This window comes from Podarcis gaigeae (genome assembly GCF_964106915.1).
Source record: "Podarcis gaigeae genome assembly, chromosome: 1".
Taxonomy (NCBI): domain Eukaryota; kingdom Metazoa; phylum Chordata; class Lepidosauria; order Squamata; family Lacertidae; genus Podarcis; species Podarcis gaigeae.
Genome location: NC_139678.1, coordinates 49,427,066 through 49,715,423, shown reverse-complemented (window position 1 = coordinate 49,715,423; position 288,358 = coordinate 49,427,066). Strand labels below are relative to the sequence as shown.

Below are 288,358 nucleotides of genomic sequence, written 5' to 3'. Positions count from 1 at the left end.
GCGTCAAGGATTACACCCAAACTCTTAACGGAAGGCAATGGCACTAATTGGGCCCCCGCAAGAGAAGGGAGTTGGTCCCTCATCCCCATGCCATCCCGACCTAGCCATAGGACCTCTGTCTTCGAAGGATTTAGTTTCAATCGGCTCCCACGAAACCATCCAGCCAGAGCTTCCAAACATCTGGTCAGTGTGTTCGGGGCTGAGTCAGTGTGGCCATCCATCAGCAGATATAGCTGAGTGTCATCAGCATATTGGTGACAGCCCAGCCCAAAGCTCCGGATAATCTGGGCAAGGGGGCGCATAAAGATGTTAAAAAGCATTGGGGAGAGAATTGCGCCCTGCGGCACTCCACACACCAAGGAGTGGCGCGACGACATTTCCCTCCCCAGTGCCACCCTCTGTCCCCGACCAGAGATAAAAGAGCACAACCAGTTACGGGCTATGCCCTGTATCCCCACGTCTGCAAGGCGGTGGTCCAGAAGATCATGATCGACCATGTCAAAGGCTGCTGACAAATCTAAAAGGATCAGCAGTCCTGACCCGCCTCGATCCAGTTGTCTACGGAGATCATCTGTTAGGGCAACCAGAGCTGTCTCCGTCCCAAAACCAGGACGGAAACCGGACTGAAATGGATCTAATGCCGATGTTTCCTCCAGAAACCTACCAAGCTGTTCAGCAACCGCTCTCTCAATTACCTTACCCAGGTATGGAAGATTTGAAACTGGGCGGTAATTGGATAGGTCTAAGGGATCTAATGAAGTTTTTTTTAAGAGTGGACACACCACTGCTTCCTTCAGTTCCCCTGGGAATGTCCCCGTGTCAAGGGACAAATTGATAATTTCAACCAGGGGGGTCCGCGCAACATCTGGACACTCCCTAATCAGCCAAGACAGGCACGGATCAAGGAGGCAGGTGGTGGGCCTACCAACTTGGAGGAATCTATCCACATCAGTAGGGAGTATCCGATCGAAATGGTCCAACACTGGACCTGAAGTCAGTTGAGGGGCCTCCAGTTCAGTCACTGTATCTAAATTGGCAGGGAGGTCACGGCGGAGCAACAGGACTTTCTCCGCAAAAAAACTCGCGAATGCCTCACAGCTGTGGGTCGAATTTGTGCTTAAATTTGGTTGTCCTCCTAAGGACGTTATTGACCTAATTATTTTAAAAAGTTGTGCCGGGTGAGAGCTAGCGGATGCAATGGAAGCTGCAAAGTAAGATTTCTTAGCAGCTTTCATTGCCATCTCATAGGCTTTCATAAGTGTCCTATAAGATGTTCTTGAGGCTCTGTCACGAGTCCGTCGCCATACTCGCTCTAGCCGTCTGAGATCCTGCTTCATTTTCCAGAGCTCCTCAGTAAACCAAGGGGCCCGGTTTTTGGCAATATTCAAATTTATTTAAATTAACAATTGCCTGTTAATTAACTGATTACCTCTCTTTGTAACCAATCTGCCTCACATTCTTTAATAATTGGCAGCTCCAAAACATACTACCATGTTCCATGAACTGATGGTGGAGGTAGCTATATCTAATCTAATGCATCTAAATCAATCTAATACATCAAAACAGACAAGGAAACCCAGTACCTTTTCTCTCAGGATTTTATTAAGTTCATTATTTTCATTACATACACCACTCTCTCAGAGTGTTGGTCTGCATTTGCAGTAGATGTTATCAACTCCCAAGTGCCTTGCCGAGTCTTTCATAAGTTCTTCCAGTATTTCCGTAAGCAGTTCCTTTATTCACATCTCATTTCACTGCCCCTATTTCTTCTACTCCCCAAGCTACCTCATGCTTTATGCTTAAATCAAACATCAATAATGAACAAAACACACATATCCCGTGAAGGTCATTCTATGAATGAATGAGTGGGAGAAACAACAATGGCTCTGCAGTCAGAACACAAGCGTGCAGCATTAGGAATGCACTGGACATACAATAGCATGCTCTTAACATTGTCATGTGAAAGATGACGTCCGTCCAGGACCTGCACCAGAGCCTACTGCATCTTGGCTTCTCTTATGCCCTTTTCATATATCTGTTTAGATTCTTGACCCTGGAGACACGTTGGCATCTGGAGGCGGTTTTGTCTTTGTCTCGGGATAGACCAGGAATCCAGTGAAGGTGATGTACTTGCCATGGTTGCTATAGGCACCATAGCCATCGTGCTGGTGGCTATAGAGCCAGACGGTGTCGCCATACTGCAGAGGCAGCATAATGCTCTGGCTCTGCATCTCACGCCTTTTGGAGTGGTTGTCATCGTAGATCATCGCCTGAACCTCGTTGTGGTTCTTCATCAGTTTCACGGACATGGTTTTGAAGGGCATCTTGCCAATGGTGAAGGAGAAATAGTAGGCACCTGGAACGCGACACGTAAAGATGCCGGTGGAGAAATTGAAATCTTTCCCAATGTTCACAAATTCTGTGTCAAATGTGATTGGCTCGTGCTGGGTTTGTTTCTCATCTGACCCCAGGAGGCTTTCTGAACGGGCAGCAGAAAAGGCTGAGCGAGTATCCTGTGATCTGCTGGGCTGGTCCGAAAAAAGGTGCTTCTCTGAGATTTCATTCTGGTTCGTTGAAAGCTGCTGAATTACATTAGGTGAAGAAGGCCCTGAAGTTTCTCCTAGCTCCTGGGAACCGACACTGTTTTGAAAATAGCTGGACGTGTCTGGATAGATGAGATACCCATTGAAAGTTGTATAGGGACCTACATTGCTGTAGAGGGCATATTTGGGATCCCCATGTAAACGCAGCCAGACTGTGTCACCGTAGTCCAACTGCAACATGGCACTCTGGCTTGCCACTTTCCGCTCTTTACGGTGATGCTCGTCGTATACAATGGCTTGAACCTCGTTCTTGTTTCTCATCAGCATGACGGACAAGTTTTTCTTGGGGTACTTTCCAACTGTGAAGGAGAAGTAATAGGCTCCAGGGATACGGCATCGGAATAATCCAGCTTTGGGGTCAAAGTCCCCGCCAATGTTCACATAGACTTTGTCAAAGGTGATCACCATTTCAGTGCTTCCTTCCATACTGCTGGTTCTAGCGACGGAGAAAGCAGACCGGAACTCAGATCCAGAATCAGCAGGGAAGCCGTACACAACGGAGCAGGTGATTTGACACAGGAAGCCAAACAAAAGTTGGGTTCTCAGTTGAGTCGTCATATCTAAAGAATTTTTTTAAAAAAGTGAAGGGGACAGCATTTTAGTTGAAGTATTTCAAAACAAGGTAAGAGCAGGTTCAGCGCTGCAGCTCGATCACACTCAAAACTAGAACAGGTTATCAGCAGGGAGGGAAGCATTTGAAATCCAAGCACCAACGATCCTGTGGCAATCCATGTAAGACTACCATACCTTGACCAGTCAGCTGGCATCAGTCCACACGTTTGTGGGACTGAAAACATGAAGACACTTAACATGCACAGGAATGAACTCCAAGGGCATATCCAACTTTGACTGTTTAAAATCAAAACCATCCAGAACAATACCCTTTGATGTGGGAAAATGTGGCATGGGGGAAGTTGGGCTGGCCAACTTTATTAAGTGCCAGTTGTGACATGAGTCATCATGGATCAGTGTTGAAAGGTGGGGTGATTGTGGAGAAGACTGCTAGAGTTTCATGTGAATCCAACCATTCAACATGTGTCTGCAGACAAGCCCTGCAGACTTCTAAACAGAGCTCTATTTGTTGCTATAGCAACCTAATTCTGTCCAATATTTTAGTTGTTTCTCCATTTTTAACCAGTATTTGTTCATCTAAACCTACTATTGACATTTCTCTCCCTTTTCAGTTGAACACTGCTGTCTGGTTTTAAGGAACACTGATTGCTAATTCAAGATGCTTTGTCCATTGAGAGCTAGAAGTCCGGAAACTATTGTTAACAGGGCTAGATTCAAAAACAGAGCTTGGGGTGGTGGAGGAGGTAAATGTATTTTAAGCATAGAATTCTTTATTACAATAAAATAAATTATCATATATACAAACACTCCAAAAATAAATCCTTAATAGGCCAAATCTGCTTACGGTCTCCACCAAAGCATCAAATAAATGGGTTTGGCACATCTTCAAAGATATTGCATAGGTTTTAGCCTATTAAGGATTTATTTCTGGAGGGTTTGCTTGTATAATAATTATTGTGATAAATAATTCCTTGGTTTAGAATGTATTTCCCATTTCACTCTGATTTCGACTGCTAGTCTCCCCTGCCTCCTTTTCCTAAGGTGCCTTAGTTGTTTGCATGCCAGGGCTGGATGTGATTTGGTCACCAATCAAAGGGTTTGGATGATGATGAGATGTGTGGGCTTTGTCTTGTTTAGCCTATTAGCAGCACTGAAGTAGGCAAATGTAAACAGAGCTGCTGAGATCTAGGGCTGCTCCCTGGTTGGTCCCAGAAAGGCTACTTCACCGCCAGCACAAACAGTAGGGACATCTCACTGGGAAAATTAGGGGAAAAGTGAGGGGGGGGGAACACGACAACATAAAATGAATACACCATTGTTCACAAACCTGATTTTATCATTTGGTAGGCTAAAACTCCAGACAGATAATCCAGTTCCACCCCCTGGATGAGGCAATCTGCATGCAGCTCCACACACAGGAGGGGATGGAACCAGAGAGCACAAAACACAATGTCTATATTAGCAGTAAAAACCAGACCTTTCATGAAAGGGAGGGGGATCCAAACTACAGGATAGAAATAGATTGGGTTGCCTACCATAAACAACCATCGATGGTCCACGAGAAACACAGATGAGAAGGAACTAAATGCATTTCCCTCCCTGCTCCAATACTGTATATATAATCCTAATGGCAAGAGGCCAAAGCATGATCTATTGGCACTTTCAGCCTGAGAACAAACCTGGCAGTCATGGCATAGACATGGAGCTCTTTTCACTGTCCTTTCTTTCTTGTGCTCATTAAAACATCACTCAGTCTGAGAGCTCAATGGCTGGGGTCTCTTGTCTGCACTGTCTGTCACTTCAGAGCTGGCCCACTGCCAGGTGGCAGCCTATGAATTTAGAAGGCTGTGCTGTGGGCATCAAAGGGTTTCAAAGGCAAAGTGCTAGAGATACCATGAAAAAGATACGCTTCGCCATGTGTGCGTGTGTGTGTCTGGAAACTCTGAAGCACAAGCAGAAGTAAAGCAAGTGGCCTACAGGTGTTGGGATCCTCTTCTAGGGAGAGATGCTGGTAGGAAGACAAAATACTGTCGTGAGGATTTCAGTCCTGGTTGTCTTTACTCTCAGGCCTGTGTCTCAAATTCCAGGCACAAATCTGGACTTCTGAATGGTTTGATCTTCTGTCTAAATCAACAGTTGCATAATTAGAAATAGAGGGAAATATCAGATCTCTTTTATCCCCATGTGCTGCAAACAGCAAGGGCTTTCAAGCAGACCCCTTTCATGTAAAACCTTTGCACGCTCATTACCCCTAAGCTATGAAGACTGTGTCTACAGAAGGTTTCCTCTCAATTCTCTGGTACGATAGAATAGTAAACACATTCACTATTTTCACAGAGCAGGGAAAAAAATACGCCTTCGCTCAAAGCTGCTTGATGTACACTTTTTTACTGCAAAGCCACATGTTTCAGTTTTCATCTAAGTAACTGCTTCTAAATTAAGATATTATAGAGTTGAAACCAGATCCTGCGAGCAGTTTCCACTTGTGAAATGGGACTCTCTCACCACACTCCTCTCCCATAATGGTTTAACATTTCCCAGAGTTCTCAGAGTGGTTTACCAGTCAATCCCTCTTTCCAGAGAACTTTGGGAATTGTAGCTCTGCAGGGGGAATAGGGGGTCTCCCAACAACTCTCAACACCTTAACATACTACAGTTCCCAGGAGTTTATTTTTTGGGGGGTGGGGGGTGGGAGCCATGATGACTCTTTAAAGTGGTACCATAGTGCTTTAAATGCATAGTGGGGGTGAGGCCTACATGAGACTTAAATTCAGTGTCCAGTACAAGCCCCACATTTAACAGGAACTGGCTCCACTCAGGAGCTCTGAATGGCGCAGAAGGACAGCTTTGTATCTGCCACACAATTGTATCTATGAGCATTAAAAGTGGTATGAGAAAGACTGTGTGTATGCAGAGGTGCTTTGAAACAATTGCAAAACCCTGCAAAGCATGTTTACCAGAGGTGAAAATGGGATGAATGTACATGTCATGAGAAGCAATCTGTTTCAAACCACCTTCAACTGTCTCCAGTCTCAGTCTGTGGATCCTTAGTGCATTCAGATATTATGGCCACAAGATTGCACTGAAGCCCTGGAGGGCTGCTATGTCTTTGTTCATACTCAGGCTGGGGATGACAGCAAAGGACTGAGCTTGACAGCATGTAGCCAGCATTGTTCCAAAGCATGTCTTATTCTCTGGGACAGGTTCAGCATTTCTCAGAGAGGCAGCTGGTAGCTGCTATGCAAAAAGGCATTGCAGACTTGAAGACGTCTCCACTGAATGCTGACCCCCACGGTCCCTGAAACAACAACTGCCCTGTTACTGCTTCAGTGTTAATTTCCGGATAAGGTCATTATAGAAAAGGCTAAATTTAGCCGCTTTGCAGCAGCTCTTGGATGAAGTAGCCACTTAGTTTCATTTTGAATTAGAGCTCTTCCTAAATAGTCAGCAAATTATTTGCATTTTCTCAGAATTCCAAATCTCCCTTTGACAAAGACGTCAGAATGGTTTAATCTTCTGTCTCAATCAATAGTCATTCATCAGAAATAGAGGGGACTATTGAGCTACTTTTATCTGCAAACATTTTTAAACCACACAAATATCATGAAATGCCTTTGTACATGCGTACATTCAGTTCATATTAAAGGACGATCTACTTAACTCACACTTTCTGAAAGAAGATGGAAACCGAAACACAGCCATCCTTTCAGATTCATACTTCTCTGAATTTTGCAGTGCCCTTCTCCGGCCAAGTAATATGGACAAAAGCGTATATACTAGTGTGAAGTGTGAAAATGTCATATAAACATGCATTACATTAGGGAAAATATGCTTTGCAAAAATGATTATATTAGGCAAAATTCCATACAAAGATGTGTGTATTAGGAGAAATTTGTACTAAATGCCGATGAATTTTCACAAGGACTTCTTTTTTCAAAGCCCGAACTGATGTGGAAATGCAGGGAACTGAATTCAAAAGTGGAAAAAAATGAAAAATGGAGAAACCATCATTGACATATTCACCCATCTCTAAGCTGACTGAGCTGCAGGCTCACCCTGCGTGCTGACTGGAAGGGAGCACTGAGCAAAGCCCGGTGCTTTTTGACTGTATGTTGTGAGCTAGGGGTGAAATGAAGCAGTTTTTCATGGCTATTGCTGGAAAAGCTTGGGAGCTGGAGAAGCTGTTAACACTGTTCAGTTTTCCAAGCCAAACATCTTGGCAACACTATAACACTGACCAAGGTGCTCCTTGGCCAGGGCACTATTTATCCGCAGGCTCACCCAGATCTGAATGTATCAATGTATATATTAATATAGTTTCCCAAATCTTCCCCGGATAAGAAAATACTTACAAAAGTAAAAGTGGTTATGTGATTTGCTTGCATTGGTTAGAAATATTTAGCTAATTACTGCATTTGATGGCTATTTCACCAATCCTTGTGTTGTTAATGTACAAAATGCATTCCCCCCCCCAATAAAAAGGTATGCATGAAAGAAAGAAGAGAATTAAATCTAAAGCGCAGCTCTGGAGGTAGTGTGTCCCATTGAGAAGACTCCCATGAATGTGAACGCATTGCTCCAGGGGTTGGAAATCAGGCAGTTGAACAACTAGATCCTTCTCTGCTAAGCCAGGCATTTGCTGGGTCCCATCGTTAGGCAAGAGCACACTTCCAGACATCAACAGGATCACTTTGCCTGTACTATCTAAGAAGATGAGGGGCAGGAGAAGAGAAATTTCAGTTTGAACATCCATAAGCTCCTCCAAATTAAGGTGATCCGCTGAGGGTGCAAAGCGTACCTTAAATCCTTGGGCCAACACAGCTACACTCAGGTTATACAGCTGCATATCTTCTGAAGCACACTGGGACAGGATATAAATGAGCCCAGAACATAAATTAGATACTGATTTCTCTGTAAATGTTATTTATTAATGAAGTCAGCCTCTCGGCCATCAATCATGAACAGATGGCAATTTTTATGTGGTTATAGCACCCAGAGTGTACCCACATGTGACTCATCTTATTGCTATTAAATTAATGACCGGGAAGTCAAGAGCTGAAACATTTAACAGTTCACATATTCAGCCACTAGTTCCAGCCCCTCTCAGAAATTAAGTATTTCACCATTTTCTCAGGGAAACAAATATCAATAGCCTCACATTGGCTAGAGAGGAGTTTTTCTGACCTCTGGCAAAGTCAAAATGGTAGGTGAAGTTTATCCTTGCATTTTTATGTTCATGGTGTTAAGACTGCAGGTGGTGTCCACAATGAATCTGAGGCTATGGAAAGGTGAGCCTTCTTCTAATTAATGAGGCCAGAATTTTATGAGGAGGCACAGCACAGTTCTATATTTTAATCTCGACACTGCAGATGTTCCACAAGCACAGACTTTTTGGACATATGGCTAATGGATTAGACCCATGATCGAAGAAAGGTGAACTGCCTACTCACAAGAAATTATGTAGCTGCACGGAATGATATAAGTACTTCTCAACATCTTGTGAGCTCCATTTTTTTTAAAAAAATCCTGGCACTTTCTAGCCGGCTGCACTGTAACACATCACCCTAATGTCTTAGGACAGCTGCAAGTGTCTCAATTATATGAATCATCAAAAGCCTGTACAATGAGCAGCCTGCATGCCCTGTGGTTAGCAGAGACGTGATAAAGCTTTTTCTTTGATTTGCCCTGATACTGTGTGCTGCCTGTTCCATTCACAGGATTCTGATCCCAAATATCAGATGATGACGCAATTTATAATTTGCGTGCATCATCACAGGAAAAAGTTAATTATACCTTAGAAGGACTGAATCCATATGAAACTAAGGTTCTGTTCATGGTAGAAGATTTTGCCTGCCTGGTTGTCTGCATTGCCAAAAAAAGAGGACAGACTTTTGCATTAGCCTTGTCTATGCTAATCTATACCCATGGATCCATTTGTAGAAATAATAACTACAACTGAGCGAGGAAGGCAATGAGGTGACCTGTGTACCTACCCAGTCTGCTGTCCAGGTATTAACTCTGGATAGTCAGCAGCATAGGAACATAGCAAGCTGCTTTATAGCAAGTCCAACTATTGGTCCATCTAGCTCTACATTGACTACCAGTAGCTTTCCAGGGTTTCAGACATGGGACATGCCTAGCCCTACCTGCAAATGCGGAGGACCTGGGACCTTCTGCATGACCTTCTGCCACTAAGTTAGAGCCCTTCTGCTTTCAAGGCTCTTGTTCATTCTTCTTAGGGTTCTTTGTCTTTAAACCAGACTTGGACCCTTCAAATAGAAGAGTGGCCTCTGTGAAGCTGCATGCCCACCCTAATGCAGAGCACTAAAACTGCCCAGTATGTGGACTCTATTTCAAGTGGTAGGGTATTCACTATGACACTTAGCTCAAGGTTGTTTATATAGCAATATGGGTTAACACTTTTTGAGGGGTGCACGAGTGCTGATTACAGTGTTTCTCATTCCACTATACCTGATCCTTCTGCACGTCCCACCCCAATAATATATTCTTACAAATTCCAGAGAATATGACATTGGGAAAATTCCATACAATTTTGTGCATTCTAACAATGCATAAGCCTCCTGGGATTTCAGTGTTAATATGCCACAGTCAAATGGGCAAAGCCTCAATGAGAAGACTTAAGTATAGGAGTCTAATTCCTCAGCTTCGGTTTATGTTGTGCACTCAATAAGTTGCTCTGCAGCCTTCTGGTCCCAGAGAGATTTCCTCCAGTTCTTGGCTGGTGGAAGAAATGCACTTCTCATCCTCCTGGTACCTGATGATCTTTAACTTCCCCCAGAGCTGTCTTTTTAGGTGTTTGGAAATGGCTAATACCTGCAGAATAAAAACTACAATCTCTCTCAAGAGCCTTTCAAAAAAAAACACCAAATCAAAACAGGTTTGTACTCAAAATGATTTTTTTCCCTGTGCCTAATTCCTTTGGGACCTTAGAGTGGGCATTAGCAGCAAGTTATCTGAAGACAACTGCCATGTTCCCTTTGTATTTACACTACCTCCTTCTCCACATAGATCCTAACATTTCCCGGTTCACTTTCATGCCATATGATATGTTATTCATGTCATAAATATGACATGACATTTTGAATGGCAGATATGACCCATTAGGCAATGCAAAGCAATGAACAGCAACAATATATAGATCAGAGGTAGCCAGAGTGGCTACTACAAACTCCCACCATCCCTGATGATTGGCCATTTTGGCTGGGGCTGATGGAAGTGTAGTTCAACAGCATTTGGAAGACACCACATTAGATTGCCCTGCCACAGATCCAGGCATTATGTTTGCAAACTACCATCATATTCCAGAGAATATGTTATATTCCAGAGAATCTTGTTAATTTTTTTTGTATGTTATTATATTTGCTATTGTTTACCTAAGTGGAAAGATACAGGTGAAGCTGAAAGTGTTTACTGGTTTGTGTGAGGGCTTATCTTCTTATCTATCTTCTTATCCTTTAGGTTAGGAGGGAGGTGGGAGAGAGCAAACAAAGCAGGAGACCAGGTGCCTGCAATTATCTGCAAAGTATTGATAAAGTATTGGTCCAGCTGGGCTACCTCCTGGGAAGCTGTTAAGCCTTTTGTTCATCAGTATATTGCCTTGTTGAAACACTCATCACCATGTTATTTCAATACCTGTATTCAACCGATAGGGCCCTACTTTGTACCCAATAATAAAGGTAAAGGGACCTCTGACCATTAGGTCTAGTCGCGGACGACTCTGGGGTTGCGGCGCTCATCTCGCTTTATTGGCTGAGGGAGCCGGCGTACAGCTTCCGGGTCATGTGGCCAGCCGCTTCTGGTGAACCAGAGCAGTGCACGGAAACACCGTTTACCTTCCCGCCAGAGCGGTACCAATTTATCTACTTGCACTTTGACATGTTTTCGAACTGCTAGGTTGGCAGGAGCAGGGACCGAGCAACAGGAGTTCATGCAGTCAGAGGAATTCGAACCGCCGACCTTCTGATTGGCAAGCCCTAGGCTCTGTGTTTTAACCCACAGCGCCACTCGTGTCCCTATACCCACTAATAGCTTAGTTTACATTTACAGCTTCTTTGGGCAGGTGGCTCACCCTGTTGCGGGATTCAAACTGCTGACCTTCTGATTGACAAGCCCTAGGCTCAGTGGTTTAGACCGCAGTGCCACCTGCGTACCCTATTTGTATCCTACCCTTCCTCTAATAACCCTGCAGCAGCATACCTAGGGTGATGTCATTTTCACAGCAACCACCTAAGGTAGGTTAGATGGTAAGACAGGAACTTGCCTAAAGTGATTCAGTGAGCTTCTTATGGCTGTCCAAATGTGTTTTTATTCAAACAGAGTTTACAACATGGAAAATAAATTGCAAGGATATTTGACGGTTCAAAAGGTGTTATTCAGACCAATTATTCATAAGATTATCATTCTGCTGTCAGCGTGCTCACAAAGATAGTGTGTTTCACTGTGCCACACATGTTCTTCCAAATGCTGATCTCTTTCAATGTGGCTCCCCTTCATTTCCCATTCACATTCTTGCTGCTATTTGTAAATTAATCATAAATTCTAAACGTGAAAAGTCTGCATGATGCTGAATTCAATGGCGCGATTCACTGAATGGGTCCCGTCGGCGGAAGCACTGTGGAAGAATTTCTGCTTGCACAATGGGGCTCCCCCTCTCCATCCTGCATGCCCACCCCCTGAAATTGGTTCAGGGAGGAGTCAGGAGAACCCTCAGAACAGCATTCAAAGGGAATTAGCGGGTGTTCCATTTGGCAAGCTGAAGAACATTATTTTGAATTCTTCCCAATGTTCTTTCCACTAAACCACACTCATTTGTTGACTCCACACTCTTATTGAGTCATGTTCCATCTAGAGAAGACATCCCTTTGACTAGTTAGTCTTCAGGGTTTAGTCAAAGAATCTCAGTCAGGAGATATATATATAAATATATATATATATGCCTTATCAACAAAGATATTATCTCATAATTCTCCTCCTCATACGGCTGGTTTAATTTTGTCTCCTTTTCTGTTAAGAAATGCATCAAGCATCCTCTACTAAGCCAGGATTATGATACGCTCAATGCAGATAGCCTTTGATTGCTGATATTATCAATAAGGGTTTTGCTCTTTTCTGAGATTTAGCATGTAATTTTTGATTTTTATTCATGAGAGAGGGAGACTGGCTGTGATCCTCAGGGTTCATTTCCTATAAAAAATACAAAGTGAATGAATCTCCTATAAACATAATAACTTTCATGATCAGTCTGTATATCATCAGGTTCTCTATGGCTGCAGCTCTGAGTCTTGCCAGATTCTCCATTTCTCCAGTTATAATATTGTTGTTTAAAGACTGAAAGCATATGCTCTGGAATCTTTGGTTTTTATTTTAAAAGGCACTGAACTATGTAGAATTTCCATTCTGAAGATAATCTTCAAAGTTTCCAGATGATGGTTCGAGTCACTAATGGTATCTGTCATAAAAGAAGGCTTCAACTCATTAACAGAGTATTAAGTGTGACACCATGGTTTGCAACTGCTCCACTATTGGTATTGTCAGTTGATCTAACATTCACTGTTCTTGTAAGACTTATTGCTCATCCAGATTTCCTTTTGTGCCACACTTTCCAGGCACAGGTTTGTGCTTTAAATCTCTGTTTCCAAGTAGCTTTTTGGTATATTCCCCAGCGCTTCCCTTGGGAAAACTGAATCAGAGCAAATGGCAATTGGGTTCTCTGCAGGTTGACATTTGCTCAGATTCAGAGGCAAAATGAGAGTTTTCTTGGGGAAAGTGCAGGGGCAAAACAAAAACTACTGAAACATGGAGCATTAAGCCTCGACCTGTGTCTAGGAGTGCAGCACAAAATGAAATCTGGATGAGCCCTTAGAATGCAGTATGGATAAGACACAATGTGCAGCTATTTGTTATCAGGTTTGTCTTAATGGAAAATGAAATGCTCAAAATACTCCACATTCCGCATTTTAATGCCTTTTACAGGTCTTGCTGATATTGACAAAGGTGGAGATGGGATTTCTTCTTCAGACACATTCCTCATCTACGCTTCAGGAAAGCAAAAAACCAAAAACTAATTGCATGCCTTCTAGATCAAGATACTTTCCCTTGGCAACATATATATGCACGACACAATACCTCCCCATACCTCCAGTTAATCTAATTGACTTCACACTCCTTTTTCAGCAAACACCCTCCATAACCTCTCCTCCAGTGAGGGCAAATCAAGATATCCATATGATGAGTGTTCATAATTTCCAGAGTAGTTCTGGAGTGAAACATGCTTTATCATTATCTCTCAATTTGTTCCAGTAGCAAGCCTATGAGTTAGGTGGCTGCCATTTCTCTTTCAAATATTACAAATCAAAACAGAGAAAGTTATCTTCCCATGGCCACTTGATGAGTTCATGGCTGATGAGACTTTCAGATTTAGGACTCACAATTCCAACATGTAATCTGCTGGAATCTCACTAATCATCTCCCTAACGTGATTAAACAAGGTTTTCACCTGCTGGCCTCCCTCTGATCAGTGGGATCACATGAGGCTCAAATTCATGTCAGAGATGCAAAGGAAGTAATTACATAGTTTGTGTCATAAAGTTTATGGGAGCAGCTTCCCTTACAGTAAGAATACATGGATCTCTTTAAAGCAGGGATGAGGAAACTGCGGCACTCCAGATATTGCTTGAAAACAACTCCCATCTTCCTTGACCGTTGGGCCAAGCTGGCTGGGGCTGAAGGGAGTTGGAGTCAGCAACATCTGGAGGGCTACAGGATCCCCATCCCTGATTTGAAGATACCACATTACCTGCTTTGTATTTCTGATGCCCTTGGAACAGATACAGCCCTTTGTAACTGGATCAGGAAAAACTGAAGCAAGGAAAAGGGTAGGTGGGAGAGGCAGTGCATAATCATACCTTGAAGCCCTGATATCAATTTGCATAGGTTCAAAAATGGCTGTAATTTCCAGCTAATATTCTCTCTACAGTCATCGCCAGTCTCTCTTTGCCCCTCTCTTGAGTCTTCATCTCAGCACCACTAAGGTAGACATTCTAGCACTTGACAAATACAGGAGGCTGAGGGGGAGGTTGCCACCATGAACTCATCTCTCCCTGCTCCTCTCCTGTAGCCTTTGCAATCAATTACCAGCCTCTAGATGGATATCTCTGCTGCTTGGCTCTGTGATCAGTTCCTGCTCCTAGCAGGGTGATTCCTACTGGAAGCCTCAGTCCTTTGATCAGGCACAGCAAGGATTTTCTCTATTGTTCTTTACTCTGATTAGAGCATGCCAGTAATTTACAAAGCATTGGTGAGAGACAGTAGAGGACTACGGAGGTACCAGAATTGGCACACGAAAGAACACACAGAAGGGGGATGAGAGAAATTTCCAGCAGGCTGCATGTGGCTGCATAAAAACAGTTGGACAACATTGAAGTACTCAAGTTGCAGTGAAAAAAGTTAAGCAGCATAACATTGCATGTATCTGGATTCTTAAGTTGCAGCACTGTGGCCTTGCTCTAATGCTACACTTACTTATACTATCAGTGAAGCTGCTGGTCCTGCTATGGCGGTTGCTTCCAGCCCCCAACATAGAAGGGTTGCATAAGGGCCAGCCCACCCATGAGGCAAGGTGAGGGGACTGCCTCAGGTGGCAGGTTCCACAGGGGCAGCAGACGCCAATGCCAATCTTTCTTCCTCTCTTGTTCCTGATATACATCTTCCCTGACCTTCCCTGGTGGGGAGGGACAGTTGTACCTGAGCAGGTACAACTGTATCCTGGCTTCAGGTAAGCTGGAGCAAAGGTTTTCCTCCTTCTTTCTCCCTTGCAATGCATAGGCTGATTATATGTATAAATGGAACCACAGGCTCAGGCTTTCAGTGAGTAATGAGCTTCTAAGACATATAAGAGCAGAGCCAGGGTCTCCGCCTCTCCTGATTGCTGATTGCAATCAAGTGATCTCTGGAATTTCTGGGGAAATCCAGAAAGCGAGGCAGATAGCAGATGTGAGAGTGGGCATAAGCCAAGTGTGTGCCCACATTATGTTTCCAATGCAAGTATTTCACGCATGCACTACCGTGTCTAACACACTTACCATGTGAGTTGGCCCATACTCATGTAGGGTTAACATGCCAGTGATCAGTGATCAGGGCAGGTGTCACTGCTGGCATGCAAATGATAGTGCTTTCTCCATGGTTAGCCTTCATTACTTCATTCAAAATGCTTGGTCTTTACTTTTAAGAACTGAATATTCGAGGGATGCACAGAACAAATGGGTGGAGATTAATAAGCTTGCCACATTAATGGTATACATATCATTTTTGTTATTTTGTAACTCAATTAGAGATTGTCTCAAGTTTTAAGCAGTATATAAATATACGGATTGAATGAAAGAATAAACCTGCGAAATTGAGATTTGTTACTTCTAGGGAATAAAGCAGAGTTCAGACTTTAGCTTCTTAGACTGACTCTACCAAAATATTATACACTGTCTTCAAAACTAATGCAGGAGAGGCATAAGAATGGGATGAGAAGGCAATACCCCAATATGTTTTATCAGGGGGTCTCTTTGCTAAATAGTGGTAGATGAAATAAATCCCACATAACATTCAAATCAGACATAGCTCTGATGCTTGAATTTGTTGAATTCAAAAGTAGGCAAATAGCTTTGAATCTCATAAAACTCTGGCTTTGATGATGAAATGTTGGTTTTAGGTTTTCGAGCTTTGACTTTCTCTGTTTTTCAAATCCAACAATGTAACCTGAAATGGTCCTGGAATAATGTTTGCATTTGAAAGGGAATGGCAGATTAGAAGTTGTTGTTTTAAAGTGGCAAGGGGAGAAATATATCCATTCTTGTTCTATGTCAATTTGCATCATTCTAAGCATGACCAGCTGTGTATATTTCCTGTATCCACAGACTCCTTTGTTGAAATGCAAAATTTGGTTCCGTATCTCACCTTTTATATTGAGAGAGTGGGGAGGGGGAAAAAGTCCAGACCACAAGGCTGTCAAGAAAGGCTTGGAAACATGAGGGCAATATCTGCTAATGGCTCAGGTTCTTCCCAGATTGTGCAGAATGTAGAGTAGAAATCTGATTGCCATACACGATCCAGACGTTTTTCTATGATGAGCTGATCTGTTTCAGCAGAAACCACATTTTCTAAGTGCTTAAACAACAGCACAATGTTGCTGATGAAGTATGTCTCACAATTCTTGCAAATGCTGTGTGGAGACTTGAGTGGTTGTGCTGGTGTTGTGGGCTGATATTGGGACAGTGCCTGGGACATCATTGCAACAGCTTATGATTTAAATTCCTCCCTCACCATTCTGGGGGTTTCAAATGCCAGCCATTAAGCTACCTTTCTGCCTGGTTCTTCCCTTCCTACATTTGAAAACTGTTTACTCCACCTCTTTACTATGTGGGCATTAAGAGATGAGTATTTTTCCACTTCAACTGCGACTGCATCAAAACCAACCCGGATTGTCTAGAAAGGTCCTCAAAAACTAGGAAAGAATTGTGGGGGCTTCCAGTGGCCAGTGATTGAGGCTTCCACACCTTGAGCAGAAGTTTATCAGTCATGATCCCATGTGCTGCTATTCTGCAATGGCTGAGCCCCCTAACCATGGCCTCCCTCCCTTCTTCCCCTGCACATATTATTCCCAATCATTCAACCCTGCTTTGGAAAGAAAATTTAAATGGATCCAGTGTCAAAATCTAAATGGGCAAAACACCAGAATTTAGGAAGTTGAGAATATTTGCATCTGTTTAATCTGATTGCATAACCGAGTCAGGAGACCAAACCTGGAACTCAGGGATGCATGATTTATGTACAAAGGGCATTGTTTGCAGAAACTTCGGATGAAGAAATGGGAATGGATATTTTTATAAGTAGCATGCAACCAAAATTTTATGGCTGAAATTGCAGACACAGAAAGGAATTGACATCCATGAACCCTGATAAAATTCCTCCATTACCTCTGATGTAATGGACAGAGCTTGACTGAATTCACAATCTGTCATTCAAAATTGTGAAGCTAGCAAATATAAGACTCGTAACGTTTGAAGGCTGAGGGCAGGGGGCTGTTTTGGTTGGTGTTTTACTGTTAGTTACTTGCTTTATGGTCACGGCAGGCTATTCGTGCATACAAATGAGTCCAGTAATCCTGCTCCCCTGCCCAAAAGATGGAAAAGGTTGGTTTAGATGTGACTTCACCTCACATTCAGCCTCACATTAGGAGGCTAGGATACTTCCCTCCCACACTTGTTATGATTGAGACCCTTGATGTATTCAGACAGATCCGGAATGATTTTCCTGTTATTGGTTACGTATCCGATATTAAGCACCGAAATAAAGACAGCTGCCATGTGGCTAAATGGGATGATATCCTCAAAAGCCGAGTATGTTAAAATCTTGTTACGCACCAGCTCCCTGGAGAAGAGAAGCTGCAGGAAATTACTGTAGCACCAAAAATGAATAATTGAAGCAAAGCGCATTCAATATGTGCATAAACACAGAGGCCAGAGTGCAGCCTCCTAACCAGCTGGCAGTGCAGAAACTCAACAAAGAAAGTGCCGGATAGATAGATTTCTCAGGAGAAGCTGACCCACTTTCCTAGGAGCTTTGAGGAGGGCTCATGAAGAGGTCACAGCAAGGACTGTGGCAACATCGCCCTGGATCGGGATGGCCTCTTGATCAGAAGGCAATTGCTTCACAATGTTAGGCAAATAAACAAATGTTAAGAAACGAGCCTCAAGACATGTTTCCTGGGTTTAACACCCTGCTCCTCCTCCTGCTCCTTACCTGCTGGAAAAAAATTGGCCGAATAGAACTCTGTCCTCAGGTTTCAACTCCAGTGACCGACTAGAGAGATTCTCTGTATGCCATCCCAGATAATCTTGTGTCATAAATTGAAATGCCCACCCACCTACCCATAGACACACACACAAATTCCAGTATGCCTCAGTTTCTAACCCTGGTCCCACAGAGAAAGCAGTCAGGGAACCCAAAGATTATGAGAAACAGAATGAGAAAGCAGATGATTCCCCATCCTTGTGGTGTAGAGAGGAGGTGCGCAAAACAGCGCTCCACTTGAGAGATCTCGGGGGTCAAATATCCCAGACTGAGGAGGTGTCCTTCATTTTTAAAAGGCTGGAGCTTGGTTCTATTGACATGAATCGATCCCTTTAGCTCTATTGGCATTAACTGATTTTCACATTTCCGTAGAAAACAGGGGGCGTCCCCGCCTCAGTAAGCACAACTCTAAAACATCCCTTCTTTTTTACGTTTTGATCTGGCGGCTTCCTAGATCAGTGACAGGTGGGGGGAGTGGATCAGTGGGGAGAAGGACACCTGGAAAAGGGGGTCACCTGTAAGGACCTTAGAATAGGGATGGGGGTGGAGCTGACCAAGAAAACCTACAAGGCTGAGTCGTTATCTATATCCAGGGCTACACCATCTATATCTTGCTAAATGCCTCTCTGTCTCCGTTGCCAGGATTCTGCACGGGGCTTTAGCCCGCAGGCTCCATCCAGACTGCTCCTTCCGGACCAGAACAAAGCTCCATAAAGATAAACCATGCATCAAATAGGTAATCCCATCTGCCCCGGATAATACTTGACAGAGACACCCCCCCCCCGTTCCCGCTTCACAGTAGGACAACCCCCTCCTCCTTTTCAAACCCTCCATATACAGCATTCATTGCCCCCTCTTCGAAGGAGAGACCACTGTATCAAAGCAGGGGGGAGAGAGAAAAAGAAAAGGTGGGAAAAGCAACCTCGGGCGGCTGCCAACCCGGCGCACCCCCAATGGAGACTGCCCTGGGGGCGCTGCTGTAGGTGGCGCTTCACCATGTACCTGCTGCTGCTGAAGTGGCCGTCGCCGCCGTCTGCTGCTGGAGGAGGCGGGAGAGAGCTGGCTGGACGGCGGCTGCTGTTGCCGCTGCACTGACAGCTCTGGAAGCGGCGCCGCGGCTGTGAGGAGGGCAGGCGGGCGGGCGGGGGCGGGGTGGCTGGGCAGAAGGGGCGCCGGCGCGCGCGGGGCTCCGGCGCAAAATCCGGGGCCGGAGGAGGAGCCTGTGAAGGGAGCCGAGGAAGGGCGCGCGCGGAGGGCGGGGCGGCGCCTCGCTTCCCATGCCAGGCAGTCATGGCTGCGGCGCCTTGCTCGTGGGGGTGGTGGGGTGGCTCTTCCTCAGGGCTCCTTCCAATGGTGCTGCGGAAGGCGCCTTTGATGAAGAAATTCAACAGGTGCGGCGATGGGGGGGCGAAGCTGAACCTAAGGGATTTCTGCCTGCCAAAAGCAAGCACAGGTCCTTGGCGAATAGGGAGGGAGGAGGAGGTTGTATCCTTCTCTGCCTCCACCCACCAAATGATTAGCCCTTCTGGAATGGAGAAGGAAGGGAGGGGCAATGCCCAACATCCAGGTCTTGGGGAGGCTAATCCTTAGGGGCAGCTGGGTCCACCTTGCCTGGGAGGGAGCGGGTGGCGCTGTGGTCTAAACCACTGAGCTTCTTGGGCTTGCTGATCAGAAGGCTGGCAGTTCAAGTCCGCGCAATGGGGTGAGCTCCCATTGCTCTGTCCCAGCTTCTACCAACCTAGCAGTTCAAAAGCACACCAGCGCAAGTAGATAAATAGGTACTGCTGTGGCAGGAAGGTAAATGGTGTTTCCGTGCGCTCTGGTTTCCGTCACAGTGTCCCGTTGCTCCAGAAGTGGTTTAGTCATGCAGGCCACATGACCTGGAAAGCTGTCTTCGGACAAACACCGGCTCCCTCGGCCTGAAAGCGGAGATGAGTGCTGCACCCCATAGTTGCTTTTGACTGGACTTAACTGTCCAAAAATCCTTTACCTTAACCTTTTTACCATACATTGCCTGGGAAGGAACATGGTATTTGCATTAACAGCTACCTATCCTACCCCTCAACACATTCTTTCTAATTATGGTGGGACCTGTTGAATTTCTATTGATGTTGCTGTTAAAGGCACAGAAAAGTTAAAGGGTGACAAACAGAGAGAGAGAGAGAGAGAGAGAGAAGGAAACTGCCTCAAAGCAATGCCGAACTAGTCCAGCATTCTGTTCCAACGAGAAGATTCATGTAGGAGCAGATGCAGAAGCCTTCAGAGTGAGGAGGAATGCAGTGTTCTTGATCTTGAGGATCAAACTTCTGCTTACAGTCTTCACAGTCCTCGCTTTTAACAACCCTTTCGGTTAGCAGCCCCTCTAAATTCAAAATCTAGTGTGCAAATTAAAACAAACAGGTTCTGCAAGGTAGAACTTTTAAGATAAAATTATTATTCCAGATTATTAGAGATGTAAAGCTGAGGCCTGCACAAGAGTTTAAAATAGGCCATCATTTTAACAAGAGGAGGAGAACAAGGAAAGACAAATGAGTGACCAACTTTTATTTGTATATGCCACTTTGCTGTGCATTGTGCCACCTACTACCCACATCTGCCATGTGGCTGTGTGGGGAATCACGTTTGTGGCTTTTGCACAAGCGTAATATGGCTTACAAAAAAGAAGAATCCACCCAAGATGTTTGGGGAGAAAGTGCCATGTCGGTGCCTGCAGAGATTCACTTGCTCAAATCCAAATGACTGAAGTTGGAATTCAAACCCAGATTTCACACATCCAGTTCCAACTCTGTCCCCCAGGTTACTAACACAGCCATGGAAGCATTCTCCAGAGTGATCGCTGTAGTGACAAGTGGATTGCAGGGACAATATATTTTTATTTTTATTTAATTATTGCATTTATATTTCACCTTTTCCTCCAAGGTGTTCAAGGTGGCATACATAGTTCTCTCATTTAATTCCCACATCAACCCTGAGAAGCAGGGACTGGCCAAAGGTAATCCTGTGTGCTTCATGGCCAAGTGGGTCTTTGAACCCTGGTTTCCCAGGTATGACACTCTGGCTCTGATTGAGTGGATCAATAGGTGTCGCACACTGGCCTGGTGCAAAGCTTCTTGGCACCTTAATACAAGCAGGATGTATCATTTAAGATGTTGACAGTGGTTAAGGGTATTGTAAAGTGTAATTCAATTCATTACATGGAGCTCCAGAGTCTCATATTTCAGACTGCAGTAACTATCAAAGAAATAATTCAACTTCCTGATACTCCCTGGAAATTAATTATCCAGTATTGACCTCTGTTGAAGCCCTACCTAAAGGCTTTTGATCTTGGTTCATGTACAGCAGTTTTCTTTTATCTATTCATATGCAATTCCTATTACAGGAACTATGCTGAATGATGCATATAAACAAAAGAATATAAAAGTCTCAATAGTAAATGAATCAACCCCATTGGGTATTTGTCATTTCTGTGTACCCATACACCTTGGTTTTTGCTCAGCATCATGGACAGTCTACATTTGAACCTTATTGCGTTGTCTTTGAAATGACTGACACAGTCATTGAGTGCTGGATCTGTCTCTATTAACTTGTCCTAATTTCCACATACTAGACTACAGGGAATTGGAGGCATGTGTAGATTGTGTGTGTTATTTTGTGTGGGGCTGATGGATGGATGGCCCTAACCTGTGATGGGTTTTTGTACTCCTAGCCTTCAAAGATCCTATGACCATCAGAATAATGAATCAAAACCAAAGATTTAAGATATGAAATGAAGCAGTTGCTAGATCTTCTCCTAGCCCAACAGCACCACGTGGGTAGAAAAACAGAGGCAGAAAAGCTTGCCCACTCTCTTGCCTTATTCTGGCGGGGTGCTATTACGAGAAGGTCTTAGAGCGCCTTTCTTTTTCCTGACCATTGTAGTGGCCCCATAGCTTCCCACTAATTTTGACCAACGACTGGCAGACCACCAGAAGTGCCTTCAAGGAATGGATCTAGCTCAGGGGCTTGTCACCCCCTTGCTATAAATTTTCTTGTCCTCGGCTTCAAGGCCTTGTGCTGACCTGAGGAGGACTGTGATTTGGATAATACAGCCACTTCACTTGAGGGGGAGCCCTTCAGCAGTACATTAACTTCATTATGAGAATGTGGTTCTGCCATCACCCTTGGGGTCCACAGAAGCTTCTCCTGCTCTACCATCTTGTAGGACCATGGAACTGCAGATGCCAGGAACAGTGCTCCTACTGAGGTGCAAAAAGGGTTTGTCTCACAGAGTGGAAGCCAAGCACCCTGAACTCAAAGATTCGGCTGAAATCCGTGCACATCATTACAGAATGAGAGAACACGAGAGAGAGAGAGAGAGAGAGAGAGAGAGAGAGAGAGAGAGAATGAATCTTGGTAAATGGCACACCAGAAGCAGTAACTCCCTGCTTTTGGGCTGCCTGTCATTTCCTGTGTGAACATAGCACAATTGTTCCTGCTGTCCATCCTGAATGCAGCTGAGTTTTGCTTGCCCTTTGCCCTGTCCTAAGGGGACTACTTGAGCAGTGTTGTTTGAGCTTGCCTTTTTATTTTCTAGCTAAAAGCAGTTATTCTGGTCAATTGAGCTGAGTGTGTTTGACAGGTTTGCCCTCCGTGTTGCTGTATTGCTGGTGTTTCAGTGGTGCCAAAAATACAGTGTTTTCCGCTATACTTCAGCAGAGAACCAATATGCAGTAACAGAAGTACAATGATCGATGAGCAAACACTGACTGTAATTAACAGCAGACAAATGTGAGCACAAAAGATCATTTGCCCAAAACATGCATCTATTACAGATGTTAATGTGTGATTAAAAATTCAGTTAGCTGCATCTAGATTCTAAATTGGTCACATATGGTTAGTGGTTAGAATGTTAGACAATTCTAATTTTGTATACCTTGAGTATAATAATATTATTTACTATTGTAGTTCTCCTTCATCCCAGAGCATCTGGGTAGAGAATAAGAAAACCTCCATTCAGAGATTTCTTATGCGCATATTCCTTTTCCTGGGCAAAGCCATGAAAATGAAGGAGGCAGCCTACATGAGGAAGAGATCACTGATGCAAATGCAGAGCACAGGCCTTGATAGATTGGGATGTGAATAAGATAATAACCATCTGTACTGTCAGTCTCCAGTCATCCCTAAAGGCAGGTGTTCCAATTTATTTTATCTGTTTTTATTTATAAAGATACTTATATACCACTGTATCATAAAAAATATATTGCAGGGGTTTACAACAATATAAAAACAAAATCAGAAAATAGAATCATAGAAAGTTTAAAACTAGTTAAAAGAGAAAATAAAATTAAAAAGAAACATCAATTAACCATTGCAGGGGATGTACTCTTAGCTGGCTGCGTAGGCCTGGTGGAACAGTAAAATTTTCATCAGGCATTTAAAAGTTGGCACAGAAGGCACACTTTTTAAAATAATGGACAAAAAGTAGGGAAGTGGAAGACATAACACGGAGTAATCACAAAGATTTCTGGGCAGGATGCCTACAGCAGAGAGCACGCACAGTCTTCCTAGGACAAGGGTTCAAGGCCGACCCAAGGAGGGAAATGCACTTTTGCCAAGCAATCAAATGGGAGGGAGGGGCCACGGCAGACTCAGACACGCACTGTGAGCAGCAACCTCCAGTGGCTCACCAAACAGAATGTCAGAGGCAAAAGAGAAGGAACTCAAACCCACAGAGCAGTTCCTTAACCTCGCAACTGCAATAGCAGACCCAAATCATACTCATAACAGGCTGTTTGCCCCTCTCACCTCAGTACCTGGCCATAGATGCTAGGGGTACAGTGGCTGCAGGAGGAGCTAAGAGTGCAGGTTTTACACATGTGTGGTGCCCCAGGTTCAAATCCAGGATACATAGCTGAGCCAGTCGGGAGGAATGCTTTATGGACCACTAGCCTGGCTAACCAACACATCTGCTCATATTACTGAAGTGGGCATGCCTGTGGATTGAAGGAGTAGAGGATATGGTCCCTCTCCTGTGCTGCCTACATCCCACCCATCATTCCACCTCATGTTAGCTCGTCTGCCTGCATATGTATCATGATCACACTTGGGCACACTCAAAGGCTGAAGGACCAGTGGTTCCATAAAAGGAGGGCTTGAACACCACTGCAGAACAGGAGACACCAAAGGCCAAGTTGCTTATGTAACTGAGATGCTGGAGACTCCTAAGCCTGGATTGGAGACCGCAGCCCCTATTTCTAGAGCCAGCAAGGGGCCACTGTGTTCATCAGTAACATACACTCTACAGAGCTGATCAATCACTTCCCAACACAAACTCATGGGAAATGATGGAGTGCTAGGATTTGGTAGTCATTTTATCTTGCCCAAAGCGACTTAACAACCTCATCAGAAACAATTATTAAGTTCGCCACATGGAGCACTTAACCTATTTCAAATACCACCCGCATGACAAAGATGGTATTGCTGGTGACAAAATACAAAGGAGCCGATCAATTGTGCTAGAACACAAAGACTCTATAAAAAGAAAAAGGATAAAACGGAGTTAAAAAAAAATCTCATTCCCAGCTGCTCTACTTATCATAACTGATAAAACGACAATTCCTTAAGTGTTACATAGCACTTGCATTTCATATTCAGTCAAGTAGGGAACCCAGTTCTTTTCTTGCCTGCCCTCTGTTTACCTTCTCAAGTGGGTCACTGCGACTTCTTCTGTAGTAGGTGTATGATGTCTTCTCTTGCTGAGACACCATATGGGACTCCTTCGCTTTCCTGGGGTAATCTACAGTGCATAATAAAATCATGTTGCTTGATGTCATTAATATGCATTTATGAGGAGCTCATCCTGTTGTTCTCCATCCTTAGGAAGAAAAATTGTGCCCTCTTAATGCTAATTAAGCAATTGTATAAAGCTTCTCTATTACACTTAATCATTTTTCTGATTTATTTTTAAAACAGGGATGGGCAGGCCTGTGGCCCTCCAGATATTGGATTCCAGAAGCCATCATCCCCAGCCAGCATGGCCCATGGTCATGGATGATGGGAGCTGTAGTCCAGCACACCTGGAGTGAAAAGGCAATTCTAGGGCCCATCTGAGATCTTTCTTGACTCTTTAAGCAAGGATGAGGAACTCCATCGTCAAAGTTTCTGGTGGCTAACCAGGACCCAGAGTGATGAGATGTAGTATGTAGAGAAGGAAAGAGCTCTGTGTTGGATCCAGACTTTGCTGTGATTGGAATTGGTCCACTGAAATCAGTAGGTCTTAGGTTATTCATGATTAACTTAAGCCCTATTGATTTCAGTGGGTCTCCTCTGCATTCAACCCTCAATGCATTTTCTTGGGGTGATCTTGCTTGGATTGCAGTCAACGACTCTAAATTTCTACTTTGCACTACAAAATTATATCAGCTTTATTCTTTTTAAGAACTGTCAGCTTTCCCTAAAGAATACTGAGAATTGTGTGATGATGAGTTGCTGAGAATTTTTTGAGATCCCCAGCCCCCTTGCAGAACTACAGTTCCAAGGGTTCCCTGAAGAGAATGAATAACTGTTAAACAAATTTAAGTCTGTGGTGTAGAGAGATATGCCCTAAGGAATGCCATGAACACCACAGAAATGATAAGTAATATTTAGTTCAACGGAGGTGAAGCCTCACCTGCTGTGTTCAGAAGTCTACAGGATTATGACTCTCTAAAACAGATGTGGGGAACCTTGGGGCCTCCAGATGTTGCTGAGCTCCCCTAATCCCTTGCAATGGGTCTTGCTTGCTGGAGCAGTCTAGAGGACCCAAACTTCTCCACACCTGTTCTATAGTAATTTCTCCCCCTAGAAACCTGTTCTCATCCACATTAGGTTGGGAGTGCCAGCATTCCACATGTCATTCCTTTTAGAACAAAACTGATGATAATGTTAACTGAATTTCCTTCATATACACCTGATGAAGCAGATCTGGTGAGCTGTGGAGGTGACAACACAGGAACAGGCAATTTTGGTCTGGCTCCTTATCTGTGGAATGTTCTCCCCAGAAAAATACATCCAACACCATCATTATTAACTTATAGGCTGTGGCACTCCTGTTTCCTCAGGCTTCTGGCTGTTAGCTTTGGATGATACTTAGTATGATTTGGGCCTCTTTTGTGGTTCTCATCTTTTAGTGGGGTGATGTAGGATGTGTCCTTTTAAGAGTATTGCTGCTTGGGCACTCCAGGAAATATTTGTTCACTATATTTTGATTTTCTTGTTCTTTAACTAATTTATGCATTTTTTTATTTTATGATGTTGTAAGTGTCAGTTTGCATTTATTAGTGCAGAAAGTATTGATCTGATGTGTAGAGATCTTTCCTATTCTAATTAATTCAAGAGGGTTCTAGAAGCTTCTCTGTGTGAAAGAAATAAGTAGAATGTTCATGATGTTTGGGTTATTCCTTCAGAGAAGCTGAATACAGCTGGTTTAAACTGGTTCTCTTATGTCTTTCAGTCAAGGTCACGCTATAAAAGTAGGGCCTGAAGGAGCCTGGGTTTCATTTTCCCTTTCTATCTCTCTTCCTTCTGGCGTGGTGTTCTGTACACAGTATGCTTAGTGTTAAAGTTTAGACTTATTATAAGTTATTGTAAGTTTAAGTTAAATTTAAGTTTAGTCTGCTGCAACTGGGTTTCTTATGGCCAGTGCCAATCTTGAATGTATTGGATTTGTGACCATTATGCTCATTTGCCTTCAGTGGCAGTAAAGCTTTGCTGGATGAAATACAATTGCCTCTATTTTTTGGGAATCCTGCAACATGTTTAAGTTGTTACTCTGCTAACTATACATTGGAATCTACTCTGGATCAATAATGAGTAGAATTCCATGACAGTAAGACACTTTTGAGACTTTTTTTGTATAATGTGTCAAATAAATAATGCTAATAATAATATAGATGCTCCCCCATGAAAGCTTAAGCTTATTCTTATCTGTTGTTATAATGCATAATTATCTCCTTGTATTCAAAAAAACCAAACCAAAACATATACAATTAGAGCTATGCAATTTTGCCAAGACAGCCACTCTGTCGTGGCTTTGTCCCTTGCATCAGGTATTTTCTGTCAACGAACTGTACATTAATTCTCTTCTTAACATTTTCAGAATACCATTGGGTTAGTCATGCCATCTGTTACTTCAAGTACAACCACACAGCTTTCTGGTGGGACCAAGCATATGCTGCCCTTATAGATTTGGACGTCACGTTTTGCTCCATGGCACAAATTTTTAATTTACTTCTCCACATCCAGCTGAGAAAAATGTCCAACTATGTTTCAGTAATTTAAAAAGTGATGGTTGCCAACAGAAGAAACTGTGAGGAATTCAGGCCTTCTTCTCTACATGAATTAAGGCAACAAAAGTTGAAAGACTTCCTCCTACATGTTGGCTCCTGAAGGATGGAGGGGGAAATTGAGAGACCTTTTCCTTACCCACCTTGTATCACAGGGGTAAGCAGTGTGTTGCTTTCCCCTGTGGGCTACATCAGTCCCAGGCAGCATGGCCTATAGTCAGGGTTGGTAGGGTTTTCAATCCAACAACATCTGGAGGGCACCACTGTAGTGATTCCTGTTCCATCCAATCTATACTCTTGGGACTTTTCCAGTTCTGCCAGTTAATTTAATTAATCAGCTGTGCTTGATATTCCAATTTCCTTTTTCCAGAATACCTCCCACAAAAATGTCTGGAAAGACTTTTGGAATGAGACTTTATTTGTGAAAATGCTGCTGCTGTTGAATTTTTGGCCAAGTTGCCAGTTATCTAATTGGAAAGGGATCTAGGATCTCTATCTTCAATAGTGCTTTTGGCTGTCTTGTCAATCTCTGCTCCATAGCCGTGGAATCATAATTTTATTTACCTCTCTATTACACTGTTACCCATAGTACTTGGGTATGATTCATTGTCTGCTTCCATGGTTCTAGTCCCTCAGTGGGAATAACCTTGAATAGGCTCATTGATTCACCATTTTTAAACATTAACTTCTATCGGATGAATTCTATAGAAACTTTCATTGCCTTCATTCTCTGTTAACTAGTCACTGTGAAATCTCTTCAATTCCTGCATCCTTTCTGTATTCAAGTATATGCAGAACAATACTCTGCAGAGAAATGCATGCATTTTCCAAATGCAGCCCAATCAGGCTTTAGTCTGGTGCTGGGATGACTCTTCAGATGACCTGCCCTTTGGCTCCAGGTTATCTGAGCCTTGACATGGCCTTTGGCTCACATGGTGCACCAATCCAGGTACTGATGCTGACTATCACCATGTGCTCTTTGTGATCTCTTGGTCTTCTCAACTCTGCAATCTAGCCATAACCAGGACTGCACATACAGTGGTACCTTGGGTTACATATGCTTCAGGTTACATACGCTTTAGGTTACAGACTCTGCTAACCTAGAAATAGTGCTTCAGGTTAAGAACTTTCCTTCAGGATGAGAACAGAAATAGTGCTCTGGCGGCGCGGCGGCAGCGGGAGGCCCCATTAGCTAAAGTGGTGCTTCAGTTTAAAAACAGTTTCAGGTTAAGAACGGACCTCCGGAATGAATTAAGTATGTAACCAGAGGTATACTGTATTCATAGCCCAATGCTCTTCAACGTTGGGTCCCATCATCCCAACCTCTTTAGACTTATGGTCAGAAATGATGGGAGCTCACCTGGGGGCTCCAGGTAGAAGCACACTATGATAACCTTCTACTACAGTTGAACCTCAGGTTGTGAACGTGATCTGTGTGGGAGGTACGTTCACAACCTGCAGTGTTCGCAACCTGAACCAGGGACTCCCTGGTCCTGAATGGGGCAACTGTGCCCCTGAAGGAGCAGGTGCGCAGCCTGGGAGTCATTTTGAACTCACAGCTGTCCATGGAGGCGAAGATCAATTCTATGTCCAGGGCAGCTGTTTACCAGCTTCATCTGGTACGCAGGCTGAGACCCTACCTTCCTGCGGACTGTCTCGCCAGAGTGGTGCATGCTTTAGCTACGTGGGGCTACCTTTGAAGGTGACCCAGAAACTACAACTAATCCAGAATGCGGCAGCTAGACTGGTGACTGGGAGTGGCTGCCGAGACCACATAACACTGGTCCTGAAAGGCCTACATTGGCTCCCAGTACGTTTCCGGGCACAATTCAAGGTGTTGGTGCTGACCTTAAAAAGCCCTAAACGCCCTCGGCCGAATATACCTGAAGGAGCATCACCACCCTCATTGTTCTGCCTGACATTGAGGTCCAGCGTCAAGGGCCTTCTGGTGGTTCCCTCACTGCAAAAAGCGAAGTTACAGGGAACCAGGCAGAGGGCCTTCTCTGTAGTGGCACCTGCCCTGTGGAATGCCCTCCCATCAGATGTCAAAGAAATAAACAACTATCTGATGTTTAGAAGACATCTGAAGGCAGCCCTGTTTAGGGAAGTTTTTAATGATTGATGTTTTAAAGTATTTTTAATCTTTTGTTGGAAACCTCCCAGAGTGGCTGGGGAAACCCAGCCAGATGGGTGGGGTATAAATCATCATCATCATCATCATCATCATCATCATCATCATCATCATCATTATTCCAGTTGATTTGAGGAATTTTAAGCTTTACTGGGGGTCAGAGACTTGAGTATGGAGCTTTGAATCCTGGCTCCCAATCCTTTTCACATGCATCTACAATCCTTGTTTAAGTAGTAGCAGCAAATTATGGATAGGCACATGCAATTTTAAAAACATTCAGGATAGAAAGATGACACATAAGCTTATTTCACTAAAATTGAAGAAAGTGTATGTGTATTCATGTATGTTGGTATTTATTTATTAGATTTGTATCCTGCCTTTCCACCTAATGGTGCTGAAGGATTGCATCCAACATTGCCTTTCCATGAACAGAAAAAGTCATTCTGTCCACAGAAGGGCATTTGATACATCAGAAGCCTGTGCTAATGGAAGGAGAAAGGTGATATTTTTCATTCCTCCTGTGGTCCCCTGTGTCCCTGCAAAACCTGTTCTAGAAGAATCCTCAATAACTGCAGATGCAGTGGTGTGGAGGCCTGCAAGAAGGAGGGGGATTTGGCAACCCCCCATTCCATTAGTGGAGCCCTAAGTGCAGAAGGAAGGACTATGCCTAAAATGTTGGATGCAGCTTGTCACCTAAAATCTTACTTTGAGACTGATGCTGTCTTAAGGTTCACATGGTGTATTGAAGTTAAATGCAGAAGATGAGAAGTTCATATTCCTATACATTGTATCTGGTAAAAAAGTTATTGGTGGAAAGATAGATGTTTTCACTCTCAGTAAATAGCTCAGTTTTTCAGTGAAAATGTTAGATGGGGTTCTTTCATGTAAAAACTACTAGTGATCTAGGATGCTGACACCATATGCTCATTTTAATGCTAGTCAATGTCAGGGGTTTCCCCAGACCTAATTAAAGAAATTCTGTGTTTCAGCCAATCCTGGCTACTTTCTGGGAGCAGTGTGGATTTATTAAAACATAATTCTGTGTTCCAGAAATGCTAGCTGTGGAACCATAGGATTGCCAAATTCCTAATAGTTCAACAGCTGGGGAAAGAATAGTTAAGAAATAAATACTGCCCTCTCCCCTTCCTCCTGAGATGCCTTGCAGGACTCTTCCAAACAATAGGCTGGTGATTATTATTACTGGTTTCTGTAATTGGTTAAGGTTATTCAACCCTTAGGGATGCGGGTGGCGCTGTGGGTAAAACCTCAGTGCCTAGGACTTGCCGATCGTATGGTCGGTGGTTTGAATCCCCGCAGCGGGGTGAGCTCCCGTCGTTCGGTCCCAACTCCTGCCCACCTAGCAGTTCGAAAGCACCCCTAAGTGCAAGTAGATAAATAGGTACTGCTTTATAGCGGGAAGGTAAACGGCGTTTCCGTGTGCTGCGCTGGTGCTGGCTCACCAGAGCAGCTTCGTCATGCTGGCCATGTGACCCGGAAGTGTCTGCGGACAGCGCTGGCTCCCGGCTTCTTAAGTGAGATGAGCGCACAACCCTAGAGTCGGACACGACTGGCCCGTACGGGCAGGGGTACCTTTACCTTACCTTTACCTTTTTATTCAACCCTTATATGAATGCACACTGAATCACTCATGTTTTACCGCTGCTTATATCATATGGTTCCTGCCAACCTAGCAGTCCGAAAGCACGTCAAGGTGCAAGTAGATAAATAGGTACCGCTCTGGTGGGAAGGTAAACAGCATTTCCATGCACTGCTCTGGTTCGCCAGAAGCAGCTTAGTCATGCTGGCCACATGACCCGGAAGCTGTACGCCGGCTCCCTCAGCCAATAAAGCAAGATGAGCACTGCAACCCCAGAGTCGTCCGCGACTGGACCTAATGGTCAGGGGTCCCTTTACCTTTACCTATATCATATGGTAAATGATGTTTTTCCTGATGAAGGAAGATAACAAGAGTCTAGATTCAGTTCCTTTATGTATCAGCTCTTTGCAACCAGGTGATCCCTCTTGGTTTGTGTTAGACTGAGATACTTTTGTTTTGTCTCAACTCTGTTCATTGAATTTCTCTGTAGAATCGTGCCTGATTTGCATTGTTCAAGCGTGCCTGATTTGCATTGTTCAAGTATGCAACACACTCTCAGTTCCACTCAGCCAGCCAATAAACTGGTGCCTTTTCTCTTGCTTTACATGAAATCATTCCCTCACAATGGAAACTGGATCAACTGTATCAGTTTTTTTGCAACCCGAGACATAACCAAATAACAAGCCAGATTTCAAAGCTAGGCAATAGCAAGGACACCAATAAGGAACCCCTTCTGGGACAATGAGAAGGGTGGGGGCTTTTGTGTAGGGGGAGCTCGCTGACAAAGGAGCAGTTGTGCTCAGATCCAGAAGTTCATGCGGAAACCCCGTCTCATTAGCCAAATGAGTTCCACTGTGTCTTCCAAATGAAGCAAATGGAAGGTTTCCAACCAATAAACTAGTGGCATTGTAAAATATTCACAACTCCTGAGGTCATTTCCAGGTGACCTGTTCACTGAGCATTCATCATTTGTTTGAACAAAATTTGCAGGGAGGTTAGAAGGCACCAGTCATTTATTGAGCATTCATTCTGATTTGTTCTAGGGAGGTTAGATAATGCTGTGCCAAGCAAGAGCACTATGTACACTTCTAAGGGTGGCTCCAGTTGCGTTGGAGGGTGAATGTCTGCAGTAAGAATGGAAGAAGAAATATAGCTTGGTTCACAATTTAATTCAGACTTATCTAATTTGCACTTCCCATGATGATACATGAACTCAAAAGCAGCTCCTGAATTCTGACATGCAGTTTTCAACCAAAATATGTGCACAGAAATGCATGTATTAGGAAAAGGTGTGCATACAAAAGCATTATATTAGTGGGAAATGCTTCCAAATATTAGGCAAAACCGAACTCATTCATGGTTTTCATGAGGACTTTTAACTCACCAAGTGATGCAGAAATGTAGAGATCTAAACTTAAGATTGGAAAAATGGGCAGATTTGTCCATTCCTAGCCTGCTCTACCATGCAGACTCCTGTGCATTTTAAAGTCCTGGAAAACCAGGGCCCTAAAATGCATGGGGAACTTTCACTTGCAGAGTTGACTCCCCATTGCAGAGACAGTTGCCCTCCAGCTCATGGAAGGTGATAGAGAATGAGTGCTCCTATTCTCATTTCCCCCTCCCCACATGGAAAAACAGGCAGCCAAAGGTGGCTTATATGATGATGACAATTTATTCACCTGCAATAATAGTTCTCCAGATCCTATGGGTTTTAAATCTGTTCAAAGATGTCATGGCTTTTATTATGGAACCGCACATAACAACATGAACTCTAGATGTATTACCAGTTTTCCAGTTAAGTAAACCTGCAACTTGCACTTGTCACTCCGTATCCATTTCTACACTCACAGAGAGCAGATTCTTTCAGATATTCTCCTTGCAGCTCTCTGCTATCTTCAGACATAAATGGTTATTCAAGCACAAACACTGCACCATCCTAGTCACCGAGCCTTTCTCCCCACCACACTACATGCGCATGCACACACATAAAGTTTCTGACTCACAGCCATCTGTGAGATATGTGATTCAGTGGTCACAAGGAGACACTGTTTTGGGACCACTGATTACAGTTTGGGTACTTGCTTAAAATAGGTATGGCTCTCTGAATTGAGCACATCATCTACATACACCTTACCCTGTACTTTTGTGATGGATATAAGGAATTTCCCTAATTCTCATAGGTGGAATCTATACACATATAAAAAAAGTTCTGAAAATGCTTTTTTTAAAAAAAAATACATTGAATTTTCCATAAGGCTCACTATCACCATCTAGTGTCACATTGTAAGGTAAAGGTAAAGGTACCCCTGCCCATACGGGCCAGTCTTGCCAGACTCTGGGGTTGTGCGCCCATCTCACTCAAGAGGCCAGGGGCCAGCGCTGTCCGGAGACACTTCCGGGTCACGTGGCCAGCGTGACATTGCTGCTCTGGTGAGCCAGAGCTGCACACGGAAACACCGTTTACCTTCCCGCTAGAAAGCGGTCCCTATTTATCTACTTGCACCCGAGGGTGCTTTTGAACTGCTAGGTTGGCAGGTGCTGGGACCGAGCAACGGGAGCGCACCCCGCCGCGGGGATTCGAACCGCCGACCTTTCGATCTGCAAGCCCTAGGCGCTGAGGCTTTTACCCACAGCGCCACCCGCGTCCCCGTGTCACATTGTATACAGCACTTAAAACGTTTTCTTTGCAGCTGTATAGCTGAGTCCTAATAGTGTGTTTTTATGTGAAAAATCTGTTCACCTGCAAAGAACACCCAAGAGTAAGCAAACATTGTTTACTCCAGTGTAGATTCTGAAGGCCACAATAGATGTTATGTGTGGGTTCCATGAATAAAGCTCCATCAGGACCATTGTGTGATTTCTTTTAATGGTGTTGTCATTTTACTGATTCACCAGTGCAGTCCTTTTACTGATTCACCCCAACCCTCCACTCTGAAGCTGTTATTAGCTGCAGAGGGGAAGGCTTACAGGCACCCGCACCAACTAAAAACTGTGAGGATTGTTCTTGCTGTTCAAATGTTCAAATGTTCCACACAGTGGAAGAGAATGGTTTTTAGATCAAACATACATTTTAGATATTTTAGATCTGGTTATTGTGTCGACACAGGCCAAGGAAATGCAAAGCACATGTATAATGGGCCCCAAACTCAGTCACAGAGCGCATGCCTTGTGCGCACAATGCCTTGACATTCAGTTCTCTAATATCTCTGGGTAAATAACCTCTGGTAGCAGAGCTGGGAAATACTTCTGCCTGAGAACCTGGAACGCTGCTGTCAGTAGTGCCAGAACTGTGCGAGATGAGCCAGTGGTTTCACTTAGAATAAGGCAGCTCCTCCCATTACAATACAAGGATTTTAAAAGGATTTTTTAAAAAAGGATTATGGGGATTCATGGAGGATATTAGGTCTATCAGTGGGACAATAGCTAAATGTACAATGGCAATATAGCACTGAATATCAGAAGCTGCAGACAAAAGACCAGAAGAATAGAGTTCTGCAGTTACAACAAAAAATCTCTGTGCCCCACGGAAGCAGGGCATTCACAGCAGGGTGTCATCGGTAGGTCTTAAAAGTCAAGTTGTTGGAAACAATCTGCCCACACATTATTATTTTTTCACCAAGTAGGTAAAATAATAAATGATGGGGATTTTAAAAAACCCACACAAATTTGACTAAGGGCCCCTCCAGAGTGGGGGCATTCTTGGCACAATAATTGTGCATTAGTTTACTGGTAGATTTATTCTGCTTCAGTATGTTCTCTGATGCTTCCCCAAAGATACCACATTATTGCTGTTGGGATGGGCAGTACTGCACCACAAAAGTGGGGCAAAAATAAACTGGGACATCTATGGTACAAAAAGGATTTCAGCAGGAAGCTGTGGGATATGTACTAATTGGAAATGAAGGTGCGTGCCTTTAGAGGCTTTGATGGGTGACCTTTACAGAGGGTGGGACAACGGGACTGTGACTTTGCTCCTGCTTCTTGACCTTTCTGTGGCTTACAGTAAACAAAGGGTAAAGGACCCCTGACAATTAAGTCCAGTCGCGAACGACTCTGGGGCTGCGGCTCTCATCTTGCTTTACCGGCCGAGGGAGCCGGCTTTTGTCCGCAGACAGTTTTTCCGGGTCATGTGGCCAGCATGACTGCTGGAGCAGTACCTATTTATCTACTTGCACTTTGACATGCTTTCAAACTGCTAGGTTGGCAGGAGCAGGGACCGAGCAACGGGCGCTCACGCCGACACAGGGATTTAAACCACCGACCTTCTGGTCGGAAAGCCCAAGGCTCAGTGGTTTACACCACAGCACCACCCATGTCCCTCATGTGGCTTACAGTGCCATTGACTGAATCACATGGTTCCAGTCTTGCCTTTGGGAACAAATCCTGGTTATTCTCAAGCATTGGAAGAGTGCTTTTGGGGGGCCCTAGTGGTTGTGCTAGGCATTGCCACGGGGCGCTGTTTTCTCTCCAAAGTTGTTCAAAATCTATATGAAACCACGGGGAGCTGTCATTAGAATTTCTCCATAACATCTGGATCAGGGGAGGCTGTGCAGGACCTGGACTGGTACTTGGACACAGTGGTGGGATGGATGAGGGAAAATAAGCTGAACTTGAATCCTGGCAAGACAGAGGCACTGTAAGCGAGTGGTTCATGTGTCAGAGCAATCGGTCCATTAACCTCCCTGGACTGCCCCTGAAGGAGCTTTACCATGGTAGGCCAGGCAGTGGTGGCTTCAGTGCTGCAGTGGACTGCAGTGTGAAGCTTCTCTTTCACTTGATCAGGATACAGTGGATGCTTGGGCTGCGAAGGTGATCCATGCGGGATGCACGTTCGCCACCCGCAGCGTTCGCAACCCGCGTCTGCTCATGCGCGGGTTGCAATTCGGTGCTTCTGAGCATGCGTGAAGTGCAATTTAGCGCTTCTGCGCATGTGCGACCGCCGAAACCCAGAAGTAACCCCATTCTGGTACTTCCGGGTTTTGGTGGTTTGCAACCCAAAAAACACAACCCAAAGCGACTGTAACCCGAGGTATGACTGTACTGCAGCTAGCGCAGGGTGCTGCAGCACTGCTGTTGACCTTGCCAGCATCTAACACCTCTGCTCAGAGATCTGGACTCGTTGCTGATTTGTTACCAGGGTGCACCATGTTGAAGGTAGTGCTATTGGTATATAAAGCACTTAAGAAGCTTGGGACCAGTTTAGTTTCAGGATTACCTTACCACTTGACCACTTTGATCTGGTACAATACGTGTTCCATAATTGTAAGAAATTGTTCTTTTAGTGTGTTAGCACTGACACTTTGGAACCGCTTCCATCAGGCAGGTGCCTTCACTGTATCCTTTTGGGGGCCTGCTTAAAACATTTTTGTTTAGGCAAGCCTATCCAGACAGGTAGCTGTCGATGTGTTTTAATCTCTTTTCAGTTTACTGCATTTTCAAATTGTTTTAAAATGTTTTTAGTTACTTGCTTTTAACTGCTTTTGTTGATACTTTTAATATTTCTTGTCAGCCGCTTAGTTTTGTTACAGTCTAATGGTACACACACACACACACACACACACACACACAGGATGTGCTTGTGAACCAAGTCTCCCTCCCTTTCACAGCACTACAACACATATATGTCCTCTAGGGGTCTTATTGATACATATGTGCAGTGTATAGGAAGGTTATAAAATTTCAAAATATCATATGCAGGAGGGTTATAACAGCTCAATATTTCATGGGATCAGATTATATAGTAAGACATCAATTCAACAATGCATATTCTGATACATTTGTATAATTTAAACGAAGAGGATGAAAATGGCAGAACTACTTACATAAAAACATGTCTGGTGATGGATAGGGGAGAAGATTGCTGTAATATATTTAACTCTGCTGCATTTAGAAAACCATTTGAACTGAGAAGCATTTGTGATGTCCTTCCACCATCTACTGGATACTTAGGGGATTGTTTTTGGCAAATCAGCAAATGTTGATATTAAAACTAATATTCAAAACCAATTCGGGTTTGAAAAATCCTCTCTCCACTTTTCCCAACTTACTTTCACTGGGGTGGGAGCCTATCTGCAAAACTGCTTCCCTCCTAGATTGACTTAGAACTACATGTTCATTTTTATGTGGATCAGTCCTTGAATGTATAGACTGACTGTACCACCGCAGGTTTTAATGTGGCCATCACTTGTCCCATATGAATGACTTTGTCTGTGAGGCGGTAAAATTTTGATGTGTGGAGTTTTGTTTTCACACTGGGGATGCTTTCAAACACTCAACCTTTCACATAAAATCTGAGAGGGTGACGTTCTATGAGATCAGAGGACCATCACCATGATTGATCCAGACTACAGGTACTGCAGATGTGGTAAGTGTTCTCAAACTGTCGTTGTATCACTTTTGACTGAAGGAGAGTCATTACATGGTTAAATGCTTCTCCATACGAAAAAGAGGAGTGGGCAAGCCTATTTCTTAACTGACATAGTGGGTTTAAAAAATAAAATAATGAAAGCATATATACAATTTTTTCCATATTATCATATACCAAAGCCAAAAGCTCTCATACAAAAAGCCAGTAATTTTAATCAGATATAGTAACAGCATCATCATCATCATCATACCTTTATTGTCAATGTACAACCTGTGTACAATGAAATTAACTGAGATTCCCCCCCCAAAAAAACCCACACACTCAATATCATTGCACTCTGTGTGCTTGTCGCACAACACAGCAACCCCAAAAGTCAGCTGCACTATATTAGTTTCCGTTCAGCGGCCTAACAGCCCACGGATAGAAATTGTTTTTTAGCCTGTTGGCATGACTGATTATACGTCTATATCTCCTGCCTGAGGGTAGAAGATTAAAGAGGTGTGAATCGTCCCTGAGAATTTTTCTCACTCTCCTAAGACAACGATCCCTTGCGATGTCATTTAGCAGGCTCAGGTGACAGACCATGATATCATGTGCTGTGTTCGCCACCCTCTGTAAAGACTTTCTGTCTGTGGCTGTCAAGCCAACGTATCACACTGTCAGAGGACACTTTCTATTGTGGACCGGTAGAAGGAGGTCATCAATTGTTGTTTAACATTGTTCTTTCGCAAGACCCTGAGGAAATGGAGTCTCTGTTGGGCCTTCTTAATCACCTAAGTTATATTGTTTTTCCAAGTGAGGTCTTCACTAAGGTAAACTCCCAGGAATTTAAAGGAAGAGACTCTCTCCACAACCCCCAATATACAACGGCGCTAGTACCCCCCTCTTCTTCCGAAAGTCCAACACCATCTCCTTTGCCTTGCTGATATTTAGGTGCAAGTTGTTCTCTAGGCACCATGTGGAGACATGTTGAACCTCCTCCCTATACGCTGATTCATCTCCACCTGTAATTAGACCCATTATGGTACTATCATCTGCAAACTTAATAATTACAGTGGATGGATTAGATGAAATTACAGTCATATGTATACAAAGAGTACAGATGGAACTCGGCACACATCCCTGTGGGGTGCCAGTGCTGAGCTTCAGGGAGGGAGATGTAACAGGCCCAATCCTTACTGTTTGTGTCCGATCCCTCAGAAAGTCTTAATCCAGTCACAGATGGTAGAAGAAAGGTCTAGTTCCATCAGCTTTTTGATAAGAATGTCCGGAAGGATGGTATTAAAAGCCGAGCTATAATCAATAGACAAACATTCTAACATAATTCCTTGGTCTCTCTAGATGACTCACTGCAAGGTGAAAGGCTGTAGCTATGGCATCATCTGTTGACCTATTTCTCCTATAGGCGAACCGATGTTTATCAAAATCTGTTGGAAAACATGTCCTAAGGTGTTGAAGGATTAATCTCTCAAAGCATTTCATCATTACAGATGTTAATGCAATAGGTCTGTAGTCATTTAGGTATTTAGTTGCTGTTTCCTTTGGGACTGGGACAATGGTGGCTGCTTTCAAATGTTATGGAACACAAGCCATTTGCAGAGAGATGTTAAAAATCCTTGTCAGGACCCCTGCTAGTTGATCGGCACAGTTTTTTTACCACTATCCCCAGCACCCCATCTGGACCAGCAGCTTTACTGGGATTCACCGCCCTCAATGCAGCTTTCACTTGATGGTCATATAGAATAAGCTGAGAGTTTGCAGGCTGGCAGGCAGGAGCTATCATACCTGATCTTTTTACCTCATACCAAGCGAAGAAGATGTTCAGCTCCTCTGCCAACAAATCATCAGCCTTAACCATGTTCGTCGCATTGCCCTTGTAGTTGGTTAGATGCTGCAGTCCCTGCCACACTTGTTTCGTGTTGTTATCGGCTAGGCAATTCTCCACCTTAAGCTTATATTGTTGTTTTGCCACCTTTCCTGAGCTTTGTTCTTGCCCCTCTGCATATTTCTATGTTCCCTGCCTTGAAGGCAGTATCCTGAGCTTTCAGGAGTGACTTCAGCAGTCATCCAGGGTTTGCAGTTCCCATAGACTCTAATGCGCCTCTCCGTTGTTACATTATTGGTGCACACTTTAATATAAGAAAGTACAGCGTCTGTGTATCTGTGCAGATGTTCAGATGTTCAGATATCATTGCTTGGGATTGGGATGTATGATTCACACAATTTCCCCATAGTTTGAGATTGTTGTTGGGGCAGCATCTAATCAGATGTGTAGACCATCTTTCTATCACCCCTGAAAGCAGAAATGAGGCACCTGTGGCCCTCTAGAAACTGTGGGAAACACGCCCTGCAAAGGCTGCAAACTTCCCAAGTTTCCAGAGCATTCCCTGGTGGCCCCCTCGGCCTGTAAATCTCCTTCAGTCCAGAGTAGCCGGTAATAAGCAACCCTTTTCTCCTGAAAAGAGCACGCCAGTCTTCTGGCATATCATAGCAGAAGAAAGACTCAATTGTAGTTCTAAAACTACTTTATTTACAGTCTTATATACAGAGACTCCATCAGTACGTCTCTGCTCTCTGAACACCAGTACAGAAAACTGCGACACACACAGAAGTGAAACTAACTTCCAATAGTACTCAGAAGGAAGAGATAATACAGACTTCCTTTCTCACGCCCTCTCAGACACTCACATGATGTATACAAATCCTAGTACCACTCGCTGGAGCAGCTCGGATAGATAAAAATCCTAACAAGAAACTGCTGGACTCCAACTCATCTTGGCCCCAGTCAGCAAGGTCAGGGATGATGAGAGCTGGAGTCCAAGAGCATCTGGGAGGCCACAGGTTTCCTATCCTTGCTTGAAGGAGTCTTTTGGCCAGACTAGATGTGGTGCTAAACATGTTATTGCTGCAATAAGCAGCAGTTTCATTTCTAGCTCTCTCCCCCTTTCCACAGCATCGAGTGGAACTTACTCATGTTTTGACATTGAGACCTTCTGCACTGCCTCCATCCCAGCCCACTCTCCATCTGCAATAGCCCATGATTTGGGGTGGGAAATTAAGGTTGAAATCCTATGCTTTAACCTCTTTAGGATGAACTTCAATGATGTTTAATGCACAGTTTTCAAGATTCTTTGGGGGTTGCATTAAATGTAAACTCATTTAAACTTTTATCTGTGCAAGTAGTACAGCACTTAAAGAGTGTTAAGGGCTTACTGTGTATTTATAGGAATAGGTTCCTACTTATTCGTTTATTTATTTGTAGCACTTATAAACATCACAATAATCCCCAAAGCAGTAAACATAAATAAATAAAGCAAGCAAGTAAAAGCAAATCAAACAGTCTGAATGGTCTTTTGAAGCTCAAGGTAAGTTCTGTATCATTGACTGAACTGCTTGTTTGAGAGAAGAGGTGCTCAGGAAATTTGACTTTCAGAGTCAGTTCCTTTTTAAACATTTCCAAGCATGCTGTAACCTGGCCAACAGTTATTAACAGCAGAGAATAAGGTGGCGGGCAGTGGAGGGATGGCTCAAAGTAGAAGGGAAGAATGGCTAAGAATATTCAGTGAATCATGGAAAAATGCACTGTTTTAAAATGAACAATGTAGACCAACTGCCATAGCAACCACAACTGGTGAAGAGAGCACTGGCTTTCCCTGTGCTTCATTTTATCCAAAAGAAGTACAATGTTTGCAACTGAATATTACATCTTAGCAACATGCATGTTGCCTGTTCCTAGAAGCAAGCCTATGCCTTGCTATTTTATTTGTCTGCCTAGCTGGTCAAATTTATATCCTGCCCTTCCTCTCACAAGGAAAAGCATGACGTAACCCCAGAGTTTGTCCTCTCAAGGAAGAACATGGCCAGTTCCAATGTTGCAAAACCAGAAGGCAGATGTAATCACAGAGCCTATGAGGTAAAAATGCAGGATATAAATGAATACACTGATTTAATAGCCTACCATTTTCTACAGTGCTTGTGTTGCATTACAATTTAACAGTACTAGTGTTGCTCTTATTCTGGCAGAAATTAAAGTTGAATCTTTTCTTTCCAATCACATTTTTCTTTTTAAAATAATTTTTATTTTATTAATATACAAAATATAACCCAAAGTATAAAAAAAGTTTAAATCTTTTCCAAGAAACCATACAGGAAGTGACTTTCCCATTCAGGAAATCTGGCACATGAGAATGTTACAGGGTTCATTCACATCCACAGCTACTCTTGACACACATTGTTAACCTCAAGAGCAGTCTGCTGTAATGTGCTCTATGTAATCCCAGAAGCTACAGTTTGTGCAAAACAGAGCTGCTCACTGGCAGAGATGTATTTAGGGCAGTTCCTCTGCACTGGGAGCCAAGCCTATGGGGTGCTGCAGGGTGTTGCAACCAGTGGCGTAGCGTGGGGGGTGCAGGGGGGGGCCAGTCGCACCGGGCGCAACTTCTGGGGGTTAGGGTTAGGGGCGCAAATCCACGGGTTAGGGGGCGCAAATTTGCCTTGCCCCGGGTGCTGACAACCCACGCTACGCCACTGGTTGCAACTAAGATGTAGCAGGAGTGCCAACTCCAATAAAATATTTTCTGGGGGGGCAGGTAAGCCCTGCTCTACATAACTGATCACATGACGCAGCACACCCACACCATTTTAATGGCAATGCTAATCAACTTGGGGGGGGGACTTCTACTGCCCCCTCCCAAAGAACTTCACTGCAAAGTAACTGAGTGGAAAGCACACAAAAATAATACATAATTTTGAACTTAGTGGGTGTATTTGTTTTACATATACTGCATGGATAGATTTCTGAAATGCATTTCCTAGAATATCCAAAAGATGGAGACAATGTATAGCAAATATTTTGTTTGAGTTCTGTTCATTGTAACACATTTTGCGCAGATACATAACCAGTGCCGGATTTACCTATAAGCTGAACAAGCTATAGCTTAGGGCCCCACTCTCTTGGGGGACTCCCCAAAATTTCACTTTTAATACAGTGGTACCTCGGGTTAAGAACTTAATTCATTCTGGAGGTTTTAAACTGTACCTCAAAATACATATTTTATCAAAGTTGAACTGAAATACAATTAAGAAGAAGTATACAGTGGTACCTCAGGTTACAGACGCTTCAGGTTAGAGACTCCACTAACCCAGAAAAAGTACCTCGGGTTAAGAACTTTGCTTCAGGATGAGAACAGAAATCGTGCTCCGGCGGTGCAGTGTCAGCGGGAGGCCCCATTAGCTAAAGTGGTACCACAGGTTAAGAACAGTTTCAGGTTAAGAACGGACCTCCAGAATGAATTAAGTACTTAACCCGAGGTACCACTGTATTCCATAATGAAAACATGCTTTTTGAGCTGGGAGAAAGTAAAAGGCAAACTTAATTCTAAAGTGTCATCTGTCGGGATAATCTTCTCCCCTGCCATTGAAGAGTGTAATTCATGAACTGATAATATGCAAGTTATAGTTACAATTAGATGATATTGTTTTTAAATTGGGAGATTTTTGAATATGGTGAATAAATTGGGAGTTTTTTTTGAATGTGGTGAACTTTAGTGAGTATGGTGATTATGGAGACCAGGACTCACAATTCAGTATTTCCAATTGTTTATGTATGTATGTTTGTATTATTGATTTAAGAACATAAAAACATAATAAGAACCTGCTGAATCAGGTCAATGACTCATCTAGTCCAGCATCCTGTTCTCACAGTGGCCAACCAGATGCCTGTGGAAAACCTGCGAGTAGGACCCAGGCACAAGAACAGTCTCCTTTGGCTTTCAGCAACAGATATTCAGAAGCATCACTGCTTCTGACCCTGGAGGCAGAGGATAGCCATCATGGCTAGGAGCCATTGATAGTCCTCTCCTCCATGAAGTTGTCTAATACTCATTAAAAGCCATTTAAATTGGTGGCCATCACTGCCTCCTATAGGAGCAAGTATCATAATTTAACTATGCGGTGCATGAAGTACGTGAATGGAGTGAATAGAGACGTAACCATGTTTGCTGAATTTTTTAAAATAGCAATTCCAGAATCTTTTATCAAATGTTTAGGACAATGATATAGGAAAAGTTGGATGGTAAACATTTAAAATTAAAATTTCCCCACTGACTCCACAGTAACTTCCGAGAGGAGTTACCGTATTTTTCGCTCTATAAGACACACCTGACCATAAGACGCACCTAGTTTTTACAGGAGGAAAACAAGAAAAAAATATTCTGAATCAAATGTTGTTGAAGAGGGAGGAGGAGGGAGGATCAGGCTAAGGCATCACAACAAGAGGTGCTGCACAGCTCTCCCTCTTGCTTCAAGCCTGCATTCGCTCCATAAGATGCACACACATTTCCCCTTACTTTTTAGGAGGGAAAAAGTGCGTCTTATAGAGCGAAAAATACAGTAATGGATGAAAAGTAGAAAGTTCTCTTCCTTAATGATATCAGATACTCCACCTCCAAGAAAAAAATCGCTACTGATTTATATACCAATGGTATCTCATTCCTGCGAAATGGATTAAGAATAGGCAGAGCAGAAATATCCTGGTCCATGACTTTATATTGCTGTTGTACAAATGATTCAGGACTGCTTGAAAGGAGACTGAAGAATCTCTTAAACGTGAAGATTATTCTAATGCTATCAGTTAGATTCCTGCTTAGGAACATAAAGGACATAAAGAACATCCAAGAAATTGTTAGTAACTTAATAAAAACTGCAATAATTGAGTTATCTAGTAAATGGAAGGGTACTGAAGGTCTCTATTTAGTCAATTTGTTAAAAATAATTTGGAATGCCTTGTGTATTGGTGAAATGTTCACATATGATAAAATTTCATGTCACAAGGGAGAAGCTAAACAAGGCAAGAATATGAAAACTGGAATTGCTTATAGAATGTACCTTTTGAATACTAGCATTTTAATGAAATGATTACTCAGGAATGGAATTACTGCTTAGCAGTACACATGATACGATATTTGTAGATAAATCAGATTTATGATGGTATCTTTATTGGATTTTATAAGAATCCCCATTGTAGTTTATGAAATACAGTATAATGAACAAAATGTAATTTCTGTTTTTAAAAATCAATTATATTATATAAAAAATTCCCCAGATGATTACCCATTTAAAATGCTGATAGTTGCTGCTTGAGCTACCTATGTGTATGTTTGCCCACCTGTGGACATGAAGATGGTGATTTCTGGCTTTTACAGAAATATTTGGAGGTCACTTTTTAATTTTTTCAGTAAAGTTTATAAAAGAAAGAAGGAAGGAAGGAAGGAAGATTTTTGCAGTGACTCTAGCTGGAGAACAAGACAATATTAAGACAGTCTATAATCCAATATTGTAACTGTCAGGCTTTCCAACTTTTTTATATGTATAACTCAGTCACTAGAGCATGAGTCTCTTAATCTCTGTGTTGTGTGTTTGAGTTTCATGCTGGGCAAAAGCTTGCAGGTGGTTGGACTAGATGACACTTGTGGTGCCTTCCAACACTACAGTTGGAATCATATATATATACAGTATATGATTCTATATCCTTTGCGCTATGGAATTATTTCTCTCGAAGGTGTCTGCTCTTGGATGCTGGTGGAGGTCCTTTGGTCACTGTTGCTTTCTCTGTATTTTACGTTCTGTGCTGTTCTTTGTATTCATTCATTTTCTTCTTTTTCTTTTAAAAAAAGCTTCATAAATGTAATGGTTCTAGGGGTTGCTCGTGCGTAAGTTGCCGCCACTCCTGGCTAGGTTGCCTGGTTGAGCCCTTTCTGTCTGGACAGCCTTTCACCCGTGGCTATCTCAATCGCTGGCAGAATCCGTCAGTGGGCGTTTCTTCAACTTCTTCCAGCAAAGAAGTTCTTTGATGCCTAGTCTCCTCCTGCTCTCCCTGCGCGGAAGTCTTCTGCGCAGGGAGGGTGTGGGCAGCGGAGTACCCGTGCTCTCCCCGCTGGTCTCCGGCGAAGAGTCCTGGAGCTCCCTCACTGATTCCCCCTTCTGCCCCCCTTGTCCACTGGTGCTACGCTGAATTCCTTCCCCAGCCGATGGGCTGCCTCTCTCCCTACTGGGACCCTCTCCGGCATCCCTCTGGAGCCTTCCCTCTGCCTCTGGCTCCGATGGCAGTTCCCTGACAATAAAATTTTGTATTTTTAAAAAAACCTACTTTAAAAGAAACTAATCACCACCAGACTTTAAAAACACAACACACAGTCCTTGCCCCCAGAATTCATGCCCAGGAGTAGGTAGGGAGAGACTAGTGGCCTGATTTTGCCAGATGGTTCTGAACCTAATAGCAGACAGTGATTCTTGTCCAAAGGTAATGAAAGGCAGCTTGTTTCTAGCACAGACATTCTGTTGCTTTGAAACAATCATTAAAATGTCACCATTCCAGGGCCCTCCTGCTCAGGCTTTTCTCATTCATCTCAGCAGTGGGAATCTTTACTCTCCCCCCCCCCATCACCCCATGACGGTGTAAGAGTTCAGCTACACTTTTTCAGGCAGGTATAATGATGTGCATTCCATGAAGAGCTTGTGTTTTCAGCTTCGCATGCCATAAGGATAAAAGCTTGGGCGAGTGCTTTCATTTATCCTTGTAGTTGTTTGAGGTGTCAGGAAAGCTGTCCGCTTTTCTGTTGGCAATTCCAGGCACTCTGTGCAAAGCTGGACTCCTTTGAGCCAGTGTGCAATCTGGCCAGACTTGCGCGTGACAAAGACAAAGGGCCAGAGCGCATTGTTCTTTGGTTCTCATAACTCACCAGATTCAGAAAATGCACACCGCTGCCTCCCATGATGGGTGTATAATGCATTTATATATATTTTTGGCTGTGTATGCATCATACATTTAAAGCACATTGATCTTGCGCTGAAGCAGAATTCTTTGCAACAGAGCTGAAATTCCCTGCCCTCTTAACAAATGACAGTTCCCAGGATACTTTGGGGAAAATGTGTGATATATATATGTGTGTGTGTTCTTTTTCTGAAGCTAATACAAATAAAACAGCATGCCTCAATAATCTAGTTCATTGCCAAAGTGAATAATCAAAGCTAACAAAATCGCTATAAACGATTTAGTTACAGATAGTTACAGATATAAACGATTTAGTAATCAATACAATAAATTCTCACTTTCAAGGGGTTTGCAGCAGCATAGGCTTGCTCCGGTACCATGGAGAGAAATTTCTTTTTGTGTGCACAAAGGGGGCATAAAATTCCCCCCATCCCCCCCAACCTGTCCCATATTTTGCCTGCCCTGCCCTTTATTTTGCCCAACTAAAGGTGGCAACCGCCCTTAATCTGGCGCTGCCCTCTTCGGCTTGTGTGGCATTCAACGACATACTGCTTCTGATACTGACCAGCACTGATAACTTCAGCAGTGGCATAGCGTGGGGGGTGCAGGGGAGGCCGGCCGCCCCGGGCGCAACATCTGGGGGTTAGGGTTAGGGGGCGCAAATCCACAGGTTAGGGGGCACAAATTACTTGCCTTGCCCCGGGTGCTGACAGCCCACGCTACGCCACTGAACTTCAGCCTCTCAGAATTTGTTGGATTGTCTTTTAGACCCGCCACCCAAGTTTACTCCATCTTACGTGATCAAATGCTATAGCTAAACTATGCACTGTGTGAAAAAGTATTTCCTTTCCTCTGTCCTGAATCCCCCACCATTCAGCTTTGTGACTCCAGGTTCTAGTATTGAGAGAGAGGGACAAAAGCTCTCTCTCCACTATCTCCACACCATTCATGATTTCTTTCTCGTTTTGTCTTGAACAGTGGCCCATCGGGCAATTTTTTAAGTCCTTGAGAAAAGCAGACTTCTAGCCCCTTGACTGCACCTGCTTAGGCTGTTCTAATTGGCCTCCTGCTTATGCATTTGGCTCTCATTCTCAAAATGAAACATATTTCCCTGCTAGAATTCTCAGCTGCTTCTCCTTTGCCGACAAAGGCATCCTTATTACGTGGCTTGTCGTTTGTTGTTTGCATTTCGAGGAAAATCAGCTGAACTGAAGGCAGAAGATGTGGCCTGACTGCAGAGCTGCCATCTGCAAGGCTGGGGCCAGCCCAGTTTTGGAAAGGTCAAGGAGAGCTGCTGGGCAGGGAGCTGGGGCAAAGCTACGCAAAGCTAATAAAGAGGAGGGGAAATGTGAGCATAATCTTCGCCTCCTGCCTCCCACAGCTCTCTCTGATGCTTTTCCCTTAGCAACATACACCGAGCGATGAGGAGACCTGGGAGAGAAAGAGGGAGAGAGAGACAGCTCCAGGCACCACCTGACATAATTAATTTTAGATCAAACTCGGCTCAGCATACACAGACCTCTATCCCACTGTTCCCATAACATCAAGGTAATTTTGGTGTAAACAACAGAGATTTCAGGAAACAATTTTAGAATAGCCCGAAAACACACATTGGTATGTTGGGACAGGCAAGGCCTCCTGTCAAAACGTTATGCCACTCTGCAAAGCATGTCCTCTGGCTCGCTATTTGCAAGTAAGACTGAAAATGCAGTGAAAATAGCAAAAGGGGGGCAAAGCTGTGTTTGAATTAAGCCATCAGTTTTTGTATGGGTGTGTCAGATCCAGGCTCACACTAAACTTGCTCCGTTCCTAGATTGGGATAGTCTGCCCTGTTCCCCATGCTCTAGTAACCACCCATCTGGACTACTGCAATGCACTCTATGTAGAGCTGCCCTTGAAGTTGGTCTGGAAGCAGTAGCTATCATTCTGTGAGTCTATGAGCTACTGCAAAATGTGGCTACTACATGTAGCTTCACCGAAAGTGCTGCGCTGGCTGCCAGTGAGCTTCCAGGGCCCACTTCAAGGTGTTAGCACATACAAATCTTTAAATAGTGCCTGAAATTATGGTACCCAACACCAAGGAAACTAGCGATAATAATACACCCAGGAACCTCACCAAAATGCTGGAGAGGATGCACCTCCACAGGCACATACCTCCACATGTGGTGGGAGTGTCCCAAAATCCAACAATCATACAAGAAATATGCAAAATAACTAAGCCAGTACTAGAAGTCACCCCAGAACTAGCCCTACCAAACATCTTTCAATATAATAATGTCCACTCACATCACAAAGAGCTTATAATCCACCTACTCTCAGCAGCCAGAAACATCGTAGCCAGACACTGGAGAGACCTGTCAGGAGTAAGCATGGACCAATAGTATAGGAAACAGCCTTATTAGAAAAACTAACCAATAAACTGAAACTGACACAGGGACAAATGGAGAAAGATGCCTTCACCTAGTATGGCTCCCCTTTATCACATACACAGCCCAACAAGTCAACGACACAAAGCTTTTTTTAAGAGAAATTCCCTTATTCCAATTAGGATTTCCCCTTTAAAAAGGGGGAAAGTTGACAGCTATGGAACAACAAGAATCCACCAACAGCATACAAATCAATATTGCTAACCTGATTCAAAAATACCCACCCACCCCACTCACACATGAAAACAAAGTTCACCACAGCCAATCACAAACAAGGAACCACACCCTAGGCCAACCCCAATCTCTCTCACCACCAAAGGAACACAAGTGAATAGTAAAGAGAACCCACAAAACCCCACAAATACATTAAGTAAAATACTGTAGAAACATTACCACCCGACTCCACCCCCACTCACCATGGCCCCCTCCACCTCTTTCCCCCTTTTCTTCCTAATGTAACACTAATGTCTCAACAAATGAAACTAATCTGTAGAAAATGTAACTTGAAAAAAGAGACATTGCACATACTTTTGTAAACCAAGAAAATTTTAATAAAAAAATGTGGTTGTTTTTTTTAAATAGTACCTAAAACTTCAGGAGAGATTGTAGGCCTTGTTGGTGGTGCCACCATTGGGTGCTACCCTCTTGGCTTTCACCCATGACAGGGCCTTTGTGGTGGTTGCTCCTCATTTATGGAATGCCCTCCCTGGTGAGATACGTCTGTCCTCACTATTTACATTCTGGAGGAATTCAGAAGCCTAACTTTTCCCACAGGCGCTTGATGACTGAAAGATACTGTTCCTGGGAACCTTGAAATCACAAGCTGTTAAGTTGTATCAGCCCTGCAAAGAGGGAACCAAGTGCCCTCAATAATCCATGGCCTATGGCAGGTCCTGTCAGGCCTTCCCGTGGCTGCAGCGGACCCCGTTGGGCCTCACTGCAGCTAGCATCACCAGCTTGCATGGCTCCAGGAGAAGTGTGCGACTTTGCATGATGTGCACTGGCCTCCCCCAATCTTGGGGGCAACCTGGAGCCTGTGTACGCAAGGTATCTCCACTGCTACCCGCCAGCCTGCTCTGCTCCCCAGGTCAGGCCTGAGCTGGGGGGCGGAACTGCAACAGGCACAAGCGCTGCAGCCAAGGCGCAGAGCTAGGCTCCGGTGAAGGAGCCTGCTGTGGGGGTGCCTGTTTGGGCCTCCTCTCAAAATTGCACCTGGGGCCACAGCACCCACGGCACCCCACTGTGCTTTGCCTGATTGTAGGTGGTAGCATTCTCCTTGATATGCTAGCTTGGTGTGTCCAGGGATCCAAATCTTGCACTAGGCAGTCCGGCCACATTTTGTCACCTCACCTGATGCTGATGTGAGTTCGGCTGTTAGATTATGGAGGGGATGGACGAGTCAGCGCCTCTGAGATTCTAAGCCTACCTCAGAGATAAAGGCTAGGGACACAGGAGCTGCCTTGCAATGAGTCAAACCCTTGGTCCATCCAGCTCAGCAATGCCTATACAGGGGTACCTTGGGTTAATAACTTAATTCGTTCTGGAGGTCTGTTCTTAACCTGAAACTGTTCTTAACCTGAAGCACCACTTTAGCTAATGGGGCCTCCCGCTGCCGCCACATGATTTCTGTTCTCACCCTGAAGCAAAGTTCTTAACCTGAGGTACTATTTCTGGGTTAGTGGAGTCTGTAACCGGAAGCGTATGTGTGCTGGTCCAGGGGGGAGGTTACCATGGGGTGAGGTCCAGGACCTGAGTTGAGGGTCGGCAGACAGTCCTCCTCGGGCAAAACGGGGTCCACAGCGGGAAGCCGGGCAAGGACAGGAACTCGGGGGGAAACAGGACTGGATGCTGGCCGAAACAGCTCATCAACGACATTGCTCCCACAACCTGGGACCGGGCTGACTGGCCTTTATCTTCTCTGAGGCCAGGGGCGGTCCCGGCCCCCAGAAGACCCGCCTCTCCTGGCCTTAAGGCGAGCACTCCTCCTGGGATAAACCAATTCCCTCTGCCTCTCTGCCCTTCGCCTCTGCAGCTCAGGAGAGGCTGAAGGGTTACTGGGCCCAGGGGGAGACTCACCTGTAGGCACTGAGTCCTCAACCACCTCTGGAGCCAGAGTGGATTCACCTGGTGCCTGCTCCTGAGGATCCGGCACAGGTGCAGGCGCTTCAGAATCAAGGCCCTGCCCCAGTTCAGCCGGCCCTGGAGGCGGGGACTCCTGTGCAGGCTGGCATTCCTCCGGTTCAGCCTCTGAATCGGATTCCCAGGCCATCACAGTATGTAACCTGAAGTGTATGTAACCCGAGGTACCACTGTACTGATGGGCAGGGTAGCAGCTCTCCTCCAGGCTTTCGGATGGCAGTTTCCCCCAGCCCTTGCTGGAGATGGCGGGGATCAAACCTGGTACCTCTGCCACCTGGTGCATGTCCTCCGCCACTGAGCTACAGCCCTGACCACCTGACAGAGGCTTCTGGTAAGTGCTTTGTTCCCTCTCAGTAGAATCCCCTGCTGGGGAAGCTGTGTCTCCTCAATCTCTACCCATCATGCAACTGTTGAAAGGACAGGGGCCCCGTCAGGGAAATGGGACTAAACCTAGACAGTTCCACAAAGCAGAAAGATCAAAAACTGAAATTCCCGTAATGAAGCTTCTCATGACAAGCTAACTTTTCACTTTTCCAATATTATAACTGAAAACTCTGCTATGAATCTTAAACACATTCCTGTATAAAAGAGAGAACCGCAGGAGGGAATAGTCTCAGTTAATGCTTGCAGACAGGGAGAATTTTGCATGTTGCTTCAACCATTATTAAATACTCGTCTGAGCCCAGTTTGAGCTGCTTGCAACGTGAATGACTTCTGGAAAGGTGTTTCAGATACAAACACTCTACATTTGCACTTTTACCAGTTTTATTAGTTTGTCTCTAAGGCATCTTTCCTTTGAAATGCAGAGGCTGCTGCCTGGAAACCCTGACCCTGGCTTCAGTCTGGGAGAGATGGAAATCGGAGGCCAGCTGGGCTCCATAATTAGGAATATGCTGGTGCATAATTGGGGAGATGAGGATCTGAATGAGCTCAGTGTGACCAGGACTGAGGAGATGAGCTGTAAGAAGATTAAGGACATAAATGTTTTCAGTGAATATCAGGTTCCAGCAGGCTTCCCCCCAGCCCCTACCCCCTAGGGCAGCTGAAAGGGCCACAGCCCACACCAAAGTCCACTAGCACATACCTTCCAAGTGCCCCTATTTTCCAGGGACAGACCCAGAATTACAGAAGCCATCCTGGTTTCTGATTTGATCCCAGAATGTCCAGGTTTTCCTTTTTCCTCCCCACCCCCCCCATGTCTCAGAGAACAATGAAAAATGGTGTGTGTGTGTGTGTGTGTGTTTTCAAGTACAAAAATGGAGTCATATTTATCCTGAAAATAAAGCAGCTGCACCAAATGAAGGAAATGGTGAAGCTGGCACACAAAGCCCTTCCTATAAATTTCGAAGGAAAATGTCACCAATCCAGTTTAAATTCTATAATTGCAATGCAGCCAGCCATTTTTAAAGGAAACGCATGGAGTATTTATTCCTTTATTGTAAATGGAGCCTTACACTGTCTACTCATAAGTAAGTCCCAATGTATTCAATGGAACGTACTTCCAGGTAACTGGGCCAAGACTGGGCACTCTTATACTGCAATCCTAAACATTTTTACTCAGAACTAAGTTCTACTGAGTTCAATAGGAGTTACTCTCTAGTATGTTCCTGTTCATTCTCACAGTTGTTGTTGCAAATATTATTATTATTATTATTATTATTATTATTATTATTAATTTCCTTCCTTTTTCCCTGACAGGGACTCAAGGCAGCTTACAGCTAAAATCTTATTTCATTCCATTTATCTGTGGAAGGTGTTGCACACAATCCCTTCCCTCACACATTTTTCCTTTACAACAATTCTGTGAGGTACCTTTGGCAGAGAGGTTGCAATTGGCTCAAGGTGTCTGATGTGTATATGATATCTATGCGTGCGACAGGGTTCAAATGTGGGAGAAGTTTCCTGATGTAGTTTCCTATTTTCATCGGAGAAATGTTGGAGGGTGCGCTAGCACAGCCTGGCAGTCAGTGGCTATGAGCCACCATTTAAACACTCCCAATATCTGACGCATTGCTCTGAGACACTGAGGAAAATTATTTTGAATGCACTGCATTTAAAGCCAGGGGGGGAAAAAACCATAGCCACGAACTAGGTCTAGGGAAAGAGGGAGGAAAACTTGCAGGAAACACCAGACTGCAATAGCTTGGCAGTCTCATCATCTGGAGTCTTCAAAGCAAGTGAGCGATCAAAGGATGGCAAATTCCAGAGAAAATGGCTAGTGTAGAAGCAAATGTAATAATCTGCTAATGGTTGCAGATCCAGTTGCTCTAAAGGTCCAAAGCTGGCAACCCGCTTTCTTCTATATTAGGGAAAGGGGCTGTAGCCATCAGATATCAAGTTAATGATTTGCAAATGCAATACATACATCTTACCATTGCCAGCCTCATTTGGTTATGTATTTGGACATATGGACTGCTTATATTAACATATATGTTTAAATTAGGATCATTGGGTCATTCCTATTGTTAATGTGAGCTGACATTGTTCCTTTCTGTTATATTTGTGCTCTGTATATATGAATTGCCGCTACAGTGTTCTCATGTCAGTCGCCTGGCAGCTGATTCAGTCCTTAAATATGAATTGATATCAAACTAATGTGAAGTGAATTGTTTATTTGTGCTTCTGACGATGCTGGGAAACTGAGCAGAGTTCAGAATATTCTATTCGTATGAAAAAATAAATAGAGTTCAGTTAAGCCAAGGTGATGTTACACTGACAGGGCTTTTTCAAATTCTGGATCCTTTGGAATCTGGAGCCAGGGCTAATGGTTCTGTGGGGAGGCTGCCCCATAGCACTTTTTTTTTGGGGGGGGGATATGTTTGCAGATCTGCCTTGTGAGCTGAGCCTTGTTTTTCAAAAGCAGGATACTGTCAAGGTCCAGGTGTCAGTAAATTGTTATCTTTCAGTTCTGGAGGAAATGTAAGATGACTACCATCATGAGCCAATCTCCCAATCTGGCCTGAAAATTGAGGAAACAGGATAGAAAACTGCATTCCAAATTGACTTTACACAAGAGGGTGGAGGAAGCTGCAAAGTCCATCATGCATTATGTGCAGTATTTCAGTTTAAAAGGTGGATTCTCAAGTAATTCCCATTATATGTGAGAAAAATATGGTTTTGGAGTAACCAAGCAACTCCCTTGAGCAACACTTTCTTTGATCTTCCACTGTGTCCATTATTTCACTGATTTGTGCTTTCTTATAATAATATATCTGGGAAAGGTAACAAGGTCTCAGCAGTCAGAGGCAAAAAGCCTCTGAACACCAGAAACCACAGGTGAGTGCTCTTCTGCTTGGGTCCTGCTTGTCGGTTTTCCACAGGCCCCTGTGAGAACAGGATCCTATACAGTGGTACCTCAGGTTAAGAACTTCATTCGTTCTGGAGTTCCGTTCTTAACCTGAAACTCTTCTTAACCTGAGGTACCACTTTAGCTAATGGGGCCTCCTGCTGCTGCCACCACGCTGCTGGAGCACGATTTCTGTTCTCATCCTGAAGCAAAGTTCTTAACTATTTCTGGGCTAGCGGAGTCTGTAACCTGAAGCGTCTGTAGCCTGAAGCGTCTGTAACCTGAGGTACCACTGTACTAGATTGGCCATTGACCTGATCCAGCAGGCTCTTCTTTTGTAACAGGGAGGAAATGAGCTACAATTTCTGTTCTGTTTTCTGATTTTTACCTTCCATATGAGAATTTCCCTCCTGTGAATTTCCCACAATTTTCTCCGTAGTAGGAAGTAAGGCAGCTGGCTTTTGTGTGAGAGAGTGTCATACTAGTATATTGTAAAAAATTGAATACGTTAAACTAGGAAATGTAGTCCACCTTATCAACTTTTGATGAGGCAGCAAATACATTAAAAATAAATAAGAACACACGGCAAGGAGAGGTCTAGAAGGAGTCGTGAAATACTGGTCTTTCCTAGAAAACACACCCAAACAAGATTTTAAACTTTTCTAATGATTTTTAGTGTTTTGAACATCTACAGACGAGTACTTGCTGGCATTTGAGGATAAGCAGAAAAGCCTTGGGGGGGAATATTACATAGCTACCTGTCCTATTTATGAAATTGCTTTTAATCCAAAGGAGATGTCCACAAACCTAAGAGAAGGGGAAGTGGCTTTTTGCAATTCCTCTTCTCTGCTGCAGACTACCCGCACCCTTGAAAAAAGTCTGCTCCAGAGGGTGGGAGACCCTCCAGAAGAGTATGGAAGGTAGCACAAAGGAGGGCTGCAGGGGAAACCAGCAACTCCACTCAACCGCCTGAGGGAGCAGATATTTTTTCAGATTCAAAAATTATGCTGAGATCCATGTCAGATGGCTTTCTTAAGTGTCTTGGCAGGAAGAGAGTACTGTATATAAGTGCAATAAATACAGTAAACAAATAAATAAAAGTGAACATTCATTGCAGGGCCTTCTCTTTGGTGACTCCGCAACTCCGTTCCTCTGAAATTAAATATTTATGTCCCTTTAGTGGGCTTTGAAGACGCATTTTTTGTTGATGACATTTAATGATTAATATAAATAGGAGGTGTTACACAAGGGTCTGGTGGATTTTTTAAATTTTATTTTTATCTCTGTGCTTGTTTTGGGTTTAATATTTTCATAGATGATGATGATGATTTATTAAGTTTATATCTTCAGATATGTTGCCTGCCACTTTGTGGAGCACATTCTCAAAAGAAAGGCTATAAATCCTTTGAATAAATAAACAAAATAATAATAATAATAAAAACCTATCAGCATTGTGGAAATGAAATGTTGCTCGCTAGTCTCAATAACATTCTGACTGCTTCTCATCCGGCAGGAGGGGTTGATGGAGAAGCTGAGGCTTGACAGATCCCACTTGGGCCACCCACGAGAGTTGTCACTGGTTTAGAGTTTCATGGCAGGTAGCAAACAGCACAAACTTGAACTGTCCAAGTCAGACTTGCTTGCCTGACAAGTCTAGGCCTAATGCCATAGCAAATGTTGACGACATCTGTTCAGGAAATACTCTTGGGATGGGAGAGGGCCAACTTCTCTTTACCTTGCCAGAAAAGCATAATGTGGCCTCGGCATAACTGGCAATCAGACTGACTGGCTCAGATGCTGCCCTCTGAGATGCTGGAATACCCTTTTCCTGTAAAGTTCTTCACTCTACAGTGAGCATCACAACAGAGTGATATGAAAAACATCTAACCTACTACTATGTGTAGCACTCCAAGCATACAGCAGAAAGTATATAATTCCCCTGCACATGAGACAAACACATTGCACCCTCATTGCAAAAATTCCATAAATTTGGACCAGGTTATCAAATATGGGGGGGAGGGGATAGAAGGTAGATTTTGGCCTCCCACTGCAGTGTTTTATATTTGTCTCCTAAGACTGAAACCATCCAGTCAAATGGGGGAAAGGTAAATGGGTTCAGTTGGGGGCACTATTAGGATCGGCAGTCTGTGTGTGTGCACAGGGTGGGGTTAGTTCCCTTCTCCCTGATTCTAGCCACTGAGAATCCAATCTGCTCTATGGTAGATTCTATTTCCTTACTGAGGAATATAGTGGCATATTAAAATCTGTATTTATAGAGATGATTTAACTCCCATGAATTCCTCCTTACAGAACTATCATTGCTTTGTAATTTTCCACCATGGAAGAAGGCCTGAGCTTTAAACGTAGCCCGTCACAGTGGATTGCTTGATTTGCATGCACAGTTACTACTGCTTTGCTCTCCAGTTAAGCAGTTCACATGCAAAAGGCCAATTATGGACTTAATTGGTCATTTGCACTTGGAATAACATAGCTTTGTCTGCAATCACAATAATTACAAATACACATTCAGAACAAATTTGCATGTTCCTGCTTGAATAACTGGTCTTTTTTTAAAAAAAGAATGTGCCCTCCAACAGTTTCAGAACTTGATTGTTAAATGGCAGTGAGATGAGACATCTTGTTTTTTGGCTAGTGGGGTGTGGGGATGTCGCGATGTTTAAACTGTGACTCTCAGAGAACTTGAATGAGAATATTTTGTTGCTGCGGGGGAAAGTAAGCCTTTGATTGGATAATGCTGTCTTAAGAACATAAGAGTTCTGCTGGATTAGACCAAAGGCCTATCTTGTCCCATATTTGCTTGCCACAATGGCTAACCAGATGCCTATGGGAATCCTGGAAGAAGATCATGAGCAGAATAGCACTCTCTGCACTCAGCAACTGGTATGCAATACTGGAGTCAGAACACGGCTGTCATGGTCCAGTCTACAGGCGATTGAAGTCTCGGCTGAGGACGTCGGGACCAGAGGCAAGATGGCAGGGTGGGAGCAGGAACGAGAGTCCAGAAACCAGGGGTTTGAGGGTCAGAAAGCAGGGAGTCACAATGTCAAGGGTCCAAGGATTGAGAAGCAAGAAGTCAAGGGTCCAAGAGTCGAGAAGCAAGGAGTCATGAAGCCGAGGTCCGAGGATCAGGAAGCAAGAAGCCAAACGCAACAAGGCAGGAAGCGTGTTGCTGTGGCAAAGAGCTGAAGGGAAATGCTGACCTTATATCCCTTCCTGGCTCTTGCCACCAGGTGCAGTGAGTTACCAAACGGCCTCACCTGTGCAGTCGCGCCTTGCCTCTCCAGAATAAACTTAGGAAGGCCCCAGTCCTGCGAAGCCCTACTGGTCACAGGGCCTGGCTCCTGCAGGCACTCCTGACAACAGCCACCATGACTTGCAGCCTTTGATAGAATATCCTCTATGAATCCGCAGCTTTGTGGAATGTGGCTGCCCTTACAGTTATCATATGACATGTGGCTGGTGCCAAGGGCTGCCCAAGACATTTTGCTGCCTGAGGTGGAACAGCAAAAGGCACTCCCATCCCATTATGATGCTTAGAACTCAAGGCAAGCCGAGCTATTTTGGGACCAGAGGTAGACAATCCCACAAGCACTTTCCCCTTTACCTGGAAGTAAAAATACAAGAAGAATGAGCAAATCTCCATGGCTCTTTCATGACTCCTGAAACAACCTGCCTGAAGCAGCCACTGTACTCTGCCCAATGTCCTCACTTCACCAAGGCTTTCTTATGCTGTGTTATATGACTCTTTCTTTTAGCCACCTTACAAATTATTTGGAGGCAGTGTGCTCCTGTGCTGTACAATACCAGCTCTGAAGCTGACAAGTCCTAAGGTGAAGACTAGGGAAATTGTTCAGCATCACTATAGCAAATGTACTGAACATAGCACAAAGAGGTGCCTGCCTGCCTACTGTCGTGCTTAAAAAAAGAGAAAGGAAAATAAGGCTGTGCCTTTGGCTTGTTGCCTAAGTTGCATACGCCCTTTTATCTGTTTACAGTGGCAATGCATTCTCTGAGCAGGGTTGTGAGGACATTCTGCCAATCAGGAAAAAATGCATTTGGCATGCACTTCAGTTGATCACATGGGAAAGCCCTTGTATATATTTGTTTTCAATGGCTGCAACCCCATTTTCCAAATTTGCTCAAGGTGGTTAGTGACAAGTTATATAGATTGAACTCTGTTTCTCAGACATGGCAAAGCTTCACCTCTTTAACCATTTTGCTGCTGTAGTGGACCCACCACTTAAAACCAGCAGTATCAGGCATGTTCAGATGTGAACATCTGGCACATACACAAATATGCATATATGGGAACCATCTTGTACACCTGCATACTTTTTATTCGCATCAGAATGCCCAAATGTACAAGTTCTTTCTTTCTTTGATTTTTTACTGAACCAATAGATGTGATTTTAAAAGGAGAACTTTTAAAAATCCTTCCAGCAGAGGGCAATCATGTATTTGAAATGCAGTGATAAGGAGCAAAGTTAAAGGGCTCTTTAGCCATTTGCTTTGATCTCCCTTCTGCCCCACAATAAATCTGACTTTAGAGTCGCAATAGGTTACATGGTTTACACAACGTAAGAAAATAAGACCGATCTTGTTTCTTGTAAGCTGCTTAGAGGTTTATCTTGTAAGCCACCTGGAGGTTTTATTGCAATCAAGCGGTAAATAAATTTTGTGAAATAAACAAATAAAAAATTGGGTCCAGCACCCTTCCCAGAGTGGTGAGCCAGATCCCTATAGGAAACATACAAGTGGGTTTGGTGCTTTGTGACTGCTCATTGCCCATGAAATTGGTCTGCTTTTCTCCTTTTGTAAATGGAGAATCTAAGAATAAGAATATTGTAGGGAACCTTTGAGTAGGGAAAATGGTCCTTGTACCTTGCCGGACACACATACAAGCGATAATCCACATAAAGCAAGTTACGTTTTTAGGATTATTTTTGTTAAAATCATAGAATTCTAGAGCTGGAAGGGACTACAAGGTCTGAATGTTTAATCAGAGAATTGGTTTGATTAATCAAACCAATAAAGGTCCCCTCAGTCAGATGGCAGGGTTTGTTTGTTTGTTAAAAAATAATACTTTTAAAACATGTATAAGTACAGAAAGCAAGCACCATCTTAAATGAGCTATCACTCCTTTCTCACACAGGCATGCCCTTGCAGATGAGACTGAATAGTGGGAGGTTCACAATAGACAGAAACATGCATTTCTTCACACACCACACAGTTAAAATATTGTTGTAAGAATGACTATCAGTGCTGTGAAGGTATTAGCCCTCTAAGTGCCCTCAAGCTTTTAAGGTTGTTTTTTAAAAATAAAACAAAGTGTGAAGCTAGTATTTTAGCCTTCTCCTCTGTTCAGCTTTTTACGTCTTTAATAATTGGAGTAATATTCAAATACTTCATAGAGTAGGCCTCTCAAAATCAATGGATTTGAGTTACCATATCTACTGATTCATTAGGTCTACTCTGAATATAGCTAATGCTGAATAAAACCCTTGGGTTTCATGAAAGGGGTGGGGGAACGTCCAGCCCATGAGTTAAATGCAGCCTAGTGGACTCATGAGAAGAGAAAACTCCCTGGAAAAGACCCTGATGTTGGGAAAGATGGAGGGCACAAGGAGAAGGGGATGACAGAGGACGAGATGGTTGGACAGTGTTCTCAAAGCTACCAGCATGCGTTTGATCAAACTGCAGGAGGCAGTGGAAGACAGGAGTGCCTGGCGTGCTCTGGTCCATGGGGTCACGAAGAGTCGGACACGACTAAACGACTAAACAACAACAGTGGACTCTCTCCAGGTCATACTCCTCTCCAGCTGTACGCTACACACTCAAGTGATTTTGCCTGGTTGGAATGTTTCCTTGAACATTCTTGCTTAAGTGGATTTAAAGGGGGCCACTAAAGGCCTCTGACTTTTGCATAGCTGTACAAAGACGGGAGTCACATTGACTGTTCTATTCCTCTCTGCCTCTGCCTCCCACTTACCACTGGCATGCAGCCCTGGGTAGGATGGTTTTATGGCGTGCCTGCTAGCAGTACACATGAAGGTTGGTCTACATATTTTTAAATAATAAACAGGAACACAAACAAATCACTGCTGAGTTGTACTCACAATTGTGAGGCCTGAGGAGATTATGCCTCCCCGGCTGTTGCCATTGGTTACAGACTACCTGTGATGTCACAAAAATACATGGCAGCTGAGTGGATAGAAAGGTAGGCCTTTCCCTCTTCCACAGAGGCAACAGCTGTGGCATTCAGCACCATGCAGTCTCCTTCCACTTGGAGGAGGCAAACTGACAGATGGACGGAGGTGATCATGGCCCTGTGGGATGCTTTAGAGCAACAACAAGGCAAGTTTGCTTGCAGAGTGGGATCGTGGCTTGAAGGTATCCATGGCTGGAAGCTGGCTGATGTCTAGTGGTGGCCCTAGCAGAAGTTGGCAGACATTGGTGGGTGGAAGCTGGTGGAATTTGCATTCAGAAGCCGGTGGGTGTTTTAAGGCTGAAGCAGGCTGGTGTTTGTGGGCGGAAGCTGATTGAAATTCACCTTTGTAAGCCAGCTGGCAGGAGCTGGCGGATATTTGAGAGTTGAAGGTGGGGTGTGAATGAACGGGCAGGCATAGGCGCCGACTCCATGGGGCCTGAGGGGGCCCGAACCCCCTCAAAAATTCGTTTGGGGGAGCTCTGCCCCCCCAATAATCTAAGAAAATTATTACCGTAAATTTCGCTCTATAACACGCAGATTTTTTTCTCCTAAAAAGTAAGGGGAAATGTCTGTGCGTGTTATTGAGCGAATGTGTGGTCCCTGGAGCTGACTCGCAGGAGCGCAGGAGCAAAAATAGGCAAAAATCAGGCAAAAATAAGATCAGGCGGGCGGAGGGAAGGCGGAAGCTGCTGCTTTCCTGCATTCTGCCTCAGGGTCTTACTGCCCACCCGCTTCTGTTGCTGCGTTTGCTCAAACTCAACAAAGAGCAGGGAATCCCCTGCCCTCTTGGCAAGCAGAGGGTTAAGGAAAGGATCGAGTCCTTCCTTCTAATTCTTTCCTAGTCACACTGCGTGCAGGCTCCAGCCCACCACCTCCTCCTCTCCGTGCTCTAGGGACTCGCAGGTGGGAGAGAGAGAGAGAGGGCTGGCTTGGGGGGGGGACTTTTGCCTTCCTTTCCTCCCCCCCCACCCTGTCAAACTCCTCCCCTGCATTCTTAGCCAGCTGCTTCTCCGCACACCCCTCTTGTGCGTCTTGTCCCTTCTGTGTTTTTCCTTCCCTCCCCATTTAAAACGTGGTGACAAAGCACGGATCCACATGGATCCTCAGGATTTTTGCATTGGGTCACTCCAAATTCACCATCAGATCACATTACATGTCCATGGCTACATCTTGCACCAAAAAAATCACGCACCCACTGTTGCCTGGGGCTGCAATGGTGCAAAAACGTGGTTACAAAGCACGGATCCACATGCATCCTCAGGATTTTTGCATTGGGTCACCCCAAATTCACCATCAGATCACATAGCATGTTCATGGCTACATCTTGCACCAAAAAAATCACGCACCCACTGTTGCCTAGGGTCACAGTGGTGCAAAAACGTGGTTACAAAGCACGGATCCACATGGATCCTCAGGATTTTTGCATTGGGCTACTCCAAACTCACTGTCAGATATTAAAAATCTTTATAAAATAGAGAATTAAATACATACAGAATGTTAAATTTTCAGTTTCGAAATATTAGTACTAGTTTAGTACTGTATTTCTATATTACTATAGTACTGTATTAGATATTTTCAAATACTTAAATATTTTTAGGGTGTAAGACCCAATTAAAGCCCGTTATTTACATACAGTATTACAGTATTTACATACAGTATTAGGCATACTGTATTAACTTTATTAACTGTATTAAAGCATTAACTTTGAGATATTATTTTTATTTAATGAACCCTCAGCCTTATTCAAAGTAAGCTTAAATTAGCTATTTCACTTATTAATCAAAGTGCTATTACTGTGCGACAGCAATATTTTATGTTTTATTCTTTTAATGATAGTTTAGGATTTATTTAAATATCATTTCAGTCTTTTCAGAGCTATATATTCACTGCTCTGTAATAGTCTATAAGCATAATTGTTACTGCAAATTAAATTAGCTTTTTACGAAAATACTGTGCGTGTTTATGTTTTGTTTCTTTTTTCAAAGCCAAAAAGTGTTTCAGGCTTGTCGAGTTTCAGGCTTGTCGAGTGTGGAGTTATAGAGAGTCGAGTTTTCGGGGTTCTAATGTTGATCATATGACTCTAAAATACTTTTAAAAAACTTTAAAACTCACTAATTTTCATCTAAAATTTAGAAAACTTCCCGGGGCAGGACCCCGGTATGGGCCCCCCCAATATTTTTTATAAGTCGGCGCCCCTGCGGGCAGGGAAAGAGGAGTGAATGTGTCCATTGGCATTCTTCTTGGATATTGGCTGGCAAATGCTTGAGCACGTGAATGGGAAGTTTTGAATGTGGTGGAGGCAAATAGTAGGTGCATGTGCATGGATGAGAGGTGTGAAAGGAAACTGATTATGAATAGACAAAACCCGTGGAAGTTGGAAGGATGAAGTTAGTGAAGTCACCAGGCAGATGTCAGTGGTGGTGCTTGGATGATGCTGTTGGATGGTAGCTATCGCCCTCACTGTCTGTTTTTTTTTGCTTTTTGATTCCAGGAATATCTGAAGGTAATGAAGACCATGCATGAAAGCAACCATAGGGCTATCTGAACCCCCACCCCCACCCCTGGTGAAAGCAATGAAGAGAATTGCAGGGCTTAAATACAAGCCAGCTTATATTTCTATATAAATGCTTTTTCTGAATACATATACCTTTCATGTCTCTTCTATCTTTTTCTTCAGACAGGTAATGGAAGGTCAAATACCTGAGCTTATGGTGTGACCCCCTGCCCCCCCAAATCAGCACACATGAAGGGTGGGCTGTAAATATTTTTTATAATAAACCATTACTGAGGTGCCCCACAATGGTCAGGCCAAGGGAGGTTGTGCTGACGCCTCCTTAGCTGTTGCTATCAGCTATAGACTGGCTCTGATGTCACAAAAGGACAGAGTGGCTGAGGGGAAAGAAGCAGATACTAGAGGGAGTTAAGAGCCCCAGGAGGAGGAGGCTGAGAGGGGCTGGGACAGGGCCGGCTCTCTACTTGAGTTGCCAACTTTTTGCTCTCTCGGAGCTCCTGTGCCTGTCACATCTACCTAACTGTAAAGGGGGAAAAAATTGCAAGAGCTGAAAGCGCTGCAATCTTCATTTTGTACTATGTTCTGCACCAAATACTGCCTTCTAAATGAAATGCAGAACTGTTGAAGATGATTCTGGATATGAGGCTGATAAATGAAAATGTGTCCCAGTTACTTAAAATAATGAAGAAATGTGAGTTTTCTTCAGAAAACAGGGTGGCAGGTGGGGGTGGGGAGCCAGAAAGCAGCTGTATCTACAGGCATGTCTTACTGAATTGGCTTCTTGCGTGCAGCAATTGCTTTGACAAGATTAAGGCCTCAGAAGTTTATTTATTGCAGAAAGGCACAAAAGAAGGCAAGGACAAAAAAAAAGAAAAATACTTGCAAAGCAACAAACCACCTGCAAATCCATCTCACATTTGTATTGTCTCTCTGCGTTCTGCTCAGCTTACCCACACATTCAGTGTGACTGCCCCACAGACTCACTTTTTCTCTCTCCCCCACCGTTAACCTGTGTGCCTTTGTTTCCATCCCACACAGAGTATTGTGGCTTCTTTCATACCGGCTCAGAGTTTCACACAGGCTCTCATTCCCAATCTTTACTTTTAAACCCATTTTCCTCTCACAGCGGCTTGCGCAGTGGAGACTGAACATTCCTTCCTCTCCTCTTCTCAGCATCTCTACTTGATCTTTGGCTAGGATCTATTTTGCAGCGTATCCCAGGATTTCTGTTCACGCCAAACACCACATTCAACAAACACTACATCACTTCTGGGGGTTTGCTTGGCATCAGTGAGCCTTCCTGGGTCAAAAGGGCCCTTCTCTTTGCTACTCTCACTAGCCAAGGACAATTATATTGCCATCAGCTACAAAGAAATAGGAACAGCCTAATTGTCTGGCGGCTTTTTGGGGTGTGAGGCTGATAGCTGAGTGGGAAGCAAGCAGCTCAACAGTTAGATGCACACCACACAAGTGTCCTGTTTTAAGCGGAACATCCTGGGTTCTGGCTGCTCCAGAGCATGAGTCCAAAAGACACACCTGTCTTTTTTTGTCCCGCTCTGTGGCGTGAGTCAGTTGGCTCACACCAGAGTGTGGAACCAAAAGACGGAAGCAAATGGAACTTGCCGAACTGACTGGGAGACTCTGGGACCAGAGAGAAGAGGCGGTGGAAGAAGATTGGAAGAAGTTTAAAGAATATTTGAAAAAATATGTTAATATTTAAATCTTAGAAAAGCTTTGGAAGCGGATATAGGCTGTAGGGTTAGAAGTAGAAGATAGTGTATTTTAAAATAGTATTATTTGTAAGGGGTAATATGTGAAGATTTTTATGGTAAAAGTAAGTGTGATGAAAGAAAATGGTTAAAAATTATAATATATGTAAACTGGTAAAGATGAGGTAAAATGAAAATCAAATAGGGGGGACTTGGGGAAGCTCACCTAACAATGTTTAGAAAAAATAAGGACAAGACAAGAATTTGTTTGTATTGTTTGTTTTTCTGTTTGTGTTGTTTATTTGTGTTATAAAATGAATATTTTTTTGGGGGGGGGAGACAGAAGCAAAACCTACCTTGCCCCTCCCCCCCCACATCAGCACTTTTCTTCCTTCTCTTGCTGTGGCACTTCTGGAAGCCGGCACTTCTGGAACTGCAGCACTCGCTTCCAGAAGTATTTCTGTGGTACTGGCAGTGGAGGAGCCAGTGGCTTCAGAGGAGGTTGTGCCAGTGATGGCATTGGTGGGAGAAAGTGCAATGGGGGAGAGAAGGGCAAGGGAGGAAGGGAGTGGGTGGGCAGGCAGTGGCAACTGGCAAGTGAGCGAGCGAGCAAATGATGGGGGTGGGCGGGGGTCCCAATTTGCCTTCCCAAATTGTTGGAGGGTATGTGCAAAGACACCTCAGGAGGGGGAAATTTAGAGCAGGCAAATGTTAGAGGGAGGGAATATTGAACCCTTTCTCTACCTATCAATTTCCTTCTACGACTCTTGCCCTCCCAAGGTTGCTTTTCTCCCCGGGGAGTTCCAGTCAGCCGGTTCCAAGCAACTGTCCAGGTTTCCTTATGGATGTAACACTGAATTCTGCTCTGAGCTAGGCCAAACCTTGACTTAGCTTAGTGTGGCATGGGAACAAAAAGGACCAGTGGTTATGAGCTCCTCCATGGAAGCCTGCATGTTCTCAGAGTCCCAGCAAATCATCGTGTGGCTTAACTGTGTTGTGTGAGGCAGGCCAATTTGTATCTAGTTGGCTATGTGCTGAAATGTTTGGAAGGACACGACCCCAACATCTTATGTGAGCATGTGAGAAAATGAGCAATTGTGTGCTGAAGTCCTTGAAGCTGCTCACCAAGGATCTTGCACAAAAGGATAGCCATCTTTTTGAAGTGCGTTGGCAAATTTAGCACCAAGGCTTCATCCTACATATGTCAACAGTTCACGAGGTAATTATCTGATACGGAAGCAGTGGAACAGGGAAATGTCTGTTGCCCTTTGCTGCAAAGGAAAACCTTTCATTAGTTTGGAGCAATTGTTAGAGGAGTGCTAGTGGTTTAGCATTATATCTGGCAGAGCACAAAATATTAACATTGGCTGAGCATGGAAAACACACACACACAAATACGCAAACGCCATTATCAGCTGGGAGCTGCTCAGCCATCTCAGTGGAGGAGCAGTTATGTGCTCTATATTTTGCCACTGTGTACATGCACGACACTTCACAGGGTAGAGACGAAAGAGAGATCTCTGCTCCCCATGAGCATATAAACTTAATTTTGACAAGGAAAGAAAAGGAAGGTTGAGACAAGAACATGAGCAAATGTTGTGGCGCTACTTAGGCTTGGTTGCAGTTGGTCTATCTCGCTCACTAGTGCCAACACTGACTGGCAACAGATCTCTTGGGTTTGGTTCTCTAGGATTTTACACGAGTCTTTTCCCCCAGCCCTACTTGGCAGTGCTAAGGATTGAACCTGGGACCTTTTGCATGCAAAAATCTACCATGTGTGCTCTACCACTAATTTGTGGCCCTTCTCCAAATTTTAGTGGTGCCCTGTGCAACACTAAAATCCCCTCCTTGCACTCCACTGTACAGCATTATTGTGGTGCCCTCTGCAGCATGGCACCCAGTGCAGCCAAACCAGTCACACTACCCTAAAACTGCCTCTGCCCATGCAGATTCATGGCTTAGTGGGCATTTGAACCTGGGTCTCTGCAGTTTTAGTCCAATGGTCTAACCACTATACCACACTTTTCACTAGGCCACAAAGTTTTACAGAAATGGCATTTTAATAAAACAATGGCAAAAAAGAGAAAAGTGATACTGTGTACTGAATCATGAGCAGAGCAAGATAAAATGGACGGTCATTAGGGATGGGAGGATCTGTCAATTTCTCCTGATAACATTTTTGTATGTTGCTTTGTCCAAGGTAAGCAATTTCCTCTAATATAATGCATTTTTATGTGCTGTTTATTTTTATGCATGCTTTCCCCCAACTCATGCATTTTTATAAGCATTGTTTCACTGCAGAACTGCATCACAAAATTTGGAATTTTGAAAGATGGTGGCGATTCGTATTGTTTCGGAAAGTGAAAAACTGATAGATTCGCCTTTAAGTCTGAAGTGAATCAGATTTCCTTCCCACCCATAGCAGTCATTTAAGCCTTAATTTTTAAAAGAACAGCAGACCTTCAGACAGGATGGCAGCGTTAACAGAAAAAGAGCCCTGCCAGAACAGACATGGAATCCAACTGTTGTTTACTGGATCAGGAGCTTCCTGGAGCCAATCTGTTGTGACGTGGGGTTTGTGATTTCAGCTCTCTTGACATAATATGCTGGAGACAGTTCTCTAGTAACACTTCTTTATTAAAGCAAACAAGACTAAGACTTGAGGAGGGGAGAGCTACATTTATAGGGACAGGGAACAAGCTAGAAAGGATACATTTTAGAGGGAACAATATCAGGCAATCACAGTCCTGCCTTTTGGAGGAAACCAATAAGACAGAGGATCCAAATACAGCAGCTTAAATGAACCAATAGTAGCTGTACCCTCTGGAACCAAAAGGCAGTTACTTTACCCTAATGCAATACAGACAATAATAATACAGATATAAAATCCTTTGACTCAATACACAACACAATCAGAAGCCGCATTTTGGTTTCCAAATGTTTTGGAAGTCAAACGGACTTCCGGAATGGATTCCATTCAACTTAGAAGGTACAAATGTATCAGTTAACATCACTGGGTTATTGGGAGAAGGAGAAAGCTCCATCTTCCCCACACTTTTATCATTCCTGTTATAATCCTCTATATCCTATTTCCTCTGAGGCACCTTTCTTCTAGCTCTAAAGCTGTTTTGTCCCTCCTTCTGTGCCTTGTTCCCCAACCCTATCAAAAGTTTTGCTGCGATACTTTTGAATATCTGGTTTTTCATTGTGTCCACATAGCCGGTCACTGGCTGGGGTATATTGGATGATAATGGCAGAACGAGAGGGTGGGGACAGGGGTGTAGGAAAGGGGGTGGTCCGCACCAGGTGTCATCCCAGAGGGGGGGTGACAAAGTCCCCCCAGGGCAGATCGCTGCGCTGCCCTCCTGGGTGCCAATCGCTGTACTGATCACCCCCCCGGGCGCCGATCATTATGCCAATCGCCCCCAATGTGCGCCAATGGCCACGCCAATTGCCCCCCCGGGTGACTTGCCCCCCCAGGTGCATGGCATGTGCGTCGCTCTGGGTGCCCGAGCAGCTAGCTCTGCAGCTGGGTGGGGAGAGCTTTGGAGGCAATTTGGCATAAGCAAAGAAAATGTTTGCCCATTGCAGTCTGATGATCTCTTCGGAGAATGCACTAAGTAGTAGCAATTAAGAGTTTCATTTAAAGGAGCTGCTATATGGCCCACGCTACAAATCTGCAGAAAGGAGGCTAGCCAGGCCTACTGCTGAATCATCCTCTGGGGAAGCACAGGAAAAGGGTGCAAGCTGACAGCAGGCACAGTTAGCTCTTTAAGCATCATCATTCAGTGAGTCATTAAGGTATTTCCTACAGAAGTGCCTGCATTAGAGAGGCATAGATTCATGGGCTCTGCATACACAGCCAGACCAATCATAGAATCATAGAATTGTAGGGACCATGAGGGTCATCTAGTCCAACCCTCTGCAAAGCAGGAATTTTTTGCCCAATGTGGGGCTTGAACCCTGAGATTAAGGGTCTCGTGCACTATCGACTGAACTATCCCAGCTAGGTATAAATACACGGGGGCTAACTCTACCGTAATGCACTGTTATGCTCCCCCTACCTAATTCTCCAAGAGCTAAAAGGTTTCTGGATGGAGTGCTTAGCTAGGTTTCGGGTTTTACAGCATTTTGTCACATTTTCATTTATTTGGCATTATGCAGGTTGAACCAGCACGGTGCAGTGGTTATAATTTTGGATTGGGACCTGGGAAATGGGTTCAAAACTTCATTCAGCCATGAGGCTTATGCAGTGGCGTAGCGTGGGGGGTGCAGGGGGGGCCGGCCGCACCAGGCACAACATGGGGGGGGCGCGCGTTCGCACTCACAGCTCTCTGCCCCTACCTGGCTCACTCACTCTCTCTCACTGCAGTGCTGGCTGTGCGAATCCGATCCGAGCTGCCGGGTCACCGCCCACTGTGGAGGGGGGGGTGCAAGGCGTGTGGTGTGGTGCGGAGAGAGAGAGGGGGACTATCTTGCCTTGCCCCGGGTGCTGAAAACCCACGCTATGCCACTGGGCTTATGGAGTGACCTTGGGACAGTCACTGTCTTTTAGGATTGTTGAGGGAATAAAATGGGGCAGTGGGCAAAACCATGGAGGAAAGGCGGGATAACAACAACAACAACATAGGTAGAGGCAGACAGCTAAAACTAAACATGTTAGTTTATTTTGCAATAGCTGGACAGCTTAAGCACCCTTTTAGCAAATCTGCTGCACAGGATAACCCTTTCTCCAGATGCTTCATGAAATTATAAACCTCTTGTTGTGTCTTCTCCACGTTTGCTTTACATGTAAGAACATATATACCAAATACATGATGTGCTGGAGGCTTTGCAACAGCTGTCCACCATCAAAGATGACCAGAAATAAGGAAGTAATAGTATCTTATTATCTTCCCAAGCTCCTGTTTGACTCAAACTCCTCCTTGTAATGGCTTGCCTTGAAAACAGAGGGCAGGGTGTCACCCAGGGTCTGCAATAAGGCTTTTAGCAGAATGTTCCAACATCACACTAGCCATCAAAACGGTGTTTTTGTTCATTGAATAGAAAGCGGCTTTTTTGACACCTTGTTTTGTCAATGCTGCTAAAAACAGCACAACAACCCAAATCTCCTGCTGGCCATACAAATGTTTGCCCTTTGAGGCTCCAGCACTGCTGGAAAAAAATTAGGAGCCGCTGTGTTCTCAAGCAGTGGAAAAAACGAGAAACTTAGTATGAATTACGCGCTTTAGTGGACCAAACAGTGAAAGAACAGAGCTATTATGCAAACGGCTTTGAATCGTCAATGAAATGCTTTTCCCAGGTATTTCGTAATAAAGGCTGTTCCAAATCAAAGGGAACCTTTGAGCATTTTTTAACTGTTAATCCACTTCCCCTCCCATTCAGATTAGACTGGAGTACAGTAGTCTACACCCTCACCTATTTGAGTTTGTATATGAGGAGCAGCTTTGGTCTCTCCCATTCATATCAGTAGGCATTCCCTTTTGTGATGGTCTCTGCCTTTGAATGTGCGAATTCTTTTATGCTAGTTAACTACTGATGGGGCATGTGCAGAGATAGCTGCTGCATACCTTGGGTTAAAAACAAGAGAGAGAGAGAGCGCAATTTAATCTTTATTGGTTTTAAATATTGAATCCACTCACCACAAAAAGAACAAAAGAAAAAAACAAATCACACCCTATACAAAGAGAATGTTACTTATAAAATAAAGTTCTTCCATGCATTGGGACTTTCGTCTTCCTCAGTATGGGCCCTCTGTTTCCTTGTTGACTGCATATTGTATACCATTTAATTTATCATAAATTTTCTGTAATCTTTGTAGCATATAACATTGCAGAAGTTAATCAAAGCATGTCAAAGGTTTCATATGTGAACAATGTTCTTTTAAGTATACCGTATTTTTCGCTCTATAAGACGCACCAGACCACAAGACGCACCTAGTTTTTTGGGGAGGAAAACAAGAAAAAAAATATTCTGAATCTCAGAAGCCAGAACAGCAAGAGGGATCGCTGCGCAGTGAAAGCAGCAATCCCTCTTGCTGTTCTGGCTTCTGTGATAGCTGCACAGCCTGCATTTGCTCCATAAGACGCACACATATTTCCCCTTACTTTTTAGGAGGGAAAAAGTGAGTCTTATAGAGCAAAAAATACGGTAATTTGTATATATCCCATTCTTTGTTAAACTTTTGGTTTGTCTGGTTCCTAATTTTTCCTGTCATCTTTGCCAATTCTGCATATTCAAATAATTTCACCTGCTGCTCCATTTTAGTTGGTATTTTATCTCCCTTCCACCATAAAAAAACATAATAATCCCTGACCAAAAAAGTGTGCAAAAGCACATTGTGCAGCTTTCTGGTTTTGTGCAAATCTGAGGGACCAAAAGGGGAAAAATATTTAGGAGCACACCAGAAAAAGTTACAAGTGCAGTCAGAAAAGAAAAGAAAGTATTAAGTAAGTAGCAGGCATGGAAAGAGGTGCAGCAGAAGGGATTATTGATTCAAACACAGTGAAACAAATCATCCACGATCCATGTGGAGTGGCATGGAGTCTCATTTCCCCCAGTTTATCTAATTACCCTAGTATCAGGTTATTGGCATCCGTCTCGAGAGACAATGAAGTGCACCTCCAGTACAGACTCTCCCAATTGTTCCTATTTTCCAGGGACATCCCTGATTTAGAGAAGCAATTCCAGTTTCTAATTTGATCCCAGAATGTCCTGCTTTTCTTTAGGATGTCCTTATTTTCATTGGAGAAATATTGGAGGATATGGAGTTATTCAACCCCTGAGCCATCTGAAGGCAATCCTGTATAGGGTTTTTTTTTGTTTAATGTTTTATTCTGTTTTTATATATGTTGGAAGCTGCCCAGAGTGCTGGGGCAACCCAGTAAGATGTGTGTAAAATTATCATTATGGAGTGGGACGTCCCTATTTTCATTGTTGGAAGATATGCCAGTGGTGCAGTCAAACCACTGGAGAATCATAGCACCCACTGTGGCTGTAGATACTGGTAACTCGTAACTGCTACCTCTCACCGAAGCGACCTCTCAGGGGCACGAGCCTGGTCAATGTGTATGGAAGTCCTGGGGTGCCCAGATGACAAGTGTGCTGGACCCGGGGGTAAGGTACCGTGGGCGTAAGCAGAGTCCACACGAAGAGGGGCGAGGTCCGAGGCGGAGAGCCGGGCGGGGAACAGGAACGCTGGAACAGGAGGCCGAGCAGGGAACAGGAACACCGGATGGTCAGGAACAGGAGGCCGAGCAGGGAACAGGAGCACCGGATGGTCAGGAACAGGAGGCCAGGCAGGGAACAGGAGCACCGGATGGTCAGGAACAGGAGGCCGAGCAGGGATCAGGAACACAGGAAGGTCCAAAGCCAACAACGACGTTGCTCCCGCAACCTGGGGCCGGGCTAACTGGGCTTTTATCCTCTTCTAAGGCCAGGGGCGGCCCCGGCCCCCAGGAGCCCCGCCTCCTCTGACCTTAAGGCGAGCACTCCTCCTGGGAGCAACCAGTTCCCTTCGCCTCTCTGCCCTAAGCCTCTGCAGATCAGGAGAGGCTGAAGGGTTACTGGGCCCTGGAGGAGGCTCACCTGTAGCCACTGAGTCCTCAAGCCCCTCTGGGGCCAGAAGGGTTTCACTTGGGGCCAGCTCCTGGTGCTCTGCCACAGGTGCAGGCTCTTCAGCATCTAGGCCTTGCCCCAGTTCAGCCGGCCCTGGAGGCGGGGACTCCTGTGCAGGCTGGGATTCCTCTGGTTCATCCTCTGAATCGGAATCCCAGGCCATCACAACAAGACACCCATCTCGGCCTCACTGATGTGGTCCAAAGGAAAGCAGAGCAATACGTTTGGCACTAGCTTGGCTGCAAGAGTTGCCGGAAGGAGGCATACATGGCACCACCACCCAACCTTTAAGGGACTGCACTCTGAATTTGTGTAGTGTTTACTGTGGGAATGTTCAGGGAGGCAGGAGAGGATATGTTGTTTAATTATATCCTTTCCAAGTTCTACAATTTAGCGGAGTAACATTTCACTTTTTAAACTTGTGCAGTGGATAGCATTTGCCAGGCTTGTATAAGCCTCTAAAATAAGTTTCCTGGTAATTTCCCCTTTAGTCCCTCATAAAAAGATAGACACGACACAGTCTTCTATGAAAGTATAAAAAGAGTTTACTCACTCATTCTGTTCACAGATGGATCCCAGAAGGCAGACTTGAGTTACAAAAGTCATATACCTGGAAACTATCCCATAAGGAGATCGCTCCTTTGTCCTCTCTTGGCTGAGCATCTCAGTTTAATCAGATGTTGCTTCTTCAAGGAATGGAGTCAAAGAGAGAGAGATGGCTGTCCTGCTCCGTGCTTTTGTCGTTACCTGCATAGGGAAGGTCACACCCACCTCTGGTCACATGTAGAGAAACAGGAAGTTTACCTGCTGGCTGGACAAACATTCCTCCTCATGTGTAAACATATTCACTCTGGGAATGTTGTATTTGACTTCTCTGTGTTTTACATCCCACATATACTCCTTAGCCTTTTCTCCCTCTTGTACTGCAAGGCAGTGGATATCAGATAAACCCAAATTTACAGGGGGAAAGCATGGGGACTGGTTTTGTATGAGGGCTACACAAATTAATGGGGACCCAAACATTTGCAAGCACACAGTAAACTCCAGTGTGAAGTCCCTACACAGACAGACATCCCTGCATTCCTCCTAGATGCTTTTAAAGCCCCATCACTCACCTCAGCCCTCTCTGCTTCTCTTCCTCTGTTCACCACACTCAAAAACTTCAGGTTCTATTATTTCCTTCTTTTGCACGCACAGCTAGCTTGCCCCTCCCTTTAGAGTGAGGGGATAAGGATGAGTCACTGGCATGTCCTAGATTTCCTGGGCTGTTGGCCTTTCTTTTTCCTAACAAAAGAGCATTATTAGCAGGCATTCTGGTACCATAGGCCCAGATTCAACTGAGTAGATGCACTAGTGGGAGCCAGCGCAAGGAGTGCTGCTAGCACAATGGGACTTTCCACCCTCTCCTCTCCTATGTCGCCCACAAATAAGCTCTGTGGGGCCCAGGAGAAGCCCCAGACAGCATGCAGGGGAAAGAGAGGGGAGTCCATTGTGTTGGGGAACCCGAAATTCTTGCACTGATGGAACGATTGGAAGAACACAATGTCTAATTCCCCCCATCAATCCTTTTTTCTCTAACCACTCAAACTCACAACACAATATACGTTTTTGGAGCTTCAGGGTTAAGTTATACCAATGCAATAGAGTATTAGAAGAGAACACAGCTGTGGTGGGAATATCAGAAGTCTGGGAGGGCTGCGATTATGAGCTGGGACACGGGTATACCTGGGTGTAGAGATGTATAGAAAGGAGAGAGTAGATTGCACTAGCAAGGGTGCTGGTCAAGATGGCAAAGAGGAGATTGAGTGCAATAAGTTGGAAACTTCAGGAGGAATAAACTCTGCCAGCTAATCATTCTGGGTAGAAATATCAGGCCAAGAACAGAGACAAAACTAGAATTAGTTAGTTCTGCCTGTTATGGGCTGTGGTTCCAAGCACTGTTGGATTCCTGGCCTTCTGTCCTACTAGCCCCAATAGGTACCAGCCACCTCTGCTGGCCCCACAGCTATTAAAGGTGCAGGATCCCCTGTCCCCTTTCAACCCCTTGTCACCCTAAATCAGGGAGGCAGCCCAAAGAGAAATGTGACAATAACTGGTGGTGACTTCACTTATCCTCACAGTTCCCAAAGGGCTTAGCTGCAATTACGTCTCTAATCAGATTCTAGGCATCCTCTGGGACACCATGAGACATGTATGAGCACATTTCATGAGTCTTGTTTTGTTTTTGTTTCTAAATAGCAGGCATAAGGACTGCAGTGCATGGAAAAGGGGTGGTTAAGAGTGAAGGGGGGGCAATTTTCAGTCTGGGGAGAAGGGTAAAATCCTCCTTCCCATGTGCTGTAGTACCAAACTTGATCCCACTATGCCTATTTCTTTCTTTTTTCCCATGACATGCAATCACCTTTCTCATATTGTCTAGCAGGCTGTTATATTATCACTTAATAGTCTATTCCGCCCTTCCTCCCAGAACAGCCCCAAAGTGGGATGTCTCTCCCTGAGTAACTCCATGACTGTTTTAAGACACAGTCACTTTCATATCTAGACACATCTTTGACTCTTCCCACTTAATGGATGGTTGGTAGGGTTGCCTCCTCCTCTCTCCAACACCAGATACATGCTTTCCAATCTCTCAGTGCTCTAGAGCAGTGTTTCCCAACCTTGTGCCTCCAGATGTTTTTGGCCTACAACTCCCATCATCCCTAGCTAGCAAGACCAGTGGTCAGGGATGATGGGAGTTGTAGGCCAAAAACATCTGGAGGCACAAGGTTGGGAAACACTGCTCTAGAGGGCCATGTGCAAAAGAGGGCAGGGCTTCTGTACCTTTAATAGCTGTGTTGAAGCAGGACTTTCAGCAAGTGCAGCTTGCTATGCAACTATTAAAGGTGCAGGAGCCCTGTTGGTTGGTTGGTAGGTTTTTAATACACCAGACCACCCTATAGTGTGCTGGAAGCAGGGCAGGGAAAGAAGAGAGAAATTGAAGGAAGAGAAGAGGCGGGAGAGGAGCGGGATTGTCAACTAGCTAGAAATAAACCAGCCTGGCACACTTCTGTGTCTTTAATGGAGCTTTCCACATGCAGAAATCGGCAGGTGCATTATTTTATGGCCTTGAGCTAAAGATTATCGCTTTCTAATTACCACAGATCAATCTGCTGTTGAAAAGTTGGCATTCCTCTAAAAGCATGATAGCTGCTTGCCTTTTCGTAGGATACAGCGTTTTAGACCTTGGAATGCATTTGCTCATTCTAGTTCTTTATGCTGGGAGGTTTAAAGGGGCACCCAGATGTATCAGGTGTCGGAGTCGGGAACAGTTAATTCTTTACTGAAAGAAAGAAAACAGCACAGGCCTAGTGAGTACAGCAACTATTCCCAGCAGGTCTCGTCCCAATCAGGTCCCCGCCTTCCCACAGTTCCCCAAGTCTCCTCCTCCCCCTTGCAATCTGAGACTTCTTGGCCTTGTCTGTCTCTGCTCCTCCCTCTTCATCCCTCTGACCATTCATCGTCATCCCACCATCAACCCCCTGATTCTGAGTCTTCTTTCCTTTGGGGTTCCCTTGGATGTTCCCCAGCTGACTCCTCCCACCACTCATTTGCATCCATGACATCAGGACAAGAAACTGCAACTCTAATGCTACAGGGAAGGGACATGCCCTGTGAACTATAGTTTACCCCCACAGAGCTAAAATTCTCATCATGCATAGCAAACTACAATTCCCAGATGTCTGGGAATTGTACACAACAATAGCCTTCCTGTGAGGCATGCCCAGGCTTGTGCTCAGTGGGGAAAAATAACAATTATAAAGGAGGGTGAGAGTCAGGCTGCTGTTGAAGGCAGAAGCAGGGCCAGTGAAAAAGGTGGCAACCCTGTCAGTCAGGGAGTGTTTGGGACACAGCAGTTCAGCTGGGAGAAAACCTGGTTCTTAGTGATGAAAACATAAAAATGGAAGGAAGAAAGATATATGGGATGACTTCAAACAACCCCCCAACTTGTTGTATATTCAAGAGCTGCTTGGTTCAGTGCACGGTGGGGATGCTTTCATCACTGGCCATAGCTGTCAACTTTCAGATTTGAAAATAAGGGCTCAGCAGCCTCACCTGTCCCGGGGACAGTCTATGGGATATCTAACAATCCGGGATAGCTGCGGGAAACGGCACTGGAATAAGGGACTTTCCCGCAAAAAAGGGAAGGTTGACAGCTATGTCGCTGGCAGAAGGGGTTGCCAGAAAGAACCAGCCCAGCCTGCTCCTATGCCTTTAGCCACACCATCTGACATGCAGAAATTCAGCAGGCGATGCTTTTCTTCACATGGAAGTGAAGTGGTCACGGGTGGGTAGGTGGGGTGGAATTCTGCCCGCTGTGCCTTTAACAGGAGCCTAAAAGTTTGCAGTCATTTAGGGTTGCCAACTTATTTCCCCCCAGCTACTGTGCCTTTAACAGCAGCCCGAAAGACTCTTCATAGCAGGATCATTATTGCTTGCTGATGCCATTCAATCTGCTGCAAAAAGAAGGTGGTAACCATAACATAAAAAACAGGTTATGAGTGAAGACTCTGGGCCTTTAACTGCCACCTGATATGCAGAAGTTAAGCAGGTGAAGCGTTCTCTGGCATGAACTGGAAAGGTCTTTCCTGCTTAACTTCTCCTTGTTTGGGGTGTTCTTAGTAGCTGAGCAGCAGTCTGGTAGCAGAATCTGTGCAGCACACAGTGAACAGGGGCTACATCTTGTCTTTGGGTATTTCCCGGCAGTGGCAGCTGGGCTACTAATTATAGCAGGTTTGCTTGGCCTCAGATAACCCTTAAAGGAGCCCATCTCTTCTCTGCCCAACCTAATCTGTCCCTCATCAGTTTTTGTAGCCATTTCTGTACAGCGTCCTCTGTTTCTGCAACGTTTCACCATCCTACATAACAGCAGCCGAACAAATGTTTCCAAGCCAGCCTGCTACTAATACTACTAATTGACCTGACACTTTGGACTTCCTAGGAGAGTTTTAATGCTCTGTTTTTAAATAATTAACCCCAAAATGTTTTTTAGAAATGTAAAATATTAATCACACATTCCTCCTCCAGGTTTCATGGTAATAGATTACAGAGTAGGGCTGGTCCAACCCAACACTCCGCAGAGAAGGGTAAAGAGAGGGAGGACTGGACAGTTTCTTTGGAAGAGACGCCTATCTCTTCCCTGCCCAGCCTCCAAGGTGAAATCTGCTGGCACAGACCCAGCTGTTTGATCAACATCTTAGCTTGCTTAGCCATGCCATGCGCAGGGGATCCTTGCCTTGCCTTTACAGCATACTGATTTGAACGCTGACATTGTAGCAGAAAACGAAGTCTGAGTACTTCATCCAGTAGGAGCCAGCACAGCCTATATGGATGAGCAGCATCAGGCTGTGGCGAGGTCTGGGACATTATGGGATGGGGATGGCTCTGCAGATGTGTGTGTACTTGTGGGGTCACTGCTGCCAATCCAGAGCTCCCGCCGCCTTCCTGCCACCTTGCCTTGCCCCTCTGCATCCCGATGAGGGCAGCACTGCCACTGGCAGGACACAACTGCCTCCATTCCCTCTTGCAAGTTGCTGCTAGCCCTCAATGGATGTCTCTGATGGACTCCAGCAAGTGTACTTAGTGAATGAAGGAATTCTGAGCTCTGATCACTGAGAGGTTGTGATTGTAGTTCAGGCCTCGGGGTGAAAGGGAATTGCAAAGAGAGAGAGAGAGAGAGAGAGAGAGAGAGAGAGAGAGAGAGAGAATGTGTGTGTGTGTGTGTGTGTGAATGACCAAAAGTCTGGCACTGGCAGCTGTACTCATTTTCAGCTTCCATGCTCAGCCCTTGCATTATCTCCTCAGATTTATAGTTCTTCCAGACATGTGTGTTTCAATTCAAGGCTCTTTTCCAGCAAACCAACTTGGTCATTTCCCCCCTCTTATGAGAGATAATTGGCTGAACGTAGGCTGCAAAATGTCGCATTACCATATAAAGCTGCTTTAAGGATCAGCCGAGTCACCTTGGAAATGCAAGTTGTTTAAAACAATTAACTCATATTTAATCCATGTGTTTCTAATCTAACAATGGCTTAAGTTTTGTTTTTTTCTGAGGACCGGCTGACTACTTCTTTTTCTGCATTTGTCACAGGCATACCTGCCACTCATAATCTCCTTGCCATGTTAATTGCCATGGGTTGTTTTTTAAAAGTCCAGTAGCTTGCCCAAGCAAGCAAGTGTAAGGTCAAGAATAGATCAAGTCTGGAGCTCATTCTTCAACCCCAAGTTGGCTTGCCACTTTCTTCTTCTTTTCACCACGGAAAGTCTCCCATGCCTTTAATATGTGCATGAGAGTGAGGGCTCGTCCATGTGCCCCTTGTCCCACGCCCAGCAGCCACAGTCAGGGAGAGAAACTTGGTGACAAAGAGATAAGACACAAATTAAGGGAACAGCTACCAGGAAGTGACTCAGCACAATCAATAGAGAGACAGAGAGTTAGAAGCTGAATGCAAGCTTGTTTGAATAAAGTTATTTTTTTTATATTATTCACCTGTGATTATTAATATAACTAGCACCACTTGAAACAAAAGGGAGGGCATTTGCCAGTATCTTTTTTTATGGCAAGGCACCATTATGGGAACAAATGGGTTTAAGTAGGCCTTTGTAATCTGTGACTCACCTAACAGAATGCAGCCCTTTGAACAACATGGCAACCCATCAAGGGCTCAACAACCTCTATTTTTGCTGCTTGACTGAGACCCCCCCCCCAGGTTCCCTCAGACGACCTCTTCACTGAGCATGCACAAAGCTTATGTGGAGGGTGGGCCCTGTCTGGTCTGCGTTGGGCATTTATCCTGATTTGTGTGTGAAATGGTTATACAACCATATGCATTCATCCTGATTTGCTTGCGGAGTGTTTATATGCCTTTCTGTTAATCATTCATTCACCTCACACTGTTTAGTGCATTTCCCTGACACTTTTCTGACTTGAAAAAGTCTCTCTGTGTGTTTTTAAGGGCATTTGTTGTGCTAGGATGACAAAACGATTTAATCTACTTCAGTTGCACAAAGCTAAATTTCTGGTATGCATCCCTCCTGCAAAATGTTGACAGCTAGGGGAAACCTGCAAAAATGGGAAAGTTTCCAAACAGCTGGCAAGGCACTATAGGTTAGTGGGAAGGCTGCTTGTATCTGGAACACAATCAAGGCTTGGGTGAAGACATACCTCTGCAAATAAGACAAAATCTTATACACCACACCTCTTGGGACCAGCATACAAACACCCCACTGGTAATCTCAAACCCAGTGGCGTAGCGTGGGTTGTCAGCACCCGGGGCAAGGCAAGTAATTTGCACCCCCTAACCCGTGGATTTGCGCCCCATAACCCTAACCCCCAGGTGTTGCGCCCGGTGCGGCCGGCCCCCCTGCACCCCCCACGCTACGCCACTGCTCAAACCCACTCCTAAAAAGGATTCTTAACTGATCAGGGTGGAGAAAGCCCACCCCCTCCCCCCTCCCATGCATTTCTGTGAGACGAAAATCCTAGTAAAGGGGCACATGACCCTGGACTCTTCCCACACATGCAACACAGCCAGATTTTTCTGACATGTACATTCCATGCCACCTTGGCAGGACCTAGACACATCAAAAAAGCATTTCAGAAAAACGTGTTGTCAACCTCAAAGGGGAAAATCACGTTGGCCAAAGATGAAACTTTGGTGTCACAGTGTTATAATACATATGGTATAAAGCACCTTTTCTTAACTAATGTATCTGAATTCCTTGTCTGTCAGCAGCATTTCAGTGCAGGACACCAGGCTGGGAAGCTCTGTGGTGGGTATTTTATCACTTGGTCGTCCCTCTCACTGCTACATTACTCAGAGCAACTGAGCAACTCAGGGCTCATGAGTCTGAGCTGAAATCACATGAAAACTGGAGGCATAGAAATCCTGGCCTGGGCACCTGGTGCTGGCATCAACACACACACACACACACATAGAGAGAGAGAGAGAGAGAGAGAGATGCTCCCATTTAAAGCTGCAAGAGCTCCTTTGAGTGCTGGATAGATAAATAATTGTTACAGGGCTGGGCGGGGGGTTAGTTTGAGTGATATCTGTGGGTACTTTCCAGACCTGTAGTCATGTATCTGTGAGGTTAGACTCTATCAGAGCATACCCCCCAACATTTTGGGAGGGCAATTTGGGGCATCCCACCACTACCACCCTGCTGCCCTTGCCCCCTCCCTGCTGCTGCCCCCTTCCTTGCTCACCCTCCCCCCCTCACTCCATCCCTCCCCCCATCTACCTTTCTCCAGTTGTCTTCCTCCGCAGCACCCAGCCTTCGCCATGTCAGGAGAAGTGGTGCAGGCTGACCTTCTGGCAGATTGCGTTTGGCCAACGCAGCCTGCTGCCTTTTGGTCCCTTGCTCTGGTGCAAACAGAGCAGGGAACCAAAACTGGGGTGGCTTCCGCCAATCTGTGATGTCCTGAATAAATTGGGACACTTGAGGGTTTGTAAGAGTAAACCTGTGGAACCGCTTGGACCAGGCCCTTTGTTAAGGTAATGGCCTTAAGCCACTCAGCTAAGTACCATCACCATCATCTTAAAGAGGGAGTCTGTTGCTATAGAGACAAATGGGTGGGCCTTTCCCCACCTCACCTGGCTGAGTGCCACAGCATCCTAGGATGGAGGACAATAAGGTCTCTGTGTTTGTGAATTTTGGCTGTTGCTGGAACCTGAGGCTACAGAGCCTTTCTGACGGTAAGAACTATTCGATATTAGAACAGACTTCCTTGGAAGGTGGTAGACTCTCCTTCCTTGGGGGTTTTAAAGCAGAGGTTGGATGGCCATCTGTCATGGATGCTTTAGTTGGGATTCTTGCATTGCAGGGGATTGGACTCAATGACCCTCAGGGTCCCTTCCAACTCTACAAATCTGTGATCATAGCATCTCTTTTCCTCTGCTCTTTTAAGTTTAGTGTCCTCTCTCCCCCTCCCTCATTGTGAATGATAAAGGGAATAGTTAAGAGGCACAACTGAACACAGTGGCGTCTTACACATAGGGGCTAGTGGTGCGGGGCACCAGGGCGCCAAGTCCTAGAGGGTGCAGGGAAGAGGCAGAGGCTGGACACAGCGCCTCCCAGCATCAGCTCGCCACCATCGCCTGCGTCCGCCATGCCTGAAACAGCGCCATGCCCAGAGCCTCCATCTGCCATGGCCACCATGGCACGAAGCAGCCAGCTGAGCTGGGAGCCGCTGTGTCCAGCCTCCGCCTCTTCCCCTCCGGAGGAGCCACCCTCCAGCTGCTGCCTGCCTCCTCCAGTCCCACTGGCAGCGCCGTCCTCCCTAAAAAAAGGTGGACAACTCTGGGAAAGGGGGGGGGTGCCGGAGGGAGCTTTGCACCATGGCACCGGATATGCTTAAGATGGCTTGACTGAACATGTTATATATACTGCACTGAATTGTTTAGTGTGTAGTCGAATTTCTCTTTCCCACTCCACTTTAATAAATACGGTGCTTTAGCATTCAACCGGAGATCTTGAACTCTGTCAGACACATGCCCAGGGTGGCACATGGCTGACCCACATAAAACAACCCCCTTTTCACGCATGTTTAAGAGCTGCATGTGAAGTGCGATACATGCAAGTTCCCAGAGACACGTGTAACTCTTACATACCCTCCAACATTTCTCTGATGAAAATAGGGACGTTCTAAGGAAAAGTGGGACATTCTGGGATCAAATAGGAAACCGGAACGGCTTCTGTAAATCCAGCACTGTCCCTGGAAAATAGGGACACTTGGAGGGTCTGTGCTTGGTGGAAGATTACAAGTTTTATAAGCCTCCATTTTCATTTAGTTTTGCCGCTTGCTTTTCTGCTCTTTCAGTATCAGTTTCATCTTACATCAGATGTTTCTCTTCTCTCCCCCTCCCCTCCCAACTTCACAACAAAGCATGACAAAGTCGCAAACAGGAAATTATGATGTAGGCCTATATGCATCAGAAATTAAGATTCCATTCTTATGCAAATAGCAAGTCATAAAGATGAAAATATATGCAAGAGGGGCAGAACTGCTTTTGATTTGAGTGTTTATCAAAGTTTTCCAAGTGGCATTCGCATTACAGTGCAAAGTAAAATGTCATCAGTCCGTCTTGTGCACCTCTTTAGTACTGGAAGGTGGCAGAGACTTATTATTCAGTGGAATATTTATTTGGATTTAAACTCTGCAATGGGCCCAGTGGGATATGAAATATGCCCTTCACATGCCACTGAACCCCAAGTCCTATGGGGGGACTGTCATGCTTGGCAGTAACCCCATCTTTGGAGTAGGCTAGGGCTGAAATCCTATACCCATTTACTTGGCAGAAAGCACCACTGAATTCAATAGGACTCCGTTGCTGTTGTTGTTGCTGCTGCTGCTGCTGCTGTTATTACTCACCCTTCATCAGCAGGTCCCGGGTGGGTTACAATGTAAACTTCAGAATTAAAAACAGTGAAAAACAGAGTACAGTCAGAGGAATATGGTGGGCTTCAAAACTGCGCATACTCTTATCAAAGACAAGAGTAAAGATCTAGTACAGCCTTTGTCAAAAACTGTATAGTGAAGAAGCCACACATACCTCTGTGGGGAGGGAACTCTACAATTCAGGAATTGCCAAACAGAATGTTCTGAGTAGACACGTAGAAGACTGTAATTTGGGAGCAGAAACGCATCCAGGGGAGGAACAGAAGGCTCCTAGGAAACATCACTGGAAATACAACCTGATGTAATGATAAATACAGCTTAATTTTTTTTAATTGGCGCCATTTAATTATTTCTAATTGTTTTTTGGGGGGGCAAGGGTGCGTATGGAAAGGACATAAAAATGCATGAACTACTCTTTGTCATCAGCTGCCCAAATGATGTTTGTAACTAGGCTTAGCAGTTGACTGGCAAAACTAGCCTAGCATGGTCTGGTGACTGCTGACAGCAATTTCATCTGCAAACATACCGGTAAGTCAGTATTAATCTCCACAAGAGGGAGATAACCATCCACTGCCAGAAGGGGACTCTGAAGAGGATTCCCCAATTGTTGGGACAACCTGCTGCTTCTCCATTGTCCTACCAGGTATCAGGTGCAGTTCCTAGGTGAGTGAATGTGATAGGACCAGACAGAGCTGGATCAGGGCTCTTTGTTAGGGCTTGGCTATTGAAGTACTGCTGTTACAAATGTTGTGCCTCAGGGGTGTACCAGAGGGTTGCCCTTGGGTGTTTCCTCAATGGGGATTGGGCACAAGGCTGTTTTGAAATAAAAAATCTATCAGATATTCTCTACTATGGCATACTGTGCCAATCAAGATTGGGAACGGAATGATCTATTACAGGTGAAAATCTACAAAATTAATTTTTGGTGACTTCATTGATATGGAAGGAATAGGGTGTGAATGAAATTCTTTCGACATCATTGGATTTGACGGGATCAATTAAAAATTAGCAAAGATTTCACAGATAGCGTTGATGAGAAATAATTTGCGAGGGCTTGACTTAGCTGCTTATATTAATTAATAGGTTGACTAGCTTTGTCAAATGCATCAAATATGCTTAATTACATTAAGTGAGTGATAAATAGTAGAAGTTAGCCATGACTTAAGCTCATTAATTTCAGTGGGAAGGAACTAAGTGCAGCCTAGCAGTGGGCAGTCCCTGGGTTTGGGATGACCAGTTTTGGATGGCACTGCAATTCCCCTGGAGGAACAGGTTTGTGGCTTGTGGGTGCCCTAGAGCAGTGTTTCCCAACCTTGGGCCTCCAGCTGTTTTTGAACTACAATTCCCATAATCCCTGACCACTGGTCTTGCTAGCTAGGGACGATGGGAGTTGTAGTCCAAAAACAGCTGGAGGTCCAAGGTTGGGAAACACTGCCCTAGAGCCATCATTGTCAGCCGATGCCTCAGTAGCCTCAGCAGGAAGCAGTATTTATTATCTGCTCCAATTGCTTTGTCAGTGGCGACACTTCCTCGACCAGGAGAACCTAGCGGCAGTAGTACATTCTCTGGTGGCCTCATGCTTTGCAATGTTCTCTGTTTGGGACTGCCATTGAAGGTGGTCCAGAAGCTGTAGCTGATGCAGAATCCGGCTGCCAGAACTGGGATTACTTTACCCCCAACCTCAAGGAGCTGCATTAGCTGCCTGTTTGATACTTGGCCCAACTGAAGGTCTTTACTGCATAAAGGTGGCCATGGGGCAGTGGGGTGGTGGCGCTTACCAGGAGGAAGAGTGGAAGGTGCTAGGTGGCAGGGAGGTGTGATGGCAGTGCATCAGCACAATGCTGCCCCACCTCAATGCCTTCCACTTCCCAGTCGTGGTTGGCAACAACTCTGCAGCCGGAAGGTCAGGTAAGCATTGCTGCCCAACACTGCCATCTGCTACCAAAAGCCGAACATGGCTTGGGATTCAAGTACTTGAAAGAGCTCTTCTCCCATTATCTGCCAACCCTTGTCTTAGGATGTAAAAGGGAGGTCTTGCTTGTGGTCCCATCACTGGCTGTGGCTCGTGGTATAAAGCTTGCTCTGTCCAGTTGTGTAACTCCTAGTGGAGATATGGCTGTCTGTCATGTGAATGGCCTTTAGATGAAAGTTGGAGATAAACTTTTTCCTTCTGGCTTTTGGAGGGGGATGAGCTACAGAGCTGGGTTTTCTGCTGTGCTGACATGTTTTGCAGATGTCTGCTGGTTTTTATATTGTGTTACTTTTGTATTGTGTTGCTGTTACGTTGTATTGTGTTACTTAGATCTGTACACTGTATACTGTCCTGAGCAGGTTTTTTTTTTAAAAAAATGTAATATTGATACAATGTTTAATTAATAACCTACTTAGTCGGGATCCAATGGATGCAGTTTGGCAACTATGATTGACAACATGTGTACTTTTGGAAGGCAAAGAGATCCATGGGTACTGTTAGAATAAGTATTCTCTGTCTAGACTTCATATTGATAATAACCATCCAAAACATTCCTAGTATTTTCCAATTAGAAATATTATTTTCAACTAGTTATTAATTGAAGGGAGGCTACTAGTAAAAACATTTTTGGGAAACCAGAAGTGGAAAAGCATGCTCATTGGTGTTTCCAGTCAACAGCTGAGAATGAAAGCAATTATATGAAGGAATGGGCAGTCCTTTGTGTGTCTGATGGTACTCACCAGAATGGAGTACTGTCACCTCTTTTTTCTTTTTCTTTTTGCTGCAGTTGGCAGCCATTTTGTGTTGATAGTCAAGGCACCTTTATCAAGATCTGAGCACTGGGACCTCACAAATAACCACCTCAATACCATCATGGACACAAATAATCATGAATGCACAATAATAAAACAGGATGGGCCCTAAGAGACAGTGCAATCACTGTTTCTCCTGGCCTCCCTCTCCCCTTCTCTTCCACCAGCAGCAGCATGTGGGACTCAAATAATGTCCAGTAGCATTCAGAGGGGGAAGGGCGGCAACAAAATCAGAAGAAGACTATACTAGCAGTGGCGATGGCTATATCCTCTCTCTCTGCCTCAGGCGACGAGGTTCACAAACACACCACACCTCTGGGCAAGACCTTGGCAACCCTCTGTACTGTAGATTTCTGAGACCAGCAGGGTGTGCTCTAACAAAGGCATTTCCTTCTCAGGGAATTTAGTTTGGAACATTTCCAAGTCTTTCTGTATATTTTGCCCTGCTTATGTTAGAGGTAAGAAACCTGAGACCCCCCTAGATGTTGCTGGACTGCAACACTCACCTTCCTTGACCAATGGTCCTGCTGGCTGAGTCAGATGGGAGGTGGAGTTCAATGACACGTGGAGCTACAGGTTCCATACTCCTGTCTTACATGAATAGGTCACTCACATGAGCTGTGGTGTACATATCAGTGGATCAAGGCAGTGGTGGAGTAAGCTGCAGGGGCTCCTGGAGCGGCGGCCATGTAGTGCACTGGGGGGGGGGGCGATCCACCATGCAGGGGGCGGGGCGATCCTCCACGTGTGCGAAGGCAGAATCCTCTGCTCATGGCTGCAGCAGGGGCTGCATGATCTTCTGCTTGTGGCTGCAGCTGCAGCAGGGGTGGCGAGATTCTCTGCACACAGCTGCGGCGGTTCACACCACTGCACCTGGGAGTGGCGGGGCGAGTCCCCCGGGGGTGCCTTTTTGTCACCCCCCCCCCCAGAGATGGCACCCCCCCTGCCCCCTTCCTCCACCAGTGGAGCAAGGTAAGATTCTTGTATTTGTAATTGTTTGAAAGGAAGTGCAAATAATGTACATCTGAATTAGGAATGTGGCCCTTCAGAAGATAATAATAATAATAATAATAATAATAATAATAATAATAATAATAATAATATAACAATAAGCCATCCGCTCTGGGTAGCTCCCAGCAAAATATAGAAAACACAAAACCTCAAACATTAAAAATTTTCTGTGTAGGGCTGTCTTCAGATGTCTTCTAAAAGTCATATAATTGTTTATCGACATCTGATGGGAGGCTGTTTCACAGGGTGGGTGCCACTACTGAGAAGGCCCTCTGCCCGGTTCCCTGTAACTTCACTTCTCACAATGAGGGAACTGCCAGAAGGCCCTTGGAGCTGGAGATATTATTAGACTAATGATTAGAGATTATTTGAGTTGCAGTCCAACAACATCCGGAGAACTAGAGGCTCCTTCTAGATGGGTGGTTATTCTGTAGGAAGAAGGAAAGGGCCTAGGTGATATTTGCATTATTTGGCTAATAATGCAGGCGGTGTGCTGGTAAATTAATATCTGAGAGCTAGGAAGAAGCCCAAAACAATTTATTATTATTATTATTATTATTATTATTATTATTATTATTATTACTGAGTGCTCAACCCCTGTTTCCAAAAGCCTTAATTAGGCTCCTTGGTGCCTTGACAAACCACATAATTTATACTTAATTAGGAAACTCACAATGTAGGTTTAAAAGACTAATTACGTGGGCTTAATTTTTGTTGTTGTTTTATTTTGCCCCATATGTATTTTCCTTGTCTCTTTTCTTTTATTAGAGAGAAACAGAGGTCCAGAGGCACAAATGCCACTGATGACTGTCTGGTAGGTTGAACACTGGGTGTTGAGAGGAATGTTTTTGAGATTTGGCCCAAATCACAAAAGGAAACAAAGAGTGTGTCACGCTTTTCACACTACCCCTCAGGCAACTGACAGTTTCTTTGAAGAAAGAATGAAAGCACTTTGCTTGGAGCGCAGAGGCATTGAAAACAATATGAGGTACAGCTCAGAGAGAGAACATCTAAGTCTTCTTGAGGGGGGCGGGAGAACATTTATCATTGTTAAGCTGGCATCCCTGCTTCTCCCTTAAAAAACAAACTCAGCCTCCACATCTATCTGGGTGTCTCCTGTTCCTCCAGGGCCACCTCTGAATATGTTTTAAAAGAACTAGTGCTCCCCATTGCACTTTTGCTATGTCCAAGTCATGCATCAATGGATGATGGCCGTCAGCTTTCCCAAGGGTTTTTTTTTTTACTTCCTCAGCCTTTGTGTATTTGTGCCCATTTGCAAGGAGGAAAAATGAATTTTAAAATGACCCCCATGTCCTTAAGTCCAGCTCTCTGCAAGCTTTTAGGAAAACTACCCCCCCTCCTTCCCCGCCCCCCAGTCAAAAGCATTCAACTGATTCATTCCTCCTCTTAAGGATTTTTGTTTTTGCTTTGTTTGACCACAAATTGCTTTAAAAGTGAGGCTGCCGAAACATGTTCTGCCCGCAATGCAATGGGGTATCTGCTTGCTTTAAATGTGCTTTGTACCACAATGTGCTTTGGAAAGGTACTAAATGGATTGTTCCACAATAATATTGGAGTGTCCAATCTTTTTTGCTTTTGTTTTTCTTCGGAGCTGGCAGAAGTACAATGGCAACATGTTTTCCGGGAAGGTGGAAGAGCTATTGCCTCCCAGCTAGTATTCCAGCACTTTACAATGCATTATTTGTTTGCTCATTATAACAACGGTTTTGTGTCATCTTCAAGACAGTAAATATATGGTGGCATAAAGTTTCATAGGCCGGAAGCCACTTTTTCTTTTACATCTGTGACTAGGTGACACCTAGCCCACAAAAGCTTATGCCACAATATATTTCTCTTTTAAAAGACAGAAAATTATTTGATTTTCTGCTGCTTCAGGCTATTAACATGACTGTTCCCCTAGAATGCATCTATTTACCAGCTACTGAAGATAAAGCAGGGATGGAGAAACACTAGTTCTCCAGATGCTGCTGAACTACAACTTCCATAATCCCTGATCACTAGATGGGATTGATGGGAAGTGGAGTCCAACAATATATGGATGGAGGGCTACAGGTTCCTCATCGCTGGTATAAAGCTATAGCATTGGGGGCTATAAGCACTCCAGGCTACTTCAGTGTACCATTACACCATGCGTTCAGTTGGCTAATCCATCCAGACCTAATTCTGCCAGATCTTTGCCTTTGATCAGGTCCTTCTTGGTTCCTACTTGGACTTGATTCTGTTCAGAAAGGGATAAAGGGCTTGTTCACACTTACTTTTCCTCTGCTCTTTCCAGGCACAGTCTGCACTTAAAAGTTCCATGTCCAAGATATGTAGATATAGATATAGCCCCTGAGCTTTCCCTGTGAAAAGCCACTCTTTAATGCTCAATAGGAACAATGTCTATCCATGCAAAGCCCAAATCAACATTCATTCTGACTGAACTTCAAAGAGTGGGTTTTTGTGGGGAAAGCTTGAGGCAAAAAAAATACCACGCTGGGACACAAACATGCCCCTGTGCCTGGAAAGAGTGGGGCAAAATGTAATTGGATAAGCCCATAGTCAGGTTTTTCTGAAGTCATTTCTTATCAGAACACCTCATTAAAGGTTGGGGTTCCACCATACCTGTTGTCCACTACAGACAAACTGATGCAATTTGTTGTGCAAACAAGATAAAGATAAACATGGCCCAATGATTGTGTGCTACCTTGTTCTGCTCCTCAGTTTTTCCTTTAAACTTCCTAAGATCACAGTGCTCGGGGCTTCATACACCTTGAATGAACAAGAGCTTCCAGGAGTGACCAGGCTTGATGACTACCCACATCCTGGTTGCCTTCCAAGAATTCCTTTACCTGCTTGCTCCCTGACTGCAGTCCTAACTCTCTTCCTGGGATAATAATAGATGGCTCTTTAAAAATTATACCCCACCAGTTCTGCATAATTGGCATGTGCAAATAATGTGTCTGTGATGCCCAGTAAGGGAGCTTTTCAAGGCACCACACTCCTTTAGTGCTGTTTGGCAGACAGAACGCTCTCTGATTCATTTTCCTTTTCTAAATTGGAGGCACAAAAGATAAAGCAGGCAGCAGCATGCATCTTAACCATACAGGTGCAGCTCCTAGAACTACAGGTCACAGTGACCCAGTGTTCCATGGTGTCCCTGGTTGCTTCCACACGACATGTTTACTGAGCGTTCATTTGGATTTATTTGTGGGGAGGTGACATTGGGGCACTTGCATACAGTACTTTATTGTGGACCCGGTACTGCTCATGCAGCAGGGACGCAGGTGGCGCTGTGGGTTAAAGCCTCAGCACCTAGGACTTGCCGATCGAAAGGTCGGCAGTTCGAATCCCTGCGGCGGGGTGCGCTCCCGCTGCTCGGTCCCAGCGCCTCCCAACCTAGCAGTTCGAAAGCACCTCCGGGTGCAAGTAGATAAATAGGGACCGCTTACCAGCGGGAAGGTAAACGGCGTTTCCGTGTGCGGCTCTGGCTCGCCAGAGCAGCGATGTCACGCTGGCCACGTGACCCGGAAGTGTCTCCGGACAGCGCTGGCCCCTGGCCTCTTAAGTGAGATGGGCACACAACCCCAGAGTCTGTCAAGACTGGCCCGTACGGGCAGGGGTACCTTTACCTTTACCTTTTACTGCTCATGCATGCCAGTGTTGTTTTTTTAAGCATCCACACAATGTCCTCATCAAAATGCCATACCTTATTCTGGGTCTACTCTTTCCATGGATATTTTTACTTACTTGATTTTCCACAGAAATAGTAAATCTGGATTAAAAGAAGCTGATATCCCTGCTCACTGACCCCCTTCAACAAACCCCCTCCCTTAAGCCACGCCAAACCTTTTCAGCTCTCCTGCCCCAGTGCCCCAACTCTCCTGCTTGACTTGCCTCTGCAAGCCCTTGCCCACTCCAGCCCTGCCCTGCTGCCACGTCAACTCTCTCACTCAACTCGCCCTCCACCACAAGCCCAGTTCAGCCGGACTCTTCAACCCTGAGCCACAAGCCTGGCTCCCTGGCCTGCTGCCCCTCCTGCTTGCGCTGCTACTCCACTCCCTCCCTCTGCCGCCCGTCTGCCTCTGATGTTTTCCTTCTCCTGGAGCGTATGCAGTCTGTTGCCAGCATGATGATGGAGTAGTACAAATAGAGCATAGAGGAAAAATGGGGAAATGAAATATAGGATGGCATATTGTTAAGGACAGCACTGTGTGGACACTATGCAAAACTAGTGTACATGAGCAGTGAGTCCACAATAAACTGCCATGTGGAAGCCCCCTTTCCACCTGTCTTATGAACAGTGCCGGATTTACGTATAAGCTAAACAAGCTATAGCTTAGGGCCCCACTCTCTTGGGCCACCCAAAAAAAATTAAAGGAAAAAAATCTGGATGTACATTTCGAAAATATAAGATAAAAAAAAATAAAGCCTACATACAGTAACAGTGGCAAATGGCTTTAGATACCTGTAAGATCCATCAATTGGGGACACAGGTGGCACTGTGGGTTAAACCACAGAGCCTAGGACTTGCCAATCAGAAGGTTGCAGTTCGAATCCCCACAACGGGGTGAGCTCCTGTTGCTTGGTCCCAGCTCCTGCCAACCTAGCAGTTTGAAAGCACGTCAAAGTGCAAGTAGATAAATAGGTACCACCCCGGCGGGAAGGTAAATGGCATTTCTGTGCGCTGCTCTGGTTTGCCAGAAGCGGCTTAATCATGCTGGCCACATGACCCGGAAGCTGTATGCTGGCTCCCTTGGCCAATAAAACGAGATGAGCGCCGCAACCCCAGAGTCATCCGCGACTAGACCTAATGGTCAGGGGTCCCTCTACCTTTACCTTTAAGGCCCATCAATTACCATATAGCATATATTCAATACAAAAAACAGCGACAATTTGTTTTTGACAAAGGACAGCTGGACGTAAAAAGGGCCCCATTACCTTCAGTAGCTTAGAGCCTCATCAAACCTAAATCCGGCCTGCTTATAAATATCAACGTAAGACATGTCTTTTCTCCTTTATGGCACTAATGTCGTTTTTAAAATACATTTTTCTCTGGAGGATACTGCCATGGAAGCTACTTGCCTTCTAAGCAGTGTGTTGTACTTTGTGACCTGTTAAAGTTGATTGTGTGGGTTGAACTGGATAGAGAGGTGGAGATGTCTGGTCCTGACCTGCAATGTGTTAATGGGCACAGGGGTGCATTGCCTTTAGCCTATTTACTTTGAATCTACTGAGTTTTGCCGTTCACAATGGGAAATCTCCAATGCTGATAGGAACCCAGCAAGAAATGAGCATCATCAAAACCTCGGACAGCTTTGCGTAGGGCATTCTGAAATGATATAACACCGTAACCTCCAACTGCTAGGTAATACCATCCAATATTCACTAAACTGACACTCCATTCTGTGCACTTTCTAAATTAAATCCATTTCCAGCTTTAGAATAATGGCCTCTCTGCCTTTACATATGCTGCTATTGGCCTCTGACAGAAAAATCCCATTAGTGCCAATGGAAAGTTCTCCTCCTGGTGCAAAGAGAAGTTGTGGGAAGGAGGGTTGGGCTGATTCTGATTGGACCCATCAGATAGGCAAAGGACTAAAGTTCTCTACCCCCACCCACAGCTCCTGTCTGGATCCCTGCTCACTCTCCCTGAAAAAAAAAAAAAGAAACAGTTGCAGAATTGCTAATAGCACCAATAATGTTATTCCCGGTTTTGCCCTTACCATGGTTTTGTGAGGTTGTGTATCATCTTACTTAGTTCCACATACATTGATACAGGTGGGTCAACACTGTACAGGTAGCAATTGTGTCTTTCTTTTATTGCATATCTCCTATTTGCTGCTGTGTTTCTGAAGAGCTAGAGTAACCTGAGCCTGTTTGTCATTTAATTATCATTGTCTGCTCTAGCCTGCTTAATTCTACAGATAAACTGTAGCATCAGCCTGGTCTCCATTAGCAAAATGAATGTCCTGGGTACTCTAAATGAACAGAAAGAGAGAGTCACAGATTTGGTTTCTGTATACTGGCTAATATTTATGAAGAAACCTCTCCTCTATGAATTTGTTTAACCCTTTTTGGTAAGGGTTTTGTGATCTATGCTAGACACTCTGATCACATCTCACTGTAGTGAATTCTTTTACAGTGGTACCTCAGGTTACATACGCTTCAGGTTACAGACTCCTCTAACCCAGAAATATTACCTCGGGTTAAGAACTTTGCTTCAGGATGAGAACAGAAATCACGCAGCAGCGGCGCAGCGGCAGCGGGAGGTCCCATTAGCTAAAGTGGTGCTTCAGGTTAAGAACAGTTTCAGGTTAAGAACGGACCTCCAGAACGAATTAAGTACCACTGTAATTCATTTACTCTACATATTACATAAAGAAATTAATAAATACCATTGTGAGTACAGATAACTTACAAGCATCTAACTTGCGCATATTCAGCTTTATGTGCTTGGCAATTTTAAAATAAATAAATTAAAGGGGGTGGGCTTCTGAAAAGAATGACTTGGGCAATCCCATCCACCGTTGAACCCTCCGCCAACTGTACACAATGTTGGCATTATGCACTATTCCCAGAATGTAACCCTTGTGTAAGTTGAGAGTTGTCTGTACTGCCACTGTACTTGCAGGTATGCATTTACATTGCTGAACACGATTTTTTAAAATACTGATTATCAGAAAAGTCTAACTGTATGCAAACTGTATGGTCCTCCAGATACGGTTGAATTCTATTTCCCATCAACCCCAATTAGATCCAGCAACATCTGGTGAGCCACAGGTTCCTCACCCCTGCACTATACAATGGCAACATTTGGACATGATAAACCATGGTTTATTGTGACAGGAATGAGCCAAATTTGCAGTTGGGCTGGCACACTCTCCCTTCCACCTGAAGTGTGGCCAAGAGGAGGAGTTTCAAATCTTCTGCTGCAATTTATGATTAACTGTGGCTTGCCATGTTGTCTGAACCCAATTAGCTATGGTTAATCTTAACTATGGATTGTTTAAAACAAGCCAACTTCAAGGTGGGTTGCTTTCACTAATCATTGTTTAATCTTAAATATGGTGAATTGAGATCAAAAGCGAAAGCTTCTTAACTCTTCCTCTAGACTGCAGAAGAAGTAAAAACAAGAAGGGAAGGGAAGGCTATGCTATGCTTGTTCTAATCACAATATGCCATAGTTTGTTTTGATGTTCAGTTATAGCCAATGACTGCCCAGGTGTGCCTTCCTGGATCTAACAGAGGTAACTGAAATCTAACCAATTTGTTTTGATTTCATGGTTTCGCACGTTATAACCTACATTTTTTTTCCATGTGTACAGAAAATGAGATACACAGAGATAACGCAATGATTATCTTCACCTCTTTTTGGTGAAGGTAACTTTGTGACAAACAGCACGGGCCATGGGAGGGCTGTGGCTGTTGCTTAAACTCCAAATTCTCACTGTTCCTGTTCGGAAACTGTTATGCAAACACTCCTACCCGCCCACACTTCTTGGATCCAGCATGCCTCTGCATCCAGCATGCCTCTGATGATTTCCTCCCCACCCCTGCCGCCAGCAGTATTCAGTGGTTAAAAGTGTTGTATTGTTTCAGGTTGCAGATAAATGCATATCTGCAAAGCGTACGTTGTTGTACCTGTGGGAGGAGAAGGAAAGTGCACTCACCTGTAGCTTTAAGGATCGTTCACTGATCATTTAGAATACCTAATGAGACTTCCCCATGAAAAGGAGCTCCACTGCTGGCCTACACAGAGTTGGGCCTGGGCCTGGGCACCCTGTTGGTTCCAGCCTCAGGAGGGTCCTAACTGTCTCCTCTCTGATGCTGCTTTACTTTCTTCTTCCTCTGGGCTCAACCTGCAGCACCTCTCAGTGTGTGGAGATTACTTTGCTCCTAGGGGGACACAGGTGGCGCTGTGGTCTAAACCACTGAACCTCTTGGGCTTGCCAATCAGAAGGCTGGTGATTCGAATCCCCATGACAGTGTGAGCTCCCGTTGCTCTGTCCCAGCTCCTGCCAACCTAGCAGTTCGAAAGCACACCAGTGCAAGTAGATAAATAGGTACTGCTGCGGCGAGAAGGTAAATGGTGTTTCTGTGCACTCTGGTTTCTGTCATGGTGTTCCATTGCACCAGAAGCGGTTTAGTCATGCTGGCCACATGACCTGGAAAGCTGTTTGTGGAGAAACACCGGCTCCCACGGCCTGAAAAGCAAGATGAACACCCCAACCCCATAGTCGCCTTGGACTGAACTTAACTGTCCAAGAGTTCTTTACTTTCACCTTTATCTACTTTGCTCATCTCTCACTGCTCAGAGAGGACAGGGAGCCAACACATGGAGAAGAAGCATCAGGAGACACCAGGGACCAGCAGTGGGCCTTTGGCAGGGGCACAGCAGATGCCTGATTCAGCCACCCTCTGATGCTGGTGTTGCTTGAGCAACTGGTGACTCACCCAGCAGCTTGCTGACCCTATACTGTATCCCACCTTGGGGAGCCACTTACGTATTGCTACAAAATGAGAAAAAGCAAAAATAGAAACATCACCACCCAACCTCACCCCCACGCATCTTTCCCCCCTCCATCTCCCCCCCCATTCTTCCTAATGTCTCAACAAATAAAACCGTTTGTTAAAAAAAAAAGTTACATGGGAAAAAAATACAAAAATCATTACTAAAAATACATTTAAAAAAACAAAAAAATGAGGAAAAGCAGTGCCAAAAAGAGAAAGGGCACATTTGCATAACACTTCATTTTATTTATTTATTATTAAATTTATATACTGCCCTTCATCTGAGGATCACGTGATTTACAATATAAAAAGCACAAAATAATGCATAGAAGCAATTTTAGAATTACTATCATTTAAACAGAATCACAAGGCATCTTATCATAGTGGGGAACCGGTGAACTGTATGCTTGCTGAGTCTATTGCCAGGTATTAGCTGAAGATGGGCAACTTCAAAGACCATGTTCCCCTTTCTTACAATAGCCATTATCCTTAAACTGGCTATAGACCAGGCAGCCCTCCAGATAGAGGACTGTTCTCTGTAAATTATGACATGCAGGAACCCTAAGCTTGAGCAAACCTGAAGTTGAGGCTGCTGAAACAGGGAAACAGAGTTGGAAAGCTCCAAAACAGGCTGCTATATATAGGCATTAACTGGCTGCTTTAGCTTTGTTTGTGTGTGTGTCACAATTTATTTATTTATTAAGCTTATTAGTTGCTTGTCAGCCAAGGGTCTCTCTCTCACACAATAAAAAAAAAATGGATCATATAGTACATTAATATTCCGTACAACATACTGGGGAAACAAAATCAAAACACCAGTTACCTATAACTGTAATAAGCAGCACACAAACAAAGAAAGCAAGACTCCCACCCATTAACTAGCCGATAAACAGAACAACTCAGCACTGATACTCCTGCAGCCCAAAAGCCATTTACATCAACTGTGATTTTTTTCTCTCAATCTCCCCACTCAACCCAGAAGTCTGGCAACAAAGCCAGCTGCTATAAATCAGTGGTGGGTAGGTTGAGGGGTTCCCCATTTGTGGTCCAGCACCTCTCTTCTCTGTTCAGAGAGAGTAGAAGCAAAAGCAGAATAGGAAGATGGAGAAAGTTTTACCTGCTGTGCAGTTGTCCTGGCTTGTCCACCTCTCCTGCTGCTGGTGGGGGTGCCAAATTGTGCATATTTGGCAGCAAAAATGCTACTACAGGTCTTACTCAGAGAGACCTCTGAGAGGAGATGATACTCTATGCAAGCGAGGAAACTGGCCAGACAAGGTAATATTAAATAATATATTAAATATCTTGTTCCTTTGAATACCTGGGTACCTGTTTGTTTTGCAATATGAATGATAATAGCAACATCTGTGTTTGGCACTCATTTTGACACTTGGAAGGAACAGGGTATGAATGACTGAATCAGAAGAGGACCAAGTGCCAAAACAAGAACTGTACCAGCACGTGAACTTCTGCTGTTGTTGTAAAACACAATGTAGGTGCAGAAGGTGGAAAAAAATATTGAGAATGAGATCCGGTCGTGTTAACAGAGCACCAGTATGCGCATCTGCCCACCCACTGCCCCCACCTGTGCCTTGGCTGAGTGGGGTTTGGCACAAGTGTTAACACAACGGCTAATGCGATACCTTGGGAAAAATTCCATCATTTGTTAGCTGGCCTTCTCTCTTTTGGTGTGTGTGCACTAGGCAGTACCTGAAAGCACTCAGAGACACAATAAGCATTTTACCTGTTGAAAGCCTTTGGCTCACTGCACCACTGTAGAACTACAGACGTTTTGTCTACTCTTCATTATTTACTGTGGGGGGAAAGGGAGAGGCGGGAGAGAGACTCTTGAAACAATGGATAGGATTGTGTTTGTAACAACATGCCACATGTAAGCAGGACTGGAACTGCTAACAGATGCAAGAATCAGATTATTATGGTGCATCCAGACTATTTCCCCACCCCCAACATCTTTCCTTTGGTGAGGTGGGGGAAGTTCCCTTCTCCATTTCTAACCTACGGCACACAACTTACTTCCAACATGAAATCAGTTTCATGGCTTGCAGAGGGGCTCCCGTCACATATCCTCCAACATTTCTCTGATGAAAATAGGGACGTCCCGTTCCATAATGATAATTTTACTATTTATACCCCACACATCTTATTGGGTTGCAAGAGCCACTCTGGGCAGTTTCCAACATATATAAAAACAGAATAAAACATTAAACATTAAAAAAAAACCTTCCCTACAAAGGATTGCCTACAGGCGGCACGGGGATCAGATAACTCCATACCCTCCAACATTTCTCCAATGAAAATAGGAACAGCCTAGGGAAAAGCGGGACATTCTGGGATCAAATCAGAAACCAGGATGGCTTCTCTAAATCAGGGATGTCCCTGGAAAATAGGGACTCTTGGAGGGTCTGCCATCATTGCACAGAAGTGCTTCTTATACATCACTTGGTATTCCAGTTTCAGTAGCAGAGTACAAAAGGCATATATAATGCATCAGATACAAAAGGGAATCCAGGTGCATAGATCACTGACACCCACATTCATTTATGAAGAAATGATCAGTGCTGTTTATGTGTATTTCAAAGGAAAACACACATGACAAGGAAGACCTAGTCATGGTCAGAGAAACTGAGACTCTCTGAGCCTGCAATATTGGTACAAAAGCAAGTACAAACATCTAAGCAGTGGCAGAGCTTCATGCTCTGGAACTGGGGGGCAGAGAAGAGGTGGGGGCAGGGCTGGCACCCGCCCCAGGGGCATGGTGCGCCTCCCACAGGGGCATGATGCGCATCCTGGGGGTGTGGTGCCCAGCACGGGCGGTGGGCAGCCGTGATGGCACCCCACCAGAATTGTGCTGCCGGGGGCGGTGCACTCCCCCCGCACTTCTCTTCCTCCGCCAGTGCATCCAAGTGGATCAGATGAGGTGAAACTAGCAGAATGGTTTGTTTCCACCATAGCTGACATGGCTGCCTGGTGTCCATACAAAGCCAACTCAGAGCAAAGACAAGAAACAGCCTCCAGCTCCTCCCAATGTCCTGTCATGCGCGTGACATCAAGGCATCACATGCGCAATGCCTCCCCCCCCCATTGCCTTCACAAAGTGGCGACTCTGGAACCATCTTTTCCTTTAAAAGTATTATGGATTGGTTTCAGGGTTTATAACGTATCAGAAACTCTTAAATGCCATCCGTTCTGCTTTCAGTGGAGTTAATGCAAGTGCATTTATTTTGGAAAGACAGGAAAACAATAAACCTGTACAAACAACTGTTTCTCTATGCCTTGTAGCACATATTTTGCCACTCAGCAGCAGCAGCAGCAGCAGCAGTAGCAGTAGCAGCAGTCATTCTCCTCACCTCTTGCTAGGAAGATCCAGATTTCTGAATGACACTGGGTAAGAGCTTATTGCAAAGTAGTTTGGTTTTCTTTACAGGTTCATTTGTTCTCAGACAGATACAATGGCTGTCCTTGTGTCAAGATATGTGCGTTTCCAGATATTTATTTGTCAGTTCCCACCCCCCTCAAAAAAGTGAAACTCCAAGCAACTTTCAAAAAGGAACATTAAAAACAAGGAGAAAACAACCTAAAGTACACAAGCAATATACATTAAAACAGACCCACAACTCAATCACACCCCATTAAAAGATAAGCAGAAAAAGCGAAGGTCTAAAGCCCTGAATGAACAATGTTTCTTAACTCATCCCAGAACATGCAGTGCAATAATTGTTTCCTCAGGATAGTTTGAATATCTGCAAATAAGTTGAAAGAGAAGCCAGGCACAGGTGTGCTGCCATATGTGATCGGTGTAGTGCTGTGGTGACTGGTGCCCACTTGGACTGGTAGGGGAGAAGGCAGGGAGACCAATAGTAGGCGGGGCCATAACCAGTGACAGCAAGAGCTGGCTAATTCTATTTTGGTCCTCATCCTTCTCATCTGCCCTGAGTCCTACAGGGACAACACTGAGACTACGGAAGGGGAAGCTGCTACAGCCACGGCCATCTCCCTAATAGATGAGGCTCCACTGGTGCAGTGCAAAACAAATATTGCAGCACACCTTGTAACTGCCACCTGCCTTGTAGTGAACAGCTCACTGCAAGGGGGATAAGGGCAGATGAGGGGTTTGCAATCAAAGCAGTGCTAAGGGAAATGTTTTCACAGGGCGAAGATTTCTCCTTGCACAATGGAGCGTTCTGTCTCCTTCTCCTGCAATACTTCTAAATCTGTTATAGGGCTTCCCTCAATCCTCCAGGACAGATTTGGGGGATGGCTGAGGTAGAATATGAGGGAAAGTTCCCTCGGACAGGTGGAAGTTGTTCCACCTGCACCATTGTTCAGTTGAATCTACCCCATGGTCTCATTCTGCTGAGCTGTCACTATGCCAGCCTTCTGCCAGCATAACAGTGATTGCTTCCAGGCAACCTGTTAAACGAGCATTTAGCCTCATTTATTTGCATTGAGATTAGGCAATGGTGGCTATTTAAGGAGGATTCACCCTGATTTGTCAGTCGGGCAATTAGATGGCATTGTGTCAAGCAAATATTACCCCAATGCATTTTCCCATGGCTCGCCTGGTCACAAAAATATATTTTCGGTTTGTTTCAAAAGAGCTCCAAATTAGCTTTAATTGCACAGCTTGAACTTGCTGGGCTGCGACTGAATCTCACCTCCAAACAGTGGCAGTTTGGAAGCGCCTCTGGTTGTGATCTCATGCAGAGTTGGAACCACAGCAATTGTGTAGAACTGCATCAGAGTAGCAACAACAATTGCAATATTGTGACATCAGGACCTCTGGAGGAGCATTGGCTTTGGATGCAAGCCTATTCCTTCTCTATCCTACTCAAAATTTCACCCATTTGTGCATCAGTGGGGTCTCACCCCTAGAAGAGGTCACACAGACATAATGTCCTGCTGGCACAACAGTATTGCTACAGCAGCATAAATCCAGTTGTAAAGCTGTGCTGCATACTGTATCAGGAAATCTAGCATGCTTCCTGCTTGCATTAATAACAGTGACCACATAACTGTCTACTTGGAAAGGTCAAGTGTCTAATTAAGAAAGAGAGAACATTAGTCTTTACAAAATTGCGAGTATCAATCCTAGGCTAGTTTGTTCTCTGGTAAGAGTGTTTGTGTCTCTCTTCTGACATATATTGTGTGCTTGAATTTGGGCTATGGGCTTCACCAGTCATACCCCCCCCCCCCGCAAGTATATTCTGCAACATGTAATTGATGCAAGAATAGTGTGTTACTGGTGGATTTATATGGGAACCTGTTCCAGCTTTGTAGCTGGTTTCCCCAATGTTATTGTTATTGTTATTGGAAGACCATAGCGCAATGATAACCTGATTTAAAAAAAAAAAAGCTGGAACATTTGTGACATAAAATATTACAGGATTTCAGGAGGATGTTATGGCACAAGCACAAATTTGAAAAGAAGCAGTATGTCTACCCTAAAACATCTGAAGGCATAATGAGTATTGAAAGCAGGCTCGCATAGAATCACCTCAATATCTTTGTGAGCACAACCATAATGAACTTGCAAAATAAAGGACTTCTGGAGGGTCTCATGGGGCTTTTACCACAGGCAGGGCTGAGAAACCTTTTCAGCCTGAGAGACACATTCCCTCATGTCTAATGTTCCAGCGGTGGATGGGGCCAACAGTTGCAGCCAGGGCAAAAGCCCTAAGACTCACTTTGTATCTTAACTCTCTTCCCACAGTGCTTCCCAGGGGGAAGTACTAGTTGGCCTCACCCAGTCAGGCTGCACTTGCCCTTGAGAGGAAGCCACATTTCAATCAATTGGACTTTCTTCTGAGTTAGCAGGCATAGGATTGAGAGTGCAGTATTTTTTTACAAAAATAAAATATTTTGAATTGCGCCTGAAAGCAACCAGGAATCTAGAGATGGAGTTCTTGGTGGATATTCATTGCAAATGAGCTAGACATTCTCAATTCATAAAGAAGCCTGGGTTTTTCCATGCTTGGTTCATCCCAGGTTTCAGGAGGTGTGGGGTGCAGGCTAGAAAGTATCTGTTGTCATGAACACGTGTCAAAACCAGTTAGAGTGGAACACTTGGAAGTCCCATTGATTTAATATACTTAAGCATATCCTATTGAACCAAGAACTTGAAAGTACTTCAGTGCAATTCTATACCTGTCTCCTCAAAATGAAGCCCCACTGAGTTGAATGGTGCTTGCTCCCAGTTAAGTGGAGATAGGATTGCACTCTTATCCAAGGAACCTGATCTCGTATTGTTTTTGTTCTTGGTTGTTTATAGCTTTCTTAACAGAGAAGACATACGTTTTAGTTATTAGAAGTTAATTTGTACATGCATATGTTCCTAGGCAGTAAAAGCATCACTTCAGTAAATATACAACTTGGGTGTGGGGGTGGGGTGGGGGGTGGAATTTAAAAAAAAGCTAAATGACCCCTAGGTGGTTAAATTCAGTCAAAGGAGACTATGGGGTGTGGAGCTCATCTTGCTTTAGGCTGAAGGAGCCAGCATTTGTCCAGACAGGTTTCCGGGTCATGTGGCCAGCATGACTAAACAGCTTCTGGTGCAATGGAACACCATGACGAGTTTTGGAGCACACAAAAATGCCCTTTACTTTCCTGCCACAGTGGTACCCATTTATCTACTTGCACTAGTGTGTTTTTGAACTGCTAGGTTGGCAGAAGCTGAGACAGAACAACAGGAACTCACTCCGTTGCGGGGATTCAAACCGCCAACCTTCCGATCGGCAAGCCCAAGAGGCTCAGTGGTTTAGACCACAGCAGCACCTGTGCCCCTGGGGGTGAAATACAGTACAGAGAACCACAGGCAGCTATTGCATGTGTATGAAGAGCAGTGCCCATTGTGGATAATTGCAAATAGGAGTCAGGCAAGTCAATTGTTACACACAGGCACTTCTGCATACATACTTGTCCAGTTCTGCACCTGTGGAGGGGCCCACAGAGAAAGAGGAAAGGCAGGTTATTTGTCACAGCACCACAGACAGTTCCAAGTGAGACATCCACTCTTACAAGGGCTGGAAGCAAACTGTGGTCTTCTGAAACTCTGCCTCCAGTCCACCTCATGAAAACCCTGCCCACCTGTTGAAAACTAGAATCTCTTAAAGGGCCAATGCTCTGAAGTAAAGAGGAACATTTTTCTCAGCTGAGGTGAGCCCTGTGCTTTTGGAAAAGCAGTTTGGGAGGCACTTGGTTCCTTGGGTCCTGGAAAAGGTACTCATGAGAGTTGCGCCTCTGGTTCTGTGGGCTCCCGTCTGCCAGCTTCAGTGGTCCTGTGATCAGCAGCATCGGCTTCAGAGTCAAGAGTCCTCAACAGAGCCACCGACTTTATGTCCTAGTCACTGCTGTACTCTGGGGTCACGATAACATTCAGGCATGGGTAGGCAAACTAAGGCCCGTGGGCAAGATCAGCCCCAATTGCCTTCTGGATCCGGCCTGTGGGCGGTCTGGAAATCACCATGTTCTTTCCCTCTCCCTCACACAGCAGGGCGCCTCCTCCTCCTCCCTCCCTCCTCCTGGCTTCTCCCTACCCTGCCTAGAGGAGAAAGGGGGCTGGGCTTTGTTGGTGCCAGCAGCAGCAGTACTCGAGCGGCCGCCATTTTAAGCAGCCCCTCTCTGGAGCCCTTTCTCACACCACTCATCATCCCTCCGCCGCCAGTCCCTGCCACTTTCAATACACAGGTAAGCAGTCACTGGTGCTTTTGGTGCTCTTGCATCATTTCCCCCCTTCAAAATATCGTCTGGCCCCCCACAAGGTCTGAGGGACAGTGGACCGGCCCCCTGCTGAAAGTTTGCTGACCCCTGCATTAAGGAGTCTGATGTTGTCATTACTAATTTTTAAAATATAGCCCCCCCCCCATGATTTGAGTTCCTCAAAATTTTGTGTAATTTGAGGAAACTGTTGTTTTTTTGCAAGTCTTAATTACTGAAATTAAGATTTTCATTTGACCTATTTGCTGTAAAGAACAAGTCAGCCTGTTTCTCACTTACTCATCAGTTCAAAAGGTGTCAGAGGAATAAATCAACTTGCCATTGCAATTATGGAGACTAGAACTAATTATCAACTTTTTCTTGTATTTGTCATTTAAGAGCCCTGGCTAGGACCACGGTGACCCCTTCTCTTATCTTAACTACACATCAAGTTCAAACCTCTGTCATATGCATAAGACATGTTATTAAAAATTTCCTTTTAGAGCTGTAATCTTGTTATACCTCTGATGTTGCAAAAGATTAGTTTAAACCTTCTGTCTTGGAAATTTAACTCACTAGATCAGATGTACTCCAGATGGTTTGGATTACAGATAACTCCCATTATCCCTGACCACTGGCTATACCGGTTTTCATGGGTTCAGCAGTACAAATTGTATTCCAGCCATAGTGTCATCCATGTACATGGTGCTTTGCAAAAAAGAAAAAAATAGTGGCCTTGTTATCTAGATAATGACTCAGGGAGACCACAGAGGTTGGGAAATGAAAGGAGCGGTGAACAGGAGAAGATGTGACTGTTGCTTTTCCCAGTATTTATGCTTAGTTGCAACCTGTTTTCCAAATCTGAAGAAAAAGAGAAGTCGCTGGTGCCACACAGTTTGTGTGCTCCATAGCATTTAAGAGTGGATTGAGGAGTTACGGTGTTAAAAACTTTAATCCAAGCTTTATTTTTGTAAAACAATATTTAGGGGTACTCTCATTTTGTCTGAGACTCAGGAAACACTGTGACAGGAATGGAGGCCGCCATTGGGGGTAGCAATGGAACTGACGATTCACCATGATAGAGAAGAAACTTTTTTTAAAATAGTTTCTTCTCACATGAGATTCACAAAATGTTTAGGGGTGTGCGTCCCCCTGCGTCCCCCCAGAATAAAAGCAATGGTCGTAAGTGCACGGCTTATAATTTTGGTTGTGCTTTCCTTTCAACTGTTTTAAAATAAATTGATGGCAGCTGAAAATTTCAGGACTTGGGCTAATCCCAATTTTACCATTTCCCCCCTCCTTTTTTGGATGCTAAGTAACACATAAACCAGGGGCAGGGGCTTTTTCAGCCACATAACCTCATAGGAAACCTTCTGGGGGCCACATTCCAGTGGTGAGGGGGCACAGAGGGAAACGTGAATGGAGCAATGGAAGAAATTCTTAGCTTTCTACAGTTGGCTACATTTCAAATACACCAAAAACAGAGGCTTCTATACAAACCCAGCTTGCTCCATCTTCCATCCATGCAATCAAAGGCTATTGTCACAGTGAAAGGACACATTCCACCCAGCAGAATGTGAGGGGGTGGTCTGGGGAGGGACGTGGCCTAGGTTGAGTCTGGAGGGCCAAGTAGAGAGTTCTTGAGAGCTACATTTGACCCCTGGGTCTGAGGTTCCCCACTGCTGCCACATAGGAATAAGAGAGGGACCTCCAGAAATCATTTCTTCTCCCACTGACCTGCCTCCCAGGGTAGACCCTGAGTGATTTTGTGCAGAGCTCTATCTTTGGTCCTTTGGCTCTCAGCCTATGGCATTTGCACATGTTATGGCAGAGATTTTTGCTCACAACTTGGAAACTTGGTATCAGGGAGGTGTTAAGGAAATCAGGAAAGTACGATAAATAACCACAGCTTGAAAAAAAAAAGAGACTCTCGAGAGGTAGTGGTAGAAAATTGCTGCTGCCTTCCATTCCCTTTTCCTCTCTGCTATGGCACCGTGCTAAAGAGCCTTCAACATACAATCACGTCTGTTTACTTACGAACTAACGTAAGTCATCTGGAAAATGGAAGAAAGCATCCCCGGCAATTGCAGGTAGAAGACATTTCTCATTTAGATGTATCCATAATGTTCTTTCCCCACAAATTGCTTGTCAAGCTGCCTTCAACATAATTAAGCTAAGCTAGTCAGACAAAGTTACTGTTATTTTTCAAAGAGTCTGTGCTGGTTGCCAGCTCCTTGACTCTATTTTTTCAGGACAGTTAAGCACAGTCGCCTGTGGCATCTCCCACAAGGAGTTTAACCCTGCTTGTCAAAACCTCTGAATTGGTTGAAGGTGGCTTTATTTTTATTTCACTTTTCTGAAGGCGTGTTGCTGTTTACCTTTCCTAATAGATTTTCATTTCTTATCCACCTTTTCTTTCTTTTCTTTTCTTTTTTTTTTGATCAGCAAAGCTGATAGAACCTCAATAGTTTAAAGGAATCTGTTGTGAAGGTCTGCTGTAGAATCTTTTCATTTGTGCTGCTCTTTAGATTTTTTCTTTTTAATGGCCATGTGATCAGTGGAATCTTTCACTTCTCATGGATCAGGCATGTCCAACAGGCAGATCGTGATCTACTAGTAGATCACTGGACATCTGTGGTAGATCACTGGTAGATCACTGGCTCCCCCCAAAGAAGCTCAACAACTTTGGCCCCCCTAAAAAAAAGGCTCAACATTTTTGCCCTGAATCCCAAAACACAGGGCTTTCCTTCCTAAGAAAAGTTCAACAACCTTGACCTGAACCCCCGAAAAGGGGGTAGATCACTGCCAGTTTTTAACTCTGTGAATAGATCACAGTCTCTTGGGAGTTGGCCACCCCTGTCATAGATGAAGCTTAAAACAAGAGCTTTTGTAGGAGCAGTGATTTAATCTGCCGGAGGTTCGTTTTGCTTCCAACTGTTGCAGAGACACAATGCATTTCTCTGTCCCTGCCAATCCATGTAGGTGGGTTGAGTATAATTACCCATACTGGAATTCGGCCAGGATGTTGGTTTGAACATTCCTGTTTTCCACAAACTGTACGGAGAGAGCTTGAATATATCAGGGCTGCCGAGGACCCATTTTCACAGTTTATTCAAAGCAGTCCCACCAACATCAAACTTTCCACCATCGCCATGCGACTGTATTGACTGGGACGAAAACTTCCCAAATTGCCACTGTGATTTTCTGCTTTAAAGTTTAGCGCTCTCTGTGTACCACCACCCACTGCATTTCTACTTATAAGGGCTGATGTGATTACATCTCAGAGCTGAATCGCAAGAAAATAAGGTAATTTTCTGAAGAGCAATTCATTGCAATAGGCTAACCATGGTTGGTTAGAGACACCATTTGCTGCTGTTCTTGAGATAAGTAGCAGAAGATGAGCTGATGAACCTTAAACCTCGGTCCTAAACAACTTCACTTTAAAATAAGCCTCTTTGGCTTTGATGAAATTTATTTCTATGTAAGCAGACTTTAGTAGTGAAGACGAGTAATGGGGAAAATCTAGCATGCGTTCGTTTTTATCACAGGCCAATTAACTAAAAGTTGGTTCTCTAAGGCAGGTCTTTTGAAGCATATACAGTTAAGATCACTTTATATGTATTAGTTACACCTTAACATCCATTTTACTCATCCTGTCATAGAAAAAAAAAGGTTGTGGAAGAGTACCCTTTCAGATCAACTTCTGTGATTGTATGGAAACATGTAGTGGTAGCACTTCCTCCAGCAGCTATGCAGTGATAATCCTCTTATCAGTTAAAGGACTCAGGTAGGAGGTGATATGAAAGACCTATGCCTAAGACCAGGCATAGGCAAACTTGGCCCTCCAGATGTTTTGGGACTACAACTCCCTATGTCCCTAGCTAACAGGACCAGTGGTCAGGGGTTATGGGAATTGTAGTCTCAAAACATTTGGAGGGCCGAGTTTGCCTATGCCTGCCTAAGGCATTGGAGAGCTGCTGTTAGTCAGAGTGGACAAAACTGGGCTACATCTGACCTGGTATAAGGCAGATATAGCTGGGATAAAGTATTATAATGCACAACAGCTGGCTGCATGTCTGCAGCTGCATTGGTGGAAACACCTCAATCCCCCTTACTGGAAGGAGAGAGCACATTCCAGGCACCCACCAATCTCTCTTGTCAGTTATCTGTTTGGTGGTACTTGGGACAAGTTGGACAATGACAATGTGGACCTAGAGTACAAGGATGTGATATTGGGTATTGTCACACCTAGGTTACATCTTCTGCACTCCAACAGCCACCTCCGATGAGCAGCAAAATTGGGTTTTAATCTCCTTGTTTGTGCTATAATAGTGAAGAGGTGTTCTCAGGTTTCGGGTAAGAATAGATGCTGTTGGGTCCCATACATTTAAAGCAGTCTTGGACTGCTTGTCAAGAATGCAGAGAACTGTAACTCTGTAGGTTCGGGATTCTTAACAAACTACGGTACTCATTCTAGGCTTCTCCATGACTGTTAAAGTGGTACAAGAGTGTTTTAAATATATGGCATGGATGTGTCATTGAACTTAATGGTTTGTTTTAAGACAAAACACAGTTGAGGCTTAGAGGGCTTCTTTTAAGGTTGGTCCAGCAGCTGGGGCAGAAGCTAGGCTGCTGTTAGGAGCAACAGTGAGGTTGCTGTTAAGGGATCTGCACTGTCTCCCAGTTAAATACTGGGCAACTGTAAGGTTTTACAGTGCTACCTCGGGTTAAATACTTAATTTGTTCCGGAGGTCCGTTCTTAACCTGAAACTGTTCTTAACCTGAAGCACCACTTTACCTAATGGGGCCTCCTGCTGCTGCTGCGCCGCCGGAGCACGATTTCTGTTCTCATCCTGAAGCAAAGTTCTTAACCCGAGGTACTATTTCTGGGTTAGAGGAGTCTGTAACCTGAAGCATATGTAACCTGAGGTACCACTGTACTGCGGTCGTATAAAGGCCTATTTAGTCCAGGACTGTTTACCTAAGATAGCGCCTTTTCTTTGTTCATCCTGCTTGAACCCTTAGATCATCAAGTAGACCGTACACGTGAGTGTTCATTTAACAAATATCTGGGGCACAGCTTTTTAGTGCAATGTCACCCACAATTTGTAAAACACGCCCCTGGAAATTAGAACGACACCAACCATTTGTTCTTTCAGGTGTCAGCTTCAGAGTTCTTTGGTTCAGCCCAGCTTTTTCAGGGTAGCATTGCTGCTGGGTATTATTCTTGTCAGGTTATACTTGTCAGTATATAATACTTGTCAGTTATATAAATGGATTTGTTGTATTTTTGCAGTTTCAACTTGGTAGTTTGTTTCCATTTCCTTTTTTGTACACCACCACAATATTTTCAAGCAACGGGTGGTTTATACATTCTTTAAATCATTAAATGCAGGGGTGGCCCACCCTGTTTTGCTGTCTGAGGCAAAACAGGAAGGTGCCGCTCTCCTGTCCCCCAGCCGTAGCCTCGCTCACTGGGTTGAAATGGCAGCAGCAGCTTCTGGTGAGATCTCCCTGGAAGCTGCCACCACTGTGCATCAACTTTGCCCATGGGGTGTGTGTCCTGCCCCATGGTATTCTGCTCCCCAAGGCAGCTGCTTCAGCCCACCTCATGGGCAGGCCAGCCCTGAATAAATGGAACCATCTTATCAAACAAGGCAACCATCTCATCAGTGGCAGAAACAACATGGAGGTCTCTCTCTCCCACCCTGCTTCTGGAAGGTCTATGGCTCCTCCTACAAGGACTAACCCTTTTATGTCCATGGTACTGTTGCATGCACTCTGCCACAGTCTGAAAGGCAAGTCAAGATTTGGCAGGGCTGCATGTCATCTGAGCTTAAGCAATAGCTCCCAGCTGTACACACGGACCTCTGGGTTGCAATGTGTTTGTGGAATTTAGGCCAGATGAAACAAATTGGACTTCTTTCCCTGTAATGTGTTCACGATCAGGATGCCAGACTTTAAATATACGTCCTCCGCATCTGTTAGAAGAAACTGACCCAGTAATTTTAAACCATTTTGTGATTTCTATGCTAGGCTTGTGGTTTTTATATAGACATTCATCTGAGTCTTCCGCCCCCCGCCCCCCCCATTGTGTCAGTTGTAGTCATCTTCCTGCAGTTAACCACACAGTGTGTCTTAGAAACCGAGCATGCCAATAACCTCAGGATGCAGTTCTTTCTCATTGTGGCTAATGGAAGAGCTGGATGAAGGACAGGAAAGCAGAGTCAGCGCAAGCTTGGCTGAAATAGTGGCTAAGGAAGAAGAGATGGGCTGGGGCACGGGAGGAAAGAGGCACACATCTATTCTTGCGTGTTCGTATGAAATATTCACAATGCCATGGCTGAATGGAAGTCAAAGGACTGAGTTTAGCTTAGCTTGTCTCATATTCTGTTCTCAAGAAAAGCTCTGTTAGTATTATTATTTTTAAGAACAACACAAAAATGCTGGCCAATTACTTTTTATAATCTGTATGGAACAAACTAAATAAGTAGGTGCCTACAGCCCATTCCTATGTTCTACTGCATGGTAGCCAAAAAAGACGGGATTAGGTGCTGGGCTCCCAACTGGAGCAAGACTATAACTATAGCTATCGAGCTATATCTTGTGCTGATCTTGATAGCTAGGTGCTGCCTGTCTAGAAGGACCCCATGTATCCTATGGGCTGTGGAAATGGGCCTCTCTCTCTAACACCGGTGCTAACCTGTACCAGCAAGTGGATAATCGAACACTATATTTGGGTAAAGATCCCAGGTTCCATCCTTGGCATCTCCAGCTGAGCTAGGAATGTCCCCTACCTCAATAAGCCTGGACAGCTGCTGCCCATCAGTGTAGACAACACTGAACTAGATGGGCCAATGGTCAGACAGCATTCTGTGTTCCTGTGTACACAAATACACACATACATGACACCTGCAAGGATCAGCATATTACAACAGAATCTTTATCAAGGGAAAATATGCATGGTGACCCTTCATTAAACAACTAGTTACCACAAACAGAAAAAAATGAAATGTGTGTGTCCCTGTCGTGCACTTGCGTGCCAAGGCCCCGTGACCCACAGTTCCCCTATGGACAATAAATTACATGGGCACAATTATATTGGTTTATGTGTTCAGATAGGCTACATCTTTGTTTGCAGATGTGAGCAGTTTGGCTTAGGCATTGGATGAAGCCAGGCTATATCTTGACTCCCACCTGTCTGCAGGGAGTCTAAGTAATAATAATAATAATAACAATAATAATTATAGTGATTTATACCCAGCCCATCTGGCTGGGTTTCCCCAGCCACTCTGGGCAGCTCCCAACAGAAGATTAAAAACACGATAGGGTAAACCACCAATAGGAAGAGCTCTATGACTTACCGTACATCAAATAGGGATCCCCCCAAGGAGTCTCCGTTGTGGTTGTGACATGGCCGGAGGCCCCAGATCCCTTTAACAGGATACCCTTACTGAGGAGGGGCAGGTGAAGGCTACAACCTCCCCTCCATCCAAACAAAAGCTTACCCAATGCTTAACTGCCACTCGACACCAAATGGCTCACCACCAATACCCTCACACCTGCAACCAATCCCTGATGCATTCTGAAATGTCATTCAAGCAGATATCATTGCCAGCATCGGAAAGGTGCACCCCATCACCGTGAAACAAGGCCTCCTGCTCAAAGGTGATGGCAGGGTGACATCTCACACAGCCGCTCAACTGTTGCACTTTTTGCTCAACTGCGTGGTTTGCCTTCTTTCTGGCTCCATTAATGGCAACCGGGTCTGGGCAACCACGCCAACAATGTCTCTCCAGCAGCTGGGACCAAATTATGGTTAAGTTTGGGTACAGGGTCACAAGCTTATCAAGGTCCTCCTTGATGTTTCAGGTTAGGTCGATGCCCTTTTCTGATCCTCTTTTCGATCACCTGGAAACCAACAATACCCATGTTTACACAGCAGTGAAGGGCCCTGATTTGACTTCTAGTGTATATCTCTAATCATTTCTCCCTTGGGTTCAGTTCCATCAACTCCTTCCTCTCCTTTATTGATTGCTATATTTATATGGCCATTCAAATGCTTCCTTATCATCCTTAACTACCACGTTAAAGCCCTACCATTGACTTTCGGTTTCCTTCCTCTGAAATCTGCCTAGCTCTCCTGCTACTGTAGTGCTTCTCATTGCCAGTGAAGCAGTTAGGCCATTTTAAACATTGGACTTCATGGTCTTATTATGCTCCCTTCTTATTATATAGCAATGTGCATTACTTCACTTACTTTCAGAGCGGCAAGCCAGCCCTGCTGCGCTGGAGGGAGCTCTTGCATATTCTGCAAAATGGGACCCTGGACATCCGCCCCAATCACACCTCTGTCCATTACCAACGTGTAGATCCCTACGTATTGCTGATTACTCTGAGTTCCATTCTCTTCACTCTGCTCCATAACTGTTACTTTCTCCTGCCATTTCTGGTTTGCTCCCATCATTTATCTCCCCCCTTGACATTATCCTCACTTCCACACTTGAATCAGCGGATGTTCTTTTTGAATGATTGCAGACTCCACACGAGGACTCTTCCGTTCCCTTTATAGAAAGTTAGGCTATAATGTGGTCATGAAATTGGATCATTATAACCACAATAAAAACACAGCTGTCTTCTTCTCTGCTTCATGTTGGTAAATCTTCATTTGAGATCCCTTGTGTGAAAGCATTTTACTGTATTTGATTAGGCAATACTGTGGATACCAAAGAGGACTTTCATACTACTGGAACGCATTTCTGAACCATAGAATGTGGATTTTGAGCAAACCTTGGGCTCTGATCTGCTGGAAATATAGTTTTAATTTTATTACTTTATCTGCAATGAATGGTTATTCATTTCCCTAATATTTGTTTTTTTTAATGACCAGCAGATTTTTACAGAGTTGTTATTCACACATCACACACACACAACAGATCATCTAAAATTAATGAAAAATACAATAAAAAGAGAAATTGATTTATTCCCATTTCTTGAGGACAATTAATGATGAATTTAAACTGATTATCTGGGAAAATAACCATATTTAACAAAACACACACACACACACACACACACACAGAGAGAGAGAGAGAGAGAGAGAGAGAGAGAGAGAGAGGTGGTTAAAACAATTTGTTACGTTTCAGAATGAAAAGATGCATGGGTGGAAACCTTTTGTTACTGAGTAATTGATCATGGGAAGAAGTGTTGAAGAAACCTCTTCCTTATCCTTCTCCACATAGAATTTGATTCAATAGAGTGAGCAAAGATCAATTAATCACAACAACTGAAGGACTTCAATCACATGCATACTTCCATGGGAGAAAGCCACATTGAACACAGTGACTCCGTTCACGCCTAACAATAAGCAAACCATGGTTTAGTACAAATGTATGAGCATGTGGGCTTCCCGGCAGATCATGGCCACTTGCCTCCTCCTCTGGTCAGTTCTTGCTGCACTTCTGTGATCTAAGCCAGAGGTAGGCAAACTAAGGCCCGGGGGCCGGATGCGGCCCAACTGCCTTCTCAATCCGGCCCACAGACGGTCTGGGAATCAATGTGTTTTTACATGAGTAGAATGTGTCCTTTTATTTAAAATGCATCTCTGGGTTATTTGTGGAGCATAGGAATTTGTTCATTTCCCCCCCCCCCCAATATAGTCTGGCCCACCACATGGTCTGAGGGACGGTGGACCGGCCCACAGCTGAAAAAGGTTGCTGACCCCTGATCTAAGCCATGGTTTGTCTTAGCATGCTGTCCATACTCAGACTCATGGTTTATTTCTTCCAGACAAAGCATAAACTGTAAGCCAAGACAAACCTTGATTACAGCTTGTGGTTTGTTTGGAGTTCACAGTAGTGTGGCACATTTGGTGGATTGTGAGGTCCTTGGGGTGAGGATGTTAACCACCTGGTGGCACCTGGCCCAGGGGTTGCAATCTCTGCAGGTCCTAACTCTCAACAGCATGACCTGGATGCTCAAATGCCTTTGCAGTTTGTGCTACTGGCTTCTCTCTATCTGACTGGGTGTCTATATTGCTGCAGGTCAAGTGATGATTTTCATGTGTCACAGATATATCTGGGCATCACAGATATAAGACCAGGTTGCTTTTATATCTATTCACATGCAAACGAGTCATCACATAACACTTTTCGGTGGAGTCAGTTCACACGTGTATTAATTTGATTATTCATTTCCAGTGTAATTCTTTGCATGTCTGCTCAGAAGTTCAACAACATTCCCTTCCAGGTAAGTGCGCACGTAATATTGTAGCCTTTAAATATTTTTGCCCCCACCTTCCAATGGTGTGGTCCACAAGGCAGCATACAATTTGTTCTTTGAAACAACATTGTCATAAAAATAAAACAGCCTAAAAATAGAAGCCTATAAACACAGTATGATTAAAAATAACATAAAACACAGCACAACGGGAGGTAGTGCAAAGTTAATCAAATGCTGTTAAATGCTTGGACAATTTTTTTTAACCTGGCCAGGTGCTTGGTGAATTAAACATGTGGGATCCATGTCATTTTCTTGGCTTTTTCCAGCTGTGATTAATAAACCAGCTTGGGGAGGGTGGTTTTGAGCTAGAAAAATGACAGGAGGGTACAGGTTTAAGCAACTTGTACCACCGCTCACTCCTCATGTTCATTGACAGCCTGACTTTTTTGAGTTCAAATAAACGCAAAGGGAAAAACCACGGAATGCTGTTTAATGTGTGGTTTCATGAGCTTCACTTGTCCATCATCATTAAGTTTATAGTACCCAAGTGTAGAGAAATCAACCCATTTACATTCAGGAAAGCAATTAGAAGTTAGAACATTTGAACAGTTTCAGTGAAGAGGAATTATCCTCACAGGAGTCAATTTTCTCCATCTTTGCTGGAAGCCAAGCATTCCCTTCTGCCTGTTTGGGTCCAAGTGGACAGAGAGTGGAAGAAACTTGCTAGCATTTATGAGCTACCTTTTTAGTTCATGGAGGGGAAGGATACAAATGAAGACAAGCAAAAATATCAACTTGATTTTTTGGGGATCCTTAGCATTTTAGTAATCAGAAGAGGGATCAAGAAAGATCCCTGGCCAGGCTATTTGGATTCCTGGGGACAGCCATGTTTTTCTGGGAGTGATGGCATGTCATCAAGCCCTGTTGCTCCCAAGGTAACTTGCTCTATGTTCAGCCAAGGTGTGCTCATTCAAGCAAAAGTCCTTGTATCCTAGCTACTCCGGTTGGCAGTGGTTGGATACATCATTTCAGAAGGTTTAAAAGGAAATTATTTTTATTGGGGGGGGGGGGGCAAAATGGATAAAGTGTGTAACCTTTGGAGCACCTTATAAATTGTTTAAAATTTACCTTTATAATTAGTGTTTGTGAATGGATTTTTATGAATTTGCACTTTAAAATCTGCCTGGAAACAGGATGGGACAGATCTCCAAGAATTGAGATGCAATGGACTTCAGTGGTTATGTCCATCCCTACATGAGGAGGGAGAAAATAAGAAGAAGCTATTTGCTTCATGGGGACGCAGGTGGCGCTGTGGGTTAAAGCCTCAGCGCCTAGGACTTGCCGATCGAAAGGTCGGCGGTTTGAATCCCTGCGGCGGGGTGCGCTCCCGCTGCTCGGTCCCAGCGCCTGCCAACCTAGCAGTTCGAAAGCACCTCCGGGTGCAAGTAGATAAATAGGGACCGCTTACCAGCGGGAAGGTAAACGGCGTTTCCGTGTGTGGCTCTGGCTCGCCAGAGCAGCGATGTCACGCTGGCCACGTGACCCGGAAGTGTCTCCGGACAGCGCTGGCCCCTGGCCTCTTAAGTGAGATGGGCGCACAACCCCAGAGTCTGTCAAGACTGGCCCGTATGGGCAGGGGTACCTTTACCTTTACCTTTATTTGCTTCATAGTTTATAGGTCAGCCCATAGTTTCTACAGCAGTCATCCAGTGGAACTTGCCCATAGCTGTCAACCCCTTTTTTGTGGGAAATTCCCTTATTCCAGCGCCATTTCCCGCTGCTTCCCGCTGCTATGCCGGATTTTTAGATATCCCGTAGGCTGTCCCTGGGACAGGTGAGGCTGCTAATCCCTTATTTTCGAGGCTGCTGATCCCTTATTTTCAAATCTGAAAGTTGACAGCTATGATTACTTGCCATGAACATTAAATGGATATTCATGTCCCAAGAATTTGGGCACATGCACCAAGCTGGGGAGTAATGATTTGCTATGACTCCATGTTGTGTTACTATACACATAAGAACTTGCTGGATCAGGCCAATGGCCCATTTATTCCAGCATCCTATTCACATAGTGGCCAGCCAATGCCTATGGGAAGCCTGCAAGCAGGAACTGAGCACAACAGCACTCTTTTCTTCTGCATCTTATAGCAACTGGTATTCAGAAGCATACTGCCTCCAGATTTGGGGTCTCTTCCTCACATGCTACCTGAATGCTACTATAAACGTGGGTGAAAACACCCGGGGTTGTACATAGTTTGAAATGGCCCTTACAAGCTACACATATATATCAACAATTTTGTGACTCGTCCATTTCCAAGTGGGTTTGGGGCCTGCCAGGAATCTCTTCTTCCAAATGCAAATAAAATAGCTGCTAATGTAGGCACACTCTGTACTTCAGAAGAGAAACATGAAACTCCACAATGTGATAATCCCCACTATAGCTTTGACGTTGGGGTGGGGGGTGGGGGAGATGCTGGAAAATATCCAGAGATTCTTGTGGATGTCATTGTTAAGTGGTACTCTCTGCTCTTGCTCTCTGGGGCTTGTCTTTTCCTCAGGCAGCCTGCCCAGCCATCACTAATCTGCTTGGACAGTGTGGTCCTACCACACACTCCAAATATTGGTTAAATATTGTTTCCTGGCAATGATGTAACTGGTATCTGGAGTTGCTGGGAAGCAAGAATGACCATGTGCCAAATGGCCTGTGACACTGAACCCATCCTTTCCAAGTTTCATTATTCTTCCTCCCCACCCCAACTCTAAATGGCAGGTGCCAGTTCAATATAATAATAATAATAATAATAATAATAATAATAATAATAATAATAATAATAATTTATTATTTATACCCCTCCCATCTGGCTGGGTTTCCCCAGCTACTCTGGGCGGCTTCCAACAAAAGATTAAAAATACATTAAAACAAAAACTTCCCTAAACAGGGCTGCCTTCAGATGTCTTCTAAATGTCATATAGTTGTTTATTTCCTTGACATCTGATGGGAGGGCGTTTCACAGGGCGGGTGCCACTACTGAGAAGGCCCTCTGCCTGGTTCCCAGTAGCTTCGCTTCCCGCAGTGAAGGAACCACCAGAAGGCCCTCAGCGCTGGACCTCAGTGTCTGGGTTGAATGATGGGGGTGGAGACACTCCTTCAGGTATACAGGGCTGAGGCCATTTAGGGCTTTAAAGGTCAGCACCAACACTTTGAATTGTGCTCGGAAACGTACTGGGAGCCAATGTAGGTCAATCAGGATTGGGATAGTGGCATGCAAGAAAGGGGTGGGGTTGACTCTTTTTTGTGCCCAGTACAGCCCTTATGAAAATCCTGCTTCCTGAGATGTCTTTTGGCCCCAGGAAGAAAGAGTTCATTGCTAGCTTTCCTTCTAGGGCTAATAGCTGCTTGGTGGGGGATGGGCAGGAGGGATAACTTCCTCTAGACCATGACAGGGGATGAAAGGGCTTCCCCATATGTGTCATGGTCCCCATCCTGATTGTGTCTTCCTGGGACCTGCTATTTAGAGTGTGGGAGGGAAATAGCACTTGAAGTGACATATTTTGTGTCACATATAGCGTGATCACCAGGCACCAGGACTGGGTGACATGTCTAGTTTGTTCAATGGGATGTTATTTATTTCAGTTTTATTGGGGGATCTGTACAAATATTTTACAATTTTGTTTAAAACATTAATGTACTGCCCTTCATTGTAAAAATCCCACAGCATCCTTTCCCAATAACATTTAACATAAGCTGGTGCTTTTTAACTGCTTCTTTGCCTCCTCCGCTTTTCATTCTCTTCATGCCATTCCAACATATGTCTGCTACAGGAAAAACAAAATGGGAATGGCCTGTATCGATCGTTTGAACATTTCTGTGAGGTAGGTTGGGTCGGGAGTCAGTTTTAAAAGTTGCTTAAGTTGTAAATAGAAATATGCCATACAAGTTAGACCTACATTTAAAAAAGCTGTGTCCAGAGAGAAGCTTTGAGTTGTTTGTCAGGGAAAAGCCCTCCTTCCCAGCATGCTCTTTTAACTTCCGTCCCATTAACCATGCTCAGTGGGAAATGCAAAAGGCTATCTGTTCGAAGTTCATGGCTGAGCAAAAATTCAAACCTTGATTTCCACAGCCCTCCTTCTATTCAAGTATACCAGAAGTCGTCTTCCAGATATGACCTTTTAATTTCATCTGCAATGTCTACTGATTTCCTACATTTTCCTTGTAACTAGGCAAAACATTCAATAAATTATCAGAACAAACAGAGTTGAAAATGAGATCATTTAGCTGGGCAATTTCCTTTCAATTCTGCAATGTGAGGTAGGAAAACAATGCTGCAGCCTGCTTTTATCTCATTAGAATGTTTCCACTTACGTTTAATGGCCACAATTAATTAACCTTCAAGCAAGAGCCTTTTATCTTAGATACATACCAGGATTCTGAAAAAAGAAGAAGTTTGTGTTTTAGTGTTCTCTTGTTGACTGTGGGTTGAAAAAGACAAGGGGGAAAAAATACAAATGGCAAAAATTAAAATAATGCAAAAAACAAGTTTCAGATGGAAATTGCACTCCATTACCATTTTGCGAAAGCCTGTATTTCAGATTTGAACTGATTTCAAAATAGCAAGGCAAGCAATGAACTGAAAACTCATTTGTGCACAAAGCACTGCAAAGTGTAGGGTGTAGTTTAGCTTTTTAAAAATATTCTGAACAAAGTGGGTAAACAACCAGAGACCCGTTACAAATAGTTTTTCCACTCTTTGTTTGTTTCTACACAGCTTTTATCTCTCTCTCTTTCTAAAAAAGCTCTACAATCTCCAGTTGCTTACACGATCATAGATTTAATCAACGCTTAAAAGGGTTTGTTGTAAGCAGACACAATCCTGACAATTACGGGATCTCAGCTTACTTGTGTCATATTGATAGAAACGAGCACATCATCAATGGTGTCTTCATTATACCAAGAAGGACAGAATTCACTATTATATGACAGAACCACCTGAGAAAATAAGAAGATTTTGTCATTACTCCCATGCCCTGCTCCAGAATTCTTTTAACTGCCATATATTGTTGACTCAGCATGAAAATAATGAGCAACTTTAGTCTCGTCAGACAAAAAGCAAAAGAAAAAAGCAAACATTTTCGACAAAATAACCATTTTAATTCCTTCATTATAAAAGCATTTTATTTGAAAGCTAGCCCCAGATACTGACTTGTCCACACCACACCTCAAGCCTTACTAACTGAAACTCATCCATCACAACAGGACTAGACAGTGCTCTGGACACCCCTTGAGATTCATCTGCCATCATAGCGGAGTCACGATCCCGGTGGAGGCAAGTGATTATTTCCTCAAAATGCTTTGCAAAGAAGTGTACAGTGAGCTACCATCAGTTCTACCACCTCCTTTGGGCCGGACTGTAAGAGGCCCACACTGCCCAGAAGAGCTCCGACTGGATGGCAAAGTGAGGATGCAATGGAGGCAACAAGTACCGTATTGGCCTGAATATAAGCCACCCTTCCCCCCCAAAAAAATTCTGACTGTGAGAAGTTAAAGTGCGGCCTAAATTCATGACCTTACAAAAATTGGCTTTTACGATATCGCTGCTGAAACAGACACACGGTAAAACGGAACAAAAAAATTGTTTTATTGTCAATTTGCAAGTGAATCAAATTTTATTAAACGGTCACAGACCAGATTAACTCGTACAGCTAGTCAGCGAAGCATAACACCGGGAAAAAACAAAGGACAAAGGACAATTTCAATACAGATTAGGCCATAACAGCAATTTAAAATTAGACAGCATAAATAAAATTAAGTATTTGCCTTCACCTGCATATTGACATTGGAAGGCTCTTGTTTCCTACGCCTAATAGCGGCTACACAGAATTTGGCAACGTTGATCGTAATTTCAGGAACCTTATCTTCTACCAAGGCTCTCATACGTTGGAGTTCTGGTTCATTTTTAAACTTTTGTAGAACTGGGCCAATAAAGGTCAGGCGTAAATCCTCATAGTAACTACAGTGCAGCAATACATGCAGACTTGTTTCCACTTCCGATGAGCCACATGTCAAATTGCAAGCTTGAGACTGTTATGCAATTAAGTCTAATGTCATTCATTGCTTTCCCCATATTTTACAGTGCAGTAGTGATTTTTTATTTGCATTTACGGTGCTACAAACAAGTGTTTAACCCACTTGCAGGTTCTCTCTAGTACCTGTAGGATTTTCTTCTACATTTGCCATTTACAGGTGTGAGTGCCTGCAGAATTTTAAGGGAGTGGCTTACATTTGGGTATTGCCTGCTGAGGGCCACCTGCTGGGGGCCTGAAGGGCCCTGCCCTTGCCTCTTTCCACCTGGCTTGGGGCGGGGCCTGACAGGCTTCACAAGGACTGCGGCTTCTGCTCAGCAGAAAGGGCTCCTCTTTTAAATTGTTTTTGATTCTGTGTTGTTTTAAATGAGACCATCTTGGCTGTGAGCCCTGGAAGACCTGCACCCTGCCTTGCTGGCCCTTTCCCATCTGTCCAGGGAGAGTGGAGTGCTGACTGACTCCAGCTAAGCCCCTCTCTTCCCAGGCATATCCCACAAAAACCCTGAATGTAAAAACCGTTTAAAATAATTTAAAGCATTTTAGACAATGGGGTCAATCATAACGAAACCGAAACCAGCTAAACAATACTGCAATTCAAATGTGTGTTCAGCTGCAGCAACTTTCATAGCTGCAGTTAGGGCCCCACCCTACTAGGCCAGATGGAAGAGGCCTGTCAGGCAGGGAGCAGGACCGCCCCCCCAAAGACTCACATCTGAGATAGTATCCGGCCTCCTCAGCAGCCTCAGCTTCTTCTTTTTTTCTAGCTGTAAACATGCTCAGCATTTTATTAATATTTTCTGTTCTCAATTTAAACATTAAAACCTTTGAAAGCTTGCAATTTAAGTTTAAAATACTGTATTTTTCGTGCTATAAGATGCACCAGACCATAAGACGCACCTAGTTTTTGGAGGAGGAAAACATGAAAAAAAATATTCTGAATCCCAGAAGCCAGAAGAGCAAGAGGGATCGCTGCACAGCGAAAGCAGCGATCCCTCTTGCTGTTCTGGCTTCTGGGATAGCTGTGCAGCCTGCATTCGCTGCATAAGACGCACACACATTTCCCCCTACTTTTTAGGAGGGAAAAAGTGAGTCTTATAGAGCAAAAAATACAGTATGTCGTTAACTTGCATGCGCTCTCCTTCCCCTTTCAATGGTCTTCAAACAGGTTTGGTGTCATGCTGCAAATTGAACCTAGGCACTTTTCATGGAGAATATTTACCGAATGCAGTCTGCATTTCCAGGTATCATTGATAGGAAGCTGTATCAGACACGGGGATGCTCTTTTTCTTCTCAGACAGTTTTAAGAAAATCAATACAACTTTTTCCATTTAAATCACAATGAGCCTAGAGTATAATTTAACAAGTCCAGCCAGAAAACCAGACAAACATGGAAAGTGGCTCCCCTCCTGTTGTCAGTTACATGGACTTTAGTTAGTACTACATACTAACAAGGGCAATGTGGGAAAAGTGCCACTATAGTGCTACAACGATTCCAGATTCACCCAACAATATGTATTAAGTTGGTTTGCTTGATTGTACTACAGCCTTATTGCCTGGAAATGTCACTCCCAGAACCAAGAAACTGATTAGCTTCATATTCATCAGCTCTAATCAAGGCTTATGACTCAGCCAGGGTACCTTGTTCTCAAATTGAAGAAAATAAGAGATATAAATAGAAAGGTGGTAGTTTGTAGTTGCTTAACATGTGGAGATTATTAAAGCTCTTCTCTTGGCAGAGATACAGCTCTCTCTCTCTCTCTCTCATGCACACACACAATGGGGAACTTCAGTGAATTATGATGCTTTCAGTATGAATTTGCAAAATATGCACATGCCTGTTGGGTTAGGTCAGATAGCATTGAAAAGACAGAGGCTGACAGTGTTGGGGTGAGACATTCATTCCCAGAAACAACACTGGAAGTTACCAGAAGTGGGAATGCAACATGTAGTCAATATATGTGGACTTCTGACAACATATATGATCATGAAACAAGATGTACATGTATTTATTTATTTCATAAAATTTCTATACTGCTTTAAGGCTGCTTGGTAATGTAGCCATGTAGAATGGCTTTTCCAAAGCCTGGTCTAACATTTGAATAAGATACAGTACTGTAATATTCAATGATTGCTATTCACTGAATAGTGACAGGGATTAATGCAATGTAACCCTTCTAAAATACAAGGGCTATGATGTCAGACTTTGGGTGTCAATTCCAGAAACTATTGCATTGCTCAGAAGTGGCTCTGATATTTAATTCAAACTACAGATGGAACACTTCTCGCCACCCTCTTCCTTCTGTTGCAAGAGGCAGTAGGTGAGGTCTCTATCTAGCCAGATGGCTGGAAACAGGGCTGGATTTAAATTTATGCAATGAGTTTATTTATTACTTCTCTTTAAAAAAAAATACTATAAAGATTGCATGCAACATTTGATGGATGTTGTACAGTTACAACTGATGTTGTAAAGTTTCCTATGGATTGTTTTTTTTTTTGAAAAAAGCATATTAATGCAGGTCAATATCACTTATAAAGAGAAAATGAACTTTTTGTGCACGTGTACAAATGCATATCAGAGAGTACCAAAGTTTCTAAAAGCATATAAAAGTACAGAAAAAAAATAAAAGTATTACAATTCAAAAAAACTATTATTATGATTCTTCTTCAAACAAATGCTTAATAAATATATTGTTCATACAAACAAGTTGGTTCAAGTCGAACATTTCTGGTGTAATCATTTTCCAAATATCATATCAGAATCTGAAAGGAACATGAAATTAATCCCTGTCCCAGAAATTCCTGTCTGTTTAATATAGTTCACAACAGAGACCCTGTCAGATCCATGGCTGAACTGTGCCTAGGGTGCTGTACTGGGGTTGGGGGAACCCTGCCATGTACTCCCATATCCAGTCAACAGCTGAAACAAAAATTTCATTTTCTCTTTACAGGTGATACTGACCTACATTAATATGTGGGTGGTTTTTTTTTAATCCATAGGAAAATTTACAACATCAGTGCCCATCCATCGAATGGTGTATGTAAGTACTGATGTTAGATCTGTGCATGCAAATTTATTGTCTTACAGGACAGGAATAAATCATGCATGCAAATCGTGCATCAGAGTCATGAAACAGGCTGTGGGATAACCAGTCTCATATAACCAACATGCTTAAGTCTCATCAGCCACTCTTCAGTTCCTATACCAATAATATAGGGACTTTTGCCACTTTGTAATTAAGCTAAGTTCTACTGCTTGTGCAACTTTCTGACTGAAGCATGGAAAAGAACATGAACCAGACCTTTGAGAAGTTTGTAAGTAAACAGTTTTAAACTTACCTAATGTGTGGTCTTTTCCTATGTTGTGGGGAGAGATAAGTTTTGAAACTCATTGGGAAGAGCATACTTTAAAGGTCTAGCAGCTTTACTTTACTGCATATCTCTGCTGTGGTTCTCTCACCAAAGAGTACTTGCCTCAACCTTCGATCTTGGAATCCAGGATTTCTCCTTTATATATTTATTTTTGCACCAACACAGGCTTCAAGTACAATTAAAAATATGGATTTTTTACAAATGAGGTGAACAAGTGAAGAATTGCCAGAGATGTTCCTTTCCTGGAGTGCCATTTGGTTTAGGGCTGGTTCTGGGTAGCTGCCATCATATCATGAGCTAGAGGGAGTCCCAGCTGACAAAGCACCTCAGCACTGGCTAACAAAGCATCAAGGCAGGTTAAGCAGATGTGTGAGTTCAGCACAGGGTGAGGCGGCCAGGGCATCCCATTCTGCCCCTCTTTTCCTTGACCTAACCTCCTAGGATTGGACAAATTCATGGAGGATAAGGCTATCAGTTGCTACTAGTCTGATGGTTATTCTCTGCCTCCATGCGCAGTGGTAATAATGTTTCTGAATTCCAGTTGCTGGAAACAACAGAAAGCAAGAGTGTTGTTGCACTCAGGTCCTGCTTACAGGGTTCCCATAAGCCACTGTGAGAACAGGATGCTGGACTAAATGGGTCATTGGCCTGATGCAGTGGACTCTTAAGTTCTTACATTATCAAGATCTGGACCTTGTGTACAGTGGTACCTCAGGTTAAGTACTTAATTCGTTCTGGAGATCAGTTCTTAACCTGAAACTTCTTAACCGGAAGCACCACTTTAGCTAATGGGACCTCCTGCTGCTGCCGCGCCGCCGGAGCACGATTTCTGTTCTCATCCTGAAGCAAAGTTCTTAACCTGAGGTAATATTTCTGGGTTAGCGGAGTCTGTAACCTGAAGCGTATGTAACCCGAGGTACCACTGTATTGTATTGAAGGCAACTGAGCCTCAAAAGTTTGTAGTTCCCATGATTCCACCAGCCTCCTGCTGTGAACTGACTCCTCCTTACTACCTGCTGTTTTGTGCTACTTATGAGGAGAACAGAATTAACAGGCAGGGCCAAACTGGCAGGTTAGAGGACACTGCGAACCTGGACACACATGTACACTCATGGTGAATTCCAGAAAGATGGGCATCATAGGGCAACAACAATTCAATTAATACTTCTTGACTAAAAGCAACACCTGCTTCCTGCTTCTGTTTTGTGTGGGATGGCATTTCAACACTTCCTCTGCTGGCTTTCTTCCCCAGAGTGATTATCACACAGTCTCTACTTGCTTTGAAATCATGAGTCCAATTTCCAGTGAAGGCACATCCTTTGGCTATGACGCCGAATCATACAGATATATAAGTTCATGCTAATTGCAGAGAGGCAAGAGCCCCATAAGGCACAGGGCTGCATATGTAGCATAGTGTAGACTAGAGTTCTCATTGGCTGTTATCACTTGAAGAGGAAACCCAGGTGTAGAGGCCCTGTCCCCACAACTGCACAACTCCTCAGACCCCTTTGCAGTGAAATTTTACAGTGGGGAGGCTTCTCACACAGGTGGGAACCTTGATCCTCCAGTGCTTCTACTTATGTGAGGAGTCTTATGGATCACCACTACAAAAAGTAAACATGTGAAGGGGTTGGAGGGAGTGGGGCTAAAGGTTTATCTCTGTTCTATCCATGTTCCCTGTTCATGTGATGGCACCAGAAGAAGGCTTAGGGTGGCCCTGTATCATACATCATGTATAATATTATACATCAGACCTTCAGGTGTGACTTACTTGCCAAAAAGATTGAATGTACTGTACTGATTTGACCCCAAACGCAGTAAAATTGACTTAAGAAAACAAAGAACGGGGAGGAACACTCAGGACAACTGTTCCTCCAGTTAAAGAGATGTCTACAAAGACTAGCTCTGTCCTGAATGTGCAGGCTTTCACAAAAGGTATAAACAAGACTCAGATATCATAGATAAAAGTGATTCCCCTTGGCATCCATCCTAGGTTTGAGGTCTTGACTATTTCCTTCTTCTGTAGGCACAACATTTAATGTGGGTATTGCAGGACGATCTGAAATAGGAGAGAGTGTTGTTAAACAGAAACAGGTTCTTTCTTGCACGGTAACAAGAGTTAAAGCATGCAGGAGCTGCTGCTTTGTAAGTTTGTCTAAACTGAAGACTTAAACCCCCCTAAGCATTTAATTTAACACGTAAGTGCTGCTTTGGGGAAACTGGCTAGGCCTGATTTTCACATGCTTAAAACCATAAGGTATAAAGATTTGTGATGCTTAGTCCCTCGGATATACCTGTGCTCATATATACCCTGTGAAAAACTTCCAGCAAAAAGCTTAGGACTGATTATTAAGACCCCTGCCCCTGTAGAAGGATTGGAACCAAGAACCCATTCCCCTTACCTCCTTCCTGAACAAGAGGGTGCATTGTTTGGGCTTGTCCACACTTCTGTTTGGCCTGCTGCTTCCCCCTGGGGAAAACTCGCTCTTTACTTCTGAATCAGAACAAATGTCACTTAGGTTTTCCACAGACTGACATTTGCTCTGATCAGGCAATAGAGAGTGGCTTTTCCTGGGGGGAAACAGCAGGGCAAATGGAAAACTGCTCTGACCCACATCTAGAAAGCATGGGACAAGCGGAAACCTCTTGCACCTTTGCTTTCTAGGCACAGGACAAGCGGAAGTATGGCGGAGCACTTAGCTCCCATGCTGCTTGACTCCTATAAGGGATTTATACTGAACACCTGTTTTGCTCTACCCGTCTTGGGACTGATCCTAAGATTCACTCTGCTACCACTTAAGAGCTTATAATGGGATGCGCCAGGCAGCATGCCAAATGTCACAAAACATGTAATGGCACACGGCAGAAATAGACAGTATATGTATGCCAGAAACACAGGCAAATATGTTGTCACAAATGTAGGAGGCAAGATTCTAAGCTTTAAATCTAGCATATGTTGCTGCTTAAATAACTTACTTGCTTCCCCCTCCCAAATTCCCACTTTCTCTCACGATATATACAGCAGCTACATTGTGTGATTGTTCGCTTAAAAGATGGACTCGGCCTTTCATATATGACATTTTAATTTGATTTTCATTTTTAAATGGTGCATTATATACCATAGAGCATAGTAAAAAGAAAAACAGTGTTATCCATATGTGGTCTCATACAGATATTCTTACACATTCAAATTTTCTCCTTTCAATTGTTTTTAAACAATAATATCAAAATAACAATGAAACCATATTTTAACCAATGTTATTAATGACAAAGCCAAAGCATATAAAACAGCCACAGAGGCAGTAAAACACCATGCATTTCAGACTAAGTCCTAAAGGAAAAACTAGGGAAGCTTTTAATGTTTGATGTTGTTGCTTTTTTATTATTGTTATTGGTGTTCTGTTGGGAGCCACCCAGAGTGGCTGTGGAAACCCAGCCAGATGGGCGGGGTATAAATAATAATAATAATAATAAGTAGTAGTAGTAGTAGTAGTTGTTAGAGTTTGCTTGCCCCTGCCTCCCGCTGAAGGTTGGGCTAAATTTGCATCTATATACAAAAATTATCATACACAAATTTTATGCCAAGTTGTGTTACAGCCCTACTGTTGCTAGGCATTGAGCAAAGCCCTGTGTGCAGTGCTGACCATTGATAACTTCTGGGCAGGAAGAAATATGAGGACTTCCTGTTTAGGTGGTGCTTTGGTCAACAAGGACTCCTTGAGCTCTACGATGCCTTGTATTCCTTGTTCTCTGGTCCTGTCTTTTGGTTTGCATTCCAGTCAAAGTTGCTATCTAGTCATGACTTTTGCCTTGTTCCCCAGTCCTGCTGCCTCATCTCTCTCCCATCTCTTGGGGTGAGTGAAGGACCAAATTTGTTTGTGTATATACAAACACTTCCCTTCAACAGCTTCTCAGGGTGCTTTACACAGTTAATTACAGTAAAAGAAGTTTACTTACAGGAGATATTACTGCACTGTGGTTAGGTCCATATGTTTTATATCAGGGGCAAAGGTAAAGGTAAAGGTAAAGGGAAGCGTTTGTCCACAGACAGCTTCCGGGTCATGTGGCCAGCATGACTAAGCCACTTCTGGTGAACCAGAACAGTGCACGGAAACGCCGTTTGCCTTCCTGCCAATTTATCTACTTGCACTTTGATGTGCTTTTGAACTGCTAGGTTGGCAGGAGCAGGGACCAAGCAACGGGAGCTCACCCCGTCGCGAGGATTCGAACCGCCAACCTTCTGATCGGCAAGCCCTAGGCTCTGTGGTTTAGACCTTTTTCACCCCAAGAGCCACATGACAGTAGTAGGAGGGGCCAGGGGCAAAAAGTGGGTGGGCGAATGGATATGACTCTTCCTTTTGTAAATAGGCTACATTATAACCAGGCAGAAAACAGGTTTACACACCCACACCCAAACACACCCCAACATCCAGGTAAGGAAGAGGATTCAAGGACACATTCCAACCAGGCAAAAGGACCTAAGAAGGGCATAGAGCAGGAGAGGTCAGAGGTGTCCCCCTCCTGTTTTATATTGCCTCACCTGTAGGTAAAAAACCTGCAGCTAAAAAAACCTGTTTAAGAAACTTGTTTATAATGCTTTGCCTGTAGTTTCAGTGTTTCCGTGCGCTCTGGTTTCCATCACAGTGTTCCGTTGTGCCAGAAGCGGTTTATTCATGCTGGCCACATGACCTGGAAAGCTGTCTGTGGACAGAGGCAGTTCCCTTGGCCTGAAAGCGAGATGAGCGTCGCAACCCCATAGTCGCCTTTGACTGGACTTAAATGTCCAAGGGTCCTTTACCTTTTACCTTTACCTTAGTTTCAGCTAAAACTGGTTTAAGAAAAGCTGCCATGTGCTGTGTCATTCAATAGAACTGAACATATACACAACCCTTAGCATTACTCGTCTGAAAAGTTTTTCTCAACAAGAAACAGATGTAGGGTGACTGCTAAATATTTGTGATATGGATGAACAACCCCTTGAGTATGTCCATTTTTGTTGCTTCCTTCCACTCTCCCCCCACCCAAAGGCAGTGCTTAGGAAATTGTAATAAATTTGCTGCATCTCCCGGAAAGGGAACTCCAGCGCTTTCTGTTTTCTTATCAATGAGTACAGATCTGGATCTATCTACCTATCAATATATATACATAAAAATGTGCCAGATAAGTAGATTTTACAGACAATGATACCATGAACCAAATAAATATATGGGTACAAAGCTAATAGGCTTTTACATAATTAAGCTACAAATGCTACAATATTTGTTTTATAGTCTCTGAGTTACATTTATATGTATGGTAGAATACACTGATTTCAGTAAAGACAAAATATTTGTGTAACACCAGCTGTAAGGATAGAGAACACATGAGTGCACTGTGTGAAATGATATGCAACTTGTAACCACCCTGTGTCTGTGTCATTCTTTTGATGATCAGGCTGCCACCTAGTTTGTGGTACAATTCAAATTAAATGAGGTGAAAGAATCATAGAACCATAGTACTGCAGATTCATAGAGTTGGAGGGGAACACAAGGATCATCTAGTCCAGTGTTTCCAAAACTTGGGTCTCCAGCTGTTTTTGGACTACGATTCCCATCCCTGACCACTGGTCTTGCTAGCTAAGGATAATAGGGGTTGTAGTCCAAAAACAGCTGGAGACCCAAGTTTCAGAAACACTGATTTAATCTTTTTGCCCAGTGTAGGGTTTGAACTCGTGACCCTGAAATTAAGAGTCTCATCTGTGGAGACTAGTTTACAATGATCCAGTTTGCATTACCAAAATCTGCACTAGTGGAAATGAACCCCAATGGCGGCAGCTGAAATGTTCTTGCATTGCACTAATGGATAGGAAAAGGTTTTAGCTTACAAACTAATTCAAATATGCAGTCCCATAAAATACCATCATAAGCTACCACAAAAAAATAGATAATCATAAATCAGTTTTATAATGGATCTTTTACGTAGTGGAGTTTTTATCTATATATATATTCCACTCAGAATATGAGGCATGAAAATATGTACTTTCATATAATAACTTCCAAAGAACTTTATTTCTCATTATAAAACCATCACAGGCTCCCTGGCATGGGCTTAGTAGCTTGATCTTACAACAGGAACTTAAGTAGTAACTAAGGAAAGAAGAACTTCCCCTCAGGCCACAACATTTCACCACAGAGCCTTTACTATAATTTTAGGCAGAACACTTAGTGGTGCCTGTAGCTGAGATTATATGCCTTCATTTCCAGCTCTGACAGACTTGCCAAACTGTTTGGTTTCAGTTCTGCGGATGGAGCATTGGACATAAGCAGCATTTTTGCACTGTAGCTCTCCAGATACTATTGGACTGCAACTCACATCATTCCTGACCTCTGGCCTTCTTGGCTGGGGCTGATGGGAGCTGGAGTCTAAGAACATCTGGCAGGTCACAAGTTTCCCATCCCGATGCTGTTCCTAGACAGGCCTGTCCTCTTCTTCCCCTCCCCTCGCTCCTGTTCTTGGACTTTTCCTTCACAGCACAAGGCTGAAGTTGGTTACTAGTTCCCAGTTCCTGATTAGCTGAAAAGTTAGCAACATGAAAAAGGAAGGAAAATGCACATGCCCCTCATCTCCAAAGTGATGTTTATCTGTCACTGATGCCCAAAATAAATGTTGGGATACCCATATCATATTTCCCCTTGATTAGGGGACTCCTCAATTCAAGCACAAAAATAAAGCTACTCAACTAAAATTATAATGCTTGGAGATGTTCATGAATGCATGATGAAAACATAAAAATTGAGTAACTGAAGGTGCCTACCTCAAAATCCTGTTTAGGCCAGTGTAAACAGGAGAATGTCTCATTTCAGATGCCAATGGATCCTGCCTGGCCTAGAACTTCTTGTGGGCACATGACATAGAATCACAGAATCATAAAATTGGAAGGGACCTGAGGATCATCTAGTCCAACCTACTGCAGGGATATGCAGCTGTCCCATATGGGGATCAAACTTGCCACCGTGGCATTATCAGCACCATGCTCCTACCAACTGAGCTATCCAGCTATCCAGGCTGTGCTGCATGGATATTGGCATCTATGCACAACAAAGATAACCAAAGTATACAGAAAAAAATATGTATTGAGGAGAAGGGTCCCATTCCACAATCTGTTTCCGGCCAGGGCAAAATGTGCAGCCAAGAAAATGGGAAGGTATTCTCCATGAGATGCCAATGCATCCTGGCCGGCCCAGAGCTTCCTGTGAACACATAGCACAGTCGAGCGCACCTATGCACATTGAATATAGACAAACTGCAGAAAAAAGTTACTGGGGGTGTCTTCCTGAACATCTGCTTTGGGGCAAGATAATTCATACACACAAACAAACAAACAAACAAACAAACAAACAAACAAACTGGAGAGTCCCCCTCTACAATATGCTCAATAGGCTCCCTCCTAATGCCTGGGACTAGTGCTCAAATACCAGTGACCAGAGGGAGTCCACCCCCTTACCTATTGTAATGCCTGCCTCAGCTACTGTTTTTAAATTACTGGCAGCATGATTTGTCTAACATTAGCAAGTGTCATTGGGTGAGGCTTGTGGATTTCATTACAGACCTCTCCTGTAATGCAAATTACTTCCTCATAATTTAAACACTGCCTGGAGCCCCAGCTGAGGCATAGCTTTCCTGGGGATTGGCATTGGACTTGTGAAGTTTAATGTGTGTGATACACACACACTCTTCAGTTTCCAACAGCACCATTTATTGAGTACAGTCGTTCCTTAGAAGTCAAATGGAACCCGTTCCGGAAGTTCGTTCGACTTACAAAATGTTCAGAAACCAAAGTGCAGCTTCTGATTAGATGCAGGAAGCTCCTGCAGCCAATCGGAAGCTGCAGAAGCCCTGTCGGATGTTCGTCTTCCAAAAATAGTTTGGAAACCAGAACAGTCACTTTCGGATTTGCAGTGTTTGGGAGCCAAAATGTTTGAGAACTAAGCTGTTTGAAAACCAAGGCACAACTGTATTCTAAGTGTATCTTAGCTTTATATTGTTTTAATACAATAAGTCTACTGTACAGCCATTCTGCAACAGTTTGGGATGCATTTAATTTTACGCACTCTCAAGCATAATTGGACAAATCACAAGCACTCTCTGTTTATTTTAGCCCACACATTTCTGTAGGCTGAGACTACTTGTCTGACAAATGCCTGTGCAGAAGCTATTCAGATACCTACTCATGTAACTGAGTAGCCTGACGTCTCTTCCCTGCTCCCACCCCCCGCCTGGGTGACATTTAAGCTTTCCCAACCATTGTTCTTCTGAATTTATTCAGAAGAGCCATATGGAGAAATGAAAGCAGCCACTAAGGATGAAAAGATGGATTCCACTAAATATAATGGGAATTTATTACAGTAAGTCCGGTGAATATACAGTTTCACTCCAGGTTCCTGAGAAAGGATTCTTCATCTTTTGGAAATTGACCTTCAAATTATTTAACCCCCAACTAAAGCTACCTGCAGGGACGCGGGTGGCGCTGTGGGTTAAAACACAGAGCCTAGGACTTGCCGATCAGAAGATCGGCAGTTTGAATCCCTGCGACGGGGTGAGCTCCTGTTGCTCGGTCCCTGCTCCTGCCAACCTAGCAGTTTGAAAGCACGTCAAAGTGCAAGTAGATAAATAGGTACCGCTCCGGCGGGAAGGTCAATGGCGTTTCCATGCGCTGCTCTGGTTTGCCAGAAGCGGCTTAGTCATGCTGGCCACATGACCCGGAAGCTGTAGGCCGGCTCCCTCGGCCAATAAAGCGAGATGAGCACCACAAGCTCTACACACCGCAGAGGAGGAACATGATGTACCTTACCTCTTTGGTTTCCTGCCCCTACACCCCAACCCTCCAACCCCTATGCATGAAGCTGTGGTCTGTGTTTAAACTGTCATCTGTGCAATGGCTGTCTCAAACATACACCTCAGCTGAAGTGCAAAGTGAGTGTGGCTTAAGTTTTGGTTTTGGAAGCTGTTCTGTGTAAAAATGCATCAAACAGCAGTACAATATATCTTAAGAAATTACAGGCTAGCTCTGCACTGTGGGTAATTTTTGCTTTTGACCCATTTTCTGCAGTGCAATGGTATTTCATGACCTGCAGTGCTCTTCCTCACAAACTCCATGATTTCCCATGTTTACAGATGTCAAAGGAAAACCAAATTCAGGCACCCTCAGAAAGTAATGCTGCCAGCTTTACCTCTTTCTACAGTGGTTAGCTAGTGGAATTCACTACAACAAGGTTTGCTGATGGCCATTAGTGTAGATGGCTTTCAATAATGCTCTTCATTGGCAATGTATTAGTCATGCTAGCTAAATGGAACTTCAGCTTTCAGAAGCAACATCCTTAGAAGCACCAAGTGCTTCTAGAACGGCAGAGGAAAGTATATATTGATTTTCACTGGAGTTTCTAGCGTTCAGGTGCTCCATTCATACTGAATGAAAGCGCACAGAGCGTTATACTCTCATTTTATCATATACCAGTATTGTAAGAACCGTATTTTTCTTTTTGATGCTTACTGCTGGAAAATCCCAAACCTTTTTGATGTTTTATAAATATTGCTTCACTTCACATTCCAAATAATTGCACCAAGGACTCTTTACTGTAAAACAGTTTTACTATAAAAGTGGTATTTTAACATTCTCAGTTTAAAATTTGAAGTATGAAATCTATTATTTTATGCAATTGGACCACAGAAGGCAACCAGCCACTAGTATTCAGAAGCATTGCTTCCTCCAATTGTGGAGGTAGAGCAGAGGTATACACCCAGACACAGATGTCTACATCTGTCATTAACAAAATAATGTTTTCCAAGATCTTGGGCTTATAGCAGCCTTCCCCAACCTTGGATCCCCAAATGTTGCTGGGGTACAATTAACACAGCTAACACTCTGGAAACTAATCAATATAATCATTTCCAAGAAGCTGTCTCCGGAACAAATGGGAGCCAGAAGTAAAATGATGGAGAGGCAGAGTAACAATTCAGTGGCCAAATTAATATGCAGCAGCATGGATACCTGAAATGAGATTGTGACATCACCTGTTCAAACATCTGTGGTATTAATTGTTTAGTAAGTGTGTAGAGAGGGAGAACAGTCTGCCAGAGCATGCTCCAATAGACTATGATACAGGACTTGAGAGTAGATTGATACCCAGAGATTAAAATGGTATTTAATGCAGTTTTGCAGTCCTGCTCCTTAATGTGTGGGAAATACGATGTGTCCTATATGTTGCGGGCGCTTGAAAAGAAAGAAAACTGTTTGGTGCATTGTGAGGGTTCTGGGTCAACTTTGATCCAAGTTATGGTCCAACCAATGCTGGTGTCTGGCTATTTTGTGTCCTAGGCAAGGCTAAGTACTTGCACCGCCCCCCAGTTGCTAACTTCAATTTTCAAAAACAGATGTGTTGTAGAAAAAAGTGAACAGCATAAAACTTGAAACTGCTAAATTTATTTTAAATCGCCAAAGTAAGTAATACAACAATCTTTTATTATCATAAGAAATTATTTTAGCACACAAAGCATTTTGAACGATCTTGTTATGTTGAAATTTAAGTCTCTTCTCTTAAAAGTTTCAGTTTTAGGCACATCAAAATCTCACTTTATGTGCTATTTGTGTTGCAATTTCCCCCCACGAATTCCTTCAGGTCAAGTGCTGATGCTTGGGCATGTTCAATTGATATAGCTGCCAAGCTAATTAGTCTCTTTCGCAACATTGTTGAACATATGTTTTATAAGTTTGAGCTTTGAGAACCTGCATTCATCACTTGCTACTGACAATGGAAGTGTGAGAAGGATCCTTAGGGCAACAGAAACATTAGACACATTATCTAGGAGTTTTTGCTGTAGTATGAAGAGATGTGGTGGCATAGACTTTGGAAGCCTTCAAGCTATAACTTTTCAGGATAGATATCAACATACTTGCTTCTATTGTGCATCAATGATTTTTCCAAATTCTTGCAGGCCTTATGTACATCTTCAGCAGATATTTTGTTTATACTGCATATATCATACAGGAAGCCAAATAGGGATATATGTTGCTGTAGCTGTTGGAAGCTCTCTCCAACATATTGAATGACCATGTCTATTTTTTTTTTTTTTGAAATAATTTTTATTAGTTTACAACAAAAACAAAAACACATACTAATTTCACATCCAATTTTTCACGAATTGTTCCTTTTCTGGACTTCCTTCAGCTTTTCCGTAAATCATCCATAGTCATTATTTAAGTTACGCATTCCTTAGGTTTGTATTGTTATTGTTTATACCCTTCTTTTCTATTCCCTTTAAACAATACTTCTCAATTTTGCACAGTGCTTCTTTAAATCCCTCTAGCGTTATCTGTCCCTCACTTATACTTTCCAGATATTCCACAAATTTCCCCCAGTCCTCGATGAACTTTTGGTCTCTTAAATATCTAATCTTCCCAGTCACTTTATCCAACTCAGCATAGTCTAACAGCTTCATTCTCCATTCTTCCACCATCGGTATTTCCTGTTGTTTCCATTTCTGGGCCAGTAACACTCTTGCAGCTGTCACTGCATATTGGAAAAATTTACAATCCTTTCTCTTTATCTCATTACCTAGTATTCCTAACAGAAAGGCCTCTGGTTTCTTTATAAATGTATATTTTAGAATCTTCTTCAATTCGTTGTATATCCTTTCCCAGAAGCCTTTCACTTTCTTACATTCCCACCACATATGGTAAAAAGAGCCTTCTTTATGTTTACATTTCCAACACTTGTTACATGTCTTATACATTTTCGCTATTTTTACTGGTGTTCTATACCATCTTTAAAACATTTTCACAACATTTTCATTTAACGTCATACATGCTGTAAATTTTACATTTTCTTTCCATAATTTTTCCCAATCCTCAAATTGTATGTTATAGCCAAAATCTCTGGCCCAATGTATCATTACCGACTTAACTTCCTCATCCTTCAAATTCCATTCTAGCAGCAACTTATACATTTTGGATAAAATTTTAAAATCATTACCGGTATTTATTATTTCATTCTGAAATTTTGAATCCTTGTCAGCCTAACCTCCTTCTTTAATCTCTTTCCTAAACATTTCATTTATTTGAAAGTAATGCAACCAATCATATACATGTTCTTTAACCTGTTCATATGATTTCACTTTCCATTTCCCCCCTTCTTTAATTAACAATTGATCATATGTGATCCAATTGCCTCTCATATTAATTTTCTTTATACTTGAATGGCCATGTCTAAGCACAGCTGTCCAGAGTGGCTGGGGCAACCCAGCCAGGTAGGCAGGGTATAAATAATACAATTATTAGATTATTATTAGCAGTAGAAATCTGCTTTGAATTTCTGCTTTGGATCTTGAGATGCCTCTTCTTGGGCTTCATACTCAAACTGCAATTATAGAAGCATTGCAAAAACTACATGTTAAATGTAAGAAGGGGAGCTGATATATCTGTGAGAGAAGACAGAGATGGTTTGGGGAAGATGGTGAGCAGCTGCGCATTACTGTGGTCAAGGACTTTCAGACAGGAAGTGGCAAAACCATTCATGAACCATCCCATAAATACAAAGTCCTGCAGTCATGTAACCAGCATATTTACATATTTACCAGATTTCTACAACACCCTATAACAAATGTATTCCCAAGATAGTTAATACACAATAAAGCAATCAGAGAAGCATGTGTATATATAAAAATTATAAAGCATGTTAATGAAATAATTCAGAAACAAAACAGCCATAAAAACACATTCCCAAATAAATCTCAAATGTTTCTGAACATTTGAGGCAGAACACAAATAAGACTCCTGAGAATCTATTCAGGAGTATATGCCACAGGTCTGAAGCTGCAGCTGAAAGGACTCTTCTCCTAATACATACTAATCTCAACTCCTGGGAAGGCGGCACTTAGATTGGCAGTTCCGAAAGCCCCACTGGGCTCATAAGGAGAAGGCATCTCTTCGGAATTTTGAATTACCTTTGGAAACTGGTAACCAATGCAGATGGTTTGATATCTGTTTGCACTAGAGCTGAACTAAAAAGTTCTCATGTGAGAAATGGGGAGGGATGATTCCCTACCCCCCCCCCCACCTCATGAAGTCTATTCAATTTTTATAGACTGCAGATTCTGGTGGACGAAGTAACCCTCCCCCCCCCCTTTTAAAAAAGTTTTAGAACTGGGGGAAGCCGCAAATGCAATCTTCCTGGCTGCCTCCTGGAAGCTGCCATTCCCATCCCCACCCACAATGCCGCAGGCAGTCCACAACCATATAGTGGTCTTATGTCTCGGGACATTTTGGGCGACCCTCCACTAGTGGCTGCCCCCCGCTCAGACTGGTTTCAAATGCCCTGCATGGCAGTAGGGTTGTAAATTGGGTGTCATTTTGACGCAGCTCTAGTTCTTGCCACCTGATACTTCAGGGTGTTACATATGGTTACTAGATTTCTTTCTTTCTTTCTTTTTTAAATAATTTTTATTAACCGACCAATCAAATCAAATCAAATCAAATCACATCACATCACATCACATAAATTCCGAATTACAAAGCCGAATTTTAAATTTTTGTTGGGGGTACCCATATTTCAAGTTCTGAAGGGTATTCCAATCATCTTCTTGCTGCTGCATTAATGTCCACAAATCTGTCCAAATAATGTTCACAATTCTATCCAGTCCTATCTTGCTGTTCCCACATCTCATCTTGTTATTTTCATATATTTTTCTTTTTTCTTTGTGTTCTCTTCTGATAATCTCCTTAAGCAGGTAAACACAAGTTGTAATCCTGTGTGAATTTTTCCGTTCGTCCAATAACCATATCGAGATGGTTTCCATATATCATCACTTCCATAAATAAAAGCACTCTTTCCATCATTAATCTTCACAAATCTGTTGCCTTCTTTAGTCCTCCGAGGAGGTTCGCCCGCAGTATGAAAATAGATCCATTCCACCTCCCAGACATAAGTCTTTTGACAGAACTTGCCAAAATGGCGACGCTGTTTTTTACTGCGTCATCCCAAAGCTCTTGTACTTTCCATGATCTCCTTAAAACATGCTTTTGGTTAGAAATTATCTCCACACAGTCTTAATCATCCAGTTTAGGTGATTTAAGCGGCATTTCTGACTTGTAGGGGGGGGAATTATTGGTTAATCACATAGAAGAAAGAAAGGAAAGTCCCCCCCCATCCAGTCCCATTGCCGACATACCGAGCCCTGATGTGTCTTCTCATGATATATTCCTGTTTATCCGACCAGTCTTCTTTCTCAGAGATCTCTTCAATTAGCAGTCTTTACTCCCCATTCTTCCTTGAAATATATGCATTTGCTTCTTCCAAATTGTTTCTTTTGAAGTTGCTGCAGCTAGTGGCGTGAATCAGAGACAGCGTCCAGGAGAGCCGAAGTCCACACAAGGGCTTTCTGCCTAGTGCCTCCACCCCCTCAAATTCGGGGGTGGTATAGGGCACAGCAGGCAAGGGCAGTCCCCCCATTCCCTTGGGGGGGGCAGGGAGGCTGCATACTCCCATCACAGCCTCTTAATTACCTCGTGTGGGTTGGAGAGATGTTATTGTCGGCCATCTTCCAATGCGCCCCTAGTGGCCCCCCGGTTACTAGATTTTTTTCAATGAATCCGGGGACACTTTTTTTTTTTTTTGAAGCCAAGTAACAACAGGGAGTTAGTAGTGGGGATGGTGAGGAAAAGATCCTGGGCCCAAGCAGACATACATATTGTATAAAGGTGCAAAGTCCTTCTTTTGCACCTTGTGAAACATAAATGCGCAGTTTTTTAAAAACGGCAACGGCGCCCTGCCCACCCATGACTCCTGAGCCTCCCCCAATCTCCTCCCCCCTTCCCCCTTATAGTTTTGACTGATCGGGGGAAGCTTGGGAATTGTGGGCGGGCGGCCGTTGCCCAGTTTTTAAAAAAACTCTGCGCATTTATGTTTCACAGGGTGCAAAAGAAGGGCTTTGCACCTTGCCTGGCAGAGAAACTGCGCACCTTGTGCCCCTCCTGGGCAATGGTCACCCACTCGTGACTCCCGAGCCTCCCCTGATCGGTCAAAACAAAGGGGGCAGGAGATCTGTACAGCCGGCGGCAGCAAGCAGTGAGCAGCTCCTGAAGCCAGCCAGAGCCAACTGCGCTACCAGGCTGGCTCCAGGCTGCTGAGACTGCCGCTGCCACGTTTCCTGGGGATAGATTTGCAAATCTGGGGACATTCCAGGGACGGAATTTGTCCAGGAACAGATTTTCAAATCCGGGGACTGTCCCTGGGAACTGGGGATGTCTGGTAACCCTATTATAGATGTGGGTAAAATTGATAAATGCTAGACTTTTGTTTATTTGTGGTATGAAGGGAGAATGCAAGCTGCAAATGAATTCCTGGGCTGGCTTATGCAAACCAGCCTGGCTGGCTGGGGGAAGAGCAGACCTTTTAGCATTACAGAAAGGTGTTGATTCTTTGGCCTGGGGAGTCACATGTCACAAAGGTTGCCTTTGTGTTTGTGTTAACTGTGTGTTTGAGGGGACAGGAAAAGGGAGGTCTGGGCAGAAGGAGGACAAAGAGAGGTCGGGATCCATCTTGGGGAGAAGAGGGAAGATTGCCTGCAATACTTTGGGCAATGCCTTAACATCTGGACTTCTTTCATGCAGTCTCCACCGTGTCTTCTATTCTCCAAAGACCATGTGTGTTTGTGCTCCTGTGGCCTCAGGCACTCTTGCTGCTACTTGGCAGAGAGAGGAGCAGGCACTAGGCTTTTGTAACAATACGTTAAAGAGGCAGCAGTAGCATTTTAAGCTATTGGCCCATTTTCCAAGGCAGCCCCACTTGAAATAAAGTAGGCCAATCTGGAGGTCAGTCACCAAGGTATGGATTACAGTAACCAGGTTTCTCTGTTCCAGCAACTGGTGCAATTGGAGACGTCGACGAAAGGCATCCTAGGCTAGATACCATCTAAGATTCTGTAACTCATCATGGTTCCAGGAAGGCTTAAGCCTTGGAGTGTTGGGGGGAAGTAATAAAGCCATTTGCCCTACTCACATGGCTCCTTTGTGGCAAGATGTCTTCAGAGTTATGCGATCATGGTCCGTGGAAGTGGCTCCCAGACACCACCCATCATATAAGAATTACCGTAAGAATTGGGCCTCATTCTTTCACCTCCTACTTGGTAGATGCAGGGGCAAGATTTAGATCACTGATGGTGGGAATCTGTGGCGCTCCAGATGTTGTTGGACTCAAGTTGTAGTCCACAAACATCTGAAGAGACACTGGTTCCTCACCTCTTCTCTAGAGAGCCTGTGGTGCTGTACACATACAAAAGCAGCTCCCTCAGGAAACACCATACAGGCACACCTTCATATTGAACGCAGGAACCAGTTCAGCAGCTGCTTCACAAGCAACTCCAGGAAGTTAAGGTAAAAATATGAATGAAAGTAGTGTATACTAATATTAGTGTGATTTTTCTTTTGTTTTCAATATGACTGACACTGTTTAATAATAAAAAGTATGCATGGTGAAATCCTCATCTTCATTTCTTTATTCAAGAGTCGTCTTCTTCACCTTGCTCCCCTGTATTTCGGTGTTGTCGCTGCAGCTCTCCTCTTGCGACCTACATTTGGGGAGCCCTGAAGTTTCAACTGCTATGGGGGCTCCTTCGCAACCAGCATTGAGGTATAGCTAGCCATTGTGATCTTCAATGCAGTTGTTCCATGACAGATTGCCACATTTTCTTTTTTTTAAAAAGTTAGCTACTACATCTCAGTTTTTGATTAAAATTGCTGTACTGGATTATCTCACGTGTCAAAGTCACTGGTGTGAATAATTATTTCCTATACTTTATAGTTTTCAAGTTAGTGTGTGTGTGTGTGTGTGTGTGTGTGTGTGAGAGAGAGAGAGAGAGAGAGAGAGAGAGAGAGAGAGAGAGAGAAATTAGGGAAATGTCATATACATACATGAATAAAGTCGGTTTTTGGGCTTCAGTGGGATTAGGGTCCCTAAAGCTTAAACTTCATTAATTTCATAGTAAATCTGCCCCTACTCGCGACTCTGGGCTGCTTGAGAAGCATTTCAAAAATACGAAGACGCCGAAGAGCGGCTGTTCCGCCGGGCTGAGGAATAAAAGGCTCCACTTCGCGTTCAGGATATAACAGGGCCGAGTCCGACGGACTGGCAGGTCGCTCCCCGGCTCCCGGCAGTGATAATCGCATTCGGCGGAGATCTCTCAGCGTCTGGCTATCCAGAACGCCGCTCCTACCCGATCCGGCCAAATGCGCGTTCTGCGCGCTCTCCGCCGGGCGCGGCAAGACCCGCTTTGCCTTCAAGCGCAAACGCTAAGCAAGCCGGAATGCAAAAGCAGAGCAGCGGAGACCGCCCTACCACGCATGCGTGCTACCAGCCCTTTCGCCGCCGTCGCCTCCTTCTCCTCCCCGGCTGTGAAGCTAACGTTCCGCCCGCATGGAGATTTCACAGGAGCGCCTCTCCCATTGGCTGCCTCCCTCCCAGCACGCGCGTCTACGCCACACCCACTTGGCTCCCTAGTTTCCCTTTGAGGCGTCGAGGGCCAAAGCCTCGCGCTCCTCCTCCCCAGTCCGCGCGCGCCCTCGTTGCTCGTAGTTCCTCAGCTCGGATTACTTCTTCCCTTCCCTCCCTCCCTCCTTCCTTGCCTGCCTTCGGTGCGCGCGTGAGGGGAGCGCGTTTGCGCGCGCCGTTTCTCCCCTTCGTCCCCCCCTCGCGCTCTGTCAGTGTCTCGCGCTCCTCCAGTCTGTTGGAGGCTCCGTTAAACGGCGGTGGGTTCCTGTTTCCGTCTTTTCATCACTCCCTTCCCCCGCCGCCGCCGCTCCGTTTCCATCGCCGTCTCCCTCCGCCTCTTCTTCACAGCCGGCAACCTCAGGAGCGCCGGCGTTGAGGAGCAGAGGTGACCAGGAACCCAGCCTGCGGGCGGGCGGCCGGGCAACACGGGCACCCAGGCGGGTAAGGCGAGGCCGTGGGGGCGCTCGGGGAACTTGAGGGATGCTGCTTCTCCCGCTCCAGCCCATCCTCCCTCGCGGGCCTGGCGCAGCAGCAGCAGCAGCTGCGGTTACTGATGAGGAGGGAGGTGGCGGGCGGGCGAGGGGTGGCTGACTGGGAAGGAGTGATGGTGGGGGGAACGGGGAGGCCGCCTGGCTCTTGGGGTTCCTTAGCCTCGCCCGGGACAAAATCCTCAGGGAAGGAGGGAGGAGGTGGTGTCGTCCTGGCCGGGGCCTGCCTGCGTGCTCCGGGAAGGCGGCCGGGGGTGTAGGTAGGAGATGGTTCTCTTCTTGGGGCAGCAGCGTTGCTATGTGGGTGCTAGGAAAGAGGCGGCAGCAGCAACAGCAAAAGCAATGCTGATGCACACACACAAAAACACCCAGGAAAAAAAAGGACGTGCACAAGCCAAAGCCCGAACATCGTGCGCGGAGGCGCCCGCGAGAGACGCGGCAAGCTGTACAAAATGCAGCACGAGCAGCCAGTGTGCAAGGAGCTGGGGGGTGGGGTTGCCATCTGGGGAATAGGCGGGGGTGGAAAAGGAGGGGTAGGATGTGCTGAAAGCGGGCGCTGAAGAAGAAGAAGAAGAACTGCGGGAGTGGTCTTGCTTTTCTTGCACCCCCGCCCCTTGTGTAGAAGTGGTGGCTTTCAACTTTACTTCAGAGTCAGGAAGTGCAGCCGGTAGCTAGCGAGGGTGCATACTCCTTTTATTTCCTTAGATCTTGCTCTTTCATGGGCCTCATTAACAAGCATGGGCGCTTGGCCGTCCGCCGTTCAGTGGCCTTGCCATTATCGTTTTTCATGTATCTGTTTTAGTCAAATTTCTTACTAAAACAGGATGTTTTTGTGTTTTATGTAATTGGTGCTGTTTGTGCTTGGATACCTTTCGTATTTAGTTCTTTGGACTTTTTAAAACTTGTGCTGTGTTGTGTGAGTGACTCAATATGTCAACTAGAGACTATTTCAATAAAAGTCGCTGTTACATCTTTTCCAAATGTTCATGGATGATCCCCATTGCAAAAAAATTCAGAAGACTTGAGAAACTATAGACAGGGAGATCATAAAGACCTCTAGCATAAATTGCTACTCTTTCTTTCCTCTTTATATCCTCAAAACCTGTGGACACATCAGCACTTACTTCAGAAGTGCATATGGTATTGTACAGCTTCCGTAACCTGTTCTTGACCTTAACTCTGCAAATATTTACACACATTCTAAATTTGATTATTGATAGTTTAACTTTTGGGTGTAGTCCTTTCAGTGGGGCTGTTGACACCAATAAAAACAGTGGTATGTGTTTGACGATCAGAACATAGCATTTTAAAGTACTTTAATGGTACAAAATTTATTTGCTTCCATATGGCTTGAGCTTGCAATGTTGATTTAAATTTTTGCTCAGCAAGGAGTGCCAATATTGTTTCCAGTACTAATGTCTCAAATTTCCAATTATGTTAATACATATTTGGACAGTCCTCATCTTTTAAAAATCATAAAAGCTGAAAAACTATAACAAATTATTCATCAGACTTATGCCTTCGAGTCTTTCCTTCATATTTTCCCAAAATTGCCCTGTTTCAAAGGATTAGAAAGTAAGGAACTTACACTTTAAAGTCTATGAAGCAGATATTTAAAATCAGTTGCTGGTAAGGGGTTTTGTAGATACCTGGTACAGTATCCCATTTCTTTATTAATGCAATTTTGCTTTGAGTAATGGCCTTGTTGATCATGCATCCTTTAGATATGGTACTCACTTGCATCCTGCAGATGTTTATTCTTTTGTAATAAAACAGAAGGAAAGCCTACTTGCAGCACAATTGTAGGTCTGTCTGCTTAGAAGTAAATCCAGTGGGATTTATTCCTAGGTATAGGATTGCAACCTTAGATTGTATCTTCTGATAACTTTGTTATAGTTAACTGCACTGACTTGTTTCATACTTCATATCATGCAGCTACTTAGAATGTCCAAAGAGTTGAGCTGGGTGCTTAAGTTGTGTTAAAACAGTGTTTATTTCAGAAATGTAAGTTGCTAGAAGTAAGAAGTACTAATAGTTGATAAAAGCAGAGGCTTAATTTTGGGTAAGAATTCTCGTAGAGTTTTTGTTTTAATTTGCTTAGACTATTTCTTCAGAGGAGTGAAGGGAAATACTGTACAGAAAGGTTATATGGTAGGCTACTTCACACTACTCAGCAACCAAGTAGGCTGTTTAATAACAGCTGTTCAATAATAATAAATTGTGTGGAGAATTCCTTGATTATAAAATTTCATTCTAGATAGGTTATGTTTGCATGTAAGTCTACCAACAAACAGGTTAGTATAGGTACAATAAAACTGAGTGTTTCTTCCATCTGAAAGTGGAGTGTTTACTGTTAAAACAAGCTGTAATGAGTGTCAGTACTGTTCCAAATACTGTAGTACTATCTTGGCAATATGGACAATACAGACACCTTCCTTTAAAAAGTAGTTCTCGTCATTTTTAGAGACTCACTGCATATTATTTGAAATTTTGAGAGACAGTTTCAATCTCTGGCTTTTGTAGCTGTGTATTCCATAATGAAAAAAGTAATTACAGTGTTAAGTTGGTCTGGAGGGGGAGCTAGTGCTAAAGCAAAACAACATTTAAATTTGTTAGAATCCTACAGACCTTACAGGACTGTTGCCCGTTTGATTGTGGTATGTTCTTATTACGGTTATAATTGCTTAAAATGCTTCAAGGGAAAAGAAAACTATTTTTATTATGCTGTACTCTAATGCCTATTAATCCAAATATGTTCAAGAAGTTCATATAATAGTGTTTCTCACAAACAGTGCATAAAATGTTGGCTTGGAATACATGTCTGCAGACATATCTTAAATCACTTATTTTGTTCTGAAAGTAATGACTCTGTTTCAGTGTAAAAATAGTTTTTAGTGTAGATGTACTCTTCTTGTATTTCTTTTGCAACCTGGTTCATAACCAACTAAGTTATAGTACTTGGGTTTAACCTGAGTTGGACTGCAATCCTAAACATACTTTCTAAGAAATAAGCCCATTTGAACCCAGTGAAACCATGCTTTTTAGTGTCATTGAACTCTTAAACTGCTTAAATCAAAGTACTTGCTGACTGGTCTTACAGTATAGTAACTTCTTAACCTACTCAACTGTTTATATATTTTTTGAAATATTAAGTGCTTTATAAATGCTTTTAAATAAATAAACCCAAGATTAGTCCTTTATGCACTTACTTGGGAGTAAGCCCCAGTGAATATAGTGGGACTTACTTTTGAGTAAATATACATAGACTTGGAAGAGGTTCTGTTGGTATCTTGAAGGTAACATTTAGGCCTGAGCCAAAATTCCTCTTGGTTCTTTTGCGTCCTTTTCTCATAGATAGGCTTCTTGTTTTGTTGGGGGCAAACATTGAAAAAAATGTGATATCATAATTATTTCTTTGTATTGATCAGTATTGGTGATTTGCTGTCTTGCTCTGTATGACATTGTTGCAGTGCTCAGTAACATCAGCACCTCTTGTCAAGTAGTGGTATAATTGCTACACTGGTGGCAGCTCTGGCTTTCATGTGTTTCAGTTCACTTCTATGTCACTTGTTCATGCCTAAGTTCAAAAATCATATCTGTATCTCAGATAAGGTCCTGTAATTAAGATAACTGTTCTGCACTTTGCTCTTTGTAGAAATCTTGGAACAGGGTTAAATAGTGTAAAGTGTGCGTTGTAGCTGCCTTGTCAAGGCATTTTCTCATGGTGCTGTGTACAAATTTGTCCATTGTCAGCTTCTTCTGTGGAAAAAGCCTTAGTAGGCTGAGTGGTGGTATTGCATATTTTTGCTTTAAAAGAATGATTCTTCACTTATGATGTAATTCTTGTGATTAACTTGCAAGTAGGGACTTGTTTGTATTTTGTTAACCTGTATGCAGCTTTGCATGACAGTGAGCCACATACCAAGCGGAAGTGTTACAGAAGTGTAGTAGAAATTGCTGAAATACAACTTGTTGTTAAGGAAAGCAAATGACACAGTATATGGATCCTTGTTCCTGGGTGGATTAGATTGACTTTCAGCCACTTTTCTAGCCACCTTCTCTCCAAGCTTCCCTCCCCCACTGCCTGTGATAGAAATCTGGGAGCACGAAACAATAGTTTTTGTAACACATTCCCTCATGGCTTTAAAACGTGTTTCCAGGTGGAAGATGCTGCCTGCACAGTAGTCTTAAAAGGTTAGGTTCTGTACTCCTCTTTGCCCTGGGATGCCTGCTCAACAAGTAGAGCGCATTCCTCTCGTGTTGCATATATTGATTGATATATCTGATATGGTAGCACTCCATGTGTGTATAAAATGAAGGTGTGTAAAAAGGGGCAGTGGATGCATGCCATTGAAGCTGCATATCTCTTTGACCCTGCCGCAATGCATGGATGTCTGCACAGGTGGAGCCTATGTATGAATTCTTCCACATGAGCTGGAGTGCTGTGCAATTAGATACAACTTCTGGGGAAGCCTATGCACACGAGTTTCACCTAAGAAGAGTCTTCACTCATTGAATATCCATGCAATATGTTGCCCCTTTGAATATCTAGAGCCCCTTCACACAGTTGATAATAGTTAGGAGCAGCATTTAGTAATAATTCTTTAAGAAAAAAAGTTTGACTGTACTAACAACACTTCTAGGGGTTTCAAATGTCTATGCAGAAAACAGTAATATAATTACTGTTGTTGTTGTTGTTTTAAAACACAACCAGCAGAAGTCCTTTAGGTCCGAAGGGTGTGTGTGTCAAAATCCAGTTTCAGGAAATGCCTTTATTTGTATTTTCATTGTTGGATTATTATTTTTATATTTTTATTTGTAAGCTGCTGTAAAAAAAAATGCTTAGTAAATACATTTATATACTACTTTTCCAGAATAAAATTCTTCCCAAGATGGTTCAGATAATGTATCAAAGTACTGTACAACAGTAAAGTATAGTAAACATAATTTAAAAGTGTCTTGTCATTTTAATACAGTATAACATAATCCTATATTTTCAAAAGTATTGACTAACATCTGTTCAGTGCTAAAAATGCAACATAGTTCAGTCACCAATATAAGATTCCAAACCATAATTTGTTACCTTAAGCGAAGGTAAAATATCCAGTGACAGGGCCTTCCTAATATCATTCAGGTGGACTTCTATTTGAGAGTTGTGAGACCACTGCTGAAAAACCCCTCGCCTGCATGTCTGCCAGCTTAAGTTCTTTTGCTGACAGGCATTTCAGCAGGGTTTCAGATGCAGATCTGCTTTGCTTTGAGCAGTGCCTTTGGAGGGGAAAATTAGGGTATAAATTTTAAAAATAAATAAGAACGTACCAAAATTGTAAGCAGTCTTCCAAGTTCTATTGTAACTTAGTTTTCAAAATTTTGGCTGGCTTAGAGTTATGTGGAACCAGTCAGGGATTATGAACATGTGGCACTTAACTCCCATTAGTTTCAACTGATGTGGTCTGGGATGATGTAATTGGTGATTCAGCAAAGGCTGCAAGTTTCCCATTCTTGTTTTAAATTGTGGCCCCCAGCAGTTGTTGGACACAACTCCTATCTTCCCTAGCAAGTTAATTTATTCCCAGTAATAAAGGAAGGCAGTTCTGATAGGACAGTGAAGATGAGTTTAAGCTTCAAAGCAAGGATTTATCTCTTTCTTTGCCACTGGATTTGCTGAAAGCACCAAAGGGTGAGTAGTACCTAAGTATCTTATTCTGGTATTACTTCATCTTATCTTGCAGTGGTATGTATCCTGAGCCCTTGGGATGGGGATAGTTAAAATGTAATAAAATAAGTTTATTCTATTCCTGTTCTTCATGTTCTTGTTTCTTCTTCTGACCAGCCGTAGTTGGCTGAAAGGTAATCTGAATCAATTTCCTTTACCATCAGAAGGGGAAATGTTACTTTCTTCACCACTTGACAATATATTTTAGAGAGAATAGTACTTTTTTGATGCTATGATGTTTATTAGTTCTCTCTTGCATCATGATGTGGAAATGATCATGATTATCTCTTCTATCAGCTTACACAGACCAGTGATGTGAGGGCACTTGCATTATCTCCTTGTTACTGGTTACCTTTTCCTCCCTTTCCTTGAAGACTAGAAGCTGATAAGAGAACCAAGTTCAGCACACCCCTATAAATAAACTGGAAAACAATTTTTTCTTCTTCAGCTATTAAGTAAATTTTGTCCCATCTGAGTATTTTTAAGGCTCCTGTTTTGTATGCTTGCTCTCTTCCATGTTTCTGCAAAGTTATAAGGGAATTAGCAGTTTATTTCGCATTGTTGGCTCTCCAGGTTTTGCAGTTAAGCATTTGCTCGTGTAGAAATGTGCTGCAGAGCTTCACTTTGATTTCTACTTGTTAAAGTTTGTATTGAACAAAATCTTTGCATGTGTGGAATGACTTCTGCACATGCAGTGCAACTTTCCCTTCTTTCCCTTTTATTCTGCATGTCCCCTAAATCTGCTTTGAAGGGTTGGGGAAATGCACAGAGCAGGTGAAGGGGAGGAGAAGTTCCATTATGCTTATAGAAGCAATTCTGCATGTGCAGTTATTTAGTTGAATATGACCCTAAGACTACAGTCCTGTACACATTTCCCTGGGTATATGTTCCATTGGTCTTCTGAGTAAACAGGCCTAGGATCAGGTTGCACATAACTACCGGTATAAGTTGGAATGGACAAATTTGACAACAGTTGGAGATTTTTGTGGTGGCAGTGCATATATGGTCAGAGGCTTTCCAACATCACTGTCTGCCTTAATGAAGGATTCTTGTTTCAAGTTTTCTTAGAAGAAGAAAAACTTCAGTGGAAGGCCTTTGTCTGTTCCTTTGAACCTGGTATTTTGATCAGGTGCAGTTTGCTTTTGTGGGGAAAACGTTTTCTTAAAGGCAGTTCACTTTTCTTGAAGTAAACAACATCTAAGGTTTAGAAGTGGGCACTATTCAATTTGATGCTCTGTTTCTGACTAGTTGTGGCTTGATTTCCAAAATATTGAGAGGCAGGAATGGTAGAGAAGGAATGAAACTACCCTGGGGTGGTGGTGCTGTTGTTAAATTTCTGTCCTTCCTATTGATGTAGAAAAAACCTGCTCCTTTTTCCTTATGGGGTATGCAAGAGCCCGGTTCCCTATCTGTAGGAGAAAATAACAGAGGCCAACCAGAGAATATTGAGAAGCAAAGCAGCTAGTAAGCCTGATCTTTATTAAACTGCTGCAATAGAGTCCTCACTCACCACATGCAGGAGGGAGGAGGAACCCAGAACAATGGTGTGCAAGCCCTTATATAGACTTTTGAAATTGCCCCCCCCCCATGCTGTAGCTCAAGACCACCCCCAAAAACACCATACATACACCACAGAAGGAGGGGGTCTACAACAAAAATCCTTTCTGCCAGGATACCTGACAATGGCCAGTAATTGCTTTACTTGGGCAGCCTGCCCATTCTTTTGTGATGGTAAATACTTTAATTCCTGAATCCAGGTCACAGGTTCTCACCCTATTCATACACAAAGATGCCCTAAAGACAGGTAAGCAAAAGACAATGGAGAGGCTTTCCCATTTCCTTCCTCCTTGCAGAGAAATATTTGAAGTCAATTTGGGAGAGTCAAAATGGTTTCAGGATTGCTCTCTTGTACTATTTCAGACATGTGGTTTACATACTTATGTATGTGTTTGCTTTGTAAATTTATGAACATTTAATTTATATATTTGAGACCTTAAGTTCTTATAACACCTCCCAAATTTCCATCCTGCCCTGTCCTTCTCAAGACAACAAACAACAAAATAGCAAAAAAAGCAAACTTTTTTTAAAAAAAGAAACCAATCAAATATTCTCACAGCTAAGGTTCAAGGTTGCTAGGAACAACATATTTCAGCCATCAAAGACCTGAGATTTGATGTTAGGTCTTTGGAATTGGAAATATGTATTGGACAATTTCCCATAAAAGACTTTGAAGACTTCAGATGTATTGTGTATCATCTAAATATTCAGTGCAAGTATGTTAAGAGGATTATTATCTTTGACCTTAGTAATAGGTATGAAATGCACTGTAGTGTGTAAAACCTCAGAGCAAAATGAAAATAAAACATAAGATGCATTAAAAGATAATTGTTTTGCAAAATGCAGCTACAGAAGCAAAGAGATCCTCATGCATCACTTCACATTATTTCATGTGCTCAGTTATCCATTCAATGCATAAATGAAACCAGAAGCTATGATCTACTTCACTTCAATTCAACAACCAATAACAGGAGTTAAAATAAAGTCATGTGTTTCTAAATAGGAACCCCTTTTATAATCACGTGGTAAATAAACCTTAAATAATACTAACCTAGTAAGCTGCATGATATGTGATGCAGACACTTTATGATGTCAGACACTCCTGACATAAAAATTTCAACCTTTGGATACTCTTGGATTTACTACTGTTCATCTGCAACTGTAGCTAGGAGCCAAACTCTACAGAGAAATCCTTTAGTTCAGGAACCCTTGGCCCTCCAGATGTTGCTGAACTACTGTTCCCATCTGCCCCTAAGAGCATGGCCAATGGTCAGTAATAATGGGAGCTGTAGTTCAGAATATCTAGAGACAGAAAGCTTCTTCACACTAATTCTAGAGAATGATTTATTCTACTCACTTTTAGTAAGAAAAGCTAAAAACTGCTAAGGTTACCAATTTTCTGTGGGAAATAAAGTACTGGAAAATCTTCCCCACATCACTGATGATTAGCATGGCTGTTTGGCACTAGATTATCAGATTAGCAATACAAAAAAATTCCTTCCAATAGCACCTTAAAGACCAACTAAGTTAGTTCTTGGTATGAGCTTTCGTGTGCATGCACACTTCTTCAGATACACTGAAACAGAAGTTACCAGACCCTTCTATATAGTGAGAAGGTGGGGAGGGGTATTACTCAGAAGGGTGGTAGGAATGGGTGATTGGCAGATAGCTGTGATGTGCCTGTTGACGACTCTTAACGACCAACACCAACACTCCTACCTATCTGTAACCAGATTAGCAATATGTGCCTTAGGGCAGGAGGAAGAAGCATGGATGTTGCCCTTGTTACCAACTTCATTCTCTTTTAGGAACTTGAATGAAATTCTGCAGGTTGGCTCTTTGCTTTCCCATTCTTGACATACTCTATTGTATCTTCCCAATAAGAAAAGGTTAAAATGCTTAGTTGTGTTTTTTAAAGTTTAGGAAAGAGGCAGCTAAGGGGAGGGCTTGGCTGAGATTTATAAAATTCTGTTATGGTGTGGAGAAAGGTGGATTTTTCTTTCTTTCACACAGTAGTAGAGCTTGGCCTCCCAGTGAACTTTATTGAAAACAAAATGAAGTACTACTTTACATAAGGAATTAGCTGCCCATGGATGGGGTGATGACCACTGACATACTTAAAATGGGTTTCTTAAGGAATTAGCTGCCCATGGATGGGGTGATGACCACTGACATACTTAAAATGGGTTTACACAAATTCATAAAATATGGGTATCAACACTCTGCATCTATATTGGATATGTTATATCACTTGTGTGTTTGCTCCCCATGGCTCCTATGCGATGAAGAGTGAGATGCAAGTTTAATTAATAACGATGGTGAAGGTAATGATAGTAGTAGTAGCTATTAGTTATCATGGCCAGATGAAGCTTTGTCTATGTGCTTAGGAATGCTATCTGCTGGGTGTGGAATCTATATGGGGAGGGTTCCTTTGTTCCTTGCTTGTGACTTCTTAAAAGCATCTGATTGATCTGTTGGAATCAGGATGATTGACTAAATGGATTTCTGGTCCAATCTAGCAGGTAACATCTGCAAACATATAATAAAATACATTAATCTTTTGTTATGAACATGCAGCTCACAAATGATCCTTAAGTGATTAATACCTGAGTGAAAATATATTCTTGATGATGCTCTGGTTTAGTTGGATGATAAGTACCTTGGGTTTAGTTGGATGATAAGTCTTTAGAGCAGTGTTTCCCAACCTTGTGCCTCCAGATGTTTTTGGCCTACAACTCCCATCATCCCTGACCACTGGTCTTGCTAGCTAGGGATGATGGGAGTTGTAGGCCAAAAACATCTGGAGGCACAAGGTTGGGAAACACTGCTTTAGAGTACAGTGGTACCTCGGGTTACATATGCTTCAGGTTACAGATGCTTCAGGTTACAGACTCCGCTAACCCAGAAATACTACCTCGGGTTAAGAACTTTGCTTCAGGATGAGAACAGAAATTGTGCTCTGGCAGCGTGGCAGCAGCAGGAGGCCCCATTAGCTAAAGTGGTGCTTCAGGTTAAGAACCATTTCAGGTTAAGAACGGACCTCCAGAACGAATTAAGTTCTTAACCCAAGGTACCACTGTAATCAGGTTTCGTTTGTTGATATTCTTTGACTGTTACAGTGTTAATAAGTACGACTGTTACAGTGTTAATAAGTAATTTAATACAGTGTTACTAAATAATCTAAAATTTTAAACAAGTTGATATGTGTTAAATAACCTAGCTGTCCACACGGATATACATGCTTGCTGAATTGATCTTCTTGACCTTATTTTGTTAGCCCCTTTCTCAGTTTTGAAATTCACCATAGATGAATTGAACTCTAGCCTTCTGGAGTTCTTAGAGTGTCAACAAGCATGTGAATAGGAACAAAGTGGTAGGGAATTGTATACTTGGCCTTTCAAAAAGCTTTTGATAGTCTATCACATAATGCTTCAGAGTAAACTTCACAGTCATGGCTCATCGTATTGATTGGTAACTGGTTAAAGAAAAAGAAGTAGAGTAGGAAGAAATGTACTGTTATCGGATGGAAGGAGTTAGAAGTGGGGTATTTCCAGACTAGCTGAATGGGTATTAAAGTGGGCAGTGTGTTCATTGTTTGCAAGATTATAACACTTTAAAAAAGAAAAGAAAAAGCCTAACTGCACATATACAGTAATGAGAAACCGAACAGGAAAGGAATCTTAGGGTTGTGATGTATAGTTGAATGAAAACACCAACTCGACATCAGATTCAACTAAACAGTTATGCCAGTGGGACCAGGTCAATGAGTGTCACAAGCGCAACGAAGATTTTCCTCCCCAACCTAACCCACTACACATACCCCCTCTACATTGGCTGTGCACTGACAGAATGATCATCTTAACACAACTTTGAATTCCACCCTTGGTGTGTGCCAGCTGTGATGAGGGCAAATCCAATGCTAGTAATCATTAAGCAATGCACTGAAAACAAAACTTCCAGTATTGTGATATCCTTATATAAATGTACGGCACAGTCACACTTGGAATACTGTGTATAGTTCTGTGTATAGTACCCATTTCTCTAGCAGTAAAAAAAAGTTTTAAAATACAGTGGTGTCTCGGATTAAGTACCAGTGTAATAAATTTCAATAGGACTGGTCTAGGGAGACTAGGGGATCCTTTTGAACCTCCATTTTGATTTTATTTCCCTTCGAATAAGCTCAGGAGTATCTCAGAAATGTATTGAAAATTTTATAACACTAGGACAGGACTATGAAGATACTTACTTGCTATGTGTGTTTAAACAAGATTGAGAGAGAATTACTGAATGAGCAAAGATCTAGGTTCCTGTTCACTGCTGAGGAAGCGTGACTTAACTGTGTGCACACTCATGAAAGCAAGCATACAACTAAAGCTCTGTTGGGTGCTAAGTATTAATAAAACAGCAAGGTTTGAATGTTCACTGTTTCTTTGCTGAAAAAGGGGGATAGGGAAAGAGCCAGAACTGGTGGAGGCCATGCAACTTTTCTAATATCAGAAAACTGGGACAGCTGTAAAATACTTTTCAGTTAGATGCTATTTGCAAGGGAGCAAGTTGTGGAGAAAATTTGAAGTTGGCCACACACCCTGTGACATCTTCCCAGGTCTAGTGGACACCAACTGCCACTGTTCCAGACTCTTACCTTGCTTTCTTTACTGGAGCAGATAGGGGAAGAAAAAAGTTCCGCAACCAGTAGTGCTAATGGACAACCCCTTACTTTAGCCTGCAAGGAGTGGGAAGGAAGATGGCTATATTTTCATCCTCCAAGGATGAAGAAGGATGAACCCTTCTTCAAGGGTTAAAAACACTGGCCTAGAGGTAGAAGGCATGTGAAACCTGGTCACTAATGCTTTATGTCTGTGATCTATTGCCCCAACTACTTTCCTGAAAGAGAATTAGCTAGCTTCAGGTCAGGAACACATTGTGGTTTTTTTTAAAAAATGTTTTATTAAGATTTTCTTGTGTAACAATAGAACATACAAAGCCTCTGTTTTAAGCCATAGAATCATTCAAACAAATCAGTCATATTCAGGGTGAGACATTACTGTTCCAGGCAATACGGGGTTGTGGGAAATAAGTTTCAGAGAGAGATCTCTTCTTTTGGCTGAGATAGTTTTAAAGGGTAGCTTGGTTGATGACCTCCATTCAGTGTGGTAGCTTGCAGTGTGGGAGAGTCTACATGGTTTCCCTTCCCACTTAAAACAGGATTCTTATTACTTCCAATCATTCACCATTGTGTGAACCAAATGCTGTCTCCTCTAGTCAGTATATTATAAAGATGATGATATAAAAAGTGCTCTCCATATCTGCAAACCAAACAAAGATATAAATCAATCAAGGGAGCAAGTGCTTTTAGGTCACCATAGGTTTGAATTTGGGAAGTGGGTGGCGCTGTGGGTTAAAACACAGAGCCTAAGGCTTACCGATCAGAAGGTTGGCGGTTTGAATCCCCACAACGGGGTGAGTTCCTATTGCTCGGTCCCTGCTCCTGCCAACCTAACAGTACGAAAGCACCTCAAAGTGGAATTAGATAAATAGGTACCGCTCAGGGGGAAAGATAAACGGTGTTTCCGTGCGCTGCTCTGGTTCGCCAGAAGTGGCTTAGTCATGCTCGCCACATGACCCAGAAGCTGTACGCCGGCTCCCTTGGCCAATAAAGCGAGATGAGCGCCACAACCCCAGAGTCGTCCTCAACTGGACCCAATGGTCAGGGGTCCCTTTACCTTTAGGTTTGAATTTATCTTTAGTAGTGATACTGTTTTTCAAGCTCTGCTCTTCTGGATTAGCATTTTAACATGACACCTCTTGCAGGATATCAGACTGATGCTGTCATATATTACTATAGGTGATGGAAGCATGATTTCAGTCTGAACTGTACCCTCAGGAAGGTTTGCAATATAAAACAGAAAAATCATCTTCAGTGGGAGCCCTATGTATAATGTGTTGCAGTAATCTACCCTAGAGGTTACCAGAGCATAGACAACAGTAGTTAGGCTATCCCTGTCCAGGTAGGGGTGCAGCTGGGCCACCAGCCAAAGCTGATGGAAGGCACTTCATGCCACTGAGTCCACCTGAGCCTCAAGCAATAGCAAAGGATATAGAAGTACCCCTTAGCTGCGAACCCATTCGTTTAGAGCAGGCATAGGCAAACTCAGCCCTCCAGATGTTTTGGGGCTGATGATGGGAGTTATAGTCTCAAAACATCTGGAGGGCCAAGTTTGCCTATGCCTGCTTTAGAGGGAGTGTAACCGCATCCAGAGCAGGCTATCTCCCAGCCATCTGATATAGGGAACCACCCACTAACAGTGCCTCAAACTTATCTGGATTGAGCTTCACATTGTTAGCTCTCATCTAGTCCATTACTGAGGCAAAACAATGATCTAGCACAGAAACTGCCATGCCTGCAGATGTAAAGGAGAAGTAGAGCTGTGTGTCATCAGCTTATTGCTGACAATGTACCCCCAAACTCTGGAGGATCCCACTCAATGTTTCATGTAGATGTTAAACAGCATGTGGGTTAAAATCAGACTGCGAGTAACCCTGCATTGAAGGCTTCACAGATCTGAGCAACACTCTCCAAGCATCACTTTCTGAAAACGATCATCCAAGTAGGACTAGAACCACCACAAAACAGTTTCACCCCCAAAAAAACATCAGACAGCCACTACAAAATCGACTGAGAGTTCAAGGACAATTAACAGGAACACATACTCCCTGTCTCTATTCCAACACAGGTCATTGTGCAGGGTGACCAAAGCAGCTCTTGTGCCAAAACTAGGCCTAAACTCTGATGGAAGTGGATCTAGAAAATCCTGCTTCTCTCATCTGAGAGTAAGGAATTTATTTTGCAATAGGGATGTCTTTCTTGCCTAATCTCTAATACAGTGGTACCTTGGTTCTCAAACTTAATCCGTTCTGGAAGTCTGTTCCAAAACCAAAGCGTTCCAAAACCAAGGTGCACTTTCCCATAGAAAGTAATGCAAAACAGACAAGAAGTGACAGTGGCCTGCAAGTCATCCTGGCGGCAGTGGGAGCTGGTGGTAGATGCTGTAGCATCTACCTTGCAGTCCACTTCTGCTTCTGTCACTGTGTCCTGTTGTCACTTGCAGGCCGTCGCTGCTGCTGCTACCACAACAAGGCCTTGCAGGCTGCTGCCACTGCCACAACTGCCCACTACCATGGCAAGGCTTTGTAGGATGCTGATTATTGTGCTACTGCTGCCAGGCTGCTTCTGCCCCCCTCCCCCACCATTGTTGATTCTGCCACCACCAGGCTGCTGCCGCTTCTGCCACCTAAGAGGCTTGCTGGCAGTCCCAGATTATTTGTATTCGCTATGACTCGTCACCGTACTTTGGATTGTCCTGAATACCACAATATGGTAGAACCATAAGTCTAATTTGGATGCATTTTGGCTTGCTGAAACTGACCATGAGGTGATTAGTAATATCATCATTTATCAGTTTTAGACCCTTAAGTGCTAGCATTGTCTTGTTTGCCTCTGTGTATTTCCTTCCTTATTTAAGATGTTGTGATATATCAATATATCACTATATTTAGCTGGTGATATATCGCAACATTGAAAACCTGTTATCTCCCAGCCCTACTGCCTATCTGCAACCCTTCTTTCAAAACTTAATTTCAGCAGGTAGCGTGGTAAGGGGAGGCAACCATGCGGATTCCAGGGAAGGCTTCTTCTTCAGGTGCATATATGTGCTTTAGAAAATGACTTTGGGCTGATAACTGGGTGAAGTATTAGTAGATGAAAACATATTTCCTAAATGGTAATGGTTGGTTATAGAAAGAGCTTTGAAAGTAGAGCTTTTTAAAGTTTTGACTTCTTGAATATTGGCTGTACTAATTTTTTTTCCAGTGATGCAAGCTCTGTTGAAAGCATAATATAGACTTGGGAGTAAGACTGCATCTTGCTGCCCTTCACTCAGGACTCAACTTAAAAAACAAAAACAGATTAGCAAAATTTGCTGGTGTTTATGGGTTACAGGGAAAGCTATATTGAAGTGCTAGTTTGAGGATCCTCCTGTTATATTGGTCTCTGTAGGCCAATATAATAGACTGTTGTATCTCCTTCAATGCTTTTCAGAAGATTCTTCTCCATTTTTTGCTTTGATATGTGTGACGGCAGAAAGAAACACTGGAAGAACACTAAGAAGTAAACAACTCTGTTTTTCTTCTCCATGCCTCCATAGGGAATTCTGAATAGATGGTACCTTTGAAAAGCTTATAACTTAGCAGGTAGCTACAAGTTCCTTTCCCAGGGGATGGGAGAGGACTTGGAGAGCTGGTATCAAGCTAATTCTTGGCCCCTTTGCAGTTTGTCCCACCACCAGCCAGGGAATACTTCATTCACAGACTGAAGTTGGATTCTCTCTTTTTGACACTTCCTGCCATTCTCAGTTTCTTATTAAGATGTGAAACCATGAACCCCCTGCCATACCTGGTATTTCTGCTCTCCCTCCCACCATATATATGACCATTAACTCCTGGCTGTTTTACATTTCTCTGGTGGAGCTGCCTCCATACTAAACCTTTGTGGTAAGTAGCCTCCCTTGTCTCTTGCTTACTATATCATTCACTTATACTGAAAGAAGTGGTCATTGTCTATACATAAAATCTGATAAAATATTTTAATTATATCACAATCAGTCTCAGTTTTCTTAAGATATTTGAATTTAATGACTTGAGAAATCAAATTTCAACATTTTTTATGTAATTCATCCTTTCATTAGACTTTGTATGTGTGTCCCTCAGGAATAAGTATTACACAAAATTATTTCCTAAGGGCAAAATTAGAATGATCAAGTGCTAGTGTAGTAATCAGTACAGAAAATATCAAATTCTGCCGTTTAGAATCCATCATATAAGTATGTACAGTGATGGGGAGCAAAAAGTCAGCTATTGAGTGCTTGGTAGTTTTCCACTTCAATGCTAAAGAATTGTGAAGTTAGAGATGGTATGACCTTCTTCAGCAGTAATCTGAGCACAAGTGCAGGGGATATTCAGCATGAACACATGATTATAATTCAATATTGTGTTTATCAGTCTCTGTTTTCTGGCATTTAAAAAAGTGATCGTTGTTTTTGACCACTTCCCCTCCTTAAGAAGATTGTTCTTCATAAGCACATCAAAATTTCATTTTCAACATGAGTAGAACTGGAAGAACTCTTTTGACTCCGTTCATGGGTGAACTTTAAGTCTTCATATTGATGGAAATAAGTAGTCAGCAGAGGTGGAACAACTTGAGGGCATCCACTTTCTATTGTGTGTGTCTTGAATTGCACATCATTTCCAGTGAGATTGTTTCTAATAATACACCTAGAATTTTCTGCAATTATGTGGGGGACTGTGTGACTAAATGTTAACCTTAATGCAATATCCTTGCCTGTCCTGTGTAGCACACTAAAAATATATATCAGCCAGCCATGCATGTAGAGCTAGAGTCTGGGGGCTTATGTAGTTACTTTTACTCAAGTGTCAGTGCCATAGTACACATAAATGTGTATCACATTGGATATGAATGAACACATGTATAAACTGTTTCCTTTTCAAATGAAAGCAAGCAGGAGCCAGATCTTTTTTTAGGGCTGTGGATGGGCACCCTGTTACAATTTGCAGCTCCAATTTGTGAATCTAGATTGGGCACAATCTGGTTTTAACCATTCTAGGACCATTGTGAATCTGAATTTTGCAAATTGCTAGAAATCTCATTGACCTATATAGTGAAAGGAAAATAACCATACCTTTCTTGTTTTTGACACAGGGGCATGAAATTTGGGGACATGGTAGCTCTTATAGAGGGGATTAACCCTGCCAAATTTTGGATCAATAGCGCTAGGATTTTATCAGAGCGACCTTTAAATTTAGCTTTTTCCTAAAAAGATTTTTTTAAAGAATGGACTACGAGTGCTCAGTCACACCATTTCTCATGGATGTGTATTTGCCCCATTCCAGAATGCTGAGGTCTTTGTTTTAAAACAGGTTTGAGATGTGAGGCACTGCTGTAAGGATCTGACTATTATAAGCAAGCAGCAGCATAGAGATAAAAATATACATAGGGACATGGAATTTGAAGATATCATAGCTCCTATAGAAATGATTAACATGTTCCATTGGAGGTGGGTAGTTCCAGGGATCTTCATGTTTGCCATCTTTACAGTTTATTACCCCTGCTTTTTCTTTAAAAAGATCCTGCCATATTGAGGGCAGATTGCAAGCAGTAGCCATGAGTGAAGGGAAAATCAAAATACTATTTAATAATAATATTCACTGTGGTTAGCAGTTGCAATAGTAGTAGTAATTCTGAAGTCAGAATGCTGGCTAACATGTACATTAATTTTGGCTGACTGGTTAATAATACAAAAGTTTTGTGTAAACCCACTAGGTTACACCTCCCAAGCTGCTTAGCAATTGCAGCTGCTCCCCTACTTCTTACTCCTCTCCTCACTCTAGCATTCTCCTTGTATGGTGTTGGAGAGACACTGTCTGGTTTTCTGAGATATTCCTTTGAGCTATAAATCTGTACAAATCTGTATGAACCTATTTGGGGGAAAACTGGATCCACCACGGGAATATGTGCTCTCCCTAACTTGGTTGGCAGGATAGGCACAACTAGTTTAATTTTGGATGTAATTGCAAACTATGGGTTACCACAAACTAGGACATATTCAGAGCATGTGAGGGGAGGAAGGAGTGGAAGGATGAAATAAATGTGTAGAGACTGGAGTGTTTGAGCATGAAATACTGATCCATGATTTAGTTTTAAATGGTAACTGATGCAAACTGAAGAAATCTTTTTAAAATGTATGCAACTAATGGAGGGTGAGCAGAATTTTTGACTTCTGCTTAATGCATGAAAATAGTACAATCTGACTCTGAATATTGAAAGCACAGATTTTTATTTTATTTCACAATGGCAACATTTAATTTCACAATGGCAACTGCAAGGAGTTGCAGGCAGGAAAACTAGACCATTGCTGTTTGATGCTGCTTTTACTACTGACTATTAGAAGGAAAAAAGAATGTGCCAGTTTGGGTGGGATTATCACTTGTTGACTGCAAATTCAGTGTGCTCCTTGTTGGAGCCTTATTATTTTCCTGATTATGCCAGGTGCTGCTGCTAGGTTGGAGTGGACCTTATATGTCTGGCTGAGCAAAGCGAGGACTTTGGTTAAACTTGCCCTTTTGACATTCTTATATGACATTCTATTTATTTTGTAATTTGATAACTCCCTTGGAGAATGAGATCTTGTATGACATTTAGCATACAAGTTGAAGATGCTTAATGTCCAGTTAAGGTTTCAAACTGATTTTAACTCTTGAAAAAAAAAGTGTAAACTGCTTTTAAAGATGAATTCTAATGCAGTGCATTTCATATTGCACTCAGTGCTATCATCTTGTTATAACCAGAAGCTTTTGTTTGTTTCATTTTGCCTTATCAGCAGCTAGGTTTTTGTTTTTTAAAAAAGCTTGATGGTGTAATTCAGCATATGCACAGTTTATATGAACTGTAATAGCACATGCAGTGCTGTGCTACTTTCCGGCTGCTGATTTGAGCTCATTTTGTAGTTTGCTATTTTCTTAAAAGAAATCTGAAGTGCCTTTCAATAACAATGCTAAGTTAATAACTATAGCATCCATTAGAATCCTTTTCAGGAGGTTTTTTCCCTCAAGCAATTTACTAAACACTAGTTTTAAGTAGAGCATAAACTTGATCAAGTAAACATATCCTTTGTTGGCACTGCCTTCTGAAACTCAAACTCTTAACAGATTGGTTAAAGATATATAAAACTTATGGGATAGGTTGCATTTACCAGCCAATTTCTGTTTGTAGAAATTGCTCTGGATTATGTTCTGTCACAACTTCTTTATACGATAGTGAACAAGGATGCATGCATTGGATTAAAGAAGCAACCTGCTTTTGCTCTAAACATATAGCTGGTTTGGATTGTTTTTATTTTCCCCTGGAGGGATTTGCTCTTTGAAAGGCTGCGCACACTTTGGCTTTGTAAAACAAAGTGTGCATGAGCTTGCTGGTGGTGGGGATGTGATACTGAGTTTATACAACAGCCTCTATGTGGGCCAAAATGGATGAGAGATCCCTTAATGTTTCTATTTTTAGCTAAGAGTAGGTGTTGCATCCCACACCCCCATTAGATTATGGCTGCAATATTGTGAAAGGTGGAGTTAACGATTTCCTTAATCTAAATCTCTCAGAAGATTGCTATTTACCCCACTGGGCACTTGTGTTTCCTGTGTCTTAATCAGTTTTGCCTCTGTTTTGCAAAGGGAATTATAAACTGACCCCCTAAAAGAGAACATTATGTTGAGAGCAAAGTAACTGTTCCTTATAACAGTTAAGTGTGTCAAATACAGTGGAACCTCATGTTATGGACGGGATCCGTTCCGGAGGCCCGACCATAACACGGAACTGATGCAAGCCAAAGTGCTGCGTCTGTGCATGTGTGTGGTGCGATTTAGAGCTTCTGCGCATGTGTGAGTGGCAAAACCTGGAAGTAACCCGTTCTGGTATTTCTGGGTTGCCGCGGGACGCAAGACTAAAACACGTAATCTGAAGCGGACGCAACATGATGTATGACTGTATCTGAAATGATTATACTAATATGAAGCATTATCATAAACATAATACAATACTACAAACAGGGTGAAATTTCAAACTGAATACCTGCAGAATCATCCAGTCATACAAGTGGGGGAAAAGTACTTGCATGTGAGAATGCAAAACAACAACAACAAAACACCTGGAGAGAGAGAGAGGACATAACTAGGGTTGTTGTTTTGCTTGTTAGGTAAAATGAGGGCCATTCTTAAAATTATATTGAGTATAGTTGCACTGGCTGCCTGGTGGAAATCTAAGGCAGTATTAGCAGGCCCCTCGACCCAACTGGTGATACTGTATATAAAAAGGCTTTTGGGTGTTGAACTGCTGGAATGCATTGTTGTTATTGTTTATTAGATTTGTTAGTCACTTGGTTCCCAGAGGTAAATTTTACAATTTAGATTTGCACATTGTCCTTATATTCAGCAGAGGAGAGAATGTTCCAACTGTGGACAGCAGCTGCTCTAAGGACTTAACTCTGCAGTGTGCCAGTCAGGCTTCACATATGTTACTTCAACACTCTTGGACTCTGTCACTATGGGGGTGTCCTTGCATTAAGATCCTTATATTCCAGGGTCCTTTGAGCATTAGAGTAGAAAGCTTGGCAGTCTTGTTGGGAGCTGCAACATAGACTTTGAATCAATACAGAGTTCCTTTGAGTAATGGTGGTTACCACTTGCCTTGACTGAGTTTCTATTTTGGTGCATATTGTCCCTGGGAAAGCTGCTACCTATCCTTCACCTGTTGACTGATTTGTACAGAATTGTCAAAGGTTAAGTAGAAGAAAACGAAAAACACTATTAGATCAGCCCAAAGGCCCATCCAGTTCAACATTCAGTCCCCACAGCAGCCAACCAGATGCTTGTGGGAAGCCCACAAGAGCACATTAACCCAACAAGTAGTATATCCCCATAACAACTGGTAATCAGTGTTATACTGACACTGATATTAAAGAAAATATATATGCTATCATGACTCATAGCCACTGATAGCATTGATTATTAAAATTCTATTTTTCCATAAGAAAATGAATTTGTTTTCTTTTCATTAAAAGGATTTTCAAATGCTATTTGAATATTGGGCAAGAACTACAAAAGAAGAAGAAGAAGTTGTATTATAGGTTTGATTTGCTATGCTTATGTTTAAGCCTGTTTTTAATAGAGCCATTCAATAGAGCTTATATGTATGTTCATATATCACATTTTCCTATGGATATGCACACTAAATCCTATACAGTAAAATACCGAAGCTAGAAGTGTTTGCTGAATATTTCACACACAATAGTGTTGGCCTGGACATTTTTGAAATACTTGATATTGTAGACTTGATTTAGAGCTATTCTGAGCCAGCACTGCAGCTTGGGTGATGGAAAACTGGTCACGGTGTGCCCACATAATGGCCCAAGTTGCAAATCATGGTACCATCAGTTTTAGTTAGTCACTTTTCTTAAAAAGTAATCCAAAGTGACTTAAAACCATTTGAGAACAAAAGTAAAAGACAACAATACAAATTAAGAGGCTAAAAATACAGCTAAACAAAAGGCAGGGCAAAAAGTCCAGCCCCACCAGAAGAGGCCACAATACCACTTTCATAAGGACCAGAAGTCCAGGTAAAGAGAAAGTTATTTGCCTGGTGCCTAAAAATTGATAGAGATATCACCAGATGGCACCTGGGGAGAACATTCCACATTAAACAATAACTTAAGACAGTTTGGTACACACTGTTTTGACGTTCCTGTGACACTCCTGTTTTATTCCTGCTGCTGCTGTGCTGCAAATGAATCAGGCCAGAGTCTGACTTGTCATGTTTAAATATGAGTTCATGGCTTGTTTCTCCCAAACAAATTATGAGTGGTAAGCCAAGAACAAACTAGGGAGTAAGTTCTAGACTTTATTGACAAATTGAAAATGACAAATCACCAAGTCCAGATGGTACCCATCTTACAATTCTTAAAGAAATCTAATGTGAAATTGCTGATCTTCTAACAAAAATGCATAACATGCCACTGAGAATGGTCTCTTTCCCAGAGAACTGCAGCTAATTTGCCACCCTTTTTTTAAAGTTCCCAGATCCCCACGTTGGGCAAAAAGATTATTGCATTGCAGGGATTTGGACTGTATGACCCTTATGGTCCCTTCCTACTGTACAATTCTTTCTCTCCTCCCCCCTTTAAAAGCCAATTATGTGAGTGTCTGTTCCTGGTAACTTGGTCGGACACATTATAAAAAGATAAAATTGTTGAGTATATAGAAGAACAAGTATTGCTGGAAAAGAATTAACAGGGCAAAGTTAAATTTTGTCTCCCTAAGCTTGTTTTTTTGAGTGTGTGAACAAGCACATGTATAGGTATAATCTGGTATTTATCTGGAGTTTCAAAAAAGTTATTACAACTTTTCAACAAAGGTTGCTGAGCAAACTTAGCAGTCATGGAATAAGATGAGACTTCCTTTTATGAGTTGGTAAAGAACAAGAAGGTGCAAGAAGGAATATACAGACGGAGGAATGTAACCTGTGTCAGAAACTCAGATATATAAACTAGGCATCAAATGGCTCCTTAAACCTAGGTTATGGTCGCCACAACAGAATGTCTACTTGCCAGGGATTTGGGCTAAATGATCCTCAGGATTCCTTCCAATGTTACAATCCTATGATTCTATTAGCTCAATTACATTACTTGACTATATCTTGCTCTAACAGCAGTTCATTTGTCTCAGTATTCAAGAAGGAGAAGCACATAAAGTAGAAATGGAAATGATATTAATTATGGACTAAGGCAGAGGTTTTTTAACTGTGCTTTGTGAGTTCCATTTGGGTGGCGTGTGGAAAGGCTGCAGCACAGACAACTATATATGTGCTCATCCCTCTGCTTAATTTCCTTGATGTGATGATGGAGGATTGCATGCGGGTCAGCTGACTTGATGGAGATGTCAGTCACCAATCTGGCACCCAGAAATCGTATAGTCGCAATTGGACCCACACCAATAGCAAAATGTGCTTGGCGCATGGGGAATTTCGAACACTGCATAACATGTGGGATCTCCCTAGGAGGACTTGTATTAGAGCTAATGCTTTTTAACTGGCATAAATGGCCTAGAGTAAGGGGTAAGCAATGAGGTGGCCGGATTTGCTGATGTCAGAGTGATTTTGAGTGGTTAAAACAAAAAATGTTAGTGAATAACTCTGAAACAATCTCTCTAAACTGGATGACGGGACATAAGAATAAAGATGTTAAATCAAATTATTCCCTAGGACATTTTATTGGACATTAGTTAAATTTCTGATGCAAACTTAAATTGTCCAAAGCAGGTTACTCTTATTTGCATAGAAGATGGACATGAAATAAATGCTTAAGTAATGGTTTTTTGGAAAATGTATACCTTAACCCATGAAATATTAAATTTCCACCAAATCTGTGCCTATTCAGTATATGAGTTGCACAACAATTAGTTGTTGCTGTTCACAGAATTGACTCAAATTATAACATTATTAAGCTGATAAATTCACAGCTGGATCAAAGAGAAGTAGTCCCTGCCCCACATATAATGTCATTTTCCTATTTTCAGGAAATAAGTAAGAGAATTTTAAAGTGCACTGATTTAGTTTTAATTTCAGCAGAATTAATTGTAACTTTGTGATTATTACCTATACGGCATGCTTATTAAAACTAATGACTGACAAGGCTTTCTATATTTATGAAGTTTAGAATATTGCTCACATGGTCATCTAAAATTCTTGCAGAGTAGATATTATTTGTATTAGGCTATGCTTGGCTGGACCCTTTTTCTTGTTATTTCTATCTCCTGCCCTGTATACCTGAAGGAGGACCTCTACCCACATCGTTTAGCCCAGACACCGAGGTTCAGCACTGAGGGTCTTTTGGAGGTTCTCTCACTATGAGAAGTGAGGTTATAGGGAACCAGACAGAAGGCCTTCTCAGTAGTGGAAATATGATAAAATGGTTTTCTTGGGCTTTTTTGCAATTACTTTCATGACGTCTTGAATTGCAAATGTCCATATCTTGGATTTCAACAGTACTAAATGTTGCTCTGGAAAGTTTGGCTAGTTCAGAGAGAACAAGAAAACTTTAGCAGGCCATTGTTCTGTTCTTTGCATGGCTTGAATTGTTCGGTGCTGGCTATTAAGTAAACTTCATTGACATAAGTTTTAAGTGAATGGTTAAAATGCCGCATTTTCATACTCTTCTTGCCCCCGCCCCCTGTAGTAGGAGCATGCGGGATTATAGATGAGGCCTGAAGGTATAGGGTGGTATATAAATTAAATAAATAAATAAATAAATAACAATAACAATAACAATAACAATAACAATAACATGAAAGCAAATGAAGTGGATCATTTTTGAGTATTTCTGTCAGTACCTTGGATATTGGAATCAATTACTTTCTTAACAGTTATAAAGATGAATATAGACAAATAGAATCCTTGATCGTGAGCTGCTGTGGAGAGGGGTTAGCATTTAGAAGAATTGACATAACCCCCTCTGAGCCCATGGGATAGAATGGAAATATATAAATTAAGTAAATAATAAAGCCACAGGTATAAATGCTCTCTGAGGAAAGTATTTTTTGCATGTAGAAAGCCTGCAAGTTTGAGAGAAGGGTTATAGGCTAGCTTTCTCAGTTGTATATGCATGCAGGGAGTAGTTTCTCTCTCCCCCTTGCCTCCTATAAGCATTCAGGCATTCAGACTAGTCCAAGTGGCATAATCCAAGAAAATGCACACTGATTGATCTGTATGCGTAGATTAGCTTTTACTCCTCCTTGCATTTATTAACAAGAACCTTTTTCCCCCTCCAAGGAGCTCAGAGCAGCTTGTGAGACTCGTGAGAACTATATAAAATATTAACATAGTAAGTGCGGAATAGAAAGAGTCTTGTTCCACAAAGATGAACTGCATATCTGAGCAAGAGTTTGAACACAGGTCTAGTCTCACTTGCTTCTGGGAGAATTCCATTTGTGTCTGGGCGGACCTCTGTGGAAGGGATTACTAAACAAGAGTATAGAGGCCGATAACACCACTCTGTTAATTCTGCCTTGAAGGAGCATGTCAAGGCTTTGCTTGGTTGCCTATAGAGATAATGCTGATATGTATGAAGAGTTGGTCTCCTAAGAGCCCAAATTATTTAGCTTGTATTGTGCCTGAGAAGTAAAAGGGTGGGTAGGTTGCCATCTCAGGAATAGTAACTACAGAAATTAATGAATTGCCATGTAGGGAGAGGGGCGTTTGGTTACAGGCTTTGGCACGAAAGCTTTGAATAAATAAGCACGTGACATCATTCTCTTGCTGCATCTTATGCTAGGATGGGTGGTGATGGGGGAGGCACCCAGCTGAATGTGTGGTATCACAGTGTCCCCAAGTGGCCAAGCAGGAAAACTGCAAACTGAATCTGACATTGTAGGTTGGTTTCACATACTGATATAGGTAGTAGCTATTGTTGCTTTGTCCAGTATGACATCACTTGTATAAGGGTTTTCTGTCAACTATTTTAATGATTTTATACAAGTGTGTATAATATCATTTTAATTATGATTTTGTATTTGTAGCATGCTGCTCAATGCTTAATTCTTAATGCTGGAATGAATACATTTTATGTTCTAGATTCTTCCTTGTTTAAATTACTTCAAATTCGAAGTGGAAAGTCTTATGCCTTGCTTCAATTTTAAAGCACCAAATAATTTTGCAACAGGATATCATGGATACAATATGGATTTTTTATCATAGAATTTTGAATTCTAAGAGAACATTCACCAACTGTTCTCCAAAGCAACTATATATTTATGTCCTAATAAGAGCTTGTGGTTTTTAGTAAGAAAGTAGATCTCAAAATAAAAACACAGGAGTTTTGAATTACTTGGTGTGAGTTCCGAGCCCCAGGCCTTACAAAATTGCATTGTGATGGCAACCTCGGAGGCAGCAAATGTTTTGCTGTAGTTGCTTGACACATGGATTCATTCTGGCTACATCTTTTTTAAAATTTTGCAAACTTGTTACTGAAAGCAAGTATAATGCTTTCATTTACTTTTAAACATTAATGTTGTTGTTGTTGTTTGTTTGTTTATTAAATTAAATTTGTATCTGCCCTTCATCTGTCGATCTCAGGGTAGTTCACAGCATAAAAATGCAAGATAATAACAGTAGTGGTGTGCTTTCAGAACTAAAGAAAGATTGTAATTCTGAAATGCTATGTTTTTAGTTGATTAACATTTTATTGTATCAAGAAAAAATGATTTCTCCTTTTTAGTGTGATCTGTTGCTTGCTGTTTTCTGGGGTTATAGCCAGCTTAGTGACCTAAGTACGTCTTGCTAAGTATTAACCACCTTCCTTTATCTGTTTAGACTTCCATTCCAAAAATGGTAAGTAGAAGGAAAAAAGCTGCTACTATTCCATGACTGCCTGTGTAAGGGGCTAGTGAAAGCTCACACAGTGCCAAAAAGCATTGGGAGTTAAACTACAGGAGGTGAAATATAAGGTAGACAAAGAAGTGGGAAGTTACTACATACTTAACACATCGAGACTCTGATTTAATACTGTGTATGCGTGTATGACTAGAGTGAGGCTGTGAAATACATAGTGCAGATTGTCTATTTTAAGATTCTGGCTGATGTAGTGGGCCTCTCAACTGAGGATGTAATGGAACATGGAGGCCATTATTGTCCTGCATGTGAATTATATGGATAGTGCTGCAGAAAAACAATGAAGGATAGTCAATCAGAATTACAACACAGACTACTGCTGTAATGCCATAGTGCTAGGCATTTGAATGCAGGACTTTTAACAGAGAACTCCTGCAAATGATTGTGCATACTGGTTCAAAGTTGCATGATAACTGGGTCTAGAGGGTCCTTCTTTTTCAGGCCCTGGTTATTGATTACCCTTGGTTTTGGTTTTTGCAGGAGGTGTGGGGAGTTAATTATACCAGTTGTTATGCTTCTGTGAATCACAGCTCTTGTGGAAGTGGAAGAAAATCTTTGGAATGGATGTCACCTTTATCTTGCTCTTTTACCCTGATTTTTACAAGGGCTCTTCTGCAATAATATGATATTATTGACTTGGTTCATTTTCAAAATAAACTATGGTTTAATGTGAATGAGGACAAACTGTGACTTCTGTTTATGAATGGTTTGGAGTGAAGCAAGCCCCTAGCCTCAGTTCAAATGCCTCAAAAAGCCAATGCATGGCTTCTTTTGTTAGCAGCATGGCAGAAGCAAGGCATCCAGACCAGTATAAGAGAACTTAAACTTCTGAAGTTGCTAGTAAGTTTGCTCAAAGAGAAGAAAATATATTATGTGCTATAAGTACTACCATTCCACTTACAAGTGTATTGTCTTGCAAGAAAGAATAAATCCAAATCTGCTGCATAAGGTCTCTTACGATTTAGTTGCAGTTTTCTAAAGTTCAAAACAGCACTGTGTAAACAAATGTGCTACTTTTTAGTGTTTTTTGTCATTTCTATACATGCAGTTGCTTAGAGACTATTCCTTTGCAAGTTGCTGAAACATTATAATGCTATTAACTGACTTGAAATTCAACACCAACTCATTTAAGCTTTACTTCAATATATGTTACTAGCTTTAAATCACAAAATGTAACTTCATTTTGTTTCTTTTCCCACAGACTATAAAAACAAAACATCTGTGACATTAGAACTTGGATTGTGCATCTTCAGTGATAATTGTTTTAAAGTTTTACTGTTGGAGAAATGCTGTGAGAAGCACAATGTGGTGAATCAAAGACACAGGAACCTTGGAATCTTTGTACTGATTGAGGAGTTACAATGTTTGCTCTGTGAACAAAATCTATTTGGTAGTGGATAGAACTTCTGAAAATGCGGCCATGGACTGGCTCCTGGCGTTGGATTATGCTCATCCTTTTTGCTTGGGGGACCTTGCTGTTTTACATAGGCGGACACTTAGTACGAGACAATGAACACCCAGACCATTCTAGTCGTGAACTATCAAAGATATTAGCAAAACTTGAACGATTAAAACAGCAAAATGAAGACTTACGACGAATGGCAGAGTCTCTCAGGTAAGTTGATAAAAACTTTCTCAATGTTGGTATACTGTACTGAAGTTGCATTTTCTCTTTGTTAATGTAAAGGACAAAATGCTTTTTGTCCTGGCATGTGTCTTTTCTGAGGTCGAAGGAGACATCAGGGTGATATGTTTGTGTGGTGGTATAGTAGTTGGCTGTTTGTACTATATTTGTGGAAGCTGATGGTGAAAGTTTGGGGATAGTGCAAATTTAATGTTCCTTTTAAGATCCAGTAATCTCAGGTAAAAACTGTAACCCATAATTCTAACTTTCTCCAGCACTTAGGGCCAGGCCCATGGAGAGGAGGGGCACAGCTGGGTACACTTGCACTGGGCCTCAGAGGGCTAAGCACTGGCTACTTTTTTGCTTGAGTTTATAACTTTATTCTAACAAGAGTCCTGCCCTGGGCTTCAGATAAGCTCTGAATAGGCATCCTTGGGGCTTTATCTCCCTCTAATCAACAATTTATGATAGACTGTATTCCCCAGCATACTTGTTTACCTTCCTTTTACTTGAAGAAATAGTTCTGTTAGATTATCTTCCAGTTATTATGGCTTGGAGACTCAGTACAGGTTTTTGCCCCCACCCCAGTTTAACATTTGAATCATCCTGAGCGATACTGATTTTTCAGTACCAAGGTCCTTTCCTTAAGCCAGTACAGAAGGGTAAGAGACTGGAATATAAGAGACACCTGGTTTTATTCCCCATACCTGCTAGATACAAATGTTGGACTCTTTAGAAGTGGGAAATGCCGTGTTTAGTAGTCATTGTCTCATGGTCATGTACTTGGCTAACATATGGAACAGAAAGGGTAGTAATAAATAACTTTTTTACTCTGCCTACTTAGTCCATCAGGACCTGTAAAAGAACCTAAACATGTTAATAAATGGAATTGAAATATATATAGTTGAGGTAGCCCAACCTCAACTATATGAGGTAGCTCAACATGCAATGAACAATGTTTTTTTTTCATGTTGGTAAAATAGTAAGCAGGTGTCAAATGTCCACTCCAAAATGGATATCCATAGAAATGGGATCTATTGTAAGGATTTGTAAATGTGTAGACACTTGGGTTTTATAAGTAAAAAGGGATTGGTAGGTTTTCTGAGGGTCCCCGAAGACATTTAGTATCCTGGCAAGAAAAACAACCCTGCAGCATAAAGTGATTGCTTTTCTCAAATGAGGATGATTCCTGTCAGTTGAAGGTTGCACGCAGATGATAGTATTCTGCTGGGGGCTGATTTGTGTTGCAACAGAAGACTGAACAGTCTGATACTTCTCTCACTTTCTAGTTAAATATTAGATTTTTAGCTCAGTTTTGATGGTAGGGCTCATCTTCAGCTGAACCCAGCTGTGGACTGAGTTTCAGAGTGTATCTGTGGAAAGGAGAAATTTTTCCCAAGAATTTTCAGTGAGTGGTGGCTTGCTTTAGATTTAAAAAATAAAGTGTTGGGGAGAGGGGACTGCATTTTTTAAAAGCATCATAGCTGTCCTCAGGACCCTGCTATGCAGGAGATGGATTGGATCACCTTTAAAATGAAATGACTGGGAGTTGCAGCAGTAGTCTCCATGTGGCTATGATGCTACTATATGCTGCTTTCCTCTGCCCCTCACCCAGGCATCTTAGAGATTAGAGCACCTCAGTGGTCAAAACTACTCAACTCTTGTATTTAGCTATCCATGCACTGCCACTGACTACTGCTTCAGTTCAGCCACAAACTCAGCTGGCAATATTCAGCATTTAGTTTCCATGAGACCATTTTTTCTTGTTGTCATATATGACATACCTCACTGCCCAAAGCAGGGTTTGCAACAGGAAGTTCCCCACAAAAGAGGTGTTTTTGGGGATAGCACTACTTAGAATATATTGCCACACACCCCATCAGCCCTGATGGTATATTACTAGTACTATGAGTCTGAGTAAGAGCAGGACTAGATTTCTAGTTCATGGTTCTTGTCCCCAAGGGCAGTGTCCTGGGGAAAATAGCTGCAGGTGTCTTAAATGAGCAGAGGAATTGGGGGGGGGGGGAGAGGGGCTACTCCATGCCATCTTTTCCATCCATTAGTCTGTTCAAAGTCCTTCCCTATTTGTTTGCAGCTGCTTTCACTGGTAACAGAAAAGCCATAGAGCTGTACATAACATGTACCTCAGCCCTAATATCTTAGACGTGATGGGGGACAGGAATAGAGATGTAAAGAGTGTGTGTGTGTGTGTGTGTGTGTGTGTTCGTAGTTTCTGTTTTCCCCCAAGAATGCTTTTAATTCAGTGGGGCACCACTGAAGGAAATGTGAAAAACTTTTTGTAATTAGTGATTTATTTATTTTTATAAAAAAAGGAAAGCTATTCTCCACTCCATATGTGGTGGGAATACTTTATGTAAGACAATGGCATATAGCATTAGAGAATGACGGTTCCTATGTATATACTTCAGACCTAATGCACCACTCAGATCTAAGATTCATTTCTGCAGAGGGTACTGCCATCTTCATGAGAGTGCCAAACTAGGTGTTCATTGCTTGGGGCTAGGGCGACATTTGATTTAATTTGGAATTGCTTAAAAGCAAGTAGCTCTGTACATTTTATAAATATGTAAAATATTAGTTTTCTATGGTTACAAATGATGTTTTTATGAATCTAAAGCAATAATGTTGTTTGGCTTTGATAAGAAAGTCAAATCTAAAAGGCTCCCCCCCCCCCATAAAAAGTGAAAAGTGATATATTTTCATAGCTTTAAAATTTATGGAAATCTTGTATCTCTATGCAGAGAAGGAATAAAGTTTTTCTTCAAGTGCTTACAAAAGAGATAAATTAATTTAACATTTCTGTACTAGCCACTACCCAGTGATATTTTTCCACATGAAGAAACACTCTTTAATTCAAGAGTAGCTTTCTGCATAACACACGTAATCTGTACAAGATTTTAGAAAATCGGGATAATTATAGAGAAAGTTCTGCATGCAAATGTTTCATGCCACTAATTTGGCATATAGCTTTTACATGACTAGCTTGCACAAGCAGTAGTTTTTCCTCTGCCATTTAGCTTTCTGCATTGTGCCCATTATATGTTAAATCTAGTGTTACATTTAGATATTTTTACAATATGATCGAAAAGATCATGCTTTTAAATATGTATTCTCTTGATTTTAATGCTTGTGGCTTCATTTTATTGCATTTTATCCTGTCTTTTCTCCAAGGAGTTCAGAGCAGTATTCTTCCCCTCCTTCAGGTTATCTTTAAACAATACTATGAGCTGGTTTTCCTGAGCATCAAGCATATCAACCCAAGACGCGCGAATACCAAAGGAACGTAGAGATATTGCCTATTTAAACAATCAAATGCTTTGACTGTGTTCAGCATGCGGAGAACAGTAGGTTCTGGATGTGATTGACTGCAAAAATTGTATTGAGAACCCTTCTATAATAGGGAAGGCCTGTGGATCTTTGCCTTATGAATCCATAGTTGGGTAAAATTTTTGAAAGCCTACTGGCCAATATGCCTGTAAATAATTAAGCATCCACATTAATCAGTGAAATAGTTTAAGGAATTTGGCCTCTATTCTGTATGTCAATAAACAATTTCAGAAGGGAAGGCTAATGAATCTGCTGGGACCAGAATCATTGTGGAGCTTCTTATTTTTGATCCCATTTTGGATTTCTGCTAGAGTAAAAGATTGATCTAATGAATCCTGGTGAGTCTGGTTAAATCTTGGAATTATCTTTTTTTCCTAGGAGTTTTGTGAAGATTTGGGAATCCAATGGTTCAATGTCATAGAGTTTTGTATATATATATATATAATTCCTCCAAAATTTCTTTTTGTCTATAGGTTCCCTCCCACACACCTTTCGCCTTTTAACAGTGCATTACTCATTTTGCTTGCTATATGTACTTGTTTCACCAAGAGGGCAGAATTTTTGTTGTTGAATTCCTAATAATATGGCTTTATCTTCTGAAGGGAATAAGTACCTGTGGGATTTCTAGAGATCTAGGTTCTGCTCTTTTTAAAAAAAGTTTTCTGTACACTCTGGTTGCGAACATGATCTGTGCCCACAGCGTTTGCAGCCTAAAGCACTGCATCTGCGCACATGCCTGATGCGATTCGTCGCTTCTGCGCATGCGCGAGTGCCAAAACCTGGAAGTAACCCGCTCTGGTACTTCCGGGTTTGGCGCAGTCCACAACCTGAAAACGCGCAACCCACAGCGTTCGTAACCCGAGGTATGACTGTACCATTAAACTTTAAAAAATCAGGAATCTCTTTAAGGCAGAGGTTTTCAACCTTTTTTGAGCCATAGCTCCCTTGACCAACTACATTCTTTCTTTTGCTCCCCTGTGGGGAAATGTGCTCTGAGCCCCAGCAGCTCAGTTATGCAAGCCTTTGGGAGGCAGAGACACAAGAGGGCGTCAGAGGAGGGAAGGAAGGAAAGAGGGATGGAGGCCAGTTTTGCCTGCAGCACCCTTGACAATTATTCAAGGCACCCCAGGGTTCCATGGCACACTGGTTGAAAATCTCTGCTTGAAGAAGTTTCTCTCTAGTGTAAACACACACACACACACACACACACACACACACACACATCCAGGGGTCTAATTTCCCACAGAAGGTTTTAGGTCTGTGCACTCCCCATTGAATTCTGGTGATAACAGGGTATGGTCTGAGATATTAAGAAGACCAATCTTGTGAGTTACGAACCTGAGAGTCAAGGCCTTCTGTGATGAATAAATAATCCAATCTGGCATAATTTTTGTATCTTGCTGACATGTGTATAGTTTGTATATGTGTATATGTGTATAGTTTCTTAGTTCTGGATTGGCTATGTGCAAAGCATCAAAGTAATTGTGTTTATGTAATATGTAGGATATTTTTAAAAAGACTGTTTACATGGGTTTGTGATAGGTGAGATGTTCTGCTTTTATCAAAATACAAGATTGAATACAAGATTTAAATCACTAACTATCACCACTTCACCTCAGTGTGTAAATGAGTGCAGCAGCAATGTAAAAGGTTTCATCCAGAAATTGTTCTTGTTGGGTATTACGCACATAAATAGAGCATAATATCAGCCAAGACTTTGAGGAAGATAAATCTTACATTCGGGTCACTTAGTATATCTTTTAATTGAAAATCAAGTATGGGAGAAATCCAGATTCCTGACCCCCTACTTTTGGAAGTACCTTGTGAGATGTACAATGTCCACCTCTACTTTTGAGGAAGGATTTTGCATCAGTATTGTATTTCTTCAAAAAACACACACAAAAAACACGAAAAACGTGAAGAAGAAAAAAAAAGGTCTGGGGTGTCTCGCTTTAAAGCAGACCTTACCCATATTCTTCTTTTGGTTGGTGCACCCAGGCAATTCCAAGTTACAGCAGTTAACTGTGGCAGTATAAGGTTAATTTAAAATTGTACAGCATATACCAGGCAACAGATCTGCAGTCATGGGAAAAAGAAAGTGCACCCTATTTGAATTTTGTGTTTCACATATGAAGACATAATAGCAATCATCTGTTCCTTAGTAGGTCTTAAAATTAGGGAAATACAACCTCAGATGAACAACAACACATAACATACTACACTGTGTCATGATTTATTTAACAACCAACCTTCCGAACAGAATAATCTCTACACCTATGATTGAGAGCAGAATAGTCCCATCTCTTCCTTCCTGAGCCAAATGCTCATAAGCTGAAATTGGGGTTGTTACTCAACTAAGTTTCACTCAGAGCAGACCCACTAAAATTAATAAACATGACTAAGTTAGGCTCATTAATTTCAGTGGGTTTACTCTGAGTATAACATAGGTTTTTTATATTTTTGTTTAAGTTTTGTAACAAAAGACAAAGCCACTCACACAAAACTACACATTTTTTCTAGTCCATTATCAAGAATATCCTTTCAAAAAGCATGTAACACTAATCAAACTTATTTGATGCATTCTTTCAATTTTGCTGTAGGATACCAGAAGGTCCTATTGATCAGGGCCCTGCTGCAGGAAGAGTTCATGCTTTAGAAGAACAGCTAATAAAGGCCAAAGAACAGATAGAAAACTATAAGCAACAAACAGGAGATGGTTTGTATATAACTATTTTGTTCATAATTCTAAAAATGCATTTTCTGTCTAGAGGAAAACTAATGTTGACAATTCTGTACCTTTTCCTTTTTTTTAGTGGGCTTAGGAAAAGATCATGAAATATTGAGGAGGCGGATTGAAAATGGAGCCAAGGAGCTTTGGTTTTTTCTTCAGAGCGAATTGAAGAAACTTAAAATATTGGAAGGAAGTGAACTCCAAAGGCATATTGATGAACTTGTATCTGACTTGGGTAATCATGAAAGGTACTAATAACAACTACTGCTGAGTTTTGCTGTGCTATTATTATTTAATTTGTATACCACCCTTCATCCATAGATCTCAGGAATCTGAAGATAGCAGGAGGTGCCAGACCGACTGGTCTCCCTTGGAGCTGGTTCCCTCTGGTTGGCTGACTGTCTCCCCTTTTGGCTCCCTTTCTCCTCTTCATTCCTGCTGATGACCTTGGCACCTTGCAATAACTGTGATGTACCATCTCTCTTTCCGTGTGCTGCTCTGGTTCGCCAGAAGCAGCTTAGTCATGTTGGCCACATGACCCGGAAGCTGTACGCTGGCTCCCTCGGCCAATAAAGCGAGATGAGCGCTGCAACCCCAGAGGGGTCCCTTTACCTTTTACCCTCTCTCTGCTCTGGCTGCTTTGCGTGATTCACCTCAGCCAGCTGTCAGGCACTTAACTGCCCAGCGCCTTCTTTTCCTCCTTGTGCCCCACTTTCCTTGCTTAGTTGACCAGCTGCTTTTTCACCTTGGCTGCCCCTGCTCCTTTGACCATATGCCCATCTTTACCCCTACCCCAGAGATCTCCAAGGCTGCCTGCTCCTTTGCCCACAAGCCCATTTCCATTCCGCCACCCCAGATATCTCCAAGGCTGCCCACTCCTTCCCTCGTATGCCCCATCTCCACCGCACCACCCCCAAGATCTCCAAGGCTGTCTGCTCCTTCTCTCATTTGCCCCATCTCTACCCTTGACCTGCGGGTCTCCATAGCTGCTCTTCTCCCCACCACCACGCGCAATCTTAAAGTCCACCTTTCATGTTTTAGACATTGTGATATATCACTATATTGCAATGTTTAGCTGGTGATATATCACGATGTTGAAAATCAGATATCACCGATGTTGAAAATCAGATGTTGCCCAGCCCTAGTGGTTAACATTGTCCTTCACAGGCAACATGGAAATTGACTGTAGACACTCAGTGGGTTTCATAGTAGAAGCAGGTTGGCTCAAGGGTACTCGCTGTGAATTACACCCCACGGATGTAGATGGGTCCCTTGAACAATGAAATCAGATTTTTGGGAGGTACAGGGGGCTTCAGTGGGAAGGAGAAGGCAAGTGTCCTGTGTGATTGTCTGGAGGCAGTTGGAGGATGGATGGCAGCTAACGGATTGAAGTTGAATCCTCACAAAACAGAAGTACTGTTTCTGCGGGACGTGGGTGGGGTTGGTGTGGGGGAATACCTGGTCCTGAATGAAGTAACTGTGCCCCTGAAGTACTAAGTGTACAGCCTGGGAGTCATCTTGGATTCACACCTGTCCATAAAGGTGCAGGTTAATTCTGTGTCCAGGGTGACGGTCTACCAGCTCCATCTGGTATGCTGGCTGAGACCCTACCAGCTTGCTCAGTCTTGCCAGAGTGGTACATGCCCTGGTTAGGTCTTAATTGGACTGCACTTCAATGTGCTCAGTGTGGGGCTACCTTTGAAGGTGACTTGGAAACTACAACTAATCAACAAGACTGGTGACTGGGAGCAGCCGCTGGGATCGTATAAGCTACATTGGCTCCCATTAAGAGCACAATACAAAGTGTTGGTGCTGACCTTTAAAGACCTATATAGCCTTGGCCCTGTATACCTGAAGGACCATCTCCACCCCCATCATTCAGCTCGGACACTGAGATCCAGCACCAAAGGCCTTCACTGTGAGAAGTGAAGTTACAGAGAACCAGGCAGAGGGGCCTTCTTGGTAGTGGTGCCCACCTCAGATACGAATGAGATAAGTATACAACCTTTAGGAGACATCTGAAGGCAGCCCTGTATAGGGAAGTTTTTTTTTAAAAAAATTATATATGCTGGAAGCTGCCCAGAGTGGCTAGGGCAACCCAGTGATATGGGTGGGGTACAAATAATAATATTATTTATTTATTATTTTTTTATTAAGTGTCCTCTGCAAGCAGGATACTGCTTGCTCTTGTTAGGATTCAAGTCATTGTTTCAGACCTTTAGTTGACAGCACCCAGGTTTTTCTGTATGTGTGACACAAAACTTTCTCAAACCCTTTCTACAAAAGTCATACTATAAAATACCATATTGCCAGCCATGAATGCAGAAACTCTAAATGTAAAAAATAAAGAGAAACTAGAGCATAAAGTTGTGATGGTGTCTCTTCTTTGTTTCAGCATCTATTTTTAAAAGTATTGCCCCATGTAGTGTCTTCCTCACTACTACTATTATTATCACTACCCACCCTTCACCAGTAAGCCCTAGGGCAAATGTTTGTAATCAGAAGCATCCAAACCATTAGCTGATTTTAAGAACCAAGGTATGGGATTAAATAGAGCTAAACATCTGAATTAAGGGAGCAGTTGTAAACTGTCTGAGAGGGCATCTGGGGCATTCTTGGATATTTGTGACTTTCTCTCTCAGCCTATGGGAGGGATGCCCCCCTGAGGCCCCTGTGCGGTGATGAAAAGCTCTGCTGCCATTGCTCCTTCACTGTTGATGTTCCAGGTAGGAGAACGAAAGTGGCATGTTGGAAGGCTGTTATGGGGGGACACTGGATCCTTGGGATCTAAAGTCCTCTTGTTCCCTCAGCATTCCCCTGACAAGCAAGGGAAACCTCACAGCCCTGTAGTTTTGCAATGGGAGGTAAAAAATTTTAAAAGCAAAATGGAGGAGAAAATAGATACTCTCCCACCTTCTGCCCTTGCCAGTGCAAGTCTTGCGAATATGTGATTTTGTCTTTAGGTATGATCCATGGGACGTAACCGCCACATAAGTTGCAGGCTTACTATAGTGGGTGTTTAGGATTGTGTTTTAGCATACCATTCTGTACTGCAAAATTCAGTAAATGTCTGTTGAGGACTATTGTCATCCCTCCAAGCAGTGTGCCTCCATAGACAGTGGAGAGATACGTTTTCATTGTGAGCTCCTCAACTGAGGCATTGTCCACCAGACCAGTTTGTTGTTGTTGTTGTTGTTGTTGTTGTTGTTGTTGTTGTTGTTGTTGTTGTTGTTATGAAGGGGTTACTATAGGGATGCTTTTATTTTTTGAATATATGGGCTTTGCTTAGAATCTTGCATATTAGATGTCTTAATCAGCCATGACTCTGAAGGTCATACTCCTTTTTTTGGAACCACATGTTCCTCAACTTTGTATATTTCCTCTAATATTGGTGGCTTGGGCACCTATATTTTCATTTAGCAATCTTTATATATATGACTGGTTCTGGAACATAGAGAGAATAATAGAAAATGATATTTGCAATTAAACTTGAGAACCTAATTTCACATAACAAAAATTTTGGTAGCCTCATGAGACTACACTAAGGAATTTCCTCTTTGGCCTGTTAAAAGTTATACAAAATAAAGCTATATAATTTGTTGCCTTATACTAAATTGATTTCTTTGAATATGTTTACTGTTAAAGAGGTGGTCTGTCTGGGTGTATATTTCATCATGAGAATAACTGCCAAGGTGCAAAAATCTCATAAGCTATAAAACCAAATCTAAGTCGGTTGTAATACTGAAAATGATATATTTTTTGCCAGTCTTGCGTTCTAACTGGATTAATTTGTTTACCTGAATGTTCAGTAACTGTACACTTACCTTGACAACAAGAACATATTAAATTTGCCTGATCTAGATCTGGCATTAAAGTTAATAGCATGTGGATCATTATTTACAACCCTGGTCATTTCTGTAAAGCTGATACTTCTATGAGGTTTTGCAGATGTATGTGATTGGCTCCAGATGCAGATTGGATTTCTGAGTTGGTGAAAATACTTGCTACCGATGTTGATGACCTTAATGTTATATGTTATATATATTAAACACAATAATCCCTGCTTTTACTAAAGATTTGTTTCATTCAGTATATAGTGAAAGCAAGTACAGCTAAACGCTTATTTGCAGTGCAAATGTTTAGATGTCAAACCTGTTCTAAATTTTGTAGACTAAGGTGCAATTTATCCCCACTCACTTCCACTTACACACTAACACATATTTAACACCCCCCCTGGGCATATCTAAATAATGGCCTGGCACACTGAGATCATTGGAAACTGTCTCATACCATGTCAGACCATGTCCATCTATCCAAGTTTAATCTTAACTTCTGGTTGTTGCCTAGTATTTCTGGCAGAGTACATTTCCATCACTCCTACCCGTCACTTGTTATCTGATTCTTTTAATTGGTGGTGCCAGGCATTGCATATGAGACCTTTTGAATACAAAGTATGTGCGCTACCATTGAACTATAGTTCTGTCTCCTGAGGTTGCATTTACTAAAGCAACCAGAGCCCTAAGCCCAGTGCCATTCTCTTTGCATGCAAAAGGCTTGCTGAACCAGAGATGGATCATGCATTAAGATTATAGCAGACAAATTTGGGGGGGGGCAGGTACTATTTAGTCCTAAAATAACTTGAGATTCTCTAATAATTGAACAGACCAATTGCATCTAATTTGTTTACCTAATGTGATTTTAAAAATACCCTATAATGAAGATTATGCGGCTGCTTGAGTAGATTATGTAACTCCATGAAAGCTGATACTCACCATGAATTCCTATTCAGTTGCACTCAGGGTCTTATGGTTTATTGAGGCTTTGACATGCTGATTTTACCTTATAACTGTATTTATTGGGCAATTATTGATCCTCCACTGAAATAGTGATAGGGAACATTGTGCCCTGTTCGTATTTTGGATTTGATACCATATACTATGAGATGTTGGGAATGCAGTTGCAGGATATGGCAAAGATTTGTGGGAGTCCTATTGAGTAATTCTGGATATTGTTAGCCAGGAAATTTTAGAGAACATTGTTGCTGCCATCACCATAGGACCTCTGTGTGTCACTTTAAGCTTTGATTCTGTTTTTCCTTCCTCTGCCATTCTCCTTCAGGATGTATTATTTGCATTCTGGGATTTGGCAATATTAGTCTGTTGACAATTCACAGCTATCTCTTGAATCCCAGGCAGCTGCCCTGTTGAGTTTTCGTGCAAGCCTAGTTGAATCTGTCCTTAACCCATTGAGAGTGTTTGTCCTGGGCTTAGCTCAGGTGAAGTTCACATCAGGCATTCTCCGACATGCACTCCAATGCCATTCATGTTGGTACATGGCAAGCAGCACATAGATATATTGTGCTCAAAGTTATTCTCAGCACTGCACAGCCCAGCCTATCATGGTGATAGAGAATTTTACTGAGATTTTTTTTGAGGGAGTGGATGTTGATTTGACCAGCTGCCAGTTATTTATTTATTTATTTATGCAAGGGCAGGAAAAGTATACAATCACTGGAGATATTTTCTTGTTACTTATCTGTAACAAACATGAATTTGTCTGGAACAAATAGGTAATAAATATAGCCAGGTCTGTATCAACACATTTACCCCTTCTTTGCATTCTGTATGAATGGGAGAGCCATGAATAATCCCTAAGTAAAGGCAAAGAAGGCGCCCCCTGAAACTGCTTAGGGGAAAAAGGGTGAGGCTTTAGATATAATTTTGTGGGCTTTGGGGTCTATTACTAGTTGGCTAAGGTCTAGCACAGGTGTGAGGAACCTGTGGCCTTTCAGGTGTTGCTGAACTACACTTCCTAAACTCCCTAGCAATTGGTTCTTGAAACAAATGTATGGATACTAGTTAGGGTACAATTTCTTGTGTGACGATCAAGTAGTTGTTAACTAAGCTATGAACTCTGGGTATAATTATACACAATCATAGTTTTTTGTCTGTCACCTCCCCCCAAAATGGATTGAGCGGTTTGAGTTGGTTACTGCTCAGAACTAAATTTATTAGTATGTACTGATGCTTTGTGTCTTTTTCAACAATATTGAGTTAGTCTGCTGATTACCGTATTTTTCGCCCTATAGGACGCACTTTTTCCCCTCCAAAAATGAAGGGGAAATCTGGGTGCGTCCTATGGGGCGAATGCAGGCTTTCACTGAAGCTTGGAGAGCGAGAGGCGTCCCGCAGGGCTCCCCACGCTGCGGATAGCAACCTGCCGCCCGGCCGGCGGGGCACCTTGAAGCAGAGCGCCCCGCGTGCCGGACAGACATCCGCAGCGTGGGGAGCACTGCAGGAGTTCCCCGCAGGGCTCCCCACGCTGAGGATAGAAGCCTGCCGCCTGAGGATAGAAGCCTGGTGGGCGGGGCGCCCTGAAGCAGTGCGCCCCTTGTGCCGGGCAGACATCGACCAGCCCCACAAGCTCGGGGGACAGCAGGGAGGCGCAGCGCCGCCATCCCGCTGTTCCTTGACCTGGTTCGGTTTCCCCGACCTGCTTTTGGGGGGGGGAAATAAAGGAAATTTCCCCCCCTTTATTTCCACCCCCCAAAAAACTAGGTGCGTCCTATGGGACAGAGCATCCTATGGGATGAAAAATACGGTACCTAACCGCCTATAATTTCCACCATGAACCTATACTTTCTTCTCTTTTGCTGACACCTTTCCGTGATATTCTCAATGGACCAGAGTACTGGTTTTTAGTCCACCTCTGCCTGCTAACTGTAAACTGAAAACTTTTCATAATACTTTAAACAGCAGGGAGATTGTGTATTAAACCTATATGCATATTTTCTTAATGTTTGATGGTAGCAACTCATTTTGGCTTTCAAGAGAGATTACTATGTTGCTCTACCTGCACCAAAAGATTTGTTTTATTATGAATATTGTTTTTGGTGCTTAGGGGAAATCAATTCCAATTCTGTCTGTGCATGTGTGTGAGCTTGGTTTTCTCATCCCTAAACTGTTCAAATATTTTGCTTAAATCAATTTGAGATTGCTAAATTTATTGAAGGTGAATACATGTGCACATACAGATATTTGGCTCTGGAAGTGGAGGGAAATTGATTTTTTAAAATTCCTATTTTAAGATCTTATAATCCTCATTTACTTTTCATTTTGCCAGTGATTCTTCTGATTAGTTAAGTTAGCCACTAAGGTTGTTTGTTTGCTTTTTTTAAAAAACAGGTCAATAATGACAGATTTGTACTACCTCAGTCAAACAGATGGAGCAGGTGATTGGCGAGAAAAAGAAGCCAAAGATTTGACAGAGCTGGTACAGAGGAGAATAACTTACCTTCAGGTAAGAATTATGGAGAAAGTGTCCTTGAATAGAAATAAATTAAAATAGGATTTCCTGAAGGAACATTTAATTCACGCTAATATAGAGCAGTGTGAGAGTACATAAGGCACCAGAAAAATATATGTATTTATCAGGGTTAAAGCAACTTTAGTCATTAAAATAATGAAATTAGTTTATTTAATATGTGTTTGGACATTAAGTAAGAGAGCATTTGGTAAGTTTTATAGATCAAATTTATTTGCTGTTTGTGTTCAATTTCTGTTGAAGTGCATTTCCAGTCACTTAGCTATGAGAAATTGCTATACCTTTCATCAATATACTTTCTGGTTTTATCATTTTTTACTAAATTAAAAAGAAGAAAATCTCTTTGGCTGTTCAGTATTTTGTCTAGATAACATTTTTTCTCAGACTTTGAGGGAAATTTGTAAGGTATTTTCTTTTGGATTGAATCACATATGCAAATTCCATAAGTCCATGGCCCATCAGTCACTACCTTTATGGTTAAAAGGACATAGTGACCATAGTATCCAGGATGTTATGCTTGGTTTCCCATGGCAAATACTTTTCTGGTGACATCTTTGAAAATCATGGTACTACTGCAAGAGAGAAGGAAGTGCCCTTTCAAACATGACCTTAGAGACACTTCATGTAGTACTTTTTCTGACATCGAGATTAGTTCTAATCAGAAAAAGTATGTAGAATTATTTTAAGAATATGTTTGTGTGTATGTATGTGTGCCTTGGTACACATATTGAGAAGCAAATTAATGTAGAGGTGCAGAACCCATAGCCTTCTAGAGGTTGTTGGACTCCCAACTCGCCATCAGCACCAGCCATCATAGCCAATGGCCAGGTATGATGGGAGTTGTACTCCAGTAACATCTGGAGGACCTTAGGTTTTTTTTCATGTTGAAGAACATTTTAAGGAAGGCTTTTATGTTCAAGACTAAAACAATGGGCAAGATGATCTCCTGAGGGAGCATGATTTTCCAAATGAGGCTGCTCTATACATGTGCATGGGACGCAGGTGACGCTGTGGGTTAAACCACAGAGCCTAGGACTTGCCGATCAGAAGATCGGCAGTTCAAATCCCCATGACGGGGTGAGCTCCCGTTGCTCGGTCCCTGCTCCTGTCCCCCTAGCAGTTCGAAAGCACGTCAGAGTGCAAGTAGATAAATAGGTACCGCTCCGGCGGGAAGGTAAATGGCGTTTCTGTGCGCTGCTCTGGTTTGCCAGAAGTGGCTTTGTCATGCTGGCCACATGATTTGGAAGCTGCACGCCGGCTTCCTCGGCCAATAAAGGGAGATGAGTGCCGCAACCCCAGAGTCGGCCACGACTGGACCTAATGGTCAAGGGATCCCTTTACCTTTACCTTTATACATGTGCATATTTAAATAATTCTGGAATGATATAGCTAAAGTGGCAAACTTATACCTGCTGACCTCATAATAAGCCCCAGTGAACTCAATGGATCTTCTGAGTAGAACTATTGTAATTGCATTTTTAGGAAACATGCTTTAGGACTAAAGTGAGAGCAGCCACGGTCCAGAGGACTGAGAAGCTGGGGGTCCAGTGAGGTAGGCTGGGGTGTGGAGGTCTTTACACAGGACATGTCGACATGAGAAACTGTCTGTTGTTAATGCTTAAGTCATAAAAAATGAGTAATGCTAAGAATTTGCCAAATAATTGTCCGCAAATCATTAGCAAATGTATGCTTTAATAGACATATCTGCTTTATATTAACATGTTGTAGAATTGGCACTTCATTTTAAAATTTAAAGTAAACAATTGAAAAAAATTGAACTTTATTATATTCTTGGGAATATTTTGCATATTTCTTAAGGAAGTTTGTTGGAAGTTGTAGTATCATTTCAGTTTGCATCTTGATAGAAATGGTTACAAATCAGCAGTTAAGCTGTATAATATGCAAGCAATTTGAACTTGGTTTTGCCACGTTTGTGGTAATTTAAATCTTATCTCAAAAATTCTGCCTCATGATTCTAAACAAAGCAGTCAGTACTATGGATTTGTGACCATGTAAAAATTTGAAGTGCATTAGATTTCAAAAGACACTAGACAACTCATGTAATACATTTTCCTTAAAAGTATTTAGATAAGTTAAAAGCCATTGAAAAATGCTACCATTCCAATTTTAATATGCATATAGAGCAGTGCTCTCTAGGGATGATTGCTTGGAAAAAAATGGAATTCTTACTGTGAATTCTTGTTTCTGAATTGGGCTGAAGGACATTCCTCTGATAGGGGTGACATCTCCTGGTGGTGGTATCCTAGAAAGTCTACTGCCTCCTCTCCAGGGGGTGGGGTCATTCCTGTGAACCACCCTGAGATCTATGAATGAAGGACAGTATACAAATTTAGTCAGTAATAATCCCATTCACCAGAGCGATTCTTTCTATTGCCACTGCTGGTTGGGTCTGACTTGCTCTCTTCAGAGGCTTGTTTTCTTGACTTGTTTTTTTGGTTAAATATATTGCCAGCCTGAGCCGGCATAAAGGTTAATTACAACTTGATTTCATATTTTGCTAGGATTGTGACCATTCCATTTGCTCAATTTTACTTCAATATCAATTCATTATGGGTGGAATCCATTTGGTATTCTTGTGCTCATGGAAGGGCTTGGGCCAAAGCAATCAAACAATAAAAGTGAGGCATCAGGTAATGGAAGAAGAAAGGTTATTTTTGCCATTTCCTCCTACTGTCTCCAGTGCCCCTGACAATCCGCTCCAGAGAGTCGGGAACCTTCCTGAACAATGTAGAAGATGGCATGGAATTCCCTCCTCTTCCCTTCCATTAGCAGATGCCACCACTGGTTCACTTATATTGTTTGTATGGCACGAGCAGTGTCAGATACAATTTAATAGTCTTCTTTTTCTCTTCATTAAGCTGAGTTCCTGCAAAACTGAAGTATCATAATGTACGTTCTCTGCAGAATTTTGAATTTGTAGTTTCCAGTGCCTTAAACAAATGGTTATCAGGGTGTATTTGTTTCATTTATATTCAGTAAATAAAATTGAACCTATACATGCTAATGTTCATGTTGTATAAAGATCTGAAAAGTTCTTTCAGTAGCACTTGAGCAGAAAATTTTGATTAGAAAATATTAGAAAAATGTTCAAGTCTGCTTACTTGAACAACATTCATATAATCTAAAAGCTTTAGTTGAATTTTTTTTAAAAAATTAGAATACATGTGAATACCTTAAAACATGTTGAAAACTAGATACAGTCTGAGCTGGATCGTGGGTTCCCTCAATCCTGCTGTGCCACTTCAGCAGCTGGCCAGAGCCTGCCCAGCTGTCAGTCACCTGATGTTACTATGACAAAAGGCAACCCAGTTTTCCTTTGTAGCATAGCAAATTATGCAGCGAAAGAAAAGCCAAGGATTGAAGTAACAATGGGGAACTTGGTAGCGAAGCTGATCCCAACAGTCTTTCTCTCACTGCTCATCAGCTCATCAGCACTGACAGCAAGCCTGCCTTGCAAATGCACAGTTTGGAGTGTTTTTTAATGCTCTTGATTGTGCACTGGCAGCTGTGTCTTCACCTGTGCCCCCCGCCCCACGTCATATCACATCTGATGTCAGGTGTGGGACAGGTAGACATGCTTTGTGGGAAACAGCCTTGTGAACAAAGTTGGCATCTTTGCCAGGCTTAATTAGGTCTGTAGGCCAGAGCTTTCCTGTTGCTGTTGTAATACATGATCATTCAAAAACATGCATTTCTCTTAAATTGTTTAAAGGGGGAGAAAGCATTCTGTATAAACTTAGCATTTCGATGAGTAGTGTTAGATATCTGGTATCTAAAAGATATAAAATAGATATCTAAAATAAGTTAACCTGAAAAAGAAGTTATCTTTGAAGTGCTGCAGTTGGTATTTATTTTATTATAGAATAATCATATCCCATTTATTCACCACTCAGGTCAGCTAGCAACATTGAAAATCAGTAAGAAATAAATTTTTTAAAAAAGAAATAATAATAAAGTTGAATCCAGCATCACACAAATGGAGATCTGCTTGGATAATGGGACTTCTTCCTCTCCTCTCCCCCTACAGCACCACGTGCTTCCCCAGAATTGCTGTGGAGGGTCCCCCACCTTCTAAAACATGTGGGAGGCTGCAGGGAGGAGGACAGGAAGTGGAAGTCCTATTGTCAAAGTGGAACTCAGTTTGGATGCAAACCATAGACAAGCAGCAGCAGCTAAAATATAGCTATTGAATACATGCTAATTACTGTCAGAGCCCGTAGTGTTGATGACCAACACCAACCTCATACTTCACTGACCTACAAGACCACCTACAGGGTAACATCAAGGTCAGTAGTGAACACTATTTCCTGGGATATGACTTTTGGACATAGCTCAACATCTGGTGGTCCAGATCTAGATCTGGCCCTGATTTGCTTTGGAGCGATCTAGTAATCCAGATATTGTACAGTGGTACCTTGAGTTACATAGGCTTCAGGTTACATACACTTCAGGTTACAGGTTACATACGCTTCAGGTTACAGACTCTGCTAGCCCAGAAATAGTACCTCGGGTTAAGAACTTTGCTTCAGGATCAGAACAGAAATCATGGTGTGGCAGCAGTGGGAGACCCCATTAGCTAAAGTGGTGCTTCAGGTTAAGAACAGTTTCAGGTTAAGAACGGACCTCCAGAACGAATTAAGTACTTAACCCGAGGTACCACTGTAGTCCCATTCACTTGCGTTGGGAAATCAAACCAGACACAGCCATTAGGTTTTTACACATGAGTGCATCAAATTAGAAGAAAAGATAGTCCCCAAAAGAGTAGATTAACCCTGCTAAATTTCAGATAGGTAGGTCCAGGAGATTTTATGCTATGGGATTTATTTTTCAATAAAGAAAGTATTTTAAAAATACTGTACTACATTGGTGTATATATTTCACTGGTATGTGCTTGTACACTGATCTGGTATGTGCAAAGAATCATGAAATGTCTGGGGAAGGTTATTAACATGTTTCTTTGAGTCATGAAAATTGTGTTTGATTGTGTGGCTATGCATTTAAAACTTTTAATTTTCTAAAACTGGCACTTTGCCAATAGTACCCAAAGTAATAGGGAACAAAATAAATAGAAACAATACAGTATTGTTAAAAAACCTCACTAAAACCTAACACAAACAATTAGATAATGCAAAGCACACAGCAAAAGGAATCCCATCTCTTCTCTACCTGAGATGCAACCTTCTTGTATGCAAAGTATGCACCATGCCATGTGAAGCATGGCTCCCTAAAATGAGTCATGTTGGTAATAATCCAACTCGGTTCATTTTTGTAGGAAGTGAAAAACATGTCTCTGACCTGGTACAAATTTCCATGGAGGTGGGTATAATGTGCAATAGAAAGTGGGATTGCATAGACACAGTACAGTGGTACCTCCAGTTACGAGCTTAATTTGTTCTGGAGGTCCGTTCTTTTTTAAAAAAACATTTTTTATTAACAAACCAATCAAATCACATTCAATCCAAATTACACAGCCAAATTTTTAAATTTTTGTTGGGGGTACCCATGCTTCAAGCTCAGAAAGGGATTCAAACATCTCTCTTGCTGTTGCTTTAATGTTCACAATTTCTGTCCAAATAGTATTCACAGTTCTAATCAATCTTCTCTTTATTATTTTCCTCATCTTCTTGTTGTTGTTGTCATATATTCCTTTCTTTGTGACCTCTGGTAGTCTCCACAAGCGGGTTGAAAACAAACGTTGTTATATCCTGTGTGGATTTTCTGTTCTTCCAAGAGCCATATTCAGACAGACAAACACTATTTCCGCACTTCCGTACAAAACATTCTTAAAGTTTGTCCATTAATCTTCACAGGCCAGTCAGTCTCTCTTAGGGGGTTCTGCCAGATCAAACTCACAGTCCGATATAATAACAAACCTTGGTCTCCTCCCCCTCGAATCCTGTAGCCAGGCCTGCCCCAACAAGTCTCTTTTTATAACTGCATCACAAAGACCTTTCATTCCTTTCCAAATATTCCACAAGCCATGTCTTTGAGTAGTAATTTATTTCCACACAGTTCTTAATCATCCTGCTTGTAATCAGTAATTGCAACGATTCTTCTTGGGGGGGATTGTTAGGTACTCACATAAGATAAAAAAGAAAAGTCCCCCCCACTTTCAGTCCCGTTCCGACATACCAACATCTTTCATATATATTCTTTTTGATATATTGTTGAATCCAGCCCGTTGCTCGACTTCACTGAGGTCACTTCAATTAGCAGTCTTAACTCGCTAATTAGCTTCTCGCTAATTGTTTATTTTGAGCTCCTGCAACCAGGCACGTGATCAGAGACAGCGTCAGGGAGAGCCGTCCCACGCGAGGGCTGTGCGCCTAGTGCCCTCACCCCCTTCTTTCGAATCCGGAGGTGATTTGTGGCAACCGCAGGCGAGGCAGTGTTCCCCATTCCCTTGGGGTAACAAGGGAGGCTGCATACTCCCTTATCAGCCTCTTAATTACCTCACGTGAGACGGAGAGATGGTATTGTCAGCCATCTTCCAATGCGCCCCTAGCGGCCCCCCGTTCTGGAGGTCCGTTCTTATCCTGAAACCGTTTTTAACATGAGGCGCACTTTCGCTAATGGGGTCTTCCGCTGCATGTGCGCCTCCGGCATGCGACTTCTGCTTGCACCCCGAGGCAGAATTTGCTACCAGGAGACCTACTTCCGGTTTAGCAGAGCTTGTTACCTGAAGCGTTTGCAAGGAGGACGGTACGTAACATGAGGTTCCACTGTACCTTGTGTCTTAGAGGAGAACAGACTGTAGACAAGAGGATAGGTGGTGCAGGGAAGGCAGATAAATGTTAAATGAACAGTTGGATTTTAAAGTGTCACCCAGGAAGAACTGGAAAGGACAAAAAGTCCACGACTACAGCCAAATCAACCAGACTTCCTTTTCTTAATTGCTGCCTATATTTGTTTTTGATTTTAACTTGATTTATTTAATACCCCATTTGTATTGCCTTCCCCAGAAAACTGTTATTCAATTTTATTCTCATAGCAGTGTTTTAGACCAGGATAGGCTGAAAGATGGTAACTTGCTCAAGGTCAAGCATTGAGCCTTATATTTGCATGGTAATTCTAACCCATTCACAAATGGTGGATTTTGGCAGTTGCAAGGGGGAGACCTTCAAAATTTTAGGGAGCACATAACTCGTGGCAAGAGTGGTGCTTCCCTCTCATTTTTGCTGCTGGCCCCTTAACTCTCTGCTCCTCGATGCTATCAAATGATGCAGTTTCCAATCATTCTGGGTAAAATATTGGCACCAGTGGCTGCTGAGAAGATCTCTGTTTCCATAAATAACAACACTAAAATAATGGGGGAAGGGAGAGGTCACAAAATGACCTCAGTTCAGGAGTTTTGCTTTCTCAAATTTAAGTCAAAAGTTCTTTTCAGAGAACTTTGATCTCAGCACTATTGGATTGGGATTTTGAGCTTGGGTCTCCTTGATCCAACTCCAGCTTTGATTAAACCAATTCTCACTTCATGTTGTACCACAAACTCAAGTAAACCCCTCCATTATACATCAGATCCTTAACGTCCTTTTTGAAAACTATGATGTGCCTGTGTGTGTGTGCACATCTGCATTTGTGCATGTGTGTGAGAGAATGTTGGTATGTGCATGTATGTTTTACTACTCTCCTGGACCTTCCATTGTAATAGTCTCCAGAGAGGGTAGCATCCAGGTCTGTATCTGCTGAACAGATTCTTGAGACTCCTTAAGGACCAACAAATTTCAAGCTTATGCCACAATAAATGTGTTAGTCTTTAAGCCACAAAGCTCTTTGTTCTCCTGGACTTGTCTTTTCATTCATACATCTGTTTCTTTGTCCTTGATATACAAAAATTAACATACAAACAATTAACATTTGTTTAGTGTTAACAATACAGGCAGAATTGCAGTAGGATGGGTGGGTGGTTATGCATGTTCACTGAAGCAAGCTAAGAAATTTGGAAAGTAGCCATCTGCAATAGGGAACATTCCACTTTCAAAGCAGTACTGGTGGCATGTGAGCATTGAGACCAAAAGTTATAATTCTGATGAATTCAGAAATAAAACAGTAATTTAAAATCATAAAATCATTTTATTTTATATTAGCTTAGTGAAGAATGTGCATAAAATTTTGACGGAGCAGAAGCCTATTCCTGTATCTGCATATGAATTATGATAATTGCTATATAATTTATGGTAGTTCTCATTTGCTCTGAAAAAATTATTTCTTTTGTGTCTATAATGTCTTCATGTCTACTTTCTCATTTGTAGAATCCTAAGGATTGTAGCAAAGCCAAGAAACTAGTTTGTAATATCAACAAAGGCTGTGGTTATGGTTGCCAACTTCATCATGTAGTCTACTGCTTCATGATTGCATATGGTACTCAAAGGACGCTAATTTTGGAGTCTCAGAACTGGCGATATGCTACCGGAGGCTGGGAGACTGTTTTTAGGCCAGTGAGTGAGACATGCACAGACAGATCAGGAAGTACTACTGGGCACTGGTCAGGTAAGTCCCATTTCATTACAGCTATTTTTCTTTCTTGCATAAGGGGCATGTTAAGAGAAATTTGATAACATTTCAGTCCCAATTACCATTTGGGACCCAGTCTGCCTTTCCATTGTAGAGGAAAGATAATTTATGTTAGGAAATAAAGAAAAGCAATGGAAAGAAGAAAAATGAATATTATCAGGTGGTTCAAGAATTTCCTCAGATCGCCCCATGCTTAATTGGCTGTTCTGATGTTTTTATCACTTGCTCAGACACAGAAAGTTGTATTCAACAGTGTGTGAATGGACTTCTCTGCCTGTGAAACAAATCTTTTCTTCTTCTCCCCACACCCCCCAGATCTGTTTCAGAGGTTTGGGGAGCCCCTTCAGTCAGATTTGGAGGGCACAGAGGAGGAGAGGAAGGGGGATGTTCCATTGAACAAGCAAAAGTCTGCTTATTTAGCATTTGACTTTCTACTCTGGGTAGTATCATTCTTCTCATAGCAATTCAGATAATCTACTGGTCAAAAGAGTAGAGAATGGAGAGTTTTTTTAATGATCTAAGGTACTGTTTCATGAAGCTAAGCCTTGTGATATAAGACTGAAGTCCAATGCTCTAACTCTGGTTCATCAGATGAACTTGGGAAGCTCACAGATGAGCATACAAGAGATATCCCTTGTTTTGGTCACATCATTTGAAAAGAAGATGTGTACCGTCAGTGAATGTTATGTCGTCTGGGTTTTTGTTTTTTTTAAAAAAAAAAAACTTTGGCTGGTAGCCAGTCATGTTATCAACAGTATCTAGGCTAGCCTTCAACCCTTATTCTCTTTCTAATTGAATAGCTATATTAGGCATGTTGGCTGGAATCCAAAAGGCAATGGCGAGAGCCTTTCTGTATTCATTTGTATCAAAACAAGGGTCACTTATTGTACTAAAAAAATACATTGCTGAGAGCTGTTTATATATAAACAGTTTAAGAGAGATGGGTAGGAATCTCAGCCTAGTATGGCATAGCAAATATTTAAAAGCATATTAGATATACCAGGCGTAAACATCTTGGTTGTCTGATCTTTGTTTGGATCTGATTTTATTGTGCTTCCTCTATACTTTATAGTTTTACTTCTGCAGAGATTGATCTTGTTGATAAAAAGCTGTGATGAAATTTCTCCTCTTGGAATGTTGTTCAAAAAGTAGCTCTGGGTTATCATCTGAACTACCAGGTGTTTGGTTGAAAATCAGTTACACTGAATACTTTATCTGGCGTATATAAGAGTTCCAGTTTGACCTATGTTTTAGTTAGATGACTTGTAGCTTTTTGTTTCTCCTTAACAAATGTTCCAGTCCTAGAATCCTGGCTTCTTCCTTATTTAGGGCCACACTTCAAAGTGATATTAGCCACATAGTTCCATCCATAACTGAAGCGAGTCTTTTTGTTCTTGTTTTGACCAGTAGCCAGTGTGGAGGCTTAAATCAGATTGCAATCCTGGTAGAGAAAATAGGGGCTCTTACTCCCCCCCCCCCCCCACAAATACATACTGCAGCCTGATCTAGATCAAGGTCACCACACCTGAAATTTGCATTGCCCCAAAGGGGTGGTTTTTTGTTATACAAACTGTGGGTGCAGGGACCCTGATCTGTATCAGCCCACAGTGGGGAGGGCAAAAGGGTTAAAGCCACATTCTTTGCACATTAGGGTCCTGGTCTGGTTCAGGTCTCATGCTATTTGCTCCCAAACTCTTTGCATTTAATTTTTAGTTTATTAAATTTCTATATCACCCTTCATCTGAAGGTCATAGGGTGGTTTACAATATAAAAATACAAAAATATATAGCATAATTTTTGGATTGGATAGCCATCTGTCATGAATGCTTTAGCTGAGATTCCTGCATTGCAGGGGGCTGGACTAGATGACCCTTGAATCCCTTCCAACTCTAAGATTCGATGATTCTATAAATAACAAACAAAAACAATACCCTCAGTTTAAAAGACCATTGATTTGTTTTAGGGCAGATATGCACGACTAAGGGGTCATCCAAACTTACCTTTGTTCTGCACTTTCTAGTCATAAGTCTTCACTTTCCAGGTCGGTGACGGAATGGTTTGCTTGTTTTTGTCCCAGCGCTTTTATTACTGAATTGTTACAAACAGCAATCTGAGGGGAAAGCCCATTGCTGTTTGCTCCAATTCAGTGGTAAAATGTGGGGTTTCCTGGGGAAAGTGCTGGGACAAAAAATAATAATAAAAAAATCAGACAGACTTGGAAAGCCCAAACTTTTTGCCTAGACACACGGCACAAAAAAAAGTGTGGATTGCATGTAATTTGGCCCAAAGTTGCAGGAAGTCTTTCAGAAACACCTTTTTACACTACTTGAGTACTTGATAATGAACTACTTACTTTGAGCCAGTTACTGGTTTGTTTTGAGAAGTTCAATATGAGTCAAGGAATCTGTGATACGTTAGAGTTGGATTTAGCTGCTTCTCTGAAACAACGCTCTCTGAACCGGTTTCCAGGTTCGGTTTCAGGTTCGATTCGACTCTCTGAATTAGACTGCAGGATCCTCCAACTGCGAAACATCAGTACATGTAAGGTTATAAACACGTGTGTGTATGTGTGTGTGTGTTTGTGTGTGTGTGTGTGTGTGTGAGAGAGAGAGAGAGAGAGAGAGAGACTAATTTTAAAGATGATTTGGAGTGAGTGAACAACATGCAACTTGTATTGAATTCATAATTTCAGACTGATAACATTTCCCTCTTGTTTGTGATTTGCTTGTTAGTGATTTGGGTTAGTGCCAGTTGGAAAGAGGCTTCTGTTCTCACCAGGGCTAATGGGAAGCAAATGGTGGCTTGAGCTTGTGTTGGCAGCTGACAAATGATCACATGTAAAATTATGCATTAGCATACTTATGGAGTTCTTGGCCTCTCAATCCCATGAGAACAAGTAATCTTTCACTGAGGGCAGCCAGTGGTATACTCAGGTTTGCTTCGTCTGTGCAATTATAGTGAATCCGTTCATTGTCCGTTCATCTGTTGATTGAAGTTCCAGAACTATAAAGTTCCAGGGCACATGCAAAGTGTCATCTGCAGAGAGTGCCTTATTGTCATAGTGAGTCTTACTCTCTTATTTTGGGCTGAATGAACTGCTGCACAATTCAAACAAGAACACAAATAGAAAGCAGTTCTTTACTAGACTGCTCCCCTGACCACACAGGTGATTAAATTATATGGCAGGGTTTGTAACAGTCTTAAGATGGAATGTGGGAATTGCTAAAAGGACTTGTTTTGCTCTCCTTGGTACAAAAAGGCACCAAAAACATCAGGGGCAGAGCAGCTTAGGTGTTCTCCCTCTGAAAAGAGTAGAACCTAGCAGTTAGTTCAGTTTTGTATTCTTCAATCCCTGTGATGCAACCTGAGCAACATTTTATTTTTTGCACCAAAAATGGCCTAACAGTAACATAACCTTATAAGGACCCATAGTTGAAGATCTTCCTTTGCACAACTAAGAAAGTCTAGCATGAATTAATGGTGACAGGAAGATGCCCCAGTTATGTTGAGTACTTATGTTTGGAGTTCTGAAGCAGAGTAGCTTGAAACGTTATAGTTTGAGAAGTGTTTTCAGTGTGCTCAAGTTTCTCTGGGTTCTGAGGCAAGACTTTTGTGGGAACTGCCAAAGCTTCCATCACCAGAGCTTCAACTATACCCAACTTGAATCTGGAAAGTATACCCAACTTGAATCTTGTGCTGTGTGCACTGTCATTTCAAGCTTCCTGTCTGGATTTTATAGACAGGTGTTGATGTGATTGAGTTTAGGTGTAAGGTCAGGGTCACCCCCAATCTCTTACTCTACAATGTGCCCAGCAGTGCAGGGGGCATTTTTAAAGTGTGTTTTTCTTCTCCATTGAATTGAGTGGGAGATATTTTCCTCCCGTCAGCTCTTGTCACTCAAAATCTATTTTGCAAGGAAAACTTCAAAACATGGGGGTGGGTGGGATTGTGTTTTGCTGCTCTCTGAAAGCGAAGTATTCATATTCAAATATATTAACTTCTTTCTTCCTGTTTCTTTGAAGTAATAAAACTTTTCAACTTAACTTGTGTACACAATAAATAGTTATAACGATCTATGCCAATGCACATTCCATTAGTTTTCCTTTTGCTGTTTCTATGTAGGCAAGAGCAGTGTGAGTGCAGAGGCAGTGAGCCCGGCTTCACTGGGGGTCAACAGTGTACAATTACCAATAAAGACAGAGCAACAGTTTGGGATTAAAATGGCCACAACTTTATTGATTACAAGATATAAGAAGGCTTTTGGCAATAGGCACTTGATATGTGTCCTGAATCAGCCTAGCCTGATTGCTTGCTGATTGCCCGTTATGGTCAATCCTGGTTTAAAAGATCACCCCATGATGCAGATCAGATGGGGAAGACCTGCTAGGTTGCCATTTGGGAAGTTTTATGGTCTGTTAGTCCATGTCTGGGCCTCCGGACAAAACTTTTCCCATGGTCTGTTGCCGAGTGCATTGTACCACTCACGGTACAGCAGGAATGTAAGGTATGGAAGTGGACCTGAGTGAAGACAAGCTCGCCCAGGTCTTCCTCCAAACCCATTCCCCCTAGACTGGCCATGATTGGCCGATTTGAATTTAAGTTTTGGTGGGACTTCCCAGAGCACCCTGCAACTGGCCAAGATTGTTAACTGTGCCGGCAGCCGCATGGGTCAGGACAGCTGGCTCCCCTGAGTCTGCACCAGTCTTCAATGACTGCCATTGATGATATGGTAAGTGGTCCTTCTAATAAGTATGCAAAGGGACAAAAATTAAGAACTCCTTTAAAATTTGTTTTAGTATTTATATTCCTTATGCAGTACTCTTTCATTGTGTTAACTTGCAGTCAATGACATTAAACAGCAGTTACTAAATTGTTTGTTCCTATCAAGCAGAGTGTAGTGCATTTATCTTCATATTAATGAACTGAACTGTCCCTGTTGGAAAATTTTAATTAATTTTGATTAGTAATTATTTAAATATGTTCAAAGCCTGGAATGGATGAAACAATTTATATAGTTACCTAGTGTGAAAATAATTAAGCGGTTTATCTGTGTATTAAGAGGATTTTTATTTTTAAGTGCCATTGTTGATGTCTTTTCTATTTATGTACACTAGTCATTTGTGTGTATTCCAGTGGCTAATTAAATCACTTCTAGTATTAAGGGAAATAGCATGAATTCTAATAGGGTATTTGACTGTAATCCTTCAGCATTTAATGAGGTAGCACCCCCCCCACACACACTTTGTAGTCTTCTGGCAAAGAATCTTGGGATTTTTCCTATGAAGTTCAAGCTGGGTATTTCTAGAGAGTTGAGAAGACAACAGTTATGGTTAGATCTGTTGATCAACTTTAAGTGATAAAACAGCCAGAAAGACAAGTATATTTACAGTGGTGCCTCGCAAGACGAAATTAATTCGTTCCGCAAGTTTTTTCTTCTTGCGAGTTTTTTGTCTTGCGAAGCACGGTTTCCCATAGAAATGCATTGAAAATCAATTAATGCGTACCTATGGAGACCGCCTTCAGACCAGGTCCGGGGACAGTCTTCTGAAGGCTGGCGGGGGGAGAAGGACTTTTCTCCCCACCGCCAGCCTTCAGAACAGCCTTCTGAAGGCTGGCGGTGGGAAGAAAAGCCCTTCTCCTGCCGGCGCGAGGGGCGCACTGAAGCAGAGCTGCGCGCCTTCCCCTCTGTTCCCGGACCTGTCCTGAAGGCTTGTGGTGGGAGGAGGGCTTTCCTCCCCACCGCCAACATTCAGAATGCTGTTTTGAATGTTGGCGGTGGGGAGGAAAAACCCTCCTCCCACCGCAAGCCCCGGGAACAGAGGAGAAGCGCTGCACGCCTTCTCCTCTGTTCCCGGACCTCCCACCGCAAGCCTTCAGGACAGGTCCAGGAACAGAGGAGAAGGCGCGCTGCGCTTCCCCGCTGTCCCCGGAGATTTCCCTATGGGCTTTCATCTTGCGAAGCAAGCCCAGAGGGAAATTTGTCTTGCGAAGCCGCTAAAAATCGGAAAACCCTTTCATCTTGCGCGTTTTTCATTTAGCGAGGCATTCGTCTTGCGGGGCACCACTATATATGGGTAAAACATTTCACCTGCCATTCCCAGTGGGGTTCAGGTGTAGACAGAGGGTTGACCAGCCTGGATGGAGGCAAGACCTCCTCTGCATCAGCATGCTGACACAAACCATGCCCAAACCAGGTTGGGGCAGAGTCAGCAAAGTTATGCAAACATGTACAGTCCTCTTTGGATTTTCATCACTTCTCTTGGGTCACACTGTAGGACTAGTTGGTTTCTGAGGAACTGAGTATCATCATCGTCATCATCATCATAACCAATTAGTTATAGTTGGCAAGTTTTTTTCACTTCCTCTGTACTACACACAGTGGAAAGTTGCAACTAGTGCAGAAGTGCCTTCTTAAACAGTTGGCAAGTTGGTTCTTTGTACAATTTTGAGCCACTAACGTGCCATTTTACTATCTAAATTCTGATCCTAGCAGACAGTTTATGTAATCCAGGCCAGCCCTAGTGATGGATAGCTTTTTCACAGCTTATGTTTAGGAGGTCAGTTAAACTTCTTACAAGTCTTTAAGGTCTCTAAGCTATTGTAGCGTGCTGTGAGTTTGGTGGTACTTTGTTTTTCAGTTTGTATTGCATGCTGTACTGATAGCATTGGGGAGGAAGAACAGGATATATTGTAAATTATTTGAAATAAACAAACTGGTAGGTTAGAACCTGATTGCTAGAGTAAAAGGATTGTATAGATGGAGGTGCTGAACCCTGCTTATACCTGCAGCTTACCTCCCAGCAGACTGTTCCCACACTCTCTTCCTCTGCATCTGAATTCAAACATATTACTGGATATTAGCTCAGTTCAGAGATTTTGGGAATTTTGCCCTTTTCTGCTTTAGTTTTTCAGATTTTCCTTTTGTCTTACATTTGCTGGTTTTAAATTTTGCTTGGGTTGTGCAAATGAGTTTTAGTCACATCACACTGGAATCTTTTTATAAATATTGGTTAAAATATTGTAAATAAAAGGGAATGTATAGAGTAAAATCTTGACTGTCTGCTAATAGAATGATACATGAAGGAGGATCAGATGTTATCAGCCCCATGGAGCAGAAAATAGAAAAATATAAGAATACTCCTATACAAATTAATGCATCTTTACTCCTAACCATGGTGGGGTCCAGATGGGCATGGCACATCTTATTTTAAAAAATATGCTGTAAAAGTTTATGATGAAATGCAGCAAGAAAGTTCAGAGATTTTGAACTTAGCCATTCAAGTAAAAGGAGTAAAGGTTCCAGTTGTCTATAGGGTCAGCTAATTTTGAATAGTGATGTACAAAATATATTGTCACATGATCTAGGTGATTTGAAAAGCTAATTTAAAAGCTAATTTCAGAATGTTGACTTTCCAAGCTCTTCTCACAGAAATAAAGGTATCATTCTAATGTGGAATGCCTGTTAACCTACAATGCGAAGTAATACATGCTGTGATCACACACTGCCCTCCAATTTTCCTAACCTGTATACTAGAAACAAACCAAAATGACTTACGGCTTTATCTCTGATCTTTTCACTTATGTCATTATGTGTTGGGCTGAACTTTTTGTACATGAAATCTCAGATAGGCTTACCTGTATCTGGTACTAGATGTCAAGTACTCTTCACATTGATGATAATTAGAGGAAACACCTCATGAATATCAAGCTCTCGAAGTGTTTCACGTAGATCGATTGTAGGGAATATAGCCAACAAGCCTAATTGGGCCCGCCAAGCCTCTGAATGTGTCCTGCTAGGTCATTTTGGACAATCCATATCTTACAGCCCACAGTTGTCATCTGACATGATATCAGATCTGTTATCGCCAATCTAAGCATTATGATCAGGGGTAAATAATTGATTATCTCTAATCTTAATGCTATGTGATTAATTCTAAAATTGGAGAGAAGGCTCTGTCTCCTCTTTAAAAGGCAGCAGGCGCAGACTTTTCTCACAACTCAGCTCTGTGGTCCCATAGTGCTAAAAGCAGATATAACAGAAATGCTGCCTATTTTTTGACAATAAAAAGAAATTATTTCTTTGTATTCCTGACTTGAGTTCAAGCTGCAGTTTGAACTTTGAAGCACTTGACATTATATGAATGGTATCAAGTGATTGACTCATTTGTCAAAATTGCCCATGGATCTTCCCCTTATGTGTGTTGATACAAAGGTACACTTTGGATTATTTTCTTTTGACATTCTAATAGCAATGGAGAAGGGGAGACTTGCAGTGTTGGTTTTGGAGCTCCTATGCTCTCTTTGTAGATCGAAGTCAACTTTTGGTTTTACTCATTGGGGCAGTTGTCCTTGTAAATCAGAGGAGAGTGCATGTGCAGCAGTGACTGATGACTTGGAATATTTTTTCCCTTTATTTCTCATCCTAAAATTAAGTAATATACATCGCAACATACCGGTACAAAACATCACTACTGTTAGCTGTCTTGGGTACCTCCCATAACAATACTTATAAACAATCAGATTGCCTAACAACTATCTGTGATGCGACATAACCTGATCTCCAATTCCTGAAGCAGACAATAGAGTGTCTTGAAGATTGAAGGGCACTTCATGGGCACCTCCTTTCATGTAGTATATATACTCTTTTATTTTGCCCCAACTGTTGCTTCTTGCAGCAGGTTTGTAACTTTTTTAAAGCATCTAAAAACCTGGAAAATGGTTTTACTACAGACTATTTTGGTATGAATGTGCATGCCACCAGAAATAATGCTTGTATTATACCACATCACCTTTGACTTTTTGAGAAACTATTGCCTATCTTCAGGCGAAGCCACAGGAGAATAAAATTTACCGTATTTTTCGTACCATAGGACGCTCCGTCCCATAGGACGCACCTACTTTTTTGGGGGGGAAATAAAGGGAAAAAAATTTCCTTTATTTTCTCCCCCAAAACCAGGTCGGGGAACAGTGGGATGGCGGTGCTGCGCCTCCCCGCTGTCCCCCGAGCTTGTGGGGCTGGCCCATGTCTGCCTGGCGCGAGGGGCGCTCTGCTTCAGGGCGCCCTGCGCGTCGGGCGACAGGCTACAGTCCGCAACATGGGGAACCCTCTGTTTCAGGGCGCCCCACGCGCCCCCCGGGTGCGCAAGGCTTGCCAACACCAGCGCGGAGCACGGGGCGTCATCCGAAGGGCGCCCCGTGCTCCGCGCTGCCAGCTGCCGCCCGCAAGCCTTGCGCTCTCGGGGGGAGATCCCCTGGGTGCGCAAGGCTGGCCAACACCAGCGCGGAGCACGGGGCGTCCTCCGAAGGGTGCCCCGTGCTCCGCGCTGCCAGCTGCCGCCCGCAAGCCTTGCGCTCCCGGGCGGAGATCCCCCGGGTACGCAAGGCTTGCGGACACCTGCGTGGAGCACGGGGCGTCCTCTGGAGGGCGCCCCGTGCTCCGCGCTGCAGGCTGCCGCCCGCAAGCCTTGCGCTCCCGGGGGGAGATCCCCCGGGTGCGCAAGACTTGCCAACACCAGCGCGGAGCACGGGGCGTCCTCTGAAGGGTGCTCCGCGCTGCCAGCTGCCGCCCGCAAGCCTTGCGCTCTCGGGGGGAGATCCCCCAGGTGCGCAAGGCTGGCCAACACCAGCGCGGAGCACGGGGCGGCCTCCAAAGGGCGCCCCGTGCTCCGTGCTGCCGGCTTCCGCCCGCAAGCCTTGTGCTCTCGGGGGGAGATCCCCGGGTGCGCAAGGCTGGCCAACACCAGCGCGGAGCACGGGGCGTCCTCCAAAGGGCGCCCCGTGCTCCGTGCTGCCGCCCGCAAGCCTTCGGCTCCCAGGGGAGATCCCCCGGGTGCGCAAGGCTTGCGGACACCTGCGCGAAGCACTGGGCGTCCTCCGTAGGGCGCCCCGTGCTCCGCGCTGCAGGCTGCCGCCCGCAAGCCTTGCGCGCCCGGGGGAACTCCCTCCGGGCGTGCAAGGCTTGCGGATAGCTTCCTGGAGAGCGAGAGACGTCGGTGCGCACCGACGCCTCTCGCTCTCCAGGCTTCAGCAAAAGCCTGCATTCGCCCCATAGGACGCACACACATTTCCCCTTCATTTTTGGAGGGGGAAAAGTGCGTCTTATAGGGCGAAAAATACGGTAGATATTTCTGTTCAACAATAGTGGTGCTCTGAACCGATATTTAAGGATATGTCAAGAATCCATTCTTAATCTACAACATTAAGTCAAAGCCATTCCTTTGAAAGGATAGGGTTAGTAATATAAGAATTGAATATTATGGATGAATGCTTGGAGCAAATGCATTTTTTTGCTGAAAAAAACAATAAATGTTTAGAACAGTCTACTAGGCAGGAATAATGAAGCAAAGAATTTAGTGCATTTCAAAAACAATTACGGTATGTTCCAGTAGAAATAATATAAGACTTAGTAGAGCATTTTCTTGCTTTTGTGTGCTGGTGTTTTCAAAAACAGTCTAGAGAATATACCATGCCTTCCAATTCAAATACAGTGGTGCCCCGCAAGACGAACGCCTCGCAAGACGAAAAGCCCGCTAGACGAAAGGGTTTTCCGTTTTGGAGGCGCTTCGCAAAACGAATTTCCCTATGGGCTTGCTTTGCAAGAGGAAAGCCCATAGGGAAATCTCCGGGGACCTCTTTTAAATGCTAGCGGTGGGGAGCAAAGCCTTCCCCCCCCCCGCCTTCAGAAGAGGTCCAGGAAGGCTGGCGGGGGCCGAAAGGCTTTGCTCCCCACCGCCAGCATTTTAAAAGCAGTCCGGGATAGCAGGGAAGCGCTTCCCGCTATCCCGGATGGCTTTTGAAGGCAGGCGGGGGGGAGCAAAGACTTTCGGCCCCCGCCGGCGCTGCGTTTCTCCACTCTCCCAGGAAGGCAGGCAGGGGGGACAAAGACTTTTGCCCCCCGCCGGCCTTCAGAAGAGGTCCAGGACCTCTTCTGAAGACTGGCGGGGGGCAAAGGTCTTTGTCCCCCCTGCCTGCCTTCCCGGGGGCTTTTAAATCGCCCCGGACAGTGGAGAAGTCCTCCGCTGTCCCGGGGTTTTTAAAATGCTGGGGGACGGCAGCGAAGCCTTCGCTACCACCCGCCAGCATTTTAAGATCGCCCCGGGACAGCGGAGAAGTCTCCGCTGTCCCGGGGGCTTTTAAAATGCTGGCGGACGGCAACGAAGGGTTCGCTGCCGCCTGCCAGCATTTTAAGATCGCCCCGGGAAAAGCGGAGAAGTCTCCACTGTCCCGGGAAGGCAGGCGGGGGGGAAGCAAAGACTTTCGCCCCCCGCCGGCCTTCAGAAGAGGTCGGGGGACAGACTGTCCCCGGACCTGGTCTGAAGGCGGTTTCCATAGGAACGCATTAATTGATTTTTAATGCATTCCTATGGGAAACCGTGCTTCGCAAGACGAAAAACTCGCAAGACGAAAAGACTTGCGGAACGAATTAATTTCGTCTTGCAAGGCACCACTGTAGTACTGTACTGTACTTTGAGAATTGGATTATAGCAACAAAACTGAGATTATTTTAAGGGTAAGTGGACTATAAATGAAACCTGCTTTTGAGACTATGACCAGCTTGCAAAACAATCATAATGCCAAAGACAGGTTTCATTTACAGGCCACTTACAATTAAGATAATCTCTGTTTTGTTGCTATAATTTAAAAGCTATGGAAGTTGGGGTTGTAGATAATTTTATAAACTACTAAGACAATGTAATTTTTCCAGTGGACAAGCTGGCTGCCTTTTAGCAAAAATGAACAAAAACTTATGTCTGTGTCACAGGAGGTGAAATTCTTACACATAGGATTGACTTTGATATGGCATCACTTGTGCCAAGCAGTACATTGCTATTCTCCCCCATCACCCCATACCCATATACCTAGAACCATTTTGCTGTTGTTTGAATAAGGTCAGTAAGTTCATACATGCCACTCAGCTGCCCTTCTTTTTTCAATAACACTGTCTCCCCAAGCCATTTTGCACTGACAAGGTGTTGCACTGGAGCTAGGGTTTTATGTATTTTATTTTTAGAGCAAGCAAGTACATCTAATGTATTTCAGAATTAATGAATTTTACCCCTTTGGTCTGCTTCTGGGCTGTAGATTGAGGTCTAGCCCATGCCTTAGCAGTGTTGTTCCCATGTTTTCTCGCATCTTGTCTTGGAGTTGATAGGGCTGGGAAGGAATTTCACTTTGCATTCACACAGCTTGGTGCTGTAGCATTTTTGCCTGTCCAATAGCAGTGTCTTTCTTGGTTATTTGGTTATGCTGTCCTATAATTTAGCAAGCATTATACTCCATGTTTATTATAATTATTTTATTATGAAGGTACTACCTTATGAGATATTGGGTGTCAGTTCAAGAGCCATCTCAGAGGGGACTAGCATGCCTACCACATCCATGTTTTTAGTGATGGCATATGCCCTATTGCAGACCTGGACTCGCCTTCCACCCATTTATGTTTTTCCCAGCAAGTGAATTGTTGATTTTGTCAGTAAGCAGCTTGGCCTCAGTGATCCTTGCCCTATGCCATGTCAAACTTTGTAAGTTGTAACCAATAAAGTAGCTGTTTTAACCCATTTTCTGTCTTGATATAATTCTTTCTCTTCCATTCCACCCTGCTTCATGTTGTGGAGCAATTATTTGCAAATACTTTTTGAGTTTTCAGTTTCTATCTTAATTATTTTCAACAGTAGGCATGATGAGAAGTATACTAAAGTTAAATTGTTTCTTTCAGAACATCCAATTGGGAATGTGTCTCATTAGACCAGTCCATCTCTGTATTAAATCAATTATTTTGATATTTACAAAGTATGATAAATTATTTCTAGCATCTTCTGTTTAAGATTTAATTTTCCTTTTCATCTTAATGTGGTATAATGAATATGTGTTATTTCTGAAAGGCCAGTGTTTTTTTTATTTTCATTTTTCATTATATGCCCAAGAAGAAGAATAAATGATTCTGGGAGTATGCCATTTTTCAGATAATCATTTACAGTGTCTGCTAAGTGAAGAAATCTCAGTAATAGTTGTCAGGCAGTAAATCACCCCTTCAAATGAGTACTTTTATATTGGCATTTTTTAAGATGTGGTAATTTATGTGTTTCCTTTGTGTAGTAGTCAGTTATTATTTTGGTGCTAGTAGAAGTTTCACATGCAGCTCTTGGGGCTCCTACAATATACTTATTGTACTTAATCTCCATATAGAGTAACAGTGAAGCAGCTCAGGCCTTCAGCATCCATAAGGATGTTGGACAGATCAGTTGAAAACAGCCTTTCAAATGGATTTTCTTCTGTCCGTCCCCCCAGTTGATCCCCATCACAGTATGGATTCTTCTTAGGGGTGCTTTTAACCGTAGTTGTCTACATTATGTGTATGCATATTGATTTGCCATATACATTTAGATGTTCACTGATGCATAATTGCCACTGTCCCAATGGGTGCCTCATTGTTTTTCTTTTTTTCCTGAAGTATTTAATTGTGTAAATTGTTTGTTCCTAGACACCACCTATATGCACTAAGGCCGAAATCCTAATCATGTCTAATCAGAACTCAGTTGGACTTGTTTCTTTGGGGTTAGAATTGCAGCCTTAATCTGCTTCCTACAATGAATTTTAAAAACCAGTGGGATGCATTGTTCATTATTGTTTTCACCCTTTTAGTTACCTGTAGACTTTATCTGTGTTCCTCAGTTAAAAGTCCAAGCCTCTTTGTCAAAATGAGTGGAACCACCAAGATTTAACTGCTCGTTTTGAACAACCACCTGCCCTTTAAACATTTGTTTTATTTTATTTTTTCATTTAATAGCATCCAAACCAACGAAACACATAATTCATTGTTGTTCTTTTTCACATGGCAAGAATACATTGGCACTAAAAAGGATTTAAAGCTGCCAAACAGGAATTAGCTTGAGCATTATGCTTCTGCATACCCATACAGTGGTACCTTGGTTCTCAAACTTAATCCGTTATGGAAGTCCATTCCAAAACCAAAGCATTCCAAAACCAAGGTGCACTTTCCCATAGAAAGTGATGCAAAATGGATTAATCTATTCCTGACTTTAAAAAATAACCCTAAAACAGCAATTTAACATGAATTTTACTATCTAACAAGACCATTGATCCATAAAATGAAAGCAGTAGACAATGTACTGCAGTCACACAATCAATCCATCAGTAGCTAAACTGGGTTCCACACAGTCACAAAAACAAGAGCCGCAAAAACAAAAATGCAAAATAAATAGCAAAAACAGACCTCAGCGTAACACTCAAAATGGAAGTGTGACACTCAAAATGGAAGTGAAACATGCAAAAATGGAGTGTGTTCAGCTTCTGAAAAAAGTTTGCAAACCGGAAAACTTATTTCCAGGTTTGCAATGTTTGGGTTCCAAGTTGTTTGAGTACCAAGGCGTTTGAAAACCAAGGTACCACTGTATATGACTATTTTCTGTATAAAATACAAATTTATGAAATAAGATGTTGCAATAAATAGAACTTGTATGTATAAGAGAGACCTCAACTCTAACACCACTTACCTGGGAGTAAGCCCCATTGAACTGAATGGGTACTTCCTTCTCAATATACTTGGATAGAATTGCAGCCATAGGTGGCTTTGTGATGTGTCATTAGCCAGTTCATTAAATTTGCCTCCTTTGTAGCAAAATCCATTATTCTTGTGGCACCTTAGCCATAAGAATAACTGATTTTGCTACAAAGGAGGGCTACCCCCTCTGGAAAGTCACTAACTTTGAAAGATAACACACAGGGAAAGTAATTGATTTGTAAATATATTTTGACTGCCGAGAGTTGCGTGTTTCCTGTGTGCTATGATATATATGAAAAAATATGTATATTTCTACACCAGAGGATGACAAAACAGAAGAAAGACTTGTGCAAAATAAACCAATTGCCATGGAATGGAAAATACCAGATCAAAGTGTGAATGAACATTGGAATGGATTGAGGCATGTTCATACATCTCTGCTTGTACACCAAACTTAGCTTTATACTGTTGCTGATAATATGGCATGATGTCCTCAGCCCTGCCTACTGTCAAGCGTCCTCTGCTGCTGGTATGTCTTGTGTTTTTGTCCTCAAGACACTTGCACACCCATGAAGTTCTCATACTGTGAGAAATTGAATCAATATGTTTAGCTGCCTCGACGTTAAGTCGCTAAATAGCACTTAAGGACCTCTGAAGCCAATTATTTCCGTACTTGAGACCAAAGTCCAAAGAGACAGCTGAAGACGAAGGAGTGCTCTGGCTTTACAGTGATTCAGAAACTCTTTGGAGGATTGCAGTGTGTAGCAGTTATCCCACTGTATGCAAAATGTGAAAAGTTTTTGTTTTGATTACATCAAAAGAAGGCTTGAGAGGAAACCTTAACTGTGTAGATATAGCCTTAATCCATGGGGTGGTTTTTTGGGTGGGTTTTTTTTTTTTTTTTTTTTTTTTTTTTTTTTTTTTGCAGAATAAGCAAATTTATCTTACATTCAGAGAGTGGAAACATTTTGATTTTTGAATTACCAGTTTTATTTTACTTTAAGAGAACTTTCCTGGGAAATCAGTTGTTGAGACCAGAGTTAAATAACCATCTACTGAAATAACTGATCTTTTAGAATTAGATTTTTACACAAACACACACACACACACACACACACACACACACACACACACACAGTGTATAATCAATCAAATGAAGTGCTAATGCATTGAATTTTGTTGTTAGGGAATGTTCAGTTCATTCTTTACAATTTCTTCTTGCTCACTAGCATTAGCATTACTTCTCTCATGTAATTATTTCCATTCTTCTTTTCATGTGAGAATTCCAAATGTAATTATTCTTTATTAAATTTAATTTTTTGTGTGTGTCTACACACACACACACACACACACACACACACTGCATCGTTCTGTCTCACTTATAAATTAGGTCCTTTCTTCACAAATCTCTAATAGAGGTGCTTTCACATGCTTTTCAACTAAATTGATTAAATTTTTCTTTAATCAACATTTTGTTGATATTACAGCAGCAGCTAGCGAAGACAGACTTCTAATTTTGCAGAAATTGTCATTGGATCTTTTCCTATTGTTTTCACCATCTAGGTGCAATATTCAGTTTAAAATTGTGTCTACAAACTACCAACTATACATGTGTCGGAATCGGATCCACCATCAAAATCTCTATAAAGTGTGTGTTGGGGGGTGGGGGTTCAAAACAGGGTAAGCTGGAGAAATGCCAAACCTTTCCCTGCCTGTGCTTTGTCTCCACTTACCTCTCACTTGCTTCTCTTTTGTGGACCCAAAGTAACTCTTGCAGAGAAAAAAACTGCTGGTGGTATGTTTTAGGGGGAGAAACCTTTGACACATAATAGAATTATAAAATTGTAGAGTTGGAAAAGATCCAAAGAGTCCTCTAGTTCTTGCAGTGCAGAAATCCCAACTAAAGCTTCCATGACAGATGGACATCCAGCCTCTGCTTAAAAACCTCCAATGAAGGACAGTCCAATGAAGGAGGGAGTTTGTTTTGCTGTTGAACAGCTCTTACCATCAGAATCCCCCCCCCAGTTGTTCATTTGGAATCTCCTTTCTTGTAACTTGAAGCCATTGGTTTTGGTCCTACCCTCCAGAGGAGGAGAAAGCAAGCTTGTGCCATCTTCCATGTGACACCCTTTAGATACTTAAAGATGGCTATCATATCTCCTCTCAGTCTCCTCTTATCCAGGCTAAACATGCCTTTCCTCATGCACCATATATAATGCCATCTATTAAAAGTTCTAAGTTTTAGGCTTGTGGGGTTTATCTGTCTCCCAGCTCCCATTAGATATCATCATGTTGATCAGCAAGCTCTAAATGAGTCTGCTAACTACCATTGCCAGATATATACAACATTTTACATAAGTTCTTGAACAGTGGGCACAGACGAACTGGTGAAATGGTCATTTAGTTTGCAACCAATCTAGAATATTTATTGTGTTCTCAAATATATCTGATGTTGCTGCTGAATCATTTGCCAGAACTCTGAAATATTGCAGGTGCCACATGCAAGATATTAATTAGAATGAGTGCTTGGGAGTGGGTGGTTTTCAGCTGGGAACTCTGAGGGCAACAATAAGTTCTAAATTTTGTGATCTAACCTGTCTTCAGTAATATTTGATAGTGCGGTCAGGCAAGTCACTTGGAAATCTTCTGTTTTGTCATCTTCATTTTAGTATGCCCGTACCAACATGCGACTCAAGCCTCAGAAACCTTTAGGGACTGAGCACGCAAGCCAGCAGAGATAAGAACTCTGTCTGCCCTTCCGTTGCAAAGAGTTCTTATCTCTGCTGGCTTGCGTGCTCAGTCTCTAAAGGTTTCTGAGGCATGAGTTGCAGTTTTGATGCTGTTTCGAGAACCGGAGTTCGCCCGGCTGCCGGCCAGTGGGCTGGAGCCAGCTGGGGGCCTGCCAGTTGCCCCTGTCTCCCAGGACGCAACCTCAGACTTGTTCAGATACTGTAAATTGAATTATGGAACCTGCTCTTTCTTTGGCACCTCCGCCAGGTTTATGAAAGTTGTCTAAACTCCAATGAACTTCTGTCAGGGATGAGTCTTTTGTTCTGTCTTTTGTTCTACCAGGGATGAGTATTTTGTTCTGCAAAATAATATCGGTAGTGCTTTTCTGTCACCTTATTCTTGTGCGTATATATTCTTACATACTTTATTTCTTTGATTCTTAATCTGGTGATTTATCATGAAAACATTGTATGTTAGGTATAAATGATCTCCCATTTAGTTGTATGGAAAGCTATGTATCTGTTTTTGAAGTATTAACCCATACTGTATCTTTTATAGGTGAGGCAAATGATAAAGAGGTCCAAGTAATAGAGCTACCCATAGTTGACAGTCTACACCCGCGACCTCCATATTTGCCATTGGCTATCCCAGAAGACTTGGCTGACAGGCTGATTCGTGTCCATGGGGATCCTGCAGTGTGGTGGGTCTCACAGTTTGTCAAATATCTGATCCGTCCACAGCCTTGGTTAGAAAAGGAAATAGAAGAAGCTACAAGGAAACTTGGCTTTAAACATCCAGTTATTGGGTAAGGTATTTTATTATGCGCTACGACTACAATCTTAGCCATATCCCTATTCTAAGGTTACCAGATTTTTTGTCAATGAATCCAGGGACACTTTTCAACTTGAATGGATTTTGTATGGGGACTGATTTGTAAATCCGCGGACTGTACCCGGGAAATGGGGACGTCTGGTAACCTTACCCTATTCATGCTTAGTCATATATCAAAATTAGTAGGACTTCTGAGTAAACAAGAACATTTCACCTTCTTTAGCATTCTTTTTCACACAGAAGGCTGTGAAACACTTCTTAGAAAGTCAGAACTCAAAATCCATTGAGAATAAAGGGTGTTGTCCTAAACCTACCGTATTTTTCGCCCTATAGGACACACTTTTTTCCCTCCAAAAATGAAAGGGAAATGTGTGTGCGTCCTATGGGGCGAATGCAGGCTTCAGGAAGCTATCCGCAAGCCGTGGGAGAGCTGCGTGACTTTGCGCAGCTCTCCCAAGGCTTGTGGAGAGCTGCCTGTTCTGGGGGCTGGGGGAAGCTCGGGCTTCCCCCGCCCTAGCCCTGCACCTGGGGGGGAAATATTTTTTTCCCCTTTATTTCCCCCCCCCCCAAAAAAAAACCTAGGTGCGCCCTATGGGCCGAAAAATACGGTATTTTGCTACTTTATTGTTTTAATACATGAAGGCAGCAGCCTTCCTGTGTTGGTTATCAGAACCTAGTACTCTGAGGTAAAATGCCTCTGAATGTGGCTGCTCTGTTTGCCCATTGATAGCCCTGTCCTTCATGAGTTTGTGTAATCCTTTTAAAGAACTTCCTAAGAGTGATAACTTTTCCCGCCTCACCATTTACAACAGTGGTGGAGAACGTATGGCCTGCAGGCCTAATTAGGCTCACCAGTCCTCCTGAGTTGACTGTTTTTGCCAAGCCATGGCCATCTACCCTACCCCTGACATTTTGTGCAGGGCAAGTAAAGCTGTGGTTGAGCTGAAAGGCTTTTCATCTGCAAAACCCCATGAATAGTGCTTTGGAAGTGCCAACAATCAGCTGATCCTCCAGGTTTCTGTGTATAGTACTATGCAAAAAATGGGTCACCTGGCATCATTGTAATGGCAGTTACATATTTTGTTGTAGAAATGTAAACTCCTACCCACCCTTGCTTGGTTTAGATATGAAAAGAGAAGGCATACTTAATACTTTTATAAGATTTATGCTTACACCCAGTTGAAGACTAAATTAAAATCACAGTAATTAAATTAAAATCACAATAAAGGTAAAGGTAAAGGGACCCCTGACCATTAGGTCCAGTCGTGACCGACTCTGGGGTTGCGGCGCTCACCTTGCTTTACTGGCCGAGGGAGCCGGTGTACAGCTTCCGGGTCATGTGGCCAGCATGACTAAGCTGCTTCTGGTGAACCAGAGGAGTGCACAGAAATGCCGTTTACCTTCCCACCGGAGTGGTACCTATTTATCTACTTGTACTTTTACGTGCTTTTGAACTGCTAGGTTGGCAGGAGCAGGGACCGAGCAATGGGAGCTCACCCCGTTGCGGGGATTCGAACAGCCGACCTTCTGATCAGCGTCCCTAGGCTCTGTGGTTTAACCCACAGCGCCACCCACGTCCCTTTAAAATCACAATAGAAATCAATAAAGTAAATAACAAAGAAGACATGACGCATTAAAAAACAAAAGATGAAGTCCTCAATGCAGATCCTTATCTAAAGTGATTCAGCAAAGCCTGTTGGTACAGAAAGCTTTCACTGACCCGCAGAAAATGGCAAAAGAGGCTGCTACTTGAACCTCAAGGGATAGTGTTTCATAATCTAGGTGCAGCCACAGAAAAGGTTCTGAATAAGCATTTCCCTGTCCCTGTCATATCTAATTTGGCACTAATGGTCTTAGTAATACTTGGATATAGTGCACCAAGAGTTCAATGTATAAAATTGTTCTCAGTTTTTACTATAAAAATTAGTGTAATTTTTGTTCCACCTTTTTACATACTAATATTGTTATCTATCTGCATTAGCTGCTTGGGTTTCCGAACTCAGCCACTTGCATAATATTGGTTATATATTTGAAAATAACTTAGTAACATACTAAAAATAAGACACTTCTGGTTTGAATCTATTCCTATCATTCAGTCATCAGTGTTGTGGGGAAATGAACAAGATTTTAAAGAAAATTGAAGTTTAATAGGGTACTTTTCAGTAAACATTTCTTCTTGTTTGTTTTTATATCCCACCTTTCAATCTTGAGGTGGATGACAGCAACAGCTATTTCAGTGGTGTCCAAACTTTTTTCGAAGAGGGCCAGATTTGATGAAGTGAAGGGCCGTGGGGGCTGGCCAAAGTTTGTTGAGCTTTTTTTTTTAGGGTTGGAGTTGTTGAGGTTTTTTTACGATTTTTTGCCACAGAGGCCAGATTAAACCGACCGGCGGGCTTGATTAGGCCCCCGAAACGGACTTTGGACATGACTGAGTTAGTTAAAACAAGACAGAGCACAATTAAAGTCATAATTGAAACCACAGAATCACAATCAAATTAGCAACAGTAAGTAACTATAGTACTACCCCAATAAAAGACAGCTTCCTTTCCAGAAACCCTGGAGAAAATTAATTTTACTCCAGTGTTTTAGTTCAGCAGGCATGTTTTAGTATGGATGAAACTGTAGAGAAGTGATAAAAATGCCTTAAGAACCCTCTTGACAAATACACATTTATGATACATGCAACGTCTTTTCACACAAGGTTAAATTCTGTGAGCTGGTGACTATATTTAAACCTACTGGATATGTGTGTAAAAGGAGGCCATGCTGACCATGTGGCGCATTAGTACCTTGAAGGTATTTGCAAAATCATAATGCTGTGATTCTACTGTGACATGTGTAAAATATATTGGCATTTGGCCTCCAACCATCTATTTGGTTTCAAGGACTGACTAGTAATCTTTACTTCTCTCCACCCACCCTCAGCCATGTAACTAATCCAAGCCCTTGCTCTGTAGTTTTTGACAAATTTGTTCTGAAAATAATATATATTCTAATGCCAATTTATTTTATAGTCCGTTCTAATGAAAGTAAAGGACAAACGAACAAAAAACAAACAAATCCTGATCAAGAGAAATTTGTGTTTGCTTTTCATTGCAGTATTCATGTCCGAAGAACAGACAAAGTGGGAACTGAAGCAGCATTTCATCCCATTGAAGAATATATGGTACATGTTGAAGAACGTTTCCAACTTCTCTCCCGCAGAATGCATATTGACAAAAAACGAGTCTATTTGGCTACAGATGATCCTTCATTATTGCAAGAGGCAAAATCCAAGTAAGACCATGTTTGTACATAAGTGATTTTACATGAAGTGTGGCTATTTAAACAAATAGCATATTTACTTTTAATGTCTATATGAATACCTGTGTTTGAAACTATTTGCAAATAGCTATAACTTCTGAGCTTTATATACATGCTTCCTAAACAGGTGTTGGTAGAACAAGGCTCCACTAATAGTAATTCTTATAAGATACAGCTGAAAACTTGCAATTTGGTCTTGAATTTGCAGGTGGATTATGACACATATGAGTCATGGGTTTCTGTTTACAAGAAGTGGATAAAAATTCTGCAAAATTTAATTTCTCATTAGGGCTACAAGCTATGAAGGCATAGCAAACTGCTAAGAGGTGAAAAAATCTGTTTCATTTCACTGTGGTATCCAATTAACGAGTCCTGTCAGTGCAAGAATTTCCACTTGTGCAGCAAGGCTCCCTCCCGCCCCGCCCCCACCCCTAGAACAGATTTAGAAGGTACTTGAGGGGAGGCAGAAGTTTTGTTGCACAAGCAAAAATCCTTGCACTGATGGGAAGTACTACTTTGGGTGCAACCTCCAAAACTGAATGCTGATATTTGTGATGCATTTCCCCCTCAGGTATCCAAATTATGAGTTTATTAGTGACAACTCCATTTCGTGGTCTGCTGGTCTCCATAATCGGTACACAGAAAACTCTCTACGGGGTGTTATTCTGGATATACACTTTTTGTCTCAGGCAGACTTCCTTGTCTGCACATTTTCTTCACAGGTAAGGTGGTGCACATTATAAAGTTCTGTATATCAATACTCTAGTTGCTGTTGTTTAGTCGTTTAGTCATGTCCGACTCTTCGTGACCCCATGGACCAGAGCACGCCAGGCACTCCTGTCTTCCACTGCCTCTCGCAGTTTGGTCAGACTCATGTTTGTAGCTTCGAGAACACTGTCCAACCATCTCGTCCTCTGTCGTCCCCTTCTCCTTGTGCCCTCAGTCTTTCCCAACATCAGGGTCTTTTCCAGAGAGTCTTCTCTTCTCATGAGGTGGCCAAAGTACTGGTGTCACAGCTTCACGATCTGTCCTTCCAGTGAGCACTCAGGGCTAATTTCCTTAAGAATGGATGCGTTTGATCTTCTTGCCGTCCATGGGACTCTCAAGAGTCTCCTCCAGCACCATAATTCAAAAGCATCAATTCTTCGGCGATCAGCCTTCTTTATGGTCCAGCTCTCACTTCCATACATCAGTACTGGGAAAACCATAGCTTTAACTATACGGACCTTTGTTGGCAGGCTGATGTCTCTGCTTTTTAAGATGCTGTCTAGGTTTGCCATCACCTTTCTCCCAAGGAGTAGGCGTCTTTTAATTTCATGACTCCTGTCACCATCTGCAGTGATCATGGAGCCCAAGAAAGTAGTACTCTAGTAGCGCAATATAAACCTGAATGGCTATAGTACTCAGTGGTTTCCTATAACCAATAGTAGTACTATGAAATACTTGAAATATACAAGCATTAATAATTCCTCTAAAAAATTATTTTCTTTCATAACATGCAGAAAATCAGTGCAAATCTACTATTTAAAAAAGGGAACCACAGCAATGTGTAGCTCTGCTTGTTACATCTCAGAAATAATGAGCTACATTCAGACATGCCCTTTGACATACATAAGAAGGAAGAGGAAGCAATTTTAGCTGATCCCCAATGTTCTGGAAAGTCCCTACCTTTCCAGAGCAGCTTGCGAGGATTGGAGGAAGAGTCAGCAAAAAAATAATTTCCCCCCTCTTCCTGCAAGTGTGTCACATTAGCGGAACTAGTTTTCATAATTACTCTGGATCCAATCCATGGTATGGCTCATGAAAATATACTAAGTTTAAGAGAAGTGATTGGAAGTTAATACTCTGCCCCTTTGAAAAAGATGACAATGGGGAGCAATGGTAGAGAGATTTGTTGACATCTGTCTGTCTTGAGAGGCAATGGAGGAGTTCGCCTTTGGGTGGGTGAAGTCAAATTGTTGAAAGGTTGCAGCACCTGCTGTGGCTGTAGAGACCAATATGAGAGATACATCAAAAGAAATGTAAATGATAAACAAGGTGAACAGCTGGTAGAAAAAAGTATTAAGTCAGAACATTGGAACTCAGTGGATCTCTCGTTGCAATTGATTTTCTATTGGTTTAGGACAAACAAAAGGGAATACTTTTTTCAAACAACTTGGTTACTAACTGGAAAGACTACATTGCCAGATGTGGTGATGGCTGCTAATTAACCTTAAAGGGTTAATCACATTCATGAAGAGGATACTGTTGTGGGTCATTATTATTATTTGTGGCTCATCTGTCTTCAGAGGTATATTGCCTCTGCGGACAAACATTAGGAGATGGTTCTCTCAGTCACATAGTGCTTTAGAACTTGCTAGTGACATCTTAATGTCACTAATGCAGACCACTAACTAGCCTAAATGAATCAATCTAGCAGTTCTTTTCCTGTATTCTTCTAAGAAGTCTACCTTGAAGAGTGAACATCAAACCAAGTGCTGTATTCCTTTCTTGAGCCGTTAAATACCAGTGATAGATGGTTTTAAAGCAATTTACAAAGTCTCCCTGCAGTATTTAAGGGTTTGTATTTTAATTATTTTTTATTTGCACATATAACAAGGGGAGGAGAGAGAAAGAGATGATATAACATTAAAGAACAAAATGAAGAAAAAGAGAAGAGAAAAATAATGATAATGGCATATCACTATTAGTAATATTTGTATATTATTATTGACCCAAATTTGAGAGTTTCTTTAATATAGGATTGCTCCATCAGCAGGAGCATTATTGCCAATAAAAATATTTTCATAGCGGTCCTTGCTATCTTAAGCGCTTTTGAGTTTTATTCCCCAGCTTTTCCCATTTCCTTAGTTCCTTGCTTCCAGGGTCACTTTTTATTTATTTATTAGATCTATATAGATTTATATACTTTCCTTAAGCTTTGTTTCCCTTTTACTTTCTTTCAGACTCTTCCTCACTCTGTTGCCTATTCTGTATCCTCCATTCAGCCTCTTTCCTGTGGCCGCCCCATGTTAGGTTTTTACTCTCTTCCAAACTGACAGTTTCCCTTTCTGTCAGAAGGTGGACTGCGGACTATTTGATTTTTCCCATGCAACAGAACATTCTTTTTCACCATTTTAGTATCAGAGGATTAATTCCCATGACAGCAATGCAATATATATTTTAAACTTCCTTAGTAGTTTTACGGTGTTCCCCATCTACTGCAGTACCTGGCACAATGTGGATTAGCTCCCTGCATTGATGGTTTTTAAATTGCCCTTTTCTGCAGAGAATTTGCCTTGATGGTTAAGCATGATGGAAGAGATTATAGGATTATAAAAGATTACAAGCCTTTTCAGGTATGCTGTTCAAGTATATGCTGAAGAGTTGTACTTTTTATAATCAAGAAGCGAACAATATGCACTACAAAGCATTAAATTGTTTTTAAAGACTGACATTTTGACAAACCATTTCTTAACTTCATTCAAGGCAAAAATGTAATAAATGCCTCTTTCACTGTGAACATTTCATGGTTAGCCTTTTCATTATGGACCCAGAAAGTATTCTGTTGCACATAAATCATCTTTGCTACAGTATTCATATCTTCAGGTTTGGAACTATAAAGTACTGTTGCTTTACTATTCATATCTATTATTTGTATATTTTATAACATTTTCATTAAGAGAAAAAAGTATCTGATCAATTCTTCATGGTATTCAGAAATCCTCTTAAATGCTGTAGCTTTTTACATTTTTCATTGTCTTGTATTGTGTATTACCTTGGAGGTCAGAAGTTGGGATGTAATTCAAATGAAAATATTAGATTTTGAAAGTAGAAATAGGTGGGGGTTTTTAAAACTATCTCCAGTTGCCTTTATTCCTGCAAAGTTTTTCCACACATAAGCTGAGGTTCTCAAATGCCAGTAGTGTGGGGATAGATGCGGATAGCAGACCAGCATTTGGTGATGTGCAACAATTTTACCAGTTTAGAACATGAGTTTAAATCTTGAACCTCACTCTACACTTTGCCTCATAGTATAATAGGATAAAAAATAAATATATATTAATTTCCCTATGAACAAGGAGATTCCAGAAGTGAAATAAACAAATGAAAATTGCACTCGATACTTCTACTTTCTACTTTAGTGTTGACTTGCTTTTCAACACAAATAGCAACTTAGTATGAGAACAGATAATCAAATATGAGGTGGCACCAGTTGTTATGAACTGTAGTGACTCTGTATTGGTGAAGAAACACCTACCTTTATTCATAGCTAGGCAAACACTGAATTTTGTTAATAATTAAACCATTCAAATTTTGGTTTTGTTGCTTACTTTAGTACCGATTGTATTGTTTTTTCAGTTGATGATTTACCAGATTTGCTAATGAGGCAAAACCTTTTTAAGGTTTATGGAATTGAAATAAACTTGGTTAAAAAGAGAAAAGTATGTTATAGAATCATAGAATTGGAATCATCATGAAAGTTGTAGCAGTTGAGAAAGTCAGCCAGCAATACCATTCTGTACTTCCATGCAAAAAATATAGTTGAGCATCATAGAAATCTGCATATATGTGAGTCTTAAGGCTGTTTTCCACATATCACTTTAGCAGCAGCATAACATGTGACTAAGGAAACTTCCCAACCTTTAGAGTTTCAGACTGTTATCTAATAATTCATTCCCAGATACTTTGTGATTGGGTTAGAGGTGTAGAAGGTCAGTATCAAATTATGGACGAGTCAGCCATTCTTCCGAGAGTATGACAGTGCCGTCCAACTTGGGCTGGGCGATATCTGGTTTTCAACATCACGATTTCTATCTGTGGGGGCAGAGAGCTTTGTTGGGCCTCCCTGCGGGGGCAGAGGGTCCCTCCACATCTCCCTGCAGCAGCAGAGGGTGCGCCGCGCTTACCCGCAGCAGCAGAGGGCTTTGTCATGCCTCCCCATGGCAGCAGAAGGTCCAGCCGTACCTCCCCGTGGTGGTGGTGCACTGTGCTTCCCCGCAGCAGCCGAGGGCATCGACGAGGCTCCCTGTGGCGGTGGAGAGCCTTAAAATGTAAGGAAGTAGTACATTTAATTAAAAAATATTAAATAAGCTTCCATATATAATATTTAATATATTTTGAACTAATTTAATAGTAGTTTAAGTGATTTCCTATTCAAGTTTCATCTGCTTTCCCACTGAGAGGTCGCGGGAATCTGTGCATGCATAAGCCCCACTGAGTTCAACTAAACTTTCTTCTGCTTTCCTGAGAGTAAGCCTCATTGAATTCAGTAGGGCTTGCTTGTGAGTAGACACACATTTGCTTTCACTGCTTACCAAAAAACACCCTCCCCATCATTCTCACATAGTACCCAACCTTCCATTTCAGCATGAGGCAGCCAGCTAAATCTTCTTCCCTCCATTCTCCCCCCCACAGAAGCCCACTCCCCCCCCCTCATCCCACCAAACCCTCCTTTTTATCAAAGGGAGGGCAAGCAAGCAGAAAGATAGTCTCCTTTAAATTAAAAAAACACCCTTTTTAATGTGGAGGAAAGCTATTTAGGGGGAACCAACAACATAAACACCCCCAGAAAATCCAAAATAAAAACTCTTCCCCCTCTTTTTTTCACTGGTGAGGGAAGAAAGAAGTGCTTCCCAGCTCTTTGTTTACTTTGCCTCTTTGATTGTCTAGGCATGGGGGGTCCCTCTTAGATTGTTAGCAGCCTCTGCATAATTAGCTGAGCTCTAAGTGGAAAGATCAGGTGAAGCTGAAAGAGTTTGCTGGTTTGTGTGAGGGCTTATCTTCATTTCTTATTGTTAGGAGGGAGGAGGGAGAGCCCTACTCCCAACCAGATTGGATAATACAGAATTTAAGCTCTATTAATGTATCCAGGTCTGCGTCCCTTGTCACTAAATATGTTGCTTATTCTGTCTAGAATTGGTCACAGACTATGCAAAAATTTGTTGAAGTGTGGAAAAGCATGCCTGCTTTCTTGAGCAATTCCTATTTTTTTCAATGGGCCTTGTGTTCACAAGTGGATCATGCCCATATTTTGTGACCTTGAGGACAAATTCTTCCATTTTAAATATATCTGAAAGCAAACAGTGTGCTTTCAAAAGTCCTTTCCCTGTGTACAAGATTTTTTAAATTTATGAAATAGATGTTTTAAAAAGCTACAAGAAATTTAAATACCATTCATCTTAATCTCAATGAGACCTAATAATATCAGGAAAGATAATGGTTTTGCTTCTGCCTTGTAAATAAAAATGAGCAGAAATGGCTTAAGTAATAGATAAGGCTGCAGTGTTTGTTTGTTTTTGAGGGGGGGAAGTTACCCACTTCTAATTTTAGAGTGTCAAACCTCTCTTGATTATAACGAGATACCTGTTATACCAAAAAGAGATACTAGTCTTCAGCCTTAGTGGTAGCATATTTGGTAATTGTTGTGGCCACAGAACTGCGGTTTCAGAGTGAAGCAGTCAGAAATAGTGTTTAATAAATCATATATGCACTAAAGTATTATAAAATATTAACAGTTATTACTGTTTTTGTTAGGAATAGATGATGAGGGAATGTGTAAATCTGAGATTTTGATAAATGGCTGTGCTTTAAGTTTATTAAAAGGGATACATGTTTGATCACTCTAGATTTGAATTTATTTTGTTTACCTACTATCCATCTACCTCTTTTATTAAAACATTTATCACTACTCCTGACCACCTTCTACAGCATACAAAGGAAATAAAAAATTGGTGATTGGCCCAATTTTTCTTTCCGTGTTCTCTGGCACTTGTATACTATTCATTTTTCATTTCCTTTTTCCTTTTGCTACTCTGCTTTGGACTTGATATTCATATTCCATTTAATCAATTTAGTGGCAACTCTGAAAACCAAGAGGGTTTCACATTAATCTGAAGGTCATGAGATTATAAGTCATTCTAATATTCTCCAATTATCCAGAGCCTTGGGCCTGTTGCCAAGACATTCCTATCTCCAGTTCTAAGAGGGCTTGTACTTAAGCCTGACAGCTTTGGAGTCGCTGAAGGATATCACTGCCAAGCCAGATCATAGTCAGAGGGTTGTCTAGATGCCTTGGGCCAATTTTAAGGAGGTTCCACAGAGTAGTACTAAGAATTTGAATTTGATCCAGTGAAGACCCAATGTAGTAAATGTCCTTTGGGCTTCTAGTAGGTTCTGAAGTTTCTTACAGAGGATGAGTTACTTTTTTTAAAAATTGAAACTTTTTTAAGGTTCAGCAACTTGGGGCTTATAATATAAACTGCTGTGGTGTGAGTTGCTCAGTGGTAGAGCTCATGCTTTGCATGCAAAAAGTCCCAGGTTCAAGCCAACAAAGTAGGTGCATCCAGTTAAGTTATACTCAGAATAGGCCCATTGAGATTAATCATGTCTACTAATTTCATTGGGTCTGAGTATGATTAGCATTGGATACAACCCAAAATGCCTTTGTCTTATTCTCCAGATGTAAGCAAATTAAAATTACTTTAAATTGAATGTTTTAAAAGGCTTCTGTAAAACATTATACAAGGATTAACATTGTTGCATTCTGTTGCTAATTGCTTAATGTTGAAGTAAAATGCTTTATGAATGATTGGAGAAGAAAGAAAGTTGGACAAGATACACTTCTGTAAGGAATACTTAACTGATGTACTGTCATGCTGTTTGCTAATTAATGCTTTTTGTTACTACTTTCCCTAGGTTTGTCGAGTTGCCTATGAAATCATGCAGACATTGCATCCAGATGCATCAGCCTTTTTCCACTCTTTAGATGATATCTATTATTTTGGGGGACAAAATGCTCATAACCAGATTGCCATTTATGCTCATCATCCCCGAACTGCTGACGAAATTCCTATGGAACCTGGAGATATAATTGGTGTTGCTGGAAACCACTGGGATGGTTACTCCAAAGGCGTCAATAGAAAATTAGGAAAAACAGGCTTATACCCCTCCTACAAAGTAAAAGAGAAAATTGAGACAGTCAAGTACCCCACATATCCAGAGGCTGACAAATAAAGACAAGCAGGACAGCTCGCCGTAACACTCACTTTGAAGCTATTTCAACCAACCATACTGTTGGCTTTTGTGGGATATGAATTTGCATTTTAACATACAGTTAAAATGAAAGCCTTTTATCATTCGGACTGGATATACAGCTTGGAACAATTCAACGGGCCATGGTTTGGACTTCTTTTGTTACATGCACTTGCACTCATGCACACTGATACACATTCAACAGGGAACCTGTTGTTTTATACTGTTTGTCTCTTTGAGGACATGTCCCTCCCATGAGTCATATATGAGCCTTGGGCTCAGTTCTTTGCCATTAATAGACTATAATAAGACTTTTAACACTGCTGCATTGTGTAATTTGAGTGACATGAGCATATTTTGTATGTGCAGAATTTAAAACATGGTGCCTCTCTTTGAAAGATCCAGTGACCTTTTGGAAGAGCCATGCCTAGTTCTGTCGATGGGTAAGAGTTGTACTTGCCTTTAACTGATGATGTTGTTATGACCACTGAATATGCTCCAACCAACAGATTCAAAACTCAGTCTAGACCTTTCTTTATAGGAGTTTTGTTAGCAATTTCATTGATTAGTTCATCTCATCATTAATAAAGAGTACATCCAACAATAAAATATTTGTCTGGTAGGAACTTTTGTAAAACAATGCCATGAACAGATTCTTTGGTACTGTTGCTGGACATTGTCTTTGATAACAAAAAATAAATTCAAAAAAGAAGTAGCTGGAGTTATACAAGTAATTTGATTGTGAAATTTGGAAGAACCAACAAGGTCTATCTTTCCAGATCCTTGATCTCTTTATTGGGAAAATTATCTGTGATGAAATTTGATAACATTTCGGATTTTTTCTGGTGTTCTCAATCAGCAGGAAACTGCCAGTCAAGACTGTTTATTTCTTTCTTGACCAAGTGACAAGACTACAGCCTGTTGGCCTCTGAATAATAAAAAAAAAATTAAGTGAGTGCACATGCACACAAACACTCTCTCTTACCTCTCCTGTAGTATTTCTTTCCAGTTTTTCTTTATGGCCACAACACAAAATCAGCCGTGGGTGAAACAATTGTTGGTATAAGTCTTTGTGAAATGCTTTTGCTGTTTATTATAATTAACTCTAGTGTCGTGTATATATATATATATGTATGTATTGAAATAGATCACTTGAGATTGAGATAGCCCAAAACATTATGGCATAGTATTAATCTGAGCCTGCAAAGGAAGGGCTGTTGCTTAGGGTACAGCACACATTTTGCATACAAAAGGTCACAGGTTCAATCCCTGGTGCCTTCAGGTAGGGCTGGGTAAGACTCCTGCATGAAACCAAGGTAAGCTGCTACCGGTCTATGCCAACTATACTGAATGAGGTGGGCCAATGGTCTGATTTGGTGTACGGAAACTTCCTGCGTTGCAGGAGGTTGGACTAGATGATCCTCTGGATCCCTTCCAACTCTATGATTCTATGATTTTCCTGCCCAGGAATTTGTTCTCTCAAGGGTTGTTACATGTTTATAACACACTAGCCTTGCTTTTTAAATGTTTCTTGCTAGAAATTTTGTCGTACTGAACAACTTGACACAATTTTTTCCCAGTGAACTGATAAGAGCTTCTAGCAGTTAATGAAATACAAAAACTTAAGCACATAAGCAAGCAATTCATTTCTGTGGGATAGTAGGAGTTGAAACATTTGAGTACTGAAATGAACATATTTGTTATAAAAATACTTATTTGTTAATGGCCAGTAATCTGTCTGTTGACAGATACATGGTGTATCCATAGCCATACCTCTTTTCTTTTCAAGCTGACATAGAACCGACCTTGAAAATTTTATAGTGCTGGTAATAGTTCAGTGTCATCTATATAACCTTGTTCTTTTCTCCCTTAAATCACAATGATGTCCAGAACCTGAATATATATTTTATGTTCTTTCTTTTAAGCCGAGTTACACAAGCTGCTACTTTTCTATTCCTGGCTCTGGCTTGTGCAGTTGGCCACTGTGTAGCAACCTGCTCAACTTCATTCCTAATAATGTGAAATGGCACAATGGAATCCAGAGCCAGTGTGGTGCAATGGTTAAGAGCAGTGGACTCGTTATCCGGGGAACCGGGTTTGCGTCTCCACTCCTCCACATGCAGCTGCTGGGTGACCTTGGGCCAGTCACACTTCTCTGAAGTCTCTCAGCCCCACTCACCTCACAGAGTGTTTGTTGTGGGGGAGGAAGGGAAAGGAGAATGTTAGCCGCTTTGAGACTCCTTCGGGTAGTGATAAAGCGGGATATCAAAGCCAAACTACTCCTCTTCTTCTTCTTCTTCTTCTTCTTCTTCTTCTTCTTCTTCTTCATGTCTCAACTCAAATAACTCAAGACAACTGTTGCATATGGTTAAAGCTTGGGCCAGACTTGATATTTCTGTGCAAACAGCAGGGCTAATGGAAAAGGAGATAGTCAATTCTAACATATTTTCCTTTGAAGATATGAATAACTTTTAACAGCAGTTGCTCCATTCATTCCAATATAAACTATTTTCATTCCAATATAAACTATTTGGCCAAGAGTATTATAGAAATATCCTGTCTTATCAGTCAGGATATTTATGAGATGTCCTTTGGTGTGAACTACATATAGTATCAGTGTAAAAGCATCAGTTTGTGTAAATATTTCTTCTGAATGGTGGTAGAAGTCTATTTTGAACATTATCTGGATAATTGCCCCCCCCCCCAGTTAACTGTTAGAAGTTTAAAGTAATTAGAAAAGCCTAAGACAAAGAAGTTGCTACATGATCATCAGTTCAAATATCCTTGGTGAGACCATAACCAACCTTTGTTATAGAGAGGCTACTCCTGAGATACTCTAACATAATATCTTAAGAGCAAATAGAAACTGAAAAAAGCTTGCTAACTTAAAGCCTATGAGTGAATTCAGAAATGCTTGCTATTTAGTCTTAGGCCTATTCTATATGCTACATCTTAGTGAGAGTAGCATATTTTAATGATCACAAGTATATGACAGGTATGTAGTACATACACACTCCAGGGAACTGAGCCAGTTACAGTTTTCTCCACCCACATTTTATTTTTATTTTTTTAAGAATAATTTTTATTAACCGACCAATCACATCAAATCAAACCAAATTACATAAATTCCAAATTACACAGCAGAATTTTAAATTTTTGTTGGGGGTACCCATATTTCAAGTTCCGAAGGGATCCAATCAACTTCTTACTTCTTACTGCTGTTTTAATGTCCACAAATCTAACCTTATGATGTGCACAGTACTATCCAGTCCTTTCTTATTATTTTTCCACATCTCTTGTTGTTATTTTCATATATTTTTCCTTTCTCTTTGTGACCTCTGATAGTCTCTGCAAGCTGGTTAGAACAGTTTGTAATCCTGCGTGGATATATATTTTTTTAATCCAGTAGCCATATCCAGACGTTTTCCATATAACATCACTTCCATACATCAAAACAGTCTTAGTGTCATTAATCTTCACCAATCTGCCTCCTTTCTCAAAACCTCTGAGGAGATTCACTAGGAATGCAGTCTGAAAACAAATCCGTTCTTCCCGGCTATAAATCCTTTGGCAAGATGGCGACTCCGAATTAATTGCTGCGCCATTCCCAAAAGCTCTTATTGCTTCTCGGTCTCAATAAAGCATACTTTTGGTTAAAGTTTATCTCCACACAGACCTTAATCATCCTGCTTGGGTCAGTTCAACCGACGGTTCTAATAAGGAGGGGTTCTTGTAAATCACATAGAAGGAAAGTAAAAAAGTCCCCCCCCCCATTCAGCCCTGTTGTCAACATACTCCGCCTTTGGTGTATCTTCATTGCAAAATATTCCTGTTTCTCCAGCCCGTCGTCTTCTTTCGCAGAGGTCACTTAAATTAGCAGACCACTCCCCTTCTTCACTTGAAATATGTGCATTTGCTTCTTTTGTAATTAATTATTCCAAATTGCTGCAACTAGTGCACGATCAGAGACAGCGTCCAGGAGAGCCGATGTCCACACGGGGGCATTCTGCCTAGGGCCCTCACCCCCTTCTTTTGAATTAGGGGGTGATTTATGGGCACAGCAGGCAAGTGTTCCCCATTTCCTTGGGGCAACAAGGGAGGCTGCCTACTCCCATAACAGCCTCTTAATTACCCCGTGTGGGTCGGAGAGATGGTATTGTCGGCCATCTTCCAATGCGCCCCCTAGTGGCCCCCCTCCACCCACATTTTATGATGTATCTACCTTGGATATTACAGCATACATTTGCTGTGCTACTTATCTCTGCAACAAGTGAAAGGGCCTCAAATCTCTTGATCAGTTCTGGTGGCAACCAGGGCAATCCTATGCATGCCTACTGAGAAGTAAAACACCCACAGTCCAGTGTGCCTTACTTCTAGGTAAATGGGTATGCAATTGCAACTTGAGTCACACCTTTCCCATTAGGGAGGTATATCTCATAAGAGCCACTCTGTGGGATCTGATCAAAGCCTAACTAGGCTAGCATCCTGTTTCCCCCAGTGGCCAGCAAGATTCTTATGGGAAGCTCACAAGCAAGACATGAGCGTAAAACCCTTTCTGCTATTGTTGCCAGCAATCTCAGCACTTTAGCATTGTGGGGTCACTAAAAAAGAAAAGTGGTTCACACTTTCTTTTCTTCAGCTGGTGCAGTCTTTCTTAAAGCACAAGTTTCCACTTCAGGTGTTCTTCAGTCACATCATGTTCACTTTGCTATATGCCTCTAATTTTAATTTTATTTTATTGCATAGCTTCCTGCATTAGCATGTCTTGGCAGATGGTCAAATGTAACCCGTTTTCCTACCCCAAAGGAAGAAATATTATCTATTCGCCAGGCCAACAAGAAGAAAAATAAGACAGCCTTTGGTTATTCAATAGTAGTGAGAAATCTTTCTTGGCTCCCTGTAATACATGCTTTGGACCTTATTGTTACTCTCCTACTCGGATAAAGTGGCAACATTTTTATATATGAATTATTTAGCTCCACTCTACTGAAAAACAGCATCTCTCTCAAAAGCTGGCAGAAAATGGATTCTGCTCAAAGAATAATTAGCTTGTAGGGAAGGCAGAGAACCTTCTGGCTTCTGTCTTATAGTCCATTTCATTAAGCTCTTCCATTTAAACGTCTTGGAAAATTGTGATAAAAGGTATACAGATTTCTAAATGTAATCAGGCTTACCACTAAAATCTTAAATGAAAAACATACTCGTAGAGGTGATCTTAGGCTTTGCATTTTGCTTCCACAGTTGAATTACTCAAATAAAGGAGACTGGGGAAACTAGTCCCCCCCCCCCCATAACATTTATAGCCTGCTTTTCCTCTTTCATTAAACCCAAAGTGCTGTGCATATCCAGCTAGGCATGGACCGGATCCAGACCTGCTTCGCTTCAACAAGGTAGAAGGCTCATATCATAAAGCCAAACCCTGGGACTTTGTAGTTACATATAAGTTTTATATACTTTGTATCTGTTTTATAAGGTTCTCTCAAATAGGGAAATGTAGAATTGTGTGAGTTTGGATTTATTCAACTCTGTATAGTGTATGTTAGAAAGGATTCAGCGAGAGTCAATGATTGCTGATCACCTTTGTGGATACAGTCTATGTTTGTAGTTGCTATTTTGATCTGAGCTAAAAGGCTACAGAAATTCTCATTACTACCACAAGATATACAAAAGAGACAGTCAACATTTCTGCTTGTAGTGCAGTTGATAACTTTTGGGTTTTATGTAGGACAACTCCTCTTAGCCATGGGACCCACTTAAATCACCTTGGTCTCTTTTTCAGCCAAATTTGTCATAACAAAGATGCTCTGTGAGGATAACAAGATGAGAGTTGTGAAATACTTTGGTCACTATGAAGTAGTACAGTATGGTGGCTAATAGCATGAGCTTTGAAGTTACCACTTCAGATCTCACGTCAGTGATTAACCTGCAGGGTTGTCTTACAAAATCAACTGTTCCTTACCTTCAGACAGACACTTGCAATACTGGAATAATAATTAGCATTGAGTGGCTTTGCCCTGGCTTAATATAGGATGGGCTAGTGATTGTGAACAAAAGTACAGCACACAAAGGGATTTTATTTGAATTCTCCTTCACCTGCCATCTCTCTGAGACCTCAGGGTCCTGTACCTTGTGCTAGGGAGGAAGCCCCCCCCCCCCAATAGTTGATTGGACAGAGGTTCTCCCTACTCACCCCTTTATTCTGTGATTGACTAGGAGGAATATTGCTTTTCTACCCTATTCTCCTCCTGCAGCTGGAATGATGCTACAGCACTCAGAGGTGTACTTTTCCTGAAGAAGAAGAAGAAGAAGAAGAAGAAGAAGAAGAAGAAGAAGAAGAAGAAGAAGAAGGAGGAGGAGGAGGAGTTTGGATTTGATATCCCGCTTTATCACTACCCTAAGGAGTCTCAAAGTGGCTAACATTCTCCTTTCCCTTTCTCCCCCACAACAAACACTCTGATTGAGATACTTCTGAGAAGTGTGACTGGCCCAAGGTCACCCAGCAGCTGCATGTGGAGGAGCGCAGACGCGAACCCAGATTACAAGTCTATCACTCTTAACCACTACACCACACTGGCTCTCCTGACACCTGACACCTGGCAGCCATACTAACAGGTGCTCTTTGAAAATGACATACCTGATGGCTCCTGGATGTCAATCGCAAAAGAAAGAGAAAACCAGGTAGAGAAAGAAAAGAGCATGGGATAGGTATCTCAATCACTGCTGCTACCTGGCTGTTGCTGTAGTGGTGAGAGGGAAGGAGAATTCCTGCCCCCTCTGATTCAGATTCAAACCTCTACCTACTTGTGAGTTCTGAAGAGAGATGGTTCTGCACATTTTTAGCATAGTTCATTTTGAACTGGGAGAACAGCTATTCTGAGTGCCTTGAAAACTTATTTCCCCTTGAGTAGTGATTTGCAGAAGTGAGTCTCTGCTGTACCTCATTCTAAAGGAAACATGACCCTTGGGTAAGTGCCTGAAACGCCTGGAATCTCGTACCACTTGGAGATTGTGGTGACGTACAATAATAACTTTGCTAGTTCAATGGAAAAATCCTCATCTTACACTGACGATAAAAATGATGACTAAAGTATCGCTTTCAATGGCAGCATTAATGTAGTAAAGGGATGGTGTTCACCATCACATTTTGTACCCTTATGAAAGAGGCTTTGGTTATGTAACACTCAAAGGCTTCATATCAGTTATTTGTCCTGTTCCCATCTGTATCCAGCCATGCTATGTTTGTGTCTCTCAGCATTGTCAAAGGAAACATTAATAGGAAAAGTTGTGTGGAAGGACAGCCTGACCTGCAAATTCTGTTTGGCTTCTTAGTTTTTTATTTTAAAAAAACTGCAAAGAGCAATCTCAGATTTATTGAGAATTTTGAGTGGTGTTTGTGTGTGTGTGTGAGAGAGAGAGAGAGAGAGAGAGAGAGAGAGAGCGCATAACTTTCAGAATTTGGACACAATGCCTTTCAAAACTTTAGCCTTCTTAAGGTGTTCAAAATAATGCATGAGAGCTCATATTGGGACTGGATAGAAGTGGATAATTTGTCTAATTTGGTTTCTTTTAGTTTCTCATTTTTCTGGTCTTAAATTCAGTTGGCCACATTTCCACATCAGTTTGTGGTGTGTGTGCGTGTTTCCTCACAAAGAATAGTAAGGATTTTAGTGTGTATTTTTTTTAACATATACAATATTGTATGCACAGGGATGTTAGCCCCAAGGCCAATTCACACTTGCCCTTCCTCTGTAAGCCCTCAAATGCTCTCCTGGAAGGCTGACAAGGTCCTGTGTTTATAGTGAGTCTTTAGTGTGTAGAGTGAGGGTTGAGATGGGGGGGAGGGGTAAATGCTCACAAAAATCTTCAAATCCTGTGTAAAGCTTGATGTTCAAGCTTGATGTTTGAGTCACAATTTGACATTTAGCATTCGGAGCTGTGACATACTTGACTTAAAATGAATGAGAATTAGCATTTGTTTATTATTGGGACTCAATATCATATTTGGTACTTGATTGCTTATACTATTTTATGAGATAAATGACCAAAACCCAAACAAATACACAACAGTGCAATAGAGATTTGAGAGATCTCTAGCAAGACCAAAGCATTCAAATTTTGAATTCAAAATCTGAATTCCTCCAAAATGTTAATTTTAGTTTTGGCATAGGGACCATATTTTGTGTTCTTAGAGAACAAATGTGAAAACTCAAGCAGTACCTGTGTGGTGAGGCAGGCCAAAAGAGAAATGACTGGGATCTGTGCTGTGAGGAGAGAGGGATTTAATCCTCTGCCATACCCTTCTGCTGATGACAATACTCCCCCAAGGCTGCCATTTACCCCATTAGGAAGACTTGTGTGTGGATCAAATAGCAAATGAATTGGGGAAAAGGATTGAACATTTGTCTCCCACTGCTGCAGTCTTGATCCTAGTTCAGTTCAGTTCAGTTTGATTTATTGCGTTTAGCGAGCAGCCATTTCACACACAATAATAACAAGAATACTGCTAATAATAGTAGTTTACATTTCTGCTCCCCCACCAATACAGAATAAATCATTTCCCATTCCCCCTTTAAGTGTTACTACACATATTTGTAAAGCCTTGGTAAGAAATCTGGATGTTCTAATAGGATATACACCTCTACAACAGACAACAAAAAACAGGTCTTTGCAAGAGACGTCTTTCCCTAATTGGAGGATTCCATAGTTCTGAAATCAAAAGATCTCAATTAATTTGCCTAGTCTGGGAAGTAAAAAAAATCAATAAATAAAGGACATGCTTCTTAAGAGTTATTTTTTTACTTAAATAGTTATAAAGAACTTGTTCCTCTTTTAGTGGAAGAAATACGTGAATTGCAACATAACTGTAAATGTTGAACAATTCACACAATGGTTTAAATTTGCACTACAGCTAGCCCCTAAAATGGAAAAGAGCTGATTAGGCTACCACAACTTGCTGGTGGTTACAACAGAAGCTTGCCTTTTGCCCTTTAGAAAGCCGAGTCTTCTGCAGCTTTTCGTGCCCCTTAGGGAGGAAGAGACTGTTCAAGAAAACAAATCTAAATGCCTCTTGAGCTCGTATTCCTTGCTTGGTGTTTCTTTGGACCCTGGGCATTGTCCCAAGTGCACACACTGATGTGTGACAGCCCTTTCCAGAGGGATGCAGCAGAGAAGGCCACAGAAAAGGAGAAGACAGTGCCTAAATTTCCTGTAGGCATAGCAGGGATAGAATAAGAGTGGCTTCCAGGCCAGGAACCTCTTAGTAGTTGATGTGGGCTTTGAAGGGAGGAAGTGTCTGTGACTTGATGGCACAGGTCAGTGGTAAGAATACATACCTTGCATGCAGAAAGGCAATGGTTTGATCCCTGGTACCTCCAATTGAGAGACAGTTGAGAAGTAGGTGATGAGGAAAGGTTCTGCCTGAGATCCTAGACAGCCATTGGCCACCCAGAAAGCAGGTAATACTGGTCATGAGGAACCTCTCATTCCATGTAAGGCAGCGTTGTACGCAAAGACTAGAAGAGATTTTCCATGCACAGGCAGTAGGGATGTGGTAGGCAAATCCTTTGTACTTACTGATTTATCACACAACGGTTTAAACAAGCATCAATCAATTATATAAACAATATAAAACAATGGAGACAAACAGCATTGCAAAGTGGCTTTTGAAAGCTCAGTGTCTTCACTCCTCAAGGCAAGATGGTTCTTGAGGAGCCCTCTGGTGGCAGTTTGAGAGAGGCTGTGTTTTCTGCTGTTTGCTATTATTAAATAATAGGGCCCTTGTCATATCATCTTAGATCTGAATGTTTTCTAAAGGTTAGCATGGCTGGCAGTTTGAAATGTTACATTCCTGCAGTTCAAATCAGAGAAAATCTCCCTCCTCCTCTTCCAGATTTTTATGACAACAATCATCAGTGTTCATTTTGGTTGTATCAAAGTCCTACTTAGAGTAAACCCATTGAATTTAATGAGCATTCGTTTCAGTGGGTCTTCTCTGAGCATGGCTGAATTTCGATTCAACTCCTTGGCAAGACTTTCCTTTCAAGCATACTTTTGCATAAAAAATGAAAGATAAGTACTGCACACAAAGATCATTATGGAATATGGATCTTTCTTTGGGCTCTGAGAAATCTTTCTGAATATGTTTCACTTCTGGAACATTATTTCACAATGTACAAAACATGAGACCATGTATTTTTTTCGTCATGAAATGGTGATAGTAAGATGCGTTCTGATACACTGTTCTGAGGATATATTAAGCCATAAATTTAATAAGGTCATCATAAATGTGACTAGCATTTCCCATCTTCAGATCTGTGTCTTGCTAACTCAGTGTTAGCTTACTAATGTTAGATCATTGCTGATGTAATATCACCTCAGGAAAATGAACTTTTCACTATATAATGACTTAATTCCAATTAACCAACGCATTGAGTGTACTGTGGATGATTTTGAAGGGTGGTGTTTATAAAACATTGATCTGTCTTCAAGGCAAGTCTCATGCTCTTTATACTGAGAATGACCCAAAGCCATTGCTGTCAGTTTTCAGCAAAAGGCACCCCCCTCCCTGCCCCACCCCCAGGTCAAGATGCATGGAAACCCAAGGCCACTAAAGTTATTTTGGCACCTGAGAAGGAAACTCACCCAAGCTCATCTTCCTGGAAGTAAAAATACAACAATTAATGAAATAACCATTTGACAGGGAAGTGGGCTGCTTCAGACGGTTGATTTTAGGTGTCATAAAACAACAGCAAAATGTTTGTTTTTTTCTGTTGTTTTAGGACACCCAAAATCAACAGTCTGAGGTGGCCATTTTCCTGTCAAACCATAGGGTGGGCCATGGCCTCTGTTTCAAAGAAGTAGACATGGAAGACGTGATTGGCCATCTCACATTATTTCTAGTACATAAGAGAGAGAGACAGAGACAGGCTGCGTTTGGATAACCCATTATGGCAGAAGAAATGGCTTACCATGAACGAGGAATGTGTTGGTGCTCCTCTTGCACTTCTTCCTTACTGCAACCTTCACATGTTTGCTGCTTATGGATGTGATATGAATTGTGTGAAATGAATTAATGCACAGCTTAAAAAAATTAAATAGCAGCGGAAGAATCCCCTGGAAAGTACTAGCAGCATGGTGCATAAGGAGAGGTATTAACCGTGGGGGCAAAACTCCCATTGGCATCTTGAGGAATCTTCTGTCCCAGAAGTAAGCGTGCTTACAATAGGTGCAGGGGGTTAACTTCACCTTCCCATTTGCTGTAATCCCAATCCTACTTCAATTCATCAGCAGACACTATATTGTTCAAAAGTGCACATTAATTGTCTTCCTGCAGCTAGCTTCATGCCTTGTCTGGCTGTTAAGAAATGCTTTGCGGCACCAGCCTTGAATCTAGATCAGAGATGTTGGTTTTAGAGGTTAATCTATTTCAGCCAAGAAGACAAGGATTTCTGAGGCACCGTGCAGGCAAAAGTCGCACCATAGGCAAAGCTGGAACATTTTGTTTACCTTTCAGTGATTTAAATGGGAGAGGGTTAAGATCTTTATGATTCTTCCATTAAAAACCAATGGGGCTTAAAAGTGTTTGGCTGTAGTCCAGCACAGAATCAAGCATGGTTTAGCCCACAGATTTCAGTAGGCTTTACAGTGCAATTCTAACAATGCTTACTCAGAAGTAAACCCCTCTAAGTTTAATGGGAGCTTACACTTTAGTAAGTCGGTTAAGGTTGGCATTTTTTAGCATGCTGTGCTACAATTGTGCCCCCCCCTTTGGTTGGATTGTGCTCAGTTGGTTAGAGTGTGGTGCTGATGAGGTCAAGGTTGCAGGTTCAATCCCTGTATGAGGCAGCTGCATTTCAGGGGGCTGGACTAGATGATCCTTAGGGTCCCTTCTACGATTCTAGTGTGATAATCTGTCAATAGGTGCTTGGTCTAAAGGTACTTCAGGGGCTGCTCCAGATGATCATTTCGCTGAGCATCCTGATTTGCTTGCAGAAAGCTTGTGCAGAGGTAATACCATGCCTACACATTAACAAGGATTTCTGTTCTGATTTGTTTGCAAGGAGGTTATAGTCTTCCCATCAATCTTATCCTACAACCTAACAACAAAAAGTATCCCTTTTTTCATTAACATGAACTTGCTGCCCCAGAGTGTTTTAATCAACTATAATCACACAAACCTAAATTTCCGACCGAATCCTATTTGCAAAAATGTGAGAGGCTGGAGGAGACCCAAAACTCTACTTCAGAAGTCCTGGTAAGAACACAGGTAGATCAGCAGTGAGTGCTTGGAGCCACATTTCACCTTTCACATTCTCTAATCTAAACACAGATGCTAATTCTGTGGTCGATCCCATGTATATCATTTCAAGAACAATACAAATAATTGTGAACTGCCTTTAGCAATTTGTGAACAATTGGAGATGAGTTGCCGGGGAATAAAGCAGCCAAATCTGACAACTACTTAAGCAAAGCTGTTGAATAGCTTCCATGAATTAGCCATATAAATTGCTGCTTCAGTGATTCACCTGTCCCAAATTAACCCTAAAACAAAAGTGTATCTGTCTATATCCACTTACCAATATGGTGTTCTGACTGCTAACAGGGAGCCATTCATACAGTAAACACGTTCATAAGCAAAATTATGCCCCGTATGGCAATTTTGTTTATAAATTTCCAGGCTCACAAAGAACTTAAGTAATACATTGCATTCAGCAGGGGCTGGCATTTGGTAACTCACAGCTGAACAGATTAAATGCTAATCCCTTTCAATAGCTAGTGACTATATTATGCACAGGGACGCGGGTGGTGCTGTGGGTAAAGGCCTCAGCGCCTAGGGCTTGCCGATCGAAAGGTCGGCGGTTCGAATCCCCGCGGCGGGGTGCGCTCCCGTTGCTCGGTCCCAGCGCCTGCCGACCTAGCAGTTCGAAAGCACCCTCGGGTGCAAGTAGATAAATAGGGACCGCTTTCTAGCGGGAAGGTAAACGGCGTTTCCGTGTGCTGCTCTGGCTCGCCAGATGCAGCTTTGTCACGCTGGCCACGTGACCCGGAAGTGTCTTCGGACAGCGCTGGCCCCTGGCCTCTTGAGTGAGATGGGCGCACAACCCCAGAGTCTGGCAAGACTGGCCCGTATGGGCAGGGGTACCTTTACCTTTTATATTATGCACAGCATACAAATGAATGAATATGGTTAACACACTTTATTAACAATAGCATAGCCCAAAGATTTGGGGGAGAATCTCAAAAAATGTTTCCCCCTCCCAAACTTGATACTAATTTTGTTTGCAATTTTTTTTGGTAAGTTGAATAAAATTGTCCTCTCATTTTCTCCCTCCTTCTACATTTCCGAATTTTATTCTAAAGATCTTTGCTAAAGCTGATGGGCTGACATTTTTGAGGAACAATTCATCACTTGTCATAAATACCTGATTGGCTTGGGGTTGTGTTGAAGTTTGGATGTGGGCCAACCAGAGAAGGCTGGTTATGGTGCAGCATAGCAACGTAATATGTAGTTAGTTATTTGTATCCCACCTTTTATCCAGGGAGCTCAAGGTGGCATGCATGGCATCCCCATTTTATCCTCACAAGAACTGTATGAGGTACTCTTCATGCTCTCTGCTGGAGCCAGTCGCCCCAATGCTACTTCCAGAGACAGATGCAGGTGGAAACTGCAGATCCATTCCAGCTTTTTTCTTCTGCCTGCTTCTGCATCCGTCTCATAGCTCTGTCTCTGAGTGAACTCTGATCTGGCTGGCTGGCTGCAGAGGGGTGGTGGGAGGCACCAGCTGGGGGACCCCCAAGGGAGGAAGGCTCAGAACTTGGGGGTTGGTGGTGGGATGATGATGAGTGGTCAGAAAGAGAAGAGCAGACTGGGAGGAGGAGGTGTTAGAAGCTGGAGAGGTAATAGGGTTTAGTGAGCAGGAAGAGACTATGGCAAAGACCTGGACTATGCAGAATTAAACTAACAGGAAGGATTTGAAACCCGCAGGACCAGAGATTCTCAGAAGACGAGTAAATTTATGGACTATTTGAAAAGTAATTCATAGAATCATAGAGTTGGAAGAGACCACAAGGGCCATCGAGTCCAACCCCCTGCCAAGCAGGAAACACCATCAGAGCACTCCTGACATATGGTTGTCAAGCCTCTGCTTAAAGACCTCCAAAGAAGGAGACTCCACCACACTCCTTGGCAGCAAATTCCACTGTCGAACAGCTCTTACTGTCAGGAAGTTCTTCCTAATGTTTAGGTGGAATCTTCTTTCTTGTAGTTTGGATCCATTGGTCCAATTGTGATGGACAGATTGCGCTAGTAGGTTTGCAAGAAGTTTTGTGAGGCAAATTATTTGAAATATTGCAAAAAAGACAATGAGAATTATTGGTTAAAGATAATTAAAGGGAATATAAAATGAAGAAATGCATAATAAGGAATAAGAACGGAAAATCATCAGAGGCGTTGACGGAAGTCCAAAAAGTATTGTATAAGATGTGAAGTTCTGTTGGATGAATGCTAATTAATATGTTAAAAACTAATAAAAATGTATTTTATTTTTTTAAAAAAAGAGAGTCTATGGCAAAGATCAGTCCAGAATCAGAGATAGAAGCAAAGTCTGGAAAGAAGGAGGGCTAAGTGGCAGAAATGAATCAGGCTGCTAAACAAGCCAGGGCATCTCTCCCTTCTGCTGCAACCACCCCCCTCCCCTCTTGGTCTCCCAGAACCTGCAGAGGTATGAAGAGAGCAGAGCAAAGACAGACAAGGTGAGGAGACCTAGGGAGTTGTAGGAAGGTGAGGACCTTCAGTCCTCACAACTGCCTCATTGGGGCAAGACCTACTGGGAAGAGTTGCTGTGCTCACTAGCCCTGAGCTATTTTGTTTCTTTGAATCAATTTGACTTCATGGATGCCTCATGAGATATTGCAGAACTGCTCTTGCCTCCTGCCTTGACATCGGCTCACCACCTTTGGTGAAGATCTGTACCGGTGAGGGACTGCTTTTGTAGCATGGAAGCAGGGAGGAAGAGGAAGAGTCCAGTCCTCAGCCCTCCAGATCTGCCCTGCATCTGGTCAGCTTGGCACAGGCCTTTTTCTCTGCATGGCCGTTTTTGTGGTTATTTTGTTAGCTTTTTGCCTCTTTGCCTCTTCCTTGTCCTTATTTGTTTGTCTTATCATTCCCCCCACTTCTTCCTTTGTTGAAATAAATAAATAAATTCCCTGAATGCAATTGTAATGAAATGTACAGCACATGCCTGTGATAGAAATGGCTACTTGGACCACTTTTTTTGTCTCTAATGTCTGAACAAACCTTAATCATGAAACAAAACAAAGTAAAAGACCCATCACAATGCCAGGCATGTACCCTCCATATCCAAGATATCCTTTGCTAGCAACAATTAGAATGCCAACTTTCAACATCCTTCTAAAATCTGGACCAATGATAAAATGAGGAGAGACTAGTAAAAGCCACATTCAAGGGTGAGACTTGAAGGGAACAGGAGAACAATCTCTTTACATAGCTATATCATGTATTCTCACTGATGTTTCGATCCTCACAGGGCAAAGCCTTGGAGACACTGGCAATAGAAAGACTTGCATGTGCAAAAAACAACAACCCCCGAATAAGAACGAATCTTTAAATTCAAGTGCGGCTGGAGCTTCATCTTTATGTGTGTGTATAATTACAAACACTTTCAGGGAGGCATGCTAATTTACTTTAGAGGAGTGAGTTTCCTACTTTTGATGCTTGCTATATCTTGCATGGCTATACAGCATTTGACTTTCTGGATCCTTGTCCCCTAGGCATATTGAACCTAATTATTTCCAAAACATGAGTGTTCAGTAGAGTGTGGAGAGCGCATCACTGCCATAAAAGACAAACAATTATTGACACCTGATGCACAGTTATACTCCCTGATCTACTCAGCCTCTTGGTTTATCCCAAAGTCAATGGGAAACCAAAGATGCGGCAGGCGAAATAGCAAAAGGCTTCATGTCATTTCCATTAGGGTGCATTTGAGAATACCACTTCTAATGGATGTGCATTGCAAAGTGCTCGTGTCAGTTTGTCTTTGACCTTGCCTAATGCACTGGAAATACCTTGCGTGTATGTAACTTTTAAGTATATTTGTTGCTTCTTTTCTCTTTTACACTTGAGTGTTTTTTCAACCCTGCCCATACCTGAGTACTTCACTGATCATAGCTGACAAAATATTGTACCATGAGTACTGTGTGTGTCTCTTGTCAAAGAAGCCTTTCAGTAGTCGGTTCTCCACTTCTTCAATTCTTTTGATAATCTCTATCTTCTGATTTTAGTTTTGACTCCAACACATTAATTGGGATGGTACAATCCTTTTCTCAGTTTCCTGCCTCCCTGTTCTTTCCTTCTGCCATCTTCTGCTTCTGGTGAGTGTGTATTCCTTTCATCAGGGTGAAAAACAGCTGAGCTAACATTTAACAGAAGACTTTTTTCCTGAGAAAATGTCTGAGGTTTTTCTCCTCTTTCCCCTTCCCGCTACAAAAAGAGTGTAGAATTGTCTCCAAATATTCTCCACATGGCAATAAATATATAATTTCCTCTGAAGAATTCAAGACGTTTTGCCTGAGGGCTTGAAATATGCTGCGTAATACCTGTTCCAAGCCTTCGTATGTTGCTGTTTTGTACTATGATGTAGCTTTATAGTATTTAAAGAGCAGTCTCAGATCATCTCCCCTTCTAGAGCAACAGGGAGGTGGACAGGGGCCTCTCAACAAGTTTCATTGCCCTGGTTCACAATCACAGGAATGGAATGGGTCTTATTGCACAATGCTCTGGCCACAACAGCTGCCCATCAGGTGATGTGTGATTCTTTATTACTAGAATTCTATCATGGTATCTAACCATATGCTGGATTGTTTGATAACATGCCCTGTTGACTGCCGGGCCCAAGAAGCTGCAATGCATTTTCCGCAAGGAACAGCTGGAGGCACACTCAAAGTGGAGGGCCCTCTGAGAATACAGCCTCATATAATCCAAATGCTCAAGTCTAATTAATGCACGGAGGGGTTAATGCCATAGAGTAAGCTGTCCTGCCAGACTTAGCTAGGTCACTCCCCTTCTCCTTAGGAGGAAGGTAGTCTAGTCCTGTTGTTCCCTCAGTCCACCATGTGAACTCCGGTGTGTGAAGAGGTCTTAGCTGGTTGCTCCAGGCTCAGACTGCATGGCCTTTTTACAAAGCCATCATTATGTTCCTATATAAAGAATTAGGTACTTTCACCACTTGGGAACTAACCTAAGTTTTGCTGCCTGTGTTTTCTGAATGCTGTATGGAAAAGCACATGAATCTGACCTTCAAAGATCTTGTAAGTAAACCATTTTTAACTTTCCAAATGTGTGGTGCTTTTCTATGCTAGAGGGAGTGAGAAGCTTTGGCAGGAACTTAGAAGAGCACCTTTTAAAGGTCTAACAGCCTATATTTCCATGCTTTACTTTGCTGCATGTTTTGTGATTTTAAATCTCTGCTGGGGTTCTCTTACTAAAGAGTACCTGCCCCAAACCTGGAGCTTGGCATCCAAGAATTCTCCTTTTTATATACCTATTTCCAACCAACAAATACCTTGTCCAAGGACTCTCTAAACCTGGAGTTGGCATTGCAGCACTCCATCAGTTTCATCATCTTGCTTCTGTGTGGCAGGCAAGAGTTACTACTATGGTCTAGAAAATAGCTGCCTTGTGGTGATGTCCATGCTTATAAGCCAAGCCTTGGTATGAGTTCAGATTTCATACTTCTATATGCCATGTGCTAAAAAAATAATAATCAAGCCAGCTATAGAAACTAGCTGGCTACTTTGCTTTGCATTAATGTCTCTAATTGTGATGTGCTAATGAAGCTACTCTGCTCAGGAAAAGTGCTGAGATAACACTAAGATTGCTCAGCACCCAAAGTCCATGAGCAGAGGGTAATAAAATCATATTTCATGCTCAAGAGTTGTGGAACCTGCTGAAGGGTACCTGCTGAATAGCCTGGGGCAGCTGGGAGTTGGAACCCAAGAGCACCTGGAAGGCTACAGGATCCCTGCACCTTTTCTGTTAGCAAGCCTGTAGTTTTAACAGACAGTGAAGGTGCTGACATGGTGGTTTATTTTGTGTTAGTGCAAACTCTGCATAAGAAAGGAAATTCTTTGGGGAAGGAGAGATGGGCAAATTAGGTAGCTGGCAGATGGTTTCTTCATGTACCCCAGATTGCGATTTCAAAGCATTAGAAGCTGCTTTTTCAGCCTTGGTGTTGGGAACTAATTGTTTCATTATGCATATCACTGGAATAGAAGAGGGACCCAAAGGTCTTGCCCTAAGGCTGGTGACGGTAGCACACGTTGCAAGATCCTTGCTTTTTGCTTCACAGCTGCCCTCATAAGGCGGTGCTTAGAGATACTTTGCTGCCCATTTGCATTTCCTGAAGGGTTTGCAGCCAGCTTCTTCCAAGCTTGCATTTTATTATTGATGCATAAATTATCCCTCCAGCTTGATTAGGCTGCCTAAAAACTAATGATACGAAACCTACAATGATCTGCTGGGAATAGCCTTTGCAGTTCAATATCTCCTTCAAGATTGTCAGGTGAAGGGTGAGGCTGACCAACTGGCTCCCCTTGTGTGCCATTAATGTCTTCTAATTCTTCTGGATGAAGGTTAGTCCTCCCTGGGAGTTACAGACATCACTGAACACGTTGGGACTTAGTGCAAGGGCATAGAATGGCCCTGTGTATGTATCTACACCAGTGATGGAGTTCTGTTATTCCATAGTAGATGATTGGACTATTCAGGGACACATGTCTCTAAACAGGTCCAAACAGATAAGAGACTACTTCTCCATGTTCATGGAATAAGCATTTCTGGAAGCTGTCTAGGGCTGACTGAAGTCCAGGAACATCTGGAGGACTACAGCTTCTGTATCTTTGCTCCAGAGCCAGGTTCATATGAAGCAGAAAACTACTCATGTTCACTCAGATGCAAGTTCTGCTGTGTTCAGTTGGGAGTGCTCCCAAATAAGTGTGCATAACATTGCAGCTTTAATCTCATTCCTCCTGTGTCTATCTATTCACCCAGTGGACCCTTTGGTGATCTAACCATATCAGTGCAAGCCATTGCAATGTAGCTGGGGAGAGTTGGGCCTTATAGAAACACCAGTTGTGTTTCCTCTCTTCTCTCTGCACCCCACCCTTTTCTGCTCTGCAGCAGAGTTAGACATCAGAAACAATAATTACTACAAGAGGAAGCAGCACGGGGTTGACATTTGCTCTCCAGCAGGATTATTTTGGCATTTGTTCTGTGCCTACAAGAAATGATAAGTTTACCTGCAGAGAAAACCGAAAAAGTAGTCATAATCAAAGAAAGGGACTAGATTTGACATAACAGGAGAAGAGTGGAGCTTGAAATTGGGCTTGAAGAGAGAGGAAAGCTGCACAGTTTATGCCACATCTGTCACTGAGTTTGACTATGAATTTTAGAGGTCCTTCATTAAAAAAAAACATATTTCCTTCTATTGGATTGACTTCCTGAAGGTATCTTCCAAATGTGGCTTGTTCTTATTGAATGATATAGTTCTCAGTCGTGTCCCCCTGAAAGGTATGGTAAGTTACATCCACAGCATTTCCCTGATCCACCAAGCTTGAAACTCTATCAAAAAAATAAATAAGATTAGTATAGCATGACTTGTTTTTGAGAAACCCATGTTGGCTCTTAATAATCACAGCATCCTTTTCTAAGCATTCACAGACCAACTGTTTAATTATATGTTCTAGGAATTTTCCTGGTATTGATAGTAAGTTGACCAGCCAGAAGTTGCCTGGGCCCTATATTTTCCCATTTGTGAAGAAGATGGGGACAACATTTGCCTGCCTCCGGTCTGTAGGGACCTCACCTGTTCTCCAAGAACTGTCAAATATGATTTTCTTTTTCTTCCCTGGAACAGAGTGTAAGCCAGCCTTGGCCAACCTGATGCCTCCAGATGCTTCTGGCTTCCAACTCTCATAACCTCAAAGCACCTGTGATCCCTGGTCTGGAGGACAGAAGGTTGGGGAAGGCTGCTGTGGACTGGATGACATTTGGTTCAACAGCAGAGTGACTAACTAAGTTTGTTCTAGGTATGAGCTTTCGTGTGCATGCACACTTCTTCAGATACCTGGGTGCATGCACACGAACGCTTATACCAAGAACAAACTTAGTTGGTCTCTAAGGTGCTACTGGACTATTTTTTAATTTTTTATTTCGACTGCGTCAGACCAACACCTACCTGAATCTAGCAGAGTGACTGTAAAGAAAGCAGCTGGATAATTGGCATTCATCGGTTGTGTGTCCCCCAGTTATTAGGATTCACAGACCTGCACAATTGCACACAAACATACACACAAGTGAGACAGTCTCTCTCTGTCCCCTTCCCCCTCAGCAGATAAATGATTTGGAAGCTTTGAGAATCCACTGCAGCCTCTTGTTGTGAAGTGGTGCATCTGAACAGCAGCAGCCTATCCCTTGTTCATCAAGCTGCTGTTGCATTCATTTCTTGGCAGGTGGTCTCTGAGCTACATGTGTTCAGTGCAATCCGGCCTTGACACTTTGGAGATTTCAACAAGGTAAAGACTGCTGTTTTTAATTACTAGCATATTGGGAGGTGTGACAAGAGAATTCATCCATCTCTCACTCCGCCCACCCCCTTCCGATATGCATCTCCAGCACTGGCACATAATGCAATTAATCTATTTTGGGGTGTTTTGTTCTTTACCGGTTCAGTTCAGAATAGGCTGGGGGCTTCGCTCAAAGTATATTTGTGCTGGATTTCTCTTTGCTGTCTTGCTTGGGTTTGGTTAAAATATAATATGAGCATGCAATCCTATGCGTATTTACTTATAAATAAGCCTCTTTGTGCCAATGAAGTTCTAGGGAGAGATGTTTAGGATTGTAACCAGTGCTTTTTTACTTTAAAAAAATGTTTAGGGACACTCTTTTTCCTACTCAGATTGAAATATTGCCCCATCAATGAGGCCAAATGTAGATTCACAAAATGTTTAGGGGTATGCATACCCCTGCGTCCCCCCAGAAAAAAAAGCACTGATTGTAACCATGGTGTATCTGGGGATCCAAAAGCATTTGCTGAGGGCCTTCTCAGCAGTGGCACCCACTCTGTGGAACGCCCTCCCAACCAATGTCAAGGAGATAAAGAACTACATAACTTTTAGAAGACATCTGAAGGCAGCCCTGTATTGGGAAGTTTTTAATTTTTGATGTTTTATTGTGTTTTGGAAACCACCCACAGTGGCTGGGGCAAACCAGCCAGATGGGTGGGGTAGAACTAATAATATTGTTGTTGTGGTGGTTACTATTATTATTTATTATTATTTAATGCCTACAAATCATTGAAAACAAAGGAAGAGGGGAGCAATATGGTGCAAATTTGACAGTTTACCTCAGTCTAAGAACGGAATCCGAATGGTGGAAAGGCGCTGGCGGCGGGAGGCCTCATTAGGGAAAGTGCGCCTTGGTTTAAGAATGGTTTTGGTTTAAGAACGGTCTTCCGGAATGGATTAAGTTCATAAACTGAGGTACCACTGTACATTGAACACACCATTCATGAGATTAACAATTTTGTGTTCAGATGTAATGCTAAACTGTAATTAATTAAACATGGAAGTGAAAGTGCTTGATCTTCTCATGGCTGCACCCAGTGCCTTTCTTATAGAAAAAATGGTGCCAGAATGCCCCCGCCTCCTAATTTGGTTGTAAGTTGCTTGGGGCTGCCCTGGGCAAGAGAATGCTGGTGTGTCATGAAGTTCCTAAGTGGTGGAGGACGTTCCTCACACATCCCAGGTCAATCAGTATGGCCCAGGGCAGCTTCATTAAAAATATTGCTAGCCTAGACCTCAAGATTCTAAACCCACAAAATTACTTTCCCTTGTTGTTCTCATGTGGCAGGAAAGTGAGATTGTGAATGAACTCCTAATGGTATATTTGTTACTTACCACATTCCTGAAACCGCTAGGATTTTCTTTTAAAGCCCCAAATTGCCAGGTGAATCTGACCGAACCCTTTGAAGTTACTATACCTAACTCAAAAGGCATTTGGATGATGGGGTAGAGTGGATGCTTATCAAATCTATGAATAACACAAAGATGGGATGTATAGCTAATACTATAGAAGGAAGACTTGCAACTGAAAAAGATCTCAACAGGCTGGACACTGGACCAAAACCAACAGGTTAAATTCAACATAGATAAATGCAAAGTCCTGCATTTAGATGCATTTTTTTAAAAAAAGAATCAAAGCTTCATGTATGGAATGGGGAAGTCATAGCTGAATGTTATCTAAATGTCTTTGTGGGTCACAGACTGAACAGCAGTGGAATGTAACTGCTAAAAAATGTTAATGCTTCACTTCTTGGCCTTTTGGCTAAGATCAAGTGTAGTGGAAAAAAGTTAATGCAAATAATATTTTTACCATGCTAATGCAAATATTTAAAATACACGGAACCTTATGATGAGGTTCCATAGTGGTGGCATATGCATTCCCCATTTTTAATACATTTATATCCCATCTTTCCTTCAAGAAGCTCAAGGCGCCACACATGGCTCTCTTTCCCTCCCATTTGTCCTCCCCACAACCTTGCAAAGTAGGTTAGGCTAAGATAGGCATCCCCAACTTTCGGCCCTCCAGATGTTTTTGACTACAATTCCCATCATCCCTGACCACTGGTCCTGTTAGCTAGGGATCATGGGAGTTGTAGGCCAAAACATCTGGAGGGCCGCAGGTTGGGGATGCCTGGGCTAAGAGATGGTGATTGGCCAAAGGCTCAGTGGCTGTGTGTGTGGAGATTTAGATGGGAGGGTGGCAGCCTTGCAATGGTTATTGGACTCAAATCTTTTTATATTCAATAGTGGGGTGTGTTTTTTTGCATGTACAAAAGTATACCTTTTTATTATTACCACAAAACTCCTTTTAAAAAGTTCTCTAAACTATTTTATGGTAATTAGATTCAGTTCTACTATTTTCTAAAAGCAGAGCCAAATCAACTAGAAGTAAATTTTCTGGTGTACTGAGCACATTTGATGTTGAGTTTTTGAGACACCAGAAACATGTAAGCCCTTTGAGATATATTTAGAGTTGTATTTTATATGAAAGATGCTTCACACAAAAAAGGGAGGGAGAAAAGGTTACATTGTCAAGACGGAGATGTGCATGGAAGACCAGGGAGTTAAATAGCAAGGATTACCTAAGGTCAGTGTTAAATCAAATGTAAAAACAAAACCCTTGTTCCAATGGCTTTGCTAAAGCAAACATGGATACTCATGGTAAGAACTAGGGATGTTATGCTAGCATAAGCTTGCATTGCCATTGCAGCATGAAGTTAATTCTCGCTTACTCTTTCCCCCCAGGATTATCCCCCACCCCCCCTGGGTAAAATTTTGTGTTCCTTGGACTATGTTTTTAAAATAGTTTTCTGGATGGAGAAATCTAAATTGATACAATTTAGGTGAATTTGGTTGGTTCCTTTTCTGGCTATGAGGTAAATGTCTGTGTGGAATTGCATGCCCCTTTCCGTTAGAGACATGTAGCTATGTTTTGCATAGCTGTCAACCTTTCCCCTTTTCTTGCGAGGAATCCTATTTGGAATAAGGGATTTTCCCTTTAAAAAGGGGAAACGTATGATGTTTTTGGGATGAATGTTTCCATTCATCTCAACACTTTGTTTTTCAGCACTCTTTGGATAAAGTTCTGTGATACATTGACATTGCCCTTGCTCTTAATTGCCCTGACTTGTCCTCCGTTGTATTATCACATAGCCATATCTGACTGGCTACACGGTATTGTGATGGCATCACCTTATTTTGCTGCCTGTCTCTGTTTGGGATAGATCACCCATGTGATTTATCCAAGAAGAATGATGAAGAAGCCAGGGGAGGGTGGGGAGGGTGGTGTGGTGCTGCTGCACCAATAGCCAGGAGGAAAAAGCTACAGTGGAGAGATCTGAAAAAGAGAGTAAATATTTGAACAATGTAAGTATTTCCCCCTCTCTTGTACCTGGGTAAGGCCAACCATATATATATGAAAGACCACCACCCTTGGAGTTGTATGGACAGGTCAAAGGTAAGGCAGCTATTTCTTATATATATATCTATGAAATACCCTGCAAAGTCTGCCCAGCCACGTACATTGGACAAACAAACAGACGAATAAATGCACGTATCGCAGAACACAAGAATGCCGTCAAAAAAGAAGAAAAAACTTCCTCTCTTTTCCAACACATGAAAGAAACAGGACACGAAATTAATTTTGCAGATTCCAAATTGCTCTTTAACACGGAACATCACCACAAGAGAATAATCATGGAAGCCATCGAGATAGAGAAACACCCTCACAACATGAACAAGCGTGACGACACATCCCGCTTGCCAGACATCTGGAAATTAGCCCTCCCCACAAAAACTGACACCAGATCCAGAGGCACACAGAACGCCAACACCAATCAACCACACCAGACCCAAACCCAGACCCTCTCCACAGATGAATTACTGACACCATCCAGTAGCCAATCCATGGTGGCACCTCCGGATGCTGCACCCCCCTGCAATCCCTACACAGATCTGGCTGACACAAGCCACAAAACCACAGCTCGCCCCTATACACGAAGCCAAGCCAAAGCACAACTAAGTGCAATACAGCCATCTTCTCAAGAAAACTCTTCACAAAGTTCAAGAGGTCAAGACACAAAGACTTTAGCAACTAATCCACACCTAATGACCCACCTAAGTGGTACTCAGGATATCACTCAAGAAATCACTCAAGGTATCTCTCAAGTAATTAAGGAACAAAAGAAGAAAAGGCACACTAGCCTGGGAACTTCCTCTCTGCCCAGAACATTGGAGGCTAGACACCACACCCCCTCTACAGTATTTATAGGAACTCAAACATTGAGATCCCGCTCTGTTCCAGTAACAAGAAGCCGAAAGCACCAGCCTGAAGATGACGAGTGAGACCTCGTCGAAACGTCGCCTAGACACCCCAACTTTTACACGGGATGACACCCGAGGACACCAAAACCTGCATTCCTGTACCCGTGAAAATCTACGAAAGCAAATATATATATATATATATATATATATATATATATATATATAAATTTTTATTAGGTTTTACAATTTAATATTCAACACATTAAACAGAAGAAGAAGAAGAAAAAGAAGAAGAAGAAGAAGAAGAAGAAGAGCAAATTCCCTCCACCCCATGACTTCCCTCAGCTTCCCCTTCTTGTTCTTTAAATATATACTACTTCTGCTTAATTTTATCTTACTTTCTATGTTGTTTTTTTACTAAATGCTCTTATATCTTCTCATTTTTGTACCAAATTTTCTTTAAAATAACATCTTACACCTAATTAATTTCCATATTGTTGTTTCTTAACCGTGCACTTAGTTTCTTAATTGTAAGCGTTCACTCACACCCTGCTTAGTGAGTCCAATTCTTTACACTGTTTCTGTAGATATAATATAAATGGTTCCCAGTCTTTCTAAAAATCTCTATTGTCATTGTCTCTAAGTCTTCCTGTAAGTCTCGCCATTTCTGCGTATTCCGTAAGTTTGAGTTGCCATTCTTCCTTCATTGGTTTCTTGTCATCCTTCCATAGCAGCTTAAAATAAATGCGACTAGATTCAAAACAAAAAAGGGAACACGAGAAGCTGCCTCATACCAGGTTTGTTTCTCTCAACTCATGTTAATCTGGACCCTGCTAGACGTGCAAAACCATAAACTATATGAAGTATGAGCAAGCAGTAGAGGAACCATGATAGACAAAATGGATGAAAACTTCAGCTCCGCACCAACTTTATGCAAGCAGCTTGGAATTTTTGTTGACTTTTCAGTAGCAACCATGTTAGATGTTGGATGATGATAAGATTGAAAGCAACATGTTTTCAGCAGAAATCAGGTGATTTCGCCTTTTCCAAAGATGCCTCCTGTATCCTCCACCCTGCAATTTATTGACAAGAACTGGTTTTTATGCACATATGTTAACTCACGGTGTTGCAAAGAATATGAAAAGTGTGTGGGAAGAAACAGAGGGCAATGTAAACAGCCTTGAGCTCTTGGGAGGAAAAGCAAGATACAAATATAATGTAGTGTTCACAGATCATAGAGAGAGAGAAAAATAAATATGCACAAAGTCAGGAAAGCAGGCTCCATACTTGAACTGGAACACTAGGATGTCCCAATATTTTATAGCAAAAAAGCACTCTCCCCAAAAACAAAATCGTTTGCCAACTCTGATAAACAAACAAACTCTGAGCATATGCCTTACTCTCTCTGCAAAGATTTCACATTCTGCATTTAGGGAGGAGGGATTCTTTAACACCCACCCACACTTACTGTACTGTACACAGAATAAGTATCGGCACAAAAAAAGATACATCCTGTTTAAATTAGTATTAAATTGTGGTAATTCGCTGTAAATTCGTTTGTGTTTTTTTTTTAAAAAAACTAATAAATATCAATTGGCAGAAAAGAGAGAGAAATATACATCCTGGTTGCTAAGAAGGCAAGAAGGGCAAATTGTGGAGATTCCAAGGACAAAATAATGTGATAGAAGCAGGAAAGACAAGAGCACCAAAGCAGAAGGGGAAACAGCAGCTCTTTAGAACCTTCTGGATTCCTCTTGCCTCATGTGCCAACTACTCCAGTCACAGCTCTGGCTTCTCTCATTGGCTAAAAATATTGAAAGGTGGGGGCAACCAGGTTGGCTCGTATCTCAGAAATCATCCAGTTTTGCTTCATAACTCTCTTTCCAGATGAAATAGAGACAACTGCTCCCCCTGGTACCTCAGTACCCTCTGTAGCTGCCTCTTGTAGGCCCTGGGGCTTCTCATTGTTGCTGATGCAGAAGGAGGGCATCAAATCCCAGGAGTGAGAAGAATACCAGCCTCTTTTTCCCTGTGCCATTGTCTCAACCCCACACAGGTCTGGTAGCACCTGAGTTCTCTGAGCCTTCCTGCCTTCCTAATAGTTCTCAGTGAATGCTTAGCTTGTGGGGCCTGTATCCTCTTCTCTCTTAATTCCTAGCATTCAATGCCACAATCAACCTAGCACTGTTTATTTTTAAACCAACCTTTTCATCATTGTTATTGGTGATAACCACAGCAGCAGCAGCCGCAGCAGCCTCTGCCTGCCCGCAGCTCTTGGTCGGAAAGCCTTTGCTGTCAGGCATCTTTTCCCGGAGGGGATGAGCCACTCATGGAGGCCGGCTGTGTTTGCACACTGACAGCTTCTTGCTGCAGGGGATCTTGAGCTCTGTGGCACATTTGCCTCAGGTGTGCCGTAACAACAATTCTGCCACTTCAGCTATTTGGGTGACCTGACATGGGAAGAAAGCAATCCAAGTAGAGCAAACAAAAATGGGATCCGACAGTGTGGCTCAACAGGCAATGAGCAGAGAGTGCTGTGAGATGTGTGGCTTTTCCTCTGCCAACTGCTGCAAACAGGCCATGCCACCGTGAAGGAGCAAAACAGCACACCAGTCTGTGCTAGAGTCTCCATCTGCCCACAGGTTAAAACCGAAAAGAGAGATCTGAGCTGCTTCCCAGCCTCTGCCCAGCCTCATACATACGCAGCAGTGTGTTGATGTCACCCTAGAGTTAGTTCGACCTGCTATGGGTATATCAAGGGTGGGGATATTGAAATCAGTTGTTAACTGTCTATGTCAATGTTGTTTTTGCCATGTGTTCTGTTTTCATATGTTATGTGTACAGTAGAATTCAGGAAAGGGTAAAGCTACAAAAGTTTGTTTTTGCTAGTAGTTGGTAAGAAGTGTTGCACATGATGAAGGAATGGCTCAGTAAATTTCAGACCAAATGGTATTTCTTTCAGGATCTATTCTCTCTCATTGTAGCAGGTTGGCTCTGGCAGGAGAGCCTTCTGAATGTTTGGATCACTGGGGTCCTATAGCAAACAACATACCCAAGGCTTGTTTTCTTTCCCTCTAATTAAAAGTTATGGTCTTGCTGTGTCTTCTTACAGACTCCCATCTATTGCTAAGGTATCCATGTCTTACCAAAAGGTGTTTTCCTCCACATCAACATAACTCTTAGTATTTTCTCATTTTTCATCTACAGGATAGCTTCATTGCTTTAAACTTTGTTCCATAAAATTTTCATCTTTGCAGTCCCCATGACTTTTGGATTAAGACCCACATTTGTACACCTGTAATCATTGATACATGGAGATGTGGACCCTAGTAAATAAAGAGGATCATCTCCCTTTTTGCAAATGGGGAAGGGCTGGGATTGAGAGACAGAGAGAGAGATTGGCTTGCCTACATTTCCAGAGAAGTAACTGTGTTTTTCTCTTGCAGTAAAAGAAGCCAAGAGTCAAGGCAACACCTTAAAGATTAGCAAATCTGTTATCACATAAGCATTTGTGAACTCAAGACTACTTCAGTAGATGCCTACAGCTCTCTGAGAGTTCATGGTGGAGGTGAGATTTAAACAGGGGATTTCCTGATTTGTAGCTTAGTCTGGGAGTAGGGATGTTTGAGAATTCTGCTGAAAATGGAAGTTGAAATTGCCAGTGTTCACTTATTCATCCTTGGTCTAGAGCAGGAATCAATCCAGTGAAGATGATCAGAATTTACTGTTGTTGCTTTTAGTTTACATAATTGACTGCCAAGCCCTTCTGATTCGCCCTTGTGTTTCTTTTGTGCTGAAATTAATGGAGTGGAATCATGTAATGGCAATGCAACTTATGTAATTACATAATTTTGCCACAGTGTACAGTAAGAGAGTTTGGGGAAGAAGATGGCCTGCGCTGGAACGAAAACACAGCTGCAGGTGACAGCAACAGGGCAGAACAGAAAATGACGCCGTCTTATATTGCAACCTGGGAATAACCCTCATTGGTCTCAATGGGCATTTACTTTTGTCTGAATAGACCTGTGAAGGGTTTCATTCTTAGCCCCTGCACTACACCATACATCAACATGTTCATTTTCAAGTATTACTATCGACTTGCCTGTGTTAGCAGAATGTGACCTTCCTCCTTCTGACTGTGTGGCTTAAGTAAATACCATCTTCTGTTTTTGCTCTGATGAAAGCACTTCATTCAGCTCAACCAGTCTCTGCTGAGACTTTGTAACTGCTAATTAGGAATGCCCCATGCTTGGGATGCAGAGCTCTTAGCTGAGCTGATAAAATGTTACAATTAATATTGTATTAATTAAAGGCTAGTTAAAATTCTTCATCAAATATGCCCTTGAGGAAGCAACAGGTTGCAACTGTTCTTTCATACGGTATGTCGTTGCAGGTGGGGGGAAATCTCTCTATTAATTAGGCTTAGGAATTATTCAGATTTTGGTAATGAATTAGGAAAAAACCCTGTTACTTTTCTCCTTAAAGAAATGATCGCTGCCACAATTGCCCTCAGATTTGAATATTACCTCAGCTGGCATTTCCCAGAAGTCCCTATTTATGCAAAACTTGGTTAACTTTGGAGCTGCTTCAAGCTATTTCTTTGCATCCGCAGGCACTGAATCTTGATAAATGCAAAGCAGTTACGCAATTGACTGAGGGCTGCGAGTAGTTACCTTGGTTAGACTTCTTTATCAGTGTAACCAACCCTATACAGTGGTACCTCGGGTTACAAACACTTCGGGTTACAAACTTCGCTAACCCAGAAGTAGTACCTCAGGTTAAGAACTTTACCTCAGGATGAGAACAGAAATCACGTGGCGGCAGTGCAGCGGCAGCAGGAGGCCCCATTAGCTAAAGTGGTGCTTCAGGTTAAGAACGGTTTCAGGTTAAGAACGGACCTCTGGAACGAATTAAGTTCTTAACCATAAGGACCACTGTATACCTCCTCCCCTCCTGTATAGCACACATCTGATCACAAATGGCATCACTCTTTCTGCTCTTCACCACCACCTCTCCCCCCCTTATTTCTTCATTTTCTGGGGCTTCTCATTGCTTATAAAAGTGCCAAATAGCTTTAAAATACCAAGTGGTATCCCAACACCTCTTGCACATCCATGGTGCCAAACTGCTTCATAAAAAATTTAATTGCTTTTGCATTCATTCGTGTGTCCAGGCTTTACACGGGAGCTCAGAATCCTGCAGAGGAAGAAGAATAGCTACAATTTTAGGAGCCACAGCCTGCTGAGGATGAGACAGAATAGATGTTTGCTAATGGATTGTGTCAGGGAGGCCTGAGTGCTGTGGGATGGCTTTCAGTGCCCTGGATGCCCAACTGCAGCTAGGAATAGTAGGTTTAAAGGCTTCGGCGTAACTCTGAGCTGCAGTTCAGAAAAACGAATATAGCACTTACAAAAATCTTTCCGTAAACTTCCAAGTAGGATGGAGCTTAACGGGGAGGGGGGGTGCATGAATATTTCCCAGCACCAAAAAACATTCCCTCCCTTCTGGCAAATCTGCAGTGATTGCTTTAAAACTGCAGCCCAAGTGGTTTGCTCTCACTCCGAATTAACTCAACTTGCTATCTCTCATGTCATTGCTTAGCTAAATCTGATTGGCTTCATAGCATCAAGGTATGTTGTTCACTGACTTGTCACATGGGTGGCCCCCGCCAATTGAGAATCAATCAAGAAGGCATTGTCATTCCCTTCAGCAAGCTTTGTTTGCTCTATGAATATAATCTCAGTGACCAAATCTGATTGGCTATTTAATCATAATGACATTCTTCCACTATGCTGTTCCCACCTGGCTGGGATTGCCTTTGAGACTAACAAATAAGTCAAATGGAAACAGGAGAATATGCTGCATGACCCTCCCTCCAAGCCACCCTATCCCATAATAAAGGTAAAGGTAAAGGACGCCTGGACGGTTAAGTCCAGTCAAAGGCGACTATGGGGTTGAGGCACTCACTTCGCTTTTGGGCTGAGGGAGCCGGTGTTTGTCCACAGACAGCTTTCCGGGTCATGTGGCCAGCATGATTAAACCGCTTCTGGTGCAACGGAACACTGTGACAGAAACCAGAGCACATGGAAACAACGTATACCTTCCTGCCACAGCTGTACCTATTTATCTACTTGCACTGGTGTGCTTTCGAACTGCTAGGTTGGCAGGAGCTGGGACAGAGCAACAGGAGCTCACCCTGTTGCAGGAATTCTAATCACTGACCTTCCGATTGACAAGCCCAAGAGGCTCAGTGGTTTAGACCACAGGGTCATAGAACATGTGGGAATACAGGGATTTAGAGGAGAACGTCATGTGGTCAACAGAAAATTAATGAAGCTACAGGAAGACTACCATCTACATTAAACAACTCTATGGATGAGCTCCAATATTATGCCACTTTCATTGGGGGTATAAATGAATAAACAAAAGGAAAGAAAACTTAGGTTATGCTATATGCCCCCTTTTTGAATCCCATTTGACACCATTGTTCTCAGCAGTTTTTTCATCCTGGATTAGGTGAGGTTACCCAGTCTTGCATCACACAGTGCGTGAAAGACATTACAATGTTGACCTAGCCAATTGGATCAGGTTACATGCTAAACATGCTAAACTTTGACCAAACTGCGGGAGGCAGTGGAAGACAGGAGTGCCTGGCGTGCTCTGGTCCATGGGGTCATGAAGAGTCGGACACGACTAAACAACAACAACAACACATGCTAACATCAGTGAGAGCAACAGCGGCCATGTTAAAGATTATGCAAACAGTTCCTCAGGGTGCTGGAAAATTGCCACAGAAGAGAGGCATTTTGTGGCATTGCCAAAATGTTTGCCAAAAGAAAAGGTGAATCATTTGTGGTTAGCTCTATACTTGTATTCTCATGGTGTGTTAAATGTAACAATGTGGAGAAAAGAGAGAAAAATTACAGACAGGAGCCTCTTCCCCTTTATTGACACATTTCCAGGCTTTAAACTTGGAAGACTGGGAGGACTTGCTAGCAGTCTCCTTTAATGTAAGCTACATGATTAAAGACTCCTTCTAGAAACCCAGGAAGAAGTCAATTAAGTAAGGAGTAGATGACCAAAACCTGTGGTAGATCAGGTAACCTTTATTAAGCTAAGGTATCTTTGCTCACATCTGCCAGCTGGTCTCAAATGTGTTGCCAGGGAGGGTAGCTGTAAAACTCTCATTGATTTTCACCCAGGTAGCTTTGAAACTTTAAAGGTCAGGCCACACTTGAATCAAAGTTCTCTGAAGCTTTTAAACATATCCTTTAAATATATCCACTTACTTGGATGCCTCACACTCTCATCTTTAGGAGCTGTGTGTACGGCAGTGGTTGTTATTGTGATATTTTTTAAAATTAGGAGTCTGTAGTTACAGCTAGAGTGGCATTCAGCTAAGTTTTACTCAGAGTAGACCCAATGAAATTAATGGACCTAACTTAGTCATGTTAATTAATCAAAAAAATGTCTACTCCTAGTAAAACTTAGCTGAAGGCCATCATTAATTTATAGTCCACTAAATTGAAATAAATGTGCATGCCACAAAGCCATAAATTCTTAGGATATTGAAAGACAGGGGCACCATCTCTGCAGGGCTGTGGGAGCCTAACCCCCCCACCTCACCATTTTGAATGAGGGGGCTGACCTCCCCCCCCCCCATATTCCACAGCCCACACAGTGAAAGGAGGCCTGAAAGGGCACACTGCACCCTCCGAAAGGCCTGGGGGTGGGGGCTGCTGTGACTGCAGTGGGCTCCATTGGGCCCTCCTGCAGTGGAGGGCTCTGTTGGGCAGCCATGGGAGGACCCAACAGAACCCATCTCTGCAGCAGAATGGCCCAGTGGAGCCCACTGTAGTCACAGCTGCCCCCCTTAGGCCTTTCGGAGAGTGCAATGGGCCCCATTGGCTTCCACCCGCTGTGTAACGTCACATGTGTGACGCACCCACAACGTTGGGCGAAGCCTGGCACACCGGTTGAAAAAGTACATGTTAGAGATGACAAAACTCTGGCCCTATAGATGTTGTTAGAATCAACTCCCACCAGACCCAGCCAGCATTGCCAATCGTCAGAGATGATAGGAGCTGTACTTCAGGAACTTCAGGGGGGGGGGGGTTACAGGTTCCCCACCTGTGTGCTAAGTGGGGGGTTAGCCTGCCATCAGATAAACAGAAAATTCCTACCTGTGTGAAAGGAAACCTATCTTCAGTCTTTCCCCTGATTCACTTTGGGAATCAGGGAAAATTCTACATTCCAATGTCAGTACTGCACCAAGGTCTTTCAGAAAAGGAAAAGTTCAAATTGCATTAAGATTACGAAAGAGATAAACTGACATTGGCTACAGTCCTAGGTAGCCATATGTACACAAGCTGGGAAGAAAGATCCACACAGACAGAGGTGTTCTGAAGATCTTATAGCTGATAACTTGGCAAAATAGATTATCTGTGTTTCTGTTTAGAAATGGCATATCTGTTCAGCCAGGTGATTTGAGTGCAATAAAAAAAAACCTTTAAAACACCTCTGACTGTGAGCACATCTCCTCCACCTGCACGTATACTTGTGCAAGATTGCAGCAATTTGATTTTGGCTGAACACTGTTGGTTTTAGTCACACACGGCTCTGATTGCTAGAGGGGAAACCACAGAGGTTTTGCCCTGGAATTGAAAAATGGTTGTGAGCTTTGCATACAAATTGGAAGGGAACATCATCTTTCAGTTTCCTTCTTTAAACAAAGTTTGCCGTACTGTGTTGGGAGAAATCAAGTTCATCTCTCTAGTTTGCTCTGCACAGAAGTTTGCTCCACAATGTCAACCTCACCAATTAAACATGATCTGCACTTGAAGCTTTAATGGATTGACCAATGTGGTAATTATGTACCCACTTACCTCAGAATAAACCCCATGGACCTCAATGACACAAACTTCGAAGTATGCACATAGAGGATTATACGACTAGCAATTAATTTGATAAATTTGTTCAAATCTTTTGAAAAGCAAAGCAAATAGAAGCACATGAGAAAGCCACACCCAATAACCAATCAAGGTAGGAAGATATATTTTAGGTAGTTTCTAAAAGAATGGAAGATGCTGCCATCTGTGATTCTTTTGATTCTTGAGAACTTGAGGGAGCTCAGTGCAAAGTTTACTGATATTTGGTGCTGTTGATTTCCTCCTCATTTGTCCTTTGAATTACCGTACTCTTCCGTGTATAAGACGATGTTTTTTTAACTTAAAACAATGCTTAAAAATTGGGGTTGTCTTATACATGGGTAGTGCAGAGGGGGGACAGTGGAAATGACTTCAGTCTTGAGTAGTAGAATCATAGAATCATAGAGTTGGAAGAGACCACAAGGGCCATCGAGTCCAACCCCCTGCCAAGCAGGAAACACCATCAGAGCACTCCTGACATGGTTGTCAAGCCTCTGCTTAAAGACCTCCAAAGAAGGAGACTCCACCACACTCCTTGGCAGCAAATTCCACTGTCAAACAGCTCTTACTGTCAGGAAGTTCTTCCTAATGTTTAGGTGGAATCTTCTTTCTTGTAGTTTGGAACCATTGCTCCGTGTCCGCTTCTCTGGAGCAGCAGAAAACAACCTTTCTCCCTCCTCTATGTGACATCCTTTTATATATTTGAACATGGCTATCATATCACCCCTTAACCTCCTCTTCTCCAGGCTAAACATGCCCAGCTCCCTTAGCCATTCCTCATAAGGCATCGTTTCCATGCCTTTGACCATTTTGGTTGCCCTCCTCTGGACACGTTCCAGTTTGTCAGTAGTAGATTGTCACTGGCGTTATTGCGGGTGATAGGCTGCTGAAGCAATGTCCGCTTGTGATCGGATGCTGCTGCGACAATGTCCGCTTGTAATTGGTCGCTGTGTGACAATGTCCACTGGTGATTGGTTGCTGCTGCAGCAATGGCTGCTGGTGATTGGGCTCTGCTGCTGCAATTGGGTGTGTGATTGGCAGCTGCTGGTGTCAACCGCAAATAGACAGGAGGCTTCTGTGTTGTGTTCGACTGCAAGTGTTTGGAATTTGGGTGAGCTTTTTTTGGCATTCCTCCCATTCTAGACAATCCCCCCCCCCCATTTTCTTAATATTGAGTCCCCAAAATTAGGGGACGTCTTATCCATGGGGGCATCTTATAGATGGAAAAGTACGGTACATACCTTCACAGTGGCTGGTTTTTGTTTTAAATCTAATTTTGGTTTGTTTAGTTTGATTTCCTATAGTGCAGCCTTTGCCAACCTGGTGCCCTTCGGTTGTTTTGGACTACAGCTCCCAGCATTGGCTACACTTTCCAGTGCATTTCTCCATTATTTCCCAAATCACAAGAAGCCTGATCTTTTGGGGAAGTGGGTTTCTTGTGCAAATCCCAATCGACTATAACTGTGCAACCTGAACGTGTGATTGAATCCCATCCAAAAATAAGGGCAGTCTGGGAGGGTCTTTAGTTGAGCTGGGGAGTGAATAGGAAAGTATATACTACTGCTAAGAACTGTCCAGCAATATACCACTTGAGGGAAGCTTCCAGTTTCTCAACTATGGATGACTGGTTTATTTAGAGAAATAATAATAATAATAATAATAATAATAATAATTATTATTAATTCTCCACCCATCTAGCTGGGTTTCCCTACAGGGTTGCATCCAACATACAGTGGAACCTCGGGTTACATATGCTTCAGGTTACATACGCTTCAGGTTACAGACTCCGCTAACCCAGAAATAGTGCTTCAGGTTAAGAACTTTGCTTCAGGATGAGAACACAAATCGTGCTCTGGTGGTGCAGCAGCAGCAGCAGCAGCAGCAGCAGGCCCCATTAGCTAAAGTGGTGCTTCAGGTTAAGAACAGTTTCAGGTTAAGTACGGCTCTCCGGAACGAATTAAGTACTTAACCCGAGGTACCACTGTAGTGCTAAAGTTTCTCCTGCATGATGGAACATTCCCTCCCCCCAAATCTATTCTAGGAGTTTCCCCCCACTCCCTGGAGCAGATTTTGGGAGGAGACCTGGCACTCATGAAGGGAGAAGAAGGGGAAAGTCCCATTGCTGAAGCAGAAATCATTGACCTGATGGGACTTGTTAGTTGAATATTAATCAGCCATTGATTGGATTATATGTTTGCTGCTTTTCTACAAATTTGTCTCCAAAGCATCAAAAGAATACCAATTACATATAAAAAGCATTGGGAACAGTTACAAATAATCATAATATCCATAAGTGCTTTTTTCCATTAAAAATGTTTAGGGGTACTCTCATTTTGACTCAAGAAAACCATCATTTTATAGTTCAAATCGAGAAAAATAAATACAGTAAATGGAGAAAAGTGCAAAGTTCCACAAAATGTTTAGGGGTATGTGTACTCCTGCTTACCTCCAGAAAAAAGCACTGAGTAATTGTATCATAAAAACAGTCCTTACAACCTTGTGTAGCATAGAAATAAAACCAACCTTATAACTGGACAGGAGAGAATAAAGCTCAATACAGAATAAAATCATTGCAATCCATGAAACCTGCAGGTATAGGGCAATATACTACTACTACTACTACTACTACTACTACTACTACTACTACTAATATTAAAAGCCATGCCAGAGGGCACTAACTCAGTTGTTAGCTTGGCAGTGAGGAAGGTGAGTAGGTCTGCCTGCAGTGTCCCCAGCAGACTAGGTGACTATGACCCAATTACAACATTGGGCCAGCGTGGACCATCCTCCTTGCTCCTCTCTACTGCTTGTGGCAGTGCCCTCAACATGGGCTAGGTGCCCACTGTTGGATATGCCAGGCTGTCACCATGTGGGCCCTCTATGCTGCAAGTATGGCTAACCTACATACAAATGCAGCTGATGACCTAGGCCCCTGGGTGCTCATGGAGGTGAAATGGCGAGGGCTCTTTCCTTGCCGAGACAGAATCATAAATCACTAGCAGTATTGATTGCCTTGCCCCATCAACGTCATTTATGACTGAAACCAGTAAACTTTAATTAATTTGTGCTTTATTTCAAGGACTGTTGACTTTTCCAAAATGTTAATGGGGACTTAAAAAAGGATGAATAAAATGCGACGATAATCAATGTGTGCACAGGTGCTCCTGCATTAAAGATATATATCCATCAGTGATTCAAGTAAAAACCTATATGAATTATTCCATGTCTGAAATAAAAATTATGCTGTGCTGTAATGTGAAGGGCTTCTCAAATGCCCCTTTCTGCTTTACCTCTTGATTGCAGTTCCAATAAGTAATTTGCATTTATTTTATTGTTTTAGGTAATGGTGAGTCCATTTCTAAGTAATGCCTAAGAGGAGGAAATAATATTTCAACAGGTGATGCAGTACAGCAGTATTTTATTTTCCAAGGGAGAATCCCATGTGCTGTGTGTGTTTGAAACTACTGACAGTCATGAGTTTATCCTATAGGACAGTGGTTTTCAACCAATGTGCCGTGGCACCCTGGGGTACCTTGAATGATGGTCAGGGGTGCCGCAGGCAACATTGGCCTCTGTCCCTCTTTCCTCCCCTCCCTCCTCTGGTGCCCTCTTGCATCTCTGCCTCCCAAAGGCTTGCACAACTGTTTGTTGCAGCAGCCCTGGATACAAGCTCCCCAGGCGAAAGGTGCCTCTGGGGTTGGCCATGGGGTGCTTCCCAGGCCCCTGTGGGACAGTGTGAGGAGGCACCTCTCTTTGGGGGGGGGGCAGCTCAGAGACCAGGGGTGGCAGCAGTGGATGCCCAGGACTCCCAAGAAGACATAAGACATAACTGAAGACATAACTGACTTCCTGAGCCCCACAGGGGTGCCACAGAAAGAATGCAGTTGGTCAAAGGAGCCGTGGACCCAAAAAGGTTGAAAACCTCTGCTATAGGATAATGTGTGGGTTGTGGAAGTTAGGTAAGTAGCAGGTGTTACTGTGGGAACAGAATATGTTTCCTGAGAGATGTGTGATAAATATCAGCACTCCTTTTCCTGTTAATTGCCACCATGCAACTAGATTGCTTGTTTGGGAAAGCTAAATGTGGGCGGCTCACTGAGAAAGGGATTTCAATTTGCATTGAGGAGATCCATTAACTGGCCATTTCAGGGCACTGACAAAGGGAAGTTCCTTGGCTCAAAGCACTGGGACACCAACTGACAACAACACATTAAAGGGACTTAGCTGGCCACCAGCACCCATTCACAACCGCCAGGGTTAGAAACCTCCATCCAAATTATGCCTATGCAACTCCCTACATGTTACACCTGGCACCCATGGTGGGAATACTTTGATCCTACTAGCAACTTGGATGCTGCTGCTTCTCCTTTTTGACCTAGGAAAACTTGCCCCTTGACTAACCAACCCCTTAAGAAGGGATCCACGTGTGAGTGAGTGTATGTATAGTTTATTCATTAGTGTATGTATAGTTTATTCATTGAATTTTCAAAAAGAAAACAACAGATATAGTCAAACAATAGAAACTAAATCATAATAAACCTAGACAATGTGTCCTATGCATGAAAGTAAGAAGGTGAGCGGGGGTGTGTGTGTTGTAAATTTCTCCTTCCAGCATTGAATTGTTAGACACTTAGCCACCAAGAGCGCCCTTACAAACCAGTTCAATTGTCCCTCTGTAAAATCTCAAGGACACATCCAAAACCATATGCACAAGGCTGTGGCTGTGAATCTAGCACAAGACCAAATCATGTGGCAGAGCATTGCATGTGAGACATTACAACACCAGCACCTGTCAGCACAAGTAATTTTTTTTTCTTGAAGGGATAGTGTGGAGTCCAATGAACTCTGAAAATAACGTTTTGTTGCATCAAGCGCAGTTCAATATATGTGGAAATATATATTGTCCTGACAGAGGACAATGTTTTGTTTCATCTTTGAATATGAACTGGATGCTCAACTTCACCACTCCACTCTGAGTGCCTTTAGATCTGGTTTAAAACTAGTCTGGGTTTGGTAAAGACATATATCACTTGCTTAGGGTTTTGATTAAGAACTCTTAAGTCTCCCAACAATTCAGGGGCTTCTGAGGTAGTGCTTCAGGGCCAAATTAGATAACATATGTATGGTTTAATTGGCAATCTAGCTCTTTCAACTGATGGGAGGGAGTGTGCTTCACTCAGGTTAGAAAAAGGGAGAATTTCATCATTTTTCTCCAGTCAGTTGATTTAAGGCAAACACACCTGCATCAGCCCATTTCTCCCCAAAAGTACCCACCAATTCTGGCCTAGGGTTAAACCCGGAAGCCTGTTTATCTTATTACCATTATTATTTATTACATTTTTATACCGCCCTTCATCTGAAGATCACAGGGTGATTCACCACATAAAAATACAAAAATGAGAACACAAAATAAATAATAAAACAAAAACAAAGCCCCTCTCCCACAAACACATTTAAAAGACCATGGAATGTTAATCAGCCAAAGGCCTGGTTATGGATATTGTTATTTATTATTTATTAAATTAAATTACATTTATTAAATTACATCTTGTGCATATGGATTAAACCCTAATTTTTGTGTCAGCCTGTTCCATGTCTCATCAGTGCTGCCACAGTCATCACCACTGGGTTTTCCTACACACAACATCTAGTAAACAGCTTTATATGGTTCTCAGTCTAAAGCACCTGAGGTTTGGGCTTTATTGGCAATCAATTTTCATTTCCTTGCCAATGCACAGAATCATAGAGCTGGAAGACACCACAAAGGTCATCTAGTCCAACCCCTGAAACGCAAGTATCTTTTTGCTCGAACCCATTGCCCTCAGATTCAGAGTCTCACACTTTTCCACCTGAGCTATGCAATTGGGGGCACACCTTAAGCTTCCCAATAATGCACTGACAGTCACATCTCTACCTTGTATCTCATATGATGTGGGGTAGGTGGGTGTGGTTTGGGGGGAACGGCCTCATGGACCAAATTTGAAGCCCTGTTGGGCCAGGTTTGGCCCAAAGACCAGAGGTTCCCCACCCCTGCTCTAGAATGGGGATGGGGAGCCTGTGGTCATCGCGGCTGAGTCCAACAACATTTGGAGGGCTGAGATGCCCTATCCAGAAGGCAGGCACTGAGTCTGGGTTTAAATTTAATAAGATATCCAACAAAGTGTAGCAGCATGTAGATTGGGGGGGTGGGGATATGGAGAAGATTAGCTGGGCAATGAGAAGTGGTGTGAACTAATTTAGCTTTCTGGCTGCCATGCAGATTACAAAACCAGGAGGGAGTATCAGGCCTACAGTCTGATTTCTCTGCTGCCTCCCTTTGATCTATTCCAGGATCCGTCCCCTAAAGAATTGCAGTGATGAGCAGCCCCTAAGTAACATGCTCTGCTGTTAGAAGGGAAAAGACAAGGTTCAAAAGCCTGTGCCTGGCAAGTAAGGAGTTTCCTTTTAAATACTGATCAGAAAGCAGAATAATATAATCTTCTTCTTTTCTTAAGCGAAGTGCGGATGGGAGGAAATGGTGCATCTCATAAGAGATCATTAGAAAAAGAAAGAAATAGGCATCTAAATTGCACAAACATCTCCCCGGGCAACGTCAGAAGATAAATTCACAAATACTGTCAGATCAATATCAGAACTGTGTAATGCAGACAAAGAAAAATGAACCAAGGGCAGCAGTGGGCGGGACAAAAGAAAACAAAGCTACCAAATACTAACTTACATATGCCAATGCAAGGCAGGGGAAAACCTTTCTCCTTTTCTCCTTTAATGCAAGAGTTGAGAAATGGAGGAGGGAGAAGAGCTGGGCTTCCTATGCAGCATCACTTAAACTTGGGTCTTTTTTTGGGGAGGAGGGAGGTATTTCAGTGTTGAAACAAATGCATTCCCAAGGGGTCTGTGCATGTTAAACCGTATGTGGCATTAAATCGTTCCCTTGTAGCAGCTGGTGACCTGCAGACAGCTCTCCATCTGTAGCAGCTCACCATGTGGATTTCTATAGATTTCCTTCAAAGGGCTGCACTGGCCTGACAAAGCCACACACACCCCCCACCTCTGTGCAGCACTGCAGCACTACAGAGTTGTGACAGAGAAAGCTGGGCATGCAGAGGCAGCTACCATGGACAGCAACTGAGAGCAGCAGCTTCATGTCTAGTGGCCCAACGGAGAAAAGCAAAGCACAGCTCAGAGCCCGTTACCTGCTCCTTAAAATGTCACCAGAGTGGGGTACAGCCTAGCCTTTAAGCGCCCTTTCAGAAGTACCCACAGTTAAACAAGAGTCCCTTTTCTGTGAAGCTGATGTCATGCAGCTGAGGGGAATGTCACAACCACCTGGGTGGGGCTTTCTCGTGCCATGTGATTTCGGGGCAAGCTTACACTATTGGCCTCGCCCATGAGTGTCATTTAGATGCAGCCCCCAGCTACGTGTAGTTGTTTTATGCAAAAGCGTCTCCCACATGGCTGCGGATATCCCCCTCCTCCCCCCAAAATGCACCTTAAACTCTTGCCTTTCTGCCAAACCCAACAGCCAATAAATAATGCCATGGCCGTGCCTGAGTCTTGTTATCTCAGTACTTAGTCATCTTATTTAATCCATTTGCCCTGGGTGACGCTCACTATATCTGGTTGCATGGTAAGAGGGGGGAAATGACTCTTTCAAGGTGGCTGGGAGAGATTAGAGAGTATTTATTTAAAGCAAAGTTGTAGGTCACTGGGAAAGTGTAGCCATTCCCTTCTAAATTTGCTTCCAAGCTCACGTTGCCATTTGGTTACATCCCCCCCTCCCTCTTTAAGGCAACATTTATCTGCAAATTCTGCCCTTCCTGAGATACTGTAGTAATTAATAATGCTGCATCAAATGCTACACGTGCTTATGAACTTTGCCATTCTATAGATTGCCCATTTGCTGCAGAAGAGCTGTGTGGAATCTTAAATAAATCCTCACTGTTTCATTAGACCTAGCAAAATTATGTTAACATGCATATCACCCTCTTCCACCCTAGGTTAGGTTTTTGCATTACACCACCGAACAAATACATTTTATTCCCATTCTGTAAGGAAAGAAAATGAGAATGATGAAAATTAAATGTCTTGCCATGGGCCACACAGGAATTCATTAGCAGGGCCGGCAACAGGAGCCAGCTGCCAAGCCTCCTTCCCATGCTTCATCAGTCCAATTTAGCATTAGTGCCAAATCAATTGGAAGCTATTTTGACCTTATTTGCTCAGGACTGCATAGCGGTTTTAGCTGGAGGCCACAGCCATAGTAGAAACAGTAAAACAAAAAAAGGTAAACCCCTAAACCCATGTATGCATATGAGAATCACTCTTGCCAAAAGAAGCACATGATGCATTTATGAGAAGTTCTACCCCATTTAAGAATCTCCTCCCCCCCAAAAAAAAAAACTCCAAACAACCTTGGATATTTCCTAAGATTTGAGAGTAGGAACCTGCCTTGGGGAAGGGGAGATTTTTCATTATTTGTTTAATTTCACAAGATTTATATACTGCTTGGTTGTGATAAAACTTCAAAGTGGGTTATAAAAAGAAGAAAACTATCCAGGGCTCTTCCACACTTCTGCTCCCCCTGCTGAATCAAAGCAAATGTCAACCGGGTTTTCTTTGGATTGATGGTTGCTCCGATTTAGCCCTAAGGTTTTCTGGGGCAAAGTGGGGGGAGGGTAAAGGCAAAACCACTCAGACCTGTGCTTTCTAAGCATGGGACAAATGGAAATGTGGACGAGCCCAAAATTATCAGAAAAAAGCAGTGCAAAACAACTCTTTAAAAAATAAAAAAATACTAATTAAAACCAACAATAAGCTAAAAACCAGATTAAGACACACACCAACATTCTACTTGTCAGAATAGGCTTCCCTAAAGAAAAATGTTATTCACGGGTGCCAAAAATAGTACAGTGGTACCTCGGGTTAAGAACTTAATTCGTTCCGGAGGTCTGTTCTTAACCTGAAACTGTTCTTAACCTGAAGCACCACTTTAATTAATGGGGCCTCCTGCTGCCGCTGTGCCGCTGCTGCACAATTTCTGTTCTCATCCTGAAGCAAAGTTCTTAACCCGAGGTACTATTTCTGGGTTAGCGGAGTCTGTAACCTGAAGCGCCTGTAACCTGAAGCATATGTAACCCAAGGTACCACTGTACAATGAAGTCACCTAGCAGATGTCAAAAGGAAGGGAGTTGCAAAGTGTGGGTGCTGCCATGTTAAAAGACTGATTTCTTGCAAATGTGGGATGAGTATGATGTGGTTCCTGCAGCAGTTCTGCAGATTGAAGTGGTCCAGTGGGCATATATGGAGGAAGGTGCTCTCACTTAACTAGCACGGAAAAGTGCTATGTGGACAGGTCACTGGTTGTGCTGAGTGAAAAAATCATTATAATAGACGTACAGGTGGTGTTTAGATAGTAGGTGGATTCCTGGATGAATTGAAGTGGAGACAATCCCACTGGAGGATGAGTCTATTGGTTTCAGTAAAACCCTTTATATCATCCTAAATTTTGCTGTGGGTGCCATAAAACAGAGCAGATCCTGAGAAATCATTTGTAAAACTGAAATGAACCAAAATCACAACCCTGCCATGCTCACCTTCTTCACTAAGAATTTGCTTGCATGTTGTATTTTAGTTCAAGGTAACAGGTGATATATTGGTTTAGCCCCTTACAAAACTCCATGGTTTATCTCTGTGATCATAAAGAGCCCTGTATGTCTGGCAATGGCTTAAATCATGAACCCAGCTACAGATGTTAAGCATGAACTCTCTTGACAAAGTACAAGGCCTCTTTGCAAATAAATATACTTGTTTCTATGCTGGCTGCAGTCTAAGCCCTGAGGGGCTGTATTTACCCATTAGTTATGTGTTGTGGTCATGATATATTCACTGCTCTCGCAACCAATTTTTATTCCTGTCATCTTAAGTTCTCGCCATGTTGACAGTTTATCCTCCACTGTATTTCAGCCCATGTGTATCCATGCATACCTCTTTCCCTGGTAATTTTATGCATCTAATAAAGTAGGCTATTGCCTATGAAAGCTCATGCCACAGTGAATCAGTCCCTTAAGGGGCAGCATCACTTTTTGTCATCTTGGTCTTACGAAAATGGTCTTACGAAAATACGAAAATGCATCTTTATGAAAATGTGTAATGCAGCCTACTAACGATGGTAGTCTAACACAATATCATATAGGATACAGTTTGGTATAAACCATGCACAATGAAGCGGTGAAAATAAATTCATGGTAACAATCTCATAGGTTTGCCTATAGGATCTGTGTGTCCCTTGGTGCCTAAAGTAATTGTCATCATCTTGTTCCCCTCTAGAAATCCCATAATCAGGATAGGGAAGGGCCATAAATCAGTGGGAGAGCATCTGCTTTGCATTCAGAAGGTCTCTGGTTTATTTCCAGGTAGGGGTGGTGATGTCCTCTGTCTGAACTGCTGCCAGTTATTGTGAATTCATTGAATTCATTGGATAAATGTTGGAGGATATGGAATAGGATGTCTTTATTTTCACTGAAGAAAAGTTGGAGGGTATGACTAATACTGAGGGAGATAGATCAACGGTCTGGTTCTGTATAAGGCAGCTTCCTGTGTACTTTCAAAGAAGGACTTAACTTTGCAGAAGCCATGCTCAACAAGACTTGTTCTTCTGTATCCAGGCTGAGGAACCTGAAGCTTTGAGCCAGTGAGCCAGTTGGCATGTAATTTCCTGGATCCCCTGGCTGGTGTTTCTGATATGGAGATCAAACTTAGGCAAACAATGCTTTTGTTGCTTTTGTTCAGCAATTTCACATTTGAATTCCTTAAGAACTATCAGATGGATACCATCTAGATCAGTGATAACAAACCTGGTGCTAGAGTTGGATGAGGCCCCCCATAGCTGTATCATGTTGGATGGACATATTATGCAGCAACTTCTATTTCTTGGGTCACCATGAGCAGAGGCATGTAGTTTGGCCACTAAAGAGCTAGTTATGTAAGCACCAACTTCTGCAGCTAATGTTTGCTCCAAACACTCCAAAAACAGGATGACAAGACAAATTAACAGGAAGGATCCGGAATCAACACGACCAGAGATTCACAGAAGACTGGATTAAATTTACAGAATATATGCAAAACTTATGTGATGATCAGACAACGTTTGTAGGTTTTCAGGAAGTTTTGTGAGAATGTACCGGTAATTTAGAAATATTGCTAAAAAAAGAAGGTAAAAAGAAAAAGAGTATTGTAGTGCAATATCAATATAAGAAATGTGGAGGAAGTAATTAACATGGAGGATTGTCAGACAGACTGAGGGAAGTCAAAAAAGAGAATGTCGGTGATAAATAAGATGTTTTGATTGTATAATTTTATATTGGAAAATGAATAAAAATTATAATAATAATAAAAAACAGGATGACAAATATACTTTGCTTTCCTCAGACAGGACATTGCCATAGTCAGGTCAGCTGATGCTCCTCTTTTGGAACAGGCTCCAGCTGTGTGTATTTGCATTGCTTTGATCCTGTACTGTTTGTATTGTAATGCATGGAATTGATTTTAATTGACCATGGTTTATAGATTACAGGGTAAACGTTTTGCACTAGGAAAAGGATTAGGACTAGTGCAAGGTGATTTCTTCCCCTCTCTTCTCTCATGCCGTCCCCAAATCTGTTCTGGAGGGTTGAGGGAAAACTCTAGAACAGATTTATCCCATAGCCTTTCAGTGGACTGTCTTCTTTAATGACTGGACAAATAATAAGGGAGACACAAGCTTAACATTAGCTCTGTTAAGGTGCAAAGCAGCCACCTTACAGTTTGAGTTCACTTGTGCATGTGAAGAACTGAATGCAAGCCAAACACAACTGCCATTTTGAATTTGCAGCAACTTTTAATTTACCACAGTTGATTAGGCTTCTATTTCCTTGAGTGCCAAACACATCAAGCCCTTGAAAAAGAACCAAAACCTTGCTCTTTCCTGAACAAATGAAGCTGCCTTGGCGGTGCTCTGTGGTCTCCATGTTAGTGCTAATGACTCAAGGATGGCTCACTGCAGTCCATTCACCACTTGAAACAGTCCCAGTATGGATACTGCAAATTAACAAGTGACCTCAGTCCAGGTAGCCGCAAAGAAGCTGCTTGTCATTGAAGCTGCTTATTAACTTGTGTGTGTGTGTGTGTGTGAGAGAGAGAGAGAGAGAGAGAGAGAGAGAGAGGGAGGGAGGGAGGGAGAGAGCTATCAGTCACCATGACAACTGCCATGCTATCAACTAGAGTTGCTTCAGAAAGAAATTAGAAAAGCACATATTTACAGATTTTGAATTAAGAAAATAATGTAGTGACACCCAAACTCTCCACGCTTAGGACTTTGCTTTTTCTAGGGCTGCTAAGAAAGCAATTATCTGCTGGTGATGGTGGGAGTTGTAGCCCAACATCTGGAGCTCACACTGTGGTATTTGGTATTACAGAAATGTTGGATGGTTTGCAATCAGTTCAGGGCACAGGTTTAAAAACAAAGTCCCTTCTTTTTTCATATCCTATGTCTGCCTCACCCATTTGTTGCTTTGGGTGGCCATGCTGCCCTGTGCTACATGCAAGAGCTAGGCAGGATGGAAAATAAATAGTAAAGAACTATTCCAACAGGCGTTTCAGCAACTATTTCAAGAGCCAGCATGCTCCCCAAACCTGTTGTCCTCTCAGCTATGTGGTGGATGATAAATCCAGTCATGAATTTTAAAAGGCCAGAAGGATAAAGAAAATACCTTCATAATGGGCAAAACCTCAAGCCTGAAGAGTACATTTCTTTATCATTAAGCCTCTAAAATGTCAAACCCTGCAGTTCTTATTATTAAAGTGAGATGCCTGCTGAATTAGTGGAGAAAGAAAGGGTTACAGCAGATGCCACAATCCTTTGTGCACACACCTGGTGGAAATCCTAGTGAAATCAGCAGGATTACTTCCAAGGAAACATAAAATTGGCCTTGCACATCGATCGCTTAATGGGATTTCCTTACGAGTAGACTTGTAACGTGTAGGATTGTGCTGTGTGTTTCAGATATCTGTACTTTTTTCTCCAGCCAGGCTCTCTCCCTGCCTTTTACAGCCTGAAACCTTTTCTCTCTATAAGTCACATCACAGCCAAAATACAACTTTAATATTAGGCTTTGTCCTCCAAACTATCTAAGATCTGGAGGAGGGGCCCCATCCATTTGCCATCTGGAACAGAGCCCCCCGCTCCTGGCTCTCTGCTAGCTCATCACCGTTCCTTTATTTTCTTAATGGCTCATCTCCCAGGTGTTTACCCCATGAGCAGGCATGCAAGCTTGCCCCTGTGATTGAAGGACCCAGCAACGCGTGCCATGCTCACATCATGTGTGCATGCTGTGCAACCTGCTGCTGTGTTGCACGCATGCTGTGTGGCTTGCATACGTGACGTGAGCCCAGCGTGCTGTGTGCACATGTTGCCATGGGATATTGGAGGAGCCCAGCTGCCTCCTTGAATTTTTTTTTGGGGGGGGGACCAAGGTCCCTCAGCTCCCCCAGCTAGCACCCCTGTTCATGAGGAAGCTAGCCTGGCTTATATTTTAACACTTGCTGGGTCCAGGGGTCAGAAAGGTCCAACACCCAGTTTAACCATCCATGCCCTGATTAAATTCTAACAGTTACTGTATTCAGGAATTTAGGGCAGCCTGGCATCTGCAAACTCATAACAATAGGCCATTTGTCTTTGAATATAAGTTGTGGGGAACCACAAGTGAGGGAAGTGCTGTTGCACTCAGGTCCTCCTTTGCAGAAGTTTCTGGAACACAATTTGGACTCATACTGATTCTGTGTTTGTTCCTGGGTTCTTGAGATCATGCTACATTTTGAACCCCACTCTTTTAAGTAAGTGTTTTTGTAAAAGGCCTTTACCTCCTTGGATTGAGTCCTAGTCCATGAGGGCACTCCCTGGAGCAAAACAGTTGAGTTCTCATTGACTGCCAAATTGATATTATAATGGATCACCAGTAAAATATTCACCACCTGACTTTTAATTGGTTAATCAAACTGTGCTCACATTATGAAAACTGCAATATGTACAGGTGTCTTTCTGAGGGTGCTAAAGGAAGTGTGAGATAATATAATTTAAAGAGTAACAGATTCTGCTCAGAAAAAGGAGGACAGTTAGATGGCTAACAAAGGCTCTATTTAATATTTTTCTTTTCCATTCACAATTGCAGTAATATACCAGTGCCAGGAGGCCTAACACACACACCCACCCACACACCCACCCACCAATGCTGCTAGGTTTGAGCCTCACTGATTAAAATTTGCCCCTGCAGACTACCCCTAAGTTGGCACACTAGTAAAATTGATGTGTGACTTGCGGTACTGTAGCTGCACCCTGGATGTAGTTCTAAGACACACAGTGTCAATAAAGACCGAACATAGATTAAAACTGAATGGAGACATTAGTTTGAAGCCAATGATCTCAGTGCATGCAATGCCTGGAGTGGGATCATGGTGAGGCCAGACTCAGTTATGTCCACCTGAAAAGACATGGGATAGTATCCCAGTTCATACACTGTTGCTGTGTTGCCAACCTCTCCTCATTCTTTAACATTCTGGGCTAGTCTTTTTGGGTGTGTGAGGACTCTAGCTGGCCCAGAAGAAGGAGGCTTGCATAAGAGCAAGGAGTTGTGGTCAACATAGCACTAAGACAAATGCAAAAACATCTCCTTGTGCAACAGAACATCCTCCCCGTTCCCACTCCTCCTGCCCTTTAAATCTGTTCTAAACTACCCTTCCAGTCCTCTGGAGCAGATTTGAGGACCACGTGAGCCATACACAAGGGAACTAGAGGGGTGGGGATCCTGTTGTGCTAGTGCTAATCTTTGCAGTAGCGCAACTCTTTAGTTCAGGCATCCCCAAACTCGGCCCTCCAGCTGTTTTGGGACTACAACTCCCATCATCCCTAGCTAACAGGACCAGCGGTCAGGGATGATGGGAATTGTAGTCCCAAAACAGCTGGAGGGCCGAGTTTGGAGATGCCTGCTTTAGTTGAATACTGCCTAAGAATTTATCTAGGTTTACAGGGGCCAAGGTGTTTAAGACTTAAAAAATAAAAATCAGTACCTTGAATGGAACTGCTAAAAAAAAGAAAGGAGCGAAAATAGAAAAACAAAAAACTGATAACGAGTCAAGCTCTTTAAATATACAGTTGTACCTCGGGTTACATACACTTCAGGTTACATATGCTTCAGGTTACAGACTCTGCTAACCCAGTAGTAGTACCTTGGGTTAAGAACTTTGCTTCAGGATCAGAACAGAAATCATGGTGTGGCAGAAATTGTGCTCCGGCGGCGCAGCGGCAGGCCCCATTAGCTACAGTGGTGCTTCAGGGTTAAGAACAGTTTCAGGTTAAGAACGGACCTCCAGAACAAATTAAGTTCTTAACCCGAGGTACCACTGTGCAGCCAAGGCTTCTTGCAGATGTCCTCTTTATTGAGCATCCATCCTGATCACTTGTGGGATGTTTATACATCTTCCTGTTATTCATTCATCTCATGCTTTTCAATGCATTTTCCCCATCACTTCCCCAACCACAAAGTAGATTTGTTGTGTTTGGGTTCAATTCCTTTAAATTGTGCAAACCTAAATTTCCCAGTCTGTGCTTAAATCCCTCCTACAAAATATTAGCAGTCTGGAAGTGCCCTAATACGATCTAACCCCAGATAAAACCATGTTATCTCATTCTGCTGCAAAGCGTGTTCTCCCTAACCAGAGAGCACGTGTTGCGGTTGGGGAAACAGGCCACCCTGCCGTGACTAGGCAGATTTGAGAGAAAACCCAAGCCTTCTAAAGGGTTAAGATTGGGTTGCCGGGGAGTTTTGTATGTTGCCAATTCGGAGGAGGGGTTAGGGTCTATAAATATAGGGGGCTAGACGTTGGACTTCCTCTTGGCCGTTTTGCTTCGGATCACCCGCCCTCCCTCCCTTTAAAAGGGGGGGTTTTTCTTGATCGCTTGACCTTGCTATGCCTGTCATGGTGTCGTCTGCCTTGGTGCGGGGGCACAGTAGGAATTTTTCCATCTGGCTGATTGGCTGGTGCCATTTGGTTTTCGCCTACTGCTTAGCAAATCGTCACAACTTGTAAGGTTGGCGGTTAGGCATTGGTTAAAGTGGTGCTTGGAGGGGTAAGTGCCTACCCCTCCAAATGATGCGAAGGGAATTCCGTTAAAGGAATCCAGGGGCTTGCCATTCTTTTCGTCCTTGTCCCTGGCATCGGACTTGGGCCGTGCAAGCCCCACAGTAACATGAGGGTGAGAAGTGAGGGACTGTTGCCCAGCTTCATTTTCTCACCCAATACTTGTTTCCCACTCTGGCTTCCGCTGGTGTCCGGAATGCCAGCTCTGTCCCTGAGGGCATGGACAGATAGTCATAACCATGCCTAAGCAACCACTCACATATGTTATATTGAATAAAGTTGTGGCCAAAATTATGCCAAAAACCTAAACAAAAATTAAGTGTGAAGTGTGAATTATTTGGGGGGTGGCAATTGTGGGACTCAACATGCAACCAAATTTTCTTGGACAATTTTTCAGGACAGCCTATGCAAAGAGAGTACAGAGGCTGGATCGCAGTAGTCCCAGTGAGAGATGACCAGGGCAGTATGGGTGACAGAAGCCAGATGAAGCTGGTAAAATGTCTTCCTGGCCAGCACTGCCACCTTGGCAATGTCAAGGGTATTGCCAGATTCAAGAAAATCTCCAAATGTCCCTGTACACGAAGACTTCTTTCTTTTGACGCTTGTGCGAACACACACAGATGCTTGTTTGGAGTGGGGCAAAAGACTTGGCCTGATGGGAGTCATGTGACCCTCTTCTGAAACACAAAAGAGAACCTGAAGGGTACCCAGAAAGAGAGAACAACATTGTTCTCCAGTTTTGCAGTGATCTGGCATTATGGAAGCCAGTGAATTGCAATATTGCCAGGAGGTTTGAACTGTAACTATTTCATTTTGATGCAGCTGAGAAAATAAATTGTAGGAGACATCTGCTTTGGAAACATATTTGGCACAATAACATTTACACGACTTCTCATGCAAATATCATGACATTTACTTATCAGGAACCTTGTAACCTTACCTAACCCCTGATGGCAGCCATGTTGTTCCTGACCTTGGCTTCTTTCCTTTTCTTTTAAAGAGACAGCAAAATCTATCTTCTCCTTCTAAGCCATGCTTTCTCTACAGGGTTACAGTCAAGTGCAACATTTTATTAGGCATTTCTCCTACATATTACTTTCTGGAGCAACATCTGTGGGTTGCTGATTCTTCTCAGATTTATGCTGAGTGTGATTTGTAAAAAAGAAAAGAGAAGGAGGGAGGGAGAGGGATTGGAGTGTGTGTGCTCTGCATATTTTTAGGTAAATTTTAAATGCCAAGTTTTAAAAATTGCAATCCGTTACTATTAAAACATATGTCTCACGACATTTCTTTATTTAACTAAATGTGTGCTTAATTATTTAAAATAAAGATTAGTAATGTTTTTTCACATGGAGTCCTTTTGAGTTCACCCATCCATACAGTGGATTTTTAAAAGTCCCTGTCTGCAGGAATACAAGAAGCTTGGGGGGGGGGCTTAAAGGGGGAGGGTGACAGAAACAGGTAAAGGACTAGGTATGTTCAGTGGGCACAGAATTTTGACTGACTGTTGGAGGGAAGGGTAGAGGAATGGGGTATCTTGGAAGAGAACAGCTGGCTAACGGATTCTTAACAAAAGCGCACAACACTGCAATATTTGGTGGCACATTCATTTTATTCTACACTACACAAGCCTTTTCTGGAGTGCAGTGGGTAGAATTCAGCACATTGCTAAGGGGGTAATTCTGTCAGCATACGCATTTATCCTTGCCCGATGGAACAGCTGCCCTTCTCCATCAGTTTTGGGGGGTTCTCCTGAATGCCAAGATCCAAGTTTGGGACAAGCACTTCTTCTTCTTCTGTTGGGAACCTCCCAGAGGGAACCCAGCAAAACGGGTGGGGTATAAATAATATATTATTATTATTATTATTATTATTATTATTACTACTACTACTTATGAAAGAATCTTAGCAGAGACTTAAAATCACAAAATATGCAGCAAAGTAAAGTGTGGAAATATAGGCTAGGTCTATATTTAAAGGTCTAGTTTTTAAAAGAGCTAGGTATTAAAGTTCTCATATGCCCTTGTGAGTTCCAAAACTTCCCTCTTTCCCTAGCATAGAAAAAGACCACACGTTAGATAAGTTAAAAATGGTTTACTTACAAATTCCCCATGTGGTTTTCCGTACAGCATTCAGAAAATATTGCACGGGCAGTAAAACCTGGTTTAGTTGCAGTGGTGCAAGTTCCTAAATTGTTGGTATAGGAACTCAAGAGTGGTGTGAGAGCCAAGCTTAGCTTCCTCACATGCTGAGTTCATCAGGTAAACCAGGGGAACAAAGGCTTGACTACCTTGTCCCTCCCAAGGTGAGCTAAGCCTGGCAAGACAGCTTACTCTATGGTTTTAATCCCTTCAAGCATTACCGTACTTATCCTTAAGTTCTGGGCATTACACTTCAGAAAGATGGAAATAAATTGTAATGAATTCAAAATGGGGCTGTGATTATGCTTAGAGGGGGTATGAAAAACAAGCTCTACAAGCAAAGGGAGAAACAACTGAGCGGGTTGTATTCAGCTACATTTTACTCACAGTATATGTACTGAACTGAATTAACACAATTAAGCTAGATCCATTAACTTCAATAGGCTAAAACTTAGTTGACTAGTACCCAATAGCACTCCAAAGCAGCCCCGCCACTTACAAGGGCAAAGGCTTGTTCTTTGCTGCTGCAGAATGTTGGACAAGATGTGATGGGCAAATTATAGGAGGATAGATATGGGCTGATCACCTCATCTGTCTCCTGAGAAATCTCTATGTGGGACAAGAAGCTACAGTTAGAACTGGATATGGAACAACTGATTGGTTCAAAATTGGGAAAGGAGTACGACAAGGCTGTATTTTGTCTCCCTGCTTATTTAACTTATATGCAGAATTCATCATGTGAAAGGCTGGGCTGGATGAATCCCTAGCCGGAATTAAGATTGCCGGAAGAAATATCAACAACCTCAGATATGCAGATGACACAACCTTGATGGCAGAAAGTGAGGAGGAATTAAAGAACCTTTTAATGAGGGTGAAAGAGGAGAGCGCAAAATATGGTCTGAAGCTCAACATCAAAAAAACGAAGATCATGGCCACTGGTCCCATCACCTCCTGGCAAATAGAAGGGGAAGAAATGGAGGCAGTGAGAGATTTTACTTTCTTGGGCTCCATGATCACTGCAGATGGTGACAGCAGTCACGAAATTAAAAGACGCCTGCTCCTTGGGAGAAAGGCGATGTCAAACCTAGACAGCATCTTAAAAAGCAGAGACATCACCTTGCCAACAAAGGTCCGTATAGTTAAAGCCATGGTTTTCCCAGTAGTGATGTATGGAAGTGAGAGCTGGACCATCAAGAAGGCTGATCGCTGAAGAATTGATGCTTTTGAATTATGGTGCTGGAGGAGACTCTTGAGAGTCCCATGGACTGCAAGATGATCAAATGCATCCATTCTGAAGGAAATCAGCCCTGAGTGCTCACTGGAAGGACAGATCGTGAAGCTGAGGCTCCAATACTTTGGCCACCTCATGAGAAGAGAAGACTCTCTGGAAAAGACCCTGATGTTGGGAAAGATTGAGGGCAGAAGGAGAAGGGGACGACAGAGGATGAGATGGTTGGACAGTGTTCTCAAAGCTACCAGCATGAGCCTGACCAAACTGCGGGAGACAGTGGAAGACAGGAGTGCCTGGCGTGCTGTGGTCCATGGTGTCTCGAAGAGTCGGACATGACTAAACGACTAAACAACAACAACAACAGATATGGGCTAAGCATTAGGGCACCTTTTTGTTGCTAAGAGCAAATTGACAATGGAACCAGTGACCTGAGATGTGCATTTTCAGGGCTCACCATATTCCTGCAAGAGAGGTTTCTTTTAACTGTCTTTAATATTGATTTTTAAATTGTTGTAACCTGCCCTGTCACCTGCAGGTGACGGGCATGGAATAAATTTAATAAATAATATTTAATACATTATGTTGGTGGCAGTCGTTGTCGAATAGCCCCGCTTTTTATGGGCTGGTGTTTTCTGTCATCTCATTCATTCTACTCATCATCAGCTGGCTCTTAATCTCCATCCCTTTTCACCGAGTCCCTGCCAGCATTAGTGTTGGAGATAATGAATAAAGAGAAAGATGAATGCCTGTCCTGTTGCAAACAGGGTTCCAAGACTTAAAGGGTATAGAGAGCACCCTGACATCCTTAATAGCTCTTTAATTCTTTATAGCCTCTCCATCTTTGCTGGCTGCATGGTCACCATTAGCATCAGCAATTTCATGTGGGCAGTGAGGTGTGTGTAACCTTTCTAGGTTACCTTGATGTCCTTTGCCTAAGCTTTCCCTTTCCAGCAACCTTCTTGGCAGGATCTGCTTCTATTCATTTAATTAGTTAGCCATCATTGACTGAATAACACTATTGACTGAGATCGCCTTTCCTTAATTTCATTGACTTGAAGGCAACTTCACTTTGGGAAATTTGCACTGGATTATTATTTCCTGACAGTTGAATCTATCAGCAGCAGCACCATCAGCCCTTGCCCATAAATTGTCATAATGGCATGGGAAGGAAATATTTAAAGTAACTAATCTTTCTGTCAGCGTTAATGGAACTGTGGTACAATATTCGGTTGTAATTTAAGCTGCACATTACTTTCCAGAGCAACTGCTTTGCATTGCAGATCCTGTTCGGGCCAGTCTATGGGTGCTAGAAAGCAAAGACAGTTGTATGTGTAAAAAGGGACATGACCGAAATTGCACCATGCATCACATCCACCAAGCTGTGTGTATATATCCTTTACATATATGGACATACGGAACTGAGCTGTCTTGGATGAGCCCCCTGCAATCGGCTGTGACTGATATTAGCTCTCTAGTATTCTAGGTGGAGGTTTCAGGCAATCAAAATGTTATTAACTACATTGCAAAGTATTGGAAGACACAAGAACTACCCACTCTGGAAGAATGGCCGATGACGGTGATGGACTATATGGAACTGGCGGAAATGACTGGCAGAATCCGAGATCAGGGAGAAGAGACGGTGGAGGAAGATTGGAAGAAATTTAAAAATTATTTACAGAAACATTGCAAAATTAATGAATGTTAAAATGATGACGGAATGAAATTAAGTGGTTTTAGCAGCAATGTTAAAAAGGAGTATGTAAAAATGGGTTGTTAACAGGTGAAAATGTAAAGCTATAATATATTAAGATAAAGAATTAAGATAAAAACAAAGAGGGAAAGGATTTGCTGAAGTAACCATTTGAACTGGAACACAAAAAAGGGAGGTGTGAGGAGGTCAGGGAAATAAGTGAATGAAAGGCAAGACAGGGAAAGATGGATTTATTTTTAATGTTTTTTATTTTTTCTGTATTTTGTATCTTTTGTCTCTTTTTCTATTTTTATTTCTTTTTTTACCTTTGTAACTCTTTTTGAAACTCTAATAAATATCTTTTTTTTAAAAAAAAAATGTATTAACTGGTTAGGATTGAAGTAGGAATGTAAGAAAAGCCCTCTGGATGAAGTCAATGGCCCATTTAGTCTAGCATCCTGATTTTGCAGTGGCCAACCAGTTGCCGATGGGAAGCCCAAAAGCAGGACCTGAGCACCACAGAACTCTACCCACTTCTGATTCCTAGCAGCTTGTATTCAAGGTCCTACTGCCTCTGGCAGTGGAGGCAGAACATAGTCATTGTGGAACCTTCTGCATGAAAAGCTTATGCTTCACCACTGAGCAACTCCTCAGCATCCAAATTATCCCTCAGCTTTCTTGTTATTTGAAATACAGTGGTACCTCAGGTTACAGGCGCCTCATGTTACAGATGCTTCAGGTTACAGACTCCGCTAACCCAGAAATAGTACCTCGGGTTAAGAACTTCGCCTCAGGATGAGAACAGAAATCACGCAGCGGTGGCGGAGTGGGAGCAGGAGGCCCCATTAGCTAAAGTGGTACCTCAGGTTAAGAACAGTTTCAGGTTAAGAACAGACCTCCGGAATGAATTAAGTTCTTAACCCGAGGTACCACTGTAGATTTGAAAATGTTCAGAGAAGTGCACAATACAGAGTGCACTAACTGTGTTTACATACGCTCAGGTATGGGGGGATAGATTGCAGTAAACTCAGGGGAGCTAACTTCCAGCAAAAAAAATAAGGGCTGAACCGGTTCTCTTGTTCAGGAGATCGCTGATTGTGATGCCATTAAGAACACATGGAGAACTAAGTGCTGGGCCATTAAAGAACAATTGACGGAGCAAACTGCTATATGCAGCACCTTACTTGGATATGTCTGGAGTCTAGGAAGCTTGACTACCCTATGTTCTCCTACAAATGGACATTGAGCTTTTTTTGGAGGTTCTAGCAGAAGAGTGCCCTGCTCGGCAAGGAAGGCTCAAGCAGTATGTGGACCGAGAACTCCCAGAAGTGCAAGCTGGATTTAGAAGCGGCAGAGGAACCAGAGACCAAATTGCAAACATGTGCTAGATTATGGAGAAAGCTAGAGAGTTCCAGAAAAACATCTACTTCTGCTTCATTGACTATGCAAAAGCCTTTGACTGTGTCAACCACGGCAAACTATGGCAAGTTCTTAAAGAAATGGGAGTGCCTGATCACCTCATCTGTCTCCTGAGAAATCTCTATGTGGGACAAGAAGCTACAGTTAGAACTGGATATGGAACAACTGATTGGTTCAAAATTGGGAAAGGAGTACGACAAGGCTGTATTTTGTCTCCCTGCTTATTTAACTTATATGTAGAATTCATCATGCGAAAGGCTGGGCTGGATGAATCCCTAGCCGGAATTAAGATAGCCGGAAGAAATATCAACAACCTCAGATATGCAGATGACACAACCTTGATGGCAGAAAGTGAGGAGGAATTAAAGAACCTTTTAATGAGGGTGAAAGAGGAGAGCGCAAAATATGGTCTGAAGCTCAACATCAAAAAAAACGAAGATCATGGCCACTGGTCCCATCACCTCCTGGCAAATAGAAGGGGAAGAAATGGAGGCAGTGAGAGATTTTACTTTCTTGGGCTCCATGATCACTGCAGATGGTGACAGCAGCCACAAAATTAAAAGACGCCTGCTTCTTGGGAGAAGGGCAATGACAGGCCTAGACAGCATCTTGAGAAGTAGAGACATCACCTTGCCAACAAAGGTTCGTATAGTTAAAGCTATGGTTTTCCCAGTAGTGATGTATGGAAGTGAGAGCTGGACCATAAAGAAGGCTGATCGCCGAAGAATTGATGCTTTTGAATTATGGTGCTGGAGGAGACTCTTGAGAGTCCCATGGACTGCAAGAAGATCAAACCTCTCCATTCTGAAGGAAATCAGCCCTGAGTGCTCACTGGAAGGACAGATCGTGAAGCTGAGGCTCATGAGAAGAGAAGACTCCCTGGAAAAGACCCTGATGTTGGGAAAGATGGAGGGCACAAGGAGAAGGGGCGACAGAGGACGAGATGGTTGGATAGTGTTTTCGAGGTTACCAGCATGAGTTTGACCAAACTGCGGGAGGCAGTGGAGGACAGGGGTGCCTGGCGTTCTCTGGTCCATGGGGTCACGAAGAGTCGGACACGGCTAAACGACTAAACAACAACAACAACAACAAGCAGAAGAGTGCAGCTATTGTATACTCTTGGCTGAAGAACGCGACACTCCTTCTATCTGGGATGGTCATCCTTTTCCACCAAGCGTGCACCTTTGGGTGGGATGCACATAGAGCAGTGAGGGAGGAAAGGGACACCTATCTAGCCAGCCAGATCAGTTGATTCAACCCTGGCAATCAATGGGGTGACAGATGTCACAGCCAGATCACCCTCACATCCAGCTGTGTGTTAGCTAGCAGAAGACAATAGCAGAGCTGAGAGGAGGAGAAGGTGGCCAGGATAACAAGGTGTGTGATGTCACACAGAAAAAAAAGGTATCCCTTTGAAATTTAGAGGTGGAGGAAGAAGGAGGAGGACTCCATAAGTTGCTGTGAGTGCCAGAGCCCTCATGGTAAGCTGGTGAAAGACAGGATGGGAGAGAGGCACAGAGGTATCTGGGAATCCATTGCTGAGTTGCTGTAAAGGATGGGCTTTACAGGAGATGTGAATGCTGTGAAATTTCCTTTGAAAGCTTCTGGTGTAAATGTGTGTCAATAAATCATATTTCAATGACCCTGCAGACTCCACCATGCCTCATTTCTCCCCAGGAACACAGACCCTGGTTGAGTACCAAGACCTATTGGAATCTGCTGCACCGCTCAGCAGAGATTGGGGTGGCCAGTGGCAATACGTTTTATATCTTAAATATGATTGACCGAGGCTTTAAAATTCACCAGAGGGCTAGGGGAGTTTTGAATTCATGGTATGTATTCATGGCAAATTTGCAGAGTCCTGAGCTCCAAAGACAGATTTAGTGAGCCGTGCCAATGGATGCAGTCCACTGGGAATTCCTCCAAAACAAGCTCTATTTGTGACCTTGCAGCTCTCCTATTTATTTTGGCCTGAGATGAGGGAACAGCTTGTAGTGAGAATCTGAGGGAGAGAAAGCAGCTTTATCGCAAGGATTTGGGCCAAATCCTGGGGCATCCTTATTAGAAGTAAATTTGAATACCCAGAACAAACAACAACATAAGAAACATCACTAATTCCTTGGAGGTTTGTCACATAAAATACAGACTTGTAGGAAGCGGGAATCACTTTAGGAGACCAGGCTGGAGAATGGAAGTAGGTGTGTTGCTGTAAATGTTGTGTAGGCCGATCGCTCTAGGCCTCAGTTGTCTCATGCATTAAAGGAACAACAACAACAACAACAAATCACTAAAAATTTGTACCAAGAACACCTCTCGCTCTCTCTTACAACAGTCAGGAAGTTATTGTAGAATCATATCTGGAGTGCTTTAGATAGTGTCAGGGCAGAAGTTAAGTGTGGGTCAGCAATAAAGGGTGCCAGTGAAGTTTAACACTTTATTCAAGGAAACAAAAACACAGCTTGGCCTAGTAGCCTCAGAAACCCTTCCCATTAGGTCTTGCCCTGTGGAGCAGTTGCTAGTACTGAAGGTCCCCACATTCTACCCCTTGTTAAGGCTCCCCCTCTTGAGGATATTTCCCAAACAGTCTCAAACTATGTCTCTGACCCCTGTTCTGCTCTTCTCATTACTCTGCCGCATTCTTGGAGACCAGGGAGAAAGGGAACTTGTTGCAGCAGGAGAGGGAGACTACCTGCATTCTTCAGTTGGCTCTAGACACGTACCTCTCCAGCCGCTGAGTTGGCCTCAGAGTCTGAATTGCTCCCTGCCACAGGCTCTTCCTGCTCACTGAACCCTGTTGTCTCTTCAGCATCCAACAGCCCCTCCCACCAAGGCCTCTCCCTCTGACCACTCCTCAGTGTCCCACTACCAATCCCTGGGCTCCAAGCCTTCCCTGGGGGTTCCCCAACTGATGCCTCCCATCACTCCTCTGCATCCAGCCAGCCCATGACAGATTGTAATTGGCACTCGCATGCAGAGTACGGAACAAGACCAGTAGAGGAAAGCAGGTGGACATTTTCCTTGTTTAGGTATGTGCTGTTCACAGGTAGCACCAACATATGAGTGAAAAGCACTAAGTAGCTCCTCTGCACATAGGATGCGAATGTCTGAAGGGAGGAGGAAACGTTTGCATGCACGACATTCAAGATCATGTGGAAACCTATACAGTGTATATGCAAAGGCTTCCTCCTCTCTCCAGACAGGGGAGAAATGAGATGGTAACAACAACAACAACAACAACAACAACAACATAATAATAATAATATTAATAGTAGTAGTAGTAGTAGTAAAATAATAATAAATAATAATAATAATAATAATAACTATATGCAAATTTTATGTGAACCATGGTCCTCTGTTCTCCCCCTTTTGATGATGCACCCTCCCCCCCTTTAAGCAATGCATAAATGAAGATGGCACTGGAGGGCAAGGGGGCAATTCTCCAAAGCCCTCCACAGGGGAAGCAGGGAAACATACCCGGAGTCGAGAGTGGATTTCATGCTCTTTATTCAGATCATAGTGGTGAGGAGGAATGGAAGTTCCCCCAGAATGTCTGCCTTATATACATTATTTACACAATGGGCCCCACATGATTGGCTAATTCCGGAATTCTCCTGTAGGCCAATAAGGTTGCGTATTCCCTTCCACCTGGAGCTGGATTGGGTGGCTCCTGTGGACCAATCAGACTGCTGCATTCTGGATCCTATGGATCCTATTCAGCTCAGTACATAACACCATACCAGGCTTTAAGTGTATTGTTGGACATGTTTTCTCTGTCTGTCTCTCTCTCTCTCTCATACATACATACATACATACACACACACTTCCTTTTCTAATTTCTGTTATTCACAGTTGAAAAGTAGTGTCTGGTTTCCTTCCCCCACATCATCAGTTCTGCCCAGGACTGCATAATGTGGGCTCCTTCTGCCTTCTACAACTGTGAGGCTTGTCTCTTAAGGACTCCTGCTGGCTGCATTGAGTCTCCTTTGCACTTCGAAGTCTGTGGCCTTTTGTACCTTTCATCTCCTCTTCCCCACCCCCTGCCTGCCACCTCCTGGAGTTCTCTATTATTTGCTCATTCTCAGCTGCTTTCCCTGTCAGTGCCCCTTCCCCCTCTCTTGGCATCCAGTTAATAACCAGGCATACCACTTTGGACAGGGACTTTATTTGCTTCTGATGATAAAACAGTACCATGCATATAGTTAGCTGCTACAGTCATAATAAAAAGAAATAATGAATACATGCTATCTTTGCAAGCTGACTGATGCTGTGAGGTGAATTACTTAATTTTGTACGCTATTAGTCATAGCCAATTTAAGACTAAAGGGGACATCTGCGTGGGCTTGTAAACCCATAGCTTTTGGCTAAGGGCCAAACTTCATGTGACAACCCTGTGCACACTTGCTTGGCAACAAATCTCATTGAACTGAACAGGGCAGACTTCTAAGTAGGTATGCATAGGATTGTGCTGTAAATGTGTGTAGGCAATTAATGTGCATATTTATTATTACTGTATTGTTATTATTTTTAAAAATAGCAACCATGGAGGGGGCAGGGTTGGGACCAAAGGCTTCCAAACCAGGGCTAAGGAAGTTCAGGGAGAGGGATATTCCGGCCCTGGTCTTGAGCCTGTTTGAACTCAGCTCCCTGCAAAATGCCTGTTACTTTTGTTGTTTAGTTGTTTAGTCGTGTCCAACTCTTCATGACCCCATGGACCAGAGCACGCCAGGCACTCCTGTCTTCCACGGCCTCCTGCAGTTTGGTCAAACTCATGCTGGTAGCTTCCAGAACACCATCCAACCATCTTGTCCTCTGTCGTCCCCTTCTCCTTGTGCCCTCCATCTTTCCCAGCATCAGGGGCTTTTCCTGTTACTTAAAGAAGTATAAATGCACATGATAAATGACTACATGCATTTGATGCTGGATGATGTTTGGCCCTAACAGAGATTCATAGCCCTTGGTTTTCCTTTTAAAAGGTAAAGGGACCCCTGACCATTAGGTCCAGTCGCGAACGACTCTGGGGTTGTGGCGCTCATTTCACTTTACTGGCCAAGGGGAGTCAGTGTACAGCTTCTGGGTCATGTGACCAGCATGACTAAGCCACTTCTGGCGAACCAGAGCACCACACGAAAATGACATTTACCTTCCCTCCAGAGAGGTACCTATTTACCGTATCTACTTGCACTTTGATGTGCTTTTGAACTGCTAGGTTGGCAGGAGCTGGGGCCAAGCAATGGGAACTTACACCATTGCGGGGATTCGAACCGCTGACCTTCCGATCGGCAAGCCCTAGGCTCAGTGGTTTAGACCACAGCGCCACCCGTGTCCTATCGGTTTTCCTTTTACTCCTCACCTATCTGTTAACCTTACTGAATGTTGAAATCCATTTGAGGAAATGAACATGGTGAGAGCTAAAGCATGTGTTTCCAAATTGCCTTTTTTGGGGAGGAAGGGTGGAGTATAAATTAATACATAATAAATAAAATTCTCTTAATGCAACCTTTTGCAAATTCTGGGTGTATCCCAATGCTTATGGGTGGATTGAGCATCCTAATTCATTTCCATCTCAGGTTCCGACACCTGCTCTTCCCAGTCTTCTCCCTGTGACCACTCATCATCATCATCATCATTTTTAATTTGTATACCGCCTTTCTATCTTACAATACGCAAGGCGGTTTACACGCTGAAGAAACAAAAAATGTACATCTTATAACAACCTAATGCAATACAAAAATGTGATAATAAAACATAACTTTAAAATAGGCAACCTACATCAAAAAAGTAACATTCAATAATAATAATAATATAAAATAATACCAACATATAAAAGTTAAACAGAAATCCACTCAACAGTTACAATAATATCTAAACTCTAAGCAATAAAATGGCAAGCCACAGTACATAAAACAATACAATACACATTGAGAAGCAGAGGGTAGAAGAAAAAGAAGTTTGGCTTTGATATCCCGCCTTTCACTCCCCTGCAGGAGTCTCAAAGCGGCTAACATTCTCCTTTCCCTTCCTCCCCCACAACAAACACTCTGTGAGGTGAGTGGGGCTGACAGACTTCAGAGAAGTGTGACTGGCCCAAGGTCACCCAGCAGCTGCAGGTGGAGGAGCGGAGACGCAAACCCGGTTCCCCAGATTACGAGACTACCGCTCTTAACCACTACACCACACTGGCTCTCCAGTAGAGCAAGGCAGGTGGAAGGAAGCCTTGCCTGATGGAGTCTCTCCCCTCACAGTTCTTCCTCCAGGCACAGCTTCCTTATGAGGAGACCCAGGGCCGGAGGGTGGGGCAAGGCAGGTGGAAGGAGGCCTTGCCTGATGGAGTCTCTCATTGTTATCCCACCACTACTCCCTGGGCTCTGAGCCTTCTTCCCTTGGTGGTTCCCCAGTTAGCTTAAAAAACAAGCCAGCCAATTAGACAGATTCATGGAAGCTATGTCTATTGATGGCTATAAACTGTTATAGTTACATGGAATCTCCATGTTTAGGGTCACGCATCTAGTGACTGATGGGTGCCTGGGAGAAACAGCAGGCCTGATCATCAGCTACATGTCTGGCTTGTGGGCTCTCAGAGGCATCAGGTTGGCCATCACTGCACACAAAATGCTGGACTAGATGGGCCATTTTCTCTACGTTAAGAAGTATTACCTACACCGGCAATGTGGCCAGAGGCCTGCTTCTGGCATAGTAATCTGAGCAGCCCATCATTACAATCTGTCAGCTAGGCTCTTGTCTTCCAGAACTGTGTTTTTTTAAAATGCAGTAATTGAACGCATTTTATTTGTTATCACTTCCAGTTCTCCCCCCGCCTCCACTCCACCACTTTCCTAGCTGAGCTGAAATACCCAGCAAACCCCACTGACTTCCTATAACCTTGCAAACTAGATTAGAGGGGATGCCAGTGGCAGGGAAGCGCTTTCATAATTGAAAATCCTGTTACCTGCCCTGGGCTTCTAATTGGCTGTGGATTTAAGTTGTCTTAGATGCTTTTGATCCATTTATCATTCAGCAGAGACCTGGCAGCATGCTATTTGCATACAAGGAGGCTTTGCTTTTCAGCGGTGAACCTGTAATCCCCCAGCTTATTCTAGGTTGAAAAGTGCACTGGTCCTATTTCCGCTCTGTGGGTGAATGTGCAGCATCAGTAATTGCTCTTTGTTAATTCTGGATCTTAGCTACTTAAATTGTAGGGTTGTGTCTTCATTCCTCTATCCTTTCACCACTTTTCTGCATCCCTTGGTTTTGAGTTGTTTCAGTTTTAACTGCTGCATACTGATAAGTGCTGGGCCAGCCCAATACATTTCCTGCTTGAGATAAAAGGCAAGACCCCCACCCCACCCCCCACCCAATTCCAAATACAGAAGCTGCCTGTGCTGGCAGATGAATCTTACTTCAGAAGTGGCAACAGAATATCATCATCCACTGCACTGGAGGGCAGAAGGCTAATTTAAGCAGTATTATGACATATCTGGTAGACATAGCCCTGCTCCCCAACAGAAGGAAATGGCCAGGAGGCTCAGGAGGAATGGGTGCTCGGCTGCTATTGTTGTTGCCTTCTCCAGCAGTAGGGTTGCCATATGTCCGGAATTTCCCAAACACACCCAGAATACTGTAGTTGGATGCAGTGTGCAGGCGGAAATTGGCAAAAATGTCCGGGAAAATCCGGACATACGGCAAGCCATGTAAGCAGTGTCCCTAAACAATAGCTCCAACTAGCTCTCAAACAACATTTTATTGAGGTTTTGCAAAAGAAGCTCAACACAAACACACATAAAAGTTCAAGAATGTTTGTGTCTGGATTTTCACTTTTTGAAATATGGCCACCCTACCCAATGGTAGAACTGCCCCTAGATAAGTGGGAAGGGTGAAATGGCATATAATCCTAGCCTGACTGAACTGACTGTCAATTAGTTTTGAATTCAAAGTGCTGTCTTTGACCTAGAAACAGCTCAGGACTGCAATACCTCAGGGACTACCTCTCCTTATATGAACTGATCCGGACCCTGCACTCATCATTTGAGACCCTTCTTTGTGTGCCTCCTCCATGAGAGGTTTTGAGGGTGGCTACACGAAAACAGGCTTTTTATGCATCTTGGTTCCTCATTTGTGGGATGCTCTCGCCAGGGAGCTTTGCCTGGTGCCATCACAACATGTCTTTAGGCACCAAACAGTCCTCTTCATCCAGGCCTTTGGCTGATTAAGCAATCTATGGCCTTTTAAACTGTGTGTGTGTTTGGGGGGTGTTATACCATAGTTTTCTTCGTTGTTATGTTATATGTTTGTGTGTTTTTATACCATGAACTGCCCTGGGATCCTTCGAAAAGAGTGGCATATAAAGAAAAGAAAAGAAATGGTTTCTAGCAAAGTGCTTCAGGGTTGTTATTGTTTGTACATGCAGTTTTTTGAAAGCCACGTTGCTGCTCTAGCTTTTTTAATTGTACAAGACACGCTGATTTGCCCCATGAACTAACACAGTCACCACCATTTTAAGTACCAGCAGTGCCACCCTACTCAAAAGTAAGTTCTACTGTGGTGTTTTTTCCTTTTTGGGGGGTGGTGAGACACTGCCATGTAAGTGGTGCGAATGGGATTGCAGGTTATCTTATACAAATGGCACTGAAATCTGTTGGATCCTCACCCTGCAGCACACAAACAGCCAGTTTGATTCCTTAATTTTATTTTGGATGACATTTGAGTTTCCATTCCTCCTTTGCTGGGTCACGAGTGGATTGCATTGCATTCCATTTCCCTTTGCATTTGTATGTGCTTATCTCATCATTTTAGGAGAGCAATATAGTGCCGTACGAGATCCGTAGCCTGTGTCAATCCAATAAAAGCAATTAGTTTCCCAACAGCAGAGAGTCTGTTCTATGTTGGCAGCTACCTTGGAGCATATCTTTGGAGCAGATGGCTGCCAGTGTGCCTAAAGAAGAGATTAATTAGATTCCCAGATGATTGCATGATGGCTGTGGCAAAGATGCCCCATTCATCTTGGCTCCTCCTCCTGTACGGAGCTGTGTAATCAGAAGAAGTACAACTGGTAGCGACGATTCTGAGTGAGGAAGGTGGCATGGGAGACAAAAGGATGATTGGATGGGAAACATTTGTACTCTTTATCAAACACTTGGCATACAAAGACAAATGGAAATATGTCACCTTCTCGAGCAAGCAGCCAATGGTGTGCTATCTGACACAGGAATCAAAGCAGAGAGAATAAGGACTTTGATACTTCACCTCCAGTGTTTCCCTTGCTGGATGCTTCAGACTTGCAAGGAACATCTCCCTTAATACAAGTGCTCAGCTGTCTCTTGGGAGGCAGAGCTGCCTTCTGGGATTCAGCTGCTGCTCAATTGCTTAGTGAACAAAATGAATTGCAAGTGAAAGCATTGCAATAGTGGCACAGCATTTAGGTTCTCCTATCCTACTAAATGATGCCGAACTATTGTCAGCTGCTTAAACATTTATTACTGTTTTTTATATATTTTTTAAAAACGTATTCCCTTTTATCTTATCAGAATAGCACTCAAGCAGATGATTAAAACAGCATAGGAGGTTTAAAATGCCCATCTGAACTTAATTCAGAAAGAAAAAAAGAAATCTCCCATGGAAGAGATTTTTTGACTGTGGTTTAGCTACAGAAAACACCCCCTTGTGTGGCCTTACTATCATAGGATCGGTCCAGATTGGAATGCTGAGAAGGGCTTCTTCATCAGAACTCAAGGTACAGGCGGGATGTGAAGGGAGGAGGTTTGGGGAGGTTGTGGGAGGTTGTGGGGAACAGAAGCAGAGGGAAGGAAAGTTCCACGGCACCGACAGAAATCTTAAGCCTAGTTGAATATTCGGTTGAATGCCGTCCAGGGATTTTAACTGGGCTGCTATATTTTTGGTGCTGCATTACCTTTAACTATTGTAGTGATTCATGGTTTTGCTGGGCTGATGGTTTGTATTGTTAATGTCGGTTACTGTTACTTATTCATTATTGTGTTTTTAAGCTGTAAACTTATTATATCTTATATATTGTTTGAAACCGTCAGTGGGGGGCAGGGGGGCTCTGCCCTAATAGGTAAGGTTGCCAATCGGAAGCACAGATTGCTTAAAATTTCTGGGAATATCCGGACGTATGGCAAGCCATGTTAGCAGCGTTATTTTGGGTGAATTCCCTTACAAATACTTAAGTTGTTTTGCCTGTCCAAAGGCGATGGGGTGCAATAGAGCAGTGTTTCCCAACCTTGGGCTTCCAGCTGTTTTCGGACTACAATTCCCATCATCCCTGACCACTGGTCTTGCTAGCTAAGGATGATGGGAGTTGTAGTCCAAAAACAGCTGGAGGCACAAGGTTGGGAAACGCTGCAATAGAGCTCTCCCATAATTCTGGGAGTGGTGCTTGCCAGTCCCATTCCTGCAAGACTATTCAGAAGACACATCCTTGTCACTGTGACATTTAAAGCTTGGTGTAATGCCTTCTATATGTTTTTGGATTACAGCTCTCATACTCTCTGACCATTGGCCATGCTGGTTGGGGCTGATGGGAATTGGAGTCTATGAATATCAGAGGCACCACATTGTCTATCCTTGGTGTAGCAGATGGCATCTCAGAGTGGCATGTAAGGGGTTGTCTTGTTTTATCCTCAGAACAACCTTGTGAGATACGAACCTGAACCCAGTTTTCCAAAACAAAGCACTCTACTACACCATACTGGTTCAGGATCAACAGGACACCGTGACAAACTGTTCTACCCCTGGATAGTTAAATCCAGTCAAAGGTGACTATGGGGTTGCGGCACTCATCTCGCTTTCAGACTGAGAGAGCTGGTGTTTGCCCACAGACAGCTTTCCGGGTCATGTGGCCAGCATGACTAAACCACCTCTGGTGCAACGAAACACTGTGATGGAAACCAGAGAGCATGGAAACACTGTTTACCTTCCTGCCACTCCAGTACCTATTTATCTCCTTGCACTGGTGTGCTTTCAAACTACTAGGTTGACAGGAGCTGGGGCAGAGCAACAGGAGCTCACTCCATTGTGGGGATTTGAGCTGCCGACCTACCAATTGGCAAGCCCAAGAGGCTCAGTGGTTTAGACCACAGCACCACCTATTACTAAGCTTGTATTTAAAATATAGGAATTATTGGAGACTCATAGCCATGCAGTTCTGAGTTTAAAGTGGATTCAAATAACACAAGATCTTCAAACTTGGGTGGAGATCACTTTATATTAAATGACAGAGGGCACTTGAATGAGGGATGGCAAACAGATAAAGTGCCAATTAAAATAAAGGTGAAAAAGAGAGTAGTAATGGGGAGAGTAGAGGTAAAAAGATTTTTTTTAATCAATGAAAGGATAAATGGAGTAGGACAAATTGTGCTCTCTGCTAAATCAGTGTACTTCCATTGACGTCAATGAGGTCTCTGCCTGTGAGGCTAAATTGAGCATTATTGTGTATTGACATACAAGGACATACTAACAGCTAGTGTTAAAAGGAGCAATCCTGCTAAAGTCAGTGGAGCTTTGATGAATTAAAACTAGATGGCTTAGTAATTTATATGCACATATACAAAAATGTGTGTATTAGGCAAAATTGATTACAAAATTAGTAGAAAATCACACTTAAGATACTGGGTTTTCATGAAAACATTTTTTTTTTAAATATGACAAACTAAACTGAAGATTTGAAAAATGAGAAACTGAGAGAAACCAAAATTAGAATTTCTCCAACCCCTACATGTAATTCACTTTTCTAATTTCTAGAGGAAAATGAGTAAAACAACTACTTTGAACCCTGAATATTAAAAGGATTAAACATTCAACTTCCATCATTTCAGGAATGTGTGTGAGAGAGGTTATTTTGTTGTAAAGGTAAAGGGTAAAGGGACCCCTGACCTTTAGGTCCAGTCATGAACGACTCTGGGGTTGCGGTGCTCATCTTGCTTTATTGGCTGAGGGAGCCGGCATACTCCTTCCGGGCCATGTGGCCAGCATGACTAAACCGCTTCTGGCGAACCAGAGCAGTGTACGGAAACGCCGTTTACCTTCCCTCTGGAGCAGTACCTATTTATCTACTTGCACTTTGATGTGCATTCAAACTGCTAGGTTGGCAGCAGCAGGGACCGAGCAATGAGAGCTCACCCTGTCGCGGGGATTCGAACCGCCGACCTTCTGATCGGCAAGTCCTAGGCTTTGTGGTTTAGACCACAGCGCCACCCGCGTCCCTATTTTGTTGTAGCTTTTGTTAAATAATTGGGTATCAGAAACCCATGATGATTTACAGCAAATCCCCCAGGCACTTTTCAGTGGAGTCAATCCACTTTCTGCCCA

The 288,358-nt window shown here is 42.7% G+C and overlaps 2 protein-coding genes and 2 long non-coding RNA genes across 4 annotated transcripts; 2 read left to right on the top strand and 2 right to left on the bottom strand.

The window, feature by feature from the left end:
* Nucleotides 1-1,580: 1,580 nt before the first annotated feature.
* On the bottom strand, nucleotides 1,581-19,184 carry C1QTNF4 (C1q and TNF related 4). The gene is made up of 2 exons (XM_083752105.1): nucleotides 19,041-19,184; nucleotides 1,581-3,163 (listed from the first exon to the last, which is right to left on the bottom strand). Exon 2 carries the CDS (start codon nucleotides 3,159-3,161, stop codon nucleotides 2,040-2,042), a length of 1,122 nt encoding a protein of 373 aa, XP_083608231.1. The 5' UTR covers nucleotides 3,162-3,163; nucleotides 19,041-19,184; the 3' UTR covers nucleotides 1,581-2,039.
* A 41,106-nt stretch (nucleotides 19,185-60,290) lies between these two features.
* Nucleotides 60,291-62,929, top strand: LOC310839597. The gene is made up of 2 exons (XR_014561548.1): nucleotides 60,291-60,431; nucleotides 62,777-62,929. It is a non-coding gene; the product is annotated as an uncharacterized lncRNA (long non-coding RNA).
* A 54,307-nt stretch (nucleotides 62,930-117,236) lies between these two features.
* Nucleotides 117,237-118,448, bottom strand: LOC310851199. The gene is made up of 3 exons (XR_014567616.1): nucleotides 118,178-118,448; nucleotides 117,699-117,788; nucleotides 117,237-117,271 (listed from the first exon to the last, which is right to left on the bottom strand). It is a non-coding gene; the product is annotated as an uncharacterized lncRNA (long non-coding RNA).
* Nucleotides 118,449-139,670: 21,222 nt separating this feature from the next.
* Nucleotides 139,671-220,165, top strand: FUT8 (fucosyltransferase 8). Its single transcript, XM_083750810.1, has 10 exons — nucleotides 139,671-140,211; nucleotides 167,796-168,209; nucleotides 174,167-174,282; nucleotides 174,380-174,545; nucleotides 181,482-181,596; nucleotides 189,897-190,134; nucleotides 207,968-208,214; nucleotides 211,340-211,516; nucleotides 212,115-212,265; nucleotides 219,221-220,165. The coding sequence occupies exons 2-10, from the start codon at nucleotides 168,007-168,009 to the stop codon at nucleotides 219,536-219,538; spliced, it is 1,731 nt and encodes a 576-aa protein (XP_083606936.1). The 5' UTR covers nucleotides 139,671-140,211; nucleotides 167,796-168,006; the 3' UTR covers nucleotides 219,539-220,165.
* The last annotated feature ends 68,193 nt before the right edge of the window (nucleotides 220,166-288,358 follow it).

What these genes read in the sequence shown, in the direction of transcription:
- C1QTNF4 (XM_083752105.1), bottom strand. Translation starts at nt 3,161, where the DNA reads ATGACGACTCAACTGAGAACCCAACTTTTGTTTGGCTTCCTGTGTCAA.
- FUT8 (XM_083750810.1), top strand. Translation starts at nt 168,007, where the DNA reads ATGCGGCCATGGACTGGCTCCTGGCGTTGGATTATGCTCATCCTTTTT. An exon ending in CGAATGGCAGAGTCTCTCAG is followed by an intron (nt 168,210 to 174,166) that starts GTAAGTTGATAA and finishes ATTTTGCTGTAG; the next exon opens with GATACCAGAAGGTCCTATTG. An exon ending in TCTGCACATTTTCTTCACAG is followed by an intron (nt 212,266 to 219,220) that starts GTAAGGTGGTGC and finishes TACTTTCCCTAG; the next exon opens with GTTTGTCGAGTTGCCTATGA.